At 39.7% G+C, this 224,362-nt stretch overlaps 4 protein-coding genes across 5 annotated transcripts; 1 reads left to right on the forward strand and 3 right to left on the reverse strand.

Moving 5' to 3' along the window:
* Positions 1–23,690: 23,690 nt before the first annotated feature.
* On the reverse strand, positions 23,691–26,051 carry LOC135473880 (zinc transporter ZIP1-like). The gene has a single exon (XM_064753806.1). It carries the CDS (start codon positions 26,006–26,008, stop codon positions 24,680–24,682), a length of 1,329 nt encoding a protein of 442 aa, XP_064609876.1. The 5' UTR covers positions 26,009–26,051; the 3' UTR covers positions 23,691–24,679.
* Positions 26,052–35,028: 8,977 nt separating this feature from the next.
* On the reverse strand, positions 35,029–40,442 carry LOC135473066 (G2/mitotic-specific cyclin-B-like). Its single transcript, XM_064752863.1, has 8 exons — positions 40,320–40,442; positions 39,041–39,313; positions 38,478–38,717; positions 37,483–37,641; positions 36,986–37,222; positions 36,614–36,754; positions 36,121–36,225; positions 35,029–35,639 (listed from the first exon to the last, which is right to left on the reverse strand). Exons 1-8 carry the CDS (start codon positions 40,344–40,346, stop codon positions 35,541–35,543), a joined length of 1,281 nt encoding a protein of 426 aa, XP_064608933.1. The 5' UTR covers positions 40,347–40,442; the 3' UTR covers positions 35,029–35,540.
* A 350-nt stretch (positions 40,443–40,792) lies between these two features.
* Positions 40,793–205,378, forward strand: LOC135472357 (focadhesin-like). 2 transcript variants are annotated; one of them, XM_064751828.1, is made up of 4 exons: positions 40,793–40,804; positions 44,483–44,592; positions 202,958–203,035; positions 205,094–205,378. In XM_064751828.1, the coding sequence occupies exons 2-4, from the start codon at positions 44,539–44,541 to the stop codon at positions 205,250–205,252; spliced, it is 291 nt and encodes a 96-aa protein (XP_064607898.1). In that variant the 5' UTR covers positions 40,793–40,804; positions 44,483–44,538; the 3' UTR covers positions 205,253–205,378. The 2 variants fall into 2 exon arrangements, with proteins under 2 accessions (XP_064607898.1, XP_064607899.1); XM_064751829.1 differs by lacking the exon at positions 40,793–40,804 and adding an exon at positions 40,913–41,047.
* Positions 50,157–60,239, reverse strand: LOC135472307 (FMRFamide receptor-like). Its single transcript, XM_064751755.1, has 2 exons — positions 58,661–60,239; positions 50,157–50,337 (listed from the first exon to the last, which is right to left on the reverse strand). The coding sequence occupies exons 1-2, from the start codon at positions 60,154–60,156 to the stop codon at positions 50,157–50,159; spliced, it is 1,677 nt and encodes a 558-aa protein (XP_064607825.1). The 5' UTR covers positions 60,157–60,239.
* Positions 205,379–224,362: the final 18,984 nt, after the last annotated feature.

Raw genomic sequence — 224,362 nt, forward strand, 5'->3', positions numbered from 1 at the left:
AGTTGGTTAGCGCGCTAGCGCAGCGTAATGACCCAGGAGTCTCTCACCAATGCGGTCGCTGTGAGTTGAAGTCCAGCTCATGCTGGCTTCCTCTCCGGCAGTATGTGGGAAGGTCTGTCAGCAACCTGCGGATTGTCGTGAGTTTCCCCCGGGCTGTGCCCGGTTTCCGCCCACCATAATGCTGGCCGCCGTCGTATAAGTGAAATATTCTTGAGTACGGCGTAAAACACCAATCAAAAAAAAAAAAAATCACTAACGAATCCATCTTAGACGTGGTTTAGTACTCTCTAAAAACTAAAATGTTATAAAACCTGAAACTTGAAACACTCTACAAAATGGTAAGAAAATGAAGTACCGGTCATTTAATTTGACACCAAGTTATGTCAAATTAACCCTTTTAGATGCTGTTTTAAGAATAATCAAGGTTAAATCCTGTACTTTATGTTACGGCCTTCAAACAGTCATTATGCCGCGCAGAATTTTAACATGTTGGCACTCATTCCTTACAGCATTTTATCACTCAGAAACATTTTAACATTTCCCTTTAAGAGTGTATTGCAGCTTGACTGTCAAACAACATGAATGTCTCCATGGAAATCTGAGACTATTTTTAGAGACATAGCCCATGTCTCAGCGGCCTCTTTGATGTCTACGGCAGATGAATCTGCCATAGACACCAAAGAGGCCGCCTTCCTAGTATGTCACCTCACATGCCTTGACATCACACTGAAAATCTTGTCGGCATTGGATGTGTCTTTGAAAAACATTTTTTTTTTTCATTTGAAATGTATTTACAAATGTTTTCTGCACTGTCTTGTACAGAAATGACTTTCAGAAATGAAATCGGTAGTTGAAAAGGTTACGTTTGGAATCAGAAAGCACGTTTTTGTACCTGTTCGTTGAGGAACAGTCGGTATTTAGCTAAAGGGCGTTGTGGGATGTATACCTGAGTGTTCATGTATATGTTTAGGTCAGATTATGTTTGGAGAGTTTGACGCGATACAGTACGTCAGCCGACATATGATATTGTGTAATCTGAGATGGTTAGAGCGTCCGCATCGAATTAGGGAGACATGGGATGAAACCGGTTCGGCTCACACCAAGGACTTTAAAAATGATACCTGCTGATGCCTTTCTTGGCGCCCGACACTAAGCGGTTAGAGCAAGGACACAGGACTGATTGGCAAGGTGTCAGTATAAAGTTACAGGGTGGTTTGATAGGTCTGGTGACTAAGGCATGCATGACACTTCAGTGGATGTTTTGACTCGCCCTGTCATAAGAAAACACAGTATATATACTCGCACGGAATAACTAATATTAGTTAAATACGACTTAAAAATCCAAGCATACACACACGTGCAACCATACACACACACACGTACGCACGCACGCACACGCACAGACGTGAAATTCAGAAAAGAGATTCACAGAAGTTAAAAACTTCCAACAACTTTCAACAAGCGCGCACTCGAGTTTTTTTCCACACTGGACAGTATGCATGTGTTCCCGGTCACCCGGCTTCGGCAGCCTTGTGTTACAGGCAGATCAGCGGTTCAGCCTCGAATCAAGTCATATGTGATTGGTCATATCAAATCGGTACACTTGGCATTACAAATCGCTAATGATCCCAGTGACTCAGCATGCCTGACAAATAAGTTAGCTTTGGTTCAGACCAACAAGAAGCTATACATATGTCTGAAAATATTGTTGAATGCGACATTACACTCCACTTAAGCAGGTTAATAAATTTTTTTACGCTGTATACTTTTTCTCTGAACTGTTGAGCCGTGGAAACGTTTCCTCTTCGCAATGCGGATAATAGTAGACGAATAAGATTTATAAGATCACGTTCATTTCTATACCACGGGAAAAAATTGACCCGTGGGGTACAAAAGATTTCAGTTGATTCTTCAATTTCACAACTTTCTATGATATAATAACTGCATTGAATAGATTCCGGTTCTACAGATGGAGGTGGTAGCGTTTATACTTATAAACTGTGTTATACTTTCTCAGTACTCAGTACAAAATTTCAAATCGTGATAGAACCTGGTGAAGGCGTGTAGTGGAAGGACATTACAATTTGCTATGTTTTGTTGGGAAATATGAATTTTAGCACTGGCATGTGTTTACAATTATTGGTTTAGCTAAGGTATAGTGTTTAGAGCTTTTACACTTAAACTTTACCCCGACTAAAGCTTTTGTTGACGTACACAATTCTGTATCTTGGATCACTGAGGGCGTGTACAACTTGATTTATGTTGAGCACTAGTATACATGCCGGGATATGCATTTGGGGTCAAAGGTGATCAAAGCAGACAATTTTTTCATGTGTGACACTTGTCTTGCCTTTGTCTGGAATTATTTCATTATTTCCGTTCGGGATATCACAACTGGTCTTAGCGCCCTCGTGCGTGCCTTTGCCTCGAGAGGTGGCCAATGTGGGGCTTGCGACGTCACGGCTCTGTATAAACACCCGATATTTCAGCAGCCTTTATCGACCTCGTCGTCCACGTGTTATATCTGAACAAACACTAACTGCCTGATGTCAGTGTGATATGTTCTTTAAGCAAATATTTACTCTAATTTAATTGAGCAAAGTCGAATTTACGACACATTAAACTGATCTACAGTATTTCTTTGAACGCGGCTTCTTGTAACTAGGTCACAGTGAACGCCGGCGCTATCAATGTCTTGTCCCAGTTATATGTATATATCTCTATGTCTGAATTTCTTTTTCAGTCTATATGTTACAAGCTGAGGCAATCGCCAGAGAAACTGAACAAGATGCAAATACGTTTATTTGTGTTAGGGGCACAAAAGCTACCACGAGGATAAAGACTGGGATTTTCTAAATGAATACATGTGAATGGACACTTGTGTACAGGCCATGCAAACCTTCCTCTGATTTCCTATACTTTGACGATCAGAACTGTTTGAAATTATACAGACACTGTATTCATATGAATATTAAAGTCATATTACTACAATCATATACGTTCAACCTGTTTGAAACTATCAATAGGTAGAAAATCAGAATTAAGAGGAAATCAGAGCCAACAAGAAATCAATGTTATAGATGAAAGAGGCCGTTACGGAGAAAACCAGCGTCTTAGAGTAAATCACCGTCTTAGAAGAAATCAGTGTCATAGTGGAAACCAGTGTCATGGAGGAAACCAGAGTTACGGAGGAAACCAGTGTTAGGGAAGAAAACATCGATTTGGAGGAAACCAGTAACTTGGAGATAACCAACGACTTGGAGGAGACCAGCGACTTGGAGAAAAAAGCACCTTCGGAGGAAACAGTCAAATTCTAGAAGGGACAGAGATTAATATATATAACATAGGTGGTATACATCGCATATTTTGTAACCTCCAAGATTAATCCACGCAACAACATTTGCCAAATTATCTGTGATCCACATTAGTTTTTATTTAGATTTGTGTAACTCAGCTCGCACTGAAACATTAGACTCTAAGATGGCCGGAGAGGCGTCCTGGTAGGTTTTCAGCAATAGACACTAAGATGGCCTTCGTCGCGTCCTGACTGGTTTAAAGCAATAGACGCTAAGGTGGCCGGAGACGCGTCCTGACCGGTTTACATCAATAGACTCTAAGATGGTCTTAGACGCGTCCTGACCGGTTTAAAGCAATAGACTCTAAGATGACCGGAGACGGTATCTTAAGATAACCACATGTTCTTAAACCTTAGAACGTCATATTGTTTGTTAAGAGGTATGGAACCTGAGGATGTAAATGCATATGTATTCTACATTCCTCCCAACCCAGTAGTTGAGAGTCCATTGGCACCTTGGGCCCGGAAAATAGGCGATTTCTGGTGGCTAATGTTATAATAGGAGGCCAAGACCAGCTCATGCTGGATTCCTCTCCGGCTGTACGTGGGAAGGTCTCCAGCAACCTGCGCATGGTCGTGTGTTTCCCCCGGGCTCTGCCCGGCTTCCTCCCACCATAATGCAAGCCGCCGTCGTATAAGTGAAATATTCTTGAGTACGGCGTAAAACACCAATCAAATAAATAAATAAATATAATAGGAGGCCGGAATAAACTTAACATTGGTCCATTTTGTTACATTTTTTATAAAGATTCTATCCTAGTCCAATTGGCAAGGTGATATCTACAGAACATTTGGGTCAAACATCATAACATTTTATTTAAGTTTTAAAAACGAGGAGCTAAAGAACTAATCAGCTTTCTGTCGGAATTATAGCGTTCTAGCCAGTGTTTCATTAAAATAAATTAAGCAAATTGTTCTTTACAGCTGGTACCGGTGTGACCGCAGTTGAGCTAAATATAATAATAATTCAGTGCAGGCTGAAAGGTTCAGGTCACAATATGGTCGACGTCAACATCACATTAATCATGATGTCAGAAGCATAAGTAATGAACTTCCGCTTCACCTACAGGAATCACAACACTACGAATGTAATTCTGTGTGTTTTAGGGAGTAAAGCCTTTTTTCGCTGCCAACCTGCCATTTCTGGTGTACAGTGTAATTCTGTGTGTTTTAGGGAGTAAAGCCTTTTTTCGCTGCCAACCTGCCATTTTTGGTGTACAGTGTAATTCTGTGTGTTTTAGGGAGTAAAGCCTTTTTTCGCTGCCAACCTGCCATTTCTGGTGTACAGTGTAATTCTGTGTGTTTTAAGGAGTAAAGCCTTTTTTCGCTGCCAGCCTGCCATTTTTGGTGTACAGTGTAATTCTGTGTGTTTTAGGGAGTAAAGCCTTTTTGGCTGCCAGCCTGTCATTTTTGGTGTACAGTGTAATTCTGTGTGTTTTAAGGAGTAAAGCCTTTTTTCGCTGCCAACCTGTCATTTTTGGTGTACAGTGTAATTCTGTGTGTTTTAGGGAGTAAAGCCTTTTTTCGCTGCCAGCCTGCCATTTTTGGTGTACAGTGTAATTCTGTGTGTTTTAGGGAGTAAAGCCTTTTTTCGCTGCCAACCTGCCATTTCTGGTGTACAGTGTAATTCTGTGTGTTTTAGGGAGTAAAGCCTTTTTTCGCTGCCAACCTGCCATTTTTGGTGTACAGTGTAATTCTGTGTGTTTTAGGGAGTAAAGCCTTTTTTCGCTGCCAACCTGCCATTTCTGGTGTACAGTGTAATTCTGTGTGTTTTAAGGAGTAAAGCCTTTTTTCGCTGCCAGCCTGCCATTTTTTGTGTACAGTGTAATTCTGTGTGTTTTAGGGAGTAAAGCCTTTTTGGCTGCCAGCCTGTCATTTTTGGTGTACAGTGTAATTCTGTGTGTTTTAAGGAGTAAAGCCTTTTTTCGCTGCCAACCTGTCATTTTTGGTGTACAGTGTAATTCTGTGTGTTTTAGGGAGTAAAGCCTTTTTTCGCTGCCAGCCTGCCATTTTTGGTGTACAGTGTAATTCTGTGTGTTTTAGGGAGTAAAGCCTTTTTTCGCTTCCAGCCAGTCATTTTTGGTGTACAGTGTAATTCTGTGTGTTTTAGGGAGTAAAGCCTTTTTTCGCTGCCAGCCAGTCATTTTTGGTGTACAGTGTAATTCTGTGTGTTTTAAGGAGTAAAGCCTTTTATCGCTGCCAGCCTGCGATTTTTGGTGTACAGTGTAATTCTGTGTGTTTTAGGGAGTAAAGCCTTTTTTCGCTGCCAGCCTGCCATTTTTGGTGTACAGTGTAATTCTGTGTGTTTTAGGGAGTAAAGCCTTTTTGGCTGCCAGCCTGTCATTTTTGGTGTACAGTGTAATTCTGTGTGTTTTAAGGAGTAAAGCCTTTTTTCGCTGCCAACCTGTCATTTTTGGTGTACAGTGTAATTCTGTGTGTTTTAGGGAGTAAAGCCTTTTTTCGCTGCCAGCCTGCCATTTTTGGTGTACAGTGTAATTCTGTGTGTTTTAGGGAGTAAAGCCTTTTTTCGCTGCCAACCTGCCATTTTTGGTGTACAGTGTAATTCTGTGTGTTTTAGGGAGTAAAGCCTTTTTTCGCTGCCAACCTGCCATTTCTGGTGTACAGTGTAATTCTGTGTGTTTTAGGGAGTAAAGCCTTTTTGGCTGCCAGCCTGTCATTTTTGGTGTACAGTGTAATTCTGTGTGTTTTAAGGAGTAAAGCCTTTTTTCGCTGCCAACCTGTCATTTTTGGTGTACAGTGTAATTCTGTGTGTTTTAGGGAGTAAAGCCTTTTTTCGCTGCCAGCCTGCCATTTTTGGTGTACAGTGTAATTCTGTGTGTTTTAGGGAGTAAAGCCTTTTTTCGCTGCCAACCTGCCATTTTTGGTGTACAGTGTAATTCTGTGTGTTTTAGGGAGTAAAGCCTTTTTTCGCTGCCAACCTGCCATTTCTGGTGTACAGTGTAATTCTGTGTGTTTTAAGGAGTAAAGCCTTTTTTCGCTGCCAGCCTGCCATTTTTGGTGTACAGTGTAATTCTGTGTGTTTTAGGGAGTAAAGCCTTTTTGGCTGCCAGCCTGTCATTTTTGGTGTACAGTGTAATTCTGTGTGTTTTAAGGAGTAAAGCCTTTTTTCGCTGCCAACCTGTCATTTTTGGTGTACAGTGTAATTCTGTGTGTTTTAGGGAGTAAAGCCTTTTTTCGCTGCCAGCCTGCCATTTTTGGTGTACAGTGTAATTCTGTGTGTTTTAGGGAGTAAAGCCTTTTTTCGCTTCCAGCCAGTCATTTTTGGTGTACAGTGTAATTCTGTGTGTTTTAGGGAGTAAAGCCTTTTTTCGCTGCCAGCCAGTCATTTTTGGTGTACAGTGTAATTCTGTGTGTTTTAAGGAGTAAAGCCTTTTATCGCTGCCAGCCTGCGATTTTTGGTGTACAGTGTAATTCTGTGTGTTTTAGGGAGTAAAGCCTTTTTTCGCTGCCAGCCTGCCATTTTTGGTGTACAGTGTAATTCTGTGTGTTTTAGGGAGTAAAGCCTTTTTGGCTGCCAGCCTGTCACTTTTGGTGTACAGTGTAATTCTGTGTGTTTTAAGGAGTAAAGCCTTTTTTCGCTGCCAACCTGTCATTTTTGGTGTACAGTGTAATTCTGTGTGTTTTAGGGAGTAAAGCCTTTTTTCGCTGCCAGCCTGCCATTTTTGGTGTACAGTGTAATTCTGTGTGTTTTAGGGAGTAAAGCCTTTTTTCGCTTCCAGCCAGTCATTTTTGGTGTACAGTGTAATTCTGTGTGTTTTAGGGAGTAAAGCCTTTTTTCGCTGCCAGCCAGTCATTTTTGGTGTACAGTGTAATTCTGTGTGTTTTAAGGAGTAAAGCCATTTATCGCTGCCAGCCTGCGATTTTTGGTGTACAGTGTAATTCTGTGTGTTTTAGGGAGTAAAGCCTTTTTTCGCTGCCAGCCTGCCATTTTTGGTGCAGTGTAATTCTGTGTGTTTTAGGGAGTAAAGCCTTTTTTCGCTGCCAGCCAGTCATTTTTTGTGTACAGTGTAATTCTGTGTGTTTTAGGGAGTAAAGCCTTTTTTCGCTGCCAGCCAGTCATTTTTGGTGTACAGTGTAATTCTGTGTGTTTTAGGGAGTAAAGCCTTTTTTCGCTGCCAGCCAGTCATTTTTGGTGTACAGAGTAATTCTGTGTGTTTTAGGGTGTAAAGCCTTTTTTCACTGCCAGCCAGTCATTTTTGGTGTACAGTGTAATTCTGTGTGTTTTAGGGAGTAAAGCCTTTTTTCGCTGCCAGCCTGCCATTTTTTGTGTACAGTGTAATTCTGTGTGTTTTAGGGAGTAAAGCCTTTTTTCGCTGCCAGCCTGCCATTTTTGGTGTACGGTGTAATTCTGTGTGTTTTAGGGAGTAAAGCCTTTTTTCGCTGCCAGCCTTCCATTTTTGGTGTACAGTGTAATTCTGTGTGTTTTAGGGTGTAAAGCCTTTTATCGCTGTCAGCCTTCCATTTTTGGTGTACAGGGGCATGCGTGGTATCAAAATGATGGGAATTGTCTAAGGTTTGTGCAGGTGTATGTAGTAATGATAAAAGTTTAAAATTCCGGGCGAGTGGACGTATAGAGGCAGGTGGTGATGAGGCTGCGAGTGACGTCCCTTTAGAGTTGTTAGGCACCCCTCCCAGCTGCCGGCGTATAAAGGTCCAGAGTTCGACGGTCAACTTGTGTCAAGATTTTTATGGCTTCAGGTATGCACCAGATCTTATTGGCCACGGAATGTTTGGGAATGACCTACAGCGCTAAACGTTAACATTGTCGCTTATGGAAAATTAATACAGGGCTGAGGCCAACTGACCACTAATGCTGGAGCATAATTCACACTGCACTAGGGGAACAGTGGTTTGCTTGTCACCGTCTGAACAAACGCAGAAGGGCCGTTAGCTTAACACCCACAGCATCGCCATAATTAAGATTTACGTGGCAATGTGATGACAGAGGACTGCTAACTCATCGATCCTGGGATTAAAAGACAGAGGGATGCGAAGCTCTGCTGTTCTCGCTCAGTCAGACTTGAGAATCGTGTCCTCGCCTAGCTTGATTACGTGGCAGTCCGAGAGTTCACGAGATTAACTGACCAGCCACAGAACTATAAAGAAGACATCGCTTAATCTTTATCGTAGAACGGTCAAAACACAACAAAAGTCAGATTCCGGAAAAGGTTACTGTTGTCAGTGTAGTATATGTTTGCGTACGTCTTAATTCAACTATCATGAATTCGACGGGTATTTACCGCCGAAATGAATTCTTCATTTCTTATGGTATCGTCGAGGTTGTCGTCGAGAAATGGCGTCTTCTCGAATGTCGGCTTCATCTGGCCGAAGGGTAATTTTTCAGTTTTATTCAAAGAAACATCAGTCCACCCCAAGCCTGAACAACACTGACTTTTAATCAACGTGATTTCGGAAAATGTATATGACGTAAATAAATGTTTGTATTATGTAAATTTGCTGCATTTTTTCTGTTCTTGAAAAGTTCTAGAAGATAGAATTTTCAAATTTCCCTTCGTGTTTTCAGTTTTCACCTTCGACCTTTAAAATTTAAAAGACGACTCCGAATTTGTTGTGTTAAGGCATCGAACTCTAAAGTTAACGTATGGTAGTGCTCTCTTCGACGTACACAGGTGAAAAAAAAAACGCTACGGAAATCACCCTTTAAAATTGCAATTCTGTCGGGCCTGTGTGTCCGATCAACTGATCAAGACGACTGGTCCAAAATTGAGCCATTATGCCCAGTGACTAAATCTTACGGATTGTAATTGGTTTGTAAATAATTTTACGCCAATGAGTCGTGTTCTTTATCCTCAATTGCATGTAAAAAAAATTAAAAATAAAGAAAAAAGCACGTTTTATTTACATTGAATAATCTTTCTTGGACATGTTTTTATAAAAATAATTTCTTTGTTAAAATTTTTTTCTGTTAAAATGTGAACATGCAGCTATAAGAAGTCGGCTGTTTTGTTGTAATTTCTGATTCCAGTGTACAGTCCTACACGGACAGATGTTCAGGAATGGAACTATTTCAATTTTAGATATCTATTTCAGCAACAATACGCATTAAATGTTGTTTGGAGAGTTTTCAGTTTTTTTTACTTTTTATCGCATTATTTACAACACTATGGTATATAAAAGGAAAACCAAGCGGTAAAGTTGTGTAATATCTGTCAGCAGGTGTAAGGCTGGTAGGGATTGGTTATAACTGACGTTGATTCTGTAAGACGGAAGTAAGACGGGACCCCCCCCCCCCCTTTCGTGTCTAAAACAAAATGGCCGCCCATTGTTAAAGCATTGGGGAAAATGTCACTATTTGCCGCTTCGCTGGCGACCAGTGAGGCCTAGTTGTATAAAATAACGCCATAAAAGCTGTGTAAAATTACTCAGGCTATCTGGAAAGCTGAAAATTATACAAATCCAACAGCCAGCATTATACGGTGGGAGGAAACAGGGTTTAAAATTTGCTTTGTAAGATATAGTCTTCGTCCGATTTGGAGTCGGTGAGATATAAAATTAAAAATTAAGATGGTGTGTATAGTGTAAATGTTCAACCTTTTTCTACCTCTACATCACCTTTTTCAGGGAAATCTATGCATAGAATTATTAAAGAAAATGATTTGTGTGTGTCACGTAAGATGCAAGTTTTATTAAACTGCGCAAATTATTGCTCCACATCCCATAGATCTCAGAATGTTTCAAAATATTGACCACAGTGGTAGCTGAAGAATTAGGGTAACGCTTGCATGTATATCAGTTGTAAAATAAATTATGTACACACAATTTTTGCAGTTAAACAAAGTACTGTTTTAATTTAAGACGGTATCTTTTATTGCCATAGAGATGTGCTCTAACACCTATATTTTAACTCAAAACCGCTACGGGATCGAGAAAGTGGATTAACAATCGGAGATCACGTAGCAACTAAGGGTCACACAGAGAAGGACTTTTACACCTGTTACAATATATTTATTTGATTGGTGTTTTACGTTGTACTCAAGAATATTTCACTTACAAAACAACGGAAGGGGCCTCCGTGGCTCAGTTGGTTAACGCGCTAGCGCAGCGTAATGACCCAGTCTCTCACCAATGAGGTCGCTGTGAGTTCAAGTCCAGCTCATGCTGGCGTACGTAGGAAGGTTTTCCAGCAACCTGCGGATGGTTGTGGGTTTCCCCCGAGAGGTGCCCGGTTTCCACCCACCATAATGCTGGCCGCCGTCGTATAAGTGAAATATTCTTGAGTATGGCGTAAAACACCAATCACACAAATAAATAAATAAATACAAGACAACGGCCAATATTATGGTGGGAGGAAACCGGGAACAGACTGGGGGATACCTATGTTAAGTCACAGCAGGGGAGGGGCTGGGAAGACGGAAACCAATACATGGGAGAAATGGTCGCAGATAGCTTGAGAATGTCTTCATCATGTTTGGCTTTTATAAACAAAGCGTTACGGTCAAAAGGAGAAAAGAAAGAATGAAGTCGTTTATAAAGTTTTGTGATTGTCTTTGCTTAACATTTACAAGCTTGCACAAGAAAATTATGCTTTTCCATCATTACACTCCAGGGTTATTAGACGTGTTTATGACGGGACATAACACCCATTCTTTCTAAGCCGTCAGTGATCAGTAATCCCCAGGTTGCACAAGAAACATCATTTGAGTTCTGCAAAAACACCTAGACCATCTAGAAAGCTGAAAAGTGCGCAGATCTAACGAATACACTGTCGCCGACATCGATTTAAAAATGGACATTTTCCCCTGTAGCATTTTTCGGGACGCATTTTTTCACCTACACTGTTTGTGACCAGGAAAATCACGTGGTGCGAAGCTTCCGGGTTGCCTTACAGACCAGTCTATAAATTTCATTCCACCCACCATAATGCTGGCCGCCGTCGTATAAGTGAAATATTCTTGAGTACGGCGTAAAACACCAATCAAATAAATAACTGTAAATTTCACACAATTATCTGTTGGCATCGGGAGTCACTCTTCTCCATGCATGTGAAGAAGTGAACAGTAGATGGCGATTATGGCCATTATGCGCATTCTGCGTGTAATATGACATCGGCTCTGTCCGCGAAGACATCGGCTGCCTAAAACAACAGCGAGTCTAACACAGTGGGCTCTGGCAGCGGAGTTTCCTATCCCTCCGTCTCTTAATCCGAGATCGACCTTAGCGTACCCTCGGGACCTACATGCACTGCAGGGGCCTGTATATGCTCCCCTGGGTTCACATTCCTGTAAAGAGTGGGAGTTAGACTTCGGAGCCACAATTCACAAGACTTGTCAAGAACTAAGCTGAAGGGTAAACAAGATAAAGTACAGACAACAAAGTCATGCCGAGGCGAAGAAATAAAGTAACAGTAAAGTAGAAATATGTCAAACCCCAAATACAAATAAACTATAAATAATGGAAAGGCACCTAAAACATTAAAATGTATTCAAACTCAAATTAAATTAAAATTTAAATGTTAAATTAAGACCCACTAAGATGAAAATCTAGAAGTCTTCAGATAACCAAAATCTGTACAAAATGAAAGTATATGAAGAATGAATTCGTGGCTCACTTTGAGTTGTAAATAAAAATCATTGACAAAGTTAACGTATAAATATATAATTATGTCAGATCAAGATGAAAATGTACACAATGTGTCAACAAAATTGAAGTGTCAGGAAAGCTAAAGTGTAAACAATGTTAAAATGCATGTTAACAAATATAAAATGTTAACAAAATTAAGTTGATCTCAGATAACAAAAACTGTGTGCTTAAATATTTCACTTGGAACTTGTTTTTCAAAATTGCTTTCTCATTTTCCCAGGTAGTGTTTTGGCCGATCTTCACACGTTCTGTCTCAGAATTAAGTAAAATAAATTAAATAGAGAAGTGAATAAACAACCAATTAATAGTAATAAAAAAAATGTTATACTAGCAGTAGCCAGACCGTGATAAGGATTTTATTTACACCAGAAAGTTAGCACATTGACACGTGGTGGGGTGATCTTCGTGTAAGATAACAAACCCTTACAAACTGCACAACAATGGAACGCTGCACACAAATTAGTGAGTGAAAACCTACATAACCTGTTTCGGTCATGAATTATTGTACATATCCTGATTCACTGAGTTCAGTCAAAATTAATTCACAAGAGCTTTCCCATTTGAACCAATGGTAATCGGCTGTGAATAACTGTTTGTCCAGTTGCACAGTTTTCAAGTTAAGTTCATATACTGGGTATTTAGATATCAGTCTGCATAAGATATCAAACAAGGATAGAGTACATGCCCAAGTATGCACTTGTATTTATACAGATCATCTGAGCTTATGTGCGTGAACAGCTCTATATATGTTTTTCTCATTCCAAAGACCATTTGTATCTGAGAAAACAGCAATTTTATAGCGAATCAACCTATATGGACGAAGTTTCCTCAAAATATATATGAAAACAAAAAGTAAATAAGATGATGTAAAGTCCTGGCCTACAGGTTAATGCCACTACGGGTTAACGTGTTTTATTATTTTTTTTTATTTTTTATTTTTATTTTTGCAGACGTATACATAAGTACAGTATAGTCTTAGTAATGTCTCAGCACATGTCCTGGGTGATCCAGCAAAGTCCAGATTATCTTTTTCTCTCTCTCATCTCTGATGGTAGCGTAGTATTACCACCTACACCTTCCTATCTAAAACCTGACAAACAGTGGTTTAGCAGGGATAATGGGAAGCCGATTGTATACAGGCGTATAAATGCATAATATATAAGCATGAAGTATAAGGTGTGCGGAAGAAGTCGCAGACATCTGACGCTAGCGTCTGTTACAGAAGGTTAACTACTTGACACGTTATCAGGTTGACCTCCTTTCATCCCCAGTTCTGAGGAAATATTAGATGTGTGTTAATCCGGTACCAGTTTGTGTATTCTTTGTAAAAGCTTTAGATAATGTAAAGTTATGTAATGCATGCAACTGTTCAATCAGACGGCCGGCGAAACCCTCTCATTGTGATTTTTATACTGTGCCAGTTCATTATGAATAAAGTATGTGTATTTATACAGTATAATGACGTTCTTTCTTTGTCCCCTTTGATCCGTTTGGGGAAAACGGCCATGATGTACACAGAGCAAGACGCAGCTTGTCTGTTATATGTCACGCGATCCTGGTTGTATTTGCATGCTGTATAAAATTGGTGTTCTGAGGTACAGTATACGTAGAGCCAATTTTACACCTGTAGATAGAAATTACGATTCTGGATGCGAAATGTAGAATATTTCTATATATGTAAATAGTTGCATATACATGTGCATAGAGCCGGAATTTGAGCCCAATACGTGGAATACATGTTTAATACTACAACCATAAGTGCAATATAGATGATAGGCGACCTTGTTTTCCCGCCACTATATACATGTATCTGCAATATAGCTGAAGTTCAGTTAAAGGATACGTAAAACATATGGTTTCGATTTCTACAAATGCCGTTTAGAATGATTTCATATAACACAGGGATAATTTTGAGATATAAAATGTGCCCCAAGTATGAAAACTTCACCACCAAAAATTGTGAGCATCACTTTCTTTTTAACTCCCACATAAACATAATCCTCATTTACAGTTACCTTTCCTGAATTCGTTAAGTCAGAAAGATTTATTTGTTCATTTCATATGCGCCTTTGAAGCCAAATAACAGTAATCCGACGTTTTGCCGGTTCAAGCAAACCTATATACCCACAAGCATGTAGGCCTACGACAGATATAACAATATCGTCGATTGTACTGATTCGATCGGAAAACGACTTAGTTTGGTCACATGACCCTTTGCCAAGTTTGCCTCCCCTTCCCCTCCACTCGGCGAACAAAATGACCCCAATTTCAGCCACAAAGTGTGGAAACAATCGTGAAAGTTCGGTTAACTTTAGGATGTATTGTTCGAGTGATGCATGTTGATATAACATAGTACTAGATAATGAGGTGAGATATATGTATATTCTCTCTTTCTTTTGTGTTAAAGTTGACAAATTTATTATTTTTACAATAAAAGGGCGGGTATAGACGCAGTGGTATTTATACTCGTTTATATGCTCACACATGCGCAGCTGGCACAAAACCTATTATAGAGATGATATATAAGACAATTACCATATGACATTAAAACTGAAGAATGTGAGAGTTCTTCCAAGTTCTGCTTAAGAATGTAGTTTTTAGTGAAAGTGTGGAATACATTGAGTTCTGACTGACCAGGTAGGCAGGTAATGGAACCTCAGCAAGGTACCTGTTATTAACGCTTGCTTTTTGTTTATGTCCATTATATCACATTGACATCGAGCGAAACGCGTAAAAATACACGCTAAACATGCGTGCGTGGTACTCAGTTGTAAGAGGATAGCAACATATAGGCAAAACCGGTATATACGTGTATGGTGTTATTACGTGCAACAACACCGACAACACAGACACTGCACGTAAACGTGATAATTCCTTGCAACAAGACGGCAGCTTAAAGATTACATACATTTGATTGACTTGTATGCACAAGACAGCAGTATGAACAAAGACGACAACATAAAGACTACATACATTTGATTGACTTGTATACACAAGACAGCAGTATGAACAAAGACGACATCATAAAGATTACATACGTTTGATTGACTTGTATACACAAGACAGCCGTATGAACAAAGACAATAACATAAAGATTACATACATTTGATTGACTTGTATACACAAGACAGCCGTATGAACAAAGACAACAACATAAGGATTACATACATTTGATTGACTTGTATACACAAGACAGCAGTATGAACAAAGACGACATCATAAAGATTACATACATTTGATTGACTTGTATACACAAGACAGCAGTATGAACAAAGACGACATCATAAAGATTACATACATTTGATTGACTTGTATACACAAGACAGCAGTAGGAACAAAGACGATAACATAAAGATTACATACATTTGATTGACTTGTATACAGAAGACAGCAGTATGAACAAAGACGACATCATAAAGATTACATACATTTGATTGACTTGTATGCACAAGACAGCAGTATGAACAAAGACGACATCATAAAGATTCCATACATTTGATTGACTTGTATGCACAAGACAGCAGTATGAACAAAGATGAAAACATAAAAAATTACATAGATTTGATTGACTTGTATACACAAGACAGCAGTAGGAACAAAGGCGACAACATAAAGATTACATACATTTGACTGACTTGTATACACAAGACAGCAGTATGAACAAAGACGACAACATAAAGATTACATACATTTGATTGACTTGTATGCACAAGACAGCCGTATGAACAAAGATGAAAACATAAAAATTACATACATTTGATCGACTTGTATGCACAAGACAGCAGTATGAACAAAGACGACATCATAAAGATTACATACATTCGAATGGCTTGTATACACAAGACAGCCGTATGAACAAAGACGACATCATAAACATTACATATATTTGATTGACTTGTATACACAAGACAGCAGTATGAACAAAGACGACATCATAAAGATTACATACATTTGATTGACTTGTATACACAAGACAGCAGTATGAACAAAGGCGACAACATAAAGATTACATACATTTGATTGACTTGTATACACAAGACAGCAGTATGAACAAAGACGACAACATAAAGATTACATACATTTGATTGACTTGTATGCACAAGACAGCAGTATGAACAAAGACGACATCATAAAGATTACATACATTTGACTGACTTGTATACACAAGACAGCAGTAGGAACAAAGACGATAACATAAAGATTACATACATTTGATTGACTTGTATACAGAAGACAGCAGTATGAACAAAGACGACATCATAAAGATTACATAGATTTGATTGACTTGTATACACAAGACAGCAGTAGGAACAAAGACGATAACATAAAGATTACATACATTTGATTGACTTGTATACAGAAGACAGCAGTAGGAACAAAGACGACATCATAAAGATTACATACATTTGATTGACTTGTATGCACAAGACAGCAGTATGAACAAAGACGACATCATAAAGATTCCATACATTTGATTGACTTGTATACACAAGACAGCAGTATGAACAAAGATGAAAACATAAAAATTACATAGATTTGATTGACTTGTATACACAAGACAGCAGTAGGAACAAAGACGACAACATAAAGATTACATACATTTGACTGACTTGTATACACAAGACAGCAGTATGAACAAAGACGACAACATAAAGATTACATACATTTGATTGACTTGTATGCACAAGACAGCCGTATGAACAAAGACGACTTTATAAAGACTACATACATTTGATTGACTTGTATGCACAAGACAGCCGTATGAACAAAGACGACTTTATAAAGACTACATACATTTGATTGACTTGTATGCACAAGACAGCAGTATGAACAAAGATGAAAACATAAAAATTACATACATTTGATCGACTTGTATACACAAGACAGCAGTATGAACAAAGACGACAACATAAAGATTACATACATTTGATTGACTTGTATGCACAAGACAACAGTATGAACAAAGACGACAACATAAACATTACATACATTTGATTGACTTGTATACACAAGACAGCAGTATGAACAAAGACGACAACATAAAGATTACATACATTTGACTGACTTGTATGCACAAGACAGCAGTATGAACAAAGACGACATCATAAAGATTACATACATTTGATTGACTTGTATACACAAGACAGCAGTAGGAACAAAGACGATAACATAAAGATTACATACATTTGATTGACTTGTATACAGAAGACAGCAGTATGAACAAAGACGACATCATAAAGATTACATACATTTGATTGGTTTGTATACACAAGACAGCCGTATGAACATAGACGACATCATAAAGATTACATACATTCGATTGACTTGTATACACAAGACAGCAGTATGAACAAAGACAACAACATAAAGATTACATACATTTGATTGACTTGTATACACAAGACAGCCGTATGAACAAAGACAACATCATAAAGATTACATACATTTGATTGACTTGTATACACATGACAGCAGTATGAACAAAGACGACAACATAAAGATTACATACATTTGATTGACTTGTATACACAAGACAGTCGTATGAACAAAGACGACATCATAAAGACTACATACATTCGATTGACTTGTATACACAAGACAGCAGTATGAACAAAGACAACAACATAAAGACTACATACATTCGATTGACTTGTATACACAAGACAGCAGTATGAACAAAGACGACATCATAAAGATTACATACATTTGATTGATGTGTATACACAAGACAGCAGTATGAACAAAGACGACATCATAAAGATTACATACATTTGATTGACTTGTATACACAAGGCAGCAGTATGAACAAAGACGACATCATAAAGACTACATACATTTGATTGACTTGTATACACAAGACAGCAGTATGAACAAAGACGACAACATAAAGATTACATACATTTGATTGACTTGTATACACAAGACAGCCGTATGAACAAAGACGACATCATAAAGATTACAGACATTTGATTGACTTGTATACACAAGACAGTCGTATGAACAAAGACAACAACATAAAGATTACATACATGGGGCTTAGACGTACCACTGTATGATATTTATGCATGCAACAATTAAGACCGCAACAAACATAGCATGAGCTATGCTTACATACAAAAAGACGACAGATTGAGAACCAAATTAAAAGCAACTTTGCTTAGCAACACCTACATTGTACATAAGAAGAAAGGCTTAATACTGCTTTCATTATATACTGCTTCAATATTTAGCCCCAGTGTTGCATGATGTCCAACATGTCGAGTGCAAAAGGCGCAGCGTTGGGTTCCCGTGTTTGCCCCATTTTCATACCATGTCCGTATTACATGGTTGGGTTATCGTATTGCTTTGACACAGTGAAATACATGGTTTCCGTACAGCTCATTGTTCGTTAAGGACTGTTATGAATACTGTCGAATAAAAACACATGGTGTATATATTTGGATGCAATTCATTACAGCCAATCTTAATAAGATGGCCTATATGGGGTTAGTCTTAAAGGAGAAGAAAATTTAAATATCAAACAAATACCATTGAAAAGAGTATGCATTTCCTCGCAGGTGCATGTCATAAAAATTCTAATATGTACCTCAAGTTGATAAATTATAAATGAAGTCGGCAACAAAATCCGCTGTGGGCGACTCCATTTTGCCTAAGAACTATTAATAAAGTCTTCTGTGTCAGGAGAATTGCCGTCGGAAACCGCCGAAGTGCAGTTCGTACATTTCCGGTAGAGCTCTTTTTCCCAGAAGGTAGCGAACAGTACAGTCAGTTTTCCGCTTGACGATCGGGAAACCGGAATGTTGGACGTAAGTTCCGAGTTTACACGAACAAACGGGCAGTTTTAACGACTCTCACTAGCTGAGAGGCAACATACCCCCAGCATAAATTACAGGGTGTTAAAGATGGACTCAGCGATTTATGCCAGCTTTGCCGTTTTCCTTTACGTGTATGGCGAGAAAAGATAGCAAAATTATGCAGCAGGCACCACCAGATAGAAAAAAATGTGCTCTTTTCAGCCTATAGTGTCATTTTTTTTACAGTTTTCTTCTCCTATAAGCTATTTTCACAATTACAAGAACCACACCGCCATATAAACAACCACAGCGCCATATAACAATCACACCGCCATATAACAATCACACGGCCCTATAAGAACCACACCGCCATATAACAATCACACCGCCGTATAACAATCACACGGCCATATAACAACCACACGGCATATAACAACCACACCGCCGTATAACAACAACACCGCCATATAGCAACCATTCGCCGTATAACAACCACACCGCCGTATAACAACCACACCGCCGTATAACAACCACACCGCCATATAGCAACCATTCGCCGTATAACAACCACACCGCCATATAACAATCACACGGCCGTATAAGAACCACACCGCCATATAACAATCACGACCGCCGTATAACAATCACACGGCCATATAAGAACCACACGGCCATATAACAACCACACCGCCATATAGCAAACATTCGCCGTATAACAACCACACCGCCGTATAACAACCACACCGCTGTATAACAGAAATATACTTCAGGACGGGGTGAAAAATCCTGTCAAAATGAAAACATGAACGACACAAGCAGATCGACGGCGAATGTGACATTAATCTAAAAGTATATTGTCCTATAGCTGGCAAAAACATAGCTTAGTACATGAATACATTATCGCTTTTCTTATTTCTTTAAGTCACCCGATATGTTTATTACCAAAATGACCGAACCAAACCTTGTGATAAACAAGAAACACTCATAACACCAGGGAATAATGGGACAACTCCGACAGCTAAAAATATACGGAGGAGTTTGATGAGGAAATGTGCCACGTCCAGTTTCCGCCAAACGTGTACCTTTCGGGATAGAACACTGGCACACGACAGGGGCAGACATCTTCAACATTCATCCCACACGCATTTTCTGTCCGATGACGTCATGCCACGTTTGCACCCTGTGTTTCATCAGACGTCATTTGGCAGACAAATTAATGGCCTACATATATTTGAGTGTTACAATGTCTCTGTATTATTTTTCTCTGAGCTAAATATACATGTATGAACGTACATAGGTCAACACAGCCGAATATTCGGTCCTCTTTCAACATTGTTGCATCCCTTTAACCTATCGTCTGTTTGTTTTTAATTACGCAAGGAGCGCATAGCTGAATAAATACAGGGGTGATCGGTGTAAAGAAGACTCACATCTCAAACCTGGTACAACACTTGACAGACCATGAAAAATCTGAGCGTCAAGTCCAATGTTCATATACCACTCGTAAGCAATAAATAGCGTTCCAAGTCGAAAGTCGCACAAACATTTTCCCCAAAAACTTAAAACACCAGATCCCCCCTCCACCTCCCAACATATGAGAAATGATGTATAAATACTGTAATAAAACTGGTAACTTGAGAAGGAGTAAACAAAGTCCAGTGATGCACGGAGGGCAACCAATACTCTATTTGATCTATCTAGTTGACTGATTTTTTACTCCGTATTCAAAAATAGTTCACTTATGGCGGCAGCCAGCATTATGGTTGGGGTAAACCGGTCACATTCCCTTCGACAGGATTGGTGAGAGGCTTATAAATCATTGCGCCGCGCTGGCGCCCTAACCACATTGGTCACAGGGGCCCCACCAATATTCAAGGCATGACATTAAATTCAAACTCTAGACTGCATGTAAATATCGGTAACTTCAAGGTCGAATTCAAATATAGCTATCTCAGTCGCGCTTTGATTGCAATTGTTTATAAAAGTATTATGTCGCTGCAATAAATCACGAATACTTTTACCGAACAGGGTAAGTAGAATTATTTGACAACTATGAAACAGAACACCGGAGGCAATGAACGCTCTCTCCATATTTGTTATCTACAGGGTTGTACACATGATGGAAAAAACATCTCCATCCAAACGTCTTGATTTTTCGTTTCTTACATATACCCAGGTCTATGTACGTTGAAAGCACGGTGATATTAAAGGGTCGTGCGATGTTCTACAATTCAGGAATTGCTATTATCAGAGACTAACCCCCACATGACTGGCGTGTAAACATCGCCACGTCGTCGTTTATTTGCTGAATCAGATAGCAAATAGGGAACGTTAAAGAGGTCTATGCCTTTGGTCTTTTCAGTAATACGTCACATTGGCTGAATAATTGTGCGGGCAATACGTCACATTGGCTGAATAATTGTGCGGGCAATGCAAACGAATAATTCATCAGCGTCACAGCCGAACAGGACAGAGAATGATTAATTCATCGAATTACAGCCCAACAGAAGAGAGAATGATTAATTCATCAGCACCACAACCTAACAGAAGAAAGAATGATTAGTTCATCAGCATTACAACCTATCAGAAGAGAGAATGATTAATTCATCAGCGTTACAGCCTAACAGAAGAGTGAATGATTAATTCATCAGCGTTACAGCCTAACAGAAGAGTGAATGATTAATTCATCAGCGTTACAGCCTAACAGAAGAGTGAATGACTAATTCATCAACATTACAGCCTAACAGAAGGGAGAATAACTAATCCATCAGCATTACAGCCTAATACAAGAGAGAGTGATTCATTCATCAGGAATACAGCCGAACAGAAGAATGATTAATTCATCAGCATTACAGCCTAACAGAAGAGTGAATGACTAATTCATCAGCGTTACAGCCTAACAGAAGGGATGTTCTTACACAGACCTTAGCTATAGGAATCGACCTGTGTGTATATATTTTAAAGTATAGAAGCCGCCAATGCTATTTCGGATGTGACGCGTTTTAATGATCTGTGTATTCCTGATATTTAATAATATCTCCAATAGGTCTCTCCATCCCCCCCCCCCCCGCCCCCAAAAAAAACCATTATTATTAATAATAATAGTTATGACAATAAGGTTGACTGTGTGGTGTAGATTTAAAATTCGGAAGAAATCACACGCACTGTTCAAAGGGAGTAGAAATACCCCTTGGTTATTATCGTCCTTAATTACACAGCTTGTCTCTTCCCCCGGGTCCTTCGTCAGTACATAACTAAGCTCGGCGAGTGCGGTTTTTCGACCACGTTCTGTGGTGTAACTGTATAATGTTGATGTAGGTGAGAAAAGCACGTTTTGGGGCTAAAACGGCGTTTATCCCTTATCTCTTTATCCCTCAGTTATGACACAAACAGTGATGAATGGATCCTTACAGCCATTGTTTGGTTCATTTTAGTTCGGTGTTCGTTGGTAATGCGAACCCCACGGGGATCGGTCATAACTAGGTTAAGAGCACGATCACAGAGCTGTCCCACGGCGATGGGCACACACGGGCACAGTGCCCCTCACTTGATTCTCTGAGTAGAAACACGACTTCAACCCCATTATACAAACCACTGAACAACTAATCAGTAATCATCAAAGCATGGTTAGAACTATAATTAGCTGTGTATTTTATAAAACGGAATTAAAGCCACCAAATATAGAGTGTTTAACTCCATTTCTCCAGGAGATAACCTAAGCCTTTAGGCATAATCTCACCATGTGCTATATTTTAGGCAATGTGTGTATAATAACGAATCGCCCTTTACGGTCATGTCGAACGCCTCTACGTGGAGGGGCCACCATCGTCGGGTTTATACATCTATATTGCTTTGTCCTATACCTTGAATTCTGGCTAACAACACTTTTATTTATTTATTTCATTGATTGATGGACTTACTCAAGAATTTTCCACTTACTTGACAGCGGCCAGGTTAATGGGTAGAAGAAACGGAAATGCCCGGAGTAAACCACCGACAGCCGTCTCGTACCTGACAATCGTCTTGATTTAAATCTGCAGGCGAAACAGCGAGAGCTGGATTCCAACACGCGACCTCATTAGTGAAGGGCATGTCTGCTAGTCACAGAGAGCCAGCCAGCCCCGACCATTTACACCATGACCTCCAGAACAGTGAAATCGTTTAGAAATTTAATAGAGGGTTATACACTTTCGGAAACTATACTGGATTGATGATGCTATTCCAGTCTATGCTAATGTTGTTCCAACATGGCGGACAAGGTGTTATTCTGTTTAAGGATGATGCTCTATTGAAGCATCCCAGTCCCGGGGTCCATACACTCCTGTTTACAAACAAAAATTGCATTTCATAATCGATTTGGCGCAACAGGGACAGGGTTACATTTTAGAAATTCTTGTACTAGCTGATGATTTCTTCCGTCGTTGTCCTTTTCTGACGGGAATATTACATGCCAGCGGATATCAGAGTTCACTTGACTGAAGCATTTTTCACGAAATATTCCTCCTTAGCATTTAATTTAGACGGAAAAGTCCACTTTCAACAAAAAATTTCCGTAAACTTAAGCCAGCCATGGCATATTCAATCTGTTTTGTTAAGAGTCATGAACTCTTATGCTAGTTTTTATGTCATACCCTTCAGTTGGCGTTTTTGGTTATGCTAATTAGTCGACCTTTATGTGTTAAAATTATTTAATTGGTGTTTTACCCCGTACTCAAGAATGTTTCACTTATACCACGGCAGGCAACATTATGGTGGGAGGAAACCGGGCAGAGAACGTAGGAAATCAGCGACTATACGCAGGTTGCAGAAGCTTGAAAGAAGATGCATCAACATACAATTATGAAACTTCTTGTAATATTCATAAATATCAATGTACAAAGAAACAACTTCATTGTCATTTTCGTTTTTGATCGGTTAAAATATTCTTAGATTACGGCACCAAGTTGCAAATACAAACAAATCTACATGCCTGTAAAAAGGCATTTGGATAAGGATGGATCGATGCCATTTCGCATTTAAGGTTAAATTATACTTCACAGTGCACAGTAATATCATGCTCGGGTAGACTGAAAGATGGCGTGATATAAGAAGTACATAATAACCACAGACTACAAGCACCCCTGTACAGCGAACAAGACGGGAACATGTTATCAAACTTGTCACATGTCATGCTCCTTGAACCACAGTCATGCAGACGACATTCGTCACACCGCAGGTCATTTTAGTCGTCAATCTAACCACGACGTTTGCACGATGTTCATTAGCAGTCTCTGCGACATTTCGCAGAATGGTGGAAGACTATGGACTGGATAAAGTCGTGCCTTAAAGGACATAAGGAAACGCTTTGGGTTTGTTTCTTAATGTGCAGAATATGATAACAGTACAAATAAAATTTTTTATGTTCGCTTGGGGGAGGGTTGAGGTGGGGGGTGTAAAATGGTTTCAAAGTACAGTTTTCTTACGGCCCCAGCGGTCAGTTCGGAGATTAGGTAGCTAGCAGCGGTGACGTCAACGATGATCCCTGTTTAAAAAGAACTCTGTAGGGGACAGATCGAATAGGAGCGAGCATGTGGGAACAGACCGAATGTCACTTCGCGGGGAGTTCACGGAGTTCCGAGCAAGATCAACCATGACGTAATTTTGAAAAAAATTCCACAGTTGACGGAAAATATGCATAATATAGAGGGGTAATTAACAGGTATAAAAAATACTCTCAAACGAAAACTTTTAACAAAAATCCCTGGGCATAATTTTCTTCACTAGACATAGAATCATAATCTTTGTTTCAGAGTTCTTTTTCATGCATCCTTTAAGTACACCATGTTTTATGTAACTAACACACTCTTACGTAGAATTGGCGCATGTCCGTAGGGAGCTTTTTTGGTTACAGGTAGTTGAAGGTCAGTCCTTAATGGGCCTGGGAATGTTCCAAGAATTGAAGGCCTATAATGGCCGAAAATCCGATCATGACAGACAAAACTTTTCTCAAGTCATAGCCATTTTCCAGCTCTCGGTTTAACACTTCAAAAAACGTGACATAAAGAAATGTTCCTCCGGCGAGCCCCTGTAGTATGCTGGAGGCTGTGTCTGTAGCGAGGTCGTTAGGGGCCCCCGTCTCCGTTATAGCAATTCCCACTCCAACCCCTATCGGTGACATGATAGCAAACACTATTAGAGTAATGTATATCCTCTTGATGGTATTGTGTCCGCCTTTGGACAGCTCAATGGAGAGTGCAATGACGATAACGGCCTTGTGGACAGACACGGCGATGAGCAGGGTCCAGATAGTGGCCTCGTCCCTCTGTAACCCTAAAGCCAGGCCCTCGAACAGCGTGTGTAAGGACAGGGCCAGGACCAAGACGAACGCCCTCAGGAAAGACGGCTTCTTATCGGCGCTAGCGAGAACCACTGCAGCCGTGCCCTCAGTCCCAAGCTCAGCCTCCACGCTCTGTTCACCACCATTTCCAAGATTTGAACTGAGCATCACATTTTCAGATATCTGACTGTGGCCGTGGGGAGTTTCCTCAATGCCCTCAGTAGAGAGCTGAAATTCGGTGTCTGATGTCGACTTGTTGCCAACCCTGTTCTCGTCTTTGTGCACAGGGTCGAATGCAAGGTTCCTTTCGCCCAGTCTGAAATTTAGATCGTCCATCCTCTGTTGTCCAGACGTGTCCGTTGTCACAGGATACCTATTGTTCGTGTTGACGTTCTGATGGGAGTCAGGAAGGCCGCTCTCGCCATTTTGTGGCGTGTACCTGCCATTGCTGTAATACAGTGTTCTGAGTGTGGAAGGTTTGCTCTCGCCTTTACCGGTACTGTTCCTAACGGAGTTGCTCTGCCCGGTCACGTGACTTTGTCTATGGCCATCTTCATGACCATTGATGTGTCCGTGATTATGGCTACCGCCATGGCCATGGCCATGGCCACTGGCCCCACGTTGGCACATTTCAATGAGGTGCTCCAAAATCATGACGAAGAAAAACCCCACGGCTGTGGCTGCCTCCGCCACGGGGAAGTGGGTATCAACGTTGTATCTCTCCATAATTCCTTCGAACAACTCTCGGACTTCCGGAAGCAGTCCCAGCAGGAAAGTTCCGAAAAACAAGCCACCCGCCAAACAGTTCAACAGATGCACGACCATGCTTTCGTCCAAGTTTGCTGTGTTTTTACCCTTCCGCTCAAAGTAACGAACGATAAGATTGGCAATTATTCCAAACGCCATTGTCACGATGAACATAGTGGACAAGGCAACCACTTTAGACCAGACCAGTCCGATAGCCATTTTCACGTGGACAGGCAACAAGTGGGTCTGGTTACGAGTTCACGTTCCTCTTGCTCTCAGCTCTGAGCCTGACTTATAACATTAAATAGTCTTTGTCCCGGCTTGTGATAACATGTGTAATGCTCAGAGGCGTAGTGTATCCTGACACCAAATAATGCTCACGGAGGTTATATACGGGCGCGCTATTTGTACCGAAGGCTAGTCATTCACCTAGAGGCGCATGCGTTGTGAGGATTAGGGGGCTAGTTCGACAACCACTCGAAAACCACAGACCTTTGCTCTAGTCACGTAGGCTTATGGACGATTAATTTAAAAGATATACACTTAACCGCTTCCCGGGGCAGACAAATACCTTGTCAAGCTTTTCACTAGGGCCTTCGTTAACAAGACAGACAAGACGAGAGGTATAAAACGTGAAATAACAGTGAAACAACTTTAAAAAAGTTGTTCTTGCTCATGTTAAGAACAAATAGAAAACAAAACAGCCGACATGGCAATCTTTACCACCCACTTCGAAGAAAAAAATCTGACATAACAGAAACAGGGGTACAATAGTTTCGGTCAAGAGGAACGAAGAAGGTTTACTGACATAAACTCAACATAAGACCATGTTCAAAGAGGAGAAACAACAAACCTATGCAAATACCGACATTTGCTGCAGTGATTAGCATTTGCGATGAAAGGGAACACATTTTAAGGTGCAAGATCTCAGCTGCAGTGATTGAGAGCATGCATGTGTAGTTGTATAAAGGGCAATCTGTCAGATGTGTCAGATGTGCCGCAGGCGCTTTATATGACTGTGAGACTGAATGCTCACAATGTTGACAAAGTGTTTACACTGTATTGTACTATATCACCTGGAGTATGCTACATCATTATGTGGAACCCAGCCAAAGTGTACACACTGTACTGTACTATATCACCTGGAGTATGCTACATCATTATGTGGAACCCTGGCAAAGTGTACACACTGTATTATACTATATCACCTGGAGTATGCGATATCATTATGTGGAACCCAGACAAAGTGACATTAATGAAGAAGCTAGAATCTTTACAAATACATGTTTTGTGATGTTTATGCTCTAACATATTACATGATTATTAACATTTATTAACATCACTTGGGACATACCGGAATTTTAACTATACTGAACGAAAGGAAAAAGATATACGATTAGCTGGAAAATCCAGTCGAAGGATGACTTATATTTACTGATATTTACTCTACCCCATCGACAAAGCTCACCGCATACGCGCGATACTTAATGCCCAGTTCCACATAATACATGGTCTGTCCGTAAACGGTAAGACATTTATGCGCCTTTCTCCAACCATTATCAGATATTTCTTCATAAAATCTGTCAGTTCGAACATGAGGCCTACGTTCAGCTGGACGAATGTAATTCTTTGTATTTTAAGGTGTAAAGTCTTCCCAGCTGCCGACATAGAACGGTCCAGATTTTGACGGTCAACCTATGTCAATATTTTTATGGCTTCTTTCTCACAGGCTGGGCCAGGTATGCACCAAAGTTTATTGGCCATGGAATGTTTGGGACTGAGCTACAGTGCTAAACCTTAACATTGTTGCTTATGGAAAATTAATAAGGGTTTGTGGCTAGCTACTCCTCGCCCGACGCCATGTCTGTCCGATTAACCTCAATTGATAGGTCAGTTATATTGAAAACCTGATATCATTTAAAATAAGTCACAATCTTATCTGAGTTTTCCACGCTATATACGCAAAGGTATACACCGATGTTGAGTTGAAAGCTTATTCTAGAGTAGAAATATGAAGTGCTAGATGCTTTTAAAATGACAAAAAATTGAAGCGTTGATAGCCAGTTGATGTGCAGTGACACGAAAGGTCAAACACGAGTGCACATGCGTTGCGCGTGAACGATGGATTCACATGTAAAATATCGATGTCGTGGCAGTTGTTAGGAAGGCACAAAAGGGTGATATCATGGAATTACCACTGGTATACACAACGGATTGAGGCAGAAATATTCCCGAAGACCGCGAAGCCGTCGACGAATGCAATTCACCTGACTTTTGTTCAAGACACCTACGTTTTGGCTCGTATTTTCGTTCCACCGAATTGCTCTGAGAGAGGTTCTGTTCCCGCACAGATATTTTACTATGAACGTCTTCTCGACTGTGAACCAGACCTTAGCCAATATTAAACGTTCACAGCCTATTTCTTGGCTAGATATTTGACTTTTTTAAATAAATCTGTACATAGTGTACATGACTGAACTGATAATACTTCTGCTATAGGGTTTAACGGTACGAGGCTTTACAACATGTCACAAATGGCGCATATAACTATTTATTTGTAACTTACAAATAAAGGCTGTAAATTAACAATTAAATAAAATAATGTATTCCCTGCTGCACTCTAAAAATAATGTTAATCTTAACAGAGAATCTGAATCATATTTAACATACAGTCCTGTTAATGTTATATTTATTTATTTATTTGATTTGATTTGGTGTTTAAGTCGTATTCAAGAATATTTCACTTATACGTCTGTGGCCTACATTATGGTGGAAGGTCACCGAGCAGAGCACGGGGGAGACTCGTGACCATCCGCAGGTTTCTGCGTACCTTTCAACTTACGACCGGAGATAAAGCCAGCATGAGCTGGACTTTAACTCGCAGCGACCTCATTGGTGAGAGATCTCTTGATCACTGCGCCGCGCTGGCGTGCAAAACCCTGTTAATGTAATAAATACTTACGTCACATTAATACAAAGTGATTATGTGTGCTATATTTAACAGAGTAATCTGTTGCAATAACACAATTATTTATTTGTTTGTGGACTTTAACATTATGCGTGCATGTTGGCAGAGCACGGAGGGAAACTCACGACCATCCGCAGGTTGCCGGGAGGCCTTCCCAGACAATAATCTGCTGCAATAACAGAATGCATTCCATCATCACCCAGGCAAAGAATGTTAAATTTAAGAAAATTTCTTGAGTAATTTTACAGGGACATTTGTCAGCTGGACAGCCATCTTTGTAGTAACAATTCATAATTTTATTAACACAGTGTAGGTTCTTTCCAACAACCACGTATTCGCAGCTTAGCGGATATACCATCTCACGTGCCAACCCATGTAGTGTCAGCACAACAGATATGCCATCTCACGTGCCAACCCATATAGAGTCAGCACAGGAGATATTCCAACATGCCAGCCCATGTACAATCAGCTCAGGAGATATGCCATCCCACGAACCAAGCCATTACAGTAGTTCAGGAGATATTCCATCCCACGTGCCATCCCATTTACAGTACCTCAGGAGATATTCCATCCCACGTGCCATCCCATGTACAGGCAACACAAACCACACAACCAACAGGACACAGAGGCCTTGTACGACCAGATGTAAAAAGCGGAAAAGGAAATTAAGACGTTCACATTGAGTGAAACTCTTAAGCATTACTCTCATTACCATGCTTTGTTCAAAACTGTATCTCGTGGCCTAGTAAGAATTCCAGTTTAAACGCTGATTTATTACCACAGTTACCAAACATGTCATAATGCAGTTCATATGGTGGTGGAGGTTTGGGTGTGTTTCCACTCGTCGTCCGAAATTAAGGTCTAGTATTTGTTGTCATTACTTTTGGTGCATTTTGGAACAAGCGGCCCGTTTTCAGGATCTGCTTGCTGAGCGTATATAGAGCCACTCGAGTCTGAACGGATTTGACGGGCGGAAGCTTACCGTTTTTTACCTTCGCCGTTTTCGGACTTGCGAATGGCAGTCTTTTTATACCTCTGAGAGATCAAATATTTCTAGAGTTACGTTTGAAAAAAGATAACGTCTTCTTGATATTTGTTTTCCAATATTGGCGCAGTTGTCGTTTATAATCGGGCACTTTCGCTCCAATCTTCTTTTTTTGGAGATAAATTTCAATACGTCAGGGTATTTTTACCAATTAACCTTCCCATTAGTAATTTGAATCGTAGTCCTGTATGTGCGCTCCGAAATAGTACAGACCAGTAATCTCTGCAACGTTGTTAGGATAATCCATATGGTGGAAGGAACGGTGATGTGATATGCGCGTGTTAACCGTGAGCAGCAGACACAGGGCGGAGGCAAGATTTGTGAGCATAGAAATGCCTTTGATAAAGATGTAACAGATTGCATAAGACTAAGTCAGCGTCCGAAAAATATGTTTATATTGTCAACGTCTATCACACAGGGCTTTGTGTGAATAAATGAATTGAAGACTAACCTCCGCCCTCCCCTTATCTTCTTTTAAATTTAAATTAAAACAACTAACAGGGTGGTGACTTGAACTGTTAAATTTTAGAAGGTTGTGTTTACTCAAGGTCTTACGACACTGCCTTCCATCAGTGAACACAAATCTCAGCAGGTTGTCGATCAGCCGCTAGACAGAGCTGTAACAACGCCGATGTCTCACTCCATTTATGTCGAATGAATTTTTCGTTCTCAAAACAACTTCTGACATGTTTTTTGTGACTGATGACATTTACATGTATTTTGCACTTGTTCTGCGTGTGACATTTGTTTGCGAAGCACAACAACTCAGGTAATCCTACGCGCCCTTTTTATTTCTGTACAGACTTTATCTAAACACCCAGTTGAGTTCAAGTAATATCTTAATATGCCATGTGAACAGGTTATACAAGTAGGCCTGCCCAACCAATTATATAAATTTGACTACGGTTACGTATTTTCAATCATTTTTCATACCCAGCCAACCTGCACTTTTGTCAGTTACATGAATACAGGAAAGTACATTTATTAAAAAAAAAAACATCATTAAGATAAGTATGTTGTTTTATCTCCTGCATGTTTCACTAGTAGTTAAGATTGATTAGGGGTTTAACACCATGCTGAAGAGATTTTACTTACATGACGGCGTGCAGGGTATTAGTGGTGGAAACCAGAGACTACCTATGGTAAATAACCGACCTTGTAGGGGGAGGATTTGTCCATGTATATGCATTAGTTAAATCAATGACGAAAAAGTTGTACGGCTTTGCCATGTAAAGAACAAAATTCCATAAGCGATGGACTGTAAAAGAAAAATATGGAAGACAAGAAAAAAAGCAGCAACCATTTTGCACAAAATCTAACACACGGATGGTGCAACCGAAGACCATACAAGGCAACAAAAGAAAGCAGATCCTGTTAATACCTTTGGCTCTCAGTTTACATCTACTACGCCGGGCGTTAACATGTAGACATATTTAGGCAAAATTGTTGAAGTTTTATTGTACAAATAGTTAGGTCACATGACTATGAAGAATGAAGCTTTGGGGCATATAGCATATTATGTTCAAAGGAAATAAAAAATGAAAACATTGATTTTTTTTTTTTTTTTTTTTAATAAAATAGTCTAAGCTCTGTCACAAACCCCAACGGGCGACTGTTTTAAGATTCACAGTACTGGTATTCCCTTGGCCAGACAAGATGGCTGGATGGTTTGGTGTCCATAAACCGTCAATGAACACGTGGAGCAAAATCATGTTTTGTAGCATCGGCATGGTGCTCCAGTCAAGCAGCTCTGTAAATACACGGACATTGAGATTGGCGCGCCAGGAGAAGATACTTTTCTTGGTGTATACCGGACATCGACGAAATCAACAAATCCATGCAAACAATAAGCTGATGATTAGGGTTGAAATAGCACACGGTTTAACCTGTCCGTTTCTGTTTTTTTCCACTGCCAAATGACGAACACCATTGCCCAGTTAAGAATCGGGACTAACCCAATCCATTTTCATTGGTATCGAGGTTTCGAATTAAACACACGCTTTTGTTCTTATAATGCGCAATGCGGCTGATTTGCTTGTGTATTTGAGCGTCGGGCACACAAGACGTTGAACCAGTTAGGAATCTTTCCCACCTTGTAAACTTATTACTCCTTCACTACAAGAGAACAAAGAACATTGAAATATTACGTCCATATGTGTGTGCCTTTTAATATGGGATATTTAATACGGAGTACTGTAAATCATTCTCAGCATCGATCGTACATGCGTAACTGCAGGGAACGCCATGTCTAAAGACACCAAAAATGACGCTGTAGTCATACAGACACTTGGCCTAACAGTTTATGCGATTTAAATCCATACTAGGAATGTCCATGAAACATGGCATGAGGGATTTTAGGTATCGGTATTGGCTTTAGTAAGAGCAACTTGGCAACCACTCTGCCTCATCAGTGTACGGCTGTGTTTCCGTATACAGAATCCAATGTGATGGTGTCTAAGAGAGTATGACGTCCTTTCCTATTTCTCTCGGAATGGCTAAAACCTCAAGAATTTACCGATTTTTAAATTTATCATTCGCTGGTGCAAAAAGACACATTGCCTATACCATTACTATGTGGATGGCATTCTATACACTGTAACTACAGAATAATAGCTTTAACGTACATGTACAAATGGCCTCAGGATTGTGAGTAAAACCAGAGCAGCGACGAGTGTGATAGTTGACAAATGATCACACATATTCGGCCGCTGGTGAAACCCGACCTCTTGTCAATTTAACTCAAAATCAATCGTGCCTTCACTTTTCCGCTGTAAGTTTGCTGTTGTCATGACAAATCAAACTTGTACCGATCTATCATTTAGAGCACAAAACTGTCTCCCTATTATATAGGGACTTCCAGTGGCAAGTTATATAGCAGAGTGTGTGGTATAGAGGCCAGATGATTCGCATCATACACTTGCCAACGGCTAGCTGGGGCTGTACGACCAACATGCAGGTATTCATACAGGTCATTTTCATCGAGTTACTTGCCCATGCATAAACAGTTTTCCTCACACAAAGCCTTTGGGAACGATAGTCGCATGGTAACAAATGATCTGTATGTTCAATTGTTCCATCCCCCAACAATCAGAATGTCATTATTAAGCATGTGGATGTTTAGATATATATAGATATAGATATAGATATAGAGAGAGATCAGTAGATATATAGATAGACATATGTAGCTAAAGATATCTATAGATATATCAATATATGAAGTTTCAGGGAAATTGTTTCAATACTTTAGCAGGAGTTACATGGAGAAAAACAAATCCGTACATAAAAACCCCATTATTGCACTAAGCAGGCCTATTTGAATGGGATAGATTGACAGAGGCATTACTTATGGATAACAACTCCTGGATTTATTGTGTTGGTGACGTTTCGATGTAGGGTCTTACATCGTTATCAAACCCTATGAACACACAGAGATACAAGACAACATATATACAGTAAGAGTGAGTGGTGTCAAAAACAGGCGACAATGTAACATAGATAATAGCTTCAGGGTTTAAGGCGGTCACTGTCTAATCTGATTAGGTCATTGCAGGCGCTCGGTAGGTAGTACCCGCTGTCTCGGTTAAGCGTGCGGAAGTTTAGATAATAGGGAAGACGTAGGCTAATTTCATGTAGATTTATACTTTATGAAGAGTTGCAGATACAAAATCTTAATGTATGGTAAGTTTTATCAAAATCAGCAGTAATTTGAGAGCAGCATGGACAAAATCGTGTCTACAGGCAAGCAGATGGACAAGATACTACCGTACCCCCCGCCCTAAACGAAGGGAGAATAGAAATGTTGCTTTTCGTGCTACCCTCGATGTGGCTTTGATTTATTCGATGGGCGTTTTACGCCGTACTTAAGAATGTTTCACTTATACGACGGCAGTCAGCATTATGGTGAGAAGAAACCACGCAGAGCTAACTTGTACTAACTCCTGGTCTGTTTTTCAGTAAGTCAGTTGGCAGTAGTCAGTTTGTGGTTTCCAGGTGCTACAACGAATTTTTCCAGTACCCGACATTTGTGTTAAAGGGAAATAATCGTGGCATTTCGTCATGCGTAACCCTGATCCGTACCAATTACCATTGTACACTCAGTTATTACAAAATATTACAAACTTGTGCCAACACATCTGTATGATCCGCATTCCAATAAAGATTTATCCCGCACCTTATAATGCGAAGAAGTCGTGGACAACGGGGATCGATTCCAATCCGTATGCCGACAACACACGAGCTCGCCATTGGTAGTACCTACTTGCAATGAATTCATCTGAATTTGGGTACGCCAAGTCCGACCGTGGGATGGCTCAGTTGGACAACGCATTTACCATCACAAATTTGGAGACGTAAAGGCTCAGTCGGACAGCGTATTTGCTATCACAAAGTGGGTTACTTGCTGCGGCCCAATGTTTTTTGAAGTTCGCTTTCTGGCTCCGTACAAGTGTGGACATATATTTAAAATAAATAAATATAAAATATTTTGGCTTTTTTTTTTTTTTTTAATATATTACAAAAGATTTTTGCCAAACTTCGATTGGTTCTCTACACACAAAAGAACACACGGATACAAACTCCCCCACTTGCGAGATATGCATACCATATTGAAAGACCAGTGATAAGGAAACGTGTAAAATGAGCGCGTAAGGACCGTCGACAGCTCGTCACCAAGGTACCATCTGCAAACTTTGGAAGATATGGTAAAGCGGATGGATGGGTGACAATCTTTCATGCACAAATGTCGATTTTTTGTAGTATTTTACAATTCAAAATATCTGCATCGTATGTACAACCGCTAACGTTCAAATTCAGTGATTAAGTGCGCAAAATTTATAAGGTAGGCCGCTTTATAACACTATACTGCACAGGTACGAATCTGATATTTACTTTGTTAGTATTACAAGTAAACAATTCGGTGCCGAATGTGGATTTTGCAAAATCTGACTGCCTTATTTACAGCCATTAAGTTTTCCAGAAGGCGGAAGAAGTTGTCCGAGCATCAATAGAATCTTACCAGGCTTCATCCAAAAATTCCTTACAATATCCTTTACGGAAATGCCATTTTTGCATTGCGTAAATGATTAAACAAAACACGGATTTTTTTTATTTATTTATTCTTATTACAATATTTAAATATCCAGTAAACTAGATACATAAAATTCTAAAAAAACTTATGTACATGCTTGCCTTAATGTAAAGCTGGAACATGATCCGATGGGTTTCGATGAATCTGACAAATTCACGTGAAACTTCGCATTAAAATCAAACTCGGTTGCTTTTGAAAATTCACTTCCTGATTCACATTTGGAATAAATTAAAAAGGGTTTTTAAGCCAAAAACTCAAAACTGAAACGTAACCAAAATCGGACACCATGATTTTGCCCCCCTTAATGGAGTTCCGACGAATCACATGATCTGATCACTATTAAAAACAAGGCAACGTCCACTGCCCCTTACTCTGGAAGACCTGCCAATCAGCCAGCCCAGTGACCCTATTGGCTGCCGTGGAGAAGAACTGGTCCAGTAATATATCAATGAGAACATCCGATTCACACATTTCTTGTACCTTCACAATCATCCTATAGTTTGGGGTCTGTCTTGCACACATAGATTTCACATCCACACAATTTGATCCTCTTGCACACGCGACAAATCACAGTAAGTAATTGACCTAGTGGTTGAGGTCCCTAGGATTATTCCTCTGCCGCCAATTCCTTCAACCAGTTAGACTGCAATTCTGCGATTGTGCTGATCTTCATGAATTTGGAACTTTGGTATTTTGTCTTGACCGCCTGTAATATAGAGCACGAATTCACAAAAATGTTTGAAGCAAGGACTACAAGGCCACTACAAAAGGTCAAGTTTGAAAGAAACGCCACAGAACCCAACAGTGTTTAATGGAAAATTCAAAGTATTTAACAACGAGACGAAGTCTGGGCAATTCAGAACTTTTGCAGCACTTGAAGTAGGACAATCCGTGACACATGTTAGGACTATTCTAGTAGGTATAAACGGATTTTAGCCTCAGAATGATTCTGAAAAGTCTGAAAATTGACAAATAGATTGGCTTGGTTAAAGTTTTTTGTATTTCTGGACTGATCTTGCTTTGCATAACCACACGCTTTTAGTATGTGCACTTTGACGATCATTCTGAAAGGGTTAATTATGAAGAGAAAAAATCCCAAATCACCGCAAAATGTAAGGACAAATAAAATGAAGCACAAAGTAGTTAACACGGGTGTGGCTCATTCAGAAAATCTCAGATCCACTTACCGACAATCTACTGCTTTCGGATTTGACCACTAAACCGGCTATTTTCTTCATGACTGGCAGCACTTCATCCTCCGTGTAACCACTGTAGTGTACCAGGGTGTCCGTCTAAGAAAGAAATTGGACCAGATAAATAGGATGGATGGAATACTGTAGGGTTAGGGTGGGCCGACGTGGAAACAATAGGGATATCTTAACTCTCAGCACTCTTGCTTCTTACATTTTTTTTTTTTTTAAGTGACCTGTTAACTACATTCACCTATCGACAGTTACTCTATACCCTAAAACCCCCATACCTTAAATAAACCTTCCATTCTCATCTTAAAAGGGAAAAGTTCATGGACTTAAGCTGGTATAAACTTACTATCCTCAGATGTAAAACTGTACTTCTCTAGATTCTTAGTTTGCAAATAATGACTGCTGTGCAGGTTCAGTACAACAATGCAGATTAAAAATCTATGCAGTGTTTTACAATGAAGTAGCAGTATTCTCCTACCCATTCTGATCCGTCGATGAGGCGTATGGACATACAGAGGGCGGCGGCAGCAATTTCGGAGGGGTGGTTAGAGACCATGTCATAGTCTATAATGGTCAGCTCCATCAGGTACTTGGCTAATGTGTGCTTCATAGCATCCACCTAGAGGATGTAATATCAGACATTTCAACACGCTTCTGTACTTAACCATTTCAAATGTTAATAAGCATTTATTTTTTAATTTTTTACTGGTTAAGCTTTTAAACCTTAGACATCAAATAGCACATATCAACCAGTTTAACTTATCTGGAATAGAGTTTGAAAACTTAAATTTCAAGATAAAAACCATCTAATTTTAGAGTGTTTATAATGTTCAATAAAAAGCCAATTTACCTGTCCTGCTTTGGAGTTCCTTCTGAGAAAATGCAGACACAAAGGTTTGCCAAAAGAAAAGTCTAATGTTTTCAGGATAAGTGCTTCCATAGAACGGATTTCAGCTTCCCTGTAGGCATTGTCTGTTATGTACACAAAGTCTGCTACTTGTGGGGCGAACATTTCCTCGTATTTGGAAGCTATCAACATGGCAGTCACACCAACTAATTGCAATCTCCGGCGGTTTACTGTATACACCTGAAATAAGGTACAAAGTTGCCTGCTGAAATCAGTGTAAGGGAATAGCCTGTAACAGAGATGTTGCCAATACATTCAGATGAATGCCCATATTCCCAATCACAGGATTTATAAAACAATTACCATAATAAGAGTATTACCCAAGGAAAACTTACCAAAACAGTTGAAATAAAAATTTGTTTCTCACAGTCAGCGGTTTTCTTCAGTACATACCGACAGTTATTTACCAGGCTAACTCCTGAAAACATTTTAGTTCTCACCTGTAAAAAACGGTCTATGATTGATACTGTTAGATACAAGGTCTCCTGGAGCAGATGAAATCTGTGGTGCACCTGACACAGCCAGTCTATTAAAATAGCCCGCATTTTACCAGAAATTTCACGCCCGTTCAAGTAGTCCTCTTTTACGCTGAATCTCCGCTAGAACAAAAAAAAAAAAAAAAAGGAATAAGTTGTAATTAGAATGCAGCCCAGATTTGGACAACACTACAGGAATCACAGTACACATGTCTTGTCAAATTTTGTCACATTTTCTACTTTGGCATAAAAGATTTGACAAAACCCAAATTGTTACAAGTCACTTCATGCATAGGACCCATTACCATGTACCTACTGTACACAGTTGGTGCCTTTCATAGTATAGCGTACTAACATTAGAATAAAGTGATGCAGCAGCTGTGTTTGTATTGGGCGAAATACCAGAAGTTTTTTTTTTTGCCTCGTCAGATACTAATCCTTGAGGGCAGGAGACACTAAGAACATTGCTTACACCTTTAGGTTAGAAAACTGTGCCTAGCCCTAGGATTTGTTAAAATTTCAATCATTAAATTTGGTATGTTCCTTTCTCTTGCTTTAGCTGACCCAGAATTTACATTGTGAAGCAATATATTGACCTTGCCATGGAAAGACCTTAATTCTTCTAAAATTTGAGACAGATAGTACAGCTGAAAGTAAAATATTACAGCCTTTTGGAAAAGTGAATTTATGATATGGTGTTCATACGATGGTCTAACCATGTGGGGGAAAAGAAATCCAATATTAATGCTGAAATTATATATACTGGCTAAAATAAGCAGGGTAGGTGTCCCAAAATTTAGAATAGGTAACAGTTTAAATTTTTAATGTGTTTTGAAATTTTGACTTAAGTCAGGGATTGCTTCGTGATCCCATGGGACTAGATTAAATACCTCCTGACCAGAAACAATGAAGTAATGATTAACAATAATCAGTCTCCATTAATCCTTCCAGCTACATACCTCTAAAGATCTCATGTAATCGTAAATCTCATTCACGTATTCACTAACAAGCTGGGGGTTATCTCTGTCATTGGCATCTATATCTTCTACATTGCGCAGATTTCTGGAGAAGGCTTCCGCTTTGTCTTCGCTTATATCCATAGGTGCTGGGATGACAGGTTCTGGCTCCACATCCTCCACTGTGATGGCACCCATCGTTCTGGAGAAGGCGGCAATCTGGTCGGGAAGTTCCTGTGCATCCTGTTACAATACCAGAACTCAGTATTTGCTCAATTTCCAACGGTTCCACTTTCTCAATTCATACACAAATCTGAACACTAGTTAAATTATTTGGGTTTACAGGTAGCAGTACAAAATGTACCGGTACTAAATACACTGTAAATTGGGTAGAATGTAGGTCTACTGAATTTCTACAACCTTCCAGGCACCAGTCAGAATTACCCTTCGATGCAGAGAAAGCAGTTTTTAAGTTCATTTGTTCAAACCCCAAAAATATTGCCCCTCATTCAGAAACTTTAACCAAATAATGTTTGGTTTACAAATACTGAAACTGAGGAACTTGCCTGTACTGGTAAGCTTTTTATGTCCTGGTCAGCTGCCTTTAGCAGAGATGTTGTGGCTTTGGACTTCCCAATAGGCCGATGTTTTGTGACAATGGTTCCATCTTTCTTCAGGATAGTCCTCTTCCCCTGTTCAGTGGTCTGGTTGTTGACTTTGTTGGCAATGTCTCCCAGGGCAGACCTGGTGAAAGCTGCCTTAGTCACCATACCCTTACCAACTGCTTCTGGGTTTTCACTGAGGACTGTTTTCTGGTTATTGCTTGTGTGAAGAGCAGCCTAGGGTGAAAAAAGTTAAATTGTCAGACTCGAAATAATAAACTACTCACTTGATATATCTGTGCCAAATCAATTATGTAAAAGTTATTGAAGACTGCTTTTAAATATGTATTATTTGCAAAGCACAGCATCTGCTGAGTCTTAAGTCTTTAATTTTTAATTAAGGGACATGTATTGACAAAGGAATTACATGTACTGTACAATAATGAATAACCAATGTATGGGAGTCACATCTGCCACATTTTGAAATTGCCTCTCTAAATTTTTTTTATTGGAAATGTGAAGAGGCAGTTAGACTAGGCTTGCCCTTTAGCTAGACAATGAGCCCCTTCTCAGATGCTCATTGTGAAAATCTGGTTTCTCACTGAATTGGACAGCAACTGAAAGTTTTAAATTCCCAAAAGGTATCAAAAATACACAAACCCAAACCAATGTATAGTTTAATTTGCCTACATCTCATTCAGATATTAAAGTTTTGAAAAATTTTGCTCATTACAAGATCCTCAACTACGCATAGAAAACCTTCAATGCACGCTCAAACCTCTACATTCTCACTTATATTCCAAGTCTCATATTTGGTACTTGCAGGTCTCCAGTTAAAATGTACTATAAATAGCCGTGGACTGGGTTGTTGTCAACTGGTATATATCTAGCGCCTATAGCCCTACATGCCCATACCTGCTTCACATGCCCGGCATGCATGTACTTCATTCATTGTTAACCTACACCGGCATCTTTACAGCCGCTCATTTGACCACCTCGTACACACGATCGATAACGATGTGTTTAGCCGCAATAAACCATACAGATAACTTCAATAGTAGGACATGAATTATATTTCTGTTTAGGACTTTCAATGAAAATTAGACCGATACCGGCAAAAGGTCAAAAGCGAAATCATTTCCTCGTTCGTGATCGCCAATGCATAACTGCAATGGGAGGTAAGACAAATAAAAAAAGAGTAAAACACTGCACAAGCCGAATAATGCAAAGAATCCACACTTACCGAATTGGATCTGGTTGCAAGTGCCATATTTGTGGTGCATTCAATTCAAATTCACTGGAATTCACGACAGTTTTTCTCATGTGTCAGTGGTTACGCTGGTACTGTTGTTCGTATATGATATGCTACAACACGCTCACCTCGCTTTGCTTTTCACAGGCCCTCGTCCTCGTTTTCGATTTGCCTTCGAATATTGCCGCTATTGTCTGATTGGCCAAACGGTGAGATAAACAACTCACTGATTGGGTGATTGGATCAGAGTTGTCATAACAAGCTGAAGGCTAAATACGCTATTTACAACTTTATTATTGTAAAATAATATCGTGATAAAAAGTTTTTAATATGTGTCTATTGGCAGGGATAATCACCAAAAAAGAAACGATAAGTATGTCTTTCACAACTGCATCCGGTGTCATGGCAGCCTCCAGACGCTGAACGGGCTCCGCCATTGCTGGATGATGGCGTCCTCCGCGTGAATCGTGGTAATGGTACGGCAGGATAGTGACTATATTAACTCCCGTTTTTAGCGGGAAAATAGGCCATGCCAGTGTTCGTATCATCTTTGTAGAAGCGCATTGCATAGTTCTAACCATTTACATTGAACATGCGTATACGTGGACGTTTCAAAAACCTAACAGAAACATTGTCAAACCGAAAATAAACTCGGTTTACAACAACAACACTACACGTTTGGATGCAAAGGACATTATTAAGTTCCATAAGCAGGAATGGTAACGGCAACAAAATACTGATGTTCGGAAAATATGTCTGAGATAGAAACAGCTTAAATGAGCACAATTTACACCCAATGCCTCTTTGCATTATCAGTATTTATACAATACGTGTTATTCTGTGAGACAGGTGGGAAATTGGAGGTCATGTGACCAGCATTTCGTGTCTAAAACAAAATGGCCGCCCAGTGTTAAAGAATTGAGGAAAAGGTCACTTGCCACTTCGCTAGCGACCATTAAGGCCTGGCTGTACAAAATAATGTCACGAAAGCTTTGCAGAAATACTCAGACTATCTGGAAAGCTGACAATTATACAAATCCAACAGATACAAGATCGTTGACAGCGATTTAACGTTAAAAATAGGCATTTTCCTCTGCATTAACGTTGGGAGGACCGTTTTCTTCACCCACGCCGTTCGTTACTGAGGAGATTTTGTGGTCTCTTGCTTGCTATCCGTCTTATAGAATATTCTATCTTAACCAAATGATATTCGTGGATTTCACCTCGGTCTCCGACCGGCTTCCATCAACCATAATGCTGGCCACTGATATAAAAGTGAAATATAGTACGACGTAAAACGTCAATCAAATAAATAAATTATTCGATCTTGTACTGAATTGATAAGAAACAATGCTCAACCCCATGCTCAAACATCATGATGTTAAAGAGACTGTACCAAGGAATAAATGATCCCAAATCGCAGCTGCAGCATTTTGAACTGACCTTTCTGTATTTTTCTTATTAAAGCCAATTGACTTTTGTGCTTTCCAAAAAATGCCACTTTGCAGTATCTTTCGATTTTCCATTCTTATGCAATAATTAATTTCCTTACTAGTTTCATTCTGAAATGAATGACAGAAGTTTATGTAAACAGAATGTTGGGTGGGACAACATTTTCGAGGCCTGTCACTTGTTAGGAAGTTGTGATGTTAGGATGTCAAAGAAAGATTGAACATAAGTAACCAATGTGTGTGTTATCTGGTTGCCTATGTGCAACAACATTGATGTAATGCACATGTTCTTGGGTGACGGATTTTAAAGCGGTGGTAACTCTGGTTAAAGAGTTTCCTAATTGTGAAACTGTGGCTAACTAGAATGTACATCTTCCTGATTAACACTTGGTTTTGCCTTAAAAATTAACACTGAATATCTGTCTAATAGATATAATGTTTAATTGATTCATGAAAAAGTCTGGTTGCTTTAGCTAGCATGACAACGTGAGTGTTATATACCACTGCACACATACACTTTACAGCGCATATGCTGCTCTTAAGTTAGCTTTACCTCACTGCCACAAGGAAAATTTGTACAGAAATCTTAAACAAATGCCAAGGTGTCTGGAGCCATGGTGATGAGGCAGGAAGTGATGTCAGAAAACACAAAACCTGTGTCTTAACCTTTGTTTCTAATAATACTTCATAAACATTCATTCACGTTGTCTAAAATCTGCACAACTTGGTTCCAAGCAACACCTGAAACAATTCTATTTCTGAAAGCTGAATGAATAATTCCGTGCAAAAACATGTGCAACACATGCTACCGAAGTGTGCATGTGTTGCTCTGGCTCCAAAGGTCAAGCTTGTCTAGTGGTGGCAGTGATATGCGCTGTAAGAAGTTTGAACTGGACAGACGTCAATTTCAAACTATATCTCCAGAATAAATAACCTTGAAACTAAGTGCTTATCTTCCAAAGTAAACTTGTATTCACAGACTCTCTTGCCAGTATAAAAATAACTGTTGACTGAAAAGCCTGAGAACATAGTGTGAACTTTTTGGTTATTCTACTCCGAGATATGCTCTGCCGATTAATAGTGTGGAGTTGACTCATGTATTCTGCTGTTGTTTTGTAGTCAATGGCCTGAAAAACTTTGTAATCTCAGGTGTCTACCAATGGCTTTTAGCAGCCTTCATATGTTACCCATAATCAGACAAACTGAATGTCAGCATGCCCTGTAATGATACATGTATTTCTTTTTCTCTGGTGGGATTTATTTAGATGGATGAGATTATGAAATATTGCATTTGATGGGCTAAAAGGTTTGCTTTCACGCTAGTCACATTAAAATATTAAATGAAAAAATGTTATTCAAAATACAATATATGAAAAAGAAGCTAAATCTCAAACATGAAATTTTCTTCAGGATGTCGGAGAGTGTAGTGATGGTACATGTGATTTTGGGCCGAAATGATGATTATTACATTTTTGTAGCATTTTGTCCTCATAATTCTCCTTAACAGGTGTTTTCTTGAGGACTTTTGCTAAGATGGTCAACATTGAGAGTGTATAGTAGTGCCACGGCATACAGGTGCTAAGGCTAATGGAGAGTTTTCTGATCTAGCTAAGGTACAGAGCACCTCTGTAACACTACTAGGGACATACCCACATAAGGCCCCACCCACTTTTGATGCCTCTGGAAGCTGTGAAAAGAAACCCACAGGATACTGAGTAGAAGTTAGTGTTGAAGATTGGTTGATGAAAGGGACAGTTATATCCTGGTGGGATAAGCTGAGTGGATTAGCTCTGGTGTTAATAGCAGTGCTAGTTGCTTGAAGCCATCGTGATGACAGGGGACCAGACTCTGTGTCTGTTAAGACGGCTTGAGTATCTCTGTTAATTCTAGTCCTTACACACTGACAACACTAAGTGCCCCTGGGATCCCTGATTAGTTATGTAACAGGTCTATTTCTGGCCAGTTTGCACAAGTAGTGTATATTTGCTCCATACACCTGGCTAACATAAGCATAATGTTCCCTTTCATTGCTAGCAAAGACATCATAAATTTCTTGTGCATTTTATTTGTTTATATCCAAGTCAACATAGCCTATGTAGTTATGTCACAACAGTGTATTCATTAGAATCCCTAAAATCCGCTAAAATGTGCGCTCTTACATGTGAAATGGTTGAGGAATAAAGATGTGCACGCTTAGCCTTGGACTAGAATGATCTAGAATTTTATAGAATGTGCACTGATAGTATGGAAAGAACAAAAACTGTTGCTGTATGTTTTAATACCAAGTGCAGAGGTGTGGAATATGTAGGACAGTTCTGAACAATTTAAAGTTCATTTGCCTAATGGAAGATTCCGACCATGAGACCCATAAGGCACCGGTTCAATCCTGGCCTTGATCAGAGATGTTTTACTGGGCAGCTCTCACTTATTCTGAATATATAATATGAAAAGTTTAAAAAAATTTTTGTTGCATTTAGCTATTATTTATTCAACTACAAACCTAAACCGAACACTGTTTAATATGATCAGAATTATTCTTTCTGCCTCTCCCAATAATATTTGGGGGTCCTTTCATCTGATAAACCGTTTCGTGTTCGTAGTAATTTTTCTTCTAATGAATGCAGCTTCTTTTACATTTACAAAGGTACAGTGTTTTGTCACTGATTTGTACTTTGTAAGCATTTGCTCTTGTCTTTGATTTAGGGCAGACAGTAGAAGATGCACAAATGTTGACGTGACCACTGGCACATACAAGTAAAATGGAGGACATAAGAAAACGACTGGAGCTGGAAAATCCGTCAGTACAGATACAGGTAGGGCTCTCTTTATATTAACCTGGCATAAGGGGGAATACCTAGCCTGTTGATTGGTTGAACAATTAATCACCCAATCTTGTTCAGAATTTGGTCATGTATAAATGATTCTGTCATTGATAGTACATGAAATCTGATTTTTTTTAAAGCTGCTCAGAAATGTTTTGTATACATGTGTTTGAACAGTATCATCCACATGGAACATATTCCTCTGTTTTTAATTTATTTTGATATTTGATTTTGGGTGTTTTGTAAGGATTTATGATGTAGGACAAGTTTATAAATTAGCACAGGACCTAAACCTTCTGATGTCACACCAGAGAAATTTCCTAGTTTGTTTTTGAATGGTTTCCTGTGTAAAATGATATCAACATTGCTACAGGCATTGAAACTGTTATTTATATTTTACAATGTCATGACAATTTTGACAGTGTTGCATTTAGACAGGTTGAAAACTGATAGGTTAGCTGGCAGTTGGTAAACTGTCAGTAGTTTTCATTCAGAATAAATAATTAAAGTCAGTTCAGGTACTTGTCAGGACAGATCGTGTTGGGAATGGTCAAGGTTAGGACTGGTCAGCCTCTCTGACCAGGCTGTCCGTAAATGTGAAGTAATCCCCTCCCCCTCTGACTCGCCCACCGCATTTCAATTTTCCTAAGCTGTCCTGCCCATTGTATCGCCTGACCACCCTCTTTATTCACATGAAGTGAACACAATCATGTTGTTCTCAGACCACATGTGGGCTTTCTGAGTGAGTGAACTGAGGGCAGCTTGACCCCAGGTCAGTGGTAGGCAACAGCTGGCACAAGAATGCTGTAACTTTACATGTACAAACATGTATTGGCCATTTACTGGAGTGAGTTATCTCCCCTGTGAATCATTTTTCAGTATTGAGCCATTTATCTCTCAATATTAGCAATCATTTGTTTTGAAATTAAAAATATTTAAATATTAAAAAGACACTAGACTAAACATATGTTCTAAATAAATAGTTAACATATTTAGTATAGTCATAAATTTGTCATCTATGTGGATAATGTTTTCATTAAAAAAAATGGAAATGTTTATTGAGCAGGACACTAAATAAAGCCATGTTCCGTATCTCACCAAACTTGTAGGCAAAAATGGTGTGGAATTAGATAAGTGCGTACATGAATGTTTGTGAGTTGACAGTGTTTGGCGGTGTTTGCTCACCATTGTGATCAGCCAGATAGAACATTGCAGTGAATGTGCTGACCTCTGTTGTGAAGGCTTAGACTTGTACACCCACTCTTACAGACAAACTTCATGCTGTTCCCTGGAGCTGGTCGAGCCTTTCTTTACAAGCTCTAGCATTGTCACTGACCTATGGTAACCTTGTCACTATGCTGATTCTTGTTGTTTCCTGCGCAGACAAAATGTTACGCATAAACTCCAGTTTGAACATGAAAAAAAAGGTATTTTATTTTTAAGAATTTTTAACACACACAGAATTTCTATCACTCATCATGTTCCCAGCGTGGAGGCTTGTGTGATGTTTGTCATATTTGCCTTTTTCTCTTGTGCTCACTGATATATATGTATTTTCTGATATTTAATTTGCAAAGATCAAGTATCAACTGGTGCAGGCCCATTAGAGTTATCTTCCCTTGTTTAGGCATAAGTGTACTATGCATTCATGGGTGCTGTAAGGATTATTGTTAAATAGTTGTTCATGAAAGCCAGATGAATTACAACTATATGTGCTAGTTATTTTTTATAGTTATATTTTCCGTCAGCGGTTGGAAATATTTGGGAAACGATGTCATCAATGTGACAGTATGATGATCGTCAGTATGATGACCAGCTGACTGCCTCCAGTTCAGGCTCTCTCCACAATTGATAGCTACATGATGTACATGATCCACAGGTGTTGTTACTACAGCAGGCTACTTAATTTCTGCACTGACTGGTTTGGCCTTAGCCCCCAAGGAGAAAACTGAGAAAATGTTTTGTACTGTTATAAGTACTCCATATGAAGAAATATAAACGAAGCTTTTCATGTCTCCTTTAAATGCATGTACAACACATTTCTGCTCACAGATTGAGCTAATTCTAACACCATTATGTTATCTCCAACATATGATGTGTTCATGTAAAATGTAACCGTTCTGAGAGTATCTAATGGTGACATGGAGATGTCAAGGGAAGCAGATTTCCTTGTTTTCTGAGGAGACTGAGTATTTTCTATCTGCTGCACATAACTGCTGTTGCAAACTGCGGTCTCGCTGCTATTTTTATCAGCAGAATTTGTTTGACCTTGGTAACAAAAGGAATGATAAATGACCACATTTTTTCTTTTTCTGATGTGTTTTGTAGCTAATCTTTTAATCAGAAATCTGTACAAGGTATTGGGATGCTTGATAGGCCTCTATTAAGCCCCATCGAGACTATCCAACATCGCTCATCTTTTGTTGATTCAACAGCAAGGTGAATGCTGTTAAGGTAAGTTCAGCGTCATTCACATCCTATGACCTTTCGGGCAAAAAAGGTAATGGAGGACTTTGCATCAGGATCAGGTGGATTCTCATCTTGTAGAAATAACTTGATTGGTTAAAATTGAGAAATTGGAAAGCTGATTTTATAACATGGCAGTGCTGACAATTTTCTTGATGTTGGCATTTTTACCTTTTTTTTAAAACTTTAATATTATGGTTATACCGTATCTTTCATCACAAAATAAAAGAGTACACTTGTGTTGGCTTGGATACTTTATCGATACTTATGTACATTTGGTGTCCTGTTTTTTCTTTTAATGTATGTGGAGGTTTCTTTGTATTGCCACAAAGTGCGTAAGGGAGATCACTTGATTCATTCTGGGTTTTCATTTATGGGCAAGAGTTTGTTCCCCTTGTATGCTGTTTGGAGACTCATCCCTAGGATGTATTACTTGATGATTAACAAGAAACTACCACTCATTAAGAACTTTTCTTGAATATAATCATTTAGAGACTGTACTCTCAGAAAAAGTACTGCATGTATTGATTATTTATTTATTTATTTGATTGGTGTTTTACGCCATACTCAAGAATATTTCAGTTGTATGCTCGCAGCTAGCATTTATGTATGTTACAATCCGTCTGAAACATGTTAATTACCATAAATTATCAAGTTTACGATTTTAGTATTTTATGTGTTAATTGAGCTGAAATTTTGCATTCATGTGTCGAGCCACGCTTCCAAATTTTGTGTGTTATGTGATGAGAGTTTACTGAACCAGCCTTGTTTGTTTGTGGAGGGAATATGATTCATTTGTCAGGAATTCTTCTCTTTTTTTGTTGAAATCAGAGTTGAAAAGATTAGAAATTAAGACCTACTACAAAAAAAATTTGTTTGTTTTTAAAATTCTTCTGACATAATGACAACCAGAAACTTAAGTGAGAGACACGGGAAGGTAGAGAGAGAGTGACAGTATGTAATGTGTGCTTCAGCACAAACACAATAATGGCTTATAGTGAGATTCCTTAAAGTTTATCCTAGCATACCCACCAGTAAATTTTTAAGGCGTGGCAGATAAATTTCAAAACACATTCAATCCGTCTAAGGTTTTAAAGATTCCTTAATAATTTATATATGAAGTGTGCCAGGTACCACTTACATGTAGTTTGTGCCTGACAGGATACGGTTTGATTTCTGACAATGTCCTTGTCAGTAGAATAAAACCCTAATCTCAAGTAAATTGATAAGATTTATTTATTTCTATGATTGATGTTTTACGTCGTACTAAAGAATATTTGACTCGTACAGCGGTTACCAGCATTATGGTGGGAGGAAACCAAGCAGGGCCTTGGAAAACCCATGACCATCCCCATGTTGCTGGTAGACCCTCCTATGTTCGACTGGAGAGGAAAAATTGATAAGAGGACGCATTTGTACAGTCAGTCTACTTATTGGCAGACTTAGATGTTGCTTTTGGCATACATGTACTTACATTTATTTACAGTGCTCTGTGATTTCTTCTGGTTTGACTGCAGATTCAAGTTAGGAAAGTTTCTCTGGTACCCAAAGTTTGCAGTAGCTTCCTTAGGGACTGAACTTTCCTTCATCGTGGGACTGGTCACTGGTGCGGCCATGCATGGGACTGGTCACCAAAGCTGGTGTGGCCATGCGTGGGACTGGTCACCAAAGCTGGTGTGGCCATGCGTGGGACTGGTCACCAAAGCTGGTGCGGCCATGTGTTGGACTGGTCACCAAAGCTGGTGTGGCCTTGCGTGGTACTAGTCACCAAAGCTGGTGTGGCCACGTGTGGGACTGGTCACCAAAGCTGGTGCGACCATGCATGGGACTGGTCATCAAAGCTGGTGTGGCCACGCGTGGAACTGGTCACCAAAGCTGGTGCGGCCATGTGTGGGACTGGTCACCAAAGCTGGTGTGGCCATGTGTGGTACTAGTCACCAAAGCTGATGTGGCCACACGTGGGACTGGTCACCAAAGCTGGTGTGGCCATGTGTGGGACTGGTCACCAAAGCTGGTGCGGCCATGCATGGGACTGGTCACCAAAGCTGGTGCGGCCATGTGTGGGACTGGTCACCAAAGCTGGTGTGGCCATGTGTGGGACTGGTCACCAAAGCTGGTGTGGCCACGTGTGGGACTGGTCACCAAAGCTGGTGCGGCCATGCATGGGACTGGTCACCAAAGCTGGTGCGGCCATGTGTGGGACTGGTCACCAAAGCTGGTGTGGCCATGTGTGGGACTGGTCACCAAAGCTGGTGTGGCCATGCTTATAGTCTAATGGTCATTGAAGACCACTTGTCTTCCCCCACTATGTTGTGCTTTTCTGTAGAAAAGTTTGCCAGTAAGTTGTCAAATGTCCTCCACCCATAAAAATGACTGTCATCAGAAAACAGAAAACTTCCTCAGTATTACATTAAACAACAATCAAATAAAAAATAAATAACTATTTTAATATGAAACACTTGCATTAAATAAAATAAAGTGAGTGTAGATCAGGACGTTCAGAGTAACATTAGGTAAAAGATCTGACTGAAAGATGCAGGTCATTATTGTAAAGTACCATGGGTTGTTTACTGAAGGGATGGTCAGTAAATGATGACCATTCCTACTCCTCAGGAACAGGGATGGTTGCTGAAGAAATCTCTGTGAGTGCATTCAGTGGAAGATGGGGCGACAACAGGGGTATTCACTGCTGAAAAGCTGCACACAGACCATTTGTAAATGTCAAGCCTGTTTAAATTATGGGCTTATTAGCACTTAAGTGACATTTCAGTAAACTAAAATACCTCAGAATATGTAAAAAGGGATCCAACTCAACTGAAGTTGGTTTTGAACGCATGTGATCAGGTGTATGAATCTAGCCACTCCTCTCTAGGTGCACTCGTGGTTGAATCCAGCAGCCCCTGTTTGTTTGGCTGTATATCTCGGCAGATGGTTTCTTACGTACTGGACAAAGGAGTTTGCTTTTCTGTATGGGCTTGAACCTCTTTCATGTACCCAGAAAATTAATACCACCATCTTGTATAAGAGCAAAAATATTCTTGAGTGTGGTATTAAACCCAAATCAAATAAACAAGTATAATAGGTTGATGTCATTCTTCATATTTGTTATCTCTAAGGCAACCTGGATCAGAAGTGACATCTTGATGAGATTTGCTGCACAGCTCACTCAAGTTTCTGTGCCGTTCCCATTTATTATTGATGAGGGAGTGTTTGATGGAGAGCCCAAAACATTCCAGATTATTACAAATATTTAGGTTTGTCGATGAAGCTCTAGAAAACCCTTATTACTAATCATCAAATCAATCGTATGGCTGTTCTCCTACATTCATTTGCTATGGTCAATAGTGTCAATATAAAGCCTCCTTGTAATGCTGTGCAGCATGGATAACATTTCAATTTTGTTTTGTTTTGTTCTTTGCTTTTATTTGCTGGGTGTTTTATGCCAAACTCTGGAATATTTCACTTGTGCAGCAGCAGCCAGCATTACGGCTAAAGACTTTGAAAGTGGTTCTTGTTTCTGCCTCAGCACACAGCACTAAGGAGCAAAAGTAATGTGACTGGGTTAGGTGTCATGTTTGGTGTGTGGCGCCATGGATTCACCCTGCAAGGAGAAGACACAAGATATGTACAGACACCTACTGATTCCTGGTTGTCATGTGACTGGGTGAGGTGTCATGTTTGGTGTGTGGCGTCATGGATTCACCCTGCAAGGAGAAGACACAAGATATGTACAGACACCTACTGATTCCTGGTTGTCATGTGACTGAGTGAGATGTCATGTTTGGTGTGTGGCGTCATGGACTGGCCCTGTCAGAAGAAGACACAGGATATGTACAGACACCTACTGATTCCTGGTTGTCATGTGATTGAGTGAGATGTCATGTTTGGTGTGTGGTGTCATGGACTGGCCCTGTCAGAAGAAGACACAGGATATGTACAGACACCTACTGATTCCTGGTTGTCATGTGACTGGGTGAGGTGTCATGTTTGGTGTGTGGCATCATGGACTGGCCCTGTCAGAAGAAGACACAGGATATGTACAGACACCTACTGATTCCTGGTTGTCATGTGACTGGGTGAGGTGTCATATTTGGTGTGTGGCGTCATGGACTGGCCCTGTCAGAAGAAGACACAAGATATGTACAGACACCTACTGATTCCTGGTTGTCATGTGACTGGGTGAGGTGTCATGTTTGGTGTGTGGCATCATGGACTGGCCCTGTCTGAAGAAGACACAGGATTTGTACAGACACCTACTGATTCTTGGTTGTCATGTGACTGGGTGAGGTGTCATGTTTGGTGTGTGGCATCATGGACTGGCCCTGTCAGAAGAAGACACAGGATATGTACAAACACCTACTGATTCCTGGTTGTCATGTGACTGGATGAGGTGTCATGTTTGGTGTGTGGCATCATGGACTGGCACTGTCAGAAGAAGACACAAGATATGTGCAGACACCTACTGATTCCTGGTTGTCATGTGACTGGATGAGGTGTCATGTTTGGTGTGTGGCATCATGGACTGGCCCTGTCAGAAGAAGACACAGGATTTGTACAGACACCTACTGATTCCCCGTTGTCATGTGACTGAAACCTAACAGCTCAAGCTTATACGATGAAACCCCATTCCAGAGACACCAGATATAACACCACACCAATCTGCCATACTGTACTGATGTCAGTGTTTTACCCCCACACGTTCATTATAACTATTATAACTAAGTGTCGATTTTAAAACCCAAGGTATTATCGAATTGTAGTGTTCATCATTGGTTTACCACCTTACCTCTAAGCAGGCTCACATTGTTTTCTTACGTCACACTGGTTTGCCAGTCACTCCTGACTTAGTAACAAATCATCATGCTTGTATCCATATAGACAGATTGGGACACTTTGTATTATATCACTGTTAGGCTCCTCAGAAATAAACCTAAACAAACTAGTACCAGTGAGTATAAATTTCTTTGTATGGTAGAGAGTTTATGACAAGAGAGTGTGCTGTTATCTTGCGGTTAATGGTGCTTGCTTTTCAATCTTCCACACAGCCATGGACAGGGAATCTGTATACTCCCCCATCTGTGTGTCATGTACTGTTTGTGGGGCCTTGGTGACAATAAGTTGTCGACCACGCTGGTGTGGCTGTTTGTGGGGCCTTGGTGACAATAAGCTGTCGGCCACCCTTGTGTGGCTGTTTGTGGGGCCTTGGTGACAAGCAGTCGACCATGCTCATGTAGCTGTTTGTGGGGCCTTGGTGACAATAAGCAGTCAACCACGCTGGTGTGGCTGTTTGTGGGGCCGTGGTGACAATAAGCAGTCGACCACGCTGGTGTGGCTGTTTGTGGGGCCGTGGTGACAATAAGCAGTCAACCACGCTGGTGTGGCTGTTTGTGGGGCCTTGGTGACAATAAGCAGTCGACCATGCTGGTATGGCTGTTTGTGGGGCCTTGGTGACAATAAACAGTCGACCACGCTGGTGTGGCTGTTTGTGGGGCCGTGGTGACAATAAGCGGTGGACCACGCTGGTGTGGCTGTTTGTAGGGCCTTGGTGATAATAAGCAGTCGACCACGCTGGTGTGGCTGTTTGTGGGGCCTTGGTGACAATAAGCAGTCGACCACGCTGGTATGGCTGTTTGTGGGGCCTTGGTGACAATAAGCAGTCGACCACGCTGGTGTGGCTGTTTGTGGGGCCGTGGTGACAATAAGCGGTGGACCACGCTGGTGTGGCTGTTTGTGGGGCCTTGGTGACAATAAGCAGTCGACCACGCTGGTATGGCTGTTTGTGGGGCCTTGGTGACAATAAGCAGTCGACCACGCTGGTGTGGCTGTTTGTGGGGCCGTGGTGACAATAAGTGGTGGACCACGCTGGTGTGGCTGTTTGTGGGGCCTTGGTGACAATAAGCAGTCGACCATGCTGGTGTGGCTGTTTGTGGGGCCTTGGTGACAATAAGCAGTCGACCACGCTGGTGTCGCTGTTTGTGGAGCCGTGGTGACAATAAGCAGTCGACCGTGCTGGTGTGGCTGTTTGTGGGGCCTTGGTGACAATAAGCAGTCGACCACGCTGGTGTGGCTGTTTGTGGGGCCTTGGTGACAATAAGCAGTCGACCATGCTGGTGTGGCTGTTTGTGGGGCCTTGGTGACAATAAGCAGTCGACCATGCTGGTGTGGCTGTTTGTGGGGCCTTGGTGACAATAAGCAGTCGACCACGCTGGTGTGGCTGTATGTGGAGCCGTGGTGACAATAAGCAGTCGACCATGCTGGTGTGGCTGTTTGTGGGGCCTTGGTGACAATAAGCAGTCGACCGTGCTGGTGTGGCTGTTTGTGGGGCCTTGGTGACAATAAGCGGTGGACCACGCTCATGTGGCTGTTTGTGGGGCCTTGGTGACAATAAGTGGTCGACCACGCTGGTGTCGCTGTTTGTGGGGTCTTGGTGACAATAAGCTGTCGGCCACCCTCATGTGGCTGTTTGTGGGGCCTTGGTGACAATAAGCGGTGGACCACGCTCATGTGGCTGTTTGTGGGGTCTTGGTGACAATAAGCAGTCGACCACACTCATGTGGCTGTTTGTGGGGCCTTGGTGACAATAAGCAGTCTACCACGCTTTTGTGGAGCCTTGGTGACAATAAGCAGTCGACCACGCTCATGTGGCTGTTTGTGGGGCCTTGGTGACAATAAGCAGTCAACCATGTGTGCTGTTTGTGGGGCCGTGGTGACAATAAGCAGTCAACCACGTGTGGCTGTGGGGCCTTGGTCACAGTAAGCGGTGGACCATGCTGGTGTGGCTGTTTGTGGGGCCTTGGTGACAATAAGCGGTGGACCACGCTGGTGTGGCTGCTTGTGGAGCCTTGGTGACAATAAGCAGTCGACCACGTGTGGCTGTTTGTGGGGTCTTGGTGACAATAAGCAGTGAGCCACGCTTGTGTGGTTGTTTGTGTGGCCGTGGTGACAATAAGTGGTGGACCATGCTGGTGTGGCTGTTTGTGGGGCCTTGGTGACATTTAGCAGTCGATCACGTGTGGCTGTATGTACAGTATAACATTGGTTTAAGACCACCTGTCCTGCACCAGTGGGGAAAATCTGTCAATAACTTTGCTGTGCTTGGGGGGTTTCCCCTAGCTCACACTCCAATGTCTACCCATGAAACTGGCATTTAACGCCAATCAAATAATAACTTAAATAAAGATATATACACGAAGGGAAATTGCAGAGTTTTGGTTATGTGCTTAATTTGCCAACATGTATGTCGGGGTCCAGTTGTTGAAAGGTGAGCCACTTAAACCTTATACCCTTCTATTCCTTCTACGAAGTAAATGGCACGTGCTTATGTCTGGACCAAAGTTAATTCAGGACTTAAGTTCACTTTTGAACTCAGTTGCAACAGTGCCATTTGACACTATAAGCATTTGTCATGTCGAGATGTATATTTTGATGTTTAATTCAAGTCCGATATTTTCTTAAATCACATTAGAATAGGAAGAGTTTGCTGAACCGATGAAATTGATTCTTGTTTTACCATCACAGGTATACAGGATGCAGTTATTTCTTGGCGCTAAACACAACTTGTGATGGCAAAACCAGTATTAACATCAGCAGTTCAGTTTTATTCCTAATTTGTACCTCTACCTTGACACCCACCCACTCACACATCCATCATTTAATTCATTTATTCATTCATTTGCTTTGAAAACTTTGCCATTTAATAGCCTCCTCCAGTAGTCATAACACAAACACTGTGACAGGGCAGATACAGTCAGGGTATTCCATGGAATGATTTAATTGGTAGATTTTGAATATGTCATCACAAGAAAATACACATACTTCGGTATCATTCTGATTTGAATAAATCGTGTCCACTGTTTCAGCATTTATTCTGTCTTACAATAAAGAATCTTCATGTTTATTACAGTACACATTTGTACATGATATTCTATGTACAAAACATTTGTCTTAATAATGTTACAATGTATCAGTTTGAGCCACAAGAACACTTGTAATCAATATGCACATTTCTTACATGTATAGTCCAGTATGTACAAAAAATGTATACAATTATAATTTTATTTATTTATTAGCCTTTATCATGTTTCTGAGGCTTTTCGCCTTAGGAGTTAGTAATGTGTAAGCTTGTCCAAGGGAAGACCATGCATGTGCCATAGTCAAGAAATGTCAGATAAATTTCCTGTCATGCAAATGAAAGTGAACCATACATCAAGGGCAGGATTTGAACTCGTGACGTAATTGATGAGAGGCTGGTAACCTGGTGACAGATAACATTAATCATGTCACCTAGAGTCAGCAGTTAATACAGCTAAGAGCAAAATGTCCAGAAATAATCAGATAAAGAAGTAGAATTCACAGACTCTTGGCTGCAGAAGATTTTGACTGTGAAGTTTGCAAAAGATCGATTATGAGTCAGCATGGTATGATAAGGACTTGACCTTGCAGATTAGTGGATTAATGGATTTAGAAGAAAGCAGTATGTGTAACATATGTATACTTAGTGATAGCTGCATGTGAGTGTTCTGTGACACATGACACTTGGCCTATCACATGCGTGAGTGTTCTGTGACACATGACACTTGGCCTATCACATGTGTGAGTGTTCTGTGACACATGACACTCGGCCTATCACATGCTGTCACATTGGAATCTAGAGACCCATTGGCTGTTTGTGGAATCAGGGAATATCTGATGAGTGTCTACTTGATGGTGAGATGTGTAGAGTCATGTTAATGCTAGTCAGTAGCCTACGTGGAAACTGTAATGTACTGCTGCAGTACAGTCAAACTGTATGCCAAAACAGTAAGAAGCTGTACAATACATTTACTTCTAATAGCGAAAACAGAAAAACAGCCCTGTGAATTCAGTAGGGAAAACAATAAAGGGCTGTATTAATTTGCTATACTGAAAACAATAAGAAGCTGTATGTATTCATTTTGTCTTGTGAACTTCTTGCAGAACATGTATGAATTTGTTTACCTTAGAGGAAGTATTTTGAAGATAAATTGATTCATTTGCTTCTGTGAATAAGAATTTTGTGGCTTTGCTTTCTATAGTCTATAGGGGAAACACTGAGTTGTAAGCTATATCAATTTTTTTATTGAGTGAGAACAGTTATCTTTATTGATTCATTTGCTGTAGTGTAAACAGTTGTACATCAGTAGATGTATTGATTTGTTTGTTCTTGTGGTAATAACTTTACAGATCTGTTTTATTGCAATCACTTGAAAGCTGTGTGGGTAACTTTACTGTGTGATGCATTCAGGAGGAAACATTGCACCGGTATATCTGTAGGGGAGATCTACAGATAAACGGCCGTCAATTCATGCTTGATGGTTGATGCTTCAGCCCATCAAAATCCATCAAGATCCATCAAGCAATGGAGGTTTTTGAAACTTACAGAGTTGCATGTAAGGCAATCAGAGACTTTTGGTGAATGCTGTAGTTGATATTAACTGTTACCATATACACATTCAGTTTCAAGTTTGCTCAAAAACAGATTTAAATAAGTTTTTACGTCTCTTCTTTCTGATCAAAGAAAAAATCTTTTGTAAGACAGGTTGAACAACCAATCTGCTGGTACATGTAAATGAACATTGATGTCTATATTAAAATGCCACAGAATTAATAATGTGCTTATGTCACAAGTAACTATCGTCTAGCTCCTTAAGAGTTTTCTTTAATATAGTTTATGTTGGGTAATGTATATATTACACATGTGTGCACTAAAATGTGTTTTATTGTCAGCGATGTGTTGTCATACAAAAGATTGTTCGTTGAAATACCTGTGAGAAGTTGGCATCTTAGATAAATACAGGGACTGAAGAGTGAATGGAATAGAACATCTGACATCAGTGAACTGCTTTTGTAGTACATATTTTAAATGGCAACAAATTCGTCTATATACCATCTTAAGGGGTTAAATTTGGTCATTTCTCATGTAGAAAATAGTGAATAAAGGAGATTTGCAATTTTAATACAAATAATGACTCATTCAGTATTATTTCAGGTGAAAGAATTTAGTTTAGTTTAGCCCTGTACAACTAGGAATAACATCTATGTCATATCATTTACGCATACAATTTTGAAATGTCTCCAAAGAGACTGGTGTCAAAGACAGAATCAGATTTCTCAAATTAAATCTAATCTTGTAGCCCTAAGGAAGCCTGCTTTACACCCAAGCCATCCCAATCTTTCTGCTCTCTTTTGAGGACTGATCTAGTTTAGAGAGCACTGATCCAATGTCATATTATATCAGTCTCTTCAGTTAATCAAAAGTGTTGTATTAGATCACATGGCTGTTAGGTGATCTGAGGAGGATTTCAAGTTAGCTGTAGACCATGGTGACATCTTAACCGAGATGTAAATGCGAAACATATTGGTGTTTAAAGGAGCGTTTAATCATCGGGCGTGATATTGCTGAAAGTTTCTTGCCCATATCCACCATCTGGTCTTAAGCTGTGAAAAAATAATTTCCCTGCTGTAAAGCTGCATTGCTTGTGAACTACGTCTTTGCTTTCATTATAAGCACATTAGCCACTTAGATTAGTGGGAGATTTCATGGGGTCTGAATTGCACTAAAAACATGTCATTTCCTGCTGTAACACTGCAGTGCTGTGTGAGTGTTTTATAAGCAGGAAAGGACAGCAGGTTTATGCAGCTATAGACAGTTTGGATAAAAATTGGAAGGGGTTTTCAGAATTCCCCATTGGGCCCTAACAGTTTCTGGTTGTTCAGAAGTGTTGTTAATCAGGCTCCATTACCATATTAATGAATGGATAACAAATTGCACTTTTGATCATCTGACAAAAGTTAATACAAGGTTTGATGAATTCTACTGAACATTTGCCTTCTTGCAGTGAAAATTAATGACAACATACTTCGCCCAGGTTGGTTGATGTGACTGTCTTGGTCTGAAACAGGCAGCTTAAATCCTAATGACTTCGTAAATCCAGCAGCAACCAAGTAATTTAATGTTAAGGCTTGTAACAGACAACAAAAGATTTGTATCTGTCTATTTTCATCTTTACCCAAATGTGAAAGGGTAAATTTTTACAATTATTTGTACAAAAAACTTCAGTTTTGTTAATAGTGTATTTCACCTTAAGTGTAGCATTTTTCAGGTGACACATTTGCTTTCTCCTAATTGACTCATTCACCTTATATTTCCACGTTTTATTCAAAGTTTTGTGAAGTTTGATTGATTTCTTATCAAAAAAACTTAAGCTGGCATCAAAGGTATCATTTCAAAGCCTTTGTGGGCATCTGAAAGGGATTTTGAAACACCAGACTTGAAATACAGCACTTGTAACTTGGTTTTATGCCAGTAAAAAGTGTTTCACTTAGTGAAGTTGATCAGGTGTATGGCTAGAGGAAGTTTTAAGCTCATTCCCCTAGGGAAAACCTCAGCGCCTTTGCTGCTACACTGGATAAATCTACTGACTTAAGGTTGCAGAGCAGTCAAGACCGTTGGGGCTCAATTGAAACATACACTGTCAGGGGTTCAAAGCTTTATGGTCTTTATGATCTTTTTCTATAATAAACATGTTCTTTTCTATTTTCACATGATTTGGCTGTGACCATCAGCTACCCCTACAGCTTGTTAGTTTTGTGTCCATTTGGAGCTCTGTTGTTTTCAGGTAACATTCTCTCAGTCACATCATTAATTTCAGTATCCATGATGTCAGTTTTGGAGGAAGGGCAGTGTTTTGACAGCAGTAGTTTTTTGGACTCGTCCAACTTGGTCTTTTTTCGCTGAGTGGCGTTTTCGCTGTAAGTCACAACAGGTTTGTGGATTGGCGAGATGGAGTCAATGGAGGAATGGGGGGAACATCGGGAGATGATTGTGGTGTGAGTGACAGCTGTGGATGACGTCATGTCATACACGTCACACCCCTTCTTTTTGCCGCCAATTCGCCGAATCTTCTGACATCTTCCTACAGTTGACTGGTAGGTGGCGCCCATCACCGAATGAGTGGCGGGATATGTAAGGGAGTTAAATTCCTCATCGGACAGAAAATGCTGACAAAAAGTTCTCATGAATGTACGACGGAATTTCTGGCCAAAAGCACAGTAGAGTATAAAATTGACAGCACTGTTCAGCTCCACTAAAAAATTCCTAAGTGTGGAAATGACATTCCATGAAAACTGACTATTGATTTTGACGGTGTCAATAGCATAGGCCATGTTGTAAACAACGGCAGGCACTTGACATACAATGAACACAATGACCACAGAGACGAGCATGATGGTCACATTGTTTTCGCGCGACTGACGGACGTTCATGTCGCGACGTTGCTGTCGGGACTGGCGCACGGCCAAGATGAGGAACGTGTTAAGAATAGCAAGTGAGACAAGGGGAATAATTCCCATGATCAGGAGGTAAAGCCAGAGGAAGTATACCTGGTGGTACGTCTCGTTCTTACCGAATTCCGTGGGCACAAAAATTGTCGTCGTTCTGTTTGTGTCCAAGTCCACCGTAGTCACAATTCTATAGTCAAACCATCGGATAAGATTGTATAGAAAAGCACTCATCGTCACACTAAGTATAACTATTCTTGCTCGTAACACAGTGCACATAGAGGCTGCTCTCAGCGGATGACAGACGGCGATGTAGCGTTCAACTGTGAACGAAACCGTCAACCATATAGTAGCAGTTTGGGCTACTAAAGCCAGGGGGTAAACATACACAACTATGTATGGGTGAACTGCCTCTTTGAATTCCTCAGAGATTTGCTGGAAGCTGACCAGAAACAAGGTGATGAGAAGAACGACAGAGTCCCAGATTGCGATGGCAGTAAGGTAACAGTTGGTAGAAGATCTCATGGTGCGACGGGTGAGAACAGCAATACTCAGCAGGTTGCTGATTACGCCCAGGATGATAACAATTATGGTTATAGCGCCATTGATGTAGTAGTTGAGCAGCTCTAGCTCCTTGGCCTGCGAGAGCGTCTTGTTACCCAAGTCAGGAATTTGATTGGCTGATTTAGTCTCGTAGGTGGAACAGTTGCTAAGGATTGGTTTAATGCCCACCAGTAAGTCCGAGGCTTCATGGCAGTGGCTATACACATGGATGGGCGGGGTAGCTTCCATACTCTAAGATTGAAACTTTTAGAAGTTTTAAATTTCGTAACTCTGCCAAACCTGCTTTAATGATAACAAATTTCACTGAACTCCGAAGCTAGTAGTGGTATTTGACTTGAGCAATTCCAGGATGAAATTCAGCAATCCATCACAGATGTACATGTATGCGAGGTGAAATTCAGCAATCCATCACAGATGTACATGTATGTGAGGTGAAATTCAGCAATCCATCACAGATGTACATGTATGCGAGGTGAAATTCAGCAATCCATCACAGATGTACATGTATGTGAGGTGAAATTCAGCAATCCATCACAGATGTACATGTATGCGAGGTGAAATTCAGCAATCTATCACAGATGTACTTGTATTCGAGACCAGTGAGACTTAGGTATTGTGCAAGTACAGTGTAATCCTGAAAGACACCTGGGTGAATGAAGCTGTCGGTGCGAAGCTTGTGGATGGAATGTAGCCGTATGCCGTGGTTTCTCAACAGGCCATCAGACAAGGAAACACTGGTTGAGCAGATCTGGAAAGAGAAAAGAAACTGCATAAGCATTTTGTCTGGCATTTTAACAGCAATCAAATAAATAAATATAAATTTTGTCCAGGTTCTTGTACTTAAATATATTACAATGTGTAGCCATGTTGTTAATTTAAAATGCTATGGGTTTCACTTAGTTTCTGGTTTCCAGAATGATCTTGATATGTTGAACATGCAGTGCGAGTGGAATCTGAAACTACTATAGTTTAAGATTCAGTAGGGTTAAGAGTTCAAATGCAGTTATTGCTTGAATGATTTGTTTTATGCCAGGTACAGATGAAGTCTGGTGGTATCCTATTTCTGTCATACAATGAACCTTGCTTATTACATGCTGCCATATTTGGGTTTTTGTTTTGTACATGAAATATTCAAAGGGTGTGAAACCCAATTACAATAAATTGGGCTTTAATTATACTTGGAGAGATTTCTTTGAAAAATGTTTGTGGATGTTGCTTGATCTTGTTTGAACTTTGAATCATTTTCTGGGGAAAACTGATTTTTCTCAGATCTGTGAATCCAGACATAATTTTTTGAGAATGTACTTAATAGAAAAAGGAGAGTTTGGACAAAGAGTGTATGTAAATGGCTAAGTCTACAGTTTCCTAAGTTGGTTAGTTTTGTTTTTGCTTATTTCCTTATATATACTAGTGTGTATGTACATGATCTGCTAAAATACCACATTGCAGGGCTTACGTTATGTTTCTGAGCACAAGGCTACCCTGGACAGGTAGCGGCTACATGAAGTAAATTAGGAGCAATGGTCAAAGTAAGCAGCTATCTGTTCAATTTTCTGCAGAGGTAGCAGGTTGCAGAAGGCTGGTAACCGATGTCTAATAAACGCCCTGCATTTTAATAGCTGCATAAAAATACTAATTTCTTCATATGACAAAACTGTCTTTCGCACATAAGGGTCACATGGGAACATTAACTGAGGCTAGACTTGAACCTCCAGCTTTATTGGTGAAGGGCTACTGGTCCAAACTTGGACTCAGACCTGAGACCTGTCTGGTTAGCAGTGAGAGAAGCCTATATACAGATGGAGCTCACATTGTGTGCGTACAAAAGTCTACAAATGCACCATGTGACAGATTGATGTGATGATGAGAGATTCTTGTTGGTGACTGAAAACATTTCTAATTAACAGGGATCTTACCAAATTGTGCTGTGGACCATGCACGTATTTCTGATATGAATGTCTGAGCAATGAAACAAAAGATCATTTACCATGTTATACTAATAAAGCCAATATTTCAAGATTTATTTCAACTGTCCAAACCACCAGTTGTTTGCATAAATTTGAATAATGAGATTATAGTCATCAACAAGAGTGCTGTCAATGTGGTTATTGATGGTAGTGCATGCATGCACAAGTATTGTGAGTTGGGGTATTCTGGGGAATGCCTGTAAGGGGAGTGGTTTGGGGGTGGGTGGTTGTTGGAACAGTCATTGATTAAGGAGCCCATGCAGCACAAACTATGTAATTTTTATCAAAGCGGCACCGCCTGGCTCAAACTAGGGAGCTAGATCTAATTTACTCTTGGAATGGACAAATTGGTGGAAACCAAAAGGGTTTAACCCATCAGGAGATGAACTAATGTGGAAATCAGGGAATTGAGTGAGAATGAAGGTGTGGGAAAGTCAGCCAGTTTTTGGGCTCTAATTCTCTACTCTTGTGTCATACAGTCATTAAGCAACACATTAAACCAATTTTCTTTTCCCTGTGTAAGGAAATTGGAGATGGACCATGCTGAGCGTTGTACATTTCTTCCAGTGAGATAGATTGTGTTTGTCAACTGTATAGACATACACTAATAACCGGTATGCATTGTACTGATCATGACAAATCACTTGATGTATATCTTTGAAAACAACATTAGTACATGTAGTCGAAATTCTTTGTCCCAGAATTGTGAAGGTGAGAACAGTTTGCGGTACTTTGTAAACAGCATCATGTTTGTTTATTTTATCTATTTATTTGATTGGTGGTTTCATGGAAATGTCATACTAATACTGAGCCAACAAGTCCTGTTTCCTTGCTTTAACCACTTAGTGCTAAGCGGGAATCGAGGCCGCAACCTGTAGGCCTACCATTTTTAAAATCTTTGGTATGACCGGAGCTGGGTTTAATCCCAGCTCTCTTAGAATTTGTATTATTTATTCATTTATTTGTTTGTTTTACGCCATACTCAAGAATATTTCACTTATGTGATGGCGGCCAGCATCATGGTGGGAAGAAATCTGGGCAGAGCCCGGAGGGAATCCACGACCATCTGCGAGTTGCTGCCAGACCTTCCCACGTACGGGCAGATTGGAAGCTAGCATGCTTTGGACTTATTGAACTCACAGCAACTGTATAGGTGAGAGACTCCTGGGTCATTGCACTGTGCTTGCATACTAACAATTGTCATCACTGTTTCTTTATTTAAGAGGACTATATTTTGTTTTTCCTCTGTAAATTGTAAATGTTTTTCTTGTTTCTGAAACTTTTTGTAAAATTAATAGTTACAGTGGAAAATTTGTTGCCTTGTTTGTGAATACAAAACATAAGATGAGATGAGTGAATGAGTGAGTGATTGGGGTTTAATGTCGCACTTAACATTTTTTCAGTCATATGACGATGAAAAAATCATTAGAGTGCATGTAATGTGCCTCCTTGTTGCAGGATGGATTTTCGCCGCTCTTTTATTTAGTGCTGCTTCACTGAGACACCTTACCAAAGGCAAGTAAGCCGCCCTGCCCGAGCCATTATACTGATACGGGTCAACCAGTTGTTGCACTATCCCCTTCATGCTGAACGCCAAGCGAGGAAGTTACAACTTTCTCTTTTAAAGTGTTAGGTGTGACTCACCCAGGGTTGACCCTGGATCTACTGGTTCCGAACCGGACGCTCAAGATGTGATGAAGTAAGCTAAACCAAGCAGTAAGACAAGTGAGAGAGAATGATGGAAGAATTTGTATTTGGCCTTTCCAAATAAGTTTCAGGTTGGGTACACACATTTTAATTTCTTTTTTCTGTTGCCATTAAGCTCTTACCTTCAACCCCTTGTAATCTGTAGTTCCCTAATTTCCTTTTCTCATTGTAAACCATTTACATACATGTATATATTCCACCAGGACTCTTTAGAACAGCAAAGTTCTTCATTTCACTGAAAGCATTTCAGTTATTCAACTAACTTCCATGAATCCTCGGTAAAGTTACAGTAGTGAACAGATTTCTAAATCAGTTTATACATGGGGATTATTTCCTTGTTTATATCGATAAATGATATATTTTGCTAATGCTGTAAATTTCAGTTGAAAGGTACAAATTATTCAAAAAGAGCTTGTCTTGGCTATTTTCATTTGATTAGTCAGAATGAGTGAGCTGAGAAATTGAACTATGAGAGTGCAGTAGTGTCACAACAGGCTGAAGGCTTTCAAGTTTGTTGCCACTAACAGCGGATTGAAATGCGCGCAGAAGTGTGCTCTTTATTAGCTGCCCTCTACATCACGAGGGTGATACTCCCTTAATTTGCTGTGGCATATTTCACCGTGTAGGCCTCTTCACTTTCCGGTTGTTCTAACTTACAATACTGTTCAGTGACACCTTGTATAAATTGTGTTAATTCCCATCGACACATGTCAGCCCGCTAGCAATACCCTCTAGTGCTCTTCAAATCTGCATGTACTGACAAGAGTCCTTCCAGTCACAGAAACACTCTCATTTATAGACCCAAACATGTGTTATGTAAGATTCTGCCAATTATTCCACCAAAAAATTATTCAGTAAATTAGCCCAATTTTTCTTTAATGTGGTATGAGTATTCTTTTTGATGCAATACCTTTGTAGCCCAAGAGTGTCAGAATATTTTTTATTAAATGCTGTTTGTTTGTATATCGTCAACAGTCTGTTGGTATATCGTCAACAGTCTGTTGGTATATCGTCAACAGTCTGTTGGTATATCGTCAACAGTCTGTTGGTATATCGTCAACAGTCTGTTGGTATATCGTCAACAGTCTGTTGGTATATCCTCAACAGTCTGTTGGTATATCCTCAACAGTCTGTTGGTATATACAGTATTGGTATATCTTCAACAGTTTATTGGTATATCTTCAACAGTCTATTGGTATATCTGATCAACGGTCTATTGGTATATCTTATGAACAGTGTGTTGGTACATCTTATCAACATTCTATTGGTACATCTTATCATCAGTCTATTGGTATATCTTATCCACAGTCTGTTGGTGTATGTTCAACAGTCTATTGATATATCTTATCAACAGTCTATTGGTGTATGTTCAACAGTCTATTGATATATCTTATCAACAGTCTATTGGTGTATGTTCAACAGTCTATTGATATATCTTATCAACAGTCTATTGGTGTATGTTCAACAGTCTATTGATATATCTTATCTCATATAAACAGTTTAAACGTATGAAATGAGAATCACCAAGTCTTATACCTGAAGCATAATTACCCAAAATGACTTTAGGGTTTGATTTTAGAAAGGTGTTTGGGGGCCTCCCTGGCTCAGTTGGTTAGCGCGCTAGCGCAGCGCAATGACCTAGGAGTCTCTCACCAATGCGGTCGCTGTGAGTTCAAGTCCAGCTCATGCTGGCTTCCTCTCCGACCGTACGTGGGAAGGTCTGCAGTAACCTGCGGATGGTCGTGGGTTTCCGCAGGCTCTGCCCGGTTTCCACCCACCATATTGCTGGCCGCCATCGTATAAGTGAAATATTCTTGAGTACTGTGTAAAACACCAATCAAATAAATAAATGAGAGGGGCCTCCGTGGCTCAGTCGGTTAAAGCGCTAGCGCAGCGTAATGACCCAGGAGTCTCTCACCAATGCGGTCGCTGTGAGTTCAAGTCCAGCTCATGCTGGCTTCCTCTCCGGCCGTACGTGAGAAGGTCTGTCAGCAACCTGCGGATGGTCGTGGGTTTCCCGCGGGCTGTGCCCGGTTTCCACCCACCATAATGCTGGCCGCCGTCGTATAAGTGAAATATTCTTGAGTATGGCGTAAAACACCAATCAAAAAAAAAAAAAAAAAAAAAAATCAAATAAATAAATAAATAAATAGAAAGGTGTTTTGAGCTTTGCTTGGAACATGGGATGATATTCTAGTGGAAAATTGTGTTTCAGGCCAAACATAATATTTTGTGACATTTGTTAGGATCTAGAAATGCACTTTTGTGGGGGGAAATTTTAGGTCATTTAGGATTTCCAGAACTGGGTGAGAATTCCTTGTATATGATACACCACTATACACAAAAGTTTTTGTACATAACATAGGTTGTAGGGATATAGACATAGAGTGTGGCTTTGGTTTAAATTTTGAACCAAGCAGTGCATTGTAATAACTGTGTTTACAGTCTGTCAGTACCCAGAAATAACTAGATTAACTTGTATTTTACTTGCTCGTGTACATGGAGTTCTCCTGGTATGATTAAATCAGTGTAAAATACTTCCCCAATCCGAATGATAATAAATTGCTTTCCATGCTGATCAAGAAGCCTGGGGGCTGCCTGGGGGCTCTTGGTTTGTAAATACTACTAACTAATTAAGGTAAATTGGTCCGATGTTGTGGTGAGTTTGGTGGACAGGACAGAATTGTTCCCCATAGGCGAGAAGGCAGACTGCGGGTCATTTCAAAGAACAGCCATATTGATTTTAGTCCTTAGTTTGTGCTGCCTCTCTCACCCATTTATTGCCTGATAAAATTATCAGGATAGTCATCTGGTACTTCAGTATCTATGGTAACAGTCTCTCACCTTGGTAACAAGGAGTACTAAACGGGTATGAGTGAATTATGCGATAAAGACTCATTCATTTGTGTATCAGATCCACCATCAATAAACATAGAGGCCGCAGACATTGAGCAGAAATGTTTAATGGCAATCACCGTAATCTAACACTGAGTCCTGCAAGTAACAATAACTCCTCCTGATAAGAAGAGCTCTTCTAACTTCCATTAGTGTAAGGGTTGATCACTGTGGTTATCACATGAAACTGTTCAAGTGTGTCAGACATAGAAACTTGACACTTTCTTATTTTGTGGTAGTCCTCAGTATAATTATTTTCCAAATAACTTAGAAAATAATGGGAATTTATTCCCCCAAACTGTGCACAACACGCAGTTTGGTTTCACTGTGTCTGTTGTAAAATTAGGAAAAAAATACATTTGAGGAAAAAATCCATAGAAATGCAAAACACAAACTAAAAGGTTTTTACAATTTAACAAGTGGTTCCTGCTTCTCTCCTGTGAATCACCTGTGTTCAGGAAAAACTTTGATCTTTTTAATGGATTTGGAAGATAGACCTTTCTCAACTGTTTTCTTACAAGGACAACTGTGTGAAGTCCAGCTGTGTATAATCATTTACAAAACTTAAAATGTAGCTAAATTTTCACACCCCCTGGAGCATGTGGAATTTCACCTAAAAAATAAAAAAATAAAATTCTCTCGCACTCCACAACATTAATGCTGTATAAAATTCAACAAAAACTGAAGTAATACCACAGAAAAGAACTTATTTTATTTTTTTAATTGTTTTTAATTTGAATAAAATGCAGTCAAAAAGATTTTGAAATGAATTCAAGGTTTTCAAGCATTTGACCATTTAATCAACACGGCCACAACCTGTTGGCTTGTCTAAGTGTGCGGCTCCATATGATGGTTCATCTGTTATAATCAGTTTTCATGTGAGACCACAACAGTACAGTAAAGTATAAAGTGATATAGGCTATAAATAAACAGTTTCAGAATGGCACATGCACTTGTAGAACAGGCTTTTACACTGACAAGTGGGCTAATCTCTATACTATATACTGTGTGCAAATCTGTCAGGCCATTAGTCTACCTAAATAAGAATTAAGACATGCATGGACTGATACATTGGCTGTGAATTTACATAAACATTTTTTTTTTCATTTTGAAATGAAATAAATATATATTCCTCAATCTACCTGCACCTCTGTGGCCTCATGTAGGGGGAGATAAAACAACAATATTTCCAGCTCTGTTTAACATCAAGTTTTTATATGATACACATAATTATATTGCCAGTAAAATTAAATTATGCAGAATTTGCCAGTAAATGTTTTGCATGTTAGCCCATGTACATGTAGAAAGGTTGAAAATTAATCTAAACGATGAAGAATTTGTCTGATGGTGTATTACCACCTAGATATTTACTTTACAGAAAGTAGTCCATATTTTCCTGTGCTAGCATGTTTACTTCTGAGTAATCAGCTAACTAATATTTAACTAGGTCGTGGGTTTCCACCGGGCTCTGCCCGGTTTCCACCCACCATAATGCTGGCCGCCGTCGTATAAGTGAAATATTCTTGAGTACGGCGTAAAAACACCAATCAAAAAAAAAAAAAAAAAAATATTTAACTAACTTGACAGTCTGTCATAGAGTGACTGCATGCTCTACTCCTATTCAGTATGCAAATTAGCAAAAAATAGCAAATAGCTTAATTGTTATTGTATGTGGGAGTCGGGTTTATGTGTGACGGAATAGGTCAGCCTAAGGTGCAAATAAGATGACACGAAAGGCTATTTCAAGAAGGTGCTCTACCAATTAACAGGAGAAGAGCTCTTAATTACCCGTCATGCTTCATCAGTCTGTAGCTCTCCTTGTAAGATTACTTAATTACCTATCCTGCTTCATCAGTCTGTAGCTGTCCTTGTAAGATTACTTAATTACCCGTCATGCTTCATCAGTCTGTAGCTGTCCTTGTAAGATTACTTAATTACCTGTCCTGCTTCATCAATCTGTAGCTCTCCTTGTAAGATTACTTACCTATCCTGCTTCATCAATCTGTAGCGCTCCTTGTAAGATTACTTAATTACCTATCGTGCTTCATCAGTCTGTAGCTCTCCTTGTAAGACTACTTAATTACCTGCCATGCTCTTTCATTCTGTAGCTCTCCTTGTAAGATTACTTAATTACCTGTCATGTTTCATCAGTCTGTAGCTCTCCTTGTAAGATTACTTAATTACCTATCCTGCTTCATCAGTCTGTAGCTCTCCTTGTAAGATTACTTAATTACCTATCCTGCTTCATCAGTCTGTAGCTCTCCTTGTAAGATTACTTAATTACCTATCCTGCTTCATCAGTCTGTAGCTCTCCTTGTAAGATTACTTAATTACCTATCCTGCTTCATTAGTCTGTGGCTCTCCTTGTAAGATTACTTAATTACCTATCCTGCTTCATCAGTCTGTAGCTCTCCTTGTAAAATTACTTATTTACCAGGCATTTTTACCAACATATCTTTCCCATGTAATTATCACACCTGTAATTTTTGTTCTTTGACGTAATTAATTCTTTATGATTTGAGTGTTTCCATGTATACCAATTTTTGCAGCAAAGATGGTTTTTCCATCTCTTGTACTGTATTTACTACATGATCTGAGTGTAAGCTAGGTTTGGACACCATACTTGTAAAGCCTTTGTCTTGATATGATAAAAGCTACTGTAGTAAACGGTTGGACTTATATTACATGCGGTGATGAGCAATTCACTGTGTTCAAATTGTCTTTTCTCATGTTGCCATCTCACGCCTGGTTGTGAATGCAACATGGCCATCCTTTTTAGGTCGTGTCCCAGGGCAGCTGGGATGGAATGGTGAACGTTCATATGTCTGTTTGTCTGTCTGTCCTATAATTCGGTAAGCAATGTATCTCAAAAACGTCTTAAGTATGGCTACTGTATATCACCTGAAGTTTCGTGCATAAAGATGCACATTAAGAAACACATAAAGGCTTAAAGATCATTTTGCACTGCCCAGGATATGTTTTCCTTGGGTTTGAGTGCTAGCTGTGAGCAGGTCTGTACTGCCCAGGATGTATTTTCCTTGGGTTTGAGTGCTAGCTGTGAGCAGATCTGCACTGCCCAGGATATATTTTCCTTGGGTTTGAGTACCAGCTATGAGCAGATCTGTACTGCCCAGGATGTATTTTCCTTGGGTTTGAGTGCTAGCTGTGAGCAGATCTGTACTGCCCAGGATGTATTTTGCTTGGGTTTGAATGCCAGCTATGAGCAGAACTGTACTGCCCAGGATGTATTTTCCTTGGGTTTGAATGCCAGCTGTGAGCAGGCCTGTACTGCCCAGGATGTATTTTCCTTGGGTTTGAGTGCTAGTTGTGAGCAGGTCTGTACTGCCCAGAATGTATTTTCCTTGGGTTTGAATGCTAGTTGTGAGCATATCCGTACTGCCCAGGGTGTATTTTCGTTGGGTTTCAATGCTAGTTGTGAGCAGATCTGTACTGCCCAGGGTGTATTTTCCTTGGGTTTGAGTGCCAGCTGTGAGCAGATCTGTAGTGCCCAGGATGTATTTTACTTGGGTTGGAGTGCCAGCTGTGAGCAGGTCTGTACTGCCCAGGATGTATTTTACTTGGGTTTGAATGCCAGCTGTGAGCAGGTCTGTACTGCCCAGGATGTATTTTCCTTGGGTTTGAGTGCCAGCTGTGAGCAGATCTGTACTGCCCAGGATGTATTTTCCTTGGGTTTGAGTGCCAGCTGTGAGTAGGTCTGTACTACTCAGAATGTGTTTTTGAGCTTTCCCCATTACTACCACAATTGGTTGAACGAATGTGTGTTTTGTGAACATCAGATACAGCCTGTAGTATATTTTTTTGCTCAAGCCATAAAGCTAGCTTCTTTTTGGGCACTGATATAGCATGAAACAAATACGGAAACATTTAACAAGTACAGCACTATACTCAAATGAATAAATTTGATTCAAACTCCATAGCATTTATTTAACCAATGATTTGTGTGATTGTTCAAGCTACTTAAGGTCAAGTGACAAAGGGGTATGGATATAATACCAAATGTACTGGTATGCTCTAGCTATGTGTTGATCAGATATATGGTATGTAAGTGCCTTAGTATTGATGTGTGGAGGGAAAACATACTTCGTCACAGATAAACAATAAAGGTGGCCTTTCTAACAGAATAAGTATAGCGATGTTATTTTTGTCCCACTTTTGTGTGGAATGTGATAAGTTTGTGGAGTCTAATCAAGACTATATGGCAACAGCGCTCGTGAGGCCATTTACAATACACATAATGCACTCTCTTGTTGGTTGTAGATTGCGGGGCACAAAGTGTTAATTTACCCCACAGCTTGGCGAGCTGTTTGTGTTGGCATCTAATCTCCGACCACCATTGATCAGATTAGAGGGTAGACATTCAAATCGTGAGGCTCTCAGAGTTCCTTTGAGAAAAACCAGTAAACAACCTATAGATTATCATCATTCACATTGAATACCTGTGTAAATGATTACGTCTTTAGGCAGGTAAATTACACCTGGCGGGCTAGGTGATCGATATTGACAGGTACTTTCTGTAAGCTCTGCTGATTCATTTACAAGAAGGACTGTGTCCATGGCTCAGTCTGACACTTTAGTTCTTAAATACAAGCATTCATGCCATTGCTGATTCTCTTTCCTATCCCAGGAGAAACAGCTTTCCTAGATGACTGGGTAAAACTTGTCATGATTTGTTCCTGCCAGCCTAATTCTGCTATTACCTGTGAATCCGAAGTTGTACAGGAGATTAGGATTTGCGGTTCCTTGTCTCAAATGTATGTATGTCTCGAAACTACCATATCATGCCATTGTTCATATAGTTGACAGTTATCCCAGCATTCTGTGGTATAGGGGAAGTCTGAAGACTTTATGCTTGAGTCAGTCTGAAGACTTTATGCTTGAGTGAGCCTGAAGACTTTATGTGTGAGTGAGCCTGAAGACTTTATGTGTGAGTCAGTCTGAGGACTTTATGTGTGAGTGAGCCGGAAGACTTTATGTGTGAGTGAGCCTGAAGACTTTATGTGTGAGTGAGCCGGAAGACTTTATGTGTGAGTGAGCCTGAAGACTTTATGTGTGAGTGAGCCTGAAGACTTTATGTGTGAGTGAGCCTGAAGACTTTATGTGTGAGTGAGCCTGAAGACTTTATGTGTGAGTGAGCCTGAAGACTATGTGTGAGTGAGCCTGAAGACTTTATGCATGAATCAATCTGAAGACTTTTGCGTGAGTGAGCCTGAAGACTTTATGTGTGAGTGAGCCTGAAGACTTTATATGTGAGTGAGCCTGAAGACTTTATGCTTGAGTCAGTCTGAGGACTTTATGCGTCAGTGAGCCTGAAGACTTTATGTGTGAGTGAGCCTGAAGACTTTTGCGTGAGTCAGTCTGAAGACTTTATGCGTGAGTCAGTCTGAAGACTTTATGTGTGAGTGAGCCTGAAGACTTTATGCATGAATCAGTCTGAAGACTTTATGCGTGAGTGAGCCTAAAGACTTTGTGTGAGTGAGCCTGAAGACTTTATGTGTGAGTGAGCCGGAAGACTTTATGCTTGAGTCAGTCTGAGGACTTTATGCATGAGTGAGCTGGAAGACTTTATGTGTGAGTGAGCCTGAAGACTTTATGTGTGAGTGAGCCGGAAGACTTTATGTGTGAGTGAGCCTGAAGACTTTATGTGTGAGTGAGCCTGAAGACTTTATGCGTGAGTCAATCTGAAGACTTTTCATTTTGGTTACTCAGGAAAATTTTAGGAAAATACAACTGTCTAAAAACGTGTAATTAAGTCCAAGTGAAGTCCCAAGTACAAAAGCCAATCAATGCCATTTTTGCCAAAACATTAAAAACCATTAATTGACTTTAAAGGAAATTTGATAAATCTGCATTTTACTCTTTCAAAATTCTAACACATACATTGTTTTCATTCTGAAATATGTATACCTTAATACAACAAATAAATGTAGAAGTTAATTGATTCAAAGTGAAAAATTGAAATGGATTTATTGGCTTTTGCTCTCAAGCTATTAACTTAAATGACTATATAAACTGAAAAGTGACATTTCCCTGTAAAGTATGACTTATTTATCTGTTAATGATGATTGGAAAGCCTTAGATAATTACCGCCCTCTTATCAGTGAGATCAGCTTGTCGTCAAATTTCTCTGTTAAATGTGATAACAAAAGTGCACAGGTAGCAAATTGTTGAGAAAACCATGAGCTTGGCTCTACAAGCAATTAAGCCCAATTAATACAGGCCTGTCAGAGTAATGTGTACTCACAAAGCTTTCAGGTGATGTGAAGTACAAAGAGGATGCAGGGAAATCCATTACTGTACAGACTGGTGCTTAGCTTTTTCTGCAGTTGGTTTGGTTCAATCATCAGGATTAATGTAGACGTTACCTTATGTTGACCAAAGTGGTGCTGTTCCCAGTGTTACAGGAGATTGGAAGTAGGAAATCAGATACCGTTAAGCAGCCATTACTCCACAGGGATTGATGTTCCTTTTTGATGTTTTATTTTAGGGTTGCGATTACACATTGTAGAAAAAAACATGATGAGTTTATTTTGAAAATTAAAAAAATCAACAGTTTGAGTGGAATGTGGTGCAGTGAAGAACTGGTATTGTTTCTGTGCAGTTTGTCTAAAACTATAGAAGTCATTATGTTTTGGAGAACATGTTAAGTGGTAGTATGAACAAATTGTATGCCATTTTTGTCTGCATGAAACAATGGTGGGATTGTCATAACTTACAGCGAGAAAGAAGGTAACATCTTGGCAATAGTGGGTGTTCTGTTTTTTTGGTGGCTGAAAAATATTATACAGTTTATATAGATGAGTGGGAACAGTATCCATTATAGACTTTGGTCAACAAGATTATGTTCCACTGTCAACAGAATTATTTATTTATTTGATTTTTGCTTGATGCCACACTCAATCAAGACTTATACAATGACGGCCACAGAGTTAATGAATATTTTTAAAAACTTATAAAAGATACTACAGTGATAGATAATGTCAACATTGGTATGGACTAGTGTTACCCTAGCTACAGAGTGCAGTGACAGCGTGTTGTGCCGTTCCCAATAGAAGTCAGTGGTGTGGCCCTCCTGTGCTTGCGGTGTATTCTGTGTTATACCTAGGCTGCTCTTTTTTTTTTTCGTCAGTATTCATGTAATTGTAGCAGGAATATTCAGTTTCTTTTTTCTCACACGGTTAGCCTATCTAATGAACAACATACTCATGTCTTAACTTTTACAAAAAACTGTGAAAGAAATATAATATTCCGCTTTGGGCACCTTTAACTTTTGTCCCAAAAATTAGGAGAATTAGGGTGTTATGTCTGCATCTATAAGGGAGAGTGTGTGCCCTGAAGTTGGGAGACCTGCTCATACAAAATGCTTGAAAAAAAAAAGGGTCCTTGTTGCTGTTTGCTAGGTCCTCAGCAATTAACAGGTCAGAGCAAGGAAGCAGGACTGGTTGGCGCGGTGTCAGTATAATGTGGCTGGGTGGGGTGTCATATCTGGTGATTTCGGCGTGATACTTGGGTGCATGGCAGCAGCACTTTGGCGGAATACACGCGCCTTGCCAAAAGAAGACGCAGTGTATGTTCACATGAGGTGAAACCTCAAGCATACATACAGTCATACATACATTGTGTGATATGTACATGTATCTTATTTTATCAGACCCGGGGGCAATGTCCGTACTTTAATGGTAAAGGTTGTTTAGTTTATACTATTGCATTATTTCTCTCTGTTAAGCAGGAAGGGTGTAGCATTTCTGTGTTAGACAAGAAATGGTGTGCCATTTCTTTATATGAAGAGAGTATGTGACATTACCTACTGCGGCACCACTAGAAAACTGTGCTACATTCCCCGTAGCTCTGCAGTTGACTGTGCATTTGTTACATGTGTAGGCCATAACAGACTAAGCTGTGTCCATTAAGGTGCTGCCAAGTTAAAGGTCCTGCCCACTCCTGCCCAGCAGTGTAGGATCATAAAGCTTTATCCGCTTAGCTTAGACTTACGCTTAACTTACGACCCCATTACTGATAATAGGTTCGACCACGTAAGCACTAATGGTTGTCTTTGTCATATGAATGTTTGTGCGTATTTGATGTATTTGTGTTACAATGAAATTGTGAATGAAAACGTAACAAAGCAAGCCCTGCACTCAAAGTACCTGTACGTTTGCACGCTCAGTGAAAATTCGGTGCATGGTGGCGCTATTGTCAGGAAGTCATTATTCCACATTCATTTACGTGCAGGTTTGATTACACCGCACGTACACTGTAGGCCTTGTATTATTCACACGATCGAGTTTCATGTCAGAAATGCCAGACTCGTACCTGTACTATTTAAATTGTTAAATAATTCTAAATTTATAGTGCATCTTGATCTATACATTTTTGGAACTTTGTTACAGATTTTGTAGATAACATTTGATTTTTACTTTCTTTGGTGTATTTTCATAATTTATACATTGAAGGGTAAGAGGAATATTCTCAAGATATGTGATACATTTTATGGCTTGCAAGATCTAAGATAACTGTATATATAAGCCTAGGGCCTGCATCTCGTGCTCACACATACATCTACATGTATATAAAGGCTACATGGGATTTGCATTCGTTGCAGACTTGTAACAAACATGTTTATGTGCTTATAAAACTCACTAAACGACCAGATCTACAGTTGGAAAACGGGGATACAGTTTAGGCACTCGAGATCAAAAGGAAAAACATTAACATGCAGACCTTTAAGCATGTGAGTGGTTTGAATTTTATACATTGTAGGCCTTTAGTGATGTACCGATATGACTCATTACATGTACATTTTCAGTAGAGGTTTTTAAAAGTGCCTTTTGTTGTATATAAGCACGCAGACTGACACACATCACAAACACCAAAGACTTATTCCTGCGTAATTTTTTTATCCAACATGAAATTGTGGTAAATGTATCAAATGACAAGCTAAAGAACTCAAGTCCACTTCCAAATTCTGAAACACCGCCACGGTTGTATAGAGCCGTCATGTACAGCGCGGACTTCAGAGAGTGTTACATATACATACATTTGTCAGGACATGATTCTTCCATAAATGCCTCTAAGTAGGCTTGTTATTTAATAAGTAGTGAAAGTAATTTATGCTATATACAAAATATCATACACGAGACACCCCAGTCCAAACTTGAATCCCCTGTCCTCGAGAGAAAGGACCAAAACATTAGGGCTTTCAAAAAGTAAGCTATTAAAACTCGAATTGTGTGTGAAATTCGTTTGCAAGTTACTATTCTGCGAGCCATCACGGTGTTCATAACAGAGGGTTTACAGGAAATCAGTCCATATTTAGTGTTAAAACATTTGATGATCATGGTCAGCTGACCGTCAGCATATCCTCCAGCCACAGTGGGTGTCGGATTGATGGTTAGGATTCGGCTGTACTCGCAGTACATGGTTGGCATGGCGTATGCTGACCATGGGCTGACCGTCAGCATATCCTCCAGCCACAGTAGGTGTAGGATTGATGGTTAGGATTCGGCTGTACTCGCAGTACATGGTTGGCATGGCGTATGCTGACCATGGGCTGACCGTCAGCATATCCTCCAGCCACAGTAGGTGTAGGATTGATGGTTAGGATTCGGCTGTACTCGCAGTACATGGTTGGCATGGCGTATGCTGACCATGGGCTGACCGTCAGCATATCCTCCAGCCACAGTAGGTGAAGGATTGATGGTTAGGATTCGGCTGTACTCGCAGTACATGGTTGGCATGGCGTATGCTGACCATGGGCTGACCGTCAGCATATCCTCCAGTTACAGTAGGTGTAGGATTGATGGTTAGGATTCGGCTGTACTCGCAGTACATGGTTGGCATGGCGTATGCTGACCATGGGCTGACCGTCAGCATATCCTCCAGCCACAGTAGGTGTAGGATTGATGGTTAGGATTCGGCTGTACTCGCAGTACATGGTTGGCATGGCGTATGCTGACCATGGGCTGACCGTCAGCATATCCTCCAGCCACAGTAGGTGTAGGATTGATAGTTAGGATTCGGCTGTACTCGCAGTACATGGTTGGCATAGCGTATGCTGACCATGGGCTGACCGTCAGCATATCCTCCAGCCACAGTAGGTGTAGGATTGATGGTTAGGATTCGGCTGTACTCACAGTACATGGTTGGCATAGCGTATGCTGACCATGGGCTGACCGTCAGCATATCCTCCAGCCACAGTAGGTGTAGGATTGATGGTTAGGATTCGGCTGTACTCGCAGTACATGGTTGGCATGGCGTATGCTGACCATGGGCTGACCGTCAGCATATCCTCCAGCCACAGTGGGTGTCGGATTGATGGTTATGATCCGGCTGTACTCGCAGTACATGGTTGGCATGGCGTATGCTGACCATGGGCTGACCGTCAGCATATCCTCCAGCCACAGTAGGTGTAGGATTGATGGTTATGATCCGGCTGTACTCGCAGTACATGGTTGGCATGGCGTATGCTGACCATGGGCTGACCGTCAGCATATCCTCCAGCCACAGTAGGTGTAGGATTGATGGTTATGATCCGGCTGTACTCGCAGTACATGGTTGGCATAGTGTATGCTGACCATGGGCTGACCGTCAGCATATCCTCCAGCCACAATGGGTGTAGGATTGATGGTTAGGATTCGGCTGTACTCGCAGTACATGGTTGGCATAGCGTATGCTGACCATGGGCTGACCGTCAGCATATCCTCCAGCCACAGTAGGTGTAGGATTGATGGTTAGGATTCGGCTGTACTCGCAGTACGTGGTTGGCATGGTGTATGCTGACCATGGGCTGACCGTCAGCATATCCTCCAGCCACAGTAGGTGTAGGATTGATGGTTAGGATTCGGCTGTACTCGCAGTACATGGTTGGCATGGCGTATGCTGACCATGGGCTGACCGTCAGCATATCCTCCAGCCACAGTAGGTGTAGGATTGATGGTTAGGATCCGGCTGTACTCGCAGTACATGGTTGGCATGGCGTATGCTGACCATGGGCTGACCGTCAGCATATCCTCCAGCCACAGTAGGTGTAGGATTGATAGTTAGGATTCGGCTGTACTCGCAGTACATGGTTGGCATAGCGTATGCTGACCATGGGCTGACCGTCAGCATATCCTCCAGCCACAATGGGTGTCGGATTGATGGTTATGATCCGGCTGTACTCGCAGTACATGGTTGGCATGGCGTATGCTGACCATGGGCTGACCGTCAGCATATCCTCCAGCCACAGTAGGTGTAGGATTGATGGTTAGGATTCGGCTGTACTCGCAGTACATGGTTGGCATAGCGTATGCTGACCATGGGCTGACCGTCAGCATATCCTCCAGCCACAGTAGGTGTAGGATTGATGGTTAGGATTCGGCTGTACTCGCAGTACATGGTTGGCATGGCGTATGCTGACCATGAGCTGACCGTCAGCATATCCTCCAGCCACAGTAGGTGTAGGATTGATGGTTAGGATTGGGCTGTACTCGCAGTACATGGACGGCATAGCGTATGCTGACCATGGGCTGACCGTCAGCATATCCTCCAGCCACAGTAGGTGTAGGATTGATGGTTAGGATTCGGCTGTACTCGCAGTACATGGTTGGCATGGCGTATGCTGACCATGGGCTGACCGTCAGCATATCCTCCAGCCACAGTGGGTGTCGGATTGATGGTTATGATCCGGCTGTACTGTAGGTCTGGACCAGACGTCTTGGTTCAGACTTGTCAGGATTTAGTCTCAGTTTAATGTGATGAAGAGATTTGTCTCTGTGCTGAAGATTGCTCTTATAAACTTACGTGTTATGTAGTGATTGGGTTTACCCCTAATGTCATGAAGATACGTGTATGTACTCCGTAAACTAGAGTGTATGGACTCTAGCCTAGAGGTCATGCTTGTCCCACAAGGGTCATTGTTATTCATTACATAGTTCAGTGTGCAGGGTACTGCAGGGTGCAGTAATCAGTTCAGTGTGCAGAGTACTGCAGGGTGCATTCAGTTCAGTGTGCAGAGTACTGCAGGGTGCAGTAATCAGTTCAGTATGCAGAATACTGTAGGGTACAGTGATCAGTTCAGTGTGCAGAGTACTGCAGGGTGCAGGAATCAGTTCAGTGTACAGTAATCAGTTCAGTATGCAGAGTACTGCAGGGTGCAGTAATGATTTATTAGTAGTTTTCAAACAAAACATATGTGAAGGAAATCCTGCATACAAACACAGTCCAATCAGCATGTATCACTTGCTAGAGGCTGATGGGAAGCAGTTTAAATGAGACCGGAGATCAAACCCTGGTCGTACCAAAGACTTTAGACATGGTACTTGTTGCTGTCTTGCTTGGTGTTTAGCACTGAGAGGTTACAGCGTGGAAACAGGTCTTTTTGGTCTGGCGTCAGTATAATGTGACTGGATCATGTGTGGTGTCTTAGGCATTATACTTCAGTAGCAGCAGCACTTTGGCGGCATGGACTCGCTATGCCACAAGAAGACACAGTATATGTACACACACCTAATGACTCTCCGTCGTTCTTATATGACTGAAAAATTGTTAAGTATGACGTAAAACCCCATACATGCATACATAGATTATTGGAACTGTTATATACTTGTATGCATGGAGAGCTCATTAACACTGTCTTGGCATTGATAGGAAGTTTTGAGTGTCATTAAGATCAGTTAACATTATCAGGTGCAGAATTTCTTTAATAGTGTGTTTTGCCCTCGTTACAGGTGTTAACTAAGCTCCGATGCTTTCCTAAACTCTAGATCATCCATTTACATACTGTGCAATTAGGGGAACACATTGCCACTGACATGTACTAATGAGATTAGATAGCTGTCATTTGTGATTCCTGTGTCGGTAGCATAGGATCTGATTGAGGTATCATAAGGCAGCAGATGGTGTTTTGTTGGCCATCTTTTTTTGACATTTTATGCGTGTTTCAGGTGGGAGAAATTTAAAGACCATAAGTATACATGTATGCTGGCAAATTTCTTTTGATTTATTTACATTAAATTTGTAAAAACTATATTTTAGCATAAAGTGGATATAGATAGAATGCAACAATAAGAAAGAAAAAAGATAAGAGAAAGAAATAGTATGTTCTTATCAGTGGATAGTGAATCTGTCGTTGTTTGTGCCTGGGTTTGACCAATCAAATGTCTAGTTCATTTTCACTATTAATGAGCACTTTATGACATCAGATCCCTAGCTCTGTGAAACCACAGTGCCTAGCGCTATGCCTAAAATATCCTTTGTAAAGTATTTTTTTTCCGTATTTTTAATTTTCTGTTGAATAAAATAATGCTATGCACTATAATCCCATCGGAATATGATCTCGTACATACGTGTAGTTATTTTTCGCCTCCAATTCCTGAGAGTTACTTCCAGATTGGAAACCTGTTAGTTAAGACATCTTGAGTGCCTGAGACGTGGTTTCCGATGTTCTGGAATCGGCTGGCCACGCAGATGTCTGCGCCAAGCCATTGCTTACTAAATTGTAAATTACTCGTGTAGCGCCTAGAATGGCGATGCATTGAGTTGACACAGTTGCATGCCGAGTTCAGTTTGGCTGCCTAGGAAGCGTCAGTCCATCCTAGAATAGTGTTTTGAAGACAGGATGATTTCCCCATATAAAATTTCAGTTTAACCTCCGAAGGCAATATTTCAGCCTTTCAATTGGCTCTGAAAACAGGTGTTTTCAGGTGAAAGTTTGTCAAATATGCCAGTGCACTGACTTCTGAGTCTCAGATTACCGTTAAACCTTACATGATTCTGATGTAGGAAATTCTTTTCAGTATATTCACAGTGCATGACCCCTGATAAGCTGTTTGCTTTCTGTTAGGGGAATTTTTACAGCTTTAGAGGGATGGCGAACCCGATTTATTTCAAAAAGTAATTGATCCTGTTTCCTTTCAACTGAGGAAAGTTGAACACAGAAGTTAGTGAAAATAAATCTTGGAAGGCTGGAAGGGTAATATATGCAAGATTATGTTGTCACAGCAACTACTGAAATGGTTTATTTATCCTGTAAGATATTTGACTGACTGACTATGTTTTAACGCCATACTTACATGTATGAGTATTTCACTCATATGACGGGTCAGTATTGTCAGGTGTGTGGAGATAGACCTCGGAAGAAACTGGGGTAAACCACGTATCATTGGCAAGTCACTGACAACTTCCCCAGGTGTCTTACAGCAGCCCCGTTTACAAAGTTCTACAAGTGACGTCATCCACCTCGCCACCAAACCCTATGAAATTAACCACTAAACTGCCTGCGGTGAAATGAGAAAATTGGTCAGATGTGATATCTATCATATCGGGCACAGCAGCAAGCCTTATGGTTTAGGATCCCATTTGACTATGAAGATTACAAAGCTTACTTAAATACAGTATTTTGGGCCACTTAATTTATCCTGATGTTAGATGTAAAACTAGCCTTTTGACTGAAGTGAGCATTTCCGGCAATGTAAGTTTTCCGCTGGACGGGGGACGTATTTGGCTGGGACACTCTTCCCGCATGCCTTCACCAAATCCTAGCTAGGGGTCTGGACATACCTGTCTACATGAGAATGCAAGGATGGGTTGTATGGGTATGTCATCCAGTATTGCCTGGATGAAAATTCTGCCTGTCAGACAGTCATACATGAAATTAATTATTTGGCATATGTCATGAACTGTGTTCTTCAGCCACATGAACTGTGTTCTTAAGCCTCAGTTTAATGATGTAAAAGTGATACGTATTCAATATATGTGTTGTTTAGTTAATACCTATTGAGTCTGTTTACAGGATGATTATATTATCCTGTTCATTTTCGCCTGGAAAAGTGATTAAAATATATTTTCTGACATATGCAATGCCCTTGGACACATAATGAATAAAGTGGACAAATTCAGCTTGGCATGATTTCTGTCTGCCTTCTTGCTGTTCTACAGGTAGCATGAGATCAGAATTTCGTTGTACAGGTTGTACAATTAGAATTTTGTTCTACAGGCAGTATGCCATTAGAATTTTGTTCTACAGGTAGTATGCCACTGGAAGTTTGTTGTACAGGTAGTATGCCATTGGAAGTTTGTTCTACAGGTGAATTTTGTTGTACAGGTAGTATGCCATTAGAATTTTGTTTTACTGGTAGTAAGCTGTTCTACAGGTAGTATGCCATTGGAAGTTTGTTGTACAGGTGAATTTTGTTGTACTGGTAGTATGCCATTAGAATTTTGTTTTACTGGTAGTAAGCTGTTCTACAGGTAGTATGCCATTGGAAGGTTTTTTGTACAGGTGAATTTTGTTGTACAGGTAGTATGCCATTAGAATTTTGTTTTACTGGTAGTAAGCTGTTCTACAGGTAGTATGCCATTGGAAGTTTGTTCTACAGGTGAATTTTGTTGTACAGGTAGTATGCCATTAGAATTTTGTTTTACTGGTAGTAAGCTGTTCTACAGGTAGCATGCCACTGGAAGTTTGTTGTACAGGTGAATTTTGTTGTACAGGTAGTATGCCATTAGAATTTTGTTTTACTGGTAGTAAGCTGTTCTACAGGTAGTATGCCATTGGAAGTTTGTTGTACAGGTAGTATGCCATTAGAATTTTGTTTTACTGGTAGTAAGCTGTTCTACAGGTAGTATGCCATTGGGAGTTTGTTGTACAGGTGAATTTTGTTCTACAGGTAATATACCATTGGAATTTTGTTTTACTTGTAGTAAGCTGTTCTACAGGTAGTATGCCATTGGAAGTTTGTTGTACAGGTGAATTTTGTTGTACAGGTAGTATGCCATTAGAATTTTGTTTTACTGGTAGTAAGCTGTTCTACAGGTAGTATGCCATTGGAAATTTGTTGTACAGGTGAATTTTATTGTACAGGTAGTATGCCATTAGAATTTTGTTTTACTGGTAGTAAGCTGTTCTACAGGTAGTATGCCATTGGGAGTTTGTTGTACAGGTGAATTTTGTTGTACAGGTAGTATGCCATTAGAATTTTGTTTTACTGGTAGTAAGCTGTTCTACAGGTAGTATGCCATTGGAAGTTTGTTGTACAGGTGAATTTTGTTGTACAGGTAGTATGCCATTAGAATTTTGTTTTACTGGTAGTAAGCTGTTCTACAGGTAGTATGCCATTGGGAGTTTGTTGCACAGGTGAATTTTGTTCTACAGGTAATATGCCATTAGAATTTTGTTTTACTGGTAGTAAGCTGTTCTACAGGTAGTATGCCATTGGAAGTTTGTTGTACAGGTGAATTTTGTTGTACAGGTAGTATGCCATTAGAATTTTGTTTTACTGGTAGTAAGCTGTTCTACAGGTAGTATGCCACTGGAAGTTTATTGTACAGGTGAATTTTGTTGTACAGGTAGTATGCCATTAGAATTTTGTTTTACTGGTAGTAAGCTGTCCACAGGTAGTATGCCACTGGAAGTTTATTGTACAGGTGAATTTTGTTGTACAGGTAGTATGCCATTAGAATTTTGTTTTATTGGTAGTAAGCTGTTCTACAGGTAGTATGCCACTGGAAGTTTGTTGTACAGGTGAATTTTGTTGTACTGGTAGTATGCCATTAGAATTTTGTTTTACTGGTAGTAAGCTGTTCTACAGGTAGTATGCCATTGGAAGTTTGTCGTACAGGTGAATTTTGTTGTACAGGTAGTATGCCATTAGAATTTTGTTTTACTGGTAGTAAGCTGTTCTACAGGTAGTATGCCATTGGGAGTTTGTTGTACAGGTGAATTTTGTTCTACAGGTAATATACCATTGGACTTTTGTTTTACTTGTAGTAAGCTGTTCTACAGGTAGTATGCCATTGGAAGTTTGTTGTACAGGTGAATTTGGTTGTACAGGTAGTATGCCATTAGAATTTTGTTTTACTGGTAGTAAGCTGTTCTACAGGTAGTATGCCATTGGAAATTTGTTGTACAGGTGAATTTTATTGTACAGGTAGTATGCCATTAGAATTTTGTTTTACTGGTAGTAAGCTGTTCTACAGGTAGTATGCCATTGGAAGTTTGTTGTACAGGTGAATTTTGTTGTACAGGTAGTATGCCATTAGAATTTTGTTTTACTGGTAGTAAGCTGTTCTACAGGTAGTATGCCATTGGAAGTTTGTTGTACAGGTGAATTTTGTTGTACAGGTAGTATGCCATTAGAATTTTGTTTTACTGGTAGTAAGCTGTTCTACAGGTAGTATGCCATTGGGAGTTTGTTGTACAGGTGAATTTTGTTCTACAGGTAATATGCCATTAGAATTTTGTTTTACTGGTAGTAAGCTGTTCTACAGGTAGTATGCCATTGGAAGTTTATTGTACAGGTGAATTTTGTTGTACAGGTAGTATGCCATTAGAATTTTGTTTTACTGGTAGTAAGCTGTTCTACAGGTAGTATGCCACTGGAAGTTTATTGTACAGGTGAATTTTGTTGTACAGGTAGTATGCCATTAGAATTTTGTTTTACTGGTAGTAAGCTGTCCACAGGTAGTATGCCACTGGAAGTTTATTGTACAGGTGAATTTTGTTGTACAGGTAGTATGCCATTAGAATTTTGTTTTACTGGTAGTAAGCTGTTCTACAGGTAGTATGCCACTGGAAGTTTGTTCTGCTGGCAGTCCGCCATTAGATATTTGGGGATTATTTTTATGGCATAAATGTATTAACTGAAGAATTTTCCTCTTAATCAGTTTCATGGGCAGATGAATGTGGAGTGCATGAGGAAAACCATGTACCTTTAGCAGCTACTGATGAACTTTCTCACATGCACAGATTAATTTGCGCACCATTTTGATGGAAGAGAAGACTTCAACAAGCCTCAGAATCTGTGCTAATGTTCATTGTCAGAACCCAAGAATAACGAGAGTGAGGAAATCAAGGAGTTTCCTGTCTTGTGTTGTACAATTTCAACATTGTACCCTGCTCCGTAACAGTGACTGTGTAGTGACTAGTGACTTAGTCTTACTGGAATGTTATACTTAGGTGTTTCATTTCTTATTCACATCATCTATACGTGCATGTGTAAAGAGTATAAATTGTCTGCCAGTTGACAGATGGAAGAATGAGGTGCATTCCAATTGCAAGCCTTTGTCAGGATATGAGCTAGGTAGTTGTGGTTGTTGTCAGTAAACACACTGGTGTTGCATGTTATATTTGTTTTTATCATAGCACTGAGCATGCTGGAAGGCTGATACAGCCTGAGCTTTTCTGTTTCCGTATTGCCCTACATGTACTTGGTTGTGAAAACTTTGTATCTCCCTAGGAGCTTACCAGAATACTTTTGGATGTGACCATGGCTTGCTATTCGAAAACGGAGAAAGCCCAAAAGTCATTATCTTTTTTATCTTTTCTCATAACCCAATAAACAGAAAGAAGATCAAATTAATCCTTGTACCTAAACTGCCAAGTACTTTTGGCTGCCAAATCCTGGTTGAGTCACCAATACAGTGATACCGGGATTTGAACTACCTGACGTCCCCACCTCTGAAATTCATCACTGTACCAACTGTGCTGATGGAAAATTCCCACTAGCTATATATATGGTATATATAATTATGCATGAGAAAGGTTTTCCACTTACTACAAATGTATAAGTAAGTTTGCATGTCTGTCTCTTATGGCAGTCTCAGTAGATGAACTCTACCCTAATAATCCTGTCACTTTCACTCTGATAATTTCCGGTTTATGCGTCGTTCCGTTGGCCATAATATAGCGCCTGTCTGGGTAACTGCTAGCTCCTGGAATCGAAGCATTAAATCCCAGGCCTGACTAGAAATACTTACTCACTTACTAGTGCTGGCTAGATCTGACATGGGGGAGATAGATCACGCCAGTCAGTCCGGGTGTAGGTTAGTGACACATTAACATGTCTCGGCCTTGTCTGATCACATGATGTATACAGCTAGAGGCTACACCAATCAGGATAGACAACCCTACAAGCCACTAGCTCACTACAACCGCACCCATAACAGGCTGCTATCACCCTTGGGTGACAGGTACATGTAATGTGGGTTCTTTAACTTCACTACCACTCTCACACAGGGAACCTTGGTGTCAGTAAGAGCTTGGTGGTGCCATCTTACATAATTACACTTGCGACAAACATCTCAACTGGAGAACTACAAGGACTTGCCTTCTTCAGATACCCTAATTCTTCAACCTTTGCAACAAATATGTTGGAACATTCTCTGAGAGCCTTTGGGGTGTAGAAAAATAATTTGCACAGTTTTATTCAAGATAGCATCTATAATGACATGAACAAATCATTTAAGCACCATTTTCATAATAATTGGATGCATAAACTCCACTGTAAAAAAGTGCTTTAGTGGATGAAAAGATCAAAGATTTACAGTAATGATATTGTTGTTCAGTATTTCTTGACTTGTATCTGCAAACTGTAATATCTAGTGCTGTCGTTGTGGTAGATCATGTTAATAATTGTTACCCAGCTTACAAACTAAAGACTATCACCAGGTGTGGCTACAGCAACAAGGAGGACATTGGTTAGTGCCTCTCCCTCAGGTAAAGGACGCATTTTAGCCAGTAATTGTGCTGCTTTACCTCTGATTTATGTAAGGGAAGGAAAATAGATGAACTTTAAACTTGAAGGCAGCGATTTCATCATCATCAGGAAATGATAAATTGACTGTTTTATAAATACATGATTACCAGTCATGTACTTCCACAGTAGCTAGGAAATCAATTTTAGGGAGTGACTATGTCATGTTTGGAAAGGTACACGAAATTGGATTGATAAAGTTTAGTAAAAACGGCTTTTGTGTGTTCATGGCTCGTCAGGCTGCACATGTAATGCTCCCATCCCAAACTTCCTAATCCAATCCATTGTGCTGCTATTTATGATAACATGATAGCTGACATGCTGCACCAGGTAACTCGGATGCCCACAGCTGTTACGTCAGTATACAGAGCACAGCCTAACTGTTACGTCGGTATACAGAGTACAGCCTAACTGTTACGTCGGTATACAGAGTACAGCCTAACTGTTACGTCGGTATACAGAGTACAGCCTAACTGTTACGTTGGTATACAGAGTACAGCCTGACTGCTGTGTCAGTATACAGAGTACAGCCTAACTGTTACGTCGGTATACAGAGTACAGCCTGATTGTTACGTCGGTATACAGAGTACAGCCTAACTGCTATGTCAGTATACAGAGCACAGCCTGACTGTTACGTCAGTATAGAGAGCACAGCCTAACTGTTACGTTGGTATACAGAGTACAGCCTAACTGCTATGTCGGTATACAGAGCACAGGCTGAGTGTTACGTGGGTATACAGAGCACAGCCTAACTGCTATGTCAATATAGAGAGCACAGCCTGACTGTTACGTCAGTATACAGAGTACAGCCTGACTGTTACGTCGTATACAGAGTACAGCCTAACTGTTACGTCAGTATACAGAGTACAGCCTAACTGTGACGTCAGTATACAGAGTACAGCCTAACTGTTACGTCAGTATACAGAGTACAGCCTGACTGTTACGTCGGTATACAGAGTACAGCCTGACTTTTACGTCGGTATACAAAGCACAGCCTGACTGTTACGTTGGTATACAGAGTACAGCCTGACTGTTAAGTCAGTATACAGAGTACAGCCTAACTGTTATGTCGGTATACAGAGTACAGCATGACTTTTACGTGGGTATACAGAGTACAGCCTGACTGTTACGTCAGTATACAGAGTACAGCCTGACTGTTATGTCGGTATACAGAGCACAGCCTGACTGTTACCTCAGTATACAGAGTACAGCCTAACTGTTACGTTGGTATACAGAGTACAGCCTAACTGCTATGTCAGTATAGAGAGCACAGTATACAGAATACAGCCTGACTTTTACGTCGGTATACAGAGTACAGCCTGACTGTTACGTCAGTATACAGAGCACAGCCTAACTGTTACGTCGGTACACAGAGTACAGCCTGACTGTTACGTCAGTATACAGAGCACAGCCTAACTGTTACGTCGGTATACAGAGTACAGCCTGACTGTTATGTCAGTATACAGAGCACAGCCTAACTGTTATGTCGGTACACAGAGTACAGCCTGACTTTTACGTCGGTATACAGAGTACAGCCTGATGACAAAAGAAGGTTCAGTGCTTGTATGTAATTTTCTTGCACATACTAGTATATATTTATACAGCATTCCACTGATAAGCCTCGTAAAGTGGAGTATTGTGGTAACTCCATCAATAGATGCAAGGCAATGCATGATTCAGTATTTAGTTTATATTATTTATAAAGTATTTATAAAGTAATATTTAATAATAATTTAAAAAATAAATATTTTAATATTTAATTAAACAATTAATATTTAATTTAAATATAAATTTTAACAATTTATTTATATTTCAATATTAATATACCTGAACCTGGTATGTAACGTTGTGCTTTCAGAAGCACATGAAGGCCTTGAATGATAGTTTTGATGTCAACGCTAAAGCTATTCTGATTAGAAGTGAATCAGTACTGGTCATTCTGTTGTATTATATACAACTTTGCAAAACTGAGCAATACCATACACATGTATCTGTGTAGATGCTATTGTCTAGTTTTCACTTGGAGCTGTGTGAACACATTTGCCATGTCCTTAAGACACTATACACAGAACCAGTGTCTGCCTTGAAACAATCAGACCTATTTGATATGAATTAAGTTCAAAGGTCATTGGCAGCGAAGTAAGGTTTTACCCATCAGCTTAGACCAAAGCCTTTAATGGCGATACAAGCAAACCATTCTGAGTAGATAATTGTGCATCACTGACTGATTATGTTATTAAACCATAACTTACTATAAAAGATAAAAGTTGCTGGCCGTTATGTCAAGTGGAAAAGTTAATCAGCTTGGCCTTAATTCTAGCGTGGCAGGAGTTTCAGTTCAGCTGTGTCAGTTAAGAGCTTACATGTCATTAATTGAGTTGATGAGATTTAGGGAACGGTTTGAGGAATTAACCATCTTTTGCTGTAGTCCATGTAATGTTTCTGCAGAGTGATAAATGAGTCAATTTTCTGGATAGAATCTAAGTCTCACTTTCAGACATTCCTTGAGGACATATGGGAAGTGGGCCAGACACTTGATATTGAGGATATATGGGGAGTGGGCCAGACACTTGATATTGAGGATATATGGGAAGTGGGCCAGACACTTGATATTGAGGATATATGGGGAGTGGGCCAGACACTTGATATTGAGGATATATGGGAAGTGGGTCAGACACTTGATATTGAGGATATATGGGAAGTGGGCAAGACACTTGATATTGAGGATATGTGGGAAGTGGGCCAGACACTTGATACTGGCCATGCAGTGTTTAAGCTACCTGACTGTAGTCTGATGTTTCCTGTGGCACCAACACCATCGGTGAAGACTAGGTAGACATGTATATGTACCTTGGATAATGTCAGTATGGTTGCCACAGAGAGGCAAACCTACACCATCATCAAGCTAGACAAAAGGGCAGGGGTAAATCAAGTGTCGTCATTAGGTGAACTTATTTCGAAAATACTTTTTCAGTATGGAATATAGTAGTTCAAAAAAAAACATCGTTAAATGGTTTGCATCAAGATATCACAAGGTTCTTGCAACCCCTTTTTTTTGACCGGTAAACAGACATTTTTCCCCAAATATATAGTGTTAAAATTCCCCACCCCTCAACAGGTAAAAAATTCCCCTCCCAAAATAGATTTCTTGTTTTTTTGTGGTTTTTTTTTTTTGGCGATTTCTTTTTCAAAATATTATACATGTTGATTTCATACGCATTTTTGTTTTTTACAAATTGTCTTTAACATTACCATGCGGTTCGGTGTATGGCTCACCTTTGCACAATATGCGCCACAAACAACACACAATTTGAAAGCCAAGGGAGATAGATCATTCGTGATCAGCACACCTCTACAACTTGTGCGCTTCTGAAGCTGCTAACAATTGCAAACCTTTATGAAGTTTTCATTTGGACGTGACCACTAGTTTATATCCGGGTACTTCGTCATTGTGTAATGGTGCATCACACACTGTGAACTGGCGAGTGTGAAAACGGCTCTACACCCATTGTAACATCGTGAATTTTGGCGGTACTGCCAAGAGGTAACAGTATAAATTTTGGCATTAAACTTTGGTCAGGATACGTAAAACAGCCCCTCAACCAACAGCTAATCAAAAAATTTCGCTGAAGCGCGGAAAAGGGGGACACCCCCCCTTCCGCACCATTTCCCCCTCGGCCGTTCCGGTTTCGGCTTCCACTTCTCGATTGTTCAGTCAGTAAAACAGACATTCTTTTTTTTTCTTGGTGAGAACCCTGTATACTGTGCACGGGTATAGCTATTGCTTATTATGAACTTTCCACTTTTTATCTGCATAGACCATGTTTTGTCTAGCTGCCATAACGGTTATAATGTGGTTTAAATACCATGTTTTGTCTAGCTGCCATAATGGTTATAATGTGGTTTAAATACCATGTTTTGTCTAGCTGCCATAACGGTTATAATGTGGTTTAAATACCATGTTTTGTCTAGCTGCCATAACGGTTATAATGTGGTTTAAATTGCCCCTAATCCTGTCTAAATTGCTGCCGTCTGCCTGGACGTCTTGTCTCTGATGCCTTCCAAGCAAAGTTTCTCTAGCACTCCATGTGAGTTTAAGGCCGGGGGGTGGGGGGTGGGGAGGTCTCCCTGGGCTGTCTGCACTTAGTCAAGATGTACTTCTGCTCCTTGCCCCTTGGGGTATCTTAGAAGTGGCCTAATCACATGGCGTATATGAATTCATTTTTTTTTTTTATTGAATAGAGTATTAAAGCAAAAAAAGTCTGGGAATTGCGATCAATAAAGTCTTCGTGCACGCCTGTGGCAAGTTAAGGCTGCTCTGACAGGTGATGGTGCACTGTTTTTGCTGGGCTGTACGATGCAGCATGTCATGGTTATCGGGATAAATTGCCAGTTCTTAATATCTGCTCATGTGCATGTGCGCTACCCAAAGAGAAATGTTCGGCTGAACACAGTCGTGAAGTATAAAGCAATGAAAGGGATTTGTGGATTATATTTCCTTCCAAGAGCCAACACATATTATATATGCTGTATATATGCATGAGTAATGGATGTTTAAAAGGTTCTAATGTAACTTTGTTCATCAAAATATTTGTCCTTTGTTACTTTAAGTTTCATATATGTTGTGTTTTTTTTCCAGAGTCATTAACTTTCTGGCCTAATATAAACATGACTCTAATTTAAAGTGTCAGTTGACAAAATGAATAGATTCATTTGATTGAGTTGTTTATAATATATCATACTAAAGAATATATTATCTGGGAAAAACTGGCCAAGGTTTTCAGTAAAAACGACAATATTGAGTAATGCTAATTTTGGCTCATTAAAAGTCCATAAAACAACAACAACAACAACATTTTAAACCTCATGATTTTATCTGCCTCTGGACAGGTTCATATTTCATAATGTCACCAGTGAGATTTGAGAAAATCTTCTCCACTTACAGAAAGTGCATATAAGCAGAAAGGTGTACACATTCAGGTGTCATTTGAGCTTGGAAATTCCACAGTGCTGGCAGAAAGTATCTTGTGTATGTACAGTAGTGCTAGCAGCTTTAAGTGCTGGATTGCTTGAAGGCAATGTGTTCTTGTCCTGGTCAGTACTTGAAAATGGATATTTGTGAGGAATTCCCACACGTTACAGACTGTTGTTTTATTGAATAGGTGCTATTATGACTTTTATGGACTTTGTCCACATCTTATATTCTTAGGACATATCAAAGAATAACTTGTAAATTGCATATTTAATGAATAAAATTATATGGTTGCCATCATGTTAATGTTCTGAATTATATAGTTTTCTCTTCCTATTATGGGTTTGGCATTTACAATGGGTTTGTTTGTGTGAAAGTCATTCATTGTAAAATGTGTGAATCTGAATGCTGAAAAGCTGCTGTCATTGAGAAATTACATGTACCTGTTGATAGTCATTCATCAAATCCTTGCCTTTTTTCATCTGGCCTTCAAGCTCTGTTGCTACCTTAAAATACCTGCTTCATCTACAGTTAGCTGTACATTGTACAGGCTTTTACCCATAAAGTCATACCCTGAGCGCAGGTATATGTATTGGCACCCAGTGACAGTGAAGGAATGTAAATGTAAATGTGGTATCTTAAAAAGTACTGCATGTATTAGACTCAGGTCTGGCATACAGATAAAGCACAATAACACAAAGGGGATGGTCTGTGTGCATATTAATTGCGATAAATTACAAAATGCATGACTTGTTCTTCTTCTGTATTGGAATCAATGTTAAGGTAGATATTAGTGTTGGTATCACAAAAATACCGTAGCGCAGGTTTGGGAGGCATGTGAAGCACTTTAAGAGAATTATTCCATTCTTGATACCCTGCATGGGGGGTAATTTACTGTAAATTACCTAATTGATGACCTTCATGTCTGTTTGTTGTATAATCATATATTGCATGGTTTCCATAATAATTAATCAGTTGCTCTGGTGCGAGTGACCTAATAAGTTTGTCAGAAGTCTGTATTAGTAATATCGTTAACCTTAGGAAATATCCCATACAAATATGAGGACCATGCTTGCGCTGATTTGTGAAAATCTGGCCAGCCAGTGGCTATATGACTAATGGTATAACCTTGTGCTACAGTACCAATTCCCAGATGTCACTTAGCAAAATATGACATTGTGCTTGTCAAGGTTGTCTATCTGTTCATCAGCTTTCTCAGATTTCTGTCGCTAGTCTGATGACAACCGTGTGACATGACACAAAATGAATAATTTGAAACATGAACTTTCATGTCATGTTGCTCACACAGAGTAAAACATGACAATGGGCACCCTATTTCCTCAGTCTTTCCTCCTTTGAAATAGCAATTTTTAGTACTGTGTATTCACATGTTAAATTTGATTTTGGAGACATAATTACACTGGATGGGTTCCCCAATTTCAGGGATTAACAAAAAGTGTTTTGTCAGTGTACACAGAATAATACCTTCAGAACATGCTTGAATAAACACCTTGCAAACATGCGAAGGTTTGAAGTATTACAATAGACACTGGTTACTCCTTTCGGTAAATTGTACAAGGGTGTTCAACTATTTCATCATATGAAGGAAGTGAAAAAAGAAACTTGTTGCCCCGCAGCATAATTGCTTCCCCATCATCCAGTTAACTAAAAAATAATTAAGATTAACTTGAAGACTGCATTTTCTGCTTTTTAACTGACTTTTTCATTAGTCTTCAAAAGCCTAGAAAGCCAGACAAATTATTATTTTTTCCTGATTCATTTGGTTATAAGGTATTTTACAGACTGTACATGGTTTACTTTTTTAACTGGCGACAGTGTGATATCTGGCAAATGGTCACACATAACCAGAGAAACATGGCTACAGTATGAAAAGTAAAGCCAGAGCAGTGACGGGAGTGTGATAGCTGAGAAATGGTCACCTGTAACAGGTGAAACATGGCTGACATGTAACAGGTGAAACATGGCTACAGCACCAAGAGTAAAACCAGAGTAGCGACAACAGTGTGATAGCTGGCAAATGGTCACACATAACAAGTGAAACATAGCTACAGCATAGAGAGTAAAACCAGTGCAGCGACGGGAGTGTGATAGCTGGCAAATGGTCACACGTAACAGGTGAAACATAGCTACAGCATAGAGAGTAAAACCAGTGCAGCGACGGGAGTGTGATAGCTGGCAAATGGTCACACATAACAAGTGAAACATAGCTACAGCATAGAGAGTAAAACCAGTGCAGCGACGGGAGTGTGATAGCTGGCAAATGGTCACACGTAACAGGTGAAACATAGCTACAGCATAGAGAGTAAAACCAGTGCAGCGACAACAGTGTGATAGCTGGCAAATGGTCACACATAACAAGTGAAACATAGCTACAGCATAGAGAGTAAAACCAGTGCAGCGACGGGAGTGTGATAGCTGGCAAATGGTCACACGTAACAGGTGAAACATAGCTACAGCATAGAGAGTAAAACCAGTGCAGCGACGGGAGTGTGATAGCTGGCAAATGGTCACACGTAACAAGTGAAACATGGCTACAGCATAGAGAGTAAAACCAGTGCAGCGACAACAGTGTGATATCTGGCAAATGGTCACACATAACAGGTGAAACATGGCTACAGCATAGAGAGTAAAACCAGAGCAGTGACGGGAGTGTGATATCTGGCAAATGGTCACACGTAACAAGTGAAACATAGCTACAGCATAGAGAGTAAAACCAATGCAGCGACAACAGTGTGATATCTGGCAAATGGTCACACATAACAGGTGAAACATGGCTACAGCATAGAGAGTAAAACCAGAGCAGTGACGGGAGTGTGATATCTGGCAAATGGTCACACATAACAAGTGAAACATGGCTACAGCATAGAGAGTAAAACCAGAGCAGTGACGGGAGTGTGATATCTGGCAAATGGTCACACGTAACAAGTGAAACATAGCTACAGCATAGAGAGTAAAACCAGAGCAGTGACGGGAGTGTGATATCTGGCAAATGGTCACACGTAACAAGTGAAACATAGCTACAGCATAGAGAATAAAACCAGAGCAGTGACGGGAGTGTGATATCTGGCAAATGGTCACCTGTAACAAGTGAAACATGGCATCTCGTCAATTTACCTCAGTGCAGGTTTTATTCCAACTGTTCATGTAAATGTTTTGACATTAGCAAATAAAAATACACACTCCCTAGCACCATGGCTTAGGCAGACTTAGGTTTAAAAAATGCATTGATGTTAATTTATTTGTTGTCACAGGTTGAAGTTTTGAAGATTTTGAATTTTAAAGACATTTATGATAGTATGATTCCAGGAGTTGTGACATAAGGAAACAATCAGTTTCTGTTCAGACTGATGTGATAGGTTTTCCTGCACACCATTAATCACAAACATATCCTCCAGTATTAAAACTGCTTTAGTAGAATATAGATCACATATACATCTAGGTGCCCTTAAAAGGAAATCAAATCTCTCAGACTTTGTCAGTTTGATGTACCTTTGTATGTCCCAAGATTTGATGAATGGGAGACCCAGTGGAATGTACTGTCTGGCCATCAGCTGGTTGTTACTCTAATTCTCACAGACATCACAACTCTGGGAAATATCATTCAATGTGATGTGACAGAACAAATGATAAAGCCTGTTGGGAGAGGGAGACCCATTAGCTGATTGCTAGATCATGCTTTGTTTACCTTCTCAAAAGTTAATAATTCATGAGGATATTTTATAATTAGAATTACTATATAAATGTTATTTGTCTTAAAGATGTTAATTGTGAAATATCATTTGCTTTACAAAAAACAGAATCAAGTATAACAGATTAATGGATTAATTATTGATTCATACAAATTCATGACTTCAACAGCTCAGGTTGAAGCTCTGAGGTTTGAGTTTCATACATTATTATCATGTGAACTCAGATGATGTAAATGTGAAATTTATGTTTGAGGAATGGATAAAATCTTAACTTTTACTGTATACATTGTTAAAGTGTAATATAAGAACTGAGTTCCTTTCATTACTGTGTTTCTATTATATTTTTAATTTTTGTCTCTTAATCCCTTAAACCCAAATCTTTCTTTGAGCAGTTGGGATGAGATTAATTCCCAGGTATTCACCAGTGGAAGAGAAGGAGAGGTTCTGTCAGCTTGAATAGTTTGTGCTCTTGTTACAGCCCAAGGGCCACTTCCATAAAGACGTTTCTGACCTAAGTCAAAATTGAAAACCTTTCTGCAATGCGTAGTTTTTGGTTCTGAAAGTAGAAATTTGGACACTTTTGTCTTTTGCTTATATTCATGAGGTGGGTAAAATTTTAATTTCTAAAGATGAAAAATACAGCTTTATGATTGTGTTTTTGACTTGAGTCAGAAATGGCTTTGTGGAGTAGGCCCCAGATTTATTGCATTGTCAGGCAGTAGACATTCGTATTCCAGCCATCAACCACTAAGGTCAATAATTGCAAGGCCAGTTCCCAAAATGACAAACCACCAAAGAATTAAGTGAGTATAGAAAGTACGAAAATAGGACGGAATCATGCAAATTGAGAAGGGGTCAACAGTTTTCAGTGATGTTTGAAAGACGCAAGGTATGTTCTAGGCGACTGAGCAAAATCGGTATTCAGATCGTGTACCATGCTAGAATAACCATGCATGATAACGAGATAGGTATTTCAGTTGCGCTTTGATTGCAGCTGTTCATATATCCAACGTGGCAATCTAATTCAACATGATGAATATAAGGCCCCTAACCAATCTACACTTCAGAGATAGAGATGTTAGTCAGATAATAACTCAGTAGCATGCTTTTCAGACAGCAATATTAAGGACAAAAAACTGGATTTAGCCTGCGTCATTAACATTGCATACTGTTGTGTTATTAAAATTATATAGGTTGACATTTTCAGGGCCACACATCATGGCATGTTCTCAACTATTTCATTACATTCAGTTCTGTTATTAAAAGTTTTTACTTTCAAGACATCTTTGCAGGTAAGACTTATGTGTAGCTTAAATATTTGTGATTTCAAGGAATGGAAGATGGGAAGTGTTAAAAAGAAATTGTGTTATTATGAGAAGTCTGTATTCATGACCGGGAGTCGATATTAAAACGAACAAGATGGGTGAAATGGCTATTGATGAATGCATGAACATCATCATCTTGATGAGGAAATTGTCTCTCTTGGTGTAATTTATTGAATTATGAGCAGCAGAACAGGAAAATATACATAGCATTAGGTTGTTGAGTGTAAGCTTCGAACTTTTCCTGAATGAAGTACATGTAAACATAGTACAGTGCACGGTTTACATGTAGCTGGTATGTCCCGTCTTGGACTTGGCATTCGTCCAACTATAACAGATGTGTTTCTGGGTGGTATAAGACCATTGTGTCTTTGCATGATTCTGATCCTTATTGCCTTGTGTAATAGGATATGTGTTTTGTCGCTCATAAATTGGAGGCGGGATTGATAGTGGAAAAAGTTCAGATACAGTTAGTACAGGGTTTTGTGGATCCCGGTCTTGGCATTAATGAATAAAGAGCCTTTGATATATGACTGCCTAATAACAAGATGGGTTGTTCTTAATTGATGACTGATCACACTGAACCCACCACCTGACATTACTGGTGTACAAGAAGCCTCCTGCCACCACCTCCCCACCAGCACCTCCCCACCCCCACCTCCCCACCACCACCTCCCCACCACCACCCCCCTGCGCATGACCATAAAAAGATGACATAGGGTATCATAACCTCAGCACTCTAGAACCTTTCCTTGTGAAGATCCCCACTTCCTCAGTATATCTTCAAGAAGATTAACATTGAAAGCCTTGTTGGACTTTACCTTTTGTGAAACTCAAAGTGTTACTGAACACAACTGGGGAGAGTTGCATGCAAACCTCTTCTGCAGGCATGGATGGCATATTTTAAAGCACTGCAGGAAATGCATATAGAATACACTTAATGTTCCAGACAGAATTAATGCTCCACGTTTTGTACATACGTAGGCACATCATTTTCACAGCAGATGCTTTTGGCAGGCTTATTATTTTTTGTTCAGAGAAGTAAAAGCTCAGATTGAGATCGTTCAGGAATAGACCTCACTCTGTGCGGCTTCCTGGAAATGCCAGCCCTTCCGTCGCCTCCACGGCTCACCCTGCTTCTGACCTACATGTCAGTCATTTCTTCTTATTAAATGTTGGACAAACGCTTCACAGCACTATCTGGAACATTGTTTTTCATGTTTGATAGTAACTCTGTAGATAATACTATAGAGTGATTCCGAATGTACTGAGAATTAGAAGCATTTGAAAACTTTCCTAAACTATAGAGAATCAAAGCAAATTTGGTGCACGAGTGTGTGCTAGTATAGACTTTATGTATGTGGTCTGCACTACCTAAAGTTTGTATTTTTTATGTTAAAAATTTTAAGTTTTTGTAGTTAAAAGGCAATTTAAAAGTTAAAAGTTAATTTTTTTCTCTCATTCCAACACGTACAATATTTTGTCTGTTAAATGCTGTGTGTTAAAAGGATATATCCACTTTTCTATACCCTTCTTTACTCTTCCTTACTTTCTGTGATGTTTGCAGGTTTTTCCAAGATCTGTTAACACCCCTCCCCCCCCTCCCTCCCCATTATGTGTCATCCATTTATCTTCAGCATTAACGCTCCAGAACAGGTGACACTTCCATCATTTATCTCTGTGCGCCTTGTTAGTAGGGCGACATCTTAGCCTTTGACCAACACCCCAGCCCAGAATTCGGGGAATGGATTTGGTAAATTGTGCCTCATTCTGATAAAAGAGACGTGCCCTTAGGAACACCTGTCTTTAGAGAAACTCATAGAAAGCTTAATATCCCCTCTTGGCTTCTGGCTGAAACCATGAACTTTGAAAATTAGAATCTATGAGACATGTCAATCTCAGGGTCTGTCGACGATCAGTTATTAACAGAGAGTGGCGAAGAGCGACTCGCTAATCGCAGCAAATTCCCGCCTGTCATGCTGTTGGCTACCACTCGAGGAGCTCAACACTGGACGTTCAGAAGGGCAACATGACCAGGCTATTGCTCAGGTTATCATGCTGTTCTGATCAGCACTTTAATCAAACTACTCAATTGCACATATCATATTGACCTTTTTTAGGCTTGGCTCTGTTGTGTGTAACCTATCGTGTCACATATCATAGTGACCTTTTTAAGCTCGGTTCTGCTGTATGTAGCCTATCATGTCACAGAAGATATGGACCTTTTTTAGGCTCGGCTCTGTTGTGTGTAACCTATCGTGTCACATATCATATTGACCTTTTTTAGGCTCGGCTCTGTTGTGTGTAACATATCATGTCACATATCATATTGACCTTTTTTAGGCTCGTCTCTGTTGTGTGTAACCTATCATGTCACATATCATAGCGACCTTTTTAAGTTCGATTCTGTTGTATGTAGCCTATCATGTCACAGAAGATATTGACCTTTTTTAGGCTCGGCTCTGTTGTGTGTAACATATCATGTCACATATCATATTGACCTTTTTTAGGCTCGTCTCTGTTGTGTGTAACCTATCATGTCACATATCATAACGACCTTTTTAAGTTCGATTCTGTTGTATGTAACCTATCATGTCACAGAAGATATTGACCTTTTTTAGGCTCGGCTCTGTTGTATGTAGCCTTGCTGTCACTGCTCATGGTATCACAGGCTGAGTAGGAATTTGTGAGATATTGAAGAGTTTCTAGGGAGACTTATTTGTATACATGAATTCTGTGCGAAGCATTAATTTATTATAGTACTGATGTCTCAGTAGTGGCATGCCAGTATTATGTTGTCATCTACCCCTTTATACAGTGTATATGGTACATATACTTTAACAAACTGCATCACAGTGAAAAAATTAAAACGCCACAAGTGTTTTACACATTTTACACACTTCTTCCACATCATAAGCGAAACTTCTCTGGAACACTTGAAAGCATATTTAGACATACATTGTATGAGGTTTAATAAAAGGAGTTTGTCTTAAAATACTGTGTGCATGGAACATTCAATCCAAATCTAATAAACGTGAAGAAAAAAAAACAGCTTATAACATCTGATCATACAGTGTGTTAAACATTCATTGAGAGATAGATCAGAGGACACCTGCACTCTGTGAGATTCCTGGAAATCTCCTCATGTCAAGTCAAATAGTCAAACGAGAGGAAGTTGGATTTGAACCATCAAGCTCATATTTCCATTCCCATAGATCTTTAATATGCAGTAATATAAAGAGGGATTCTTTGGATGAGATAGCCAGTGAGGGCATGCACATACTCTGTATGATAGATGACAATTCTTGTGCCAGAATGAAGGAATGACTGAATATGGCTTAATTAACTCCACATCAGCAACATTTCAGCTATATCATGGTGAGAACATGCTGTGAGCCAGTGAAATGCTTTTTGGTGCCATGATGAAAACATCCATAGCAGAGATGTGCCAGAAAGAAAATAGGCTCAGAATATAGTTTGACAATTAAGGAGATATAAAAGAAATTATGTTTCTCATTTCAGTTTTCATTATTACATTAGTCACATTATTACATTAGTTACGTTATTGCGCACAACTCATTTGATAGTGGATCTGTTCAGCTGTTATAGTATCACTATGTCCATGGCATTCTTGAACAAATACAATCTGACAATTGACTTCAAAATTTCACAAACTAGTTTTGTCACTTTCTTTTGGTATTAATTTATATAACATCTGCATCGCAGACCCTTTATTCTGACTTGTTTTGAAATGGCTCCTAGCTGGCTGAGATATGCTTGGCTGTGTTGCAACACAGGAGAATTCTATTGTTTCTCTTGCAAGACTTGACAGAAAGAGGGGAAGATTTCATCCTTGGATTACATTTCATTTGCAGTTGCCCTATTTGCTTCAGCATTTTGTACTGTAATTAAAACCAGTGAACCAAACCTAACCAAGTTTCTTTGGAAGCTCCACAAATTGATGAGATTTTGTGGGTACCCAATCTTCTCGTAGTAGGTTTGGTGTCATACACCTGTAATATGGAAGGTTGTTATCAAGATTAGCTGGAGGAATCATTGGGACTCTTAATCAAAGGTGACCATATGTCAGCTTGAAGTGTCGTAACTGTTGATGCAAAAATTAGCCAGATTGTCAGAATCATCATTGTAGTATGTTCAAGATGTTGAATGTTTGGATTCAAGCTAGTATTTATTCTGACCATGTTGTAGTCCAGTTACAAGACAGTCTGATTGACATGCCTACGAACTTAATTCAAATTGATGATGTTACTTTATGTGCTGTATTTCACCTAAAGTTAATCATTGTTCAGATCACACATATTTCAGTATTCTGATTGATTCATCCACTTTATATGGCCATTTAAAAGAGTTTTTCGTGAAGTTTACTTACAATTTTCTTATCAGCAAAACTTAAGTGTTGGCTTCAAAAGTATCATGTTTTTAAGTTTGTGTGTAGTGTATTTCTGTACATACCAAACTGTTGGTGAAATGCACTAAAAGTCCAAATCACAACTGTTTAAGACCTGGGGTTGTTGGAATGATAGAGGTAACTATAACAAGTTGATGGCTGGCACTCGTCTTAGGGCTGCTTGCTCAGGTTTGTGTTTGGTGAATACCGCTTGTCTTATGTTCACCATTATGGTAGGCAAATCTTTTGGATCTACATTTACGTACCTTGGAAAATGTGTCAGTGGAAAGGTGAGTGTTTTAACCTTGGGCTCCCTAGTTTCCTGTACCCATAGTAGAGAGAATAAAATAAGTATAAATATCACATATAACAATTAATGTGCTTTATTTTATACCTTTGTAGAACAGGTATCCTTTCTTCTGTCAAACATTCTGCTGTACAGTATGTTTCTGTACACCATCTAGTACTAAATATAATCTTCAATTTGTGTTGGCGAGGAATACTTGGAAGTAGCTAATGTCTTCTCATGTCTGTTTATCACCTACATAAACATGCCAAGAGCCCTCATGATTTCAGCCCCTGATTTGCATGAAGCCAAGAACAACTTGTAAGATGCTGGAGGCAAAGTGTTGACACATGAGCTGGTGAGAGGGATTAATTAAGCTGAAGGTTGTCTGGCCGTTGCCGATGTTACACCGCAAGCAGACGGACGTGGAACGCATAAGCTTCCTGTGATTGGACTAAACAGAGTCCGCCAGCAGCTAGACAATGCAAAATTGCCGAGAACAAGAAAACAGATGTTCGTAAACCTAGTCTTTGGCTTCGCAGCTGCTTTTAAGAAGGATTTAGGGTATGTCCGCAGACCGCTGCCTGAAAAAAGAGTCAACCACAGAAACAATGGCAGAGAGGATTTGCATGTCAATCAAATCAGCCCTTGCTTTTTTGTGCGCTCTGGAAAGTTTTTAAGTCTTTACTTTCACTAGAGTTGCTTTTAAATGGCTGTACAGTTTGATGGATGGCAGCTGTTAGTCCTGCTGTCTTCATTATCTCTATAACACCCACCTGAAGGGAAGAAAACAGCAGGTTTATTACATTACATGCAATTCGAAATTTCATTTTCAGGATCTGTTGTTTGAAGAGGGAACCCATTTTCTGCAAAAGTTTCAAATATATGAATACTGTTGGAACAGTTTTATATATACATTCTTGTGATGAATTGCTACATGTATGTTTCGTATATATGAGCCTGAATTTCAGAGTTCCTTGCTATATCTGAAATCGTGCCTTAGGTTTATGTTTTTGTCCTGTGAGAACTGGGATTTATCATTTGTGAGTACAAGGTGTATTCAGAAACTTTTTGACATGCCTCTATAAACAAAAGCGTATTTATATTCTTAGAAAATGAATAGTTCTCATAGCAACAAAAGAATTACATTTCTTCCAGTGTAAATGAATTCATGTAATTGTAAGACAGTTTGACCACAATCGGACAGCCACTAGCCAGTACATGTAGATGATGGATTTAGTGAGTGATGGATTTAGTGAGTGAATCCTCCAGTCAAACACAGGGAAGGTCCTCTTCTTTAAAAATAAAATATAAAAATATTTCAATCTTTAATGGGAGACTTCAGTGGGCTTCCCAAACAGATCCAAATTGCAGGTGTCTCGCTGTGATGTAGTGCTAGTATACATTGTACATACTAACAAAAGAGTAGACCTACAGAGCTTTGGTGCTCTTTGTTAACGATGAGTAGGAGTTTCATGACCTAACCTTTCGTGTATCACAGGGTTAGATCTTAGTTTTAATTGAGTCTGCCTTTCTTCTGAAACATGGAGATAAAGATTTTCAAGGTGGAGTATAGCTACGACTATATTTACAGGTAGTGTTAGTAGATGACAATATCATTACATGCAGTCTTCTGGTAGAATTGGTTAGCCTTGTAACTATGGTTACTTTAGGATTCACAATTCATGAAATATCACTTATCTTTGTAATAAAATACTTACATGTATTTAGAGATTTAATTCTGGTAAGTTCATGAGCACAAATTAAAATTTTTTTTTTCTATGGAGCTGTAATTTCATTATACTTTGACATCACTGGCAATCCGTGCCAGTAAGGTACTTGCTCTTATTCCTTCTGAAAGGTCATTTTCAGCAGAAGAATTGACACTCCTGGAATATTATACTTTGTTGACAGTTTAGGGGGTAAAGGCGGTGAGTTCAGGGTGAATCCGTCTCGACATGAGGATGTGTATTGTCTCTGAGCAAACTAATTCTATTGTATCCCCTGATTTGTGCATTACAGGGGGCTCCCTTTTTGCCATGTGTTTGTGCCAGATACAACTGAATAGCGAGGACATGTGATATAGGCAATTAGTGTCACATGCCACCAGGAATTATTGCTCACAGTTAGTATCCATACCTCACAGCAGTTGTCCAAAACAGTCAGATGTTTTCATCAAAGGACAAGCGTACAAGTACAGGATGTGTCTGGTATAAATTGTTTAATAGTGCTCATTGGAACCCACACTTTTCTTTTTCAGTGTATGGTGAAACCACAGTAGTTGAGTGTCTGTGCTTTTCTATTCCATCCACCACGTCGCTCGCGTCCCTCAGATATTTGATTACCATGCCCACTAATGCCTGGAATGCTACCTGGCAATCGAGGCCTTTCTTAATGACACCGTTTAACGGAATCTCACCGGGGCAATTCAGGAAGGGATGAGCCCAGTGCACGGCTAGTCTGTGACCAGTCCTTGGCTAATTGATTGGCCTGTCAACTAGTTACACTGATTAATAAACAATTAAGCCTGGATGTAGGTCCCTGGGATAAACTGTCTGCTGTTTAACTGCAATTTCCAGTGCCACAACTATTGGTGTAGTGCCACAACTATTGGTGTAGTGCCACAACTATTGGTGTAGTGTCATGACTACTTATGGAGACTTAATGATAACCTAGCTGGCACAGGTTCTTCTGGAAACCAGCATGCCCGTGGACAGGTGACCATGATCTGCTGTCATGTGGAATTGTCCTAAGGCCACACCAATTAACATTTTAGTTTTCTAGGCAGATTGAACGTTTTTTTTTTATATATGGTCCCCCATTATAATATTATTACAACCAAAGACCGTGCGATTTGGCCCCCTGGTTGAGACCTTCGGGGAATAACACCAGACATATTCCATTACCCCTTTTTTTAATAAAAATGGCTTTAATGGATATCAGAATTATTTCGTAATCAGAGGGAAAGCAGCCGAATTAACACTAATTTACACGGAAAATTGTGAACTAGGAATGGGTGATGGAACGGATGCCTTCTTGTGTGGTTGAAATTTCTCAATCTCTTGACTGGATGAAACTGTGAGCATGATAGCCCATTCCATAAGTGGGTGTTTTTGCTTACTTCGAACTGTGGTAATTTGGGTTTCCTACATCACAGGAATAAAAAGTGATGTGTTTTGAATTCTAAATGTGACTTGATTAATACAAAAATGCATTTGGTCAAGCGTTGTCTTTTAAGGAAAGGTGCATTTTAGGAATTCTGTTCTTGCATTTTTTATTGTCAGCATGCCCGTAAAACACAAAATAAAATTGGTGTCGCCCATTAATCTCAAGTTGGGAATGCAGGACTTGAGCTAAGCCTATTTTATATCATTAATCTCAAGTTGGGAATGCAGGACTTGATCTGAGCCCATTTTATATCATTAAACTCAAGTTGGGAATGCAGGACTTGATCTGAGCCCATTTTATATCATTAAACTCAAGTTGGGAATGCAGGACTTGATCTGAGCCCATTTTATATCATTAAACTCAAGTTGGGAATGCAGGACTTGATCTGAGCCCATTTTATATCATTAAACTCAAGTTGAGAATGCAGGACTTGATCTGAGCCCATTTTATATCATTAAACTCAAGTTGGGAATGCAGGACTTGATCTGAGCCCATTTTATATCATTAAACTCAAGTTGAGAATGCAGGACTTGATCTGAGCCCATTTTATATCATTAAACTCAAGTTGGGAATGCAGGACTTGATCTGAGCCCATTTTATATCATTAAACTCAAGTTGAGAATGCAGGACTTGAGCTAAGCCTATTTTATATCATTAAACTCAAGTTGGGAATGCAGGACTTGAGCTAAGCCTATTTTATATCATTAAACTCAAGTTGGGAATGCAGGACTTGATCTGAGCCCATTTTATATCATTAAACTCAAGTTGGGAATGCAGGACTTGATCTGAGCCCATTTTATATCATTAAACTCAAGTTGGGAATGCAGGACTTGATCTGAGCCCATTTTATATCATTAAACTCAAGTTGGGAATGCAGGACTTGATCTGAGCCCATTTTATATCATTAAACTCAAGTTGGGAATGCAGGACTTGATCTGAGCCCATTTTATATCATTAAACTCAAGTTGGGAATGCAGGACTTGATCTGAGCCCATTTTATATCATTAAACTCAAGTTGGGAATGCAGGACTTGATCTAAGCCCATTTTATATATAGGGTTTGAATGTCGCTAGTTTTGAAACTCAAACAAGTAAGGATAATAGGAGATCTTCATTATATCTAAAATAAATTGTTTTACCCGTAATTATTCTTGAAAGACTTTGTTAGGTTATTTTAATAATGCTGTTGCCTTACATTGTCTCGAGCAGAGGTGAGAAACTCTTTGTTCAAATGAGTGGAATCTTATAACGTCTATTAATTGGGTGCCCAGACTTTTCTCTTGGACAAGATCAAAGTACTGTATGAACCAACAATGTTTCCATTGCCCTCCAGTGAGAAGTCTTTGGTGTCAACTATATGTAACTTGCTTTTGTAAAGCTGGATTCTTTTCTGTAGAATTAATTCATTTCCCGCAATCAAAAGCAGACGCTGTCACATTTCCTTTTACATGCCCTCCCTCCCCCAAATTTCCTGTATGCATCTGCAATATTTATGGAATTTGAGATATTCTGGTGATCAATACTTGTGCAGTAAAAGTTGTCAGTTTTGTGCAGAATTAATTTCCCTTAGCTTTTGTGTGTGGAAGTGTGTGGAAGACATGGCTGTGATTGTCTGAAACATCTGCTTGTTATTAACCAGGCTGTGAAGGCATTGCTTTGGTGCAATTTAGAAAATCAAAGAGCATTAATAATTTATACCACTTGTAAAGATGTGAATGTTTAGAACAGGTGATTCGATCCTCAAATCATGGTTAGGGTGAATTGAAAGCTTACACGTAAATGAAGGGAAACATAAGTTGAAAAAAATCTTTCTATTGTGCATTCAACAACGCAGTGAACACGTTTGTGATTATGACTGCATTTCAATATGTCAGGCTTTTCTAAGTCTTATCTCAGTCCCCTTTGAAGTAAATTTATCTTACATTTATAACATTATTTTGTTATGCCCTTTATGACATGTTTGATATGCTTCAAACAGAATGGTGCATTTAAGTTAGAAACAATCTACTTATAAGGTTTTAATCACATCTTAATCTCATTGTAATCATCAGCTGTCAGACAGAATTGTCTACAGGATTAATTCTGTTAGCAGATTTAAGAAGATCACGTCTCTAATGCCAATATAGTCTGTCTTTGCAAATACATAAGCTATTTGTAATGTGTATTTGTTTTAAGGTAGGAGTATAAAGCATGCCATGCATCAAAGCTGACAAGGCTGTTAGGTGCTTATGTGTTTGCCACGCTCTTTCTCGTCATGAATGAAATCAGCTTTGGTAAATGTTTACAAAGTTATCCTCATGTATTATTGTTTCTCTTTCTGCTCTTACGGCCCAGTATAGTGGTCACTTTCATACCCCTCTTCCCCTAATGTAACAGCCTGATCCCAATTATGCTAACATATTTGTTGTTTAAGCACTTGTCACCATTCAATGACACCAGCTATCCAATCAGCCTTGGCCTACATTTATGCTGAATGCAAACTTTAAGCAGTACTAAGAATTAATGGCTAGAACCCTAGTCTTGTAACAGGTAGTCTCGTCTTCTGCCACAGTTCATAGAACCCTAGTCTTGTAACAGGTAGTTACGTCTTCTGCCACAGTTCATGGAACCCTAATCTTGTAACAAGCAGTTATGTCCTCTGATCCACAGTTCATAGAACCCTAGTCTTGTAACAGGCAGTTATGTCCTCTGATCCACAGTTCATAGAACCCTAGTCTTGTAACAGGTAGTTATGTCTTCTGCCACAGTTCATGGAACCCTAGTCTTGTAACACGTAGTTACTTCTTCTGCCACAGTTCATGGAACCCTAGTCTTGTAACAGGTAGTTACGTCTTCTGCCACAGTTCATGGAACCCTAGTCTTGTAACAAGCAGTTATGTCCTCTGAGCCACAGTTCATAGAACCCTAGTCTTATATCTGGTAGTTATGTCCTCTGTGCCACATTTCATCGAACCTTAGTCTTATATCAGGTAGTTATGTCCTCTGAGCCACAGTTCATGTGTGTTTAAATGTGTAATTAACATTCAGCACAACTGGTTGTCATCATGGCTCAGCCTCTTTCACTGCAGAAGATAGTTCATGTACATGGAAATCCTTTTTCGCCATCTGAACATTCACAAGATTTTGAATTAAAAGCATCTATAAGACTATATTACTCAGCTATTGTTAAGGGCTATACTGGCATCTGCATACTGGGCTTGTTGGCATCCACATACTGGGCCTGTTGGCGTCTGCATACTGGGCCTGTTGGTATCTACATACTGGGCCTGTTGGTATCTACATACTGGGCCTGTTGGTATCTACATACTGGGACTGTTGGCATCAGCACACTGGGCCTTTGGCATCAGCACACTGCACCTGTTGGCCTCTGCATACTGGGCCTGTTGGCCTCTGCATACTGGGTCTGTTGGCATCCTTATAGTAGGCCTGTTGGCATCCTTATACTGGACCTTTGGCATCTGCATACTGGGTTTGTGGGTCTCTGCATACTGGACCTGTTGGCATTCTTATACTAGGCCTGTTGGCATCGTTATACTGGGCCTGTTGGCATCGTTATACTGGGCCTGTTGGCATCTACATACTGGGCCTGTTGGCGTCAGCATACTGGGCCTGTTGGCATCCTTATACTGGGCCTGTTGGCATTCTTATACTGGGCCTATTGGCATCTCCATACTGGGCCTGTTGGCACCCTTATACTGGGCCTGTTGGCATCTTTATTCTGGATTTGTTGGCATCTTTACTCTGGATTTGTTGACATCCTTATACTGGGCCTGTTGACATCCTTATACTGGGCCTGTTGGCATCTGTATACTGGGCCTGGTGGCATCTGTATACTGGGCCTGGTGGCATCCGCATACAGACCTGTTAGCATCTGTATACAGGGCCTGTTGGCATCCTCACACTGGGCCTGTTGGCTTCTGCATACTGGACCTGTTGGCATCCTTATACTGGGCATGCTGGTGGCTGCATACTGGGCCTGTTGGCGTCTGCATACTGGGCCTGTTGGCGTCTGCATACTGGACCTGTTGGTCTCTGCATACTGGGCCTGTTGGCATCCTTATACTGGGCCTGTTGGCATCCTTATACTGGGCCTGTTGGCATCCTTATACTGGGCCTGTTGGTGTCTGCATACTGAGCCTGTTGGCATCTGCATACTGGGCCTGTTGGCATCTCCATACCCTGCATGTTGGCATCCTTATACTGGGCCTGGTGGATCCATTTAATAAACTGGATTTTAAGTTGTTTTTTTTTACTTTGCTGTTGCTGACTTCTTCATCCAAGAATAACACTTGAATATTACAGACTTTAGTTAGGATTTGAACTATTAGGCTGTGTTGAGGATTTGAAAATCTGAGCCATGTCTAGGATTTGCGAAATCAGGCAGTACATGGAGTTCGTTTGTGCAAACTTTTGATCTCATGCTACTCACAGTTGTTTTATATTGTAAACTTTTTTTTTCCAGTTGATTATGTCCTGTGGACATTTGGCAGCCTGACAGATTGAGCCCGGCCATTGTATGGCAGAGTGTTTGTAAAGATTGCCCCAAGGACAAATTATGTGGCATAAACCAGTCAGTGAGAAATGACATGGAGTCTCATTGAGGTGTCATCTGTCAGCATGCTTTATACTGTAAAGTACTTATCATTCGCTGGAATTTATTTTTGCGGGTTGTCTCCAAAAACATGTTCCCGCGTATTTAAGAGAGTACTGAAAAACAGATCTTAAAATCTTAAAATTTTCCAAGATATAATATGGCTGAAATTGTTCAAGCACATCAAACAGGTATCATCATGGGTGGTTTTAATCCTCCTTTGTTTCCTTCGCTGTTGCTAATCCTTGTGATCTAGATCACAGACTAAAACAATGGGGGATGGATTATCACAACATAAGACAATTACTTTCGCTCCTACCCTGAGCAGTACTCAAACAGGTAACACTTTGAATCATTTGTACTTGTGAATCATGTGTACTTTTAAATGCCTGGCAAAGTGACCGGTCACCTTTTGAGCGAATTCAACACAAAACATATGAATTCACCATTATGGGCGCAAGTCAGTCTTTTTTCATCAAGTTACATGGTAAGTTTTGCATTGTTTTCAGTTTTAATCGTCCTCTGTAGCAGGTCAGAAACCGCAAACATTGCCGTAGCTGTCAAACAGCCATTTTGTTGTTGAACACACTTCACAGTTTGTTAGCCTACTCATTGGATCACAGGAGAGACACAGCCAATGGGATAGCGTGTATCAGAGCGACATTCATTAGAAGTCAGCACATACCAATATGTACTTTTTCTTTCACTTTATGGGTATAGCAAAGATTGGTCAGACTAAAGACTTTGTTTCATACCCACCAAGCCATAGCACCAGAGTTTGTATATATTTAAACCATAATTTCCCTTCCCTGCTGTTAAAAAATTTAGCTGGCCAGTCAGGCTTTCTTAGGGCAACTCCCATCACCCTGGCAAAGATTTCACTTCATTATCACTTCTACCTGTAATATATCATTCAATATTGGATTTTTTTTTTTTTTCGCTGGAATTATTATTGACTGTGAATTCCGCGAAAATTAGTTCCACGCGAAAATGAAGTACTTCACAGTAATATAGAACATTAGTCAGCATTCTGTACATGATGAATTGAAGCCAAGTGTAATCCATGATTGTGCTGCCTGGTAATACCAGCACTTGCCACCACCCCCCTCCCCGAGCATAGATACAACTCTTCTTTCTGTCCAACTGATCCAGACAGAGACCAGGTGTGATATGGATTAAGAGCTAATCAGATATTGTGATGACTATAGCGGTCCGCTGGTGGAAATCATCAATACCCCTGAGTGAAATAGTCGTTATCATACCTGTATTTTATCACGTTGTTATCTGCCACAAAACATACCAGATACATTTTACCGCTGATTCTGTGATAGCTTACTGTCAAGGATAGTATTCAGTACTATTTCTTGTGTTTATTGTTGTGGAATAAAGGGAAGGAATTTAAGCGTGTGAATGTGTGCCATGCTTCTTCCAGCTCAGTATTCCTGTACATATATCATAACAATATCATCAATATTCTATACAACTCTATCTAATGCTGTGCTAATTTGCCTCATCAGTTGTTAAAGGCACCAGAAAACCTTGTATTCATTAGTTGTATTATAATAGTTTTTTTTTGTCGTGAGAGATCTCATCAATTTTATAACAACCAATTCATGACAAAGGGTGATGGCTGCACTCGATCATTCTGTATTACAGCAAGTCCATTACCCTCACGCCTCTTCTTGTAATTTGTCACATAAAATGTGAGTAGAAACAAAACTATCAAATGATAAAATATTACCATTTTAAGTTTGTATGGTGAATAACCCTTTAATTTGTCGGGTTTCGTTACACATTTCTGTACAGGAAATAAATATTTGGAGAGTGGCTGTCAGAAGTTAAAAGCCAAACATGTATAGTTTTGCCTAAAAGCTTTCTGATTCACAGTGATAAATAGCACATGAGTTCACTGGTTAAAACTTCCCAAAAGGATGTCTTCACATTAGAATAAAGCTGAGCAAATCATATAATGATGTTCTCTGTAGCCTTTATAATGCTTCTTATTGGAAGTTAATGGCGTTCATAAAATGAAAAAGGGCCATGGCCAAGTTGTTAAAAGTTCTTGCCTTTTAATTGCTGGAACACGAGGTGCGGATTTAAAGCCAGCCTTTGACACAGAATTTGTAAATTAAGAAGTCATTAAGAAGTTTTTGACATTCGTGTGGCCTTCTGCGCAGTCTAATGTTCATGAAAAACCACTTTTTACACAAATTATTATTAATTTTTTTTATATTAGATATAGTGTGTGTAACAGAAGGTCTGTTTGCTGATCAATGTTATCTGTAACTTGCTGGAGGTCGGTGGATTATGATGGGCACTCCCATCTCCTTCGTCCATAAAACTAGCCCCCAAGATATATATATATATATATATATATATATATATATATATATATATATATATATATATATATAAATGAACAATTCCTCAATCAAATTAATGAATAAATTGAATGACCCATAAAGAATTGAATTCTCATGGGCCCGAAGTAAGCTGATACACAAGGCACTTCTAAATAGGCAGCCTTGGTATGATCTTGCTTTACTCTCGGTATTGGAGCAATAAGAGCAAGCAGACATATACAAGCTAGTGTTCAGTCTGAAGTTTTATCTGGCTGGGTGGATCATCACATGTCCAACTTCTAAATTGACATGGAGTTCCATTCAGGCCATTCTATCAAAATTGGTCTAACCTTCTACAAGGAGATACCGTTGTGATATGACCAAAACATTGTTACAAGTGACGCAAAGCCCTAATGACACAAACAAGCTAATTATCGGCCTGGTGGGAAGCTTTCTTTGCGGCATGAATGAAACCATTCCCTCCATCCCGGATATGTACTCCTCATTTCTTGGCACACCTCTGAAGCTTCAGTCATTTGTCAGAATTTGCTGTGAAAAGAAGCTAATGATTGTTTTCTTACTTGTGGGCATATGCCTGGTGCTGTCTTGTGCTGACTACATGTAACTACATAGCTTTGTGCACCTAGGAGACAGAAGAATGCTTAGTCTGACTTCTTGTGAGCAGCAGTTTCATATAAACAGGCATATAACTGTCTCAGGGTAGCAGATGATTTCATTAGGGAGCACCATCCTGACAGCATGGGTCATGTCAGAATAACGCTCTATCCGCGTGATGGTGTGATAATTAGAATGTCCCTCATCTCTCTGTTTGCTGATTGGTTTATTAGGTTAACCAGATCTGAGCTAAGGGAACACAAGCTTCAGTGAAGAATTCCCAGTGTGGGTGGAGTAATGCAGTTATAAATCCCTGGGGATTGGGACAGTGATGAATACTGGGAACTGCCTCAGGGTAGGGACAGTGATGAATACTGGGAACTACCTCGGGGTAGGAACAGTGATGAATACTGGGAACTACCTCAGGATAGAGACAGCGATGAATACTGGGAACTATCTCAGGGTAGGGACAGTGATGAATACTGGGAACTACCTCGGGGTAAGGACAGTGATGAATACTGGGAACTACCTCGGGGTAGGTACAGTGATGAATACTGGGAACTACCTCGGAGTAGGGACAGTGATGAATACTGGGAACTACCTCAGGGTAGGGACAGTGATGAATACTGGAAACTATCTCAGGGTAGGGACAGTGATGAATACTGGGAAGTACATCAGGGTTAGAACAGTGATGAATACTGGGAAGCATCTCAGGGTTAGGACAGTGATGAATACTGGGAACTACCTCGGGGTAGGGACAGTGATGAATACTGGGAACTATCTCGGGGTAGGGACAGTGATGAATACTGGGAACTACCTCAGGGTAGGGACAGTGATGAATACTGGGAACTATCTCGGGGTTAGGACAGTGATGAATACTGGGAACTATCTCAGGGTTAGGACAGTGATGAATACTGGGAACTATCTCAGGGTTAGGACAGTGATGAATACTGGGAACTATCTCGGGGTAGGCACAGTGACGATGTAAACACGATCCAATGCTTCAATCCAAATTCAAAGTTCCAGTTGAAAAGTATCATATTCTCCATAGAAATACCCTATGGCCATAAACGACCATAAATTTCGTCCATGACTAACTTGCCCATTTTTCCTGATTCTGAGAGTTCTCTTGATTTTAGAAAGGGTGTTTTGAGGTTCATGTGGAACATGGGATGATAATCAACAGGAAAATTTTCAGCACCAAAAATAATATTTTGTGACAGTTATTTGCTTCTCAAAATGCATTTTTTGTGGGCAAAATTTTAGGTCATGTAGGGTATGTAGACTCCCTCCCTTTGGCCTTCAATTGTCAAAATCATCTTCTCTTCAGTTAAATATGGCAGCTATGCGTAAACAAGCCAAATGAGTGAAATAATCCCACGCCAGGAGAGAAGATCGAGCCATTGGGCATAATAAGCCTGTAAGGCAGAGGTGGGAACTTCTAACAAAACCACTTGGTGAGTTTGTAAACCTACTTGAGTTGTGGCTATGTCTTGGTGTAAGTGTGCCCCCTGACTGGTGCAAATCAATTAGAGAGCTTTATAAATCCTTGAGGAACTTTGAGGAAAAGTGTGATGTGTCCTCTGGTGCCAGACTCTTTAATAAAGAAACCATGTATCTCGGAGGTCTATAGGAGAGTGTCAGCCATGCCTTAATTTCTTATCTCCATGATCTCATGAATTCCTGGTAATTTTGACAAGTGCATGCAGATAGCATTGGACTTCAGCACAACCTAGCTAATTTAGGTTTGCCCTATTGTGTTTATATCACTTTCAATAGGTATATCTGTATGTTCTTAGGCTTATAGAAACAGCTTGTTGATCGTTGATTGACCATTATGTTAATGTTTTCACCTACAGCAGTTAAACTTGCTGTTGTAAAGATATGACGCAATATACTGGTAGTTCTGAAAGCAGTCATTATAATAAACTAAGATGTGTGCAGGTAGTTTATCTGGTAGAAGAATATCAAAGTATACTTCTTCATTTTTCTCCTGGTTTGTTTTCTGGCTGGGCGGCGATGAATATATGATAACTCTTTCTGAGGTACAGGAGCGTGATGAGGTATTGTACTGTACTCTGTGGGAAAAGATTATTTGCTTGGAAATATCAATATAGCTCAACTTGTTCCTCACAAAATGCAAATAGACTGTGCAGAGATTGATCTGCATCTATTGTCAGCCTGCAGATATATGCACAGGAATGTGTAAGAAATCCGCTTGCCCGAAGCTTGCTGGGTAGCCTAAAATGGCCGTTAACTCACTCAGGTTGATGTCTTGCATGTCTGATGGATGGCTATTAAGGCGGGCAACAACTTCAATTGCATTGAACCATTTTTTGTGTAAAAAAAAAACAACTTTGAGATGGAGGTAGATTGGTGAATGGCCTGTTGTCATTCATTAGTTGCATTGTGTATTGGATGAGACTTTTAGGTGTTACTGTTGTTACTTCTACATTGAATTGCTGGATGCCATGCCAACAAACCAGTCCTTGGCAAACTTTATTAATAACTCTTCAGAGAAGCTCTTAAACTCTGGAACTTGAATATGACTAGAACTGTTATGCCTGCACAATGGAATGGAAACTGTGGGACCATTAGACTGTTCAAGTCACATCGAAAGTTTAACTTCACATGGCAAGCATTCAATATTCTGGCTTCACAAAACCGCTGTTGTCCATATGGTCTTTCAAAGTAGAGGCCCTAATTCAGCTGGCTAGAAAATCTAAATATAAAATTTAAAAAATTGTATGCCAGCCATTTTGAATTTCCAAAGGGTTTCTCTTTTTACAAAGCCAGGTAATCAACTTTCATTCTCTATGATTTGAATTAAGTGAAATGAAGAAAGTGTGCAAAGATATAAATGAAGCAACTCATCGATGAGCATAAATTCTTTCTAATAGCACTGTGCATGGTCTTACTATGCCTGACTCATAATTACTAGTTCTAGGAGTCATCCATCTTATCAGTATATACAGGAAGTCCTTAAGGTCATTATGCTCTGAGTATTTGAATGAGAAACATGACCATGTCTGACAAATTTTCTCCAAGTAATTCCTTGACCAAGAACTTTTCAGCCACCCTCCTGTGCCAGCTAATATCTACATGGACCTTTTCCTTGACTGCCCTTTACATGTACACCTACATGTACACCTACATGTACACCTACATGTACACCTCATCCTGACTTATCTTTCAGTTACATTGATATTACTATGAATATTTAAAGCACAAACCACTACATGTAATGATGTAATCTAAATGTACCAGAGGTGTATATGTGTGTCAGATTGTGTCAAAAGCAACACATGCATGCACTTATTGATTACCTTACAGAAAGTGCCACAATAATTGTTTATATTTGGGTCAGGGGGCTTGTTATGTAAGCTGGAAATGCTGCTGTAGGCCTCTTAAGACGTTAATGATGCAGAAATCAAATGATGGGAAGCACCACGAATGTGTAAAGCTTGCCAACTTGTGGTCATGTATTTAGTTTGTGAGCTGAAATTGTTCATGCAGTTTCCCTACAGCATTTTCAAACTTGTTAGAGTGTTTCCTGGTTCCAGGCTTGATGTGACATGTGAACGGCACAGGTTATAAGGCGTGGGTGCATACATACATGTAAGTGTTCACAGGCATGTGCTCCTGACCTCTAGGCTATATTATATGTCTCCCACCCACCTTTACCGTGTGGGTGCGGGGTGATATTCTGTGTTCTCTCCTCCCCCTGAGGTGACTCCATCACTTGTATGGGAACCCAGTTATTAACCTTTGCCAGGAATTCTGGTGTGCTTCCTCTTTATTGGCTGGACTGTCAATAATTGAAAGCTGTCGCAGACACAGGTAGGCATATGCAATTATGTTTGTTGAGTAGAAATGTTAACTTTTACTCTGTAGAGGCTTTAATATTGTCTGTCTGTGAGACTACCGAACAGGTAATCAACCAGCGACTGGTTTTGAGAGGTGAAATTGTAGGTGCAGTTTAAGATCTGTATAATTAAACTATCCTTGATTATACATTAACACTTCTGACCTGACTTATGGGAAATGACCTAAAATTTTGTCCATGACAAAGTTGCTCATTTTCTGTGATTCTGACAGTTCTGTTCACTTTAAAAAGTCTCTTCAGGTTTGTTTGGAAAAAGAAAAGTTGTGTGTCATGATGTTTTATTATTTCTTTCTAAAAAGGGCCATTTAGGTAACATTTGAGATGTATCAAAGAATTTGATACAATGCTGACAGAAGCATAAATTTAGTTTATGTAAGTTTTGTTAGAGGTTACAGGGGATTTGCTAACTACACCTGTGTCCCCCACACCAGTGAGAGGTTACAGGGGATTTGCTAACTACACCTGTGTCCCCCACACCAGTGAGAGGTTACAGGAGATTTGCTAACTAGACCTGTGTCCCCCACACCAGTGAGAGGTTACAGGAGATTTGATAACTACACCTGTATCCCCCACACCAGTCAGAGGTAACAGGGGATTTGATAACTGCACCTGTGTCTGCCACAAAAGTGAGAAGTTACAGGGGATTTAATAACCACACCTGTATCAACCACACCAGTGAGAGGTTACAGGGGACCGAATAGCTACACCTGTATCCCCCATACCAGTGAGAGGTTACAGGGAACAGGATAACTACACCATTACTAACTACAACAGCAAGAGGTTACAGGGATAATTACACCTGTATCCACCACAACACTGAAGTGTTTTCTAAGTGTTTTGTTTTCCTTTAATGTCTATGCCAGTATGTTTCATATGTGACAGAGTACCTGTAATTTTAATTACAAATCACCAATGACATATCTACATTCATACTAAAGTAAAGCTACATTTTGAACTGACAGTGCAAGGTTTAACTATCATTCTGACAGCTCGAACTGGCAGAGCACATGTATTGCTTCCTAAATGCTTGTTCTAATCTGTTCGAATCAATTGAGGCTGGCCACCACAGCACCACAGCCAGTCTTTCCGATTACAGATGATTCAGTAATGATGTTTAATGTCTTGAATGTTACATGAACCTTTTTTCCTGATGTTATTTATCAGGTCCTGATGAATTGCTTTTCCTACTGCTCAGCAGTCTGTCATTATAAAAGCAATGGAATTTACCGTTTTTCGTGAACACATCACATTGGGTAATATCTTTGCCTGTGTGAAATAGATAAATTTTGGTGTTGATCGCTCCGCTGACAGTTCTGTGGCATGGCGTGCTCCAATCATCGGTACCAGAATTATTTGAGAATGGTGCCAATTTTGTCCTGACAAATGTCCGTGATAAACCTCCTCAAAGACAGCCAAGTCAAGATCAAAATCAGAGTTGATAAATTTAAAAAGTGTATCTCCTCTTTTGGATTGACGGATTGATGCGACAAAAAGCTTCACCAGTCCTTGATGTACGCTGTTAAATATGTGAAATGTGTTCGCTAGTGGAATGGCATCAGATCAGGAAGGTAAAGAAAAGCAGTGTGACTGTGATGAGAGAGAATCTTGTGTTAACTCTCAGGTGAACTGGTGCATGATCTACGGCAGTTGTGCTTCCTTTATGCAAGAATTATTTCTAGGGGAATATATGTAGTTACCTAACTGCTGGTGACATCAAAGAAGAACTCTTTTGTAGGTTTGTCTGTATATTTTTGTCAAGAATGAGATTGGGCAACAGTTCACATAATCATGTCAAACAGAGGATATACCAGTCCATGTTTAGGCGAGGTTGTCAGAAATAATGTCAACACAGGCTGAACATGGTTATGGCATTATAAATAAGGATGAAGTTACAGAATAAAGAATTCTCGGTGTTCAGGCTTAATTGCATGTAGGTTGATTTCATTAGTGTTCTATCACTACCACTATATACACGGGATAAGTATAATGAATAGGTCCATAGTAAAACTTAGTGATTAGTGACAGGCACACCTAGGTCACCTGACACTAATTAATTAATTATCATTAATATGCTGATCAGCATCAAACACTTTTGAGAGTTGAGTGAAAGTCTGATATATAGGCCATGGTTGCCCCTTTGTCATGTAAAGTCTGATATATGTAGGTCATGGTTGACCCGGTGTCATGTAAAGTCTGATATATATAGGCCATGGTATACCCAGTGTCATGTATAGTCTGATATTTAGGCCATGGTTCACACAATGTCATGTAAAGTCGGATATATACGCCATGGTTGAGCCGGTTTCATGTAAAGTCGGATATATAGGCCATGGTCGACCCTGTATCCTGTAAAGTCGGATATATTGGCCTTCATGTAAAGTCGGATATATAGGCCATGGTTGACCCTGTGTCCTGTAAAGTCGGTTATATAGGCCATGGTTGACCTGGTGTCATCATCTCTTAATATAATAATAGTATAGCACTAGCGGTTGATGTTTTGTGTTGAGATGGTATACTGTAAAGTACTTATTATTTGCAGGAATTAATTTTTGCGGATTGTCTCCAAAAATGTGTTCGCGGGAATTAATTTTTGAGTATTTAAGAGAATACTGAAAAACAGATCTTACAATTTTCCAAGATATAATATGGTCAAAATCTTTCAAGCACATAAAACAGCTATCATCATGGGTGGCTTTATTCCTCCTTTGTTTCCTGCAGTGTCGCTAATCCTCGTGATCTGGATCAGAGATTAAAACAATGGAGGATGGATTATCACTCTGTAATCATCCTCTGTAGCAGGTCAGGAACCGCAAACATTGCCGTAGCTGTAAAACGGCCATTGTGTTTTTGCACACACTTCACAGTTTGTTAGACTTTCTTTCTTTTTATTTTGATTGGTGTTTTACGCCGTACTCAAGAATATTTCACTTATACGACGGCGGCCAGCATTATGGTGGGTGGAAACCGGGCAGAACCCGGGGGAAACCCACGACCATCCGCAGGTAGCTGACAGACCTTCCCACATACGGCCGGAGAGAAAGCCAGCATGAGCTGGACTTGAACTCACAGCGACCGCATTGGTGAGAGACTCCTGGGTCATTACACTGCGCTAGCGCGCTAACCAACTGAGCCACGGAGGCCCCCAGTTTGTTAGAAGCTCACTCATTGGACCACAGGAGAGACACAGCCAATGGGATAGCGTGTATCAGAACGACATTCATCAGAAGCCAGCACATGCTGGATTCCTCTTTCACTTTACAGGCATAGCGAAGATTGATCAAACAAAATACGAATAAATGCCCATTTTGTTTTATACCCACCAAGCCTTAGCACCAGAGTTTGTATATATTTAAATCATTATTCTCTTCTGCTGTTTAAAAATTTAGCTGGCCAGTTGGGCTTTCTTAGGTCACCTCCCATCACTCTGGCAAAGATTTCACTTCATTATTACTACCACCTGTAGCATATGATTCAATATTGGATATATATATTATATATTTTTTCGCTGGAATTATTGACCGCGGTGAACTTTTGACGGTAAAATCTTCAAAAATTGGGTCCACGCCAAAATGAAGTACTTCACAGTATGAAGAGATTTATGAAATGTAATTTTTTTATTCTGGCATGGTCTGACATGAAAAAAGTACAACTAGGCTATTCTGTGTTCATCGAAGGGGGTCAGAATGAGAATGATACAGCCTCAACAACTCTCAGTAGTCAGACTGACGTGCTAAAATGCTAGGGCAGTGACGTAGATTGTGAATGCTGTCAAAACAATTATTAAGGTGAAAAAGGAGGGGGCGAAATGCGCCCACACATGTCTTGTTGTCATAGTTACCCTGATTTTGCACCGGTTGTCACATTTTAACATTCCTTGGAGAAGACAGAAAATATGCATAAACAGACATTTGTAATTACTACATAGCAAATGCTCCAAAAGTGAAAAATTATCTCTTTTTTTTTTTTTTTTTTTTTTTAAATTTCTGTATCATTAGTTCAAACACTGAATATACAGGTCATCATGTAACAGTTAAGTTTTATGAATTTCTTTTTTAATGTGTGTATTATATAGGCTAATTCAGCCCTGAATACATGTACTTGCTATAGAGGATACACGTACTGCGCATTTATTGCTGCTCTTTTATACATATCTATATCACATTTGAAACAGAAATTATTGATTAAATAATTAATATTTATTCACCACATAAGTTTTATATATAGCTTGACAAGATCTTAAAACTGACCATAATACTACATATATGGGTATGTGAGGAACTTGGTGTAGGTGCAATATACCTAAGTAAAATGTCAACTGGATGAACGGCAGCTATAAACAGACATGGATGAAAGGCAGCTATAAACAGATACACGAATGTTAACAATCTACTGTGGAGGGTAAAATACAATATAGTTTGTCAATGTGACATTAGCACAGCCTGAAATATTGATCAGATTGCAAAAACGGAATAGTTGACAATTTCTTCTCTTCTGGATGACAAGTTAAATACAACAGAATGGTTATCTATTGATCACATACATGTATATACATGGACAATTTCTTCCTCCTTCTCCAATCCCGTTCTTGAGGACCAGTTACTTAAATTGAAAATATGATTGTTGTTTATCGATCAGTATGCACGTGAACAATTAATTCATGCTATATAAATCATCGTCTGAAGGAGAAACGGGTGAAAGTAATTGTTGTTGTTAAGGCTGTGTACATTTCCTAGGTGACATTTTATATACACTGTACATGTTTTGTGACTGCAGGGTTTTAGAGAGCCAAACTCTTCTGGCTATTGTCTTCATACTCACTTTGGTCTTACAGTAACAAAATTATTGCTTTTGTGAATCAGTCAGCAGTTCATCAGCGTACAAACCTAGATTGGACTTTAGTCTTACAGCACCTAGCCAAATCATTTATTGAATAATTCAATAATTTCAAACATAGTGTCCTAGAGTTTTAGGGCTGTTAATTTTCATTCAGCCTTTTAGTCATTCAGCCTTTTTAGTCATTCAGTCATTTTAGTCATTCAGCCGTTCTAGTCATTCAGCCGTTTTAGTCATTCAGCCTTTTTAGTCATGAGTAATAAAGTTGTTTGTTAAATAATTCAGTGATCTTTTAGGTGGCCTCCGTGGCTGAGATGGTTAGCGCAGTAGCGCAGCGTAATAACGGTGTAAAACACCAGACAAATAAATAAAATAAATCCGTGATCTATCAGCATAGTAACTTGGAGTTTTGAGGCTGTTGTTTTTATTCCCACTTTAGTCATCCAGTAACAATGTTGTTTGTTGACTACGTCTGCAATTTCCGAACATAGGGTAACTTGTGGGCTTTTATGGCAGATTTTTTTCCTTCCCACTCTATTCTTACCGTGTGTGAATGCAACAAAATTAGATAACTGTATTAACAATTTACTAAAACTGTACAGACCTTTAGATTTACGGCAATTGTCAGTTTTCATGCCCATTTCAGCACTGATGTAACAATCCATCAAGGCTGATTAGTGGTGCTATGATGTGTGCAGGTTGTTGATGTGTCATTAATGCCCAATGAAAGCCGGCATGGATGAAGATAGAGGGAATGATACCGTTGTGATTAGGACAGACTTATTGGAGCCTCATGCTCAAACTGGACGAAATGGATAAAAGTGAACATTCGAGTCATTTGAATGTATGAAGACAAGGGATTTTACATTATTCTTAACATTATTTCAGTCATGTGACGAGGAGGAGTCAGTGACTTAACAGTTGCATATATACTGGGTGTTCTTGTGGCAGGGTGAGTCCATGCTGCCACAGCTGAAGTATCCTACTGAGGACATCAGACATAACACCCCACTCAGTCACATTTACTGACATGGAGCCAACCAGTCTTGTTTCCTTGCTCTCAACTCACAGTCACATGTAAATGACGTAACATGAAAGTCAGGCTGTAAGGCTGTCATATGGGTAATTACTTGACAACACTTGACTTTACAGAACAGCATCCTTATAATGTATTTTGCACCATACACATTTTAGTCAGTCCCATGTGTTCATGTGGAATAAAATGCCTGTTTAATTGTTTTCCTCTCAGTTTAGAAACTTCGTTAACTACACATACGTGAGGTGCTTTCCGACTGTATGGATATTGTTAAAGTCTCATTCCAAAAAGCAATAGAAAAAATGTCTGAAATAAGATCCAGCATGAATTCTGATTAACAGGTGTTATGTGGCATTGTCTTTAGTTTGGTGTGTATTCTGATTAACAGGTGTTATGTGGCATTGCCTTTAGTTTGGTGTGTATTCTGATTAACAGGTGTTATGTGGCATTGCCTTTAGTTTGGTGTGTATTCTGATTAACAGGTGTTATGTGGCATTGTCTTTAGTTTGGTGTGTATTCTGATTAACAGGTGTTATGTGGCATTGCCTTTAGTTTGGTGTGTATTCTGATTAACAGGTGTTATGTGGCATTGTCTTTAGTTTGGTGTGTATTCTGATTAACAGGTGTTATGTGGCATTGTCTTTAGTTTGGTGTGTATTCTGATTAACAGGTGTTATGTGGCATTGCCTTTAGTTTGGTGTGTATTCTGATTAACAGGTGTTATGTGGCATTGTCTTTAGTTTGGTGTGTATTCTGATTAACAGGTGTTATGTGGCATTGCCTTTAGTTTGGTGTGTATTCTGATTAACAGGTGTTATGTGGCATTGCCTTTAGTTTGGTGTGCATGTAACTCCGACAGTTCTACATTGGGTGTTAAGTGACTGCATATTGTACTACCTGCTCTATGGGGGTCATTATAAGTCATAATAGCATTTAGCTAAGCACATTCTTTACTGCCTGTGTTTTAGAGAAAAAACCACATAGTGTTGAGCTAAATTGTGACCATGTAGAATTAATTAGCCAGTATTTCAAAGTCTGACTAATTATGTGTCTGATATGTACACCTTTTCTCATGCATTCCCTGTCCCTCTCGTGTTCGTTTCATCATAATTATGAGGTGTTTCAAAGACACCACGATATTACTTCATTTTCATCAGGATCTGTTCACACTTTAGCATGTATAGTCCATCTGAAATCGGTGTGTAAATCCCGTTCCATTATGTTACAAGTATGCATGATGGTACATCTTTATAATCACTGTTATGTTGGGATTTAATGCCAGAATGCCAGTTGTCTCTTTTCTTTCTGTTAATAAAGATCTTTGTGGATGAGACATTACTGGTATGTTGGACCAGGGAATTTACAACAACCATTGTTATTAGGCAATTTTTTTTTCTTTTTCTTTTTTTTTTACCGGAACAGTTAGCTTTTTTCCTGTTCTACAAGTTTCATCTGGTAATTAATCTACTTTTTTATACGAATAAATTTGCTGTGAAGCAAACATTTATTCTGTTGAGCAAGGTTTTGGAGGGAAGCTTGAAATGTATGGTAAATTTTACTGTATCAAACTGACTGGTCAGTCATCAACTTTCTTGATAAAAAAAACATTGTACATGAGTTAAAAGGTTATACCATTCACAATTGTTGTGCAAATCAAACTTCAAAGTAAACTGAAAACAACAACCATTTCCTTGAATCCAAACGAATACTAATATAAGTACTTACTTTTACATGTCCTCCTCACTGGAATCTGTTGGATGAGTTTTCCTGACTAAGACTTCCAAAAAATTGGATAATCCTGCGAACAATAATCTCCACTCATACTTTCTGTGATGGTAGAAACCTTATTGCACTTAGGTTCTGTGTGGGAGAATAAGTTGAGCAAAGCAGGTATAGTATCCGAGAGGTGGCACCCACCGCTTGCCTGTCAGCAGTTGACTACTGACTACGCCGTATTTTCATCTGACTAGCGATTGATTCTGTGAGAGCATAGAGCTACCATGGCCAACATCATTGATTGTGTAGGGCTGGCAGAGCGTTATTGTGCGGTACCGCCAGCTACCTTTGGGTTCATCTCTCTGGCAGGTTGCTTGGATTCTCTACTGGCTATTGCCATGCCTATGCTCTCTGAAATACTCGCTTCTGGTGTGGGAACCAGATCCTCTGGTCTATACTCTAGTTTAAGGATCGGAAAGCTATTATATGTCCAGTGGTATACTACTTGTAAATATATCTCCATTAATATGAAACTCCATGAAGTGAGACATATTTACCTGTTATGTTCCTCCAGAAATACATTTTTATTGTGTGAAATTTGAGAAAATTTCAGATAAAGTATATAAATTTCTCATTATGAATAGGTAGAGGCACCTGTATATGTTAGCTGTTAGCTGTAATTAACCTGCTATTGATTGACACATGTTGATATCATTGTTATTGTTTCCCAGTAGTAAATGTCATATTTTGTTTTAAAAGATATAGGCAGCTTTTGTGTATCTTTTCTTGTTTGACCCTGAGTTCTTTCTGAGTGATCTTTTTAGTGCTGTCTGAGTGCCCCCTTTAGTGTTTTCTCTGAGTTTTCTTTGTTGTGCTCTTTCTGATTTCTGAGTGTCTGTCCTCTTCTCCCTAAACTTTCTTTGAGTGTAATCTCTGATGTTCCCTGTCAGCTTTCTGTAAGTGCCCACATTTTAGTGTTGTCTGAGTGCCCTCTTTAGTGTTCTGGATCATGAGCTTTCTCTCAATGCCCTCTTTAGTGTTCTTGGAGCTTTCTCCGGGGGCCTCTCTAGTGTTGTCTCTCACCTCTGAATGCCCTGTTTAGTGTTCTCTCTCATCTCCAAGTGCTTTCTTTAGTGTTTTGCATGAACTTTCTCTCAGTGTTATCTCCAATCTCTGAGAGCTGTATTTCGTTTTCTCTCTGATCTCCAAATGCCCTCCTTAGTGTTGTCTGTGAGCTTCATGTGTCTTCTGTAGTGCTTTTTCTGAGAGCTCCCACTGAGTGCCCTCTGTAGTGCTTTCTCTGAGAGCTCCTACTGAGTGCCTTCTCTAGTGCTTTCTCTGAGAGCTCCCACTGAGTGCCCTCTTTATTGCTCTTTATGAGTGCCATCTTTTCTAAGTGCCCTCGGTAGTGCTGTGTATTAGAGCTCTCTTGAGTCCCTCAGTGTTTATAATATTCCTTTAGAATAACAAAGGCCATTGTTCTACCCATGTATGTTCTAGACCTCTCTGTGAGCACTCCACAACATTCCAAGTTATTCATTTACAGGTAGAATAGAGATCATGATATGGTCATTATCAACTGGTTCCAGAAGACAAAAAACTGTTTGTCAAGTGATTTACAGCTAAACAGATGTGCAGGTGTCTTAAGTTAAGATCACTTATGTCAACAATAGTCCATAAGAATTTTATTTAAGTGTAAAAATTTCTGTCCTCTATTGACTGTGAATAGTGTAGTGCTTCTGCCTTACACACTCAGGTTTTATATCAGATAAGCTCGTAAAGAACGCGGCCTTGGTTCTTTGTCATTAAAGAGTCAGAATGGAGAGGATTGGTGTCATGTCATGTGTCAAAATACTGGGGTGGAGTGTCATTTCTGATATCAGAATACTGGGTGTGGTGTTATATCTGGTGTTAGAATTTCACTTTTGTGAAATAGTGATGAAGTGAGCATTTAAAATGCAGGTTATTTCTTAGTGACTCATTTGCATGAGGATTTCAGATCATTTGTCATCAAATGCTGTATAGTGATAGAGACCACATGTACATAATCACCATCCAGTTTATCCCTACCTGTGTTATATGTAAGATTGCTGGTTGGGTAAATTTGTCTGTCTGTACATAAAATACAACACCTAAAACCTTGGTATTTCTTTCCTTGACATATAACTGTACTTTGTATTGAAGTTAGATGGTGATAAATAACACATTTATGCTGACTTTACATTTCAAGGTTCTGTTACCTTTGAAAATAATGTGTGCCTACACATTGGCTGATTTTTTATTTTATTACTCACTTTTTGCATTGAAAGGCCAAAAAAAAAAAAAAACACAACCATTTGCTGTACATGCCATTAAAAGGAAAACATTAAGGTGATGCTAGAGATGATGTTATCAGTGGTATAACTTCAGATATATGTGCAATGATAAAATGAGTTTTTTTCTGATTTACCTGGCCCTCTGCAAATAGCCATATAAAAGAGTTTCAGCTTTCCTCACAAAAATGACAGTTGGAAACTCATTAATGAAACTCATAAAGTGAAACTTTTAATGAGAGTACTAAATACGGCACTCAGAGATCAGAGAGAACTCTAAAAAGGGCACTCAGAAATCTCACGCAGAACACAAGGGAGAGCACTCAGATCAGAGAAAACACGAAAGATGGTCCTCAGAGAGAACACTAAGGCAGGCACTCAGAGAAAGCTGAGAGAAAACAATAAAGAGGGCACTCAGAAAAAAATTCATTTCTTTCAAAACTGTTCACTAACACACTGCTTCACACTGTGGTGCATTCTCCTCTCTCTGTCAGCTGACAACAGCACACTGGAATCTCTGCACTCTCTGTCTACTGTGTGCTGATAGGAGCTAATACACAGCTTCAGATTGTGACACAGTCTCCACTCTCTGTGAACTGACAGCAGCACACTAGAATCTCTGCACCCTCTGTATACTGTGTGCTGATAGGAGCTAACTTACTGCTTTGGACTGTGGCACAGTCTCTACACACTGTGAACTGACAGCAGCACACTGGAATCTCTGCACCCTCTGTATACTGTGTGCTGATAGGAGCTAACACACAGCTTCAGATTGTAACACAGTCTCCACTCTCTGTGAACTGACAGCAGCATATTGGAATCTCTGCACCCTCTGTATACCATTCACTGCTAGGAGCTAACACACAGCTTCAGACTGTGGCACAGTCTCCACTCTCTGTGAACTGACAGCAGCACACTGGAATCTCCGCACCCTCTGTATACTATGTGCTGCTAGAAGCTAGCACACAGCTTCGGACTGTGGCACAGTCTCCACTCTCTGTGAACTGACAGCAGCACACTGGAATCTCCGCACCCTCTGTATACTGTGTGCTGCTAGAAGCTAGCACACAGCTTCGGACTGTGGCACAGTCTCCACTCTCTGTGAACTGACAGCAGCACACTGGAATCTCTGCACCCTCTGTATACTGTGTGCTGCTAGAAGCTAGCACACAGCTTCGGACTGTGGCACAGTCTCCACTCTCTGTGAACTGACAGCAGCACACTGGAATCTCCACACCCTCTGTATACTGTGTGCTGCTAGAAGCTAGCACACAGCTTCGGACTGTGGCACAGTCTCCACTCTCTGTGAACTGACAGCAGCACACTAGAATCTCTGCACCCCCTGTATACCGTTCACTGCTAGGAGCTAACACACAGCTTCAGACTGTGGCACAGTCTCCGCTCTCTGTGAACTGACAGCAGCACACTGGAATCTCTGCACTCTCTGTCTACTGTGTGCTGATAGGAGCTAACACACAGCTTCAGATTGTGACACAGTCTCCACTCTCTGTGAACTGACAGCAGCACACTAGAATCTCTGCACCCCCTGTATACCGTTCACTGCTAGGAGCTAACACACAGCTTCAGATTGTGACACAGTCTCCACTCTGTGAACTGACAGCAGCACACTAGAATCTCTGCACCCCCTGTATACCGTTCACTGCTAGGAGCTAACACACAGCTTCAGACTGTGGCACAGTCTCCGCTCTCTGTGAACTGACAGCAGCACACTGGAATCTCTGCACCCTCTGTATACTGTGTGCTGATAGGAGCTAACACACAGCTTCAGATTGTGACACAGTCTCCACTCTCTGTGAACTGACAGCAGCACACTGGAATCTCTGCACCCTCTGTATACTGTGTGCTGATAGGAGCTAACTTACTGCTTCGGACTGTGACACAGTCTCCACTCTCTGTGAACTGACAGCAGCACACTGGAATCTCTGCACCCTCTGTATACTGTGTGCTGATAGGAGCTAACTTACTGCTTCGGACTGTGACACAGTCTCCACTCTCTGTGAACTGACAGCAGCACACTGGAATCTCTGCACCCTCTGTATACTGTGTGCTGATAGGAGCTAACTTACTGCTTCGGACTGTGACACAGTCTCCACTCTCTGTGAACTGACAGCAGCACACTGGAATCTCTGCACCCTCTGTATACTGTGTGCTGATAGGAGCTAACTTACTGCTTCGGACTGTGACACAGTCTCCACTCTCTGTGAACTGACAGCAGCACACTGGAATCTCTGCACCCTCTGTATACTGTGTGCTGATAGGAGCTAACTTACTGCTTCGGACTGTGGCACAGTCTCTACACACTGACAGCAGCACACTGGAATCTTCTGCACCCTCTGTATACTGTGTACTGCTAGAAGCTAACTTACTGCTTCAGACTGTGACACAGTCTCTACACACTGTGAACTGACAGCAGCACACTGAAATACTTGTACTTGTGACCTCATTACCACGTTTAATAGCAACATGATCCACAACACTTCAAATTCAAATACATAAATAAATTTAATTCTATTCAAGAGAATTTAAAAAAAAATACAATATGTTGAGCCATTTTTAGATATGGTTTTCAGTGGTATTTTGTTTACTTTTCAGGTGCCGATTGCTTTAAAAATGCAATATATTAGAAAAAGTTTGTGGCTGCAGAGCGTTATAATGCAGTAGGTTTGTCTTATAATGACACTTGTCTACAAATATGTGTAGATGATCCTAGTATGACTTGTGACAGCTCAAACATTTATAAAATATGTTCATTTCATTTTTTGATTGGCTTTGTGAAATAGAAGATATACACATGTAGAATAGAGGATTGACCACCCAGTAGATTATACATACATATCTATACATCAAAACAGACATTCATGTACTAGCTGTCAACCAAACAGACATTCATATACCAGCTGTCAATCAAACAGACATACATATACCAGCTGTCAACCAAACAGACATTCATATACCAGCTGTCAACCAAACAGACATACATATACCAGCTGTCAATCAAACAGACATACATATACCAGCTGTCAACCAAACAGACATTCATATACCAGCTGTCAACCAAACAGACATTCATATACCAGCTGTCAACCAAACAGACATTCATATACCAGCGGTCAACCAATACCGACATTCTGGGTCAATAATTGCAAGGACAATTCCCGAAAAGACATTTAAGACAAACTTCCAAAGAACTAAGAAAGTATACAAAGTACGAATATACAACAGAATCATACAAAAAGAAGTGGTCAGCAGTTTTCAGTGATATGTATGAAAGACACAAGGTATATTCCAGCCGACTGACTGAAATCAGTATTCCAATCGTGTGCCATGTTAGAATATAAATTGTCAATAATAAAATATGTATGTGATTTTGGCTTTGAGTATAAGTGTTCATATATCCAAAGTGACGAGATAATTCAACGCGGTGAATATATGGCCCCTAGCCTTGGGTATCAGAGGAATTAGACGTAGTCATGACGTAGAGCGCCAGATATTCTGGACGCTTTGTTCATATTTACTTACAGGTGAATTATACTCATTGTGAAATTATTTAAGGAACTTTGAGTGAAAACATTTGATGGAATAACCTTGACACATAAGTTTTTAAAGTAATAACTTGTGACATTGACAGGAATTGTCACAAAACACACAGGATTTAATAAATGCTACAAGACGAGATACACGCCATATGTAGGACCCTTTGGTGTATTGTTGTCCAAGTAATTTACAGTGTCGAAATTGAAACTCGCCCTCTTGTCGTACGCTGTGCAAGAGAGAACCTCTATAAGCAGTATGACCTGCAGACAAATACATAGAGAATGTTGCACAGTGGAAGGTTGAACACCATGTACACAGCTCAAGTGAGAGGTGGATATGATAACCCAGGAGATGTGAATTCTGTTTATTATTTATATTTTGACAATATGAGGGTTTTGTGCAATTGAATGTTTTCAGCTTTAAGATCTTGCCAGGCTTGGCTATAGCCAGAAGTTATGTCTCGTTGACTGATGTAGAAATGTTAAAGTTCACTGAACTTATGAGTGGTTACCCAACTGAGCCTATGAAACAAAATTTTCTTTTTCAAGGTCATGGTGTAAAATATTAAAATGTAATAACAACAGTGATATCTAACTGTGAAATATAACTTCTGTTACTGAAAGAAATGTTTATATAACATCTTTGTATAAAAAATAAATGTGTTAAGTTGAATTTGGTTAGAAACGTTGGGCACAAAATTCTTCAGAAAGTATATTTATTGAAATTACATGTGTAATGTTCAATTTGCAATGCAAAATGTCATTAAATGAAAATGTCATAAAATAAGATGTTGGATTGTATTATTGGATGTTTTTAGTTCCTTTATTCTGACCAAATATGTGATTTCCAGGGCATTGATCTCTGGATGTGATACTTATGTTATATTATGATTATTTGCACATCATGCCAAAACAAAGCATTGTAAATACTAGAAAAGATCGTGTTACATGTTTTGATATCTGTGAAATGTACTAGCACCATGTTAATGAGTGTAATATGGAGCTGTGCCTAACGTTGGACAGAGATATTTTAGATTACAGCCTTGGTGATAATAAATGGTTGACTATGCCCTGGGGCCATTCAGGCAGGCATATGTTCATGGGAAACGATTTGTCCTTCATAGGCAAGTAATAAATTCTTCAGTATGGTATTAAAAGAACAACCAAATAAATAAGTAAATGAAATGCAACTGCATGGTGTTTCAAAAACTGTGTAAAGGTCAAGGCATAAAAGCAGAATGAAATCAATCTACTGGTTTCATTCTGTTTTTGGCTGTGCAATAAATTACTTCTATCAGTCAGTTTAAGAACGTTGTGAGGAAAATGCTCCATTAGCGTCCACATGCTGTGATTCTGTCAGCATGCTGCTGTTTCAGTGTTTTCTGTGATCTAGTTGTTAGATAAAATCAGCTTGTTTTAGAATTTATAAATTCTCACATTCATGTATACTATTTTTTTTTTAGCATTAGGAAGAACCCAATAATATCACCCCCCATCTACTTTTTTCATTTAGGTTATTTGTTCTAACATGTGTAGCTTCATACTTTCGAAATACTAGTACAAGGAATTTCTAGATTCCAGCCCAGACCATGGACAGAAACAAGGAATTTCTAGATTCCATCCTAGATCATGGACAGAAACAAGGAATTTCTAGATTCCATCTCAGACCATGGACAGAAACAAGGAATTTCTAGATTCCATCCCAGATCATGGACAGAAACAAGGAATTTCTAGATTCCATCTCAGACCATGGACAGAAACAAGGAATTTCTAGATTCCATCCCAGATCATGGACAGAAACAAGGAATTTCTAGATTCCATCCCAGACCATGGACAGAAACAAAGAATTTCTAAATTCCATCCCAGACCATGGACAGAAACAAGGAATTTCTAGATTCCAGAACAATGAAAATGCTTCAGGTGTTCTCATAAACAGGTAATGTCTAGATTTCGTCCCAGATCATGGACAGAAACTAGGAATCTTTCATCAAATGGCCAGTCAACAGTAATCGTGACTAGAAGTGCATATGCACGTGTACCTCATTCAACCAATGTGAGATACCCTGCTATAAAGGCTGAATGTCAGTTAGTTTTAGCTGCCAGAGCATGTACATAGTCAAAAACTTGAATGTCAATCTTTGTGGATCCGTTAACCCACATTTTGCTTGTTATGAATGGCAACAGTGTGACGTGTCAGGTTGGTAACTGTCGTTAATTTCATAACGATTCTGTTTCAAGAATATATAAGAGGCAGCTATAATCAGGTGCCATATTGTTCTCTCTCAAAGACAAATCAATTGGCTTGTGTGGAAATGTGTGATCGGTTTTGTCTTATTATAAGTGAATCTTGGAATGGATTACCTCTTGCGAAGATCAAGTGGGTTTTGGATGAGATTCTGTACTTCGTTATTGGCCATGAATATTGTGATATCAAGAATGTGGAGAAAACCCTGGTTTCACCATAGAAACTGTGGAAGGCAGCTCTGAGCGGACTGTAAATAAGCTGTGCTGTGTCGAGAATGTTCAGCAGTGTGTGTCTCCCCAATCATTGATTTAGCTATGTCCTTAACAAGCTGTACTTCAAATCTACACTGGCCAGTTATCATCACCCTGTAAGTTCGGACCAGATATTGCCAGAGTTATGACAGATTCCAGAGTGAATTCCAAGAAGCATACCAAGAGTGGGGGAATTTACTTCCATCATCTTTTCCTGAAGTGTTTTGAAAATAACTGCCATTATCCACACTAATTTTGGGTCAGGATTTTGGTGACAGCCATTATTAAAGTCTTGCAAGCTGACCTCTATGGATGTGAGCACTTAGTAGAAAGATGTTGACTACATAGTGGGTGGCTAAGCCATAGGCCTCTTGGTCACAGATATACATTACACGGCCATCAAAGCAGAAGATTTGACCAATACGCATGCTGGTTTTATGTTATTTTCATCTGTTAATTAGAGGCGGAGGATTTAGGGAGATTTCACAGTGCTTTGATGCTGAAACCATTTTCAGTGAATCGTTATTCACAGACTTGATCAGACCTGTTTTAGTGCCCTTTTAACCTATGTGATAATAGCCTATGGAACCAGTGAATGGAACACGTTTTGCATAGGACCTCTTTCGAAATAAATATTGATGATGTTTTTTGAGAAATTCGCATTCACCTACTCATGTTTCTGTTTAAGCAGAGAATAAATGTCCATATAGGTATGAAAGGATTTTGCACATGACTGCATTCAAACTTAATTTGATTTTGTGTAGCAGGTAAAGTTCATTGGAGCTGCTTTATGGTGCTTTCATGCTTTGTCTGAAAGGTTGTTGTAAAAGTTTCTAGCCAGACAATTTAAGATCAACTATTATTAAAGAAATCAGAATTGAACAGCAGATTTTCATTTGAAACTAATTAATTCTCAAGGGTTATTCTTGCATTTAATTAGACTGAATATTACTGTGATTGTGCTACCTTGTGGACATTTGACCCAAATGTTGACACGGCCTTGGCAATCATTTGAGCCAATCTGCCCCTATACACTGTAGACTTGAGCCAAAACTCCTGTTGACCAGAATTGTGGCTACATGTATATATAGTTACGCCTAATGAGTGCACTATCTGTACTGTTTTGCATCCATCTTCCCTTTCTGAATGTCACCCATTTTGTATGTTCATTTCACAATTAAGCGCAAACAGCAAGCTGTATGGGTTCACAGCTGTAGGTAAGTCTGTCTCCTACATATCTGGCACATAACGAGTCTGACTTTGCCTCTCTGACCTTGTCACACTGTTGGGTTTTGAACCAGGATCCCCAGGGACTACACTCAGCAGAATTAATTTGCTTTGTTGTAGATACATGTATAGCTGGTGTATTACACTTTGATCTTCTAGCTGATGGATGGAATAGTTCACTTAAAGTACATGTAGCTTTATATATCAGTGATAACTCACACAGCATGGGTATGTTCAGAGTCTGTCTTTAGATCAAAGCATGACTTCTGAGGCCACAGTTCATTGGTGCATTTATGTTATAAACAAGAACTCATAACCCCTTAAATGCTTCTCTTGTTACAGTTGTATCACTATTAAAATTGAAACAGAGTGTTACTGTACTCAAAGAATTTTCTGTCATCCCTTAACTACTGTACTGAGGATTATTTCTGGGATTTTAACGATTAGGCCTTTACAATATAGTGATATTGGTGTGAAAGACGAAGACTTTGACATTATTACATACATGGGACTAATGAGCCCATAGATTGTCACCTTGGCGACAGAGATGACATCAGCAGCATGAAGGACAACACAAAATCAAAACGAACCTGATATTTATCACAAACAAAATGCTTAACCATTTAAGAATTGCCCCTGAAGCTCAGAGCTCTTAATACAACAGAACAACTAAGGTTGCTTTTTGACATTGTGTGATTTTCCAGTGTGTGGAAATGAAGCGCATTATCAATGTAATATCATGGGAAAGCTTCTGTGGATGGATTTCAGGTTTGCATTGATAACTATTAGAGAGTAATTAGAGAAAACAGGCTACATATTGCCTTTTTGTGTGCGAAACTAGATCAGTCTCCAGCATGTTTTTATCATCTATGTATTCTTTTTTGACATCTGTCTAGAAAAGCTATCATTTCATAGGCCAATATAGATGTTTTCATTTGGCCAACCTCAACCCACTCTGTATTTGTATTGGTAAATTATTAGTTGTTATAGTCTGTTATGTCTTCGACCTTGTGTGACCTTCGGTTTGTGGTAATGACCTTTTCACATTTTGGCTTATTTGTTTTATTAAACATTTATTGTGAATCATTTTTTTTTAGAGAAAAACTTAAGATGAATGATGTAGAAAGTGTGAAATACTCTTATACAGTATGTGGTTTTAATCTCTTTCTACCTAATGTTCAACCTCAAATATGGCTTGCAGAACCCTAGCCATTTCTTCGGCAGGTGCCTAGGCTATGTTATACATGCAGCTGTATGCTCTAGCGCCCACATAAGTAACCAGTTTTTAACAGTAAGATGATTTTAACACTATAGCTGTTAAGGATTCTCTCAGCATTATGACTTGTTTTGAATGTAATAGTACCTCCAGAGAAATGAATTCAGTAACAGTTTTGTTCTTAGCTTCTTGTTTTAAACAATGGGTTGGATGACTCCATTATTTTCTCTGGTTATTGGAAGTTAAGATCTTTTTTTTCAGTGAAAATAAACCATAGGATGGCGTGTTGAGGGGAAGGCTGAGAATAAGAAGCTGTGAATTCTGGGCAAGAAGTAAGCGTTCATCCCCGAGCGTAACGAATCTCCCACAGGGAGGTAAATGTCAGAGAAAATCCTCAGAGGCCTGATGGAGAGCTTATTCACTAGCAGACGAGAGTTTAATGATCCTGGAAGGGACAGATAGGAATCACAATTGAGTCTCTATACTCATTCTGCCAAGGGTGGAGATGAGTGTTTTTCTTGGTCATCGTATTGTTTCTTTCTGATGAATTATTGCTGCATCATTTGGTTTCTTCATTTTGCATTCTTTGTTTTGTTGCTGATCTTTCTTTCAGGAATTTAATATCACAGGCTTTCTTAGTTATACACAATTTGTTTGTCTGCCCTCTTGTTGGCAAGAGATGTGTTAGTTTACAAAGACAGGTATTGCAGTGTCACAGAGAGATTGTAACACGGCCCTTTATCACCTGATGACAGCAACTTTAATCCGGTACAAACCAGAATTACTCCCCATTAATGCTTTAATCTGCTAACGTACGAGATTGTGCAAGGTCATTGCACTTCTGTTCACGAAAAAGGCATCGTCGTACAGAAAAATAAAGTGTTGTGAAAAGGAAGTTTCAGATGTGACATAATTTTACTATAATTATTTTCCTCTGGTGGGTTGGTGGGAGGGTGGAAGAACTGATTTTATTACTGTTTTGTTACTGGTGGGTCAGTGGACTGATTTCACTAGTGGTTTCCTCTGTGGGTGGGGGCACTGATTTCATTAGTGGTTTCCTCTGTGGGTGGGGGGACTGATTTCGCTAGTCTATTCCTCTGTGGGTTGGTGGACTGATTTCACTAGTCTATTCCTCTGTGGGTAGGTGGACTGATTTCACTAGTCTATTCCTCTGTGGGTGGGGGGACTGATTTCACTACTCTGTTCCTCTGTGGGTAGGTGGACTGATTTTACTAGTCTATTAGTCTGTGGGTGGGTGGACTGATTTCACTAGTCTGTTCCTTTGTGGGTGGGTGGACTGATTTCACTTCTGTTTTCCTGTGCGAGTAGGTGGACTGATTTCACTAGTCTGTTCCTCTGTGAGTGGGTGGACTGATTTCACTACTGTTTTCCTGTGCGAGTAGGTGGACTGATTTTACTAGTCTGTTCCTCTGTGGGTGGGTGCACTGATTTCACTACTGTTTTCCTGTGTGAGTAGGTGGACTGATTTCACTAGTCTGTTCCTCTGTGGGTGGGTGGACTGATTTCACTACTGTTTTCCTGTGCGAGTAGGTGGACTGATTTCACTAGTCTATTCCTCTGTGGGTAGGTGGACTGATTTCACTACTGTTTTTCTGTGCGAGTAGGTGGACTGATTTCACTAATCTGTTCCTCTGTGGGTAGGTGGACTGATTTTACTAGTCTATTCCTCTGTGGGTGGGTGGACTGATTTCACTACTGTTTTCCTGTGCGAGTAGGTGGACTGATTTTACTAGTCTGTTCCTCTGTGGGTGGGTGGACTGATTTCACTACTGTTTTCCTGTGCGAGTAGGTGGACTGATTTCACTAGTCTGTTCCTCTGTGGGTGGGTGGACTGATTTCACTACTGTTTTCCTGTAGGTGGACTGATTTTACTAGTCTATTCCTCTGTGGGTAGGTGGACTGATTTCGCTACTGTTTTCCTGTGTGGGTAGGTGGACTGATTTCACTAGTCTGTTCCTCTGTGGGTGGGTGGACTGATTTCACTACTGTTTTCCTGTGCGAGTAGGTGGACTGATTTCACTGATCTGTTCCTCTGTGGGTAGGTGTACTGATTTTACTAGTCTGTTCCTCTGTGGGTGAGTGGACGGATTTCACTTCTGTTTTCCTGTGCGAGTAGGTGGACTGATTTTACTAGTCTGTTCCTCTGTGGGTGGGTGTACTGATTTCACTACTGTTTTCCTGTGTGAGTAGGTGGACTGATTTCACCAGTCTGTTCCTCTGTGGGTGGGTGGACTAATTTCACTACTGTTTTCTTGTGCGAGTAGGTGGACTGATTTCACTAGTCTATTCCTCTGTTGGTAGGTGGACTGATTTCACTGGTCTATTCCTCTGTGGGTAGGTGGACTGATTTTACCATTCTGTTCCTCTGTGGGTGGGTGGACTGATTTCACTAATCGGTTCCTCTGTGGGTGGGTGGACTGATTTCACTAGTCTGTTCCTCTGTGGGTTGGTGGACTGATTTCACTAGTCTGTTCCTCTGCGAGTAGGTGGACTGATTTTACTACTGTATTCCTCTGCAAGGAGGTGGACTGATTTTACCTAGTCTATTCCTCTGTGGGTAAGTGGACTGATTTCACGAGTCTATTCCTCTGTGGGTAGGTGGACTGATTTCACTACTGTTTTCCTGTGCAAGGAGGTGGACTGATTTTACCTAGTCTATTCCTGTGCAAGGAGGTGGACTGATTTTACCTAGTCTATTCACTCTGTGGGTGGGTGGACTGATTTAACTAGTCTGTTCCTCTGTGGGTGAGTGGACTGATTTCACTAGTCTATTCCTCTGTGGGTGGACTGATTTTACTAGTCTGTTCCTCTGTGGGTGGGTGGACTGATTTCACTAGTCTATTCCTCTGTGGGTAGGTGGACTGATTTCACTAGTCTGTTCCTCTGTGGGTAGGTGGACTGATTTCACTAGTCTGTTCCTCTGTGGGTTGGTGGACTGATTTCACTAGTCTGTTCCTCTGTGGGTGGGTGGACTGATTTCACTAGTCTGTTCCTCTGTGAGTGGGTGGACTGATTTCACTGATCTGTTCCTCTGTGGGTTGGTGGACTGATTTCACTAGTCTGTTCCTCTGTTGGTGGGTGGACTGATTTCACTAGTCTGTTCCTCTGTGGGTGGGTGGACTGATTTCACTAATCGATTCCTCTGTGGGTGAGTGGACTGATTTTACTAGTCTGTTCCTCTGTGGGTTGGTGGACTGATTTTACTACTGTTTTCCTATGCGAGTAGGTGATCATCTATGTGTTTCAGGCTTCATAGACAGGTGATATCTATCGTGACTGTGATATATATAACTCTGGAGTATCAATGACTATGTTGAGTACTATTATAGGCTTTGGGTCATATGATCAAGAAACATTTGGGATGTATAGAACATGGCATATTGATGTGTCTTGAATATAGGTTATGACAGCTGTTGTGATGTCCAGTTTCCTTCTAGAGAGGAAGACCCAGGACGTAAATGCAGATGTTTCGGAGTTTTTCTGTAGTGTAACAAAGCTGTACTGTTTGATCTGCAGCATAGTTTTCTCATTTTGTCTCTAGACTAATGGCCAGAAAAGAATGTTATTTATTATAATTACATTCTTTGAGGAGTTTGAAAGTGACTCTGTCTTTATTATATTGACTTCTGTCTGTTTGAGGTTATATGTTCATGCAATTTGGATTAATTTAGTCCAATTCTCGTATCCTTATTGTATGCTGCCAATAATATCTTCTGTTTTAACCTTGATATAGGCCAATATTACAAATATATTTATTTCTTTCTTTATTGATGCTTAGCACCGTGCTCAAGGATTTTTCACTTTAATTTGGAGTATTCATGTACATGTATGTCAATTATACCTACCTTAATTTTTGAACCTTTTCAATCTGCAACCAATATTTTGGACATTCTGAGAGAACTATGGGATGTAGAGAACTAATTTCCACGGTTTTATGAAACTTGCATTTTTCATGACACAAAAAACAGCAACATTTAAACATCGTGTTGGTAATAATATGGGAGTTGGGAGTTCGAAGGTAAAAAGTTGTTCTGCATCAAATGTGATAAATGTTAGGCAGCCTTCGCAGACATTAAATTACCTGTCACTTGTCTCGCCATGTTTCTGAGGCATAAATGACACCTCTTCTGTAAGAAATTTCTCATGTTCACAAGCGTTCAGATTCTCAAATTTCTCTGTTGTTTTTCTGCTCTAAATAACTTTTTGGGAAACCTTTTTCAGAAACCCATATGTTACAGTAAATGTGATCCTGCAATGATCACATGATACAGTATGACTTTATTTTTTCCTTTAGCAATAGAAGGTGTGGGTAAATTCCACTAAAAATAGTGCTTTAGATGTTGAAAAGGTTAAAAATTTACAGTATATAGAAGCTTTGGTTTATGTGTTGAGTCTGGAGCAAACATGCTGACAGATCTTATGACTCAGGATTCAAGCCAGCAATCTCATTGGTCAGCCTGGGGACACTTGCAGCTATACAGCTGCATATAGGCCACTGACCTTGACATTATTCTAAAATGATGAGTATAATTTGTGATATAATTGCACAAAAGAATTCAGTAATTTCCATTAATCAAGGAGTTGTGTATAGATATGGTCAGCCTGTGGTTGAATGCCCCTTTTAAGAGAAAGTCTAGGGCATTAATTGTACTCTAATGATTCCTTGCCACACGCTGGTGCATCAATAATGAATGACAACAGTGCTGGGAATTAAATACAACAATCTACTCACAACAACTTTGCCATTAATTGTCACTGAAATATTCATAGACCTCACAGTTTGGTGCATGACTTGGACATGTTTCACACATTTTATCTGAAGGTCATAACCGTCAGCATATTTCTTCTGCGTGGTTGATCAGTTGACTTTGTTATTTAGGCATTTACTTTGTTATTTATTTATTATTTGGAGAATTACTTTATAGAATTACATTTTGTATAAATTTGTGTGCTGCTGCATAATATTTTCAGACTACAATGACACGTACAGCAGAGTGGTGTTCTGTCTCTCATCAGAATTGACTACATGTATGATGCAGCAAACTGTTAGAATTAGATTTTCCGCAATAAATATTAAAATGGAAATACTGTTCGTGCGAATATGGGCGTCTAGCGGCTGTTCATGGTCAATAAAATGGACGAGGTTATTATTTTAGGTTGAAGATATTTGTTGTAAAATTATCCATATAATGTTCTTTCATTATGTTTTATGTTTATGTTTTTTCTATGTATATATCTGCATCATGGCAATGCTTTCCTTTTACATTTCACTGTGCAAAGATGGAAGAGTTTGTGGCCTAGTGGTTAGCATGCTAGCTCAGCATAGTGACCCAGGAGACTGGAGATCACCAACGCAGTCACTGTATTAAAGTCCAGTTGTCTGACTTCCTCTTAGGGCGTTTGAACCCTTGACTGCCAGGCATTATTTACAGATGGTAAAGTACTGAAGACTAGCGTAGAGATTAAGCGGCTTTGATCTTCAGCTGCTGTCCAAGGACAAAAGACAGAAAGAATACATTGTTGCAGAGCGATCCACCTAAAAACTGTGAATGACTAGTTTATCTCGATAGGTTTAGTCTTTTTGGAGAAGAAGATTTGTTTTTAGCTAATCAGTACAGTTCAAACTGGCTGCTAAATCATGTGACTCGTAAAACAGAACAAAACGTCAAAAGGTGCTTCGTATGTTTCTCGGGCTCCAAAGTTTGGTTTTACCTACCTGTTCTACCTTTAACAGTTTTCCAGATATTGTAATTTTACAAGTTGACTAAGAATAATAATAGGATACTAACGTGGGAATGATTTCAATTGGTGTCCCGCTAGGATACTAACGTGGACCCCTTATAATCTGAATGATTTCAATAGGTGCCCCGCTAGGATACTAACGTGGGCCCCTTATAATCTGATTGATTTCAATTGGTGTCCCGCTAGGATACTAACGTGGACCCCTTATAATCTGATTGATTTCAATAGGTGTCCCGCTAGGATACTAATGTGGACCCCTTATAATCTGATTGATTTCAATGGGTGCCCCGCTAGGATACTAATGTGGACACCTTAATATAATGTGAATGATTTCAATAGGTGTCCCGCTAGGATACTAACGTGGACCCCTTATAATCTGATTGATTTCAATGGGTGTCCCGCTAGGATACTAACGTGGACCCCATATAATCTGATTGATTTCAATGGGTGTCCCGCTAGGATACTAACGTGGACCCCTTATAATCTGATTGATTTCAATAGGTGTCCCACTAGGATACTAACATGGACCCCTTATAATCTGATTGATTTCAATAGGTGTCCCGCTAGGATACTAACGTGGACCCCTTATAATCTGATTGATTTCAATGGGTGTCCCGCTAATATACTAACGTGGACCCCTTATAATGTGAATGATTTCAATAGGTGTCCCACTAGGATACTAACATGGACCCCTCATAATCTGATTGATTTAAATAGGTGTCCCGCTAGGATACTAATGTGGACCCCTTAATATAATCTGAATGATTTCAATAGGTGTCCCGCTAGGATACTAACGTGGACCCCTTATAATCTGATTGATTTCAATGGGTGTCCCGCTAGGATACTAATGTGGACCCCTTATAATCTGATTGATTTCAATGGGTGTCACGCTAGGATACTAACGTGGACCCCTTATAATCTGATTGATTTCAATGGGTGTCCAGCTAGGATACTAATGTGGACCCCTTAATATAATCTGAATGATTTCAATAGGTGTCCCGCTAGGATACTAACGTGGACCCCTTATAATCTGATTGATTTCAATGGGTGTCCCGCTAGGATACTAACATGGACCTCTTATAATCTGAATGATTTCAATGGGTGTCCCGCTAGGAAACTAACATGGACCCCTTATAATCTTAATGATTTCAATGGGTGTCCCGCTAATATACTAACGTGGACCCCTTATAATCTGATTGATTTCAATGGGTGTCCCGCTAGGATACTAATGTGGACCCCTTAATATAATCTGAATGATTTCAATAGGTGTCCCGCTAGGATACTAACGTGGACCCCTTATAATCTGATTGATTTCAATGGGTGTCCCGCTAGGATACTAACATGGACCCCTTATAATCTGATTGATTTAAATAGGTGTCCCGCTAGGATACTAATGTGGACCCCTTAATATAATCTGAATGATTTCAATAGGTGTCCCGCTAGGATACTAACGTGGACCCCTTATAATCTGATTGATTTCAATGGGTGTCCCGCTAGGATACTAATGTGGACCCCTTATAATCTGATTGATTTCAATGGGTGTCACGCTAGGATACTAACGTGGACCCCTTATAATCTGATTGATTTCAATGGGTGTTCAGCTAGGATACTAATGTGGACCCCTTAATATAATCTGAATGATTTCAATAGGTGTCCCGCTAGGATACTAACGTGGACCCCTTATAATCTGATTGATTTCAATGGGTGTCCCGCTAGGATACTAACATGGACCTCTTATAATCTGAATGATTTCAATGGGTGTCCCGCTAGGAAACTAACATGGACCCCTTATAATCTTAATGATTTCAATGGGTGTCCCGCTAATATACTAACGTGGACCCCTTATAATCTGATTGATTTCAATGGGTGTCCCGCTAGGATACTAATGTGGACCCCTTATAATCTTAATGATTTCAATGGGTGTCCCGCTAATATACTAACGTGGACCCCTTATAATCTGATTGATTTCAATGGGTGTCCCGCTAGGATACTAATGTGGACCCCTTAATATAATCTGAATGATTTCAATAGGTGTCCCGCTAGGATACTAACGTGGACCCCTTATAATCTGATTGATTTCAATGGGTGTCCCGCTAGGATACTAACATGGACCCCTTATAATCTGAATGATTTCAATAGGTGTCCCGCTAGGATACTAACGTGGACCCCTTATAATCTGATTGATTTCAATGGGTGTCCCGCTAATATACTAACGTGGACCCCTTATAATCTGAATGATTTCAAGAGGTGTCCTGCTCGGGTACTTGGCGTGGACCCCTAATAAATACTGTTAAATGACAGAATTTAATAGACACCCAGCTAATATATCTCCTGATCACTTGTGAGTTTCACATGTGCTCTAATATTTCAATGTCTGTGTGCATTTGTAATTTGGTATTATTGCAAAAATATGACAACAAGTATCATTCAAGTGATGGTGAAGAAGTCTTTCATGTGCGCTGATGTGCCCTAATCTGTCAGTGGATTAGATCATCCATCATCTATCACCCTGAGGGAAGACTTACGAATCAGTTCACCCATTTGTCACCCTGAAGGTGGCCATGTTTGCAATCCTCCCACGCTGGGCTGTACCAGTCCAGCATGAGCAAGTATGACATAGTGCTCTGTGGTACAGGCCGTAAATCTACATTGCTGTCATCGTTGTAGAACGGTGACCGAGGGCTTTGACAGTTTTTCCATGTTGTTGGGCTTAACAGATTTAAATCCAAGTGGCATACCACAGACTCCAAAGGTGGTGTGTGCTCTCAGCATTTACATTTAAGGGTCAGTCAGATGCCACATGCTGTATGATTTAGTGTTAGCCAGTCAACTCAGGTGTCTGTGTGTTGTGGCTGGGGTAGGTGACACTTGTCAGGGGGTACTGCATGGGCACATCAGATGGCCATGACACTTGCTTTGTAGACACAAGGTTATGACATTGCTCATTCTTGGGAAAATTGACAACATTGCATTGTGTGTACTTGTACTGTACAAAATGAAGGCATTGCAATTTAATAATAGTGGTACAGGAGAATCTAATATCAGTGGTACAGGAGAATCTAATATCAGTGGTACAGGAGAATCTAATATCAGGGGTACAGGAGAATCTAATATCAGGGGTACAGGAGAATCTAATATCAGTGGTACAGGAGAATCTAATATCAGTGGTACAGGAGAATCTAATATCAGTGGGAGAGGAGAATCTAATATCAGTGGTACAGGAGAATCTAATATCAGTGGTACAGGAGAATCTAATATCTGTGGGAGAGGAGAAAGTAAAATCAGTGGGAGAGGAGAATCTAATATCAGTGGTACAGGAGAATCTAATATCAGTGGTACAGGAGAATCTAATATCAGTGGGAGAGGAGAGTCCTGAAAATCCTTGTCCAAGAATAGGATTGAACCCAGGTCTTGTGTGACTAGCTACGCTGGTCCATAACCACACTGCCAGGACTTGTTTCCACTGAAACGGGAAAGAAAACGCATTGTGTCCAATTGAAGCACACAGCTTTCGCTTATCCATTGACATTCAGCTGTTTGAGTGAAAGAAAGTGAGCAGAGCATAGAGAGAAGCACAACCCTTCAGCCATGCCAGCAAGTGCAGTGTATCTCCAGTGTGGTGGAGCAGAGTTTGTTCAAACAGTACATTGTGTAGTTGAATCACCCTTGCTAAACTATACAGTCAAGACTGCCAGAAAATCTCATAAGACCTTGAGATTGAAAAAGTTTCCAGCTGTCAGAATTCATTCTCAATTTACTTGTTAGGCATAAATTGTAAGTCTTTTTTTAGTGATGGAAAATTGACTTTTGCTTCATATTTTAGCAGGCAAATAAGGCCAGATTTGTCCCTATGGACACATTTGCCGGCGTTTATGAGATGGAAATCAAATGGAACGCTGTAATTTGCAAGTTTCACATCCTGCAGGCATAAAGAATTTGGGGCCAGTAGCAGAAAATCAGTTTGGATCTACTAATTCATATCAGAACTTATCTCACACATTCATAAATGTTGTACAAGCGTCCAGATTTTCAGCTTGACAACTGACATTTTAGTCAGCATCCTCACCATGCAATCTTCTGTTAATTGCATGTAAAATAAAGTATCTTTCAACCTCCTTAAATGAAAGCTTTTTGTTATTACAGTTTTTAAATTCATTTGTTTGTATACTGCGTCAGTCGGTTAAACCTGTACTACAAGTTGATGGGCGATTTTATGTTAGCATGTAAAAATATTCAACAGTAAAATACACAAAATGACATTTTGAACATGATATTTATTGATTATTTTGAACATGCTATTTATTGATTATATGTGTTGCAATACTTCTGCATGTTCATTGTTTGTGTCTCAACTAATTGTATTATGATGGTCTTCATGAGCTGTAAATTTTTCCACGTGCATGCATGGCTTAAGCTAATCTTGAAGTATCACAGTTTGGGCGACGGTGTAAAATCTTAATCCAATTGTTTGATTGCTTGGCCAATTGATCGGCCGGCCGGCCGGCCAGCCAGCTCGTGAAGTCCTGCATGCCCATGTGTACACGCAGGGAGTTTGAACCGTGTCGTGTTGCAATTCTGCTGCAAATAATGATTGACAAATGGCCCTCTTATGAATGTGATACCTTTCTCTAATTCCTCGTTGAGCTCGAACACAAAAGATATAACATTTCATTTAGTCACAGCTTTGCTCATATTGTGCTTCCTACAAGTGCTACTATCAAGGCTATGTTGTATTGTTCCGCCTCTGCCTGTTAAGTGCCTGTTCTCAGGGCTGCGCTGGATGCACATCCGGAAGAATTAATGAGGCTTTACAGGTTGACAGGTGTCCGGAATTGAACACCATTCCTTTTTCAGTTTTTGATTAAAAAAAAGAGCAAAACTTGAGATAGTCGTTAGGCAGTGTTTTGTCATGCTGATGTATTGTAGCTATTGAATAGGCGTTTCATTACTTCAAATCGTTACGCCATTAATACAATAGCAGAGAAACTACTATGTCATTGCTGCTCAAATTAAGTGGTGAAAAGGCAGAAAGGTGTTGACGGAAAAGGTTAATAAACCATATATAGTTCACTGTTAATCCTCTCTATATCCCCTTCCAGACGCAGCTTCTGTTTTCGATTTCACAAACGGCTTTCAAATCTACTTAGTGTGGAGCTTTTTTAGCCCATGGGGATACCTGGCCTTGAAACCATTGGCACGTTTTGTACACTGGAAGGGTGGAGACATAACACTGCATATTACTGCTGTAGGCTACTTTGATGATTGTTTTCCTACCAAAACCAATCAGTCATTCTGTACCGCCGGCCTGGGAATGATATGTGGGTGTGTAGTTCACAGTGATAGGCAACATGGGTTTTCAGTGTGATCGGTACTTAAACAGTCGTTTAGACAAGCACTAGCTGTTGGTTAAAAGAGCTTTATAATTGCTTTATACAGATGAAGTCATGTGGCTGATTAAGCTTTAATTAGTTCACTGCGACAAGGGACAACTGTATTACAGACGTAAAAATTTATTCTTTTATTTTGTAGGTGTTTTACATCGTACTCATTTTTATTTATATATTTATATTATTTAGTTTTTTAATTTATATAACGGCAGCCAGCATTAAAGACTGGAAGGAAACAGGGCAGACCATTCATAGGTTGCTGACAGACCTTCCCAAATACCAGACAGCATAGACACATGGCCACTGATATCAGACTAGTGTCTGTCAAGAAATCTTGAAGAAGTTAAATAATGTAGGTAAAGCAGTAAATTAAATGTCATCATGCAAGCAACATACATTTATTTCTTCTGAATGGTAATTGGCTAAAAACTTGACGAAGGCAAAATTGGCAATATGTGTGCAAGGTCCCACAAAATGTCAGTCCTCTTGCTCTCATGCCTCTTGTTACGTGGATGACCCAGCTGTGTGCAGCGTATTCAACACAGAAGAAAATGAAATGTAAGTTTATGTATGTTTACATGTGGATCAGTGTGAATTAAGTTATTTGCAGAATGAAAAAAAGCCATGGAAAATCTCCTGCCTCTTATTGTAGTCTTATTTTTTTATGCTTAGAACAGTTTATCATTAAGCGCCTAAACATTCTGGCATAAATGCACATATTTAATTATCCTGTGCCTAAGCCCATAACATCACTGAAGCTGAGGTATTCTACATCTATAGTTTTACATTTACAATGTAGGATGTTTTGTACTTGCATGGTTTAAACATCCACACTATGCTTTCCACTGCCAAGGTGTAAGTGAAAACTACTTGACTGCCAAGGTGTAAGTGAAAACTGCTTGACTGCCATGGTGCAAGTGAAAACTGCTTGACTGCCAAGGTGTAAGTGAAAACTGCATGACTGCCAAGATGTAAGTGAAAACTGCATGACTGCCAAGGTGTAAGCGAAAACTGCATGGCTGCCAAGGTGTAAGTGAAAACTGCTTGACTGCCAAGGTGTAAGTGAAAACTGCATGACTGCCAAGGTGTAAGTGAAAACTGCTTGACTGCCAAGGTGTAAGTAAAAACTGCTTGACTGCCAGGGTGTAAGTGAAAACTGCTTGACTGCCAAGGTGTAAGTGAAAACTGCATGACTGCCAAGATGTAAGTGAAAACTGCATGACTGCCAAGGTGTAAGTGAAAACGGCTTCACCTCCAAGGTTTAAGAGGCGCAGCCTCAACATAGCTTGAGGGAACATCGCCTATTTAACTTGCTGTGAATTTGTGAGCAAAATTGCCTGTGATTGCCTCTTTCGAATATTTTGATTGACACAACACATCAAACGTGGTTCACAGTTACATCACTTCTGTTCATACACTTCAAAGTTCAGTGAAATTATGAAAACCGTGAATTTTGTCCCCAAGCAATGTCAGGCATATGGCTACATTGATAAACATTGGCAGAACTCACTGCTAAATCTCAACGGTTACAAGCTCTGACCATCTGCTTTTAGGTTTAATGGTATTAGATCCACCCAAATCTTGCCATGTATTTAATTTATTTTCACCTTCCCAATACAGCAGAATTTATATGGTGAAGAAAAACAATATCAAGTGCTGATGCAAGTGTACTAGTGCACATGTAATTCATCATTTCCAGCGACATATATCAGCCAGTGGAAGACTGGAATTATCCATTTTGAAAATTTTACGCTGTGATTTTCCACACATCACATAAATGCTTAGACTTTGTAAGATGATTTCAACTTAACCATAGTTTTACTCTCTTGTTCCTTACTGCCCTAGACTGTTGTCATGGACTTAATTGTGCATTGTCCGATGTACGATGATTCAACGTAACCATAGTCTTACTCTCTTGTTCCTTACTGCCCTAGACTGTTCTCATTGTCTTAATTGTGCATTGTCTGATGTACGATGATTCAACTTAACCATAGTCTTACTCTCTTGTTCCTTACTGCCCTAGACTGTTGTCATGGACTTAATTGTGCATTGTCTGATGTACGATGATTCAACTTAACCATAGTCTTACTCTCTTGTTCCTTACTGCCCTAGACTGTTGTCATGGACTTAATTGTGCATTGTCCGATGTACGATGATTCAACTTAACCATAGTCTTACTCTCTTGTTCCTTACTGCCCTAGACTGTTGTCATTGTCTTAATTGTGCATTGTCCGATGTACGATGATTCAACTTAACCATAGTCTTATTCTCTTGTTCCTTACTGCCCTAGACTGTTGTCATGGTCTTAATTGTACATTGTCTGATGTACGATGATTCAACTTAACGATAGTCTTACTCTCTTGTTCCTTACTGCCCTAGACTGTTGTCATTGTCTTAATTGTGCATTGTCTGATGTACGATGATTCAACTTAACCATAGTCTTACTCTCTTGTTCCTTACTGCCCTAGACTGTTGTCATGGACTTAATTGTGCATTGTCTGATGTACGATGATTCAACTTAACCATAGTCTTACTCTCTTGTTCCTTACTGCCCTAGACTGTTGTCATTGTCTTAATTGTGCATTGTCTGATGTACGATGATTCAACTTAACGATAGTCTTACTCTCTTGTTCCTTACTGCCCTAGACTGTTGTCATTGTCTTAATTGTACATTGTCCGATGTACGATGATTCAACTTAACCATAGTCTTACTCTCTTGTTCCTTACTGCCCTAGACTGTTGTCATGGACTTAATTGTGCATTGTCTGATGTACGATGATTCAACTTAACCATAGTCTTACTCTCTTGTTCCTTACTGCCCTAGACTGTTGTCATGGTCTTAATTGTGCATTGTCTGATGTACGATGATTCAACTTAACCATAGTCTTACTCTCTTGTTCCTTACTGCCCTAGACTGTTGTCATTGTCTTAATTGTGCATTGTCTGATGTACGATGATTCAACTTAACCATAGTCTTACTCTCTTGTTCCTTACTGCCCTAGACTGTTGTCATGGACTTAATTGTGCATTGTCTGATGTACGATGATTCAACTTAACCATAGTCTTACTCTCTTGTTCCTTACTGCCCTAGACTGTTGTCATGGACTTAATTGTGCATTGTCCGATGTACGATGATTCAACTTAACCATAGTCTTACTCTCTTGTTCCTTACTGCCCTAGACTGTTGTCGTTGTCTTAATTGTACATTGTCTGATGTACGATGATTCAACGTAACCATAGTCTTACTCTCTTGTTCCTTACTGCCCTAGGCTGTTGTCATGGTCTTAATTGTGCATTGTCTGATGTACGATGATTCAACTTAACCATAGTCTTACTCTCTTGTTCCTTACTGCCCTATACTGTTCTCATGGTCTTAATTGTCCGTTTTCTGTGTGATGATTCAACTTAACCATAGTCTTACTCTCTTGTTCCTTACGACCCTAGACCCTAATTGTCCGTTGTCCCATCTTTATGACTTCCATATTTCTGAACATGTATTCTCATGAAATTCATGATGTAATTCTTAAATTGAAATTCCTTTTTTTGAATATGCCTTTTGGCCTTTTCAGGTGTGTGTCTGTTTGCATTAATTTATGCAATTTTTGTACTTAATATTGATAACTTTTTCTCAATTTCGTTATTACCAGATCTCTGAACTTATAGGTACTGAATTCATGAACTTTGACTGAGAAGAAGATTGGTACTCATACATGACATCCTTGCATTGGTTTGCACAATAATCATTTTAATTTACAAATACTATCAGAATGTTTGTCATTGCTGTATCTCCAAACCTGTTCAAATATTTAAATTTAAGTTGTGGAGCTACAGGTAGTCATCTGTGTCCTTTGGCGTTTTCAGTCTATACTTGCATTAATGTGCATATGAATGAGCTTATTTGCATCAGAGTATGAGAGAGTATGATACATAGTTTGTTCCACAATGTTGAATCAGCTGTCCATGTTGTAGATTGGCCTGTTTCCCCTGTTGATCCTGGTCCATCGACCTCAGACAACAGAAGCTGATAGTTCCTCATAGCTAGATCATAGAGTGTGATGTTAATGGCTATGTACTTTCTGTGGTAGACACTGCTAGGGTTCATTAGGTACCTGCGGGGAGAAATAAGATCAGGTGTTAACATGGTTTACCTGTTTTAATCCCTGAGCATCTGTCTGCAAATAGATTGATGACAGGATGACAGGAGACGTGGTTAGTTTGGTCGATGTAGCCTGAGGCGACCATGTCTGCTGGTGTGAGCTTTGCAGTGATGGGGATCCAGTGTGCTGGTGAGAGCTTTGCAGTGATGGGGATCCAGTGTGCTGGTGTGAGCTTTGCAGTGATGGGGATCCAGTGTGCTGGTGAGAGCTTTGCAGTGATGGGGATCCAGTGTGCTGGTGAGAGCTTTGCAGTGATGGGGATCCAGTGTGCTGGTGTGAGCTTTGCAGTGATGGGGATCCAGTGTGCTGGTGAGAGCTTTGCAGTGACGGGAATCCAGTGTGCTGGTGAGAGCTTTGCAGTGACGGGGATCCAGTGTGCTGGTGTGAGCTTTGCAGTGACGGGGATCCAGTGTGCTGGTGAGAGCTTTGCAGTGACGGGAATCCAGTGTGCTGGTGTGAGCTTTGCAGTGATGGGGATCCAGTGTGCTAGTGAGAGCTTTGCAGTGATGGGGATCCAGTGTGCTGGTGAGAGCTTTGCAGTGATGGGGATCCAGTGTGCTGGTGAGAGCTTTGCAGTGATGGGGATCCAGTGTGCTGGTGAGAGCTTTGCAGTGACGGGAATCCAGTGTGCTGGTGTGAGCTTTGCAGTGATGGGGTACCAGTGTGCTGGTGAGAGCTTTGCAGTGATGGGGTACCAGTGTGCTGGTGAGAGCATTGCAGTGATGGGAATCCAGTGTGCTGGTGTGAGCTTTGCAGTGATGGGGATCCAGTGTGCTGGTGTGAGCTTTGCAGTGATGGGGATCCAGTGTGCTGGTGTGAGCTTTACAGTGATGGGGATCCAGTGTGCTGGTGTGAGCTTTGCAGTGATGGGGCACCAGTGTGCTGGTGAGAGCTTTGCAGTGATGGGGCACCAGTGTGCTGGTGTGACTTTTGCAGTGATGGGGCACCAGTGTGCTGGTGTGAGCTTTGCAGTGATGGGGATCCAGTGTGCTGGTGTGAACTTTGCAGTGATGGGGATCCAGTGTGCTGGTGTGAGCTTTGCAGTGATGGGGATCCAGTGTGCTGGTGTGAGCTTTGTGGTGATGGGGATCCAGTGTGCTGGTGAGAGCTTTGCAGTGATGGGGATCCAGTGTGCTGGTGAGAGCTTTGCAGTGACGGGAATCCAGTGTGCTGGTGTGAGCTTTGCAGTGATGGGGATCCAGTGTGCTAGTGAGAGCTTTGCAGTGATGGGGATCCAGTGTGCTGGTGAGAGCTTTGCAGTGATGGGGATCCAGTGTGCTGGTGAGAGCTTTGCAGTGATGGGGATCCAGTGTGCTGGTGAGAGCTTTGCAGTGACGGGAATCCAGTGTGCTGGTGTGAGCTTTGCAGTGATGGGGTACCAGTGTGCTGGTGAGAGCTTTGCAGTGATGGGGTACCAGTGTGCTGGTGAGAGCTTTGCAGTGATGGGAATCCAGTGTGCTGGTGTGAGCTTTGCAGTGATGGGGATCCAGTGTGCTGGTGTGAGCTTTGCAGTGATGGGGATCCAGTGTGCTGGTGTGAGCTTTACAGTGATGGGGATCCAGTGTGCTGGTGTGAGCTTTGCAGTGATGGGGCACCAGTGTGCTGGTGAGAGCTTTGCAGTGATGGGGCACCAGTGTGCTGGTGTGACTTTTGCAGTGATGGGGCACCAGTGTGCTGGTGTGAGCTTTGCAGTGATGGGGATCCAGTGTGCTGGTGTGAACTTTGCAGTGATGGGGATCCAGTGTGCTGGTGTGAGCTTTGCAGTGATGGGGATCCAGTGTGCTGGTGTGAGCTTTGTGGTGATGGGGATCCAGTGTGCTGGTGAGAGCTTTGCAGTGATGGGGATCCAGTGTGCTGGTGAGAGCTTTGCAGTGATGGGAATCCAGTGTGCTGGTGTGACTTTTGCAGTGATGGGGTACCAGTGTGCTGTTGTGAGATTTGCAGAGATGGTTCACCAGTGTGGTGGTGTGAGCTTTGCAGAGATGGGGCACCAGTGTGCTGGTGTGAGCTTTGCAGAGGTGGGGCACCAGTGTGGTGGTGTGAGCTTTGCAGGGATGGGACACTAGTGTGCTTGCTGGTCACAGTCAACATTTGAGCTCTTGTTCACTGGCAACGTTTGGACTTCTTAGTGACTGTAAACATTTAACCTCCTGACTGGTGTTATCATTTGAGCCTCCATGTGACTGTCAACATTTTTCAGTCACACGTCACACCTGTGTTTTCTTACAACAATCAATGCTCTGGTTCAAATCCACAACATTGCCTTCCACTCCAAAACCAGAAAATCAACAGACTGATTAGTCTTTAATGTTATGCTCATGAAGTTTTTACTCTCACATCACCACTCATGGCCCAAGGCCACTTAAGAGTTTCTCCATCTCCATCCATAAGTCCCCACATACCACCTTCCCATCTTTGCAAACTTCACACCAGCACACTGGATCCCCATTACTGCAAAGCTCACACCAGCACACTGGTGCCCCATCACTGCAAAGCTCACACCAGCACACTGGTGCTCCATCACTGCAAACTTCATACCAGCACACTGGTGCCCCATCACTGCAAAACTCACACCAGCACACTGGTGCCTCATCTCTGCAAAGCTCACACCAGCACACTGGTGCCCCATCACTGCAAAGCACGTGGGAAGGTCTGATAGTAAGCTGTGGATGGTCGTGGGTTTCCGCCAGGCTTTGCCCAGTTTCCTACAACCATAATGCTGACCGCCGTCATATAAGTGAAATATTCTTGAGTAAACACCAATCAAATAAATAAATAAATAAATTAAAGAACCGCTTTGCACATACATGGGTGTAACATGATCATATAAGCCAGCGACTGTTCCGATAATATTTAAACCTAAACTATTAATATAGGCTGTCTTACATGCATATAGACAGGCGTAGGATGTTATGCATCAGTCTTCAGTGTGATTGGACCTCAATTGTTTTGATACAGTTGAAAGAAAATTGGAGAAAAGGTCTCATAAATTGGTGTGTGACTGTATATTGTGGCTTTTCTTTGACTGGTACACGATGGGTATATGACATGAAACTCTTGACGCTTGCAGGTGTGTATTTTTTTCTGCAAGCCTATAAGCTAAGATGATTCCACACCAGCATGGTGATGAGAATGTTTGTGAGTTTGTTGTAAAATAAAGCCCTAACTGTGAGGACAACCAGTAGTACTTGTGAATTATTGAACATTGGCAAGGGTCCCAACTGATACCGTCTGGGAACCTTGTCTTCCGCTCAGGGTTGACCTCAGAAATTATTCATACAAAGAGCTCTTCATGGTGTAAATGACTAGCAGGCAATTGGGGCGAGGGAAGAAATCAGCTAGGTAATAGTTAACATCTGTTAGGTGGGTGTTGCAGTCAAAGACAAGTCTTTGTAAGTTGACAAGCTATCGTTGGTAGAGACATTCTGATTACCATGTTTGTATAAACGATAATGCAAACTGCATGCATGTAAAGGGTTAAACGTGAATGTACTGCTAACAGTGATGTCAAAAACTTTAAGAATTGATCCCTCCCAGATAAGGCTGTAATATCAGAGTTTTATTTTCGCAACTGTAATGTGTTCCTGCTGATAGGGATGTACATGCACCAGGTTCAAACAGTAAAACATACACAGATGTTGATGCCTGTTGCTCACTTGGCAGTTATTTATGAATTCTGAACACAAAAGTGGGAATTGTTTATAATCATAAGTGCTATAGACAAGCCACATGTGTATATGAGGTTAATATATTAAATGTTGTGGATATTAAATACTCCTGTCTTGACAGAGTTTGGATCAATGACGCAGTTTATGTGGCACTGATGTCATGCTTATTCTATCAGTGAACTTTTTTTGAATTCTGATTAAAGAGCCGTCCCCAATTATTGTTTTGTATTTTCTTGTTAAACACGAATTGGTTAAAGATATGTGGTTGAACCAATTCATTTATTTTATGCTTTTCGCCTTGAGTGCCACGCTTCATTGCACATGTTACACCTGCCTCAAAACACGAACAGAGCATGAAATCGCTAGCGTATTAATACATCACCTGTCTCCTACTGCCGAAATCGGCAAATAGTGTTTGCTACAACAACATGCCACGCGACCGGTATAGGCTACAGATTCCTCAAGGTTATTGAGTAAAAAGGAATTGCAGTGCATGTACTTACATGCGTACATGTACATGTCAAATTATGAATAGCCGGTATTATTACCGGACATGCCGACTTTTAGTTTAGCATTGGTGTGCGGGAAATTTGAGGTCTAAATTAGACATTCATTCACACATGGGATCATGCGGGAGCAATCCGGGATTACCACGCAATAGGCGCCTGGATTTCTGACTGAGTTGATTTCAGTACAGGATTTATGTTGAAGTCCACCAAACACATGGAGTGTGTGTTTAGAAAACAATAGGCTGTGCATATTCAGGTAAATACTGCTCAGATAGGGCCTACTGTTTTGTCTGTGACACGAAAGACTTTATGCTTATATAGTATATATAGACTATTAAACTGTATATACTAACATAAAATATGACTTTGTTAATTTTTGTATTAGTATAAAAAAGCGCAATTCTTGATGTTACTTTTGTGAACATTTTTACTCTATTGTTACCCTAATTTTTCAGTCAATGCAAAAAGCAATATTATGGTATATCGAAACACTGATTTTTAAAGATACAGATTGGCCAGATGAATACATGGATTGAGCTGACGTATTCAGAAAATTAACTGCATAAGTGAAGTTTTAGGGTGGAAACAGAGCAAACAATATTAGGAACATAACTAGTATATACAACTGTTTTACCCCAGGCTTCTGCATACCTGTCAGTCTATAACGAACTTGAATTGCTAAGCATATTGAAAAAGGCATATTTCTGCCTGACTGACACATTGACGTTCACTTATATAAATAGCCAAATAGAATATTATGCAAAATGAAAAAGTTAGAATTGGCTATTCATAATATTAGATTTATCATTAATAAATCTCAAACTAGTTAGACACTGTTATACGATAGGTTATATGTTCAGGTAGATCTGCATAGACACAACACACATATACCCAGATAACAACTCGGTAGTCTATATAACTAATTTATATAGACTGCAATTATCATAGGAATTCATTTTTGCATATTTAAGAGTGCACTGAAAAACAAATCTTAAAATCGTAAAATTTTCCAAGATGTAATGTGACCAAATTATTCAAGCAGGTCAGACAGGGGTATCATCATAGGTGGCTTTAATCCTCCTTTGTTTCCTGCGGTGTAGCTCATCCTTGTGATCTGGATCAGAGATTAAAAGAATGGGGGATGGATTATCACTACATAAGAAGATTACTTTGGTAAGTGACAGGTGTCACTTGTTTTTGAATCATTGATGTGTACTTTTAAACACCTGGCAAAGTGACCTGTGACCTTTTGAGCAGTTCAATGCAAAACATATGAATTCACCCGTATCGGCACCAGTCACTCATTCTTTATCAAGTAACAGGGTAAATTTTGCATTGTTTTTAGTTTTATTTGTCCTGTGTAGCAGGTCCGAAACTGCAAACATTGCCGTAGCTGTCTAACAGCCATTGTGTTGTTGCACACACTTCACAGTTTGTTAGAAGCTCACTCATTGGCCCACTGGGGAGACACAGCCAATGGGATAGCGTGTATCAGAGCGACATTCATCAGACGCCAGCACACGTTGATATCTACTTTTCTTTCACTTTTTTTTGATCTGCGTCACAGGCCGTCGACTCTGTATCGGAAATCCCGCAGCGCTGATTCTGTCGTCACAGACGCACGGACAACTTCCTCACAACACAAAAATGAAAAGCACACGAAGTCGTTTTTCTCAGCACGGGTGTTTTGTACTACGTTTTTCTGTTGTAATTGGGGACAGTTGCTAAGATTTATCAATGCAAACTAAGTAACCAAACTCCAAACTTATGATGACTCTGAAGAGGGGAAACATTATAACGTCTTTAATGTGATCATGAGTGTAGAAGTTTTTAATTGTTGTATAATAATCACTGTGAGTCATAACTGGAATGATTTCACAAACAAAGGAGGAACAATCCTGGTAGTTCATAGTGTTTCCTCTTGTATTGAACTAATCCGCTTTTCCCCATAACAAGTCTGCTGCAGTGTTTTCCTGTATAAAAATCAGTGTGAATGGAATGGAATCATTCATTTGACCATTCTTGAATGAGGTCTTAGAAGAGTAAAACATAATGATTTCCTGATTGAAATGCAGAGGTACAGAGGTGAATTTGTTGCTACTTGCATGCATACTGGCGTAGCCCAAAATTGTAAGGTGAAAAAAACTCCATCTTCATTCCACATCACTGAAATTTCCTCCTGTTAAATTTTTATCTTGTTCCTATTGAAGATTATCCACTTTAATGGTAAATTTCCTGTGGCTGATGATCTGTTCAGAGAACGACTGTCTTCGCTCAACTGCCACTGGCGATGACAAGGCGTATCTTCTTAAAGGCTTGCTGAGCCCTTGCCTTTTTTTGGTTGTACACTCCTTCCGTGAATCATGTAGTGTTTTTTTTCTTTTTTCTTCAGGATAATAATGGTTTTTTTTTCTCTGAAATCTCTGACATATCTTCAGGAACCAATCTGAGATCAGCTTGATGCATCTTTGAATAATGGTATTAAGTATGATGGAAAAGTCAGCCAATCCTTGGTACTCTACAGAAGTACATGTAGTTGGGCCAATGCTTGCACTTTTCTCAGCTACTGGCTGTGAAATTATATTTAATTTTCTGAATAATGAGCTGGGCACATTCTAAATTCAGAGTGTTAGCCAGTTGTCACATCTTAATATACATGTATGTACAAACACGCTGTGTCTAATCTGTAGAGGAGGTAAATTAACATAGTTAATATAGTTGTTACCCCTCAGTATTAACAAGAGTTACAGAGTTTCACCTGAGGGTATAGCTGTTTTGTGTAGTACGTCTGTCTATTTGTCTGTTGGTCCATCTGATCAGATCTTCCTTGTGTATGAGGTACAATCTCGAGTGTACCAAGGCAAACCAGACCTATCTATAATCAGGTATAAATCACAGATTGGTCAGTCATTTCGGGGAGCTCCATTAGTTTCACTGTTCTGTGAAGTACATGTAAACTGTTGTGTTTCTTTGACTGGTTTTCTCTGATTGACTAGCTTCACTGTTTCCTGGCATTATGCTGCTTTGATGGTTGGACTGTGGAGAAAGCAGAAGCTTTTTAATGGTTTGAGCTCTTCACTAGAGTTGAACTGTTCTCACTGATTGACTGGCTTCACTGTTTCCTGGCATTTTGCTGTTTTGATTGTTGGACTGTGGAGAAAGCAGGAGCCTTTTAATGGTTTGTGCTCTTCTCTAGAGTTGAACTGTTCCCACTGATTGGCTGGATTCACTGTTTCCTGGCATTATGCTGTTTTGATGGTTGGACTGTGGAGAAAGCAGGAGCTTTTTAATGGTTTGAGCTCTTCTCTAGAGTTGAACTGTTCTCACTAATTGACTGGCTTCACTGTTTCCTGGCATTGTGCTGTTTTGATTGTTGGACTGTGGAGAAAGCAGGAGCCTTTTAATGGTTTGTGCTCTTCACTAGAGTTGAACTGTTCCCACTGATTGGCTGGCTTCACTGTTTCCTGGCATTATGCTGTTTTGATGGTTGGACTGTGGAGAAAGCAGGAGCTTTTTAATGGTTTGAGCTCTTCTCTAGAGTTGAACTGTTCTCACTGATTGACTGGCTTCACTGTTTCCTGACATGATGCTGTTTTGATTGTTGGACTGTGGAGAAAGCAGGAGCCTTTTAATGGTTTGTGCTCTTCACTAGAGTTGAACTGTTCTCAATGATTGGCTGGCTTCACTGTTTCCTGGCATTATGCTGTTTTGATGGTTGGACTGTGGAGAAAGCAGGAGCTTTTTAATGGTTTGAGCTCTTCTCTAGAGTTGAACTGTTCTCACTGATTGACTGGCTTCACTGTTTCCTGGCATTGTGCTGTTTTGATTGTTGGACTGTGGAGAAAGCAGGAGCTTTTTAATGGTTTGAGCTCTTCTCTAGAGTTGAACTGTTCCCACTGATTGACTGGCTTCACTGTTTCCTGACATGATGCTGTTTTGATTGTTGGACTGTGGAGAAAGCAGAAGCTTTTTAATTGTTTGAGCTCTTCACTAGAGTTGAACTGTTCCCACTGATTGACTGGCTTCACTGTTTCCTGGCATTATGATGGTTTGACCGTGCAGAAAGCAGAAGCTTTTTAATGGTTTGTGCTCTTCACTAGAGTTGAACTGTTCCCACTGATTGACTGGCTTCACTGTTTCCTGGCATTATGCTGTTTTGATTGTTGGGCTGTGGAAAAAGCAGGAGCTTTTTAATGGTTTGAGCTCTTCTCTAGAGTTGAACTGTTCTCACTGATTGACTGACTTCACTGCTTCCTGGCATTGTGCTGTTTTGATTTTTGTACTGTGGAGAAAGCAGGAGCTTTTTAATGGTTTGAGCTCTTGTCTAGAGTTGAACTGTTCTCACTGATTGACTGGCTTCACTGTTTCCTGGCATTATGCTGTTTTGATTGTTAGACTGTGGAGAAAGCAGGAGCCTTTTAATGGTTTGTGATCTTCACTAGAGTTGAACTGTTCTCAATGATTGGCTGGCTTAACTATTTCCTGGCATTATGACGGTTTGACTGTGCAGAAAGCAGAAGCTTTTTAATGGTTTGAGCTCTTCTCTAGAATTGAACTGTTCCCGCTGATTGGCTGGCTTAACTATTTCCTGGCATTATGATGGTTTGACTGTGCAGAAAGCAGAAGCCTTTTAATGGTTTGAGCTCTTCACTAGAGTTGAACTGTTCCCACTGATTGACTGGCTTCACTGTTTCCTGGCATTATGCTGTTTTGATTGTTGGGCTGTGGAGAAAGCAGGAGCTTTTTAATGGTTTGTGCTCTTCTCTAGAGTTGAACTGTTCCCACTGATTGACTGGCTTCACTGTTTCCTGGCATTATGATGGTTTGACCGTGCAGAAAGCAGAAGCTTTTTAATGGTTTGTGCTCTTCACTAGAGTTGAACTGTTCCCACTGATTGACTGGCTTCACTGTTTCCTGGCATTATGCTGTTTTGATTGTTGGGTTGTGGAGAAAGCAGGAGCTTTTTAATGGTTTGTGCTCTTCTCTAGAGTTGAACTGTTCTCACTGATTGACTGGCTTCACTGTTTCCTGGCATTGTGCTGTTTTGATTGTTGGACTGTGGAGAAAGCAGGAGCCTTTTAATGGTTTGTGCTCTTCTCTAGAGTTGAACTGTTCTCACTGATTGACTGGCTTCACTGTTTCCTGGCATTATGCTGTTTTGATTGTTGGACTGTGGAGAAAGCAGGAGCTTTTTAATTGTTTGTGCTCTTCACTAGAGTTGAACTGTTCTCACTGATTGGCTGGCTTCACTGTTTCCTGGCATTATGCTGTTTTGATTGTTGGGCTGTGGAGAAAGCAGGAGCTTTTTAATTGTTTGTGCTCTTCACTAGAGTTGAACTGTTCCCACTGATTGGCTGGCTTCACTGTTTCCTGGCATTATGCTGATTTGATGGCTTTTCACCTCCGTACATGCTGCATTCATGGATCAGTGCCACAGGCATGCAGTAAAGCAATCAACGAAATGTCTGCATAGAGACCGGCTAAGAATTTAACGCTGTCTCTTGGAAGACTTCGCTGCTTTGAAACTGTCTATGTCAGCACTTAAAGATTACCCCAAAGGCAAAAAGCCATGACTAATAACGCCTGTAGAATGTTGTCAGTTCGGCCTAAGCCTCTCCAGGTACTGGCCCCCCTCTGGACGAACTATTGTCTGTGAAGTATAGACAAGGAAATAAGTACGAATAAGAAGTGGTCGGAAGATTATGATGCGTCCCAAAAGTGACTTTCTTACAGGGTGTTAAAGGGCTGGGACAGACAACAGGACTTTATGCCATATTGTTGATGTAAATGAGCCAATGTGGCAGTCTGTAAGGACCACCAGAGATTCACATCTCCATGTCCAGTACATTACTGTGTACAGTGTTTTAAAAATGTGAAGGCCTTGGTTGCATGGTACAGGGATGGGTGTTGTTAATGTGGCATGGAATGTGTAGGAGAATAGGGCCTTATGAGCTGTTGAGATGTGGTGGTCTTTGCTCTGCCTAATTCAACCATTAATGTGTTGTGCAGTCATGTACTCTCTTTGTTCTCTCAACATTTTGGAAAAGGTTGTGAACTGTCAAATGATATATTTTAAACTGTTGTTATTCAGGGTGTTTATTGCCTGTGTCAGACTAAGCTGTTATGAAAGGTCTCCTGATTGCGATGTCCTTCACTGTTGCCATCCAGCATCACATTTTTATATGGATATGAAAAGTGGAAACTGTGTACAGACTACATGTATATGTATTGTAGTTAATTGTAGCCATTGTGAGTGCCACATGACTTCATAACATTATACATACATGCTGGTTTTGATATGTTAACATTGAAATGCACATCTCTGTCTGATAATGCCACTGTGATATATATGCTGATCAGTTGGTTTGTTCAGTTAAAGGTATATCATGATTTTGTGTAACCTTTCACACAAGAATACACAATATCAGAGTATACATCCTCTACCAGAAGATATCAGACAATACATCCTCTACCAGACGATATCAGACAATACATCCTCTACCAGACGATATCAGACAATACATTCTCTACCAGACGACATCAGGCTATACATCCTCTACTAGAAGATATCAGGCTATACATCCTCTACTAGAAGAAGTCAGGCTCTACATCCTCTACCAGACGATGTCAGGCTATACATCCTTAACTAGATGACGTCAGGCTATACATCCTCTACCAGACGATGTCAGGCTATACATCCTCTACTAGACAACGTCAGGCTATACATCCTCTACCAGACGATGTCAGGCTCTACATCCTCTACCAGACGATGTCAGGCTATACATCCTTAACTAGATGACGTCAGGCTATACATCCTCTACCAGACGATGTCAGGCTATACATCCTCTACTAGACAACGTCAGGCTATACATCCTCTACCAGACGATGTCAGGCTATACATCCTCTACCAGACGACATCAGGCTAGACACCCTCTACTAGAAGACGTCAGGCTATACCTTCTTTACTAGACGACATCAGGTTATACATTCTCTACCAGAAGATGTCAGGCTATACATCCTCTACCAGATAACGTCAGGCTATACATCCTCTACCAGACGACGTCAGGCTCTACATCCTCTACCAGATAACGTCAGGCTATACATCCTCTACCAGACGACATCAAGCTATACATCCTCTACCAGACGACGTCAGGCTATACATCCTTTACTAGACGACATCAGGCTATACATCCTTTACTAGAAGACATCAGGCTCTACATCCTCTACCAGACGATATCAGACAATACATTCTCTACCAGTCGATATCAGACGATACATTTCCTACCAGACGACATCAGGCTATACATTCTCTACCAGACAAAGTCAGGCTGTACATTCTCTACCAGATGACATCAGGCTATACATCCTTTACTAGACGACATCAGGCTATACATCCTCTACCAGACGACTAGTCTGTACTAGATACACTACTGCAGCTGTATAGGTGAAGGTAGTTCATTATTTGCAGGTGAAACCTGTTGTTGAAATATGTTAGTAATAAGGAAGGATGTGAAAACAGTTTGATAAATTTTTTTTTATCTTCATTTCAAACATCATGCAGTGCATTTTTTTTTTTCATTGAACACCAGTGAAATGAAAAATAAATATTTTTCAGTTGGGAATTTGGCTGGTATGTGAGAACATTTTAAACATGCGCAAAGTGTTGGCAGATGAAGTTGAAGGTCAGGACTGTCTTTTAAATGCTTTCAATGGTTTTCTTTTTTTATTTTTGATGATGTACACCAGAATAAAGTGCCACATACCTGACAGCGTAGATCAGATGACCTGTTCGATAAACCCTTTAACAATCACTTATTTAAGCCACCCAGAACTGATAGCTGTTTACTGCTGTTATTGATTTCATTTTTTTTTTCTTGTCTTCACACAAAAAGTTCTGAAATATTAACATAGGATTTTTGGGGGGTTCAGATGCTAATGGGGAACATCTTGTTCCTGAAACGCAAGATAACAAGACTTTGCTGTGTGGTACTTACTTTACTTACTGTATATTTACAAGAGACCGAAGTTAAATTCTCGGGTTACTTGTCTTTGTGTTAATTGTTGATTAGCACTCAGCATGAATGCTGACTGACCCAGGTGGGAAGTGTTGTAGGAAATACATCAGATAAATAGTCAGAATTTAATTCAGCAATGCTAAAAATGTCCAAATTGTGAGTGTGATGTATAGATTCCTCTTTTTCATGGCAGTGTGTGTCTTATTACTGGTACTAGTCACTCTCGGGTTGGTGTTCCACTGAGGCACCTATGTGGTCATTAAGGTAAAAATATGTTGGATACACTGAGATACATGTAAACAATAAGATCAGACAGTAGTGATGTTAATGATGTAAAAATAAAGACATCTCAACATAAATTTCAAATGTTTTCCTAAGAATTTAATTTTCGTGTTATCAATGAGGTAAAGAACAGCTTTCATTTCACTTAAAATAGAATGAAGATGCCTTTACTTCTTCATATTGTCATTGATTCTACTGAAGATTGTAAGGAGTTGTTGATAGCTTCAGTTATAAGTAAACCCATGGAAAAGTTTGTCATTAGGTCGCTAAAGGTCGGTGGTTTACCCCATACACTCATGTTTTCTTCTCTTATAAAACTGACCACCATTGTAATTAAGTGAAAGATTCTTGAACATGGCATCAATTACTATAAACATAATAAATCAAACGAACAGTTAAACAGCAAATAAATAAATAAATAAATAAATCAAAGCAGAGAAATAAGTGAATGCAAGGAAATTAAGAAACAAAGTGTCAATCCTATATATTGTACATTAAACATTTTCAAGGCTTTACTTTTACTCTGTAAATGTTTTGACCAGCAAAAGATTTGCATATGAGACACTTATGTCTAATTGATGGCTGTTATAAAAAGGAAATGTGACATATGCGTGCAGGACGGGTCACACTACTGTCTACGTATGCGGAACAGCTTGACGTCGGCTTATTGAGTGGCAGTTAGGTGGGCTGAGCCATCTACTGGCTATACCCCCCCATTTTTCAGCCCTGACCTTTAAGTGGCATTGATTTACACATGACAAGCATAAAGCTTCCAGTTTTCGTTTTGATCAATTTTTCATTAGGGACTACAGAAGTTTAATCTTGTCAGGTTGAGGGATGATGCAGAAGGCATGAGAATGTTGCTGAGGCTGCGACATTGAATCCATCATTTCACCTTAACTGTCCATAATCTGTGCCCTCAGGAGCCTCACAAAAATGGCCAGATAATCTTTGTGGGAAAAGGGCATGGTGATGGGCATTGTCACTGTGGAGTAGGGACGAGGAACCTTGATCAGTAGTTTGTCAGGCATGGGAAATTTATCCATGTCTTTTTTGTGCTGAGGATAAAATTGTTCTGTTTATGCACTAAAAATTTTGGTATAGCTGACTATTTGGTAATGCATGAAGATTACTTTTACCTTTGCTATTTGTGCACCTGCATGTGCTGTGCTATTTGTTGATTGTTTGTCAGATGACCTTAGCACATAGCAAACTCTTCCAACCTTTTTACGCATTGCCCATTTTGGTGTACTCAGAAAATTACCTTAATTGTGTTCATATAGATACATGTATCTATATTTATAGTCAAGTGCAAGCTTTGACAGCATTAGGCAATGAAGTTAATAAAAACTAGCGCAAGCTTTGACAGCATTAGGCAATGGAGTTAATAAAAACTAGCGCAAGCTTTGACTGTCAGGCCAGCATTAGGCAATGGAGTTAATAAAAACTAGTGCAAGCTTTGACTGTCAGGCCAGCATTAGGCAATGGAGTTAATAGAAACTAGTGCAAGCTTTGACTGTCAGGCCAACATTAGGCAATGGAGTTAATAGAAACTAGTGCAAGCTTTGACTGTCAGGCCAGCATTAGGCAATGGAGTTAATATAAACTAGTGCAAGCTTTGACAGTCAGGCCAGCATTAGGCAATGGAGTTAATATAAACTAGTGCAAGCTTTGACAGTCAGGCCAGCGTTAGACCATGGAGTTAATAGAAACTAGTGCAAGCTTTGACTGTCAGGCCAGCATTAGGCAATGGAGTTAATAGAAACTAATGCAAGCATGTGTGACAGTACTTGTGCATGTCGACAGTACTTTGCATGTGTGACAGTACTTGTGCATGTTACATATATGTAGATGTGTCACATTATTTGTATATGTGACACAGGTAATTTGTAGATGTGCATGTGTGACAGTACTTGTGCATGTTACACCTTTGTAGATGTGTCACATTATTTGTACATGTGACACAGGTAATTTGTAGATGTGCATGTGTGACAGTACTTGTGCATGTTACCCATGTGTAGATGTGTCACATTATTTATACATATGACACAGGTAATTTGTAGATGTGTCACATTATTTGTACATATGACACAGGTAATTTGTAGATGTGTCACATTGTTTGCAGAAGTATCAGAGTACCTTTCGATGTGACACTGGTAGAAGATGTGTAGATGTGTCCATGTGCCACAGGGCGTGTGTAAATTACACATAACTTAATTATGTCACAGATGCTCTGCAGATGTAATATCATAAGCACCCCCAGCAAGGTAATTGAGGATGATGACATTTGCATATAATACAGCAGGTAACCAGGATTTAGGTAGTGACAACGAGCGCAGACCCAGCCCTCTTCCTGATGTAATCTGGTCTCTTTGACAAGTCGCCCACATCAAACCAAGTTTTTGTAGAAGTCATTTTGTATGGCTAGCAGCAACTGTTGGTCAACAGGCGATGAGAGTAAGGCTCTGGCAGGGGCCTAATCAGTTCCGGCCAGCAGACGCTCCGGAAACGTGTTTACAGGAAGCCGCGTTTCCTGATAGCTCTGATCTTCAATACTTCTCCCGCCGAACCTTTGCTTCTCGTGGTGTCTTCACCTAATGGTGGCAACTGCCTGGTTCCTTCCCTTGCATCAACCTGCGGCTGCTGACCTAGCATGAAGTTACTTGTTGATCTGATAAGCTTACGTCTCGATATGTCCGTGCCGTTTTATTGAAAGGTCTTTATACTAGTGAGGTCTCAGGAGTTTATTTCCACCTTGTTAATCACATTTATAATACTGTCTGAACTGTAAAAGTGGAGGCCTTTAGATATAACTTGCAGTCTGTGAAACCATTCGCTGGCATTTCTCTTCATATGTCAGCAGGCACCTGTGATTAAGCTGGATTACATTCATTTTTGAACAATTGGTACAGACAGCCATTATTAATTTATTCCCCATTTTTTTTCTGGAACTACAAGAATGGATTCATAAATAACGTGCAAGAGATTTATTTAGGAAAAGGAAGTATTGCTCATCTAATTTCTGGATTTTTATTGGATTATCTGTAGGTTTATATCTGATTCTTTTGTAGCTGTAGTGTTCTAAATAGTTGAGAAATGATTGGTCAGATTTTTGACATCTTATAACATAGGTTTTTTAGCTCAGGGCCATACAGTAAATGATTCATAGGCCTGGACGCAAGACCGGCCTGGTGTAGATTTACACTTGTTTTGGCTTTTAAACACTTCACATTGACCAGATTCTTAGCATTGGTTTCCTAGGATGTCCTCCTCTTTCTGTGAAGAATTTATGTTAACTTTGACTTTCAATAGAATTCTTGTGAATGTAGGACAGTATGATTTGTGTCTTAACATTGTTAGTGTTGTCTGTTAGAATGCAAACATTGGTATAATTTACATGCATTTAACTTTGGTTTAAATAATCCGCAAGAATTAAGTAAAAATATATCAAAAATATAAAATGGAAATTTAGATTCAGTTTTTAGAGACTCATTGATCTATCTCTACTTCGTGGTGCTTACATGCATGTCTGTTTTGCGATGCGTTTTCCTTTTTATGCTTTGTTCCAACTATTTTGTTGGAATAAATCGAATTCTTCACTCATGCATATTTAATAAGGAATTTAATAACATAGAGCAGGAAAAGACCTGTGCCTTTCTACTATGCTTGTTACATGCATTGAAAATCAGATTTGACATTTCAGTCGAAATAATAAGATTATGTTAATCAGGTGTTTTGTGTAAGGATATTAGGTGTTGTCCTGAAGCAATGGGGTTGATTCCTTGCTAAAACCGAATTAGGATGTCAATATGAAAGCACTTCACAATTTTTTTATTCATCAGCTGTGAGTACTTGCTGAACGTTAACAGTTTTTTTTCTTCTGAACACAGTTTAAGAAGCAAGTGCAGACCTATGGATGGTTTTGTCCTGTAGATGGTGGTACTATTCATCTTGAGCTGGAATTAATCATGCTGTGGTTGGGTATTGTTCAGTTTGTGGGATTTTAGATTAGACTGTGGTGGTACATGTATATTGTTCACATTTTGCTGGTATTGTTCATATTTTGCTGGTATACATGCATGTAGCTATAGATCAACTTGCACTGCCATAGTTCAGCTATATGTAGGTCATGCATGAGTGAACGAGGTGTGAAACGGCCTCAAACAGAATATCTCTTGTGAGGCAATATCCCAGGAACCTCTCACCATTGCAGTTCCTGTTAGTTCATGCTGGTTTCCTCTGGCCATGCATGGGAAGGTCTGTCAGCAAGCTGCAGATTGTCATGGGTTTCCCTTCGCAGTGCCTGGTTTCCTCTGGCCATGCATGGGAAGGTCTGTCAGCAAGCTGCAGATACATATAATCATGGGTTTCCCTTGGCAGTGCCTGGTTTCCTCTGGCCGTACTTGGGAAGGTCTGTCAGCAAGCTGCAGATTGTCATGGGTTTCCCTTCGCAGTGCCTGGTTTCCTCTGGCTGCTGTCAGATGGGTGATATATTATTGAGAATGGCATAAAATGAAGATCAAATAAATAAATATATAAAAATTCACTTTTGATTTGATGTAATTATCGAAGAATTCAGATGCATTTGCCTACCTCTGCTCCAGCATCCATGTTGTAGGCACTATACTTGTCTACATGTACTTATATAGTCCATAAATACATTGTATTTTTTACTGGGTTTGCATCAAACTTTTTACTGCTGAAAATCAGTACATCATTTTCAGAATCAGGATATTGTACTCTTGTGGTATACTTGCAGCTATGGTGTAATAGCGATTTCTGTACCCAGTGCTTGTCTGGCATTGAAAAAAAAGGTTGAAATTGGAACTCAGAGGTAACAGCTGATGATTCTGATGATTGTTATTGCACATCCCTTTGGCTGTGTCATTACAGTAAGAGCATGTGATCCCAAGCACCATATTTTGATGTTGAGCAGTTGTAGATGAGATTGCTTATAGGAGCCTGTAGGAAATAGGGTAATATAATCTGCGGAAGCAGTTGTCTTGCGTCAGTTTTGTTGAAATGTCGTTTATGTTTTCCCACTGGCTTGATTAGACTCACGGTGCAGTGCCAGGAACACATAGAACTGTATGACGTACCACAAGTTATCGAATGTTCTATATTTGGTCTGCATATCAGGATTAAATTGCCATTATGGTCGAATCATTTATGTTGCCACGGCAATGGTTTTCTCTCTATTACTTGTGTGATAGTGGAAAATTTGTTCTAACCAGTAAAGTATATTTGCATTGGCCAGCATTGTTCTTTTTACTAATAATAAAAGCTGTATTTTTAAAAGCCTTGCACATTGTAATTAGGAACCAGAAGGATCCAATTTCTAAAACACAGCTTAAGATTGCTGAGTGCAAAAACAGCAAAGTCCCATGATGTATGAATATGATTTTTTGGGGGGGAGCTGATGCTTTTATGCATTTATAGATTTTGTCCAACAATAGTGCTGTATTTTCAGTTTTGATGTAAAGAAATGTTGGTTCTGTAGATAGGAAATGCATTGAATTCTTGTATAGCTAGACTTTTCCTGTAATAGACAAGTCCTCTGAAAAGTTAAGGCTTCATTTTGACTCTAGAGTAACACTACTTGAGGTTTATGCCAAACTTATCAGACCATCCACATATTGCACAAAGGTAGCCAGCAGGAACTGGACTTGAACTCAGAGAAACCGTTTTGGTGGGATGCTCATGGGTTATTGCACTGTGCTAACGTGCTAACCCTCTTGCCCACGGGGGCCCCTATTTAGCCTTCATGATTTGTTTTTAACTTATTTAAGTTCAGCAAACATTAAAACCATTCTTCAGGACACTTTATAATTCACTTTTATAGTTTACAGTTGTATCCATGCCATTGATCTCTATGTGCGAGCTGGTTGATCAGGTGTAGTTACCATTATGTAGTACATACACTTGCGTGGTAATTCTACCGTGTATTATTGCCTTGCATCATTATGTATCCCCTATAGTCTTATTTGGGTCATTATGTAGTAGCGCTCAGAGCTTTGATATGAATCATTATGTGGGAGAGACGTGCTGATTTACCATTGCATGCGTTTATGAGGTGAGAAAATGTCTGGAGGGTGGGGGGGGGGTGAGGAGGGGCAGATTGCTGTAGAGGGGAGTCAGCCCAGTATTCAGACATCAGAACACTCTACTTCAGGCTTGACCAAAGTCAGCTCTCATATTTTCTGAATGGTTTAATCATTTCAGTAGTTGACCAGTTCACAATTCTATCTTTGCCCATATAGATAGGCATTTGGAAGATGTCAGCCATGGCGAAGTAAATCTATGTTATGAGTTGGCAAGAACATTTAAGTGTAAATTGACTTCCAATCAATAATTTACACGTAACATCTAACATTATTGATGCAAAGATGATTGTCCTGAGTTGTCCATTGTCTATTCACATACAACTTTCTGTATATTTTTTGACTGTGACTTATATGGTGGTTTCAGTGTTATTTCAGTCATAGGCCTGATTAATGTATTGTGTTATAATTGCTGGAAATGCTGACATTGTTATAGTGCTGCTCCACCATAATAGTTGACAGCTGGCACAGTTAACAGTTGGCCTGAACCCTGGGTGAATCTTCCACATGATTTGACCTTCATGTAACCTTGAATGCTGGATTATTCTTCCACATCGCTTGACCTTCCCTTGAACCCTGGGTGAATCTTCCACATCATTTGACCTGGCCTGGAACCTGACCTAACCTTGAACACTGGTTGACCTTCCACATCACTTGACCAGGCCTTAATCCCTGGGTAAATCTTACACATCACCTGACCTGGCCTTGAACCCTGGGTAAATCTTACACATCACCTGACCTGGCCTTGAACCCTGGGTGAATTTTCCACATCACTTGACCTGGCCCTGAACCCTGGGTGAACCGTCTACATCATTTGACCTGGCCCTGAACCCTTGGTGAGTCTTCCACATCACTTGACCTGGCCCTGAACCCTTGGTAAGTCTTCCACATCACTTGACCTGGCCCTGAACCCTTGGTGAGTCTTCCACATCACTTGACCTGGCCCTGAACCCTTGGTGAGTCTTCCACATCACTTGACCTGGCCCTGAACCCTGGGTGAACCGTCTACATCATTTGACCTGGCCCTGAACCCTTGGTGAGTCTTCCACATCATTTGACCTGGCCCTGAACCCTGGGTGAATCGTCTACATCATTTGACCTGGCCCTGAACCCTGGGTGAACCGTCTACATCATTTGACCTGGCCCTGAACCCTTGGTGAGTCTTCCACATCACTTGACCTGGCCCTGAACCCTGGGTGAACTGTCTACATCATTTGACCTGGCCCTGAACCCTTGGCGAGTCTTCCACATCATTTGACCTGGCACTGAACCCTTGGTGAGTCTTCCACATCATTTGACCTGGCCCTGAACCCTTGGTGAGTCTTCCACATCACTTGACCGGGCCCTGAACCCTTGGTGAGTCTTCCACATCACTTGACCTGGCCGTGAACCCTGGGTGAACCGTCTACATCATTTGACCTGGCCCTGAACCCTTGGTGAGTCTTCCACATCACTTGACTTGGCCCTGAACCCTGAGTGAACCGTCTACATCATTTGACCTGGCCCTGAACCCTTGGTGAGTCTTCCACATCACTTGACCTGGCCCTGAACTCTGGGTGAACCGTCTACATCATTTGACCTGGCCCTGAACCCTTGGTGAGTCTTCCACATCACTTGACCTGGCCCTGAACCCTGGGTGAACCGTCTACATCATTTGACGTGGCCCTGAACCCTGGGTGAACCGTCTACATCATTTGACCTGGCCCTGAACTCTTGGTGAGTCTTCCACATCACTTGACCTGGCCCTGAACCCTGGGTGAACCGTCTACATCACTTGACCTGGCCCTGAACCCTGGGTGAACCGTCTACATCTTTTGACCTGGCCCTGAACCCTGGGTGAACCGTCTACATCATTTGACCTGGCCCTGAATCCTTGGTGAGCCTTCCACATCACTTGACCTGGCCCTGAACCCTGGGTGAACCGTCTACATCTACCTGAACTCTTGGTGAGTCTTCCACATCACTTGACCGGGCCCTGAACCCTGGGTGAACCGTCTACATCACTTGACCTGGCCCTGAACCCTGGGTGAACCGTCTACATCTTTTGACCTGGCCCTGAACCCTGGGTGAACCGTCTACATCATTTGACCTGGCCCTGAATCCTTGGTGAGCCTTCCACATCACTTGACCTGGCCCTGAACCCTGGGTGAACCGTCTACATCATTTGACCTGGCCCTGAACCCTTGGTGGGTCTTCCACATCACTTGACCTGGCCCTGAACCCTGGGTGAACCGTCTACATCATTTGACGTGGCCCTGAACCCTGGGTGAACCGTCTACATCATTTGACCTGGCCCTGAACTCTTGGTGAGTCTTCCACATCACTTGACCGGGCCCTGAACCCTGGGTGAACCGTCTACATCACTTGACCTGGCCCTGAACCCTGGGTGAACCGTCTACATCTTTTGACCTGGCCCTGAACCCTGGGTGAACCGTCTACATCATTTGACCTGGCCCTGAATCCTTGGTGAGCCTTCCACATCACTTGACCTGGCCCTGAACCCTGGGTGAACCGTCTACATCTACCTGAACTCTTGGTGAGTCTTCCACATCACTTAACCGGGCCCTGAACCCTGGGTGAACCGTCTACATCACTTGACCTGGCCCTGAACCCTGGGTGAACCGTCTACATCTTTTGACCTGGCCCTGAACCCTGGGTGAACCGTTTACATCATTTGACCTGGCCCTGAATCCTTGGTGAGCCTTCCACATCACTTGACCTGGCCCTGAACCCTGGGTGAACCGTCTACATCACTTGACCTGGCCCTGAACCCTTGGTGAGTCTTCCACATCATTTGACCTGGCCCTGAACCCTGGGTGAACCGTCTACATCATTTGACCTGGCCCTGAATCCTTGGTGAGCCTTCCACATCACTTGACCTGGCCCTGAACCCTGGGTGAACCGTCTACATCATTTGACCTGGCCCTGAACCCTTGGTGAGTCTTCCACATCATTTGACCTGGCCCTGAACCCTTGGCGAGTCTTCCACATCACTTGACCTTGAATCTGGGTGAATCATGATTATTTATTGGTACAATAGATGTATTATTGCATGGGTTATTTGTTTATTAACTGTTTTGTCCAAATACTGTTCTGAAGGAAAACGGCTAGTTTTAAGAATAAAAGTCTTCAATAGTGAGGTCAGATTAACGGGACAAAACTGAGTTATTCTATGTATTGACCAAAGCCATCTATACATTTGTGTGTGAACTGTTGAGGTTTCTTCTCACCAATTTGTGTATGACACGAGTTGATGTGTGCTGCTTATTAGGGTTAAGGTTATATACCATGTTCAAGCTGCTCCAGTGGCCATATCCAAGTGCTTTAAATCAATGACACGAGAACATTTTTCACTTCATTCACTTTTTGCGGTTCACAAGTAATACGATAAATTTCATGCTCAGAAGAATTCAACCATTTCTTCTTTGCTCGCAAACTTGTTTTTCAAGGAATACAATTTATGGCCCCTTGCTACCATTTTTTGTACGATTGTTTTTATCTGAACAGCTGCTTTGTGCTTCTGAACGTGGGACCTAGCATATCGTAGCAAGAGTAATGCAGTTTTGTTTGTTTTGTTTTTTCAATTGTTGAGATGAAATCATTCCTAAATTAAAGCCTTGTGTTTTGTGCATCCGTGAGTCTCTACAATTCCAGTGGAAGCACATATGCAGTTATACTTCAGCTTTGGAGACAAAGTGAAGTTCTCAGGAACAAAGTCCTCAAGGTTTTAATTTTGTCATCTCAATTTATAAAGATAAAAGCAATAATTAAGCTATTAATTGACAGAATGGCTTTTTTTAAAATAGAGATTTCAAGGAAGAGATTTAAGGTAATATGGTGGAGAGGAAACATTGCATTACTTTCACTCCAAATCATTTAATATGTACAATTTATTTTATTTGATGATTTATAATTACTGTTAATAATGACAGCTGTTTGATTCTTAGAATGTAACAGGTGGCAGAGTAAAAATGGCATGTACAGCTCCAGTGCAGGGGAAGTGAACAAAATAAATCAGTCATTGGCTGCTTGGTGCAACAGTTCTGTTTCTGGAAGTATCAGATCATGAATGCTGCCAACGATATTAATGTATTGGTATGTAAACAATTGATCAAACAGTACTTTGGAGTTGTTGCCTCCTAATACAGGAATCGTGTTGCATTTTACGTTTGAGTAAACCATTCATATCTGAGTTGGGTTTCTCAGTGAAAGAATAGCATTCAGTCAACAGGAATGTGCACAGAAGTGAGCCATTTCCTGTATGAAGAGTGCAGCTTCTTGACAGTATTGTTCTGTAAATTTGCGCTGCGTGATTCGCCCATCGAGACGTCTCACTCTAGCGGGAAACAATCCAATAACAGGAGCCTTTAATGAATGGTGCTGCTGTAAGCTAGGCTGGAATGGCTGGCTGTGGCTTTGAGGACTAGCTGCCAGACAGTCAGATAAGCGCTCGCTGTAATTGACATAATTTCTATTGCATAAAACCATTTAGAAACTTCAACTGCCAAATTGCTGAAAGCTTTTCTGTGGCTTGTATTAAATGTGATGGTGTAATCCTCTTTGGTATGTCTACTTGAAATTACGGCTTCATCAGACTCAGTGCAGACTGCATGGAGATAACATATATTGATGGAGAGTGATCATGCAGGTCAGCTTTCCCGGTAAATTCCCAGGTACATAAGCCGAGGTGCATGATTCCTCGACTTAACGTTGTTTTATCACAAATAAATCCTCTTGGGATTTACTTCTCCTCTAGTATATGTGGCCTGTGCTTCTAATACAAACTACTGCATGTTGATACTATGTATAAACTGCTACTTGGTCTTAGATGAAGAATCACTCTTGAAAGATTGAAAGGCTGATGAAGGATTTTTGCTGGATACTCATTCAAAATGTTGTCTTGATAAGACGGTATGCACTTACAAAGTCACAAATAAATAAATAATAGTAACGACAAGAGAGAACATCTTATGAGAACAGCCTGGGTATGTATAATGTCTAAATAATTGATGCCTTAGCTATATGGTTGTGGCCAATCACATCGCACCTGTGAGGTGTATATGTTCTTTTTCATTTCTTTAAAGCTTTATAATGTGATGGTCTTTCTCAATCAGCAAGATTGAAAATTGCGTGCACGGTTTAAGATTTGTTGTGTCAGTTAATTAGGTTACCTCAGATCTGCTGTTTATACTGGGAAAATGCAGATTTTCTGAACACATACATATGTTTTCAAGATCTCTGTAAGCATACATGTATACTGCTGAAGTGGTTGTGCACAAACATGATATAGTTACTGTCACACAAGGTAAAACATGCAACCAAACATAATGACCAAAGATACATCTTGTCATGGAAAGCATATTTCAGGTACAATTAGAGCTCAAGGGCCCACAATTTACCTGTCCACAAATAAATTCTGGACAAATTTTCACAGCACGGGATGTAATACGCAGGTCATGCTACAATGAGTCAAATAAATCACAGGTTTGATCTCAAACATTGGGTTAAGGTGAGTGGCGATTTCTGTAATTGTTCAAACTTTTCACATGTTTGCAAGGTGGTTTTTCAAACATATTCTGAAGCCATTATTCTTTGTAGACTAGTAAAATTATACTTTTTGTGAAGCCCTGAAATTGGCCAATTGAAATGTGGTTTTGTCTCCAAAATAAATGTGCATAAATTGCACTGAAAGTTGCATTCAAATAGGAAAGCTGTATTCAGATTTAAAAAACACTGATTGGCCAAAGAATTAGTGAACCTATTTTCCTGTTTTTGACACTAGTACATGTAGTTCACCCCAGTATACTATCCAAAACTTAGGTGTATTATAATACCAGTACCCTACCTGTAGGTAAAGAAAACCTTCAAACATCAGGACACTGTACTTCATCAACATCTGATGTTTATTATGTAGTGTCCTAGATGAATCATTATGACATTCTAACTATAATTATTTTCAGCTTGTTTTTTGTTTTTTTTTTAGCTTCAGTGTTTTCTGTATGCACTTTACCAGTGATACATGCAGTAAACGTGCGATACTGAACGATATAACCACATAAGTAAGAACCGTCTCATATTAGGCTAATGGATTCTGCGAGCTGGTGATATTACATGACATTAGACTGATAACATGTGATCAGTGACAGACTGGCTGTCAACAGTCATCCTGGGAATGGAATATCCTCGATTTACTAACATCCTAACTTGATAATGTTTCAAGTGATATTGCATTGACAGAATTTTTGATTCCCATGCAGACTGCGACTTGGGAGTATTAAGGGAAGATAGATTGCATGATTGGCTTGTATCGCACCTCTGTGTGGGTTATGGGGATATTTGCATTGTCTGTATACGCAGTGTCTCAGCGACAAATATTCAGCTTCTGCTTTCGTTTTTTTTAGATTTTTGGTGATGGAAATCTATTAGTTTACAGGAACTAGAGACCAATTTGTATGTATGAGCTAGCTCTTTAATGGTATGGTGTTTTTCACGTTATTGGCAAGATGATATTGGTGAGTTGTCGTCCGTGTGTACTGTATACGTGAGTAGGCACTTGATCACCATTAGACAGCTACGCTACACATCTCTGCAACACTTATTTATGTTCTCCATGAATTAAACCAGCTCTTTTGGTTTCCCTATAACCACATATGGTACTTGTGCATTCTAGTGATGATCAAAGCAATTTAATATGCTTTTCTGTCTGAATTAACATTTAAGGGTGGGGGGAGTGTGTGGGGGAGGGGTTTTACAATGTACATGAGGCCTCTTTAACAGGACAAATCAGCGTAGATTTTCAGGTCAGAAAGCATTTGGATTTCAGTGGCAGAAAGGCCTTTGCGAGAAAAATTGCTGTAATCTTGAGAGAGACAACATCGGATTAATCACATATATTCATCGCTAAAGTATCCCACAGGAGGTTTAAGAAGCATAACTTTTTGTCTAAGTGATGTTGCATAACTGAGACATAGTAGTCCGATTAAGTAAGCAAAATTGCACACATTGAGAAAGTCGAAAGTGCCGCCATATGTTATCAGTTTTGATCAGTCAGGCACGATGTACCCCTATAGGCCGACACAGCTGTTTCTGATTATGTCACCCGAAGCCTGGTTTGCCGTTTTGAACATTATGACAGGGGCCTTTGTGGCTGAGGGGGTTAGCATGCCAGTTGTCAGCGCAGTGACGCAAGAGCCTCCAATCAATTCAAGTCCAGCTCATACTGGCTCCATCTATGGCCATACATGGGAAGGTCTGGCAGCAACCTGTTGATGGCCGTGGGTTTCGCTTGAGCTCTGCCAGGTTTCCTCCTGCCATAATGCTGGTCGTCGTCATCGTATGGATGAAATAGTCTTGAGTACAGCATAAACACCTTTCAAATAAATTAATAAATAAATCAAATTAATGATATATGTATTTCTGTGGGGTGTGAGTGACACAGCATGTCTGTAACCGTTAATTATGTCCATTTCCACCCTCTTCCTGAATAACTCTTCTTTTAGTATTGCTAGCTTAATACTGACTTTTCTGGCTATACTCATACAATCTAATGTTCACAAATGTGGGAGAGATGTGCCAAAAACAAAAAAAAGACCAAATGTTAATGATTACATCTGTCAGTGACTTTATGACATGAGTGCTATGTTAGTGCCAAATCCACATAGCCTGGGTCCAGAACCCCTAGGCATTTGGTAAGGATTATGTGATTATTGAATCATAGGAATGATTGACTAATAATTGATGGAATCACCCTGGCTCTCAGGCAACACAGAGTATTGTACATGATGAGCACTCAAGTCTTTGAGGACGGCTCCAACACGCATTTGGAAGGTTAAGTAACCTCTAAGAGAGATCCTGGTCACCATCAACACTGTAACAGTCTCAGGGAAGCCTCTAATTAATTTGGCCGCTGTATGCTCTGTAATAATATTTGATCAAGCTGAGAAATTCAGTTTGGATTGATTTTTCTGTTGTTTGATGTTGCTTCATTGAAATTCATCGCAAATTGGATCAGATTAGGGTTGAATGCTTCCTTGGGTTGTCCATTTCCGTTTCTGCGTCCCGCACCGCCAATGATTTGGTTAAACAGTCGTGAGTATTGGTGAGACCTACAAGACGAGCTGTCACCGTTAATGGTGGGTGATAAATGGCTTATTTGTCTCAGTGGTGACAGGATTGATGAGCTCTTCAGTGAAATGAGGTGAGAAGTATCAAGCACCTGTGCTCTTCTTGTCGTCATGTGCAATGAGGGATCAAGTCCTAAGACTTTGCTTTCTGACAGTCTTTCTGTGTTGCAGTAAATGTTCTAAACTTCTGCCAACTCTTAACAGGAATAGTTTTAATAAAGCCCAAAGTAGTGAAATAATTAGCAGTACCAATAACTATCATTTTCTACGAAACTGGTGGCAGTCTATTAGGCTTCAGGTCCAATGCTATGTGTGAAACAACAAGTGAAAATGTCTAGCACCATCAAAAATTAACCTTTCTCTGCTGAACTGAGTCACAGTTTTCTTCATCCTGAAGATAGGCAACACCAATTATATTTTGTGTTTCATGAGCAAGCCGACCCTAAAATATCCAAGAGGAGAAAAAAGTTAAATTTCACCTTTTAATTTTGTCCGATCTTGATGTTTAAAGGATTTTCCTATCTTTAGGGCTTTCCAATCACATTAAAACATTTTGAATAGGGAAAATTGCTGCGACAGTCCACATTTCTCACAAAATAGCAGATTTTTTCAGTTTAATTCTTACATTAATCCCTCGTCCAGCATTGAACAAAGATGAATTTAGCTTGTAAAGGAAAAATTTAAATTGTTGCCTTTATGCCAAAAATTAACATGCTCTCTTTTTAGTGTGATCCTTTCTTGCATTGCCTTTCTTAAGCTGCTGTCAACAGTGAAGCAAGAAATTAGAAAGGCTTAAGATTTAACAGAAGTGATACGTCCATTTCTCCCTGCCAATTAGAGAAGAGCCAGGGCTTTTTTATTAAGTGAGAAGTCATATATTAAGCAAATCCATATATGTACCTTCCTACGCAATGCTCTCAAGGTCTTTTCAGTCTGGTTTGTGTCGTCTCACAAGAGACTGGAACTAGAAATGATAATGACTTGTCTAATCAAATATCATGCTAACTTTCTGGCTGTCTCTATAATGAACAAGCTGTAATATCCTAACTTGGCATATAACCAGATCACTGACGCAGTTTGACCTCCATGTAATCCTCCCAGTCATCTGTCAAAGTCTTGCATCTGATTGGTTGGTTTTTACTTTGGGGCTATTTACATATAGGTGACTTGTTGACCCTTTTTTTTGCATGAGAAGTATGTTTGTTTTCAATCTTTCATTCTAATGTCTCCAATTTGATGGTTGGTTTGTACTGCATCAAAGGTTTCACTCAGAGTCTCCAATTTTTATCTCATTGTCTTCTGTTCTTGGAAGCAAACAAGCAAAATACTCCATGGTTCTACTCTCAGGAGGTGAAAAAAAAATATGACAGGACTTGAATCTGCAAGGAATTCCATTACCTAGATGGGCACAAACATATATGAGGTTAAAATGCAGTGCAACAGGTAGCTCAGCATTTGATATATGATTGATGAGATGTGGTCAGCAGACACTGCCAGTATATGCAGCTTGCAAGTTTTGTAGCTAAATTCGCTAAAAATTTTTGTTGGAAGTAAAGTGATTGAATAGAAAATTTACACCATTTAGTTGATGTCTTCATGCAAGCATACATTTCTGTGTAAATGTGTTCAGTTTATACCCTATGGAATTTACATGCATGTATTACCTGGAACAGATACTTGGAAGTTTTGGTTTTGTTTTTAAAGTAGGATGCTTATTTAAGTTTTGTTCTTCAGCTTTTTCCAGGCTGTAAAGGTAGGCATATAGAGGTTCTTGTAATGAGGACATGTCAGTGTGTATATGGTTATAATGAGGACATGCCAGTGTGTATATGGTTATAGTGAGGACATGCCAATGTGTATATGGTTATAGTGAGGACATGCCAATGTGTATGTGGTTATAATGAGGACATGCTAGTGTGTATGTGGTTATAATGAGGACATGCCAGTGTGTATGTGGTTATAATGAGGACATGCTATTGTGTATATGGTTATAGTGAGGACATGCCAATGTGTATGTGGTTATAATGAGGACATGCCAGTGTGTATGTGGTTATAATGAGGACATGCCAGTGTGTATGTGGTTATAATGAGGACATGCCAGTGTGTATGTGGTTATAATGAGGACATGCTATTGTGTATATGGTTATAGTGAGGACATGCCAATGTGTATGTGGTTATAATGAGGACATGCTAGTGTGTATGTGGTTACAGTGAGGACATGCTAGTGTGTATATGGTTATAATGAGGACATGCCAGTGTGTATGTGGTTATAATGAGGACATGCCAGTGTGTATGTGGTTATAATGAGGACATGCCAGTGTGTATGTGGTTATAATGAGGACATGCTAATGTGTATATGGTTATAATGAGGACATGCTAATGTGTATATGGTTATAATGAGGACATGCCAGTGTGTATATGGTTATAATGAGGACATGCCAGTGTGTATATGGTTATAATGAGGACATGCTAATGTGTATATGGTTATAATGAGGACATGTCAGTGTGTATGTGGTTATAATGAGGACATGCTAATGTGTATATGTTTATAATGAGGACATGCCAGTGTGTATATGGTTATAATTTATTTATTTATTTGATTGGTGTTTTACGCCGTAATATTTCACTTATACGACGGCGGCCAACATTATGGTGGGTGGAACCCGGGCACAGCCCGGGGGAAACCCACGACAACCCGCTGGTTGCTGTCAGACCTTCCCACTTACGGCCGGAGAGGAAGTCAGCATGAGCTGGACTTGAACTCACAGCGACCGCATTGGTGAGAGGCTCCTGGGTCATTACGCTGCACTAGCGCGCTAACCAACTGAGCCACAGAGGCCCCGTATATGGTTATAATGAGGACATGTCAGCATGTATATGGTTATAATGAGGACATGTCAGTGTGTATGTGGTTATGATGAGGACATATCAGCGTGTATATGGTTATAATGAGGACATGCTAATGTGTATATGGTTATGATGAGGACATGTCAGTGTGTATATGGTTATAGTGAGGACATGCTAGTGTGTATGTGGTTATAATGAGGACATGTCAGTGTGTATATGGTTATAGTGAGGACATGCTAGTGTGTATGTGGTTACAGTGAGGACATGCTAGTGTGTATATGGTTATAATGAGGACATGTCAGTGTGTATATGGTTATAGTGAGGACATGCTAGTGTGTATGTGGTTACAGTGAGGACATGCTAGTGTGTATATGGTTATGATGAGGACATGTCAGTGTGTGTATGGTTATAGTGAGGACATGCTAGTGTGTATATGGTTATAGTGAGGACATGCCAGTGTGTATATGGTTATGATGAGGACATGTCAGTGTGTATGTGGTTATGATGAGGACATGTCAGTGTGTATATGGTTATAGTGAGGACATGCCAGCATGTATATGGTTATAATGAGGACATGCCATTGTGTATGTGGTTATAATGATGACATGCTAATGTGTATGCGGTTATGATGAGGACATGTCAGTGTGTATGTGGTTATAGTGAGGACATGCTAGTGTGTATATGGTTATAATGAGGACATGTCAGTGCGTATGTGGTTATAATGACCCAAATTTGTGCCAAAGACAGAGTTACACTTGATTCTTGATTTGCATATTTCTGTTCAACAAAGAAAGGTTGGATTGGTATAGGTAGGATAATATATTGGAAATTTGGAAGTTTTGGTGCCAACAGTAATATTTGATTTGCCTTTGTCAAGAAATGCAGTTTCCCTTTCAGATACATTTAGGTAAACATGTAGCCTCCAGACTCGCATTCATCAATTAAGGTCACCATATTTTAAGCATTTCTAAGGTAACATTTCTACATTGGTATGATTACTGGGTGCCTGGAGGATTTAGGGATTTTAGGTGTCCTCAGTGGTAGTGTTATTGTACTGTCTCCTGTAAAAAGGCCTTGACACAGATTTTATGAATTATTTATTGTCACTTTTTGATTATTTTCACGGTGATAAAAACCAGCCTGTTAATGTCTTGAGGGGAAAGAACGACCATTCATTGACCATTCATTTAGGTGTACTGTTATCTCCAGAGATGAGTGCTGTTGAATAAATACACAGGTCACTTTTCATGGGTTCAAAGGAATGCCCTTTGTTAGTGAGAAATTTGGATGCACAGAAGGCTATCAAATAACAAAATGACGTGTACCACAGTCGGTTATTGGCTGCAAATTTAATGAGGCTTAAAAAGTCTGTCACATTTTGCTGAACATGAAAGCATTTTGGTGTTAGAGCATTTGGGAATATATACTAGGCAGGTTAGTGGTCAGTTGTTCTTCAGCGTGAAAAGGTGTGTAATGCTCAAGTAAAGTACATTGCCAGATCCAGTTGGGTTAGATTTGTGAGCCTCTGGTACACCACATACACTGTATATGTGTAGAATGTTTTATCACTATCAGCCTATATAGCTTGCTCAGCAATCATCACAGTAATATTTGAACCTATAACAAGAAGCCCATATTGAAGCAGAAACTAAACTTTTATATGAAATAAAATATTATATTACAATAAATAAAACTTTGCAAATGAAAATTCAAGGTTTTTGTTAACTGTAGAACTTACATGAATCCAATTAACTGCACATTTTGGACCTGGATAGTCACACAACTTGTACCTACATATTAACCTTACAGCTTGGAGCTGATCAACTACAAAACTTGGACCTAAATAACATATATATAGCTGGACCTCATTAACTATGCAGCTGAGAGCTGATCAATTAGCCTTGCTTTGACCTAAACAGCAACATGGCTTGGGCATGATCAGCTACAGAGCCTGGGTCTATTTGACTACACAGCCTGGACCTAATTAACTACACAGCCTGGACCTGATTAACTACACAGCCTGGACCTGATTAACTACACAGCCTGGACCTGATTAACTACACAGCCTGGACCTAATTAACTACACAGCCTGGACCTAATTAACTACACAGCCTGGACCTGATTGACTACACAGCCTTTACCTAATTAAATACACAGCTTGGACCTAATTAACTACACAGCCTGGACCTGATTAACTACACAGCCTTGACCTAATTAAATACACAGCTTGGACCTAATTAACTACACAGCCTGGACCTAATTAACTACACAGCTTGGACCTAATTAACTACACACCTTGGACCTAATTAACTACACAGCTAGGACCTGATTGCACAGCCTAGACCTAATTAACTGCATAGCTTGGACCTGATTACACAGCCTGGACCTAATTAACTACACAGCTTGGACCTAATTAACTACAAGGCCTGATCCTAATTAACTACACAACTTGGACCTAATGAACTACACAGCTTGGGCCTAATGAACTGCACAGCTTGGACCTAATTAACTACACAACTTGGACCTAATTAACTACACAGCCCGGACCTGATTTCAGAGCCTGGACCTAGTTAACTACACACCCTGGATTACACAGCCTGGGTATCAATAGTCACAAAGCTTAAATCCAATCAATAGACATATATAACACTGCACAAACTTTTCCCTGATTAACTTCTCAACTTGGACCTGATTTAAACTGTTTGTCTTGGACTTCATCAACTTAACTTCTTGGACTGGATGAACTGCACACCAGTTAAAACATCTGAGGTGACTTGTTGACTGTGGCACATAAATCACACACAGTCATCTCCCTTTGTTGTCACGAAAAAAAATTTAGGAAAAGAAATGTGAATGTGTTGTAATCTGCAGATTTCAGTTAAAGAAAGTTTAGAATCAGTATAAGTTTTTGACTTGGTTGGTCAGGTGACCAGAAACAACTTTTTACTTTCTACCTTTAATACTATGGATCAAAAATGTATTTTTGAGTAACAATAATACTGTTCTGGTATTGTGTGTTATATCATAAATAACATCATAAATGACAATATTTCATGGCTCAGTGTTTCTGTAATTTTCCTTAGATTAGCCACTTTGGCAATCTTTTGTGCCAGGTGCTAATTAATTATCTTAAACATGTATGTACACAACCAGTTGTATGTTTGCACCATGTTGTGCTCGATGCTGTGTGCCATCTGTGTATAAATAAAGGAGAGAAGTTTAATTTTTGACTTGTTACATGGGAAGATGTTTGTTCAAGCATATTCGGAGGGCATTATTCAGTGTAGATTGATAAAATTATACTTTTTGTGAATCACTGAAATTGGACAACCCAACCAATGTGGTTTTGTCTCCAAATTCAAATTAAAAATGTTCATAAATCACATTGAAAGTTGCTTTTTCATGGGTTGAATACCTTGAGGAATTAGGATAACATTGTAGGAAGATTGTAATGCTCTAGTTATCTTTAATCGCGAGCTTAATGTCAAGATTAATGGTGGCTCTAAGTTATTAACATTGTAATATATGAGAGAAGACAAGGTGGTCTTAACTGAAGCTGGGTAGAACTTCATATGGCTTGGACAATCCATTTAATAAGCTCAACTCCCTGGGGGAAAGTTTTTCTCACAATGACAGATTGGGTGATATCTTCATGAGTCATTTGTTTTCATTTAACTGGAATGTTGAAAGTATTACAGTACATGAAAAAGCCTTTAGCACAAGAAGCTGTACATGGTCTGATGATTGTTTGGAAGGGTAGGATTAAAACTAATTTGCTTTGTCATCTAGATTAAAATGGTTTCACCTATGACATGAATTCATTTCTTATTGTGTGTAAGATTCAAATACAAATAAAGGTTATATAGTTACACAAAAATCTCTCTAGTACAAGGATATAAGTACTGCATATTTTGTTGTAGTCCGTTATTGGCTATTTATAACAGAATGCTACAGTTTGACAGTTATATTTCATATTACATGCTACTAAATGAAAATGGGATGTTGGCTTGAAAAAAATAAGTTTGGATGCCATCAGCTGTTTTACATCACACCTAAAGGGCTGAATATTCTAATAGGAGTATATAGGTCTCCATCACAAGGCCATGTGATGGAGTAACCTGTGACCTGTGATGGAGTGACCTGTGACCTGAGATGGAGTGACTTGAGATGGAGTGACCTGTGACCCGTGATGGAGTGACCTGTGATGGAGTGACCTGTGACCTGTGATGGAGTTACCTGTGATGGAGTGACCTGAGATGGAGTGACCTGTGATGAAGTGACCTGTGACCCGTGATGGAGTGACCTGTGATGAAGTGACCTGTGACCCGTGATGGAGCGACCTGTGATGTGTTATGGATCCTTGTCTGTCAGCTGCTTTGATGGACACACTAGATGTGTCTTCAAACCTGGCCATGCACAGGGGAATAAGTAGATGTTTGAAGGTTTGCAAAGTGTAACACTCCTAAAAATGACTTATTTTCCATCATATCATGTGGTGTACATATCTGTATGTTGCAATTGTAGAAGCCTGTCATTAACTTTGGACATTTCCTTCACCATGACTGTGTGTACAAATGAAACTAACACTCATATAGTATATTTTTGGAGTATGTCGTTAAACATGAAGTAAGGATATACTACATTCAAGGTGTCATAACCGGCATTAAATATGTTTTTTTAGATTTTTTCAACCCAGTAAAAGTTTAGTAAAACTTCATCTAGTCACAGCTTCAGTGTGTCTCCATTATCAACAGCATGCAGTGTGCCTCTAACTGGATATCTTCAAAGGTATTTCCCATATAATGGTCTTAGCAGCCACCTATGGCAGGTTAAAGCTGTGGACTTCGCCCATGAAGGACCAAGTGCTTCAAATAGCTTTTTAGGAAGTTCGACCTACTGGAAGGATGTTTCTTCCCCTGCTTGAACTGTTCATCCAGTAGGCCTACTATACCATCACAGTTTAGGAGTAGCCTGCAGATGCACGGCCGGGGTATTCCTGGTTCAGGTTGCAGCCTCCAGAGGGGATGTGCTGGTGATTTTGACCCATATTAAATGTATACAAAATTACGATTGTTGTACAACTGGATTCAAGCTCAATTTTGACACAAATGGAAATAAATCGAAGCAGCACTGAGGCTGATCTAGGCATTCAACTGTTGCTGAACATTATGCTTCAGTTTTGTAGCACTTGCATGGTGATTCAGGTGCTGATCTAGTTATCGTGGATGACAGGGAAAGCAACTCTGCTTAAACATGGCATTTCTATAATTTTACTGTATTTTATAAAAGAAAACAGAAAAAACATTCCTTATATGCAGGAAAGACAAAAGGCAAAAATTATATGAACCTGTCCCACAACACTGTGTGAAATGGCCCTTCGGCTACACATAAATAAATCATTGTAAACGATCTCAAAATGATGTCTTATGCAGTAGTTCTGCGTTAGCATATGTCACTTCATGGAGTGAATGGGTAAAGGCTAGGTCACAGTTTAGGCTGCACAATCTGAGAGCAATGTGTTTGATTGGATGAAATTCTCAAGATGGCTGCCTCGATTCACACCAGCCATTTGTTCAGTGTTGTCATTTTGCTCTACATGTTATGTGGTGAAATCTTATCAAAACAATAAAGTAGGATACTTTTTAGAAAGCTTGACTGTCTAGCTTTTCATTGAAATATGTCTTAGCCATGTGTTGTCTTGTCTTTTAACAGACACGTTTATTACAGAGGGACAGACAATGAGCAGACAAACTTGTCACTTACACGGTATCTGCTGGACTGGTCTTAGAACATTAATATGGATCTTCATATCCAGCAAACATGGCAGAAGAGCTCACATGCAAACAGAAGGAATTTGCTTAGCTCTGTTTCACTCCATTTCCGCTGTACATGCTGGTTGAATAGAAGTAGCTGGCATCTGCCTTGACTTACTCTAGATTTTAGAGTGGAGCACCTTTATTTTACCTTTTTTAAGTGAGAAGTAATCTATGGTGCTGCTGGAAACCGCAGAAAGTTGAGTGAAGCTTTTCTATCCTTCTTCAAGTACACATCCTTGAAACTGAATGGCTTTAGGCCTTGTCTACTTGGATATGTAAGTACGCCTTCATTGGAGAGACACGTAATATCTAACCTGCATCTCCCAGCAGAGCTGTATTAAACTGCACCAAGTAGAAACATATGAAAACAAGTCTTTTTTTAGTGAAAGTGTACTTTGAAAGGAATGTTTACCACATGATTTTCTGTCTGACTTTAATTGAATGGGAGCTATTGATTAAATGAAATGCAGTGTTTTGGTTTTGGAAAGACGGTTTTACAGAAGGCTTCATGGGTGATGGAGTAGCTTAATTTATATGTCTGATCATGTCATCAAACATAAAAGTCATGGACTGACATACACTACGCTATGTGGTGATGTGGATACAGTTGGTTATACGTATGACAGTTTAATACAGGCATACTAGTATATAGCTAAACCAAACTGGCTGCTTGGAGTGAAGAACTTTGGGGATTTTCATGTAGTTTGGCTTATATAAATATTGGTGAATGTGCTGGTTACAGGTACGCAGATTTAAGTGTAAGTGTATTGCACATTTTAAAAAGAGCCATAATGCATATAAAGATTCATTACAGAGCCATTATTCACTAACTGCTTCTATTTGAAACCACTTCAAACCAATGAGACAGTCATTGTTGGTCAGAAACTTGCTGACTTTCCCGTGCCAGTGTGCCAGTGTGCCAGTGTCAGTGTGCCAGTATGCCAGTGTGCCAGTATGCCAGTGTGCCAGTGTGCCAGTATGCCAGTATGCCAGTGTGCCAGTATGCCAGTGTGCCAGTGTGCCAGTGTCAGTATGCCAGAGTGCCAGTGTGCGGCGACTTCTCAGTAGTGGGCATTTTGGAGAAGAACACTGAATGACCAGAAACCTGTCGGGTCTGTTGCATTTTGGATCCAACATCTTGCATATCAATTACTACGACTGTTCAGCGACCCCTTAAGTTCCTCGTCATGCCAGTTATCCATTTTGAAAATCCCAAAGTGCCATAATTACTTTGAAACTTAACACTCAGAAATCATCTCATGTGCATTCATTCTTTTAAAATATGCATACGGAGTTATTGTTATGATTGAAAACTCAATAAAATAAATAAAATAAAAAAACATTCAATATGGTTGAAACTTTGGGTAGGAAAAGTTTCTGCCTAACAGGGAACTTGACCTGCCTGTAATGAGGTGCATATATCGTTAGCTGATTCTCACATAACAGGCAACTTTACATACCTATAGTGAGTTATCCTGGGTTACCCATAGTCATGTCCCTAAGAAGTTACCCTGGGCCCCATATACTCATGTCACTAAGAAGTTACCCTGGGCCCCATACAGTCATGTCCCTAAGAAGTTACCCTGGGCCCCATATAGTCATGTCTCTGAGAAGTTGCCCTCTGTCCAATTTAGGCATGTCTCTGAAAAGTTACCCTGGGCCCCATGTAGTCATGTCTCTTTGAAGTTACCCTGGGCCCCATGTAGTCATGTCTCTAAGAAGTTACCCTGGACCGCATGTAGTCATGTCTCTGAGAAGTTACCCTGGGCCCCATGTAGTCATGTCTCTAAGAAGTTAACCTGGGTCCCATGTAGTCATGCCTCTAAGAAGTTACCCTGGACTCCATGTAGTCATGTCTCTAAGAAGTTACCCTGGGCCCTATGTAGTCATGTCTCTGAGAAGTTACTTCAGGCTCCATGCAGTCATGTCTCTGAGAAGTTACTTTGGGTCTCATGTAGTCATGTCTCTGAGAAGTTACCTGGGCCCCATGTAGTCATGTTTCTAAGAAGTTACCCTGGGTCCCAGCTTGAGAAACATTGTTTCTCAGATTATTTTAATGCAACTTTAATGAAAAATTATGGCTGAAAACAAAATAAAAAAGAGAAAAGTGTGCATCACACCTTTAATGGCAGTTTTTAGTATGAATCCAAGGAACTTTGAAACGTTACACTTCTTCATGAATCAGGGGTGTATCACAACATGTTTAAGGCATTTCACGTTTGACATTTTCTCCATTTTTCTACAGTGGGTCTTACATTACAAACACAATCACGAGGACAGAGGGTAATCTGTTGCTTGGACATTTGTTGATTAGTGTTGAAATCCATTCATCATGTTGATCCACAATCAGCTGTTAGCTTGCTGGAAGGAGCATGTAGTCATTGATTACATGACCAGTTGGAGCCTCAAATTGGTTAGCAGAGTTACATAGAGGTTACCCATCAGAGCTGACTCCTGTCGTTACGGAACTCATTTGAAAACTAACATGATTTCCCCCCCCCCCCCCCCCCCCCAAAAAAAAAAATTTCTGAACAAGACTCCTGGAAAACAATGTTATTCGTTTAAAGTTTAGTCCTGGTCTTTCTGTTTTTTTGATGATTAATGCAGTACATTTACAAAGTAAATCATTTACATGTGTTTGAGAATTGCTGTACTTGCAGAGGCCAGATTTTTTACAGTAATTGAGCTTGGTGCTTTGTATGTAATTCAGTGATGAAAGCTGATCAACTCCAAAACACCAGATGCATGCCTCATTTGAATGCTGATTGAATTCAGTATCATTGCATGACCTAGAACATTTGCATGACCTAGAACATTTGCATGACCTAGAACATTTGCATAACCTAAAACATTTTTTGTGCCTTTCCAACATCATTGAGAAGTGTTGCCTGTTTTCTTTTCATGAATTTATCTTTATTTTGTACTTTGTACACTCACAAAATGTTTCTCAGTTCTTTGGTGGTTTGTGACAGTAGTTTTGGGAATTGGCCTTTACCATTAATGACCTGGAACATCCATTTTGGTCGATGACTGGCATACAAATGTCAGCTTTGATACCTCTTTCCTGGTTCAAGCCCCATCCTGACCTGGCATGGATTGGGAATTCCCCCCCTTTATTTCACTAGTTTGTTCAGAGAGCTATGGGACATGCTTGATTGTAACAAGTATTGTGCGCTGAAATGGCCAACTGTCTAATTGTAACAAAAGTTTTTTTACTTACCCTTATAATGTATTTCAGCTGATTGATATCCATCTCTGTGTATTTTGTATTCAGTGTGCTTTCTCTTTGTCAACTGAGCAATTCTGCTCGAATATATGACAGGAAAGTTTTTAGTGGGTCAGTCAGATGTGAAAAACTACAGACTGCTTAATAGGTATACCATTGTTCATTGAAGAGTGGTAATTTTAATCATGCTGCCTTTTTTCTAAATGTTTCACAGAGGCTGATATTTGGTGTTGAAGTTCACCCAAGGCTGCTATTTGTTTGCCTTTAGGTCTATCTTTGCAATTGGCATAAAGCTTGTTTGTTGTTCATGTCAGTTGGTAATCTGTCTGTTAAAGACCATCAGGTTTTCATTAAAAATGTATCAGAAACAAACTGCAGTTTGTGCTGATTCTGTTTCACGCACACATATTTGCTTTCACTCACAGTGTTTGATATCATGCTATTTGCTTTCTTGGAAAAATCAATTACAGCTTTTTAATCAAGTTTTCTTCAGTTTGTTGGATGACTACATGCATGTAATAGAGATAAATTAGCCCGTGCCGTGGGCGTTTCCAGTTTTGTCATCCACAGTGATATAGCCAGATGAGTGCATGAATATAAATAATGATGGTAATTGTGGTTTTCGGCAAAAATAAGAACGCAGTACGTGTAGAAACATCTTTGAAGCCACTCATTGTCTTTCTACACCATATTTTCAACAATACTAGATATTTTCTTTTCTGCAAAAGTTTGGAAATCTTATATATATGACGGAAATGCAACTGTATAGGGTCTATGTCTTAATGACGTATTCTTGAAAGATATCGTGCCTGGCTGATGTGATGTATACATGTATATATGTGTAAACAGTTGAATTTTCCAGAAATGTAAGATTTGAAAACTTCAGTTTAAGAAAATGTTGAAAATGGGTGGAGAAAAATGAATTACCATCCCAGCATGAGGTTACATTAATTTATTTATTTCTTTGGTCTCATACATCGTACTCAAGAATATTTTACTTTAATATATGACAACAGCCAGCATTAAGGTGGAAAGAAACCGAGCAGAGCCCAGGAGAAACCTGTGACCATCCATAGGTTGCTGACAGACCTCCCACTTACAGCCGAAGAGAAGCCAGCATGAACCTGAGATTATAGTTCACATTTGTAACAACATAGTATTACACATAGTGTAATGTAACCAATAGCGTATTACGTAATAGAACAAGTATATGTGTACTAAACGCAGTACTTAGTGTAATATAATCAATAGCCTATTAGGGAATAGAACATGTATATGTGTACTAGACAGATTAACAACACAGTACTTAGTGTAATATAACCAATAGCATATTAGGTAATAGAACAAGTATGTGTGTACTAGACAGATTAACAATGCAGTACTTAGTGTAATATAATCAATAGCATATTAGGTAATAGAACATGTATATGTGTACTAGACAGATTAACAATGCAGTACTTAGTGTAATATGACCAATAGCATACTAGGTAATAGAAGTATGTGTGTACTAGACAGATTAACAATGCAGTACTTAGGGTAATATAACCAATAGCATATTAGGGAATAGAACAAGTATGTGTGTACTAGACAGATTAACAATGCAGTACTTAGGGTAATATAACCAATAGCATATTAGGGAATAGAACAAGTATGTGTGTACTAGACAGATTAACAACGCAGTACTCAGTGTAATATAACCAATAGCATACTAGGTAATAGAACAAGTATGTGTGTACTAGACAGATTAACAACGCAGTACTTAGTGTAATATAATCAATAGCATATTAGGGAATAGAACAAGTATGTGTGTACTAGACAGATTAACAACGCAGTACTTAGTGTAATATAACCAATAGCATACTAGGTAATAGAACAAGAATATGTATACTAGACAGATTAACAACGCAGTACTTAGTGTAATATAACCAATAGCATATTAGGTAATAGAACAAGTATGTGTGTACTAGACAGATTAACAACGCAGTACTTAGTGTAATATAACCAATAGCATATTAGGGAATAGAACAAGAATATGTGTACTAGACAGATTGCGCTTTGCTTTGCAATAACTCTGATGTGTCATGTCTGATGTTATCAGCAAAGTGTTACAATGTTCCAGTATATTGTAACTGTGGCTGTTATCACATTTGGATTGGCCTGTGTAAGGTACGGACTTTATGGTGATTACCAACATTTTGACAATCCTGACAAACTCTTTGAATGAAAATCTTTCCTGTGTTTCATAAATAACAGGTACGGTGATGTCTTTCTGCTGTCACCAACACGTTTGTCCGGATCAAATGTTTACATTTTCATCGACTTAATAATTAACGTGGATGGAGGCTTTTTTCTTTCACTGATTGAGCGTATTGAGTAGTTAATGGAATGTTAATGGTGTTTAATTGTTGTTTAATTGTTGTAAGTAGAAATAGCCGACGAGACGACACTTTATAAATCAAGGATGGGTTACGTCTGTTCTCTGCTCAACTTTGATCATGCATTTGGGTGCAGACAAAGCTTTCGAGGACAAATCATCCAGACAGTTTAGTGACTTCCCATTTCTGGTTAATTGGTGTATAACAGGTAATATATATGCTGTACCTGTATCAGCACCAGTGTCTCCTCACCTCAATATTGGCTTGATTTCACAGTAATGGACCCACTTTTGTGTGTGCATTGTTGTGCTACTTTGCTACTTTGATGTTCTTCTTTCCAAACTTTATTCTGTTTTTCTTCGTCTGTTTCTGTGTGTGTGTGTGTGTGTATTATATACATTCAGCAAAAAAAGCTCAGACACTTTCTTGAAAATGTGTAATAATGTTGAAAATGATGTACACACAAGGCCCCAGCCAAGCTGGAGACAATCTTAGTTTTACTCAGTTTTACTGTTAACCCTTAGAACCTGCATGAAAAGCTAGTGGAGTGGTCATTACAGTATATACATTGCTGTTATGGTCAGCATGGTTTTGCTCCTTGTCATTTCCTTGAGGCCAATAGCTATACATAGAGCAGCCAGAAGAATACACTTAATTTTGCCTGTACGTTGGCAGGTAGACAGGCAAACTGCCTTGATCCTGGGTGTGATCTGATTTGGAGATAAATTCTCAGAAAACATATACCTGAAGATAGAAAGGATTTCTTCAGTATAATGACCCAGTTTTGTCGACTATATCGACTCCATACACAGTCAAACAAATGTAAGGATAAAGACATATTCTTTGATATGAAAGCAAAACGAGAGCAGAATCCAAAGATGGTGATTTGATTGGGTGAGATTTGCAGCTGGTTCTCAGATGTGACCTTCGTCTCTCTCTAAGGCTGGACGCTGAGAGCTGAGGTAAATACTGATAAGGGTGGGCTATTGATTATTGATTACTATTGATTGAAGTGCATTCTAAACTAGCAGACGGATCCGTTCAAATATACTCTACCGATTCTTTATTTGCTCAGCGCGGCAGTTATCCGTGTAACTTGCCGTGGAATATCTCTGACCAATCAAAGACATTACAACTAGAGGGACACTGTCATCGACCCTCCACTGTTGATCCGTCACAGGCAAAATACCGACATTTAATAAGTTTCATAGGGATTTTGTCTGCAAAAGCATCAGTATTCTCCTCTCTGTCTTCGCAATAGAGAAACCAATGAAGTGAGAAGCCAGAAATGTTTACGTTGTATTCAGGACATGTTATTGGACAGTCGTGACAGGTGAATGGCGTTAGCCTCTGCTCAGGATACACTTTTGTCAGCTTATCCACTGGCGGAAATGGTTTCAACCTTTATCTATACTGCCCATAAGACTGTTAGGAGACAGATATAGAACATTGACGATGTACAGGTTACAAGCTCTTTCACTGTTGCTATAAAACCATGTGTTGCCATATCTTAAAAAATATTTTATATTCATTGTAATTAAAATATGATTATATAGCTGTGATAATGATGCAGATAAAGGTGAGAATTTACATATTCTGTGGTGTTAGATACATGCTAATGTAGTACGTGTATGTAGCATGTAAGCCATATCCAAGGCTCCCATACCTGTCACTGCCACTACAGGTACAGTGATGCCTCATGCGGATAGCTTACAATCAATTCTGAGGTGTATCTCTGCTTTTCCTTGGGCTCGTAAGGTGAATGCATGGCTCAGTTTTAAAGAGATCAGAAATAATCTTCAGTTCCTCAACTTCAGTTTAGTCGGAACTGTGATGTTGACTTTCAACAACTTGAAAAGAACATTGTAAATCATTTCATTAGACTAGATGTAATGTGTATGCATGAACATGTAGGCCAGATTTACATGACTCCATCTGAGTGTAATTCTGTGATTCGGTCGTTAATATAGCTTAGGCATTACTTGTAGTGAACTCATTTGGATGTAGTAATTGTCTGTGCTGTAATGATGTTAGCCTGTGGATACATCAGCATGAGGGTGACCCTGTGTACGTGAAGTTCCTTACATTCCCGCAGTGAAAGTTAAAGTTACCTTTAATATACCAGTGAAACAAGCTCAGTCTTCTTGTCACAACTGCCTGTTATTTTCGTTCGAGGTGCTGTGTGTAATTTTGTCGGCATATTTCTGTTGAGAATTAGCGTGTGAATAAGCCACAAGTGCTTCATGTCAGGTCACCAGCACATAAAAGTTGATCAGCAGGGCAATAATTTGGCTGTTCATCATATTTAACTTCCTCTAGGTTTTGTCTTTGGGTTTTTCTTCAACCATCGGTTTACTGACAGGCTTGCTAAAGTTCCTGTTTGCTTCAGGAACTCCTGCTTTGATGCGTGTGAAAGGCTGCCCACTGAGATAATAATCAAACCCTCTCGCTCAGAAACAAGCTTCACTGAATCTTCCCTTTGATTTTTTGTGTGGCTTTATACGTAGCAGTCCCTTGAGAGTCAGTTAGCCAGGTGATCATGTTCACGGAAATCAAACGTGAATGACTGAAAGTAATAGTTCCTGTGTGTTTCCACCAAAAAGCTTATAGGTCACCGAGACTGAGTAAAGAGAATTAGATTTGGAAATAAAGCAACAAAGCAAGAAAGCCTTCAGGAAACCATTATAAAGGGTCAGCAATGATTTGGGTTCACGCTGTGTTGTGATACATGTTTAAATATTGAGTTGATTCCCTTCACTTACATGTCTAGTAAAACCATTCATTTTGCAGAATAGTCTGTAACTTGACTCAGCAGTAATGAGCAGCAAGCATTTCAATTACAAAATATGACCTTGACACTCCAAATGCTCATCAAAGTCTGTTTCTCTGACAATTATTATGAAGTCAGTGGCATGATTGAATTATTAATAAGGGTAACATTGTCAATTCATTGTTGACATTTTTTGCTGTTTGGCTATTGCAGATTAATTTTTATGTAATTATTGATGGTTGAAGTCGATTCCTTCATGAAATATGACATGACTAATGTCATTAACAGTAACGAAATTTGGGGGATCAAATTTTATGTGTTATGTTATACTTTTTAAGGAAACTCCTGTGTGGAAAAGAGATTACCCAACAAATGCAGATTTCTTCCTTCCCAAATTAAATCTTCTAAGTGCTGTCTACAAACCTGCAAAAAAATGGTAAAGTTAGTATTAACTGCAGTACATACTGTCTGGTATACAGTCTTATGGGTAGAGGCAAAGCCTGTGGTAAAACAGAGACAATTTTCAAGCTTTGTGTGACAAAATGTGCCACAGTGCGATGTAACAACCCATTCAAATTAGACTCTAGCTCCATCTACTGGGGGTGAAAGATAAGAGCTTTGGATGGGATGTCAGATTGAGCAAACAGCCCATCATCAGCATAAAAGGCTTTACAAAGAATGAGAATTGATTCATTCAGTCGTCAAATTCCCTAGCGGCCCAAGGCTAGGATAGAACCTGCACCCAATGTTCCTCGGTGTTGGAAGTCAAGCCCCTTACCACTGCTCCATGTCCCACATTACTGTAGGGTAGGCATCTGCTGGAGAGGATAGAACCCTCTCAGCCGAGGCTTAATTACTGCACCTCGAGCTGTGATAATCTTCAGCACTCTACAAAATTGTACCTACTATATACGTTGTGTGATCCATCCATCAAATAACTAAATAACAGCAATTATTTTCTTCTTGCTACTTCAAGGGGCCTTTGAAAGCTCCGTGGTTAGTGTGCTAGTGTGACGTAATGATGTAGGAGCCTCTCACCAATGCAGTCACTGTGAGTTCAAGTCCAGCTCATGCTGGCTTCCTCTCTAGTCATATGTGCCATGGGAAGGCCTTGCAGCAACCTGCGGATGGGCTCTGCTCGGTTTCCTCCCACCATAATACTGGCTGCTGTTGTATACGTGAAATATTCTTGAGTACAGCGTAAAAAACCAATCTGTGAAATAAATAAGTCTTTTTTTCTTCAGAGATATTAAATCAATAACAGACAGAATGCATTGCGCAAGGTAATTACATGTGATGTGGATTAAGGTTTATAGTTAATCCTCTGGATAAGAAATCTGTAGTGAGACATGGTGTTGCTAATTAATACTACCATGACTGAATGTGAGAGTGGAAACCATGAGAAATAGCTATTTTCGTTTGTTAATTCTTAAGTTAAAATTGTGTTGGTTCATCATGTTAAAGTGGTTCAGTTATGATTTATACCATTGTAACTCATTCTTCATTCATACCATGTTATAAGTACATGTGTGCTCAGAATGGTTCAGCTGTTTGTAAATGTGACCAAATTAAGGCTTTCTCCACATGTGCTAATAACTTAATCCTGTTCCAGTGATGCTGAAATTGGTTCAACATCACCTTTGAATATTTTTGAAAATTAAATTTTGTATAATAAACTTAACATGTCCTAAAATAAAAAGAGCAAAAATTCCTGGGGCAGTTTTTGCAGCTTGGATATGGCATTGTATCAGATCATAAATTAACACGTTTGTACACTGCCTAAGTATAAAACAGTCATGACCAACAAATAAATAAAAAAAGTATGAAACATTTGATCCTGCCTATAAAAGTTGGTTTAATAATTTATAAAAGTGTTACGATTATAGTTTATTGATATCAGTCAACATGAATAGATATATTCTGTACTACATGTATGTGGGGCCTCCGTGGCTCAGATGGTTAGCGCACTAGCCTAATGACCCAGGAGTCTCTCACCAATGCAGTCGCTGTGAGTCTAGCTCATGCCAGCTTCCTCTGCCATAAGGAAGATCTTCTAGCAACCCGCGGATGGTCATGGGTTTCCTCCGGGCTCTGCCCGGTTTCCTCCAACCATGCTGGCTGCTGTCGCATAAGTGAACTCTTCTTGAGTAGTTTTATAGATAAAACTATATGTATGTATCACTGTCAAGGTGTCCATGGACATTATTTTGAAGGGTTTTATTTTGTCCCATGATTTTGACCTTGGGACTAATGGGAGACCCGAGATCGAGCTATACAGACGGTCCAAATGACAGTAGGACACCTTGTTTTCGTCTGTGACGTTGCAATGTGTGTATACTTTATGCATGTTTCATGAGCACACATACATCGATAATTGTGACGTAATGAAGGAGAGAACAACCGAGTTCACAGCTTTGGACTGTCTTGATGCAGGTGGAAGAAGTTTTACGAGGCCCTCATTATGGTTGCAACTGTTTGTAAACATTTTGTTTTGAATGCTTCTGGTGACATACCTCAAGTACATACATCTGAGCATTAAAATAAGGAAGAACATTACATGAATATATTTGTCACAGATGTAAACACAATATCTCCTGAGCAGTTTTAATCAAAGTTGTATCATGTGTACTTATAGTCATGGAGAAGAACCCTTCATCACTTCACTTTACAAACACAATAAAACTAGTTTTGCATATATCTGCATGACCTGGTTGTATATAGGCACAAAAGCGACATGCATATATTAAACACATGTATTAATTGTACATGTAGTTAAAATCAACTTTATCCATAAAACTGACCGTCTTCATGGAAGTGGAAAATTTTTGAGAATGGTGTTAAGCATCAAATGAATAAATAAATAAATTAACTTAGTATATTAATGACTTCAAAATTGTGGAATATATGGAGCTCTGGCAGTTCAATTATTGCCAAGAGAACTGTTTGATATCAGCTCATGGATTTCAGCTTGAAGCACAGATTTTACGGAATACATAATATATGCATATGAGGCCAGTAAAATGAGCTGCAGAACTACGCGTGGAACATGGGATAAAACCCAGTTGGGCTGGATAGCCCCAGTCTAACAGCCTTAAGGCACAGCTAATCTAAACTCGCAATCAGACTGTATTGCATACAGATTACTTATTAAAGCAACAAATTGATGTAGGATTCATTTCATTTCTTTTCCTGATAATTTCTTACATTTCTGATTCCTGATAATATGGGGTATGGTATTAAGGCTCTGAAATTAATGATTTATAGATGATTGCTTTGTTAAACCCTTGTACATTGTTTGCTTCTCATTTTTCAGCATACAGTACTCTAAAAACTTAAGCTTTTCTGAAAAGTGAAAAAAGAAATAATTCCTACAAATTTATTTGTCTGATTGAAGGATAAATAAATTTTTAAAACCAGACTTTTTCAAGTGATGGAGGCTTTAACAATATCTTGGCATAATTGGATAACCTGCATAATTGTTTTAATAAAATAAAACGTACATGGCTTCAAAAGCATTTTGATAATTAAAGCATAGTTTAACAGAACATTCTGTTCCAGTCATTCTGGTCAGACAAATTTCACTGAATGGAATTATGAAAGGATTGACCATATAGCTACAAGGCATGTTTGAAAGGCTTCTTTCATCCAAGAGATTGGCACAGATTTAATGTAGATAAAATAAGAGTTGTAGTGAGTAGACTGAAGTAAAGACGTTTCTAGATAGGATATCTAACAGTGTAATGGAGCGGTATAAATTGACTTGAAACAGTTATTCTCCTGCATATGAGGGCTGTGTAAAGTTATCACTGTCTGAACTAGATGTAGTCTGTCAAGGATATTCCATCAAATGCCTTAATTCACTCCAAGTTCTAAAATTTTACAATAAATTGTTTTCTTGTAAGGTAATAGATATGGATAGAGTGTCCATAGAATCTTGAGTGCTCTTGTCCGTGTGCGAGTTCTTTTTAACTTAATATGGTCAGTATATTAATCTTGATGAGTAATTATGGTGATTGCTATGTTAGACATATGAGCAGATCAATAAAGTCAAAGTGCAACAGACATACATGTACATGTATATATTTTTATACTCAAATTTATGGGCCTAAAACATTTTTTTGCATTTTTTCTGGCAGCATTGAAAACTGGTTACTCTTTTTCTTTACATGGAGTCTTCATTACATCCGACTTCTTTTTGTGCTTTGTGTTGAATGATGTTTTATGAATTATTCTGACAACCCTTGACTTTGAAGCTCTAACGTGGTTAAAATAAAAGGTGGTTGGTTTGGACGTCTAGAATTTTAATAATGTGATTGAGTTAAGAGGCAGTTCATGAAAGTTGGTAGTGTGCAAAGAGCAGAAAGATGACAGGTGACTAATTCATGGGAATTAATTAACTTTTGAGTTTTTGTTTCTTTCACTCAGGTTTGGAGGTTTTCATTCAGCTGAGTAGAGAGTGCGGAGTCATTTCTATCTGCTGTAGTTATAATTTCCAGATTAGCAGCACGTCTGGCAAGGATTGGGACTGTAGATCGAAGGATCTAAATTAGGACAAAATGACTGATGAATGAACAAATAAATCAAGGTGACAGTGATAAAAAGTTGTTCACTCACAAAATTTTCTCTCAGCTAATGCATCGGCTTAAATGAGGTAGAGGATTTGTCTGTTGTCATATATATCCCGGAAATAGTTTGGAGCACAGCAATAAACACCCAACAAAGATACAAGTACATATATTATTTAAAGCGTATTTTGGATAATATGTACATGTTCAAAGAGACATGCTAATGAAATTGAAGAGGTTGGTCAGGTTAGTGTTTACAATTGTAAGCCTTAAGCTGTTTGTACAGCTCACAGATTTAGCATTCAAGGCTGTAGTATTATAGCAATGTTGTTTTGGAACTGTGGGAACATGTATCAAATTCTGATCAATCTGTGTGCTGGATATACATACAGTACATGTTACGTGTGCTAGATATACATACAGTACATGTTATGTGTGCTGGATATACATACAGTACATGTTACATGTGCTGGATATACATACAGTACATGTTACTTGGTATGCAGGATTTGCTAATTAATTAGCCTGTCATTTTGTTATATAATCCTGCAGGAGCCAAAGGTATCACCTGAAGCATATCAAGAAGTGTGTGGTGCATAATAAAGATAATCCGGTTGCATTACGTGACTCGATTCTGTCACCCGGGCTAATTAGATCATGTTAATAACCCTATCAGATTCATTTCTCTGTATCTCTCCTGGCAATTAACATTGGTAGATAAGGTGAACAGATGCTGGTTTGTTATCGAACATGTATGTGCTTGGTTGATATCAGATATCGAACATAGATGTTGAGGTTTGATATCAGATATTGAACATAGTTGCGGAGGTTTTATATCAGGTATCAAACATATATGTGCTGGTTTGATATCTGGTATTGAACATATATGCTGGTTTGGTATCAGGTATCAAACATGTGTGCTTGTTCGATATCAGGTATTGAACATATATGTGCTGGTTTGATATCAGGTATCGAACATGTGTGCTTGTTTGATATCAGGTATTGAACATATATGTGCTGGTTTGATATCAGGTATCGAACATGTGTGCTTGTTTGATATCAAGTATTGAACATATATGTGCTGGTTTGATATCAGGTATCGAACATGTGTGCTTGTTTGATATCAGGTATCGAACATGTGTGCTTGTTTGATATCAGGTATTGAACATATATGTGCTGGTTTGATATCAGGTATCGAACATGTGTGCTTGTTTGATATCAGGTATTGAACATATATGTGCTGGTTTGATATCAGGTACCAAACATATATGTGCTGGTTTGATATCAGGTATTGAACATGTGTGCTTGTTTGATGTCAGGTATCGAACATGTGTGCTGGTTTGATATCAGGTACCAAACATATATGTGCTGGTTTGATATCAGGTATCGAACATGTGTGCTTGTTTGATATCAGGTATTGAACATATATGTGCTGGTTTGATTGATATCAGGTACCGAACATATATGTGCTGGTTTGGTATCGGGTATCGAACATTTGGGTGCAGAATAGACAACCACAAAACCCTAATTAACATACGCATGTAAATTTGTTAATTAAATCTTTTTGATTTGAATTCAGTAGTGGGTCATGGCCAATCAGTGAAGAAGATTGTCAGTCAGTTGCTACGGGAAAGACATGATGCCTAGTTAAGATAAGTCAGAGAATTTAGAGATCTTTACACTGCCTAGTTGTTAGTGGAGGATATATTTGAATGGCGTTTTATGCTATACACAAGAATATTTCACTTATATGTCAGCGGCCAGCATTATGGTGGGAATAAAACACACCACCATCTGCAGGTCGTTAGTAGACCTTCCCACGTACGCCTGGAGAGGAACCCATTGGTGAGAGGCTCATGTATCATTTGCTAAATATAATAAATAATTATCATTAACTATGTAATAAAGCTGCTGAGAAGTATAATATCATGAGCCAAAGAGATGATGTGGTTGCAGAATGCTGTGGATTGTACACCGAACTTACTGGCATCTTGATTCTTCGAAGCAAATCACAGAATATTCTGTCTGTTTTACGGAAAGAATTAAGAGCTAATGTTGATTGATTGGTATAGGGCTATTGGACCTTCAATTACAGCGGATAGGTAATGTTATACCTGCCCATTGGGCTCGTTATTGATAAGTAAGCTGATGGTTTAGACTGCTGGGCTGTGGTTATATGTGGCTGATTGATTAGCTGGCAGTGGGTAGCTACCTGAGGGCTGCGTCTGACCGCTCAGCAATGATCATTATATTACCACTCCCCTTGAGCCACGGACAGTCACTGGCTAGACCTGCAATCACCACGCATGGCTGTAACACTAAACCTGTGTAGCATAGGTTTAGATCAATTAAAATTCATCACAGTTTTATTTCTGGTGTACTTAAGAGAATTCCATGTGCAGTGTGTTTGTTTTGATAAGTGCGATAAGAATTTAACCCTTACTTCTTCGTCATGTATTGATGATTGTCATGGGTGTGTTAAAATATAAGATAGTCTGTTTATTTGTACCTACAGGCTGCATCTATGAACTTTTAATGATTGTCATGGCTATGTATATCAGTGAGTCTGTTTTTTTTTTTTGTACCTACAGGCTGCGTGTATTAGTTTTTAACAGAAGACATGCATTTACAAGTTTTTCTGTAATTACTCTTTCCAATCATTGGTTCCAAAATAGCTAGTGCAAACTTATTGGTAAATTAAGACATAAGGCTTATATAGTGTGCTGGTGTGTAGTGCTATCTATCAGCCAGCCTCATATAATGCCACCTGATAATTAAGTACTGATCAATGTGCCATATTATGTATAATTATACATTTTCCAAACGTTTTAGTTTGGAACAATTTCAGCATTTTTTTTTTTTTTCCTTTTTTTCTTTTCCGGTTTTGCTATTCTTGGTATAAATAAGAGTTTAACTGCTACAGGCTGTTTGTCATTTAGGGCTTGGGGTGTGTTTATTTAAACTTTTTGTTCTCAGCTGTCGATTCCTATAGTTTGCCAGTATCTCTACCCCTGAGTAATTAATGAGTGATCTTTTGTAAGACAAATAGGTTGGTAATGTCAGTTTGAAAAGGTTGTTATTGATTGTGAGATTAGGGATTAAGGCATTTCATCAAATGAGTTTGTAGAGGAAAACATCATCCATTTCCTTGTAATTTGCAACATAGTCCCGTATTGAGCTTCACTTGGCGATGAACATTCTTGCCCTAGGCAGGGATATAGGACTTAAGGGCGCCATGTTAGATTGGCAGGAGTGCCCAAAATCTCTTTGATGTTATGAAAATTTGGGGCATTTCTTATTACGCTTGAAACAGAAGCATGCATGGACTTGTACACTGGTTTAGATTGAGGGACTGCCACTTTATATGGCGCTGTTAATTATGAATAAATCCCCTGTATAACAGATTTACTCTGTTTGCACATCTGAAAAGAGCTTATCAGTGAGATGATTTGCCGCACTCACAACATTAAAGGCAGTTCAGTAATTAAGTCTTTGTTTCCTGCCATAATCTATAGGCCATGCATGCAATGACAAACTGCAATAGTTAACGGGCAATCCTTTACAGTCTGTATGTGTGTGAAGTTCAGGCCCCCGGATCACGCAACAATCTTAGACTTAAGTCAAAATTTCAAATCAATTAAAACTCTTATTTCTTATCTGACAAATTCAAAATTTTGCTTGGTAATGTAATTTTACATTTTTTAATGAATGTTAAATTCTGGTTAAGTTATTGTACAACAAATTCAGCTAAACTGCCGGAAAGGAACTTACCTAAATAATGATTAAAATTTTGACCCAAGTTTAAGATCGCTTTGTCATCCCGGGGCCTTTCTTACCCTAAAATCTCAACATTTCAACAGACTTTTAAGCAAATTTACACTCAGTTTTTAATGTGAAATGAAGCAGTTCAAGGTCACTTTTATGTTGTCCTTTTTCAGGCATACAAACTTAATATATAAAGTACAGGCCAAATAATGCACATAAAGTCTATCATGTTCTTTATACAAGGATTCATACCTGTGTAAATGTATGTAATAAAATCGGTTTTTGTTTGTCACTCATTGAGTCATCAACTCCATCTCGTAAAATTCTTGGATAAAGTTAAATTTACAGTACATTTAATTAGTATCTAATCACCCAGTTGTCACCCGGAACACTGTTAAGCGGTTGAGTGCATAAAAATTAAATGAAGTTATATGCCATTTACTTTTAGTGACATAGAGCCTCATGTGATTTAATGTTTCTCCAACTTACTGTAAGATTTGTAAAAAATTATGAGAAATTATAAGAAATGTAAAAAAACATTTGTTACCTGTACATGTAGCTTTCCAATTGCCACATGTAATTTATGTCTTCGTTAATTTATTCTAAGGGGCAATAATAGGTTCGTAACTGAATCTTGTTCTAACTAGCTTATCTAGGAACGTTACTATTGCTGGACAAATGTCGGAATTCCCTCAGACTGTCTTCCTGCAATTATCCACAGGCAGAAAATGGAAGGAAAACTGGACATTAACTGCTGAGACTGGTGGTACATTTACACACGCAAAAGCCCGAGTCAAATGTTAACAGGTTCACAGTTTAGTCTCAGGCATCGTCTCATCCTGCGCCAGTAATGGCCTGTCGTTGGTGGGCCATTTACTGATGCCACGAACACGATAAACGGAATCCTATGATGTTGTGACCATTGGCTGGCTGTCTTTATTCTTGTGTCAAATTGTCTCCGTGCATGCAAGCCTGTGGATCAGGCGTCGGCCTGGGGGTTAGGCGAGACTGACGAGGCAGTCAGTAGAAATTACCTGTCTGCCGTCTAATGGTTCGAGCCCAGCTCTTGAATCTCATTCGTTAAAATAAGCATAATGATACAGGACTTGTGATGCTACAGTAACCATTACTTCAGTGGTATTTCTAATGAATGCATGGTCAGGCTTTAGAGTTGACCTGACATACTGCTACCATGGATACAATCTGTTCACACTCGTATCGTGCTGGTGGAAGCACTTGTTTGATTGAATTGTTCTTCTTTGGGCCGGCAAACAGGATTTAAAAATTACTGTTAAAAATTATTAAGTCGTGATGCTAGGAAGTTTGTCTTTGCGTCAATTTTATTTTGGTTTCATGAATTGTTGGATGTCTCTTTCACACTACCCCTCCTGCCCCCCTGTCCCCCCCCCCCTTTTTATCTTCGACCACATGCCTCATGTTTACTGTACTATATGATATGTATTGCCTGTGATGTACAGATTTCAAAATGGTTCCAAGTCAGCTGGCTTTACCTAACTGTGATGCTACAAATTTTCCATCCTTTATTTGTAAGCCATTATGTTACGGGTAAATGTGCATGTGTATTTTTGAGTGATCGGCCATTTGGTTCATTTCAGTGCCTTAATAATTGTCTTATTTAGATTAGCTGTGTATCACCCAGATTTAGAATGATTGTATTCTGAGTGGAGATCCCCATGCTGGGCGACTATTAGCCACCACGGCAAGAAGCCGTGCTCATTTACAGTGGTTGTTCATGACTTCCAGAAATCATAATGGTGCAAAATAGTTCTTTCCACATCCGTTCTATGTGACTGATACAAATAGACTGCCTATTCTTAGACTTCCAGCCCTGAATTTGTCACGTCTCTTGCAGGCTGCCTGGAAGCTCTACCAGACTATCCTGAAAACAACAACCCCGGAAAGACCGCTGCTGAATTTAACATCGCCCGAGGTAAGCTACATGTAGGAGATTTCTGATATTACGCATTAATTCGCAGGTGATTGTACATTTACATATGAGGAAATGAAATCATATTTATTTTTTACTAATTTTCCAAATACAGACACAAGGTGTTCATGTTTTTTTGTCTTACCACCAGTCTTTTATTTTCATGAATATTTCCTGAATGAAACTTTTACTAATAAAGAAGAAGTTGAAACATCACCATGTAAATGTAAAAGATTTCACAAGCTTTGGACCCTTTTGCTCCAGGACCTTTCTCTGAAGGTCCTTGTCACCACCATATACTTTATGTTATGATGGTTCGACTTCATTATTGCCATTGAACTTACATACGACTATGAGTTTAATACAGTGTTTGATACTTATACTTTTAAAACTTTTTGATTTGGAACAAGAAAATATTTGATAGCTTTAATGAAAGAGACTATACCACAGATTGTGTGAAGTTTCTTTATTTTCACCTTGTATTTTGCCATAGGCATAAAATGCATAAAGTGACCTTGTAAAAAACGAACATAGGTTTGTCCACTGAAATTTGCCCAGCAGTTGATGTCAGTCTGTCTGTCAGTCCTTCTAAGCTCAATTAAAATCTTTTGAACTCTTGAAGTCAGCCCAGCTTCCCAACCTTAAGTTATAAGCATACATGAACATCCATTTTTCTGTCACTTTTGCCTATTTCTTTATGGTCATTGGAGTACTAGTTTACTTTTATCACACTTGAATTCTTTAAATTGTTTTCTGTGTCTTGAGGAAAACATGTATTTGTTAGATTCACACCTTACTTAGTGAAAATGGTCATGGGGAACAGCCCTTTTTATTTTCACATTTTGTCAAGGTTTTCAGGCTCAGTATATTTTCTGTTTGAACTTTTATTCTTTTTGACTTTAATATACACACATGTAAATCACAGTGTTAATTTTATATACCCACATGCATGTACCAACAGACATCCCCAAATATACTACCATACCATTTAACATGCCACATGTTTGTAAACTTATATTTTATAATTTTAACAATTTTTCCAAAAATATTGTTCATTTTTTCATACGTTTCCCTTGCATCAGTGGCTGCCTTAATGTGATACATTAACCTGTTCAATTCACGCTGTCTGGCCATTAGTTTTTTTGGAAAGGTGAACTGACAGGATGTGGAAAGCCACGCTGACAGGACAGTATATAATTCCATTTCCATTTAAACTGCTTGGGGGCTAGAGAGTCATCCCTTCTGTATACTGACAATATCTCTCTAGTAGTTGTTAGACAATTGTGTGGACTAAACTGATTAAGTGGTGAGTTAGGTTTTAATCAACAATTGAAGTGCAGCTCTGTCAACACTTTATGTCAGTTTCTGTATTTCTTCCCCGGTTTCCCCTCCTGCAGTCTTTTTAAGGGCTAGTTTGTGGAGAACATACATGTATATGTATACCTGTTACCTGTCTGCTGTTCAGTGGTACACAAGAACTGTCTTATTCTTGACAGCCATGTTGCTGCTTTTCTCAGTTGCATTATTGGAGTTAACTCACGGAAATTTGTTTTTGTGACAGTTTCTTTATCCCAAAGGAACTTTAACAGTAAAACGTGTGAGAAAAAATTACATTAACATCAAAGAGAGCAGTTTAAAAGAAGCTTAAGTTACTTTTACATGCCCTGCATAATACTTTAAACACACCTTTAAAACTAACAGGGCTCAGCCAGCTTGCTGGTTTATTCAGCTGCTGTTCTTATGATTCACCAACCAGCAATTTCGCTAGTTCAAGGTCGCTAGTTCAAGGTCGCTAGTTCAGATCTAACTTTTCATTGGAGTGGTATGGCTTGACGTTGGTCAGGAAGTCTGACGGTTGTTCTGCATTGATCCCTCTTTCCAGGCTATTCTATCGTATTCCTGGAATTTGATGTTCTCTGCTGTGATCATTGTGTCCATCATGCAATGCTACCATTGTGATGCATGTTAATTGTGTCAAATTCTGATTGATTTTATTTCTTGTAATTAACTTTCAAAAATTTTTTCCAACTTTTTTAACCAAAGATTCAAATATTGTTTTAGGTTATAGATGTGAAACTGCTATTAGACCATTGTTCCGAAGGCGACGACGTGGTCGTGAAAAGCTGCTGCGGTATCCTCGTACAACTGGTGCATGCTGGGAAGGCTGAGTTTACAAGTGCTCTCAATGGTTTCCTGAACCTTGTGCCTTCAGCTCGGTGAGTGGAAAAAAATATCATCAGTACAGTATTGTTTCTTAACCATGTTTACATACAGTTCAGATATTTTATAGTGGTTTAATGCTTATTCCCAAGAATATTTCACTTCAATATTTTTGTATCTCCGGTGGAGAAACCCAAAGCGCCAGAGTAATACACTTTTGGTACATATCGGACAAACTCTTCCTTTTGAGAGACACAGATATTTACAGACAGATCAATTAGTTGGTGTATAATAAAATGATGGAAGGTAAATGATCCAATGCACGTCAACGAAAACCACCTTAATGACTGACCAGAGGCTGCGCTGTTAAATCCTTATTGCCACCTGCAGTTTTCCAAAACCAGTGGATCAGGGGATTCTCAAACCTTTCTGGTTCTAGACCAGGATTGAACCCACATCCCATGTCTCGCAGTAATTACCAGAAATTGTAGATCATGCTATAAACTTGTTTTTATGCTCAGTTGCAATTGCAGTGGGGAATCATGATTTGTGTCTTTGTTGGGGGGATGGGAGACGGGGGGTGGGTGTGTGGGAATTGTGTGAGTAGTGTGTAAGGTGTGAACAAGATTTATTAAAACAAATTACATGTAAGTTAAAGAGTATTTAAATTTGGTAGTGATTGCAGACTTTCTAACCACAACTGGCATGGTCTGATGAATTTTGAAAAACATTGCTTTGTTTGGTTTTTTCATTTAATTGTACCTGAGTTGACAGGTTTTAGAATGTTTTTGAATTTTTCAATTTTCTGCGTTGGATTCCATGCTGTATTATATATTCAGTAAACATGTTGAACAGCCTTCACCTGTAATCTCAAATGAAGTGGTATAAAATTTTGAGATCTACTCTGATTCCAGATTTTTACCTTTCCAGCGACACCAGGTAGATATATAGGGAAAAGTACATTTCCACACAGACATCATTCCGTTGACCTGTTTTTTTTTTAGCGATATTATCCCATCTAAGATTTCTTTACCCATTCTTTCAATGCAGTGAAGAGCTCATTTAGAGCTTAACTGATGAACTTGCTAAATAAAAAAAACCGTGAGAAACATCTGTTGTTGTGAAGATCCATGTCCACATTTGTTTTCTCGTAAGAGAGCCCAGGAATATTGTCCTCGTGGAATGCCCTGAAATGTCCATTACTGAGGTGTATTATCTGGGTTCTGATTTGTGGGTGTTCTAGGAAAAGGAGCAGAGGACAAAGAGGATATCAGAGTAATAGGGCGCCTTCATGCTGATTGAACAGCTATTTCTGTTTAGCTGTGCAAATGCACTATCCTCGGAAAAAGCTGGGATTTTACAACATGTACCAGTCAGATTTTGCATTAGCTGTGTCCAGAGGTGAAGCCAGGAGATGGCCTGAAGAATGCCCCCTTACTCAGGGAAGCCGGTCCTGTGCCAGAATTACACACTCTGTTGCCTGTGACACTTTGCACTAGCTGTGCGGACCATTGCGCTATGTAAAGCGATTAACAGCTTCTGGCCCCTGTGCCAAATTGTCGTCAATTCATCCAAGGAGCATTACCTGGAAGTTCGCCAGCCCAGAATAAACGTTGATCGAACTGCACACAAAAACAAGCAAGGCGTAAATCCTAACACCAATCCTATCAAGGTAGATTAAAAACTGTTGGGATAAGGTGATAGGCTTCACAATTCAGGTGCCATTCTGACAAATCTTTACTGCCTTGCTGGGTAGAGTTTTTTTTTTCTCTCTTTTTTTTCTTAAGAGATATTGGCAACTTTGAAAATACAGGATGATCCCATTGATTTCAGTCATGTTGTTTGCTAAAGTGCTGAAAGAAATCCTTCAACTGTGGTTTGCTAAATTGTGTGCTGACTTTTGCTGTGGAAATATATTTCATCGGTTTAATTTTCCACCTCTTAGAACTATTTAATTAAGAACATCAGTCACACCTGTAGCTGGTGATTATCTTACTCCCATGAGGATTTAAGAAGCTTTTTCATCAGCGCTGAACTTTTAGGGTCATTGACAGGTCATATTGTTTTTTGTCTCTCGGCCAGTGAGCTGAAAGGTATTGTCTTAGTTGTAGTAAATCACCTATAATTGGAAGGAAGTTTTCACAAAATAATCGCTTTCCTAATATGAATAATAACAAAGACGGGTGATTAGTTGTTGAAAAATCATGCAAAATTGCTTGTGATTTACTGTGTCTTTCCATCTGTCCTATTAAAAATATGTGTTGTCAGACAATATTTTACTGAACTAGAAATTTACATTTATTGGTCAGAGTTCGTTTTTGGCTTCCTTCCCTCAAAGCTGAAACAACTCAGGCAAATTCAATGAGTTTTCATGCATACATTAACTGGCAGATCTCCCAGAACTAATGTAGCCAGCGTAAATTGATCTTTGGACTACTTTCTCTGTTCACAGTTCATAATTGGGGGTGTTCGGCTATATACATGTATATCTCCAAAGTTTCTGAGCCAAATTCAGTGAAACCATACATGAAGGTCAATGGTAGTTAACACATTACCCATTAGAGGTCGTGGACGCAGTGACTGTTGACCTACTTTCTTGAGGCACGGTTCATAATTTTGTGGCTGTGGTATTAAAGGCTGATGAGCTTCTGGTTGATGGAAATGACCTTTGGCCTTCCTTTTTAGGGTAGTGGTGTATATAGTTGACTGTTTCAGCTGGTGTGACAGGAACAACTGTGTCACCAGAACAAGTTTATTGTGTGGAATGCTACATTCTGTGTCATCCATTTTATTGGCGACTTCAAATTCATCAACATTTTTCTGGAGATTTTGATGCTTTTGTTCACTTGAAATCATAATTAGTTTGGAAAAAGGTTTACAAATGTACATTACTTCTACATACAAGGAGGCCTTGATGGTCATTTTTAGGATTCCAAAAAAGTACTGAAAAGTAATCATAATGCACCTGTGCAAAAAATGAAGGAAAGATTGGATGAATGATTATGGCTTAATACAACATAGGCAATATTTCAGCCATTTCATGGCGATGAAGAAAAGAAAAATACCATATGATATAGATACAGTATGGCATTGAGTCGCAACTTGGCACTTACATGTGCATATGTGGTGGAAGCTACTAGTTATGAATATTCATTAGCTCACATAATCACGATAATGATGGCTGTCTATGTAATATTAAAGGCAATATATATAGACAACTTTGATCTGCTGGAGGCTTTTTAATTCTACACAATCAGATAGTGCGAGGAGGAATTAGCCAGCGTAAACCATGGCAGACAATCACATCTCTGATGCCAGCTCAGCGCCAATTATATACATGGAAGAATGAGTACATCTGATGGCAAATATGCTTTCACTGTCCCTTCCCCCAACGCTTTGCTCTCCCATCCGAGTATGGCACCACTTTAATTCCTTCACTGTCCCTTCCCCCAACGCTTTGCTCTCCCATCCGAGTATGGCACCACTTTTATTCCTTCACTGTCCCTTCCCCCAACGCTTTGCTCTCCTATCCGGGTATGGCACCACTTTTATTCCTTCACTGTCCCTTCCCCCAACGCTTTGCTCTCCCATCCGAGTATGGCACCACTTTAATTCCTTCACTGTCCCTTCCCCCAACGCTTTGCTCTCCTATCCGAGTATGGCACCACTTTAATTCCTTCACTGTCCCTTCCCCCAACGCTTTGCTCTCCCATCCGAGTATGGCACCACTTTAATTCCTGCGCTGCTTGAAACTCACATATACGGCTGACACAGGCTCAGTGAGAAGTGCATCAGACATCAGTGAGAAGTGCATCAGACATTTGTGAGAAGTGCATCAGACATCAGTGGGAAGTGCATCAGACATCAGTGAGAAGTGCATCCGACATCAGTGAGAACTGCATCAGAAATTTGTGAGAAGTGCATCAGACATCAGTGGGAAGTGCATCAGACATCAGTGAGAAGTGCATCCGACATCAGTGAGAACTGCATCAGACATTTGTGAGAAGTGCATCAGACATCAGTGAGAAGTGCATCAGACATCAGTGAGAAGTGCATCAGACATCAGTGAGAAGTGCATCAGACATCAGTGGGAACTGCATCAGACATCAGTGGGAAGTGCATCAGACATCAGTGGGAAGTGCATCAGACATCAGTGGGAAGTGCATCAGACATCAGTGAGGAGTGCATCAGACATCAGTGAGGAGTGCATCAGACATCAGTGAGGAGTGCATCAGACATCAGTGAGAAGTGCATCAGACATTTGTATTCTACTGTCATAATGTCGGTATTATGTCTCGATGTTTTCATGACTTCCTGAATAAAGCTCTGCACAGTTTAGAATAATGATGTCTAGTGATATATTGGCAGGTGTATTAATGGCTCCATGTATCATTAATATTTGTTTGTTCGTCGGTGAAACTCTCATATTTACAGAAAAAGAAAAAACAATACATTATCAGGTGTCTTCACCCGTATGTGGAATGTTTCTATTGCAATGTCTAGCTGGCTAGATGACATGGTGATGAAGAAAACAGCATAACCCGGCCTTCATGATGCAGCTCTGAGTTTGCAAGCCCACAAGCAACAACATTCTTCAATAAAAACATTTCAGTTTTACTTTCTGATAATTTTAAAGGCAAAGAAAATGGTAAAATGAAGTATAATATACAGTGGAACAGCATTAAACACTGTCCATGTACAGTGTGTCAGTTAAAACCCAGAGGTATACAGTGAAACAACATTAAACACTGTCCGTGTACAGTGTGTCAGTTGGAACCCCAGAGGTATACAGTGAAACAACATTAAACACTGTCCATGTACAGTGTGTCAGTTGGAACCCAGAGGTATACAGTGAAACAACATTAAACACTGTCCATGTACAGTGTGTCAGTTGGAACCCAGGGGTATACAGTGAGACAACATTAAACACTGTCCATGTACAGTGTGTCAGTTGGAACCCAGGGGTATACAATGAGACAACATTAACACTGTCCTTGTACAGTGTGTCAGGTTGGGAACCCAAAGGTATACAATGAGACAGCATTAAAACACTGTCCTTGTACAGTGTATCATTGACGTGACATCAGTACTGTGTGTTCGAAATAGTTTCGAGATTGATATATGAATGCGTCCATGTGCTCTATATAATAGATGTATTTTGAATGAAGAAAACCAGCATTCTGTGTTAAGAGGGCAAAACCCGATTTGATGGCAAAATATGGTCTGAAAAGGCCACCACAGAATCTAGTGTTTCAGATATATTTCACTCGGTTGAAAAGGAAAATGAAAATCTTTTCCTGGTCTTTCCTATGACATATAATTACATACTTTATGGTAGAGTTTATTTATATATTTCAGTTTTTTAGTTTTGTTTTTTATTTTATTCCTCTAATCAGATATCCAGGCTTCCTTATAACTCATTTTCATTGTTTTTTTTTTAGATGAAAGTTGTTTCATTGGTATTCCGCTGTTTGATACTTCTTTTGTTGAACTTTTACCATTTTTGGCATGGCAATCTGTGGTAATTAAGTCAAGGTATTGTGGGCGACTCTGGGTCTCACGGGAGAAAGCGCCGTGGTTAGTTTTTATATCAGTTTTTGTGTTTTGCTCTCATTTCAGTTTGATGTATGTGTACTAGCTCAGAAAAATGTAAATGTATGTGTATATTTCCTAGATTTATGTTTTTATTTTTGTTTGTATTTAGCTCCCAGATGCACAGCGCAAGTGGGGTTCAGAGTAGAAGCAATTAATTTGGAAAAAATGTGATAACCCTAAGCAATATTTCAACTTGAAGTTCAGTGTTCAGGGAGTTATTTGCCAGGGTCATCATCACTGAGGCACTGGACGATTTTATGTTCAGGCAACACTGTGTGGGCATGCATTTATTGGGACAGAACTGGACTGGACTATAGTTTTCACGTGTATGTCACTGATAGAGAATGTTCGTTTCTCTTTTTCTGGTGTTTACAAGCACATACATGTTATTTTCACAAGTATTTGCTGAGCACTTTCACTCATTTGCTATTAATAATAATCTATTCCAGCCCCTTGTAGTTACCTGTAGTTTTCCCATCCCAAACACGCACAAGCAGTCGTGTTTTGTAATCTATTCCAGTCCCTTGTAGTTACCTGTAGTTTTCCCATCCCAAACACGCACACAAGTGATGGTGTTTTGTAATCTATTCCAGGCCCTTGTAGTTACCTGTAGTTTTCCCATCCCAAACACGCACAAGTGATGGTGTTTTGTAATCTATTCCAGGCCCTTGTAGTTACCTGTAGTTTACCCATCCCAAACACGCACAAGTGATGGTGTTTTGTAATCTATCCCAGGCCCTTGTAGTTACCTGTAGTTTTTCCCATCCCAAACACGCACAAGTGATGGTGTTTTGTAATTTATTCCAGGCCCATTGTAGTTACCTGTAGTTTACCCATCCCGAACACGCACAAGTGATTGTGTTTTGTAATCTATTCCAGGCCCTTGTAGTTACCTGTAGTTTACCCATCCCAAACACGCACAAGTGATGGTGTTTTGTAATCTATTCCAGGCCCTTGTAGTTACCTGTAGTTTACCCATCCCAAACACGCACAAGTGATGGTGTTTTGTAATCTATTCCAGGCCCTTGTAGTTACCTGTAGTTTACCCATCCCAAACACACACAAGTGATGGTGTTTTGTAATCTATCCCAGGCCCTTGTAGTTACCCTGTAGTTTTCCCATCCCAAACACACACAAGTGATTGTGTTTTGTAATCTATTCCAGGCCCTTGTAGTTACCTTTAGTTTACCCATCCCAAACACGCACAAGTGATGGTGTTTTGTAATCTATTCCAGGCCCTTGTAGTTACCTGTAGTTTACCCATCCCAAACCACGCACAAGTGATGGTGTTTTGTAATCTATCCCAGGCCCTTGTAGTTACCTGTAGTTTTCCCATCTCAAACACACACAAGTGATTGTGTTTTGTAATCTGTTCCAGGCCCTTGTAGTTACCTGTAGTTTTCCCATCCCAAACACACCCAAGTGATTGTGTTTTGTAATCTATTCCAGGCCCTTGTGGTTACCTGTAGTTTTCCCATCCCAAACACGCACAAGTGATTGTGTTTTGTACTCTATTCCAGGCCCTTGTAGTTTACCCATCCCGAACACGCACAAGTGATTGTGTTTTGTACTCTATTCCAGGCCCTTGTAGTTACCTGTAGTTTACCCGTCCCAAACACACACAAACAATCGTGTTTTGAACTCTGTTCCAGGCCCTTGTAGTTACCTGTAGTTTACCCGTCCCAAACACGCACAAGAGATTGTGTTTTGTAATCTGTTCCAGGCCCTTGTAGATACCTGTAGTTTCTTTTTTAATATTGTTGTTTGCATAAATTTGAAAACAGCACACATGTAGTAAGTGACCTAAACTTTCACACATGACTAAGTTGCACATATTTTTTTAATTCTGAGAGTTATAGTGGTCTTAGAAATATGTTTTGAATTTTTTTTTCTTTTCTTTGAAGGTGTGACGATATTCTACTAGAAAGAAAAACAAGTTTCCACAACAAAAGCAATATTTTCTCACATTTATTTTCCTCTGAAAATGCATTTTCAGATCAAAATTTAGATTGTTTATGGTAATGACCTTAGTAAATAAAATCCGTGTCAGATATGAAATGCTACCTTTGCCAAGTGAATTAGTCCTTCTGCTGGGCCGTGTGGACTTTCATGTGGTCAGAATATAGAGAGTGGACATGAGCAGCTGACAGAATTTAATAGGCAGTAGTCCAGCATCAGATCTTTTGATGTCAGTTATTAGTCTGGCTAGGCAAGGCCAGAGAAGCAGGTGTCGGGGCTTTTAGAAATGTAAAGCAATGTCTCTTTATGGTTTGGTGCACCTGGTCCCAAAATGGTTGCTCAATATATTCTAGATGTACAGTATTTGGCCTCAGACTCACCCAGGACTCAGTTTGTGTACATGTGCTCATTAAGATTCTGAGAGTTCTCTTATCTGAAAAAGTGTTTTGAGGCTTGTTTGGAATGTAAGGAAGATTTGGTAATGTGCTAGAAAATAATTTTAACATGGAAGTCTCTGAGCACCAAAATTTGTATTTTCTGATTATTTGCCTCTAAAACTCATTTTTGGGGTGAATTGTAGGGTAAGTTTGGGAATACTGAAGAATTTGGAACTGTGGTACTGTTCAGAAAGATTCAACTGGGCAGTTACCATGCATGTCTCAGGTGATGGTGCAGAATTGCATGTGTGGCCATTTTATGTGATTGTTACAGTCTTACACTGACCATATGGTACAGTTCTGTCATGATCTAATGGTTGATGTACCTGGACAACAACCCCAGTTGTGATAGTCACATGATACAGTTTATAGCAAGCAGTACTGTACAATGTTTGTGTGGCCATTTGGTGTGATTGTAACACAGTCTTACACTGACCACATGATACAGTTAGCAAGTAGCACTGTACAATTTTCCTTTTTGTGGTGAAAAATTAATGTATCCAGAAGAACACAGATATTAGCTGTGAGTGTTAGCTTGGTGAAATTACTGTTGTACATAGCATACAATGGCGATGGGGAGGGGGGGGGCACAGGGGGGATTCAGGGATTATATAGCCATGGCAAAGATTCAAAAATAGTCAAAACAATACAAAACAAGAACAAAGTCTAAACTGCATCATGGGCTGCATGTTGCATGACATAATTAAATTATATAGCTAATATGGTACAACCCAAACAGTGGCCAATTTAATCTTCTTGTATTTGTTCAATGTTTGGACACATTTGCTTTTGAATTTTTTCGAATCTGTGGGCCTAGATTACCAGATAATGTGCAGATAGATAATTTTTTGTAGATAAGTTTCAGAAACAAGGGGCATTTTACCATATGTGGCCAGTATCATGGAATTGTGTAAAATTTAGATATGACATACTTTCATCTTTTTTTATAAATCCTGCATGTAAATGTATAGTTAAACATTAAACTTAGAACCGACAACATGGCCAATGCAAGGCGATTATTCAAGATTGTGGATAATTAAGCAGCTTTGTGATATGGTGGTGCAATTCCATCACATGGTTGACTTGCAGAGAGATCAGTGATGAATTTAAGTTTGTCATGATCTCACCATGATATGGCTCAACATACATTTATTAAAGTAGCTTATATTTATTAAAGTAGCATGCAATCATATAATCATCCATTGATCTATCTGTTGACTCTATAGTTTAGACTTGAAATATCTCTATGTCCAATCAGAAGTTATAACTTAGCTTCATGGATGTTCTATAGTGCTTGTGTTAATTGCCCTGGTTGTTCCATGCAGTCTGTTTTGCATCTATCATTTTGAGATCTTGGTTTATAGAAACCGGAGATTAGCTCTATCAAGGTTGAGATATGTTCTACGACTCATCATCAAAAGTGCGTTGATTATATGTGGGGAATCGCCATCAACTATGTCTAAAACACATCTTTCATGCTACAGTGTGTGCTGTGTGAGGGGATAGTGAGTCGACTGACATACCAGTGGTGTCAGAAGCAGTACAGCCAGTACGGCCTTGTCATCAAACAAAAAAAAACTAAAAAAATAGTTGAATAAAATAAATCAAAGTGAAGGCCCATGCACACACATGTGCACTGTAGACTGTAAAGCACATAAAACTACAATGGATCTGTGTGTAGAATAAAAACCCTGTAAAATGATTTCAGGGCATCTCCTGCCATCCAGCATCCCAAAGCTTCCGTGGCCTTAAGGCAGCCTAGGACCCTTGCCTTTTGTGCTGGGATAGTCAGCCAGTGACTACTTTCATGTGCTGGGATAGTCAGCCAGTGGCCACTTTCAAATTGCTTGTGATGTGCCTGCATAGGATATCTCTATAAAAGAAAGCAAGTGCAAATTGGCAATAGCTGCAATGTATGGCAAAAAGATGATGTCCTCTTTCACAGAAGTTCCTCTGATTAATTGAATGAGCCATGTTAGCTGACACAATTTAAAAAACATGACTGCTTGACCAACCAATGGAATGACCTACCTTAATAGAGCTTCTTAGGCACAGCTAAAAAGCTGGCTCTAAAAAAGCAGTTACAATCAATCTGAGATCTTGATTGTTCATACGCAAACATTAAAAAGCGTATTGATGTTCATCATATAGTCCTGTTGTGCCCTATCATTTATTTATTTTCTGAGGTGCGTGGTGTTTTACCAATCAAGAATATTTGATTTATATAACAGCCAGGATTATGGTGGGAGGAAACCAGGCTCTGAAACCCACGACCATCCACAGGTTACGGACAGACCTTCCCATGCATGGCGACAGAGGAAGCCAGCACTTACAACAACCACATTGGTGGCAGGCTGTAGCGAGACATGTATTGAGATCCTTGTTGAGACTATATCTAGTATAGTGCTTTGCTGTGCCACCTTTATATGGGAGTTCATTTGTACTCTTGACAACCACTAGTTAATTCCTTAATTCCTGTTGTTTATTGTGCTCCAAACCTCAGTTCTTGACTATAAAGACCTGTACCTTATTGTGCTCCAAACCTCAATTCTTGGCTATAAAGACCTGTACCTTATTGTGCTCTAAACCTCAGTTCTTGACTATAATGACCTGTAGCTTATTGTGCTCTAAACCTCAGTTCTTGACTATAAAGACCTGTACCTTATTGTGCTCTGTACCTCAGTTCTTGACTATAATGACCTGTACCTTATTGTGCTCTAAACTTCAGTTCTTGACTATAAAGACCTGTAGCTTATTGTGCTCCAAACCTCAGTTCTTGACTATAAAGACCTGTGGCTTATTGTACTCTAAACCTCAGTTCTTGACTATAAAGACCTGTACCTTATTGTGCTCTATACCTCAGTTCTTGACTACAATGACCTGTACCTTATTGTGCTCTAAACCTGAGTTCTTCAATATAAAGACCTGTACCTGATTGTGCTCCAAACCTCAGTTCTTGACTATAATGACCTGTACCTTATTGTGCTCTAAACTTCTGTTCTTGACTATAAAGACCTGTAGCTTATTGTGCTCTAAACCTCAGTTCTTGACTATAAAGACCTGTAGCTTATTGTGCTCTAAACCTCAATTCTTGGCTATAAAGACATGTAGCTTTTTGTGCCCTAAACCTCAGTTCTTGACTATAAAGACCTGTGGCTTATTGTACTCTAAACCTCAGTTCTTGACTATAAAGACCTGTACCTTATTGTGCTCTAAACCTCAATTCTTGGCTATAAAGACATGTGGCTTATTGTGCTCTATACCTCAGTTCTTGACTATAAAGACCTGTACCTTATTGTGCTCTAAACCTCAGTTCTTGACTATAAAAACCTGTAGCTTATTGTGCTCTAAACCTCAGTTCTTGACTCTCAAGACCTGTACCTTATTGTGCTCTAAACCTCAATTCTTGGCTATAAAGACCTGTGGCTTATTGTGCTCTGTACCTCAGTTCTTGACTATAAAGACCTGTGGCTTATTGTGCTCTAAACCTCAGTTCTTGTCTATAAAGACCTGTACCTTATTGTGCTCTAAACCTCAGTTCTTGACTCTCAAGACCTGTACCTTATTGTGCTCTAAACCTCAGTTCTTGACTATGAAGACGTGTGGCTTATTGTGCTCTATACCTCAGTTCTTGACTATAAAGACCTGTACCTTATTGTGCTCTAAACCTCAATTCTTGGCTATAAAGACCTGTACCTTATTGTGCTCTAAACTTCAGTTCTTGACTATAAAGACCTGTAGCTTATTGTGCTCTAAACCTCAGTTCTTGACTCTCAAGACCTGTACCTTATTGTGGTCTAAACCTCAGTTCTTGACTATGAAGACGTGTGGCTTATTGTGCTCTATACCTCAGTTCTTGACTATAATGACCTGTACCTTATTGTGCTCCAAACCTCAGTTCTTGACTATAAAGACGTGTGGCTTATTGTGCTCTAAACCTCAATTCTTGGCTATAAAGACCTGTACCTCAGTTCTTGACTATAAAGACCTGTACCTTATTGTGCTCTAAACCTCAGTTCTTGACTATAAAGACCTGTACCTTATTGTGCTCTAAACCTCAATTCTTGGCTATAAAGACATGTGGCTTATTGTGCTCTATACCTCAGTTCTTGACTATAAAGACCTGTACCTTATTGTGGTCTAAACCTCAATTTTTGGCTATAAAGTCCTGTGGCTTATTGTGCTCTGTACCTCAGTTCTTGACTATAAAGACCTGTGGCTTATTGTGCTCTAAACCTCAGTTCTTGTCTATAAAGACCTGTACCTTATTGTGCTCTGTACCTCAGTTCTTGACTATAAAGACCTGTGGCTTATTGTGCTCTATACCTCAGTTCTTGACTATAATGACCTGTACCTTATTGTGCTCTAAACCTGAGTTCTTGACTCTCAAGACCTGTACCTTATTGTGGTCTAAACCTCAATTCTTGGCTATAAAGACCTGTGGCTTATTGTGCTCTGTACCTCAGTTCTTGACTATAAAGACCTGTACCTTATTGTGCTCTAAACCTCAATTCTTGGCTATTAAGACGTGTGGCTTATTGTGCTCTAAACCTCAGTTCTTGACTATAAAGACCTGTGGCTTATTGTGCTCTATACCTCAGTTCTTGACTATAAAGACCTGTGGCTTATTGTGCTCTATACCTCAGTTCTTGACTATAAAGACCTGTAGCTTATTGTGCTCCAATCCTCAGTTCATGGCTATAAAGACCTGTGGCTTATTGTGCTCTATACCTCAGTTCTTGGTTATAAAGACCTGTACCTTATTGTGCTCTAAACCTCAGTTCTTGACTATAAAGACCTGTAGCTTATTGTGCTCCAATCCTCAGTTCATGGCTATAAAGACCTGTGGCTTATTGTGCTCTATACCTCAGTTCTTGGTTATAAAGACCTGTACCTTATTGTGCTCTAAACCTCAGTTCTTGACTATAAAAACCTGTGGCTTATTGTGCTCTGTACCTCAGTTCTTGGCTATAAAGACCTGTACCTTATTGTGGTCTAAACCTCAGTTCATGACTATAAAGACCTGTGGCTTATCATGCTCCAATCCTCAGTTCATGGCTATAAAGACCTGTAGCTTATTGTGCTCTAAACCTCAGTTCATGGCTATAAAGACCTGTACCTGATTGTGCTCCAAACCTCAGTTCTTGACTATAAAGACCTGTACCTTATTGTGCTCTAAACCTCAGTTCTTGACTATAAAGACCTGTACCTTATTGTGCTCTGTACCTCAGTTCTTGACTATAAAGACCTGTACCTTATTGTGTTCTAAACCTCAGTTCTTGACTATAAAGACCTGTACCTTATTGTGCTCTAAACCTCAATTCTTGGCTATAAAGACCTGTACCTTATTGTGCTCCAAACCTCAGTTCTTGACTATAAAGACCTGTACCTTATTGTGCTCTAAACCTCAGTTCTTGACTATAAAGACCTGTGGCTTATTGTGCTCTATACCTCAGTTCTTGGCTATAAAGACCTGTAGCTTATTGTGCTCTAAACCTCAGTTCATGGCTATAAAGACCTGTACCTGATTGTGCTCCAAACCTCAGTTCTTGACTATAAAGACCTGTGGCTTATTGTGCTCTATACCTCAGTTCTTGACTATAAAGACCTGTAGCTTATTGTGCTCTAAACCTCAGTTCTTGACTATAAAGACCTGTGGCTTATTTTGCTCCAAACCTCAGTTCTTGACTATAAAGACCTGTAGCTTATTGTGCTCTATACCTTAGTTCTTGGCTATAAAGACCTGTACCTTATTGTGCTCTATACCTCAGTTCTTGACAACAAAGACCGGTAAGCCTTAATACAGACACATACTTCACTTAATGCACTGTAGTGTTTCTTTTTAAGAAGATCTGTGTGCATGTAACCGGCGACAAACGCACTAGGGTGATGTCAGGAGCACACCAGGGGCATGTCAGGAATGCACTTAAAGCTTCTCCACAGCCCCTGTAGGACCTCTTGTCCCAGGTACTTCTGGATTTGCTGTGTGCATGTTAGCTGTAACTCTTTAGTTGAAATCCAATAGTTTTTGTATTTCGACTGAGTGCGGCTTCATTACGATTACAGAACCCAGTGTGATCTGGGAACAGCCTTGTTGTCAATAAAGTCATCCTGAAGCCCCTATAGGACTTTGTGGAGTGACAGATGATTTATTCACATGGCTTTGTAGCTTTGTGTGTCATATGTTTCTTTGTTTAGAGACTGAAATTTTCACAAGCCATGCAGAGTAAAATAAGCCCAGACTTGGCAAAGCATACTGTGGATTGCTCTCACATTTATGATGCTTGTAGTATGGGTATGTGAATTAAAACATGCAATCTTATAAAACGTACATGTGTTACTGTCCTGTTTCAAATAGGTGTGTTTATGACTGTGTAAATGAACCCTGTATGTATACACTTGAGTAGAACTTTGTTTTTGGAATAGACTTTGACAGTTTTGGGATGGACTATGTATTTTAAGTAGAACGTAATAATGCAAAATTATTGTGTTTTTGTTCACCATTATGTGTACTTATGTGTACTCAGAAATGATAATTCTAAAAACATGAACAATGAAAGTCGATTCATTTCTAAAGCATATGGTAATGGATATATTAACTATATGCTCAGTGTCAATTTTTAGTTTGTTGCATTTGTTGCACTTAAATGTTTCGTATCTGCAGCATGCCACACACAAATGTCCTGTAATGCCTAATGTGGGAAATAATGTCTGTGTGGGTGGGCACACACAGTTACTGTTGCTCAGAACTCATAAGCAACCTTGTCATGACCTGATGTTTTTCTTGGATGTAACTTTGGAAGTTGAAAATCTAGCTTGTCGAAAAGAAATCGGCTTTGTTGGTAGGTGTATCGGCTTGCTGCCTCGTGACCTGGCAAATGAGCACATGCCTTACCAATCACATGGACACAGGCTGGGCTGGTTATAGACAATGCTTGTTGTTAACAGGAGGAGCCTTTGTGATTGGGCAGACTGTCAGGTTTTTGTTATAGAAGAATGAAACGCCCACGTTTATTTCTCTGTTCTGAATAAGAAGCAAGATGCATTTATGTTTATTCCTTCCAACAGATGCCAATAGTATGATTTATGGTCCCAATAAATTTGTGTAAATATTGATTATTAAATGACTGATGAAGATTTAACCTGCGCCAGCTATAACATTTCTGATGTGATGTCTTTTATACACTAGGCTTACAGTATTATTGATACATATGGCAGCTATGGTACATAAAGGAGTGTTGGAAATGTATACACCTTGTGACATGTATGCACATTGTGACATGTATACACATTGTGACATGTATACGCACTGTGACATGCGTATACCCATATGACATTTATACACACATTGTGACAAGGATACGCATTGTGACATGCGTATACCCATATGACATTTATACACACATTGTGACAAGGATACGCATTGTGACATGTATACACATTGTTACATGTATACACATTGTTACATGTATACACATTGTGACATGTATACGCACCTTGTTTTATGTATACACATTGTGACATACTGTGTATATACACAATGTGACATATATACACATTGTTGCATGTATACATCAAGTCCAGCTCATGCTGTCTTCCTCTCTGGCCGTACGTGGGAAGGTCTTCCAGGAACCTGTGGATGGTCGTGGGTTTCCTCCGGGCTGTGGCCTGTTTCCACAGCTGGCCTGCATATAAGTGAAATATTCTTGTGTACAGCGTAAAACACCAATCAAATAAATAAATACATGTATACACATTGTTACATGTATACACATTGTTACATGTATACACATTGTTACATGTATACACATTGTTACATGTAATGTCAGGGCCCACAGCAGCCTGTTGGTTACCAATGTGGTTTGTGAGTCCAGCTCATGTACTGGCTTCCTGTCAACAATCTACAGATGGTTATGGGGTTGCCCTGGGATCTGCCCTTTTTCATCCCAACATAATGATGGCCACCATCATATAATTGAATATTCTTGAGTATATGATGTGAAATGCCAATCAAATAAATAAAATAAATATCTGTAATGATGAAAGCATCATTGTGTTCTTCGTGATTCATTCAGGACAAATTTGTTAATTTATTTTATTGTTGCCTATAGCAGTTAATGTATATTCCAGAATTTTGGCCTTACACAAGACAGTCTGTTTTACAGATGGAGGAGTGCCTCTGGAAACCCACCGGCAAATTACTGACAAACTTTTCCACATGTGAATACAGATCAGTGCACACCCTACTGGTGGAAGACTAGTGATATGCAATAGCATACGTCGTCGGCCACTTATTGTCACAAATGCCCCACAGGCGGTGACAGTGGAACAGAAGCTGCAAATTCCTTTCTGGATGGTCATGATCAAGGCTGTATGGCATTTTCTTGGACAGCTTTGTTTTGTGAAAAGAACTCTTGAAAAAAGCATTGAGCTAAATTACCTAAATAGACCCACAATATTTGTCTTGCATCCAAACAACTTTAACTATAAAATGTCTCAATATTTAATGACTGCATGGATTACAGAAGGACATTTCACTTACAGAAACAGTGCTCTATGCTAACTATACTTTCCAGAGACGTAGTTTTATTGGCCTCCAATGTTCTGTTTACAGCTCAGCGTAATGATTTCACATTGAAGGCAGTACAGCCTTACAGTAGATACTGATGCATTACATTGTGGATTTGTGCCACAGTCAATTTTTGGTGTAAAAAAGAAAAGTTCCTGCCACTTCCCCATTGTTGAATATATGTTATCAACCTTACAGTAATGTCTGAGGACGTTTTTCCATGCAGTTCCATCTGGATGTTACCTATAGAGATCAGACACAGACCCCATTCTAATTAGGACTCTGGCTGGGGCTCATTTGGCTGAATTTGTCATTGGCTTTGAGGAAAACTTGATCACCTTTAAATCAGGAATTTTTCTGGTATTTCAGGACATGTTATGGTAACTTTCTTACTGCTGGCACCCTGGATTCTCCACCCTAAAGCCTAACAGCCGACTTCTAAATGATAAATTCTGCAGGACAGCATTAAAGCACATATCATATAAAAAATAAATACATAAAAAATAGACATTCATCTTGAAAGAAAGTCAAAATTGTGCAAATTTGATACCATTCCTGATTTCAGTGAAAACATAGGTGGCTTTATAATTAACAATTGCTATAGTTGTGTGTATGTGAGATGTGTGTGTGTGCTTACACAGAATGGGGATTGTGACTTTTCATTCTTTTCTGATTAGTTTTCTGTGTGCTAACGTTATCCATCACCTTGCACCATAGAAAGGGCAGATTTTCAAAATCTGATTAAACTGTTTGGAATTTAAAGCCATTTGGAACCTTCATCACTCACAGCAGACATGATATGAAGAGGAAAGCATATCCATTTGGAAGCAGAAAAAACTTTGCTGAGGGGGTTTGATGAAATTTAAGACTTCATGTCAAAGCTAGAACAGTTTATTTTGTTATTTTTTCGCTGTATGCCAATCCCAGCCGGCTTGTAATCATATGGTTGCTGATGACTTCACATCATGTTGTCTTGATTCATTCTCTTGAAATGCTACAGTAATGGATGGGAGCATTGGATTTTTTCTCTGATCAAGCCAAGTTTAATTATAGCAGATATGTGTATAAGAATAAAAAAATTTTAAAAACTGCATGCACTTGACATCTATGTGGTCACAGTTTTGAATTCCTCAGTTCTTTTACCATTTTAAAGCTATGTTAGGAATATAAGGGTTAGGAAAATTGAGAAAGGTTTACTTTGTTTTTTTTTTAAATTATGCAATTGTGTAAAAAGGTGATTGCCAGTAAATGAACAAAAAAAAAACAGAACTAATTATGACTATCATTACATATAGGAATAAAAAAACATACTGTTTAGGCCTACATTTTAGGTAAAAAAATCATCATGAAAAAGTTCATGAAGTTATTGAAATGTATAAGTCCATGAATAGTTTTTTATAAATTTATTTATTTATTTGATATGTGTTTTATGTCGTAATATTCACTTATGCAACGGCGACCAGCCTTATGGTGGGAGGAAACCAGGCAGAGCCTTGGAAGAAACTCGCAACCATCTGCAGGTTGCTGTCAGAGCTTCCCACATAGGGGAGAGGAAGCCAGCATGAGCTGGATTTGAACTCACACCAACCACATTGGTAAGAGGCTCCCAGGTCATGGCGCTGCGCAGACACGCTAACACCCTCAGCCATGGAGGCCCCCTATTATAAATTCATGTTGCACCAGATCAAATTAACGACTTAATAAAGAAGTTAATATGTATATCTGAACTGTAGATATGAGACATTATATCATACAGTAAGTGAAAGATTTGTACAGAATGCTCAATGCCAGGCACCAGTACATCCATATATGTGCCATTTATCTTTAGTATTGGGGGATGGGGACATGCATGGTCTGGTAGTCAAAGGTGATTGCTTTAATTTCTTGATCCCCTTGACTCAGGAGGGGTGGGTTCAAACCCGGCTGTAGACAGGGAATTTGTGGATTCCCAGTCACTCACAGTTTGTGTTGGCCTTGGTGATAACTACTGGTCCACGACACTTGGGTGGCCGTGCAGGCTGTAATGTTTGTTAAAAGCCACCAATATGGGGTACATATCTGTACGTCACAGAGGGTTCTTCAGTAACTTTCCAAAGATCATTGCATGGTTTAATACCCTGGGTGCTCTGGTTTCCACGATCTGTAAGACAGACGACGATTATGGAAGTGAGAAAACCTGGGCTATATATACATTTGACATTAGATGACGATTATGGAAGTGAGATAACCTGGGCTATATATACATTTGACATTACATGACAATTATGGAATTGAGAAAACCTGGGCTATATATACATTTGACATTAGACGATGATTATGGAAGTGAGAAAACCTGGGCTATATATACATTTGACATTAGATGACGATTATGGAAGTGAGAAAACCTGGGCTATATATACATTTGACATTAGATGATGATAATGGAAGTGAGAAAGCCTGGCTATATATACATTTGACATTAGATGACGATTATGGAAGTGAGAAAACCTAGGCTATATATACATTTGACATTAGATGATGATTATGGAAGTGAGAAAAACCTGGGCTATATATACATTTGACATTAGATGATGATAATGGAAGTGAGAAAGCCTGGGCTATATATACATT

This window comes from Liolophura sinensis, chromosome 8 (assembly GCF_032854445.1).
Source record: "Liolophura sinensis isolate JHLJ2023 chromosome 8, CUHK_Ljap_v2, whole genome shotgun sequence".
NCBI classification, from domain to species: domain Eukaryota; kingdom Metazoa; phylum Mollusca; class Polyplacophora; order Chitonida; family Chitonidae; genus Liolophura; species Liolophura sinensis.

What these genes read in the sequence shown, in the direction of transcription:
- LOC135473880 (XM_064753806.1), bottom strand. Translation starts at nt 26,008, where the DNA reads ATGTTCATCGTGACAATGGCGTTTGGAATAATTGCCAATCTTATCGTT.
- LOC135473066 (XM_064752863.1), bottom strand. Translation starts at nt 40,346, where the DNA reads ATGGCACTTGCAACCAGATCCAATTCG. An exon ending in TCATAGACCGTTTTTTACAG is followed by an intron (nt 37,223 to 37,482) that starts GTGAGAACTAAA and finishes ACCTTATTTCAG; the next exon opens with GTGTATACAGTAAACCGCCG. An exon ending in TCATCGACGGATCAGAATGG is followed by an intron (nt 36,226 to 36,613) that starts GTAGGAGAATAC and finishes TTTCTTTCTTAG; the next exon opens with ACGGACACCCTGGTACACTA.
- LOC135472357 (XM_064751828.1), top strand. Translation starts at nt 44,539, where the DNA reads ATGGAGGACATAAGAAAACGACTGGAGCTGGAAAATCCGTCAGTACAG. An exon ending in ATCCGTCAGTACAGATACAG is followed by an intron (nt 44,593 to 202,957) that starts GTAGGGCTCTCT and finishes CGTCTCTTGCAG; the next exon opens with GCTGCCTGGAAGCTCTACCA. An exon ending in TGAATTTAACATCGCCCGAG is followed by an intron (nt 203,036 to 205,093) that starts GTAAGCTACATG and finishes ATATTGTTTTAG; the next exon opens with GTTATAGATGTGAAACTGCT.
- LOC135472307 (XM_064751755.1), bottom strand. Translation starts at nt 60,156, where the DNA reads ATGGAAGCTACCCCGCCCATCCATGTGTATAGCCACTGCCATGAAGCC. An exon ending in GGACACAAAACTAACAAGCT is followed by an intron (nt 50,338 to 58,660) that starts GTAGGGGTAGCT and finishes AGGGTTTTCTAG; the next exon opens with AGCTTCATCGACAAACCTAA.